The sequence below is a fragment of the Anolis sagrei genome, chromosome 3 (assembly GCF_037176765.1).
Source record: "Anolis sagrei isolate rAnoSag1 chromosome 3, rAnoSag1.mat, whole genome shotgun sequence".
In the NCBI taxonomy this organism is placed as follows: domain Eukaryota; kingdom Metazoa; phylum Chordata; class Lepidosauria; order Squamata; family Dactyloidae; genus Anolis; species Anolis sagrei.
The window spans coordinates 91,499,710-91,788,067 of NC_090023.1; the positions used below are offsets into that span (position 1 = coordinate 91,499,710).

General features: G+C 40.3%; 7 protein-coding genes and 3 pseudogenes across 21 annotated transcripts; 2 read left to right on the forward strand and 8 right to left on the reverse strand.

Moving 5' to 3' along the window:
• The first annotated feature begins 7,574 nt into the window (after window positions 1-7,574).
• Window positions 7,575-155,516, forward strand: GPM6B (glycoprotein M6B). Of its 5 annotated transcripts, none has more exons than XM_060769988.2 (8): window positions 7,575-7,746; window positions 115,926-116,045; window positions 132,747-132,933; window positions 134,740-134,896; window positions 140,639-140,810; window positions 149,040-149,113; window positions 151,537-151,602; window positions 153,638-155,516. In XM_060769988.2, exons 1-8 carry the CDS (start codon window positions 7,743-7,745, stop codon window positions 153,785-153,787), a joined length of 930 nt encoding a protein of 309 aa, XP_060625971.1. In that variant the 5' UTR covers window positions 7,575-7,742; the 3' UTR covers window positions 153,788-155,516. The 5 variants fall into 5 exon arrangements, with proteins under 5 accessions (XP_060625971.1, XP_060625974.1, XP_060625972.1 ...); XM_060769989.2 differs by lacking the exons at window positions 7,575-7,746; window positions 153,638-155,516 and adding exons at window positions 107,897-108,610; window positions 152,348-153,333; XM_060769987.2 differs by lacking the exon at window positions 7,575-7,746 and adding an exon at window positions 107,898-108,610.
• LOC137096726 (claudin-34-like) lies at window positions 143,783-144,744 on the reverse strand. The gene is given in 3 exon segments (XM_067466804.1): window positions 143,783-143,971; window positions 143,973-144,520; window positions 144,523-144,744. Coding segments are annotated over 3 exon segments (762 nt in total). The 5' UTR covers window positions 144,619-144,744; the 3' UTR covers window positions 143,783-143,853.
• On the reverse strand, window positions 155,359-192,530 carry OFD1 (OFD1 centriole and centriolar satellite protein). 4 transcript variants are annotated; one of them, XM_067466801.1, is made up of 24 exons: window positions 192,280-192,530; window positions 190,440-190,541; window positions 189,214-189,414; window positions 188,309-188,377; window positions 188,186-188,216; window positions 186,530-186,634; window positions 185,257-185,393; window positions 181,584-181,757; window positions 180,136-180,242; window positions 178,489-178,608; window positions 176,833-176,906; window positions 176,632-176,723; window positions 176,319-176,508; window positions 175,939-176,069; window positions 175,684-175,713; window positions 172,653-172,764; window positions 170,488-171,087; window positions 168,768-168,915; window positions 166,765-166,865; window positions 165,477-165,599; window positions 164,252-164,421; window positions 163,580-163,750; window positions 162,232-162,296; window positions 155,359-157,634 (listed from the first exon to the last, which is right to left on the reverse strand). In XM_067466801.1, the coding sequence occupies exons 2-24, from the start codon at window positions 190,533-190,535 to the stop codon at window positions 157,583-157,585; spliced, it is 3,099 nt and encodes a 1,032-aa protein (XP_067322902.1). In that variant the 5' UTR covers window positions 190,536-190,541; window positions 192,280-192,530; the 3' UTR covers window positions 155,359-157,582. The 4 variants fall into 4 exon arrangements, with proteins under 4 accessions (XP_067322902.1, XP_067322903.1, XP_060625975.2 ...); XM_067466802.1 differs by lacking the exon at window positions 178,489-178,608; XM_060769992.2 differs by lacking the exon at window positions 175,684-175,713.
• A 126-nt stretch (window positions 192,531-192,656) lies between these two features.
• TRAPPC2 (trafficking protein particle complex subunit 2) lies at window positions 192,657-200,311 on the forward strand. The gene is made up of 5 exons (XM_067466805.1): window positions 192,657-192,839; window positions 195,841-195,952; window positions 196,923-197,065; window positions 199,264-199,351; window positions 199,986-200,311. The coding sequence occupies exons 2-5, from the start codon at window positions 195,860-195,862 to the stop codon at window positions 200,082-200,084; spliced, it is 423 nt and encodes a 140-aa protein (XP_067322906.1). The 5' UTR covers window positions 192,657-192,839; window positions 195,841-195,859; the 3' UTR covers window positions 200,085-200,311.
• A 1,834-nt stretch (window positions 200,312-202,145) lies between these two features.
• On the reverse strand, window positions 202,146-221,870 carry RAB9A (RAB9A, member RAS oncogene family). Of its 4 annotated transcripts, none has more exons than XM_060769977.2 (4): window positions 221,763-221,870; window positions 212,928-213,033; window positions 211,689-211,724; window positions 202,146-203,339 (listed from the first exon to the last, which is right to left on the reverse strand). In XM_060769977.2, the coding sequence occupies exon 4, from the start codon at window positions 203,303-203,305 to the stop codon at window positions 202,700-202,702; it is 606 nt and encodes a 201-aa protein (XP_060625960.1). In that variant the 5' UTR covers window positions 203,306-203,339; window positions 211,689-211,724; window positions 212,928-213,033; window positions 221,763-221,870; the 3' UTR covers window positions 202,146-202,699. The 4 variants fall into 4 exon arrangements, with proteins under 4 accessions (XP_060625960.1, XP_060625957.1, XP_060625958.1 ...); XM_060769974.2 differs by having other exon boundaries at window positions 221,699-221,870; XM_060769975.2 differs by lacking the exon at window positions 212,928-213,033.
• A 7,927-nt stretch (window positions 221,871-229,797) lies between these two features.
• Window positions 229,798-233,114, reverse strand: TCEANC (transcription elongation factor A N-terminal and central domain containing). Of its 5 annotated transcripts, XM_060769968.2 has the most exons (4): window positions 233,025-233,113; window positions 232,603-232,688; window positions 232,190-232,382; window positions 229,798-230,935 (listed from the first exon to the last, which is right to left on the reverse strand). In XM_060769968.2, the coding sequence occupies exons 3-4, from the start codon at window positions 232,341-232,343 to the stop codon at window positions 229,875-229,877; spliced, it is 1,215 nt and encodes a 404-aa protein (XP_060625951.2). In that variant the 5' UTR covers window positions 232,344-232,382; window positions 232,603-232,688; window positions 233,025-233,113; the 3' UTR covers window positions 229,798-229,874. The 5 variants fall into 5 exon arrangements, with proteins under 5 accessions (XP_060625951.2, XP_060625954.2, XP_060625952.2 ...); XM_060769971.2 differs by lacking the exon at window positions 232,603-232,688 and having other exon boundaries at window positions 232,190-232,313; XM_060769969.2 differs by lacking the exon at window positions 232,603-232,688.
• A 4,449-nt stretch (window positions 233,115-237,563) lies between these two features.
• EGFL6 (EGF like domain multiple 6) lies at window positions 237,564-272,934 on the reverse strand. The gene is given in 15 exon segments (XM_060769967.2): window positions 237,564-237,923; window positions 238,851-239,116; window positions 241,386-241,484; window positions 242,268-242,339; window positions 247,384-247,728; window positions 250,539-250,661; window positions 251,598-251,732; window positions 256,026-256,145; window positions 257,355-257,474; window positions 261,170-261,262; window positions 266,774-266,886; window positions 272,555-272,627; window positions 272,630-272,717; window positions 272,720-272,827; window positions 272,830-272,934. Coding segments are annotated over 15 exon segments (1,971 nt in total). The 3' UTR covers window positions 237,564-237,812.
• A 1,511-nt stretch (window positions 272,935-274,445) lies between these two features.
• Window positions 274,446-276,277, reverse strand: LOC132770232 (claudin-6-like; annotated as a pseudogene).
• A 4,109-nt stretch (window positions 276,278-280,386) lies between these two features.
• Window positions 280,387-281,013, reverse strand: LOC137096563 (claudin-34-like; annotated as a pseudogene).
• Window positions 281,014-283,250: 2,237 nt separating this feature from the next.
• On the reverse strand, window positions 283,251-284,049 carry LOC137096631 (claudin-34-like; annotated as a pseudogene).
• Window positions 284,050-288,358: the final 4,309 nt, after the last annotated feature.

Genomic DNA, 288,358 nt, shown 5'->3' on the forward strand with positions numbered 1-288,358 from the left:
GAGAGAAAAACTGTATCCATTAGACCCATATTGCCTACTCCTGATATATAATCCTAGAATCCTAGAATTGGAAGAGACCTCCAAGGGCCATCCAGTCACCACACAAGTTTTGTGCCATGCAGGAAGGCACAATCAAAGCACTCCTCTGCAGACAGCCTCTGCAGAAAAGCCTCCAGAGAAGGAAACTCCACCACACTTGGAGGCAGCCTATGCCACTCTCCAAGAAGTTCTTCCTAATCTTTTCAGTCTAAGCTCTTTCCCTGCCATTTGAAACCATTGCTCCTTTGTGCCTGGTCTCTAGAGCAGCAGAAAGTCAGTTTTCCCCCTCCCTCCTCTTCAATGGGACACCCTTTTAAATCTTGAAACATGGTTCTCATGTTCCCTCTCTACCTTCTCACCTCCCTGCTAAACAGCCCCCAGGATGGGTTGGGGAAAAGTCCTGGATAACCATTGCCCCCAGGAGGAAAGGAGGAAGGAAAAAGAGTAGGAAGGAATGAAGGGAGGGAGGAAGGAAGAGGAGGATGAATGGAAGGAAGGAAGGGTGGAAGGGAATTGAGGGAGGGAGGAAAGAGAGGGAAGAGAGAAGGAAAGAAAGACAAAAGGGAAGGAAGGAGAGAGGGAAGGAAGGATGAAAAGGTGGAAAGGAAGTCAAAGAAAGAGACAAAAACTATATATATAGTTTTTGTCTCATGTTTGGAGATGTATGTGTGTGTGTGTGTGTGTGTCCCAAAAGTCCTTTTTTAAAACCATTTGGAGTGTTGGAAACCCTGATATGAAGAATTGTAGACTGAAACAAATATTTGCAGTTCATGACTTATTCTGAACCAAATGTCCATGTGTTATCTTGCACAAAAAGGCATTTTCTGCACAGCAAATAATATTTCTGCATCTAAGTATTTTCTGCACAGAACATTCTATTTTCTGCTATAATTAGGGATTTATTGTGTGTAAAAATGACAGTGATTCAGTTGCACAAAAGTCCTGAATTGTACATTTTTCTGTAGGGAAACAGAAGCTTCTGTGCAGGAAATGATATCTGAATATTTCTGGCATTTTTTAAAAGCAAGGCTGTGCTGCAAGTGCTGTTATCTGTGTTAAGGAACCACATGTAACTTTTGAGCTGAACGCACCGTGAATTGCAAATAGCCTTCCAAAACAGTGTTGTTTTCAAAGACTTTCTTGTAGTGAGAAGAAAGGTTCCTAAAACTACTTGTTGCTTCCTTTGAGAAGAAACGTAGTAAAGGAGTACATCCATCAGCCTTGTGGAGTCACCGAAGAATGAAAGGCTTTTGGTCTCCTGGATACAAAAGTTCTTCTTCTCCCTTCTTGGAATGCCCTACTTGGAGACATATTCCTGGCAAGAATACCACTGGTCTGGTTTATATGCACAGTTCTTGAGGGTCTCCAAGGCAAATGCCCCAAAGCTCAGAGGAGGTGATAAAATATTAACCTGTGTAGGTTGCTGTGATTGTGGTACACAGATGCTTGCATGGATACTTGGTTGGGTGGATGAGTGAGTTATATCAAGCTGCCCTTGGGTAGGTTGGCAAAGATGAGCTGGAAATGGTATATATTGATATTGGATGAGCTGTCAGAACACAGTGCAGATTTCCTCTGACTTTGCTTCAGAAGTCCTGCAGTATCTCCATCCGAGATCTTCTCTTAGGTTATTACCATAGAGGAATTTGCCAAAACATCACACTGAAGATAAGTCTCTGCATTTTTTTTCTGCTGCTCATTTCTGTGGCTTCTCTTGGGATGGAAATAAAATAGTCTGGGATTCTTTAGCAAGGGAAGTAAACTCATCTGTCATCAGTTCTGGTTTGAAAAGCAGCTGCTTTTATGTCTTTGGGGTGTTTATCTTCAAAGGACCTGTGAGGACAGGTCCTTCAAAGATAATATTAATTGTAATACAGGGTTAGTCAAAATGCATAGGCCAATAAGCCATTCAATTGAATGGCTTATTGGCCTATGCATTTTGACTAACCCTGTATTTAAGTAAGGAACTCAATCTTGAGGGCATCACTGACTCTACATTGTTTTTATGTATTTATTGTATCCATTGTGTATGAAATACAACAGATTTTGGAATGTCAGGATTTGGAGTGCTGCACTGAACACCTTTAATGACTATAACAGTGACTATGATAGTAGAAGTTTTTGTAATATAATGGATCACCGTTTCCCAAAGCATTTACTCTACTCCGAACTCAAGAATGAAAAACAGAATGTTGGTGAACAGTAAAAGAGATTTAAAGATGGACTTAAAGTCAACCTCAAAAACTGTAGCATAGACACCGAAAACTGGGAAGTCCTGGCCCTTGAGCGCTCTAACTGGAGGTCAGCTGTGATCAGCAGTGCTGCATAATTCAAAGAGGCACAAATGGAGGGTGAATGGGAGAAATGTGCCAAGAGGAAGGCACGTCAAGCCAACACTGACCAGGACCGCCTTCCATCTGGAAACTCATGTCCTCACTGCGGGAGAACATGCACATTAAGAATAGGGCTTCACAGCCACCTATGGACCCACCGCCAAGACAACACATCTGGAAGATAATCATCCCTGATCTACGAGGGACCACCTAAGTAAGTAATAGAATTGAAGTCTTTCATTGTCCACATTTGCTGTCAACATTTTAGCATGTCTCCCTCCTGTTTTAATGAAAGAATGGTAGTTAGGTTGATGGCACAGGGCGATGTCAGCTTGATTAAGAGATGATGGGGTGATAAGATCACACTCTTTAAATACCTCAAAGTATATCACAGAGAAGAGGAGACAGGGCTAGGTCTAATGGTTTGAAGTTATAGGAGATCTGATAATAAATGAATATTAGAAGGAATTTTTCTGTGATAAGAACAGCTCAGCAGTCGAACCAATTGGTGTGGTCTCCTCTGGACATCTTCCAAAAGATGCTGGATGCTTCAGTTCTAGTTTCTGCACTGACCTCCAGACACAGCGCCTTTCGAGGCCCCTTCCAAATCTACAATTTTATGAGTCCAAGAATTACTTCCTTGGCCCACAACTACAGGTTTCATCAGTGAATAGCTCTCAGTCAGAAATCTGTGTCATGCCCCTAAATTTGCTTTCTTCCATCCCAAGACTGCTCTCAGATATCAGTTCAGAGTTTCCAATATCAATATATCACTGTCTGAACACATCTTCCCCCTATGAAGGTTAATATCTTCCAGGGAGGCCCTGCTCTTGGTCCCGCCTCCTTCACAAGTGCAGTTGGTGGGGATGAGAAACAGAGTCTTCTCAGTGGTGGCCCCTTGGCTATGGAACTCCCTCCCCAGTGAAAATAGATCAGCACCCTCCCTCCTGGCCTTCGGAAAGAAAGTGAAGACATGGCTTTGGAGCCAAGCCTTTGGTCAGTAAAGTAATGCAGTGCTACAAATGGATATGAAATATGTACAACTGATAACTGGAATGGCTCTGGAGTACGATTTTGAACTGTGTGGTTTCAAATGTTGTTGCTAAGATCTTTTAATTCTATGATTGTAATGTAACTTTTTATTTTTAACTGATTGTTTGTTTTATACGGCATTGAATTGTTGCCTATCTGTAAGGCTGCTTTGAGTCCCCTTCGGGGTGAGAAGGGTGGGATACAAATATGGTAAATAAATATACTGTACTCTCTGGTGACACTTATAATTAACATATTGGGGGCTATTCTCAAGTAAAATATCAATAAATTTCAGGCCTAACTAATAGGTGTCTATGATCTATATTTATTATCTTTTCTTGAGATTAGCTCTCAATTATTTGCATACTCTTTACTTTAGACTTGATATGTATAGGATCATTCATTGTTCACCATCTTTACATCTAGCCAGAATACCTATTGATTAATTTCTCCTTCCTACTCATTTCTGTCTTGCTGCAGCCCTGAAATCCACAAAGAGCACCAAAGAGCTGGAAAAGGTAGAGAAAAAGGTAGCCTTAATGATTACAAAATAGCAACTAAATATTGCTCTTTTGTGGATTTTGTTGCATGGTCGACATGGCTACATTTTGCTCCAACAGTGAAACTTTAACAAGAAGGGAAGCGAACACTTAATTCTTTGAGGTGTTTACATCCAACAAAGACATGAGTTTTTCATTTGGGTCAAAATTGGCAAGTTTTACCTTTATAGCACCTAATTTCTTTCCAGATATAATAGTCAGGTGAAGTCTTGAGAAATTCAATGTTCTCTGCCTAAGGAAGATGCAATTAGTGTTGCACTGCACAGAGGCAGACTACATTTCAAGGGAAATTACTTTTCTGTTGCCAATGGAGTTGAAATTTTATAACTTGTTTTTTTATTGCCCTTTGTCTGTTTTTATTGTGTATGGCAAAGAAGGTGAGAGGTCTCTGCCTTCATTGATATCCATCATCTTAATTGACAACAGAAACAACATGTTAGACAAAACGTATAGGCCTGGAACTTTAATGTCATCACTATTCTACTCTTGTATCATTTTAAATAGCTTTTCCTAGTTAAGAATCCAGTGAAGCATTAAAAGCTTGCTTGATGCATTTTCTGAATTTTGGTTAACCAAATGGTATAGTTAGTTTTTTTTTGTGAGTGTTCATATATTTCGCTGGATTTCTTGCTCAGCTGCCCTTGAATGGGTTGTTGTGAGTTTTCCAGACTGTCTGGCCATGTTCCAGAAGCATTCTCTCCTGACATTTTGCCCACATCTATGGCAGGCAATCTTAGAGGCTGAGGGCTCTGTTGGAAACAAGGCAAATGAGATTTATACATCTGTGGAATGCCCATGGTGGGAGAAAGAAGTCTTTTTTGTTTGAGACAAGTGTGAATGTTGCAATTGGCCACCTTGATTAGCACTGAATGGCCTTGCAGCTTCAAAGCCTAGCTGCTTCCTTCCTGGGGGAATTCTTTGTTGGGAGATGTTAGCTGGCCCTGATTGTTTCCTGTCTGGAATTCCCCAGTTTTATGAGCACCTTGGCCAGAGCTGGAAATGAAGGGGAAGCCTTTGCCTTTGTCTGTGTTTTATTGTTTCGAGGCATTGAATGCCTGTGTCTGTATATGCTGGAATCGCCCTCAGGAAGACAGAGTGGAATACAAATAAAATGTTGTTGTTGTTACTTGATACATAAGATTAATACACAGCAAACAAAATCATTATGCTGGCTTTTGTATTTGATCACATGTCGAATATTTCCCAAGTGTTGAGGACTGTGTGATGTATCAGTGAATAATGTGTGCAGATCCAAGTAGGGTGCCTTTTGCAGATGGCAGATGCTAATTTTGTCAGCAACTATTGTTTTTAAGTGCAGACAAAGGTCTTTAGGCACTGCGTGCCGATCACCAATGGGATCACCTTTACTATCTTGTGCTAGAGTCTTTGCAGTTGCATCTTTAAATCCTCATATTATGTAAGCTAGATGCTTTTAGAAGATAGATGCTTTTGAATTGTGGTGTTGGAGGAAAGTTCTGAGTGCCTTGGATCGCGAGAAGATCCAACCAGCCCATACTTCAGGAAATAAAGCCCAACTGCTCACTGGAGGGAAGGATATTAGAGGCAAAGATGAAGTGTTTGGCCACATAATGAGAAGACAGGAAAGCTTAGAGAAGACAATTATGCTGGGGAAAATGGAAGGAAAAAGGAAGAGGGGCCCAACCAAGGGCAAGATGGATGGAAGGCATCCTTGAAGTGACTGGCTTGACCTTGAAGGAGCCGGGGGTGGTGATGGCTCTGGTGTGGGCTGGTTCATGAGGTCACGAAATGTCGGAAGTGACTGAACAAATGAACAACAACAACAATCATGTAAGCTTTTCTAGTTACTTCTTGTCAATACTGCTGTCTGGCTTTATAACATTGACAATCCATACTTGTCTTCCCCCCCCCCCCCCCCACACAATCATGAGGTCAGGAGTGTTGTGCTCCAAAACTCTGTTAGTCTGAATTTGGAAGTCCCAGAATAGTTTGACATTTTCATTTTCCATACCTTTTTCAGGCTTGTGATCCCACCAGTTCTTTGTCACAGGCAGATGGTATTTGTGGCACAAGTTCCAATGAATCATCTAAGTGAAGGTGTTATGCCTCTGCTTGCAGTCCATCTGTGTGATCTTCTTGCAGCAGCTGGGTATGTGATCCATCATTTTGTCTGCTTCCTTGCAGAGTCTATTATTTATTTATTATTTATTAACAGCATTTCTATACTGCTTTTCTCACCAGGGGGGGAGGGGGGCTCAAAGCAGTTTACAACATAATAAATGGCAACTTCAATCCCTCAGATATATACAAAAATATCACATATGCAAATCAATTACATATAACTGTAAAAATAACCATTAAAACTATAAAAACACCAAGCATAGACATAAGTGTGAAATTATTGCTGCAATTAACAATGTAGACACCTTCTCCCCCCCCCCCCAACTCTCTCTCCATAGCATTTTAGCCCTTCTTTTTATACCCTCCCTGTTCCCCCTCATCCCACCAGACACAAAGTTATTTAGGCACAGGTTGAATACAAAACGGGAAGGGTTAAAAAAAACACATACTGGGCCTTCTTGAGGGATGGTAAATGTGATATGGGGTCCTTGGGGCGGGCGGAGGGAGAGTCTTATCCGATAATGGTAGTAGGCTATTGGTCAGTTTCTTAAAAGTCCAGAGGAACATAGATTTTATCAGTTGTGGTGTCATAGGTCAGGTGTGAGCTATCACTTGCCAGTAGACTGAGGATGGCGAGGGGCACTGAAGTGTAGCTGCCGCTGAGGAGAGTTGGCCTGTAGGCTGCATCTTCCACTCTGGAGGAGCCAAAGTCTTCTGCCCTCTGGGTTGTTGTAGGTTTTTTCGGGCTATGTGGCCATGTTCTAGAGGCATTCTCTCCTGACGTTTTGCCTGCATCTATGGCAAGCATCCTCAGAAGTAGTGAGGTCTTCTGTCCTCCTTTTCACATCCTCCTTGCGGCAGCTAGTGGGAGGGTGCAGTGAGGTGTAGCTGCCACAGAGGAGAGTTGGCCTGTAGGCTGCACCTTCCACTCTGGAGGAGCCAAAGTCTCCTGCCCTCCTTTTCACATCCTCCTTGCTGGCACTAGAATCTGTCGACTTTACAGTTCTGGCTTTGATGACATTGGTTCTAGTGGCTTGTTCTTGAAACCAATGCCATCAAAGCCAGAATTGAAGTCTTGTTGTTGTTGTTTGACAAGGTCTTTAGCTTTCTTTGCCAAAGAGCACTGGTTGGTGCCTCACCAAACAACCTAGTATTGAACCATGGGACTTAAAAGTGGTGTCAAACTGCATTGATTCTGCAGGGTGTCCATGGAATGCAGCTTGATGCCTCCGTGGGAGTTGTAGTCTTACAAAGTCTTGAGCCTTCTCTGCCCAAGAGTGCTGGTGCTTCTTCACCAAAGGACAACTCCAAGGATTCAGTAGCATGGAGCCATGGCTAAGATGCCTTGCTGCTTTCATTCAGCCGTGTGGATGCTCTCATGGATTTCTTCCTGGCAGAAGCAAGGAGAAGGACCCTCGACTTGAGAGCCCCCTCCCTGCTTCCTCTCCGGGGCAGCCCCTCCCAAGCCCCGCCCCCTCCAACAAAGTGGGCGTGGCCTGGCGGAGAAGCCAGAGAGAGAGAGCTTCTCCTCCTCCTCCTCCTCCTCCTCCTCCTTTCCAGGGGCGTCTGCGGACTTTTCCCTCCACAACCAAAGGGGAGACAGAGAGAGAGAGAGAGGAGTCCAAAAGCCAGCCTTAAAACCCCACGTTGAGAGCCTCCAGCTCGCCGGCCAGAGGCCATGGGTAAGTGGGCTGCCAAGGGGGGATCTTCGCGTGGCTTTCTCCAAGGACTCCTGGGGTCCAGACCCCCCATTGCCAATCATTGCGCCCTCCTCCTCTGGCATTGGGAGTTTCTGCAGCAGAGAGAGAGAGAGAGGCAGAGCACAGAGTGAAAGATGCTTCTACTGCATCGCATCCCCTGGAGAGGGAAAACCCCCCCTTTTGGGTTGGTTGGGGGCAAGAGAGTGGAGGGCGCTCTGCACATGCTCTAAGAGCTCACTGGGCTGTTCAGCTTGAGTATCCTTTCTCCCGAAATGGTCCACAGGGGTGCCAATGATGGAGACCTCCTCTGATGGTTGAGTGGAGACCAACTTGGTTACATATCTGGGAATTATTTTGAAACATTGTGCATAGAATTCCCTTCTGTCTATGCATATAAAGCAGGCATGAGCAAACTTCAGCCCTCCAGGTGTTTTGGACTTCAACTCCCAGAATTCCTAACAGCCTCAGGCCCCTTCTTTTTTCCCCTCAGCCGCTTAAGCAGCTGAGGGGGGGGGGGGGAGGAGAAGGGGCCTGAGGCTGTTAGGAATTCTGGGAGTTGAAGTTCAAAACACCCAGAGGACCCAAATTTGCCCAGGCCTCATATAAAGTGTGCATTAAACCTCAGTGGATCCCATCTCCAAGATCTCTCACTATGCCCATGCAGATATTCCAAAATCCAAAACTCTTCTGCTTCCAAACATTTCCAAGACTGGATGCTCAGCCTGTATTTGGTGGGATTGCAAAGCAATTTAAATCTGGTGAGACTGAAAACTGACCAAGCTCAAAGTCAGAGACTTATGTGGTTAAGTCTAGGATATTAATATGCAGAAAGATCCCTGTCCGTCTCCAAGGTGTTACAAGAATGACCTAGCCTTAAGGATGTATGAAGAGAGGTGGATCGAAGCACCTAACTTGAGGAATTTGGGAACTCTTAGCAGTTTACTAAAGAGTTGGTTATGTAAACAAATTCTGCAAAAGTTCATTTGCTGTGAAAGCCTGAGCTGGTGGACATATTTTCCTGAAGTCCTTGGAACCTTGAATCCTGCCTGCAGCTTAAGATGGGACACAAAGAAGTTGAGGGGAAGATGCGCCTAAAAGCTGAAGCTTTGCTGGGTGATGCATGTGAACTCAAGCCACATATATCATTCCCACAATACTATAGATTTAACACATCACTTTAACTGGCTTTTTTCCCTTTTGTGTCAGGAGTGACTTGAGAAACTGCAAGTCGCTTCTGGTGTGAGAGAATTGGCCATCTGCAAGGACATTGCCCAGGGGACGTCTGGATGTTTTAATGCTTTTACCATCCTTGTGGGAGGCTGCTCTCATATCCCTACATGAGGAGCTAGAGCTGACAGAGGTAGCTCATCCATGCTCGCCCCAGATTCGAACCTCCAACCTGTTGGTCTTCACTTCAGTCCTGCCAGCACAAGGGTTTAACCCACTGCACCACCGGAGCTCCTACTGCCATGGCTTAATGTGACAGAATCATGAGGTGTGTAGTTTGATCGTGCATGCGCATCCTGGCAGAGAAAGCTAAAGGACCCTGTGAAACTTCCATTCTTATGACTCCAAAGCATTGAACCATGACAGTTAAACTGGTGCCAAACTGCATTCATTCTGTAGTAAAGATGCACCCGCAATCTCTGCACCCATTGTGTAACTCTCTATGTCTTTCTACCTCTTTGGTGATATAATTCATTTTTGTTTGTATGTTCTTGAGCTGGTGTGCAACCTGAGTTTATGGACCTTGAGTCTGAAACAGGGATGTTTAGGGGAGCAAAAGAGAAAGGCGTCAATACATCACTTCACCTCGTTTAAACCTTTGGCAATACCCGCTTTTTGGAATGATTCTGCCCACTGAACACCAGCAAAGAATTCCTGCTTGGCTCTAAGTCCTCTGCCTGGGCTTGCGTCTCCGTTGAGGCTTGTTTGACTTAAAGCTTGCTTCATTAAACACAGTCAGTTGATCAGCTCTGAAAGTCATGAACCTGCTGGGTGTCCTTGTGAGCCGATTGCAGCGCTTTGTGCAAATGAGGAAGGAATATCTCTCCCCCTCCCCTTTTCCTTCTCATATTTGGAAAGGATATGGAACTGTCCTTAAAGCTCTCACGTTATTACAATGCATTGGAGCTCTGTCTTTGCAGCTGAAAAGAGCATGGCAAAGATTTTTCCAAATGGATTCCAGCTGTAGACTGCCTTTTTCAAAAATCCCATAGATTTATTGGATGTAATTGTGAGAATTGGACATGGTAGAAGTACTAGATGACACACCCACACCTTTAATGATGGTATAGTCAGCCAAAGCATCTAATTGAGAGACAGGGAGATGGATGTGGTTTATGTGGCCATCAAATAAATGGTAACAGAATAACTTTTGGAGTGGAGAGTTCACTTTGTGCAGGGGGAGGGGAAAATATGAGGCCTCATTAAAGATACAAAGTTAGATTAGACAAGGATGGGGCATTGTGGGTGACAGCAGAGGAAGTTGCTCTGCACTTTTCTTAGTTTGGATCCACATTGTAGAATTAGTGCAGCTTGACACCACTTTACATACCATGGGTCAATGATATGAAATCCTGAGATTTGTAGTTTGGTGAGGACATTTTTGGCAAGGACATTTAAGACCTTGTAAAACTACAACTCCCATGATTCCATAGTATTGAGCCTTAGTAGTTCAAGTGAGGTCAAACTGCATTAATTATATAGTGTAGTAAAGGTAAAGGGTTCCCCTTGACATTAAGTCTAGTTGTGTCCGACTCAGGGGGGGGGGGGTGCGCATCCCCATATCTAAGCCAAAGAGCCAGCATTGTCCATAGATGCCCCCAAGGTCATGTGGCCAGCATGACTGTATGGATCACTGTTACCTTCTCACTGAAGCAGTGCCTTTTTGAACTGTTAGGCAGAAGCTGGGGCTAACAGCGGGAGCTCTCCCCACTCCCCAGATTCAAACCACCAACCTTTCGGTCAGCAAGTTCAGCAGCTCAGCAGTTTAACCCACTGCACCACCAGGGCTCCATATAGTGTAGATTTACATTACTTCCCTAAATTTACATTACTTCTATTCATATAGCCTATTATTGTTTTCAAAGTTCAATGTTTAGCTTAACTGGAATCACTGCCAGAAACTTTCTTAAATATTATCTTCTTCTTTTTTAATTTGTAAGTAAATGATGTCGGCTTCTTTCAGCAAAGGAGGAAAACATGCTTAAACGTGTATGAAAGAGGACTTAAACTGTGAAAGTAAAAGTGATCTGTTTGTAAGTGCATTTCTTGAGTGGGGTCCAAAGAAAAGTACATTAGGAATGAATGTAATAAGCATCATAAAGCTGATTCAGTTTTCTGTGAACTTTATTTGTGGTCTGTTTATTTGATCATAATTGGGGTTTTTCCCCTTTCTGTTAAGAACATTAGTTTCTTCCTCCTAGTATTTTGGCTTTAAATGTGAATGCATACAAGATGTTAAATCTCAGTATAATTGGGATTTAGCACGCAGATGGATTTCTGATTTGCTATTGTATAATTTGGTTAACATAAGCTTTTTTTTAGTTTACATGGTTGAAATTAATTCCATTAGTTTCTGGCTAGAAGACGGCTTTAAAGATCAAAGACGGCTTTAGAAAATGCTCCTGCATTTTGAAGATGACCCAAGTTGCTCAGTTTTGCACTGTATATCAACCAATGAACCTTATCAGTATGAGAGAGTTACTTTTCAGTTCCTATCCCTGTGTCATTATGCACATCTTGATGTTTGTGGTGTGCGTCTGGTTTTGATTTGAATTAATTACTTATATGGTCTTGGTTGGCTAAAACCAAAGGGGATAGTAGATTACTTCTTGTGGAGGCACAATGTCAGATTTCAGCAACACCCACAGGCTGCTTTTAGTACTTTGGGAATGAAAATTAAGCTTCTGAATTACAGTGTGTTTACACAGCTTTACAAGAGAAAATCTGTCAGTTTCAATGTTGGCAAACAGTGGATGGCATCTTTGTCTGAGTAAAGTCAGTTGCGACAATGTCTTTCATTAATTGATCTGCATCACATCCATTGTCCTTGATCCAGTTTCAGTTATGCACAATGAGTGTTTGTGAAGAAGGGTACATGTGCTCTACGCCACATATATATGTGTACATGTGCTCTCTGCCACATATATCAAAAAAGACATTTCCAGCTAGTTCAGAGTAACCTGGATGAACACCGAGGACTCTTCCACAAGGCTGAAAAAAATCTCATATTATCTGCTTTGAACTTGAATATATGGCAGTGTGGACTCATATAACCCAGTTCAAAGTCAATATTGTGGGGTTTTCTGCCTTGATATTCTGGGTTATATGGCTGTGTGGAAGGGCCCGGAGAGAGAGAGACAGAGACAGAGAGGGAGGGCCCTTCCACACAGCCCCATATCCCAGAATATCAAGGCAGAAAACCCCACATTATCTGAGTGTGGACTGAGGGCCCTTCCACACAGCCCTATATCCCAGAATATCAAGGCAGAAAACCCCACATTATCTGAGTGTGGACTGAGGGTCCTTCCACACAGCCCTATATCCCAGAATATCAAGGCAGAAAACCCCACGTTATCTGAGTGTGGACTCAGATAACCCAGTTCAAAGCAGATATTGTGAGATTTCCTGCCTTGATATTCTGGAATATAAAGTTGTGTAGAAGGGCCCTCAGATAACCCAGTTCAAAGCAGATATTGTGGGATTTCCTGCCTTGATATTTGGAATATAGGGCTATGTGGAAGGGCCCAGAGAGAGGGGAGGGAGAGGGAAAGACAGAGGGCCCTTCCACACAGCCATATAACCCAGAATGTCAAGGCAGAAAACCCCACAATATCTGCTTTGAACTGGGTTATCTGAGTCCACACTGCGATATAATCTAGTTCAATGTGGATTTTATACATCTGTGTGGAAGGGGCCAAAGAGAGCATCCATCCAGTAGGCTGTATTTCAGAGGAAGGAATTGCAAACTATTGCTTAGTATTGCTTTCCTTAGAAAACCTTATGAAATCCACAGGGATCACCATAAGTCAGCAAGTATATATGAACACTGTCTGTAAATCTTTGACATCATTGACTGGTGTTGTTTTGATCTGTGGGCACACACACGACTCACATTTGGAGCTTCTTTTGGAAATTCTTGATGACTTCTTGAAAAAGTGTTTGTCTTGCTAAAATTCTTTCTGCTCATTCATCAAAGTTTGTTGTCAGCAATCTCTGAGCAGTCTTTGTGGCCTTGCAGCTGTTCAGAAGAATGAGCTTCTTAAAACTCAAAAGCTCAAGTTTATGGTGATTGGATTATAGCACCAGAGCAGACAAGATCTTGCAGGCATTTGCTACCTGTTTCGTAACACTCTCTCTAAGCCTCAAATATTGGTAGGCAAACAATAGTGTGTTTGTCCCATTATATTCAATATATTCAAAGAAAGCATGCATAGGAGTGTAGCCTGAAATGATTTTTAATTTAATTTTAATTTTATTATCACCATAATTGCTTCTGTGCAGAATGTGTAACATTAATTGTTATGGAATACAGTGGACCATTTGTTCTATTAAGATGCCTTCACGCTGCAAATGTTTATCGACAGGTTAAATTAAATCAGGGGACTAAAGCAACATTGAAGAATATTGATTACACTGTATGAGAAGAAAGAATCATAAAGATTGGAGGCAAGATGTTAAGGCAGCAGATGATACCTTGTGGCTTTTGATATTTATAATGGATGCATATTTTGTGTGATATGGAAAAACATTTGTGAAATGGCCTGAAGAACAAATGTACACAACAACCTTTAAATGTATTGTCAAAGGCTTTCATGGCCAGAATCACTGGGTTATTGTAGGTTTTTCGGGTTGTATGGCCATGTTCTAGATGCATCCTCTGACATTTCACCTGCATCTGTGACAAGCATCCTCAGAGGTTGTGAGGTTTGTTGGAAACTGGAAAATTGGGTTTATATATCTGTGGAAGGTCCAGGGTGGGAGAAAGAACTCTTGTCTGTTGCAGCTAGGTGTGAATGTTTCAATTGGCCACCTTGATTAGCAATTTTTAGGTGTGGATTTTTATTGCCTGGGAAATGGTTAAAATATTATGATAGATGATGGAGTCAGATTTTTTTATGGATGTTTCCTTTACATGTGAATTATCAATTTCTATGAGAATGAAAGAGCTATGTATGGAAGAGGAAGAAGCTGGTGCAGCTAGTGTTTCCAGCTGCTAATCTAGAGATTGTTACAGTTGTTTTGACAGGTCTTGGTCAGATAAGCAGCTTTGGGAAGAGTCTACAGAGCTCAGTTGCCTATCTGCCTATTGTGGGAAGGATGCAAAACAAACAAACAAAAAACAACAACAAAAAACAGTCTTCTGACTAGCCTTACTTACTTTACTTACTTAGGCAACCCCTTGCTGCCCAAGGGTAGTGTCTTGGCAGTGGATATGTAGGTGACTGTGGAGCCCTGTAGCCCTATGGTGGAAAGCATACAGGTTTGCTACTGCTTCAAATGCATCTTACCTTTGCAAGGTGAAGAACTGGCTACTTCAGGATACTGTAAAATGTTCCTGCTGACTTTCAAGTTTCTAGCAGCCTTTAGTGAAAGACCTGTTAAAATGACCTGTTCCTGAGATTAAATGATCTAAATGACTTAGGGTGTGGGTTCCAGCTAACAAGAGGGTGTTGTGGGACTCCTGTTGAACCCAAAGTCACTCTGTGGAATGTAGTGATGAAACCAGGCAGTTGACACAATTGTTCCCAACTTTCCTTTCCTTCTAAGCAGCTCCTCAATATACATATGGGTTTAAGACATTGCAACAAGATGGGAGGTGGATAGATAAATACACACTGACTCCAATCCAACAAGAATTAAAGTTTCGTGCAAGGCCATTTTGTTTCAGGGATGATGGCAAAGTAAGATTTCCCTCCATTTTCAGCATCACCCAGTGGGATTTTATCTAGAAGGTAGAGGACTTCTAACCTGCTCCGAGAACCCTTTGTGGTGTACTATGAAACATTTTCCAGATACTTGAACATGAAGTCATTTGTCATGAATCAGTTAGTGAAAGTGACCAAGAACAAAGCTGGCCGTGCTTAGATGGATCGGTTTTAGTTATATGGGCTTCTATATGTGGACACGAGGCTTGTTCAAGCCCAATGAGCTCCCTGAATACCTGGGCTTTCCTCTTCATGGTTTATTATGCTTAATAAGGATTGGATGTCAGACTGGTTCCAGAAAGTTGTATGAGACAGACAGTAAGTTATTGGACCACTCCTGAAGGAATAATATCTGGACCTTGAAGATAAAGGGTTAGTTGGCAACTTACCATACCTGGGCAAGATGGTAATGTGTCTGGTTAATGTCATGCTCTGTTGCAGCCAATTTCAGAAGATTATGCAACATTTCTTTTTCCCATGACATTCACTGATGGGGCCCCACATTATTCTGTTTTATTTGACTGTTCTCTCCACAAAATTTCTGGATGAAATTGTCCATTGATGATAGCTCTATCCAGATCATATGGAGATAACCTGCAGCTTCAGTCTCCATTTGATCTCATTCAGATGAAAGCTGTCAATATTGCTTGATATGGTAGTGAAGTGAGTAAGACCAAAAAAAAAAAAAGATCCTTAAATAAGATAATCTGGGTGTGCTGTCTTTCTAGTGATATGTTTCCCAACCTGTTCTATAGGGGTTCAATTTTTCTATAATATCAGATCTACAGTTTGGAGGTGATCGAAGACCTGCCATGGCTATGAGAGCCCAGGTGCCCTTGATGGATGGGAGTGCATTTTATCCCCTTAAGTGAGTAGTGAGTACTCCTCTTAACTTGGGAAACTGCCTTGAGTCTCAAAGCTGGGATATACAATGGGCCCATGGCATCTACTGGTATTGTTTCTATCAGCATAGGAAAATAGTATCCCTTGTATAAAATGGGGATATCAAAGTTTGCCTTTTGAATTTTTTAAAGCAATTGATGGTTGAATCTATGGATACATAATCTGTGGATAAGAAGGGCTGACTGTGAATAATATCATAATTTCACTATTTTTATCTGCACTTGTTGCTAGATTGTTCAATTGAAGGTACTAATATTAACCTTTATGGCAAGGGTTCGGGAAATGCACATTTTAGACTTAAACTGACATCAACCAGTATGTCCAGTGATTGGGATTTTGAGAGTTAGAATACAAACACATTTGGAGGGCCACTAGTTCTTTACTGGCATTATAAATAATTAAATGCTTTGGAAACAGATTACTGGAAGCATAGCCTCTTCATAAATGGACTTTATATCATTCATGGTCATATATTCTTCACCAGATATCCCTGACATATCTGCAATAAAGTATAGGGCAGACACATTTTGACCAGTGGCCTTCCTCAGTGGCCTGTGTAAACTGTGTGTGTTGTTAAAGTTCTTTCATTCATGTGGACCTACAGTCTTACTGCTACTAGTAAGACTTATACTGTCCATGTTTGGTATTAGAATAATTTATTATTTATTTGATTTATCATTTTTTAAAAATGTTTCTTTTATATATGTATGCATGTATATGTATATATGGAACCTGTCAAAACACATGCCCACTTACTTTATCAGAGTTATGCCATCTGGATTTTCACCTTTACCTTCCAGACAGCCAATTCTATCACACCAGAAGCGACTTGCAGTTTCTCAAGTCGCTCCTGACATGGAAAAAGACAAACAAAAACCTTTACCTTCCACTTTTATTAGTGTGAATGGTGCATACTTTATATAGGAATAATAAATCATTTTATTGATTTACTATACTATTTTTAAGTAGGTCTTTAAGATAATTTCATTGATTTATGATATAATTTATGTCCTGACTTTTTCTACAGGCTTTGTGAATTAGGTCCAATATTATTTATTTCTACTCTCCTCCCCCCCCCCCCCCCCAAATTAGCTCAACAAACAGATCAGAATGCTACACTTGACAATTATTGTTAAGAAGTTTCACTCTTTCCTGTATTCTTCACCACCTGGTCACAATGTAGGAAGTTTGCAAGCAAAACAAATGAATTTGCTTACGAAGAATCTAAACGTGTTTGATTGGGAAGCTTTATTAGTGGACAAAGAAGCTACCAAACTTCTTTGTTATTTCAGTGTTTGTAGTAAAATAAAACAGGCCTAGAAAAGGTTTCAAAACAATACAATGTATACAATATCACATCAAGGAAAATTTACCTAACACAAAATGTTACAAACAAGCAATACAAACTCTACAGCAGTGTTTCCCAACCTTTGATCCTCCAGTTATTTTGAACTTCATCTTCCAGAAACCTCAGCCAGTTGTTAGGAATTGTGGGAGCTGAAGTCCAAAACATATGGAGGACCAAAGCTTGGGAGCCACTGTTGTACAGTGATGGTTCCTTAGCTGGGGTAACCATTGGTTGTTCTACTCATAAGCTGATTTAAGTGGTTGAGCAGGGATCTATAACTCTAGGCGGTTCCTCAAGTAGGTTCCTCTACTGAATTTTAGGGGAAACTGTATTCAAAATACACTGAAGGCATCCTTGTGGCACCTGGCTATGGGAATATGTATCCTAACAAATTATTCTTATTATTTTGGTGGCTGTGTGAGTACAGAAAATATTGTTACTGGCAAAGAAACCTTTACCTTCTTTTAACTAAATCCAAGTTGTTGAGTTGCACAGTAGTGCTGCTTGAAGTTACAAAACAGAGAAGTCATGTTGGAGTAGTGTTTTTTGCTTTGTTGAGTTAAAAGATGAGACAACAAGGAGTTGAAGAAAAGACTGGTATACTTCCTGTAATATGTGCTCCCTTTCATGTTGGAAGATTGTACAGAAAAGCTCTTCTAAGTGACGATGGGGAACCTGCATCCCACAGGTCAGAACTGTCTTAACCTTTATTGGGCTTGCAAGAAAGGGTTGAGTTGGCAAAAGCATGGGTTTGACATGAGCAATAATTTCCAGCCCATCTCACTTGACCGTCTGAATATCAACCCATATATTCCTTAATTGTCACTATATATTTCTATATTTGTTTGTATGGAACATAGAAGATAATGTGGATGTGCACCTTCAGAATATGTGGGATACTGAGTGAACTGAAACAAGGAATGAATGAGAAACTTTTTCCATGTTTTGTGCTTCTTGTTTTCTGTAGCAACTGTGACTACTAATAAGGCCCAAACAGGACCATAGCCTGGCAGATGATGCGTCTTCAAATGCTTAATTTTGTCACTACCTTCATCTTTCTGGATCTGCTTTTCTTTCCTCCCTTGTATACTTCCCAACAGCTTATGGAATTGACAGCTGTATCAACACCTAGATCTTTTAACCCTAATGTTATTGAAAGCCAGCATGTTGTAGTGGTCTGACTCTGGAGACCAGGGTTTGACACCTTGATTTGAAACGTGTTGGGTGACCTTGAGCAAGTCAATACTCTCATCCCAGTAGATCCTGTGATAGCTTCACTCTAGCGTTTCCATTAGTCAGAAACAACATGCAGGCACACAGCAGCAATCCAAAAGGCTCATATGGAAGCAGCTAGGTCTGAAGCACAGCAGTGTAGCGGACTCTTACTTGACTAGCTTTGTGCAAAATAGCAGCATGCTAGATATGAGGGAGGCAAAGGAGTGCCCTGTGTTATAATCTGTCCTTGGGCAAGGTTCTTGTTGTCAGATAGTCAGTTGGAAGGTGACACTTCCCAGCAATGAGGCACCAAGCTTGGAGAAAAGACCCTCATTTCTATTTGTCCTGTTGAGATTTTATACCACTGATGTTCTCCCAAGCTGAAAACAGTAAAACACCATCTGTGCATACAAACTAGGAGATGAGGGAATGAATGTAGTTTCAAATTCTATTTTTTCCTCTTTTCTATTTGCGTGTGGCCCTTGATTGATTCCCCATCCGGCCCCTTCATTGGTCACTGTCTTCAGATAGCGAAACAGAGCTATAAAGCAAGGACTGCTATAGGGTAATTCTGTGCCAAGTGAAAATGGTTGGATTTGTTGAAGGCTTTCATGGCCGGAATCACTCAGTTCTTGTGGGTTTTTTCGGGCTATATGGCCATGTTCTAGAGGCATTTCTCCTGACGTTTCGCCTGCATCTATGGCAGGCATCCTCAGAGGGTGAGGTCTGGAGCTGGGAAAAAGGGGGTTTATATATCTGTGGAAAGACCAGGGTGAGACAAAAGGCTACTGTAAGATGGGCTAGGTGTGAATCTTTTCAATTGACCACCTTGATTAGCATACAATGGGCTGACTGTGCCTGGAGCAAACTCTTAATGAAAGGTGATTAGATGTCCCTGCCTGTTTTTCTCTCTGTTGTTTTAATTTTAGAATTTTTTAAAACTGGTAGCCAAATTTTGTTCATTTTCATGGTTTCTTCCTTTCTATTGAAATTGTCCACATGTTTGTGGATTTCAATGGCTTCTCTGTGTAGCCTGACATGGTGGTTGTGAGAGTGGTCCAGCATTTTTGTGTTCTCAAATAGAATGCTGTGTCCAGGTTGGTTCATCAGGTGCTCTGCTATGGCTGATTTCTCTGGTTGGAGTAGTCTGCAGTGCCTTTCATGTTCCTTGATGCGTGTCTGGGCGCTGCGTTTGGTGGTCCCTATGTAGACTTGTCCACAGCTGCATGGTACACGGTAGACTCCTGCAGAGGTGAGAGGATCCCTCTTGTCCTTTGCTGAACGTAGCATTTGTTGAATTTTCTTGGTGGGTTTGTAGATTGTTTGTATGTTGTGTTTCCTCATCAGCTTCCCTATGCGGTCAGTGGTTCCCTTGATGTATGGCAGGGACACTTTTCCTCTGGGTGGATCTTCATCTTTATTGTGGCTTGTTCTTGGTCTTGCAGCTCTTCTGATGTCTGAGGTGGAGTATCCATTGGCCTGTAGAGCCCAGTTGAGGTGGTTCAGTTCATCTTGGAGGAGGTGGGGTTCACAGATTCTTTTTGCACGGTCTGCCAAGGCTTTGATGGTGCTTCTTTTTTGACTTGGGTGATGGTTGGAGTTTTTATGTAGATATCTATCTGTGTGTGTGGGTTTTCTGTAGACGGTGTGACCCAATTGTTGATCTGGTTTGCGGATGACTAGGACATCTAGAAAAGGCAGTCTTCCTTCCTTTTCTATTTCCATAGTGAACTGGATGTTAGGGTGGATGCTGTTAAGATGTTCCAGGAACCTGTTGAGTTCTTCTTCTCCATGGCTCCAAATGGTGAAAGTGTCATCCACATATCTGAACCATATAGTGGGCTTTTTGGTTGCTGTTTCAAGAGCTTGTTTTTCAAATTGTTCCATGTAGAAGTTAGCTATGACTGGGCTGAGAGGGCTCCCCATAGCTACTCCATCTTTCTGTTCGTAGAATTCATTGTCCCACTGAAAATAGCTGGTGGTGAGGCAATGGTGAAACAGCGCCGTGATGTCTTTTGTCTCACCCTGGTCTTTCCACAGATATATAAACCCCCTTTTTCCCAGCTCCAGACCTCACCCTCTCAGGATGCCTGCCATAGATGCAGGCGAAACGTCAGGAGAAATGCCTCTAGAACATGGCCATATAGCCCGAAAAAACCCACAAGAACTGGATGGTTGGATTTGGCTGCCAGTGTAACTGTTCATGCATTTGCAACTTCCCTTTTCCCACCTCCATTCTTAGACTCAACCTTGTTACATGCATGAGAAACAATCTTGTAGCCAGATTCCTTGGCATGAGAGCTGCTAAACTGAATGGGTCTTGAACCAGCGAACACTGAGGTTTTCATAAGAGAAGAGGAAATGAGTGAGCCAGTTTTTCCCTCCTTTAAAAGGCCTTAGCTAAAGAATACCAAAGGAAAGCTGATTATACAAACATTAGCTTTCTGCATCACCTTCTCCTCTCCTGAGAAGATTAATGCCACTTTAAAAAGAGAGAGAGAGACAGAGAAAGAGGATGACAGTCATGTTTGAAGCAACAATTTGTAAAGGTTGCTTCAAATGAAATTTATTTATTAGCTTCAAATAGCTGTGTGTCATGTAGAAAAGTGTGTAACATTCTCACAATCATGAGAAAACGCGCAAGTTCTCATACTGTTGATGGGAACTTGCATTAGTTACTAACTCCATGCACAGATGTTCAAGAACATACTTTTAACTGTCTGGAGTAAGGGCTTCTACGTACAATTTGGACTGTGAAAAGAAAGACAAACGTGTTTGTGTTTAAACTGTGCTTTCTTCTCCTAACAGCTGGAGGCAAATCCTGAAAGAAAAGCAGCCCTCTTTCTTCCTATTCAACTGTACATTTTGTCCAAGCAGGATTAAAAAGCCTTTGTGAGACACAGTAATGGTCAAATCTGATTAGTATTGGTCATTATAGCTGGCTACATTTCAATTGTGGGATCCTACAGTTCATCCCACTGTTAAATCTTCTCTTTTCATATGTATGTTCCATCTCAATAAACATTAAAATATCAGTTTCTGTTCCTTTAAGGTCCACTTATCTTGAAGTTTAATTGCCATTTCTTCTAGTTTGTACAAATATATTCAGAATGATAAGATATTTTTAATTTCTTTCTCAGTAAAACCTAAAAATAAAGAGTGTTTTTAAAAGACAATCCTCACTGATTTTCAAATATGCTTTCTATAACACATCAGATGAATTTATCATACTATATAATGAATCTTGATTTTTTTTAAAGATTCATGATGGAAATATATTAGATTCCCAAATTTATTACAGTGGACCCTTCGTATACAATGGAGGCTGGTTCCAAGTACACCCCATGGATACCAAAATCTCAACTCAACTCCCATTCTATGTAATGGTGTAGTAACATGCTGTCTCTTATATAAAATAGCAAAATCAAGGTTTGCTTTTTGGATCTTTTTAAAAAATAAAACCATGGATGGTTGAATCTATGGATGCAGAATCCATGGATATGGAGAGTTAACAGTATTGTAAATAGATATCAATCTATTTTTTCTATTTTTTTCCTAAACAGATATCAGATTTTTGCATATTGCAAGTCTTAAGGTTAAAACAACATTCTTTTGAAAATTATGGGAATTATTGCTATATTTCTACTTCTAAGATGGGAGTGGATTATTCTGATAATATTCATTTGAAGAATTCTACAGTAGAGTCTTGCTTATCCAACTTTCACTCATCCAACATTCTGGATTATCCAATGCAGTCTGCCTCCCAACCAGATCCACAGCTGCTTCAATACATTGTGATGTTTTAGTGCTAAATTTGTAAATACAATAATTTCTACATTACATTACCGTGTATTGAACTGCTTTTTCTGTCTATTTGTTGTAAAACATGATGTCTTGTTGCTTAATTTGTAAAATCATAATTTAATTTGATGTTTATTAGGCTTTTCCTTAATCCCTCCTTATTATCCAACATTTTTGCCATGTTCTGCCGTCTCATTCATATTGGATAAGCGATACTCTACTGTACTTTGTTTTTAAAGGCCTTGAAGTCAGCCTGAATCTCATTGTTCATATATGATTGTGAGTTTCACCTAATAAGGTGGAACAGTCATGTGGACATATACCACCTAGGTTGTTGGTTTCATCTTGTGAAATTTAGAAATCCAATAAGTCTGGGATTCAAAGAAACTCCCTTTGAGTTAGCCAAGGAACTCCCTGCTTAAAGTTTAAGAGGAATATAAAAGAAATGGCAGAAAGAAAGAAAAATACTGTATGTGTGTTGTCCTTTTATTACTTGGGTATGGTAATGTATGAGAGTGGTAGTGGTGAAAGTACATTTTATCTCTGTCACACCCAAGTTGCTTTAAATATCTAGCATTAATTTGTCCTGACTTTCTATCAGCTTGGGGGATGCTGGATTCCCTTCCTGTTTGAGCAAGGAACCCCACAGAATCAATGTCCATGCTATTGCTTTCAAGAAACAATAATGATTTTTTTTAAATTGGTCTTCAGCCTGTCTTCACCCAGGCACTATCTTGATTTCTCCAAAACAAAGTCCATACTTAAAGTTTGAAGGTAACTGGTTATTTATGAAATCGCTGGTTGTGGATGATTCTGAAGATGAAGGACAGATGAAAGTTTCCCTTGTTCACTTTCTCTAGTAGAGGGGCCCCAAGGTGATCAGCCTGGAGAGAGAGCAAGTCCCTCCTGTTGAGGCCTGGCACCTCACTGAAGGTGCTGGAAAATCCACAGACTGTCACTGACCGGAGGTAGGCCAGTATAGCCAAATGAGTTTCCAGATCAGTTAGTTAGCTTGAAATGGCTTGTCCAACCCTGAATCTCGCTGGAACCAACTATAGACACACCTGGCTTCCAAAATTTCCTGGTAGTAATAACTCTAAACTAAAGATTACTCTCTTTCCCTGGGCAAAAGGGCGGGCAAACATTGATCCAAACCAGGAAGGGTTCTTAAGCTCCAACCTTGTGAAATGGACAGAAAAGTGACTATTCTCAAACTGTGGCTAAGGCAACCGGACAAAATGAGCTGGGTCAGTTCCATCATATGTGCATTGCTAAATCCAACAGACTTCTGTGGTGCAGTGTCTTAGGTGATCAAGTCGACTATTATCTTAGTCCTCTCTTTTAAGCATTGATTCATTGGTCTTTAGGTGGTATTAAATAGAACACACATCAAGGGTAATCTGAGAATAAACAGACAAGGAATTACAATTGCAGGTCCAAACAGATCAGAGTTGTGAATACCTCTTTATTGGATTTAGGCAGACATTAATCATTCCGAGCTTTTCAATGAAACATGGGAGAATTGAAAAGTGCTAGTTATGTGGCTTTCATGAAACTGAAATCTTTCTCTTTAATTGAGTTATTTGTTTCTTGAGTGTGTCCTTGTTAGGTAAAGATAAAGGTTTTCCCCTGCCATTAAGTACAGTTGTGACCAACTCTGGGGGTTGGTGCTCGTCTCCATTTCTAAGCCAAAGAGCCAGCATTGTCTGTAGACACCACCAAGGTCATGTGGTCAGCATGACTGCATGGAGCACTGTTTCCTTCCTGCTGGAGTGGTACCTATTGATCTACTCACATTTGCATGTTTCCAAACTGCTAGGTTGGCAGAAGCTGGGGCTAACAGTGGGAGCTCACGTGGCTCCCCAGATTCAAACCTGCGACCTTTCAGTAAGCAAGTTCAGCAGCTCATGGTTTAGCCCACTGCGCCACTGGGAGCTCCTTGTTAGAGGCATTTAAACAGGTGACCTGAATGAATTTTTAAGGTATCTCTGATGTAGGTGGGAGGGGTGCTCTACAAATCTTGAAATTTGGGGCAGGAGTCACCAGGAGGTGGTTTTGTGTAAAGTATCTGAACAAAATGATTTTGTCAACTCGTGATATTTCTGGAACCGTAAGTCTTTAACATGCCACTTTCAACAACATGAAGTATTCACTAAAGAAATCTTTGTTGCAGTCACGATGTATGAAAGCTCAAATTTTAGTAAGGAAATATGCTATGAGCAATGAAGATTTGAATGATTCACATTGATAAACAGTACAATTTACTCTCAGTCTTTTGGAAAAGAGGTGTTGTGATCAAAGTTTCAGTTGCATAATGGTAAGCGCTTTCCATTAACTGGAATGAGGCTATAAGAACATAAAACTTGTCTTAAATATACTTGTCAATATGCTCATTTTAAAGCCAAGTGCTTTTTCTATTGTGGTTATGTGTAAAATTATAATAGTCACTGATTGGGGGATTCTGGAAGTTGCAGTTTCCCAGCCTGCTTTTCTAAGCTCTAGTCTCAGCCTTACAGTCCCTTGTCCAGAGCAAGTAATCATTCTTTAGATAGGGAATCTGCCATGTTTACTATTCAAGCCATATCTCAACATGCATTTCAAAGTTGGCAAGGGCATGTTTGTTCTTAGAGCACAGTTTTTATGTCTATAACAGTGGTTCTCAACCTGTGAGTCCCCACGTGTTTTGGCCTACAACTCCCAGAAATCCCAACACTTACTTACTTAGGTGATCCCTCGTTGGACGAGTAAGATGGTCTTCCATCATGGGTTTCCTTGTGGGTCCGTATGTGGCTGAGGAGCCCTATTCTTGCTCTGCATCTTCCGCAGTGAGGGCATTGGTTTCCAGGTGGAAGGCGGTCCCAGTTGGGGTTGGCTTGACATGCCTTCCTCCTGGCACGTTTCTCTCTTTCACCCTCCACTCGTGCCTCCTCGAATTCTGCAGCACCGCTGGTCACAGCTGACCTCCAGCTGGAGCGCTCAAGGGCCAAGGCTTCCCAGTTCTCAGTGTCTATGCCAGAGTTTTTAAGGTTGGCTTTGAGCCCATCTTTAAATCTCTTTTCCTGTCCACCAACGTTCCGTTTTCCATTCTTAAGTTCAGAGTAGAGCAACTGCTTTGGGAGACGGTGGTCAGGCATCCAGACAACGTGGCCGGCCCAGCAGAGTTGATGTTGGAGGACCATCGCTTCAGTGCTGGTGGTCTTTGCTTCTTCCAGCACACTGACGTTTGTCCCAACAAGTTTACCAGCTGTTAGGATTTTGGGAGTTGAAGGCCAAAACATCTGGGGACCCACTGGTCTATAATGTCAAGTAATAAAATACCAATAATCTAAACTTACAATTGGGATACAAATTATGCCATAACAGTAATTTTTTATCCATGTTCATTTGCCAAAATTGAACATGGATAAAAATATGAATTCAGCAACCTTGTTTTTCTCATTTATGTAGTTTGTGTTGTGAAGAAGCTATATACTCTCGCTCACTCTGTATATATTCCTTTATTACAACTTATATTCTGATATTTGCCTTTAAAAAGTAGTACCATTAACAAAATTGTCACTGTTTTTGAAACTATGAGTAACAGAATAAACAACATGTTTTCTCCACATATGGATGAGGGGTTGACAGCTTTGGTGAACTCAGGGGGCAGTGTTCTTTCCGTGGTTGATCATAGGCCAGTGATGCAAAACATGGTGCCAAATTTCAGTGACAAACCACCAAAAGCGTTTTAATACTAACATTTCTGGCTTATTTTAAAAGCTTTTTGTAGGCTGTAAAATAGCTTTAGTGGTTGTATGTCACCCTGCCCTGGTTTAGATGAGTCTATTGGAAAATCTAAATTACCCCAAATTGTCTTTTCAAGTTACCTCTTAAGTGACTTTTTCTCTGTAGTAGAATATCTGTGATAATAGAAGCCTAATCATCCACAAAATTGAATCTTTTCACATTCTCACCTTTATGGTTAGGTGAAAAGCATAAATTTCAATTTAAGCTGAAATAACTTTCTCAATTGCTTTATTAAAATAAAGAGCCTGTTCTAGGTAGGTGGCACTCACATGGTGAACTCCCATTAAGCCAAGCCATGAAGGATCTGAGAAGTGAAATAATAAGCAAGCATTTTGTTTCTCAGGCTGATGCTTTTCTCAGCTGGAGAGCTTGAGATGTGTTTTCCAGTTAAGTGGGGAAAGTAAGTGGGAAGAGAGGGCTGTAGAAGAAAATTGGTGTTAGGTACAGGAAGGGTCAAACACATTTCCCTTGTTAATCCTGCCGCATTTTGCACATTGGAGGTTGATATGAGGTTGTGAACTTTGCATTTCCCATGGCATGCCCAATTAGGTTGCCTGGATCTACTACATTTATGTATGTATCTTCCTTTAAGATTCATTACCTAGTATTCACTTTAATAAGTGCCACTTATATACTGGCAACCATGTCAGCATTGAATAATAAATAAGGATAGGTGTCGTTAGCCATGCATAGGAGCCTGGATGGAGTAGTGGTTTGTCATTTGAGCATTGGACTGTGACTCTAGAGAACAGGGTCTGAATCCTTGCTTGGCCATGAAGCCCACTGGGTGACCTTGGGCAAGTTACAATGTCTTAGTCTCATAGGAAGGCAATGGCAAGCATCTTCTGAACAAATCTTGCCTGTGGAAGGCATTGCAAAAATATGAATTTCTTGGGATGCAAGATGTAAGCAACATCTGGCTCGTTGTGTGGAGAAGCCTCTACAATTTTGTTTCATAAATAATTTGCCCAATTTACTTTTTTCTAGTTGAAAAAGAATTGGTTGCTAGATATGATGCAAGCCAATGGGATTTTGGCCTGCATAAGTAAGAGTATCATGTCTAGGTCCAGGGAAGTAATGCTACCCCTCTATTCTGCTTTGGTTAGACCACACCTGGAATATTGTGTCCAATTCTGGGCACCAAAATTGAAGAGAGAGATTGACAAGCTGGAATGTGTCCAGAGGAGGGTGACTAAAATGATCAAGGGTCTGGAGAACAAGCCCTATGAGGAGTGGCTTAAAGAGCTGGGCATCTTTAGCCTGTTCAGCAGTGGAACTTTCTGCCCCGAAGTGTGTTGGAGGCTCCTTCTATGGAGGCTTTTAAACAGAGGCTTGGTGGCCATCTGTTAGGGGTGCTTTGAACACAATTGTCTGGCTTCTTGGCAGGGGGTTGGACTAGATGGCCCACAAGGTCTCTTTCAACTCTATGATTCTATGATTCTGTATGCTAGTCAGGACTGCATAGGAAAAGAGTGGCTAAAAGCAAACCAGAATGCATAACCAGTGGTACAACTAGTAGAACATACAAGCCAAGCAAACAAAATGAATTTTAAAAATTCTGTAGCAGGGTCTTTCAGGAATAATCTATGTGTGTGTGTGTTTTGTCCATCTTACCATATAATATTTTTCTTCTTAAAATATTGTTTGCCTACAGCAGAATGTAGTGAAAATTGTGGCACAACCAGGATTATTGTGTGCACATTTTTGCACATATAAAGTTAATATGTGCTAGACTGCTGCTGTAATGTGAATCAACTTGAGATCTTGTCTTTTCCGCCAAGGTGGAAAAATGCCTAATACAGATAACCATAGAGTTTCTGTGAATATGTGAAGAGACGGGCAGGAATCCCTAAGGGATTTTTTAAAGCAGGGAAACTGTGCTAGAAATAAAGGTTCAGATTTAGCATCTTTGTGAGTTTTGTTGGACTGAGATGCCAACTACTTGGAGCTTATAAGGGAGAAAAGCAGCTTAATTTTCTCCTGTATCAAAGTAGCCTGAAATGCTGAGCTCCCAAAATTAGAGCTTTGCTTTCCTGTGATGTTTGACACCTAATAACATTGGCCAAAGTTGAAAGCTACCAATGAAAAGCATGAGTTTTGGATGAATCTGTACCCAACCCTCAGTCCCCACAAAAATGATGAGTCTTTAATATTTAGAAAACTAAGGTCTGCACTATTATCAGTTTCATACCACTTCAGTTGCCATAACTCTGTCCAAAGTAAGTGGGATGTGTAGTTTGATGAGATGATACTAAGGGATTGAAAATCTAACCAGTTAATTCTGTAATTGGGAGATGTTCTCAGGTCACCTTGGCAATTATAACTCTGAAAAGTGTATTGGAGCTTTCTAGGAAAGAGTTCTAAGTACCTTAAGAAATGTCAGGAAGCTTGAGTGTAGAATCTTGGTACTTCCAAGTGGTATGAAACGGATGTACTTGTAACTCTGCAGTGCATGCAGATTGTTACTTTTGTCAGTAGAAGTCATTTGTTAGCCTTTGCAATTGAAGAATGTAATAATAGCCATACTTGCATTTTGACTCCTTGTTTATTTATCCTGTTTATGACTTTCCTTTCCTCCAGGCTCTTAGAAGCTCACTTCTTAGGGAGTTTCTCTGTTTTAGCTTTGTGAATCCACCTGTGATGGGATTTGGTCAGAGTTTACTCCAGGTTACATCCTCACCCCACAATTTCATGTTGACACTTTCTGTATATCTCAGATGTTTTCCCTTTGAAACAATATGCTAAGGCAGCTGTCCTTTTCAAGGGCAAAGTGACTGTATAGATAGAGGATACAAATTACTTCTTTGTGGGATTAAACTACAGCTGATGTCTCCCGCATAAAACTCTGAGAGAAGGCAATGTCTTAACTGTACTGTGTCTTGAGGGAGTGAGAGAACATTAAACAATAGTATGATTATTTCTCAGAAGAATCTGCATGACACTCCCTTATTGCTTATAGAAACTGGCTGACTTTTCCTTTCCTAGAACAACATTCCCAGGCTTCTTGCGTATTAAATAATTATTTAATTTATACTCCGTCTAAAAACATTGTATTAAAAACGACCGGCTTACGTGTACATCCCTGCAAACTGTATTCCATGGTACATTTCTCAATAGGGACATGTTGGCTATGCCAGCAGTTCTGTCCTACTTGGATGTGCTAATTCAGTGCTTTCATGTAGAAATGCACAGGAAGAGCCACAGATTCACAAGCTTTGCCTTTGCATGGAAGTATTTAGAAGCTAGAGGAGCCCCCAGTGGCATAGCGGGTTAATGGGTTGAGCTCCCACTGTTAGCCCCAGCTTCTGCCAACCTAGCAATTTGAAAACATGCAAATGTTGGTGGATCAATAGGTACCGCTCCGGCCACCCCCCAGAGTTGAACATGGCTAGACTTAATGTCAAGAGGAAAGCTTTACCTTTACTTAGAAGCCTGTCAGTTGCTCGTCTCTTTTTAAAGCCAGATTCATCACCCATGACTATTCTGATTCTGCTATAACATTTCCTCCTATTAAGTTATTATCACCTTATTTACTTCATGAATTCTAAAGAAATATGCATGAGATTGACCCTGCTGAGATGTTTGTAGGTCTTTGTCCTGCGGGATAAACCACATGAAGGAATCCCCTGTGGCACAGCTGTAAGGTATAAAAGGCTGTCCTGAAATCCTCGGATATATTTTATATGAAGATATAAAATATAAAATGTAGTTTACAACTTGCCTACCAATATTTCAATCACTTGTTTAAGTTTGAGATTTCTTCTAATTCTGCATGTCTTTTACATACCAGCAGGCATTCAACTCTCTATAATTTCAGTGGATATGAGGTACCTCTCACAGAACATCTGCTGTTGATATGTACCACGAGAACTGTCCTTTTAGAGTCTTAAGAATGGCCATTGATTTGTTATAGAAAAAATAATAATGGTCTTAGTTATGGCGACTCTTTCTATTCTTTACTACTCATTGGAAAACCAGAAGTATTCCTTTTTATACACCTCAAATGATTTTTTCTGTGAAAATAAAAATACAAATAAAACGATGGGGAAATGCTATAAAAGAAAGACTTTAACATCTCGGAGCCCTTTAAAGTACGGTATTTATTATGCAATGAAAGACTAATTTGGAGACACACCAAAAATGCATATTATATGTTTTCAATACATAATAGACCAGGGGTCCCCAAACTGCGGCCCGCGGGCCGTATGCGGCCCGCTGAGGCCATTTCTCTGGCCTGCCTGGCCTGGCCACGCCCACCCGCCGCCGCTCCGCCAATGGCGGAAATCCTCTGCTCTGGACACGCTGCCTGTGTGGGAGGGAGCAGCCTCCCAGATGGGTGCTTTGCAGAGCAGAGCGGCCGCAGCAGAGGTTGTCCGCCATGGGCGGAGCGGTGCCGGGTGGGCGTGGCCAGGGAACGCTGGCGTTCCCTGGCCACGCCCACCCGCCGCCATTCCACAAATTGCGGACAACTTCTGCTCCGGCCGCTCTGCTCTCCGCAGCCACAAGGCGCCTCCCGCTCAACTCCCAGCCGTGCCGGGAGAACAAGCCCCCGGACCGCCGCTGTTTTGCACTGATTGCAGGTGAACTATAAATCCCAGCAAATACAACCCCCAAACGCCACCAGTGTTCACATTTGGACATATTGAGTATCAGTGCCAAGTTTGGTCCAGATCTATCACTGAGTCCACAGTGATTTATGGAAGCAAGTGAACTACAACTCCAAGACCAAAGGACACTGCCCACCAAACCCTTCTAGTATTTTTCTGTTGGTCATGGGAGAACTGTGTGCCAAATTTGGTTCAATTCCATTGTTGATGGGGTTCAGAATGCTCTTTGATTGTAGGTGAACTACAAATCCCAGCAACTACAACTCCCAAATGTCAAAATTCTATTTTCCCCAAACTCCACCAGTGTTCAAATTTGGGCATATTGAGTATTTGTGCCAAGTTTGATCCTGATCCATCATTGTTTGAGTCCACAATGATCTCTGAATGTAGGTGAACTACAACTCCAAAACGAAAGGACACTGCCCACCAAACCATTCCAGTATTTTCAGTTGGTCATGGGAGAAATGTGTGCCAAGTTTGGTTCAATTCCATCATTGGTGGGGTTCAGAATGTTCTTTGATTGTAGATGAACTTTAAATCCCAGCAACTACAACTCCCAAATGATAAAATCAATTTTTTGAGTGAAGGACATACATTGGGTTGTTAGGTGTCTTGTGTCCAAAATTGGTGTCAATTCGTCCAGTGTTATTTGAGTTCTGTTAATCCCACAAACGAACATTACATTTTTATTTATATAGAAGTGTGGGTTGTTTTTTGATTTGGGGGGGGGGGTTGCACTGCAAATAATATATGTGCAGTGTGCATAGGAATTCATTAATTTTTTTTCAAATTATAATCCGGCCCTCCAACAGTTTGCGGGACTGCGACCCGGCCCTCTGTTCAAAAAGTTTGGGGACCCCTGTAATAGACAATGTGTTGCATAATTGCTATTTGATGTTATTTATCTTGAGTGGTTGCTATACTGTCCGCTCCTCCCTTAAATTATTTATTCCTCAAATTTATAATGGCTTTTGCTTGTAATACTTATTAGTACTTTCCGAAGGTATATTCAGGACTATGATTATTGGCTGTTTCTGGTCAAAATTTCTCTTGACTTGACGATGTAGAAATGTTGGGAACTTGTTGTTTGTCATCAAGTCAACATTGGCCTATGAATGAGAAGCCAGTGTGACTTCCTTGATTTAGTAAATCCATCTTCAGTGCAGGTTTCTTTTTTATGTTTTCCACTTTACTAAGCTTTGTCTATACTGTTGAGTCTTACTGTCTCATGATATGTGCAAAATGGGTGCTTTAACTCCTTTTTAATTCTTTTCATTAGTGAATGAGGCATGATATTGAATAAAAGGCATTTCCCTTTATGTGTGTGGGAAAAAGTGTCTCAGGTAAGGACAAATGTTTACAAAGTTCTTTTGATAGAACCATCCATGGCTTGATAGCTAATGCAATTCCAAAAAGAAAGAAAGGGATGTCACAAACTATGAAGACATATCTTTGTATCTGAAAGACCAGCAAACCTGCCAGAGTTTTAAGATACACACAGGGAAGGCTTTTTCTCAGCCCCACATCCTCACAGGCTTGCCTAATGGGGACACAGAAGAGGACCTTCTCAGTGGATGTTTCCTTCCTCTGGAATTATTTTCCACAGGAGTTTCTCACAATTGGCTATTCCAACAGGATAGAACTGGTGGAATTTACCATTCAACAATATTTGCTTATCTTGCCCTGTTCCTCCAAGGTCAACCCCCTCCCCCTCCTCCAAAAACCACCCCACATCACACCTTGGTTATAGAATTAGTGATTGGTGAAGGATTCTCATGATGAATAGAAAAACTTGATAGATCATCCAGCCAAATGCAAAATAGCATTTCCTTCCAGGGACTCATTATTTGAGCATAGTGGAGGAGGGTGTGGAGTGCAAATAGGGTCTCAGAGTATTACCTTCTTAAAACAGTATTGTTTGAATTCCTGATGCAATAAGAACTGCAAGCAACATGTAATCCTTAACCCATAGGGGATATGTACAGGAATTTATCAGAGAAACAGGAAATTGTAGGTAATAGTGAACTGTATTGAAGTAAATGACATCTGAAAGTTACTATATGGCTACCCTGGACGACCTAAAAATTCCTAGAGAGTGTGACTCTTATGGTAACTTCTTGTGAAAACATATCATAGAATTTAATGGAGGACTTAGCAAATTCATAGAGAGGGCATATTTTATCAAATGTGGTAGGTAAAACTAGGTATTGACCCTTCAGGTACAAGTATCAGACTGCAGGAATCTTGAAAGGGAATTTTGAGGAACCAGAAGGGAAATTTTTGAGAAGCTTCCTTCAGCAGAGAAGGAAGAACACCATGGCACTGATTTTAATACTTCCTCTGCCTTTATTTTAAGAATGAGTGAGATGACTGCTTGCATTTGTCAAGCAGTAAAACTTGTTTTTAAGCCTCCTCACTCTGTTCAACCTGAACATAACAGGGTAGAATCCAGTGTTGTGTGGCAACAGTTTTTTGAGGACTTTATCCCATGCTTGTCTGCTTGTGCCTCTTGAAAATCTGCTCCACGGGCTCCTCCAATCTTCTGGAACAGATCCGAAAGCCACTGGTGACTGTAGAAGATAGGAATTGCTTCTATCACTGGATTCCACCCTCAGTCACATTTTCCTTTCCAGATTTTGGGACTTCTTTCCCAGCAACATTGTATAGTTCCTCCAAATGAATGACTGAGTCAGTATTTCACAGCATAAGGACAATGTGTATTATCTGTGTTCTGCTCTAGTAGAACATACATTTTGCTTGGTTTTTATCAGCATTGTTTGTTTTTACAGCAGCTGAGAAATTGAATTTGGCCTAAATTCTCATGCTTTAAGGGAGATAAATTAAATTCCAACCCATTTCTCTCTCTTTCTGAATTTGCAAGAAATATTAAACAAACCTAAATTAGGACATTAGGTAGTAAGATTTGGCAGCCAATTTCTTCCAAAATTGATGAAAGAGAATATTCATGTTACATATTCCATGGCATCTTTATGTTTCCATGGACAGCCCAGCACAAGTGCATGCAATTACCTTTTAAGCATTCTTTAATAAAAGGCAAACAATCAGATTATTTAAGCACAGCTACTAAATGCCCTAAAGGTACCAGATCCTATCTGATCTTGGAAGCTAATCAGAGTCACATCTGATTAGTACTTGGATAGGAAACTGCCAAAAAATAACAGTTGCTGTAGGCTATATTTCAGAGGGAGGTATTGGTAGAACCACTGCTTAGCATTCCTTGCCTGAGAAAACCCTGGGAAATGTATGGGATTTATAAGTAAACAGGTGACTTAAAACACATACACACATTTTTCTACTCTGTAGTTGAAAGATTCAAAAGTATGCTGAAGTTGGCTCAGTATATAGATAGTAGCAACAAAGGCTGTATACACTTACAGATGTGCTCTCTGAAAAAACACTAAAAGTCTTATCCCATACTGAGTATCTGTTTACCAAAAGGCCAACAGAACAAGGACTTTCCCATAACATCAAATATTTGTAGATCAATTATCATCCGCAGTTCAGTTCCCCTTTGGGTGTTTTATACTTTACTTTAAAGGCAATAAAATGTAGTTCACATCTAGCTAACATTTCCTGTTGGATTCAAGGTTGGGACTTCTGGAGACCACTGAATCCTTGAGAGGTTACATGTCAGATGCAAAATGTGAGCCCGAGATATTCACTTAAACTTGGTAATGTTTCTCTTAGTTGGAATTATCTCTGGACGGATGCCATCAAGCACTTTTCCTTCCTCCTTTTCTTTGGCTTGGATGCTTTTTCCTGATCTCCTCCACTTCCACCTCCAGGGAAATGCTTGAGCCAGAGAGAACAAGGAGGCAAAACAGCAGGGTAGGATCAATGTCTTCTTTTCCTGCTGCTAGGATGACGAATAGATGCTAGCAGCAGCAGAACTTTCAAAGTGTAGGATCCAATAGCCATGAAGGGGTTGACTGCACAAATGTACGCACTGGAACTTCAAAGGAGCAATGTGGTGCAGTGGTTTTAGTGCTCATCTAGGACTCAGAAAAACTAGATTCAGATTCCTCCAATATGGAAAGCCATTGGGTGGCATATGACAAGCCACACTTCCACAGCCCTAGATAAATGCAGTGGCAAACCCCTTTGAAAAAAAATGCCAAGAAAACCATATGATAAGGTTGCTATAATGCAAAATTGATTTGTAGACCCATACCAATAGAACATTCACAGAGAAAGGACAGAAGGAACTTGCTCCATGTGTTATCTCTGGTTGTTGTCCTTCCTCTGTAATGTCTACTTTGAGGAATAGGGGGATGAATAATAGGAGGTTAAGGTCTTGCCCTGAGTTAATATAATCTATGGACAATGTTTTCAGTGGGGTGCCATGGATATGCAATTGTCCTGTTTCTCTTCAGACTCTGCAGAAACTAAACATCTTTAGGCTTCCTTCTTAGATACCACCAGTCAAGACATAAGGTTCCTCATCTAGGATTACATAAATTATTATGAATGTTTAAGGGATTTTATGTGTATATTATTCACCAGATTTTTCAGAGGAAATTTACAGTTACCATCCTCTAAGGCTGAGAAAGTATAACTTTCTCAAGATCACCCAGCAGGTTTCCATAACTGAGCAGGGGTTCAAGCCCTGGTTCCTTAGAGTTGTAAAAGCAAATGAGACAGGGGTTTCAAAGTTTCTGCTTTAATGTGGTGAAATGTGTTGATCTAGAGGCCTGTTGCATGCTCTATAGCAGTGTTTCCTCTTTTTCTATAGCAATTACGATGTTGTTATGTATATGAGTTACAATATTTTATAGTTTTCTCGTGTCTTCAAGTTATTTCCAATTTATGACAACCCAATTACTAGGGGTTTGACAATATTTATTCAGAGACGTTTGCTTCTGCCTTTGATGGCAAGAGAGTATGGGTTGTTCAAGGTCACTGGATTTCCATGGGTGAACTAGGATTCAAAGCCTGGTCTCCAGAGTCATAGTCCAATGCTCAAGTCACTACACCACATTCATGTATCTACTTGTGTCATGCTTTTTGCATTCTAACCAGTTCCAGTTGGCATCCTTCTGTAGTTACTTAAAATCTAATTGAAATGTGCACAAGTGAATACATGAATGATATGCATAACGAATTAAGAGATACATAGAACTCCTGGGTGTGATCTACTTACTTTAAAATAAATTTGCAAAGGGGGGGGGGGGGCGGGAGGGAAGGAGAGAGGTTTTTGGCTATTTGACATCTCATACTCTGGAGGTGGTGATTACTCCTTGCATTGTCTTTTACATTGAGCAAACAACCTTTCTGTCCCTCCACTTCCGCTCACTCCCATTGCAAACAAAGCACCTAATTTTGGAGAAGTGTAGGAAAGTATTTCTGTGGAGTACACACTTTTACAGATGTTACTGATAAAATACAGAGCTGCCACTGACCCAAAGTCTTCACAAAACAGCCATAGAACAAACACGTTCTTGTTCATGTGTTTTGGCTTGCAAGGGACAGGAAATGCTTAATGCGGTGACATCATGTGGATGAGACTTTACTGGGAATGATGAGGATTGGCAACAGCATCATATTCCCCATGACGTCTCATTAGACCCATACGGTTCCACTTCCCAAGTTACTTACCCCTCATCAAGTCAAAGAAAACTTTGGTTAACTGTAGAACTGTGTGTTTTGATGACAGTAATTATTTTGTAAATGGAATCCCGCTCTCTTTTCACTAGCTGGAACATGTAAAAACTGCCAAATTGCAAAATTATATAGAGACTTCTAAGAGTGTGATATTACTTAGTAAGATGCCTTGCTTTATTCTTCTGCAATCAGTAGAAACTATATTTCAGAAAGAGTGAACAAATGTAAAACATTTCATTAGTTGTAGTCCCCCTTTTTGCATTTTAATTAGTGCCTTTGTTTTATGTCTGTTTGAAGTAGGAAAAGACCTTGTTTCAACTCTGCCTTGTTCAGAAACATGGTAGAGTTTTTTTTTTCATTAGCATTGCCAGTTATTGGATTGATGCCTAAGATGGTTTAGAATTGATGCAGTCCTCTTTTGATAGTAAGGAGCTTACTTGGATTTGTCTGCAGGGTGGAGACAAAAAGAGCAGAAGTCTGCATGGATTAAAAGGAGTGTAACATGCATTTATATTTTTAAAATTTGGTTAACTATGAAATAACTTTTTAAATTGTTAATATTTTTTGGCTGAAAACCATCTCTTTAGCATACAATTAATTACCAATAATTGGTTGTAGTCCTGCTCCAGCCAAAGTCAATATATAATGGAATCAATGGATCAGGATGGCAACCTACGCTGCTTCAGTAAATTGGTGTCTTTCATATTAACTGGAGAAGGGCTCTTTTCTCGGTCCCTCCTTTCTCTCACCATCCTATCCTTCCTTCCTTCTCTCTTTCCTTCCTTACTATCCTCTTTCTCCCTCCCCCTTCTCTTCCACCCTTTCATCCTTCCCTCCCTCCCTCTTTCCTCCCTCCATTCCCTTCCACCCTTCCTTCCTTCCATCCTTCCCTTCTACCCTTCCTTCCCTCCCTTTTGTCTTTCCTTCCTCCTTTCCTCCCTCATTCCCTTCCTTACTTCCCTTTCTCCCTCCCTTCTTCCTCCCCTTTCACCCTTTCTTTCCTCCTTTCTTCCTTCCCTTCCCTTCCCTCTCTCCTTCCCTCTCTCCCTTTCTCCTTCCTTCTTTCCCTTTTGTCTTTCCTGTCTTCCCTCTTTCCTTCCTCCTTCCCTCCGTCCCTTCCTTACTTCCCTTTCTCCCATCTCCTTCCTTCCCTTTCACCTTTTTCTCCCTCCTTCCCTTTCTTCCTTTCTCCTTCCTTCCTTTTCTTTTGTCTTGCGTTACTTCTTTCCTCCCTTCCCTCACTCCCTATATTCTCTTCCACCATTTCTTCCATCCTTCTATCCCTTCCTCCCTTCTCTTTTTCCTTCCTCCTGAGGGATGTTTAGTAGGGAGAAGAGATGGTTGAGAGGGAACATAAACATGTTTCAAGATTTAAAAGGATGTAAAAGATATCCCATTGAGGAGGAGGGGAAAAACTGACTTTCTCCTGATCTAGAGACCAGGGTATAAGGGAGTAATGGTTTCAAAAGACAGGGAAAGAGATTCGACTGAAAAGATAAGGAAGAACTTCCTGGAGAGTGGCATAGGCTGCCTCCGAGTGTGGTGGAGGTTTTTCCACAGAGGCTTTGATTATGCCTTCCTGCATGGCAGGGAGGCATAATCAACTGGATGGCCCTTGGATCCAGCTCTAGGATCCAAGGATTCTATATCAGGAATAGGCAATACAAAGTCTCATAGATATACTTTTTCTCTCCCATCCACCATCTCATCCTGACCAAGGCCAATCCTTTTGGGATCCAAACGTTTCTCATTTTTCCTTCACTTTCTGCCTCCAAAAAAGAAGAGGAAGGGGAGGAAAGGGCGGGGACTTGGGGAGAACTCCCTCCCTCCCTCCCAGCCCACCCACTCCTCTCTAGCCCACCATGCGGCCGCCAAGTTACAAAGTTTGCCCATGCCTGATCTAAACTGTTTCCATACTTGTTTCTATAGAGCTTTAATTATGACTTTCCCCCAAACATTCCAGATATATAGGCCACTATTGCACTATAGTAGAGACTTCAGTAAGACATCTAATTGCCTGGGTTGTAATTTTCCTGATACACTTTAAACACATGATCTAACTATGTTCATTCATAATCTATACATTATTTTTGAATTTAACAGATGTGTTTTTGAAAGATTATCATAATTCATTATATCTGCCAGGAGTTGAATTGTGCATATTTTCATCTGCCTTTTTCTTGGAAGTTAACTACTGGTTAGTTGAAATGGATATACACTGTCCATATTATTTCTGTAAGACTTGTTTTGCAGTCTATAATGGATCAATGCCCATCTTTTATTCTTGTTCAATAGAATGAGAATCTTGAGAGTAATTCAGTGCAAGCAGCAACTTTGCATATGTATCTTTTTGATACCTGAGTGCTTCCTATTGAGATTGACATATAGATCACCTCTCTACTTTTGTACTTCTATTTATTTACTTTTGTGAATAACAAAAAGTAAATAAAAACAAATCTTGAGGAAGATTCTGGGGATATTTTTAGGAAAAGCATATAGTTCATGCTGTCTATATAAACTAAATGTAGTCTAAATGCATGCAGTGCTCCCTTTACATTATCTTCTGGGGATATTCTAGTGGTGACAGGCCGAGCCATCTCCCAAGAGAACTTGTCTCCAAATATCAGTATCTTCTGAGGCACAGCTTGAAAGCTACTAGGTTAGAGTATAAATTGGTCTGTATAAATTTTAATATTTTAATAATGCGTTGTAGTAGTTTTTTTTATTCCAAAGTGAGAGTTGGTCTTTTTCCTTCTCAAACATTTGATACAGACTTATGTAATTAATGTCTTTAAATGTCTGGCATATCAGTTTATTTTAGATTGCTAGGAATTTGAAGGCAGAACTGAGTTAGAAATAATGTGTTTTTCTACTTAGGGAGACATTCCTTGAGTGCCAGTGTTGGAGTTCTGACTAGGACTCCAGGTGGACAGGGTTTAATGCATGCAGCCATGGACATTGGGCAAGCCCCTTACTCCCAGCCATAGAGGAAGGAAATGGCAAATCTCTGAATAAATCCTGCCAAGAAAAATCCATGAATGGGTTGATGTAGATTGGAATGGAATGGAAGGCCTTGATTTCATCAGGACATAATTTGATCTGAACCTGTTAGGAATCAACAATAATGGGCCTCATCACACTTGAGTATTTTCCCACTTTAATCTGCTTTAAATGTTGTGACTGCCTCCTGCAGAATTCTTTGGTGCTTGTAGTTTAGGGAGGCCTAGGGCCTCTCTGGATGAGCAGTTTAAAGGCCCCTCTCTAATCTACAAACCCCAGAATTCTTCAGGAGGCAGTCAGGTTTTGGTGGAAAGCTCTCATCAGCTACCACTGGGCCATGGGCTGAGGCCAGGAGGAGAGAACATAATCAGGGAGGGGAGAGTTCCAGTGGTTGGGGGCACCATAGGAGTAATATTGGGGAGGGGGAGATATGGGAAAGGGAGACTATTAATTTGGCCTAGGGAATGTGAGAGAGTTACAGATACCATTGCCGTTATAGATACTGCAGGACCTAAGCTGAGAAATTTGACCATCCGGTCAATATCTGTCCCAGGTCTTGACTCCTAATCTTGTTGAAAGATACTTGCCCCTTCATATAGCTCACTGCTAACAGAGAAGTTTTCCCAAGATCATGTGTGTATTTTGGTAGCATTTGTTCATGGGTTAGAGATTCAGATTTGCTCAGCCAGGCCTGTACTGACCCAGACAAACAGAAAACTTATTCCACCAAAAGTAATTTTGAAAATATTTATTTATTATCAATCAAGACTACATTTAAGATCATGTTCATACTCGGATAATGTTGACACTCATGCATAGTTAATAATCATACTACTGCTGCTACTACTACTACTACTACTAATAATAATAATAATAATAATAATAATAATAAGTTTTATTTATAATACACAATGGTGCCAAGACATATAAGATACAATACAACAACATCAAATCAATACACAATAGATAAAACCAACATATACAATTAATAAAAGCATTAATTTAATAATTTATTAAATAGAGACAATAAAAATGGTTGTAGCCATGGTTAAAAGATCCATACAACATTTCAGCAACTCAACTGTATTATCTTAAAAGATGTAAGGTGCTAAGATAATGGCAATTGGGTTTACAATTATCTAAGCAGTGTGGAAAGCCTACTAAAACAACCACATTTTTAATTCTTTCCTAAAGTCCTGTAGTGTGGGAGCTTGCCTAAGTTCCCTGGGGAAGGAATTCCAAAACCGCGGGACCACCATTGAGAAGGCCCTGCTCTTCGTACACACCAACTGCACTTGAGCTGGAGGCAGGTCTGAGAGGAGAACCTCCCTAGCAGACCATACTGGTTCATAGGAGGAGATGTGGTCACACAGATAGGGTGGATCTGAAACATATAGGGCTATGTAGGTAATAACCTGCACTTTGAATTGGGCCTGGAAGCTTGTTGGCGGCCAGTGAAGTTTCAATAGGGGCATAGTATGCTCCCTCTAGCCAGCCCTAGTTAGTAATCTGGCTGCCAATCTTTGCACCGATTAGCGTTTCCGAGCCATTTTCAAAGGCAGCTCCACATAGAGTGCATTGCAGTAGTCCATTCTGGATGTAGCTGAGGCATGGACCACCGTGGCCAAGTCAGGTAGAGGTGAGAATATGTGAAAAGTATTTTGAATGATAATGATTATTTTTGTACAGTACATGTACAGCATATATACTACATATACTATGTCAAGGATGTACAAAAATAGCCTAAATGTGAAATATTCACATATGTAATTCTAAAAGAGAAGAGATACACATGATGGTATCAATCTGGAAGACATAATCCCATGTCTGAAATATCTATGCATATGTATACTTTGTAAAGTGATGCTACTGTTGGTCTCTCGTTTTCAATGACAAAATTGACAAAGGCGTGTTACTTTTTATTGTGAAAATTATATGTATTCCTTGCATAGATGCTTTGGGGGCAGTTTGTTCTAGAAACAGATACAGCATTGCAATATTCTGTTCTAGCTCTGAAAAACTGACGGGACCTTTAGAATTAAATTTGGCAATTTGCCTGGATATATTCAGTTTTTAACAAGTACTGCTTTGTGTGTTGGCATCCCAAAGTTTCCCACCCCCAACTTGGGTAGCTGAAGGGACAGGAAAGAACAAAACAAAACCAAGAAGAAAAAAAGCAGCTGCTATGAAGAAATGGGGAGAGAAGGAATGAAAAGAGTGTGGGGTAAAGAATTCTTTTACACCAGCTGTTAAAAGTTGGAGGCAATGATTTAAAATTCCGTATTTGCTCATAAATAGTACAAAGTTTTTGAATAACTTTGGTTTATGGTTTCAAATTGCAATATATTAATTCTTGCCCAGTTAGGATTCCAGTTGTTGACTGATTGCTATACTATCTTATTCTTATTACACAGAAATTGCGAGGATAACAACCTCTTCATGAATGCAGCTTTGTTTTCTAACAGAGGGCAAAAACACTACATGTATTCCAATAGTGTTACAGTCTTAATCCATGGAAGTGAGACCTTTAAGGAGAATATGCAGCTGCTCATAGGCTTTGGAATACTAATGGTATTCCAAAAATATTGATATGTATGTGTACCTTCATGTTGCCTGTTGATTTATGGCAATATCATGAATTTCATAGGTTTCCATAGGCAAGGAATACTCAGAAGTGGTTTTCTCAGTTCCTTCCCTTAAAATATAGCTTACAGCACCAGGTATTCATTGGTGGTCTTCTATTCAAATACTAACCATATTTGATCCTGTTTAGCTTCCAATATAAGATGGGATCTGATGCCTTCAAAGCAGTGGTTCCCAACCTTTTTTTGACCAGGGACCGCTTGGTCGCAGACTACTTTGACCAGGGACAACTCTCCAACCAAAAGGGTTATGAATCAGTTTTTGGTCAATTTCAGAAGCGGTTTGGTTATTTGGGGTGCTGATTCAGAAGCTTGCATTGGATAGACCACATCATCTCTAGTTTATGATAAAGAACATATGCCATCCAGTAGTCACCATTTGTTTGCCCACAGAAAACCATATTTAATAATCTAGAGTTGATGTGGTCTATTCAATGCAATTTTCTGAATCATCGCCCCAAATAATCCCAGGAACAGGCCTAAAAAAAAAAACACCAAGGCGCGCCTGCTTCCTGGCACCACATGGAATGGCTCTCTCAGAGGGAGAGAGGGGGAGGAGAAGCATCAGTCAGGAGGCTTGTTGTCACGCCTTTCATGGGTAGTCAGCATCTCCCCTCCCAACATCCCTGTTGCCTCAGCACAACAAGAGGCTTTCGTGAGACCAGTTGCTCTTGTTGCAACGGTATAGTAACGGTGAGGCCGCAGACCATATTTTAGTTCTTGGGGACCACTGGTGGTCAACAGACCACAAGTTGGGAACCACTGCTTTAAAGTATTTAGGACTAGTGTCACTTAAAAAGTAATTTGAGGCTGTCCTCAATAAACTAGGAGAGTTACATTGAGCTTAATGTAATTTATTTGTAAGTAGACCCATATATGATTGTTAATTGAAATCTTCAACCAGTTGTCCCCATGTTTATATCATTTACCTAACTAAAAAGAAGTAAACATATTTAATGGGATATCCTTTTTATTATGGAATCATGGAATCCACTCTCCTAAAGCAGGAGTGATTATTCAGTTGCTCAGTTACGTCTGTAAATGTTTAAAGTACAAGTTGTCTGGAAGAAACTGTGTGGGCAATATTTAATGGACAGCCAGCTGTTCAAAGATTAGAGGCATCCAGTTTATTTTCCCCTTTTCATTAATGCTAAAAATAACTGTACAAGAGCAGCAAATTGCTCAAATCAAATCAAAACACATAGTCTCAGTCAGCTAAGTAGCAGGACTCTCCGCCTGTTGGCCGCAACACAGGGATGTGACTTCCTTTGAAAACAGTAAAAGTGATATGTGATTTCATTTATAAAGTACTAATTTTAATTTGCAAATAAAAAACCTATGCTTTTAATTCCTGTCTCCATGTCTAATTATGTTGATGATGGAAAACCCCAACACAGACTTCGTTGCTCAGGTTCATTCAGGATGGGAGCTCAAATTTTAATTAAAAACAGCGACATTTTGAGAGGCCAGGAGTAATCCTCTTTGCTCCATCTGAGGCTTAGCATGCTGGTAGATAATACAGTAAATGGAGCGCTGGAAAGACTGTAAAATGTTCATCTTGGGCTCTGTTGGATGATTAGGTAGAGAGGCCTGCTACTGTGGCGTGTTTAGTGAACTCTTAAGCCTTAATTTCAACATAACACTTACAAGCACCAATGAAAAGGGTCAAATGCTCATTTAAAAAGACATGGTTAATGAGTAGAGCTAAGAATATGATGAAGCACATATGCTCAATTCTCCAAGTCTGCCCTCATTCTTGCTACAAATGCCCCTAAAATATTATGAAATGCCTAACAAGGTCCGTCTTCCTAGCCATTTCCTCCACCACCTCCTCCTCCTCCTCCTCCTCCTCCTCCTCTCATCCCTAAAACAACAGGAGCCGATTTTGTGGACAGTGTCATTTGGGAGGTGTCTGCTTTGGCTATTCATTCTCACAGCGATGCTCACAATATAGTGAATGGGGAATGCTATCAAAAGAAAAACACTTACTGAAACACACATAGATGACTGCACTGTTAAAGAGTTAGTATCCCAGTTTAAATTATGTGTCTGCCTCCTGTTGAATCCTGGGATTCGCAGTTTAGCAGGGAGCCTTTAAACAACTCAGCCAGAAAGGTCCTGGGCCTCCCTAAACTACAAAACCCACAATTCTTCAGGAAGCACCCACAGGGTTTAAAGTAGGACAGCAACTCTTTAAAGTATAGTGTGATCACAAGTCAGAGCTGGATTCAGTGGCTGACTCTTAGAGCCAAACTAGATATAGCATGTACTTGCATAAATACAGTTAGATACTCTTTTAATGCAAATAATAGCCATGGGAAAGCCTGAACTGTGCAGTGGGGTGCGATAGTCTCTATCACACAGAGCTGACCAAAATCCTCTCTCAGAAGCTGTTGTTTGCAGCTCCATTGGAACAAGGCTTCCTTGAAATGCAAACTGCAAGTGAAACTGGCTCCATTTGGTGCATCAAAGATCACTTGAATGTTTTCATAGGTCAAAGATGACAGACTCAGTTTTCATATTCTCAGATGCAATTTTCTTTGTGCCAAGGAAACTATTCCCACATGGTACTTCGTGCAAAGGAAACTATTCTCACATGGTACTATGAGTTAACAAACAAGTTAACTTTTGTGTAACCAGCCATTAGTCATTAACTAACCAAAGAATATCCTAACCTCTGTTAGAAGCACCCCTCCCTCCAATTCAGTTGTGGTCTCAGAGAGAAAGAGAGAGAGAGAGAACGAGAGCGAAGCAGCCAGCATCTGCTGGACTTAATCCCCTTCCCTGCTGCCATCCCATATTCCTTGTGCATTGTGTTGTATTAGATTGTACGCCAGGGACTATCATATTCACAATTTGTAAGCCGCTCTGTGAGCCTTTTTGGCTGAGGTGTAGGGTAAAAATGATCCAAATGAATAAATAATAACATAACTTGCTGAACATGGCTTGCCTGAGGAGACCGTCTATCTTCTCCCAGATACACCTGTTGTCTTGACTCAAGATTTCATTGGCAGTTCAGCTTCTCAGTACATTGGTGTATACAGACCAAATACTAGGTCAAGCCCAACTTCCATATCTGTACCATCACAGTTATGGAATGCCTACCTATTGGAACAATTGATGTGCTATGGCATATTGGTGAAATGGGATCTCTAATATTTTTTCCCTTAGAGACAAATGAAAGAAATTTAATTGTAGATAGGTAAGCATGGGCAGCTCTTTTTCCAGTTCTGGTGATGAAGATGCTCCAGGTATTAGTTGGCATTTTGATATAATTGCTCAATGCTATTCCAGAAATAGATCTAGCATATTATATATCTTTTTAAAAACTCAGATTAAATTCTGGAATGGATTTGCTGCCCAGAGAGATGGTAGCACCAACTGCCATTGATGGGAAGAAAGAGCTTGGGAAAGTAGTTAGCTGTGGGATACTGGTAGCTGTGGTCCCAAAAATATATTTCCAAGCCCTGGGGGAAACAGTGATTATGGCTGCCCCATTAAACCATGTGTCAGTAGTGTTTAGGATTAGGTCCTTTTCTAAGTTTTCTGCTTCACTAGTTTTCTTTTAATTGTTCTTATACCCTGCATTGTCTTGCAAAATACCCACAGCAGCTGGCACATGGGTGTAGGTAGGGATGTGCTCTGGGGGAGGGAAAGGAGGGAATTGTTTCCAGTTTCATTTTTGGCAGCCTTATTTGTTTTGTTTTCCTATTGCTACTGTCTCTTTTCTTTCATGACACTCTCCTTGCTGTTTGTGTATTAAGAGTGACCCTGCCTATAATAAATGGGGGGTTTCTATTGGTGCAGCATGAATGATGCATTTCTGTCCTAGAGCATCATAACTGCCTAGTGGTGGAGTTATTGGACAATGGTTCCCATTCTATAAGCAATTACAAAAGGAGTTGCAACCTCAGAGTTTCCCATTGCTTCATCTTTCAGATTGGATCATGTTGACTTCTTGTCACTTTGAGAGCACCCCATGATCTTCCCCTCTCAACAGGATGTTCTCTGAATGTAGCAACTGCTAAGCAACACAGTATTTCTTGTTGATTCTAGGAATCTCTATTTCAAGAAATGAATGGGAAGAACAAAATGAAAAGGTTTGTTTTTTCACATAGATTAGTTAGAAATGAAGGAGGCATTTTATTTTTAATCTCATCATAGTCTCCCATAGTTCTGCTTACTGCTGTTGACCTTCCTATGTGTCTTCATGTAGTGATATAGCTTGGCGTATTTTAATAACAGTAAGGTTCTACTAGGGTTGTAGATAGCGAAAGACATGAGCTCTTTTCAAGCAAAACTGGGATGGGTTCATGATAGGGTTTACCATAAGTTGCAAACTATTTGAAGACACACAACAAGATGGCCTAGATATCACACTTAAAGCACAGTTTAGTCACTTATCGAATTACAAGTGACCACTGGAGAGAACAGTTATGATTGAACCTGCTGGCACCACCCGTGACTTCTGCATGCTAAAGGGTGTGCTCCACACCTGCAGTTATGTATTCTGTGTGCATAACAAACACTCTTTCCTTTCCCAGGGCCCAGGTTTGCAAGCAGCAACACGTGTATGCTTGTGTATCTGTAGCAGGGGTCCTCAAACTTTTTAAGCAGAGGGCCAGTTGGGGGCTCGGACAATAGTTTGAAAAAACAAATTTCCTATGCACACTGCACATATTTTACTTGTAGTGCAAAAAACGTGAATGAACAATACAATGTTTAAAATGAAGAATAATTTAAAACAACATAAATGGCCTGCTTTTGGCTGATGATATAATCAAGTTAATTAGGGTTGTTGTTGTGTGCCTTCAGGTCATTTCAGACTTAGGGGAACTCTAAGTCTAAAGTTTAGGGTGGGAGCCAGGTAAATGACCTTGGAGGGCCTTAGTTTGGGGACCCCTGATCTATAGAGTAGGTTGAACCACTTGATTCTCCAGATATTTTGGAGTTCAGTTGCCAGAAGACTCAGTTGCATGACTATCCATGAATAATTCTGCGAACTGAAATTGAGAACATCTAGAGAACCAGTGCTTGAGAATTACCAATTTACAAATCAAGCATAGAGTCAAAAGCTGTCATTGCGGAGAACTCCCTCCAAGTGTTCACTGGATTCCTAATTTTATCTTTTAGCTTAAGGAGAAACTGAGTGACCGCCTTAGTCTGTGAAGTGAAACTTCTGCTGCAGTCGGTAAGGGAAAGGAACAAAAAGCTTCTCTTTCTGGCCAGTAGATGCACTTCAGGGGTTTGAATTGAAATATCAGGAAGATCAGTAGTGGGGGTTTTTTTTAGAGAGAGTAATTGCAGTTACTAGACTACACTCACTCATATGGAATACCTGGTTCCCATATGTCGCTCTGAGCCAAACATTTTAGCTGGATACTTTGGTTCCATCTTTGATCTAGTAGAGAAGACTATTTTTTAAAGTGATGAGATACTCATGGGATGGGTCTGTAAAGAAACCTTTCATTCTGTTATTTATTTATTTATTTATTTATTTTCAGAAATGTGAGCCTGAGTGATACTATAAGATCAGTCTGTTTTTGCTTCTGCTTCCAGCATTTCACTTTCACTGGAAAGGGCTGGGCATTCGTAATGGCTGCCTCCTTTGAGATAGTGAATGACGGAGTGTGCTGTCTGTTGTTCATGTGTGCAATCTGTTGAGCTGTACATCCTGTTCATTTTCTTCCTCTTGGTTCAACTTCGATCATTTTATTGATGGGAAAATAGGGAAGGATGAGTCGCACATTCTGTTCCAAGAGCTGCAACATAGACCCTTCCACAGAGTCAAAATCAAGAGATTATTATCTTGGCTACATTCCGTAATGTTGTAAAATTACGTGTTTTCATTAACATCTACGTGCAGCCTATTGCACCTCTCAGAAGTCTCAAGGAATGACAATACATCTTTTCAATAGATCTTCTAATTAGTAAAATAAGTAAACAGTCCCTGCCCACAGTTTACTTATTTTTAAAAGGCAGCATTGTATTTTTGTGTTGTTCTCTCTTTGGGACATCATTGGCCATGAAAGCAGAACCTCTAAAGGTTTTCTCATTATGTATAAAAATATATATAATTTCTACTAACAACTGTGACTACACTTAGGTTATGGAATGACGTTTTCTTAGTGGCCCATGGATATCATTGTGTCTCCTTGTCAAAACATGGTTTTTTAATTAATAGTTTTGAGGCCTGTTTGATATTATCTATACCGCATGTGTGCTATGGTTACTTTATTTAAATTGTTCTAACCATTTATATTCCTTTGTTTTAAGTGTTAAATGGGTTGACCTGTTTTACTCTTTTAAAATTACTTTTATTACTATTTTTCCTATAATTTATTGATGGGTTTTGACAGAAACAATATAATTGACAAAGTAAAGAGAGAAAAAACCCATGCAAAACAGAAAAAAAACATGTGTATATATGAAGATACACATGTATACTTTATATAGTTAAGACTAAAACTAAGGCAAAAAATACACTAAAACCCTTAATTTTAGCAATCAACATTAACTAAAATACTTAACCCTAAAAGGCTCTGAGCCCTCCCGCTCATCCCTAACCGAAAAAAGAAATATATTATTTTACCATGCCAGATCTTAGACTTAGTAGAATTATCATTAACCGTAGCCACAAATGACACCATTAAAATAACTTGAATTATTTAAAACTATTTTTAACTGATTATATTGTATACCACCCTGAGATCCTTGAACAAGTGCGGAATATAAATATTTAATATATAATATGTATACATTAGGCCTGTCGGTTTCGTTTCGTTAATTCGTTATTTCGTATTAAAATCGTTATTTTTTGCATATCCGAAGCGATATCAAAACATATTTTTAAACCCGGAAGGGTTTAAAAATATCGAAGCAGCAGCCCCATGTATTTTACGAGCTGAAACTCCGCTCGTTAATGGCATGGAGGCTGCTGCTGAGCGCGCCATCCGGCTCTGGCTCCTCCTCTTCCTCCGGAGCCCATTGGATGGCGCGCGCGCGCGCTCACAAGCGGCCTCCGCGCGCCATCCGGCTCTGGCTCCTGCGCCCCCCTCCTCCTCCTCCTCCTCCTCCTCTTCCTCCCAGCTGGGAGGAAGAGGAGGAGGAGGAGGAGGAAGAGGGGGGCGCAGGAGCCGGAGCCCATTGGATGGCGCGCGCGGGCTCACAAGCGGCCTCCGCGCGCCATCCGGCTCTGGCTCCTCCTCTTCCTCCGGAGCCCATTGGATGGCGCGCGCGCGCGCTCACAAGCGGCCTCCGCGCGCCATCCGGCTCTGGCTCCTGCGCCCCCCTCCTCCTCCTCCTCCTCCTCCTCTTCCTCCCAGCTGGGAGGAAGAGGAGGAGGAGGAGGAGGAGGGGGGGCGCAGGAGCCGGAGCCCATTGGATGGCGCGCGCGGGCTCACAAGCGGCCTCCGCGCGCCATCCGGCTCTGGCTCCTCCTCTTCCTCCGGAGCCCATTGGATGGCGCGCGCGCGCGCTCACAAGCGGCCTCCGCGCGCCATCCGGCTCTGGCTCCTGCGCCCCCCTCCTCCTCCTCCTCCTCCTCCTCTTCCTCCCAGCTGGGAGGAAGAGGAGGAGGAGGAGGAGGAGGAGGGGGGCGCAGGAGCCGGAGCCCATTGGATGGCGCGCGCGGGCTCACAAGCGGCCTCCGCGCGCCATCCGGCTCTGGCTCCTCCTCTTCCTCCGGAGCCCATTGGATGGCGCGCGCAGCGCTCACAAGCGGCCTCCGCGCGCCATCCGGCTCTGGCTCCTGCGCCCCCCTCCTCCTCCTCCTCCTCCTCCTCTTCCTCCCAGCTGGGAGGAAGAGGAGGAGGAGGAGGAGGAGGAGGGGGGCGCAGGAGCCGGAGCCCATTGGATGGCGCGCGCGGGCTCACAAGCGGCCTCCGCGCGCCATCCGGCTCTGGCTCCTCCTCTTCCTCCGGAGCCCATTGGATGGCGCGCGCGCGCTCACAAGCGGCCTCCGCGCGCCATCCGGCTTGTGTGACTTTTCAGGGCTGTATGACCATGTTCCAGAAGCATTCTCTCCTGACATTTTGCCCACATCTATGGCAGGCATCCTCAGAGGTCTGTTGGAAACTAGGCAAATGGTGAGTTATATATCATCTAATATTATCTATGGAATGTCCAGGGTGGGAGAAAGCCATTCAATGCTAATCAAGGTGACCATTACTGCAACATTCACACTTAGCCTGTTTGATCAAGAAATTTTTTTTTTCTAAAATGTTTTGTAAATAATAACGAAAATTCGTAAATAACAAAACATTTTTTTGGAAAGTTTTGTAAATATTTTAAATATCGAAACAAAAAAACACCCCAATTAAGAATCGAATTTAGAAACAAATTTTTTCTTGATCAAACAGGCCTAGTATACATATATAAAATAAAATATAAACTGAAATATATATATTAATAAATGTGAAAAATACATTTACATTAGTGCCTGCCTCAAACAAGAAACCCCCACCCACCCACTCACCTTCCTTTCTGTTATGATGGCATGGAATAAAAACTTTGGGAAGGCAAATGTGAGTCATTCAATTCCCCTTGTAATATAAACAGTGTAGTTGCTGTGAAGAAAGTGGAAAATTGAGTTTGGTTAAGGGAAGATTGCCATATTGGGGGTTAGGGAGAAGGCAGTCTGTGTACTTCTACTGGGAAAGGAAGGTTTTGCTAGGAAAGGGACCCACCATAAGGCATGGAGTGAACATGGCCCCGGAGGCTTGATTTAACATGAATACATCTCCAGAAGCAGTCTTTGATTACAGGAATCAAATGCAGGATATGAACCATATAGGGAGAGGGGTTCATATTTAGGAAATACTGTTATAACATGAAAAATAGGGTGTGTGTGGATTTTGGTAATATTCAGTATGTCTGTTGTAATTTCTTCTGCTGCAAGCAGAGGGCCAAAATCAACTGCAGTTTCACAAAGATCAGAAACTAGAAAAATTATTCCTATCTTGTTTGCTGTGTGTGTATGAAAAACCTATTCATTGCTTATTTTTTGCAAGCAGAGGCCAGTGTAAATTATAATTCATATTTTCTCTTTAGTCAACACAGAAACACCTTCAGGATAATTTTGTTCTTATGTCATGCAAGTTTTTCCTAACAATAGAAGCAGGCACTAATCAAAATCAAGGTCACTTTAAGTGAAAACAAATCTAATTATGTTTTAATGCACTCTATTATATTAGGTTCTAAACAACTCGTCACCTACCCTTAAAAACCCCAAATTCCTAAACTTATAGTCTCATTTTAAAAGTACCATGCGTCTGTCAGTTCCATCTGTTTATCACTGACTCATAGTTTTAGAACTGCTAATTATGGTAAATATGTATGTTTACAGCATAATTCCCAAGACTTTGGCATGTTTTAATTCCCATGTAAGCTACCACCTCTTAACACCAAATTGCTTGGAATGGAATTTTAGATACTCAGCTGGAACCCCAGAAATGAATAGTCCATGACAATCACTGGCTCCCCTAGCTAAATAAACACTCTTCCGTGGTTGGTTTGTTACAGGAGTTGTCAGTGTGGCCATCCTTTCAAATGTGGTGCTTGAAAAGAGTTATATGGATACAACAGATTGCTAAAAAGACAAATGCATGGGTACTAAAGCATATTAAATCTGAACTCTTACTAGAAATGAAGATGACTACATGGAAGATACTGAACTTTGAATGCATCATTTTTTGTCGTGTCAGGAGCGACTTGAGAAACTGCAAGTCGCTTCTGGTGTGAGAGAATTGGCTGTCTGCAAGGACATTACCCAGGGGATGCCTGGATGAACTGATGTTTTTATCATCCTCGTGGGAGGCTTCTCTCATGTCCCCACATGAGGAGCTGGAGCTGATAGAGGGAGCTCATCCGCCTCTCCCTGGATTCGAACCTGCGACCTGTCGGCCTTCAGTCCTGCCAGCACAGGGGTTTAACCTACTGCGCAACCGGGGGCTCCTGGATACATCATGAAACAATATGATTCATTAGAAAAGGTGATAATGCAGCCTAAAGTGAAAGGTAGTAGAGAAAAGGGAGACCACACTGTCAGTGGATTCAACCAAGGAAGTCATATCACCCCTGAGATGGTCACATGGAGAGAGGACATTTGATGACTGGATTTCTTGAAGGTCTTTCATACATAGGGTTGCCATAAGCAAAAGTTGACTCAATGGCAAACAACACTACAAACAAAAATAGCATAGCTCATTGGCTACATGCTGCTCCCAAAGAACTCTCATGTAACAACCAATTGAGCTGGTTGAATGGCTTCTGAGGGAGTTAAATTTGTCCTCTAAATAAAAATGTATGCACATACAAACAAAAACACCTTTTGTGATCAGAAAGGGCATTTTTTTTAAAATAGGACTGATCATCTCTTGTTTCTAACAAAAGCCCCTTTTTGCCCAAAGTAAGATTTGGATGGAATTAAATCTAGAGAGCAGATTAAATTCATGACATCTACTGCAGATGCTATTTGTCATTTTGAGCGTTTTAAGGATTGAGAAAGTTCACAAAGTTCACAAAGATTCAATGGAGAACAAAAATGACCTCTGGACCATTCAAAAGCATGTCCTCCAGGAAGTAGGTAGCACCTAATCTCTAGGAAGAAACAACAACAACAACAACAACAACAATGAATTTATTACCTGCCTTTCCCTGTGGCTCGAGGTGGGATACATCATTAAAACATGAGATAAAATACAACTAAAACACATACAACAAAATACATAGAATTAAAATACAAGTTAAAATGCACTAATAAAGTGCAGGTTAAAGAAAGAAAACTCATGTCCACATAGGACAGCACGTAGCTAAAAGTGGTGGGAATCAAAGGAAGCTGCCTGCTTATTTGATTAAAGTCTCTCCAGATAGTTCAGCCCAGGGCTGGATACGGCACTCCAAGGTCATTTACCTGTCCCTTGCTCAGGGTCAACCTAAGTCTGAAACGACTTGAAAGAACACAACAACAACAATCCTATCTCATCAGCCAAAAGCAGGCCCACACTTCCCATTGAAATACTAATAAGTTTATATTTGCTAAAATTGCTCTTCATTTTAATTATGGTATTGTTTTTAAGTGGTTTTTTTGCACTACAAATAAGATATGTGCAGTGTGCATAGGAATTTATTTTTTTTTTCAAATTATAATCTGGTTTAAAGACCCCTGGTTTAGCCAATGGCAATGATACAAAACATTCTTACAAAATTCTGTCTACACATGGTATTGGTCACAAGTTAATACACATAATGTTGAACAAAGTGGAATAAAGGATAGTGTAAATTACTGCTCAAGTAAAGGTTTTATAGAGAATATGAACACTCTACTGTGTATTCATGCTTGTGAACTTTGATATAATGGCCTCTTTGGGAGACTAAAACTCAGAGAAAGTGCAAACTGTATTTTAGTCTGAAAGAGGGTGAGGAAATCTCATGGCATTCTCCTGTTCTCCTTTGTGGTTGAAGGTATTTGGCGCTTGTATCTAAAAATGATTGATTGGGAACTATGTAGAAGTTGTATGGTCGAAGGCTTTCATGGCTGGAATCACTGGGTTGTTGTAGGTTTTTCCGGGCTATATGGCCATGTTCTGGAGGCAATTTTTCTCCTGACGTTTCGCTTGCATCTATGGCAAGCATCCTCAGAGGTAGTGAGGTCTGTTGGAAGTAGGAAAAATGCGTTTATATATCTGTGGAATGACCAGGGTGAGACAAAGGACTTTTGTCTGCTGGGGCTAGATGTGAATGTTTCAGCTGATCACCTTGATTAGCATTCAGTGGCTTGGAAGTGCCCGGGGGGAAATCCCTTGTTGAGAGTGATTTTATGTGCCTGTTTGTTTCCCCTCTGTTGTTTTGCTGTTGTGATTTTGTTGTGAACAAAATCTGGCTAACAGTATTAAAGGACTCAATAAGTTTTTATGCCTCTTGTGTCATAAAAACTTTATGAATGAACATATAACAGCAGAAGCTTTTACAGATCATAGCCTGAACCATCCTCTACACAAAACTACTATTCAATGTAGTCATCATCAATTTCTACATATTTACACCATGGTTTAACCCAGTCATCAAAACTATTTCAGAAAAAATCAGGGTTTTGTTTTGTGACCCATGATTTTAAAGCTGCTTTAATGTCATTCAAGTAATTGAATCTGAAACCACATAGATTGTGTTTTAGAGGTCCAAAAAGACAACCTATGTGATTTCAGATTTAATGACTTTAATGACATTAAAACCGTTTTTAAATCATGGGTTACAAAGCTAAACCTTGAAAAATAATTTTGATGCCTGGGTTAAAGAATGGCGCAAATGTATACAAATTGATGGTGACTATGTTGAGTGGTAGTTTTGCATAAAGGCTAGTTCAGGCCATGATCTGTAGCACCTTCTGCTGTTATATGTTCATTTATAATGTTTTTATGACACAGGAGGCAAATTTTTTTACCCAGCCTCATACATTTACAGTAGAGGTGGCCAACCATTGTGAGATAGATAAATACATTGTCCTCCTAGGAAGGCTTGAAGAGTTATCCTTGTACCCTCATTACATTTTTTATTCATTTTTAAACTCCTAAATGCTTTGCAATGACCCTAGGTGACCAGGGGGCATCCCCCCCTACATTTCCTCCCTTATAGTTCTTTTTTTCCCATATGAAAGCGACCTGTGACTAACTTGCTAGTTATTTCCTGTTGGGAAAAATGGTTCTAAAATTGACACCCCCCCCCCCCCCCACCCAATTTGAGAAATTGTTCCTTGGCGCCTGCAGGAGCAGTAAGAAGCATTTTGGGACCCAATAATTCTTTTCAGAAGAATTGAGAATAGTGGGAAATCCATAATACAACTTTGGAGCTGTATTTATGCCATAATCAGACCCATCCCTAATTCAAAATATGAATAGCCTAGTCCTATAAATGAAAACTTCGGCCTGTTTACTGCAGCCCCCATGGAGACAGGAATGCTAACAGCTTTTCATTCCCAAGGGGAAGCATTATATATAAAATCAGTTGAGTCATGAGCTCAGAATCATGCATTGCAGATTATGCTTGCCTGAGAGTAGTATTTGAATTCTCTTCAGCTGTTTGGATGTAATAAACCGTGTGGTAGAACTGGCAGGTGTTACATTTTCAGTGAAGGGATTTGCTACCATTCTATTAGGGTTCTAAAGGGTTATAAGGCTTGCAGCATCTGTGAAGGTGCACCAGTAGGGGACTCCAGATACCTACTTAAAACCAGCAAGCAGGAACACATTGTCATATTATGTGCTGTTATTGTTCATAAGAAACCTAAATGTGTATCCTAATTATACCTTTTGACAGAAACTTGCAATGTTGTGTCTGCATCAACATGTTGCAAAGCACCGCATCTGAAAAGCAAACATTGATATTTGTGTGCAGTCTAAGTGCTTTTCAGGTTTTCCCTGAAACATTAAGTAACATGAAAAAGCTTTTGAAAACTAAACTGATAGAAAAGCTAGTTTGAATTCACTTCCAAAAAGTGTGTATTTTCTCCAAAAATGCATTTTATGAATCTGTTTTTGGTAAGTAACAATATTATTTGCAACCCCCCCCCCCAAAAAAAAAACAACAACAACAAAGTATACAGATGCTTTTACTTCCAAAGTGTGAAATTTCTATTCAGTAAATTGTGAGGAAAGGCAATGCTGGATCAAGCCTTTCCATCCAGCTGTTCAAATAATTTAAATAATCTTCTTGTTCTGATAAATAAGCTTCTGATATCTTTCCCCACACTGACCTGTCCTTGGAAATACATTCTATGACACATTTCTGATTGGCATCTTTAAAGAGTACATTATATTCAGATGGAAGAAATTGGATACTTATTGCATTGTGTGTCCCCAAGTATGACTTGGCAAACCTACGTCCATTGTCATTGAGTTGGTCTGCATTCAGAAACCTCCGTAAGCTGTCATCTCCATAATTGAGTGCATCTGCTCATCTCGGCCTCCGTGCCACTGAGACCTGGCAAGGGAGACACAATACACTTAGAGGCTACCCTGCAACTAGTGTGAAAGAATTATCCTCCTTCGTAAACCGTTGGGTATGTGACACACATACATAATTAGTAAAGCTTTTATCACTTTCATGTTTTCTTTTTAAATATTTGATTTTTTATTTGACTTTAGTATGAATTACTTTACACTCAACTTAGAAAACATTCAGAAAAAAGGAAATAAATAGAAAAGAAGAAAGATAAAGATATACATATGCATTTATGTAAATAAAATAGAATTAAAACACCATAACAAACACTATAGTAAAACATTAAACCAAATCAATAAAGACTTAAAGCCAGCTAAATAGAACAGAAAGCCAAGAGGACTCTGATCCCATCACAAATTCTGATGAAAAACAAAAATTGAAAGAAAAAAAAATGTGTTATTCGAACATTACAGCTCCAAGTAAATAAACGTACTTGTCACATCATCACACTAGAGAATGAATCCACTTTATATCCAGTTTTTGCCTCCTGAAGAATTCTGGGGTTTGTAGTTTAGAGAGGAGACTTTAACAACCTCATTAAACTACAAACCCCAGAATTCTGCAGGAGGCAGAAACCAGATTTAAAGTGGATTCACCCCCTAGTGTGATGAAGTGATAGGTTACTATAGCCACAAATTATTTTGTCATTAGATTTCTTGTTGCTCAAAAAGTCCACAAATGATTTAGAGTCTTTCAAACAAATCTTAAATTGATTTTTATTTTAGAACCCATTATAATATGTTTTTTGCAGATTTTGTGTAGTTTTTTTCTGAATAAAAATTATCAATTAAAAAACATTAATTTGGCAGCTTGGGTGAACTTTCTTAGTGGTTTCTCAATGACAGGCTACATCCATTTTAGACATTATCTACTTCATCTAGGCTAAAGGCCATTTTTACAAATAGAATAAAAAATCATAGAGTTGGAAGAGTCAACAAGAGCTATCCAGTCCAACCCCCTGTCATGCAGGAAAAGCACAATCAAGGTATCCCTGATAGATGGTCATTCAGCATCTGTTTAGAAGCCTCCAAGGAAGGAACTTCCTTCCACTATACTCCCAGGCAGGGAGTTCCACTTCTGAACAGCTCTTACAGTCAAGAAGTTCTTCCTAATGTTCAGGTGGAATCTCATTTCCTGTAGTTTGAAGCCATTGATCCACATCCCAGTCTCCAGGGCAGCAGAAAACAACCTTGCTCCCTTCTTCCTATGATTTCCCCTCAGATGGGTAGCCCCAGAAAAAACTACAGATAAAATGCAAGAACCTCTGAGAATTGTGAATGCAGCTAGAAACATGGTCATAGCCCAGGTGATCAGCTTTCACAATTTATTATCAACTTCTTTGCCTTTAAGAGCAGCTTGTAAACATCACCTGGCTGGATTGGCCATCAAGGGGCACATGATACAGGTGGTAGACACCCACTGGTTGTAGGAAATTAAATTGTACAGGTAGATGGAGGGGTCAGTCTGGGCTAAGACTGACTACATTTCAGCTCTTCTATAAAGGCTCAAGAGAGAGTGAGGTAATAAACAAACCTATGGATTTTGCAAGCATTTTTTCACAAACCTACATTGGGTTTCAATAACAACATTGGGAACTTGTAGTTGTTTAGAAGAGGAGTGAAAACCTTTGGCCCATAAGATGTTTTGGACCTGCACCTTCCAAGTCCCTCACTGTTTTACTATGCTGGCCAGCATTGATGGGACTTGGAGACCAAGAACATCTGGAGGGCCACAGTAGTACAGTCAACACTATTTATTAAACCTTCCTGATCTATTTTTTTCTCTCATTGCTACATTAAAAATTCCCTAGCCAATATCAGTCATTTTTGAGATTTTCCATTGAAAAGACAGATGTATTGCAGTCTAAGTTCAGGAAATCTGTGGTTTCTCAAGGTGTTTTAGCTGGCATTGGCAAGACATTATAGTCCAACAACTTCTGGAGGTCCACACATTCTTCCCTTCTGCTGCCTTTATTATGTGGGCAAAGCATTTATGAAATCTCATTCCATTTCACCCTCTTCTTATAATAGTTTGAGTCACACAAAGAATAAAGTTGATATGTTGGGGTGGGTATAGAGAGATGGGAATGGCTAAAGGTAGTAGAATTCTTTGAGTCTTGTATTAAATGCCTTTCTTGTTATAATGCAATATGTCTGCCTCTTCTCTTCTCCACTTTCTGACATTCTGTTTCCTTCTCTGTGTTTCCTATCAACTTTCTAAATTTTTTATTTTGTTTGGTAGAAAAGCCATATCGAGTACTCTTGAACATTAATATGTGTCACTATTTTCTCGGCTAGTAGAACATTGGTGAATCTAATGTTTATCCAACTAACAACTATATCCAGTCCAATGTAATAGTACTTCTGCACTATAACTCAAAAGCTAATCATACCATTAAATTTGCTATTTTTATTTCTGCTCCAGATATTTCTCAAAGCTATATGAAGCATGTGACTAGAAATAGTAGAAACTCGAATTCAAATGCTAGGAGTCGCCTGATATTAACTCCTGTGTCTGCCTTGGGCATATTTGGAAATTTGGTATGTTTACTCCAACCAGCTCCAGCAAAGGATCACCGCCTTGTGGCGCTGGAGCTTGAGCACCTCAATGATGTCATGAGCGAAACCGTGAAGGGCCACCCAAGACGGGATGTTCGTGGCAGAGAGGTCAGACCAAGCGTGATCCCTGGGGAAGGCAACGGCAAACCACCCCAGTATCCTTGCCAAGAAAACTAAATGGACCAGTACAACCAGAGATATGTCGGTATGCCATTGGAAGATGGGACTCCCAGGTCGGAAGATGGCCAAAATGCTACTGGGGAGGAGCAGAGGATAAGTTCAACTAGCCCCAGATGTGATGACGCAGCTAGCTCAAAGCCGAAAGGAAGGCTAGCGGCCGACGGTACTGGAGGTGAACGACGAATCAGATGCTCTAAAGATCAACACACCATAGGAACCTGGAATGTAAGATCTATGAGCCAGGGCAAATTGGATGTTGTTATTGGTGAGATGTCAAGACTAAAGATAGACATTCTGGGGGTCAGCGAACTGAAATGGACTGGAATGGGCCACTTCACATCAGATGACCACCAGATCTACTACTGCGGACAAGAGGAACATCGAAGAAATGGAGTAGCCTTCATAATTAATAAGAAATTCGCTAAAGCAGTGCTTGGATACCACCCAAAAATGACAGAATGATCTCAATTCGAGTTCAAGGAAAGCCTTTCAACATCACAGTGATCCAAATATACGCCCCAACCACAGCTGCTGAAGAAGCAGAAGTAGATCAGTTCTATGAGGATCTGCAGGACCTACTGGATAATACACCAAAAAGAGACATTATTTTCATTACAGGAGACTGGAATGCCAAGGTGGGAAGTCAAATGACAACTGGGATCACAGGCAAGCATGGTCTGGGAGAACAAAATGAAGCGGGACGCAAGCTGATAGAATTTTGCCAGGAAAACTCACTGTGTATAACAAACACTCTCTTCCAACAACCTAGAAGACGGCTTTACACATGGACTTCACCAGATGGTCAGCACCGAAATCAGATTGACTACATCCTTTGCAGCCAAAGGTGGTGGACATCCATCCAGTCGGTGAAAACAAGACCTGGGGCTGACTGTAGCTCAGATCACGAACTTCTTATTGCTCAATTTAAAATAAAACTAAAGAGATCAGGGAAAATACACAGACCAGTTAGATATGATCTCACTAACATTCCTAGCGAATATACAGTGGAAGTGAAGAACAGATTTGAAGGACTAGATTTAGTAAACAGAGTCCCAGAAGAACTATGGACAGAAGTCCGCGACATTGTTCAGGAGGCGGCAAAAAAGTACGTCCCAAAGAAAAAGAAAACGAAGAAGGCAAAATGGTTGTCTGCTGAGACACTGGAAGTAGCCCAAGAAAGGAGGAAAGCAAAAGGAAACAGTGATAAGGGGAGATATGCCCAGTTAAATGCGCAATTCCAGAGGTTAGCCAGAAGAGATAAGGAACTATTTTTAAATAAGCAATGCATGGAAGTGGAAGAAGACAACAGAATAGGAAGGACAAGAGACCTCTTCCAGAAAATTAGAAACATTGGAGGTAAATTTCAGGCAAAAATTGGTATGATAAGAAACAAAGATGGCAGGGACCTAACAGAAGCTGAAGAGATCAAGAGAAGTTGGCGAGACTATACAGAAGATCTGTATAGGAAGGATAATAATATCGAGGATAGTTTTGACAGTGTGGTGAATGAATTAGAACCAGACATCCTGAGGAGTGAGGTTGAATGGGCCTTAAGAAGCATAGCTAACAACAAGGCAGCAGGAGACGACGGGATCCCAGCTGAACTGTTTAAAATCTTAAAAAATGATGCTGTCAAGGTGATGCATGCCACATGCCAGCAAATATGGAAAACACAAGAATGGCCATCAGACTGGAAAAAATCAACTTATATCCCCATACCAAAAAAGGGAAATGCGAAAGACTGCTCAAACTTCCATACAGTGGCCCTTATTTCTCATGCCAGTAAGGTAATGCTCAAGATCCTGAGAGGAAGACTCCAGCAAAACATGGAGCGAGAGTTGCCAGATGTTCAAGCTGGGTTTAGAAAAGGCAGAGGAACGAGAGACCAGATTGCCAATATCCGCTGGATAATGGAGAAAGCCAGGGAGTTTCAGAAAAACATCTACTTCTGCTTCATTGACTATTCTAAAGCCTTTGACTGTGTGGATCATAATAAATTGTGGCAAGTTCTTGGTGGGATGGGCATACCAAGCCACCTTGTCTCTCTCCTGAGGAATCTGTACAAGGACCAAGTAGCAACAGTCAGAACTGACCACGGAACAACAGACTGGTTCAAGCTTGGGAAAGGCGTACGGCAAGGCTGCATACTCTCACCCAACCTTTTTAACTTGTATGCAGAACACATCATGCGATGTGCGGGGCTTGATGAATGCAAGGCTGGGGTGAAAATTGCTGGAAGAAACATTAACAACCTCAGATATGCAGATGACACCACTCTGATGGCCAAAAGCGAGGAGGAGCTGAGGAGCCTTCTAATCAAGGTGAAAGAAGAAAGCGCAAAAGCCGGGTTGCAGCTAAACATTAAAAAAAACCAAGATTATGGCAACAAGAATGATTGACAACTGGAAAATAGAGGGAGAAAATGTGGAGGCCATGACAGACTTTGTATTTCTAGGCGCAAAGATTACTGCAGATGCAGCCTGTGGCCAGGAAATCAGAAGATGCTTACTTCTTGGGAGGAGAGCAATGTCCAGTCTCGATAAAATAGTAAAGAGTAGAGACATCAGACTGGCAACAAAGATCCGCCTAGTCAAAGCCATGGTATTCCCTGTAGTAACCTACGGATGTGAGAGCTGGACCTTAGGGAAGGCTGAGCGAAGGAAGATCGATTCTTTTGAGCTGTGGTGCTGGAGGAAAGTGCTGAGAGTGCCTTGGACTGCGAGAAGATCCAACCAGTCCATCCTCCAGGAAATAAAGCCCGAATGCTCATTGGAGGGAAGGTTACTAGAGACAAAGTTGAAGTACTTTGGCCACATCATGAGGAGACAGGAAAGCCTAGAGAAGACAATTATGCTGGGGAAAGTGGAAGGCAAAAGGAAGAGGGGCCGACCAAGGGCAAGATGGATGGATGGCATCCTTGAAGTGACTGGACTGACCCTGAAGGAACTGGGGTGGTGACGGCCGACAGGGAGCTCTGGCGTGGACTGGTCCATGAGGTCACGAAGAGTCAGAGACGACTGAACGAATGAACAACTCCAACCAGGGGAGCAAAGGGATTGGGAAAACTATCTATAAAGTTTGGAGTTCCAGAGTTAATGACAAGTGATGATAGTTTTCCTTCTTCGTTGGAAGGTGCAGTCAGGGAAGGTGGAACAAATATATCATGAGGGTGATTGGATATGGTACAGAACAGGAGTTTGTGGCCACATCTTCATATGCACAGTAATTGGTTTTATTAAAAGATGTGACTTGGTCATTGCATTAAGCATATGTATGTTTTTCCTTCAAAATGTTAGAAAAGCAGCCATTTTGCTTTTAGGAAAGAATGCTTAACATACTATAACTGCATTTTGCGTCCTTAAAATGTATGTGGTGTTCAAAAATTGTGTGACCTATACAATTAGATGCTTGCCTGGGGAGTGTAGAGTACATTGCAAGCGGAAAATGCTGCCTCTAGAAGCTGACAAGGCTGCATTGTGAAACCAGAAGCAGCTCAGAAAGCCCATTGTTCCCATTTCAGTTTGGCAGTCAGATGCTAATTCATTGTGTTGTGATTGGGTGTTTTTAAAATTTTGTTTGCTTCATGTCATGAGTACAGAGAGATGCTTTCTCTCATCTCTGCAATCTTTGTTAACCTATTGCAGTATGTTTTAAAATGTCTCCCACTAAATAAGAGGGATTATTACTGCCTGAATTATTTAGACATGGTTAGAATTGTTTGCAATTGAGTAATTTGCAATACAGTTCTTTGCATTTCTACTCAAATTAAAATCTCTTTGGGTTCATTGGGGTTTACTCCCAGGAAACAGTGTGTATAGCCTTGGTATTTTGGGGGGAAATGACAAGATGAATGATCTGGAAATAATCCATAAATGTTTGTGAACATTTTTAAAAATTTCCTCCCAAGTGCAAATTAGTTATGACATTTATGTATGTTTTCCACCATTGGGTAAATAAGTCATGGGGAGAGTAAGTTTCCCTGGCCAAAATGATGTAGATGAAGGGTTTGACATGTGGTTTCCCATTATTGTGATTCCAGTTAAATTTCCTTCCATTTCCTGTGAGTGTTTATGCTGCGGTTTGTGTGCCTTCAAGGCATGTCTAACTCATGACTATCCTCTGATAGGGTTTCTTAAGCAAGATTTGTTCAGAGGATATTTGGCATTGCCTTTCTCTGACGTTGAGAGAGTGTGACTTACCCAACATAGCCAATTGGCTTGCATGGCCCAACAAGGATTTGAGCCCTGGTCACCTGGAATCCTATTGAACTTTATGAATGCTATGACAAATAGGATTCCCAGACTTCAGGACTTAGTGTTTTCATTTTTTAGTTCTCACAGTGAAACCATAGTTGTATGGTGTCTTCATTCCTCACAGATTTTTTTTCACATCAGGAGCAAGTTGCTTCTGGTGTGAGAGAAGTGGCTGCCTGCAAGGACGTTGCTCAGGGAATGCCTGGATGTTTTGGTGTTTTATCATAGAATCATAGAATCAAAGAGTTGGAAGAGACCTCATGGGCCATCCAGTCCAACCCCCTGCCAAGAAACAGGAATATGGGAGGCTTCTCTCATAACCCCACATGGGGAGCCGGAGCTGACAGAGGGAACTCAGCCACACTCTCCCCAGATTTGAACCACTGACCAGTTCTGACAGCACAAGGGTTTAACCCACTGCACCACCGTGGGCTCCTCACAGATACTGGAGACATATTGTTATTTAAGTTGACTAACCCATATTAAACATGTCCAGAAATTAAAAACAGATTGTTAAAACCATTTGGAACTATCCCAGATATGAGATACACAGAGGACTGAGAAAATTCCTACTCAGATCATATAATGTCAGATGCACTTAGGTAAAATTGCAGGTACATGAGTCATATATTATTTTATTGGTTAATTTTTATTTTGCTTGAATATTACCCAGATCTCTTGTGAATAGAGTGGGGTAGAAATATTTAAATGCAATAATAAGATGTGAAAATCCAAGTTAGGAAAAGTTTTTTTTCTCTCCTTTCCTGTTCAATGGAGAGCTTCAAATGCTTAATTTCCAGGAGAAATACCTTTTCTCATTTGTTAGATTTCTTATTTGAATGACATGCTCTGAACAACTGCGACTGATACCTAATGGATGCTTAATCTGTCACAATCACTGGGATCCTCCTTCGTGACATCAACAATGGGTGGCTGCAGGATTTAGATTTTTAGCCCTGAAATCTCAGGGTCTGGGATGCTCCCAATTCTGGCACTCCAGTAGGAATCCCAGCAACAAATTGCTCAGTGTTACATCTGAAAGCACTTGCTTACATCTCAAGGCTGTAACTATTTTGAGCAGAAAAGAATAATCTTCCTTTAAGGGGACTTCTCTGTGAAATCAAATGAAAGAACCTTCCTTCGAGATCCTCCAGTATGTGTAAAAAGGTAGCTCATAGGCTGTAAGATTGAAAATTTGCCAGCCCTTTACAGGAAAAAAGAGTATTTCATGCTGCTGAGAAACATTTTATCATGCTCAAGGGAGAAATATTCTGCACCATATTAGTATTGCTTTAAATTGTCTGAAATTCCTTCACTGTCAAGGAGGTTTACTGACATTTCTGGCCATCCCCGAATAGCAGTTTGGATAAGCCTGAAGCCAGGCATGTAGCCGGGGGGGGGGGGGGGGGGGCTTGAGGGGCTTCAGCCCCCCCCCCCCCCGAAATTCTCATGATAGTTCGCGAAAGGGCCTTACTGGTGCATTATTTAAACTGTTATGTTTATTCATATCATGATCTGATCACCATACTCAATATATCCCATATGCATGGGGATATTGGGATAACGATACAAAAGGTTTGCTAGGATAGACCCTCTTTCACTCAGAGTCAGCCCCCCCCCCCCCCCCCCCCGGAATCGAAATCCTGGCTATGGGCCTGCCTGAAGCCATGCTCTTTGGATGGAAAGTATGACATTTGGTACCCTTTTAGCTTAACCCACAGTAAACATTTTTTGATATGACTCCAGGTAAGCAAATAATACCTCACAGTAGGCAGGAGATATTAAATGTTTGGTTCTGTGTCCTGATTCTCACATCAGAACTACAGATAAATAATTTTGAGGTGTGATTTTAGCAAGGTTTGCCCAACAAGAAATGGCAAAGAGGTGGCAGTCTTACACCAATCACTGGTTTTGTGTGTGATTGAAATTTAGAGAAGGCTTATCCAGGCTGCCCCACATTGGACCAGGCAGAGACCATCTTCTTAAGATATCATTTGTTGGGTTGGTGGAACACAAGCTTTTTTATTTTACGGAATATGTATCTCCTGTTTTATTTTCAAAGATCGCAAGGTGACAAACAGTAAAATCAACTTAACCATGTGAACAATAATAAAAATGATTTTTAAAATCTTCCTTTCAATTAAGATTAAACACAATTATCCAATGTGGCAAGTTAAAGGAAGATAGACTGAACTTGTTTACATGTTTTTCAACAATTTAAAGCCATGCACACATGCAGACTTCCATAAAATGAATCCGGTTTTAGTCAATAGTCATGTTTTTGCTTGGTGCCAGAAAGACAGCGGTGTGGACACTCATTGGGCTTTTAAGAGTAGAACATTTCATACTCTCAAACACTTCCGATTTAGCAGAGAAAGTCCCTTTTAATTCTTTGCCATCCCACTTTTTAAGCTATCTCAGTTTCTCTCTGCATTTACCACTTTTCCTCTTTGTTCTTGGCTTATGTCAGTTGTTCCAAATTGCATTCAGAGCAGAAAAACTAGTTTACACACAATAGGAGTTAACTCAGTGGGAGAAAATTGGGGATTCAGTCGTGTTCTTCCCAGTATGCTCAGGGAAAAGTAAGCTGCTGTAGTAGAATGTTTTCTGAGAGATACCACTAGGGTCACTGCTAGTAAGAGCTGAAATACTTGTGGCTTGAACACAAGTTTGACTGTTCAGTTTTTGTGAGTTGTTCTTCAGATGTTTGTCTCTTCTATGTCTTGTCTGGTAGGTCACAAGTGAAAAGGCAGCAGACATTCCTCTCTTCGAATCATGATTGTCCTTTGTTAAATGTGCAGCGTATTTTCTAAGAGCACCACTAAAATTTCCCTTAGTAGTGTGCCCTATGAGCTGAAACAATCTGATATACTAATACAAAAATTGTGCTGCCAGGCTGGTAAAAATAATGCCATCCTGTCCTCACAGAATATCAATTACGCAGTTACATGTTGTATTTGCAAAACAAAATGTTCCCACTGAAAGGCTCTGATGTAGCTATATTTCAAGGCAAAGTGCGTGGGAGTTAGTAGTATTACCAAAATGTTCCAAAGTGTTCCAAAATGATGTGTGTCTGTAGTGAGTGTGTGTATGTGTGTGTGATTGGTAGTACATTTTAATTAGTGTTCACCGCAGAAGATAAAGGATAGATGCCCATACCTGAATTGATTTTGTCATGGAGGAGCCTGAAGAACTGAGGCAAAGTCTGTTGACAACAGATGATCATCTGGGACCTCACTACCTCTGAGGATGCTTGCCATAGGTGCAGGCGAAACATCAGGAGAGAATGCCTCTAGGCCATGGCCATATAGCCCGAAAAAACCTACAACAACCAGTGATTCCGGCCATGAAAGCCTTCGACAATACATCTGGGTCTTGTTGACAAATCAAGAGTTGTTGTTATTGATTTATTATTGATTGATTTACTTGCTCTCTAGTCCTGGGGCTTTATACAGTTTAAACTCAGAGGTTTAAATAGATACAGATTAAAAGTTTACTTCTCTAAACAAGTTTGAGCTCTAAATGCCCTGAGAATTCTTAAATAATTTAAATGTAAACTTGGGACACCATCTTGTCTTTTGTTGCTGTCTTGATAGTGTTGAGATCTGTTGCTCTTTCATTTCAGGAAGTTTGATATGTGCCAGTTAACTTTGATTAAAAGGACTTTAACTAGGACAACTTTATGAATGACAGATCCTCAAGTCACCCTACCATCAATAGCCCTACTCAGGCCTCACAGACTCAGGACTATGGCTTTCTGCTTTGAATCTATTCATCTGGAATGCGGGTTTTCGCTTTTCCCACTGCCTTCTGTCTTATTTTTGTTTCTAGTTTGTCCTTAACTGCTTGAAGAGTTTCAACTGTCATCTACTGAAGTTTCTCTTGAGCCTAGTCCACATTTTCTACAATCTCCGATTCTGTTTTGTTTCATATCTTTGTATCCTAATCCCCTATGTCTAACACAAAGTCCTGTTCTGTTATGTGGTCAATTTCCTCCAAGACTTCTGTCCTCCTTAACATCTCTCTTCCTTTTTCAGCCTCTGTACTTAGACCATAAACTTGGATTATGGATGTAATAATAATAATAATAATAATAATTAATAATTAATAATAATAATAAATAATAACATCCCACCCCATCTCCCCGAGGCGACTCAGAGCAGCTAATAACAATGGGAATAATACAACATAAACACTAATAAAACAAATACCCAGGTTAAGTTACATCAACAAAAGTAATTGACAAATCAATAAAAGTGAACCAAAATATATTAACACATCATCATCTATAAATAAACAGGGATTGTATTATATAAAAGCAATTAAAATATTTCAGCCACTGGTTGAAGGAACCGGTGAAGTTTGGTTAAGAAATTTGATTCTATTTAAATGCTCCAGCTGTTGTGTATTATTATGTTTAACCATGTAGTGATAGGTTTTCCCCTGAAATTTTATTGACTTTGCACTATATACTCATACTTTGATTGCTTTTTCTATATCTCTCCTCATTATTACTGTCACCCAACTACTTTTTGGATTTCCTAAGTAAAACAATCTTCTGTCACTATCTCTTGGTTTATTTTGGATTGTCCCATTGTAAGGCTTTCATGGTCAGATACATTTTAAAGGGGTTTTCAGTGCTTCCTTCTCTGCAGTAATAATAAGAGTTAGCTATGGTATAGCTATTGGAGCCCCCAGTGGCTCAGTGGGTTAAAGCGCTGAGCTGCTGAGCTTGTTGACCGAAAGGTTGCAGGTTCGAACCCAGGGAGCGTAGTGAGTTTCCGCTGTCTGCCCCAGCTTCTGCCAACCTAGCAGTTCAAAAACATGCAAAATGTGAGTAGATCAATAGGTACCACTCCGGCAGGAAGGTAACAGCGCTGCATGCAGTCATGCCGGCCACATGACCTTGGAGGCGTCTACGGACAACGCCGGCTCTTCAGCTTAGAAATGGAGATGAGCACCACACCCTAGAGTCAGATACGACTGGACTTAATGTCAGGGGAAAACCTTTATGGTAAAGCTGTTCTTGTCTGAGAGATCCTCTGCCAGTGTCAATCGTTGCCCTGATTCCTGCTGCTGTCCAGTAGCTGTTTGGCGCACATAGTCTGCCTCCTTAGCAAAATCCTGTCTGATATTGAGGACCCTATAAGTAGCAGTGCTCACACCAGTATAGCCTCAAAGCCTCACAGGAACACACAACCCCACCATCATAGAACGGTAGTGCCATTGGTGGGCAAATATATATATCCCAAGCCTAATATGTCCTATTTTGAGATCTCTTGATTTGAAAAAAAGTCAATGCAACAGTAACTTCTTGTACTCTAGTTAGTGTGGCCTCACTACCTGCTGTAGTGTATTTTTAATTCCCCTCTCAGCATACGTACATGGTGCTCAATAGCATATGTACATCTTGAGCTTAGAGGGTTGTGAGTCATGGGTGTCATCTGCTCATGCTAAGCATTGCTGCATTTTATTGGCTGTTAGCTTCATTTATTTTTAAAAATTCCAGGTTTGATGCAGAGTTACGTAACTCAGACACCATATGGAATGTTTTTTTTAGTGAATCTCTCTTGCTTGCTCCTAGTCTGTGTACTGATCAATATATATTTTTTCAAGTAGCCCTATCATTTAAGTTATGATAGTACTGTATGCTGTAGATACATTTTAATTGGCTCATTATTTGTGGCAACATTAACTAAATATCATGATCTTCTTTAAAACTGGATATTTTATCGTAAAGTTTTATCTTATGAAACCTCGCAAACCTTACCTGACCATACATTGCTTGGATTTCTTTCATGATACAAAATAGGGCTGCACTCACAAAGTGTTTGTATTTTCCCCTATTTTTTCACTTTGTTCTTCAAAAAGCTCACACTGATTTATTTATGGTTCCCATGTTACTTACATTCCAAGCTCTCTTTGGGACCAGATTCCCTTGATTTAAGCAACTGCATTTTATGGTCCTCTCATTTAAATCTGAGATACCTCCATGTTGGTAGGAAATGTCCATCCTCACCCAGAAGTAGGTGTGCACCTGCTAAGCTAAGTTAAAATAGTTAAATTAAGAAGTTCACAAAACCTTAGTTTACAGTAAGTGTTCATTGCACAAGCAAAAATATATTGAAATAAAGTCAACCAACAATCCAATTGTACACCCATCTAATGATAATGATTGTGTCTGAGATGGCTCATGGACAAAGTGTGGGTGTTATCCTCTCCCAGCTCTTTCACTTGGTATTGGGAGAAGATAATCCAGAGTTTAAAATGCAGACATTTCTGTTTCAAATATGCCCAGATTCCCTCTAAGGGGGAATGGAGGACATTTCCATCCTCTGAATTCCCTAGGTGTAGAAATGCTTTTTGAAAGAGCTGATTGAGGTGTGTGGTCCTCCTTCTCTAATGCAACCTCCTAGTTATCTGCAGGTACCTGTCCCTGCTCTAAAGGAAATAGTGGTAAGGCCTTTCTTAAAGAACTTATCACTGGTTGATAATCACCAATCAAGCTCAAAATCTGACAATTTCAAAACATGATCCTGAAATATGGCGATAACATTCCAACTCTAAGTTTTCTTTGATGGAGCTGATTATTTGGTTTTGGTAGCCAGTTTTGACTATACAAACAATCTTGGTTGATGATTTACACCCTCCCCTCCCCCAAATATAGTTTCCTGGGTAGATGTGAACGTATGTGCCTTTGGCTAGCACTGTGGATAATCTGCCCATGGTGATTCAGGCCTTAATTCCATCACATATTGGTTATTTTTTACATGCTGTAGATGGAGCTCACCTGGAAAAATGTTGAGGAACTACAGCTAGCATCTTTCTTTCTTGCTTTCTTTCACTCCAAAATGTTTCCTTTGGAAGCCACTTCACTGGCTTCTAATTGCTTACTGAATGGGATAGAGCAGAGCTGTTAATGAAGGGATGTCTTCAAAGTCTCTCATTCATGGAGTTATCATAAGTTGAAGTTGACTTGATGGCAGTTAACAACATCTGGATGTGGAGCCAAGTTACCACCTGTCAGAATTTAAGACACAACCTAACACTATCTCTTCCAGCAGGCCTATCAATTTTAACTTGTGAATTTTAACCCACATTTTATCAGTAAATTTTAATCCATATTTTATATGGGTATATTTGCTATATGTATTTCAGTAGTATTCTGTTTCATCCGTTTAAATCATGTTGTACCCTGCCTTGAGCTGCAAGGGAGGAAGGTAATAAATAACTTCTCCTCCTCCTACTCCAGTTCATTATAACAACACTCTTTGATAGGTCCCAGACCTAAAAGGAACAAGCAGCAACCTGATAGTTAAATTCCCCAATTGAAGTCATATTGGTCCTTTTCCTAATGTGGTTTAGATGGACCTTAAAAATAGTCCATAAAGCTATTGATGTTTAACGTGATCTTTCTGCTTTTTTAGTTTTTATCCCATTTACACATGTTTCTATATTGCTTCATTTTTTTAATTTTTAAGTGTGTGGGTTTGTTGTACAGCTAAAGCATCTTCTGAGCAGCTGCTGTGATATAGTAACATTAATAGGTGATGATATAGAGATGGCTGACGTAATATTAGGCTCTTCTGCCAGATTTTGAAAGAGACAGAACTTATAGGTAGTTAATGAAGATCAAAGCTGCCCTGGTAATGGTTGTTTGCCATAAATCAACCAATAATTTCTTGTTGCCTAAAGGATATGTATACATTGAAGTCTTTAAAAAAACTTTTTAACATCTTGTATTTTGAAAAATGATTGGATACATGTAAGAAAAAAGATAATTAAATTATTCAAGAGGTGGGGAGGGGGGAGATAATCAATTTTTCAATTTCCTCCAGTAAGTTACTTGCTGGAAAGATAACCTTTTACTGTCAGAAATACTCATTCAGTTATTATTTCACAAGAAAATGTACTTTTCACATGCTTTTATTTGATTGGTTTGATTTGCATTTGTTTGGTTTCACCAGTTGATCCCAATTTCCACTCACACAGTTTGTTGTGCAATATAGTACCCAAGCCATGAACATATCTACTCTGTCTACCACTTGCCATTGGGAGGTTGATTTACTTCACTGTATTTATTCATTTGGCATCTAAATATCCTAAAGATACCAGACCCTGCCTGGTGTCTTGGAAGTTAAGAATGGTCAGCTTGGTTAGTACTTGGGAGGGAGATTCCCAAAGAATGCCAAGTGCTCTAGCCTATGTTTCAGAGGAAGGAACTGGAAAACCACCTCTGACAGTTACTAGCCTTAATAAACTCTATCAGATTCATTGGGTTGCCATAAGGCAACAGATTACTTGAAGGCCTGTACACACACACATTTATTCATTCATTGTTTTACCTTGCTTTACTGTATACATCTTTTCCTAAAGCATAAGGACATTTAAAGTCCACCTCAAGGATACAGTAGATAGACATATCTGAGGTACATGTACATGTTTGGTCCTAGATTCTTTGTTTGGAGACAGTAGAACAGCAGCAGAATCAGGTAGACTTAAGGCTGACTGAGACTCTGTGGGGCTTCCATCCAAACAAAGATGGATGCCATTATCAGCAGTCATAAAATGTTTGCATCTCAGATGGATCAATTGTCTGATTCCTTGAAAGACAGCTTTCTATATTTCTGTACACATCACTGATTCGCCACATGCCAAATTCCATATGGATTTACTGAGACCACATTAGCAGCATATCAAGGGGATTTGCCTGAAGTCCAGATTTTGTGGAGATTTAAAAATTATTGTGTATTTCCACACTCATGAAAGGTCATTTACTGTTACAGAAACAAGCCTATGCATCTTTGTGAGTTAAAATACATTTTGGGCCCCTACATTATGTCTGTAGTCGTATGATCTTACTGTTGTGCATTGAAATGTTATCACATTGATATCATTGAAACCATGAAATTAAACAAATGTAACATTCTTATGTTATGAGCTGTTCAACTCTCTGCCTCAAAATGTAGTAGAAAATTTTAAACAGAGGCCGGATGGCTACTGTCAGGAGTACTTTGATTGTGCTATTTCTAGCAAGAGGTTGGACCAAATAGCCCATGTGGTCTCTTCCAACTCTATGATTCTTATCCTTGAGTGAAGGAAATCATGAAGCCATTCAGATTCAGTTGGACTGCAGCTCCCAACATTTCTCACCATTGACTATGAGGTAATGGAAATTGAAATCCACTAAACCTGAGTGATTCCAATTCCCAATAACCCTAGCCAGTGGTAAGGAACACTAAGACCTTGAAGGCTACATGATTCCCAACTGGGTCTTATTTAGTCTAGATCTCTGGAGGACCTGTTGTTCATCCATGGTTTGTTTGATTTTTTTTTTTTTTGGAGAAGCTATTCTCACTTCCTTGAAGTTTTTTTTATCAGTGACATGGATTCAATTATACTGGGTTTCTTCTCCCGCCCAGCCTTGCAACACAGGGCAGTGGCGATGATGAGCAGGATAATGAAATGTCATCAGGCTTCATCTCCAAGAGTGATATCATATAGAAAGCAAACTTAACATGAAAGTTAACTTCCAAACATATATTAAAATAATTACTACCAAAAGTAAGGGGGGAAGAGCCCTCCTTCTCCATGGCAACTTCATTGGCGTTGCTTAGCAGCAGCTTTTAAAATAACCGAGTTACTCAGCAGCATCAACCCACACAGAGATGTGCTAAATGCCACTTTCTGATTTGGCCACACTGTGAAACGGGTAAGGGAGGGCTTGAAATGCATCTCTGGGTCTCTGCGAGCAAACTTTGCTGATGCTCTGTGGCTTGGAGACCCTCTGCTACACAAAACACGTGTGCACAGATGGCAGGGCTCCCTGCGGTGCATGGGGCAATCATCCTCTTACTTGGCTGACAGCCAAGGCTAATGGCTGTGTCAATACACTAAAGCGTCCCTCACAAACAGATGCAAAGTCCCCAAGAGCAACAAGCCCTGATTTAGAAACTGACCTAGATCATGGCGGTTCTCACAGGGCAGTCTGGTAGAACTCAGCCTGACCCTGCGGCTGCATTCCTGATAACCAACTCTCTGAATGATCTGTGGTAAACAAGGGTATTGTTATCTGCGTTCCCAAGCCTGCCTTTTCAGGAGAGCTGTGAAAGGAAATAAGTTTGTATTCTTCTTTCTGCCTTGACCCTGGATGCATCTGTACTGTAGAGTTAATGCAGTTTGGTACGACTTTAACTGCTATGGCGCAGTGCTATGGAATAATGGGTGTTATAGTTTTACAAGGCCTTTAGCCTTCTCTGCCAAAGAATGCTGGAGCCTCACCAAACTACAACTCCCATGTTTCTGTAGCATTGAGCCATGGCAGTTTAAGTTCTGTCACACTACATCAATTCTGCAATGTAGATACACTATCTGCAAATTACTTGTACTATTGAAATGATTCATCTGAAGCAGAAGCACAGCTGGTTTTCATATAACAGATTCTGCACCCACAGATTCAACCACCCACAAGTTGAATATACTTTAAATAATTCCATAACAAACCTTCATCTTTCCATTGCTTTAATGGGACCTGATCATCCATGGATTTTGGTATCTTGGCACTGCCCCCGGCAGATACCAAGGGCCCACTGTACCTTGGCATAGCAAATAAAAGCATTTCATTGTATTGTTTTGAAATGTATTAGCAATAGTGTAGTTCCTCCAGAATGATACTTTGAACTTCCAAAATCCCTGACCATTGGCCATGTCAGTTGGACCTTTCAGTAATCAAAAACATTGGGAGGATCAAAGTTTAAGAACAGTTATACTACAGCAGGTATGGACAAACTTTTTTGCCTTGGGGCTCCATTGTGGGCCCGGCCAGGAGGGAGATGAACTGGGCACATACTGGGCGGTTGGAGAGGGCCCGGGAAAGGGTGGGACATAGGAGAGGGCAGGGCAAGGAGGGGGCAGGACAGGGCCCAGGTCATCCTTAGGTTGTCCTCCCAGCATAAGGACAGGGCTGCTTGCCCTATCCTTATGCCGGGAGGAAGGCAAGACACACAACTACTACACTGATCCTCCTCCCCCAATCCTCGGGTTGTTCTCTTGGCATTTTGCCGGGAGGAAGGCAAGACAGGCAGTAGCTGGGGATGCTCCAGGGTGCTCTCAGCTACCGTGTACCTTCCTTGAGCCATCCTTCCAGCATAAGGATGGGGCCGCTCGCACCGTCCTTATTCTGGGAGGGTGACACACACAGTGGCTGAGATTGCTCCTTAGGGCTCTCAGCTGCTATGTGTCTTCCTCCCCCATCTTTTTATCATAAGGACATGGTGGGCCACAGTGTCCTTCTGCCAAGAGGACAGGAAAATGAGGAGGGCCTGAGGTAAGCACTGAGGGGGCCGCATACGGTCCCCGGGCCTTAGTTTGCCCATGCCTGTACAGCAGTATCTACCTTAAATCTGTTTCTCCTGAAACAGTTGAGTGTATACTGCATATCTATCTAATGTGTCCTCCATTTTTTAGCTGAAAATCAAAGCACACAACTAAAACACATGCTATTGCTTGTTCCAAATCAGAGAATTTGTTTAACATTATTTTGTCAACTGCTTCATCCTGTAGGACTAAGAACACATGGAACACGTAAAGAAAGTGGGAAAATGATCTTATTTGTATAGGCGCATTCTCTTTCTGAAGATATATACATGCACACACTTGGCATGGTAAGGTATTATGGACACATTCCAAAGGAGAAATGGGGAAAATGTGCCAAATAGCAAAGGTCTTATTGGGAAGCGTGGGTTGTATTTCCAGAAATAAATGTGAGGAAGATCATACCACGACACAAAGGCTGGGTGACGCATTAGGTTTTTCTAACAATGGTAACACTCTGACATTCTGAACTGCACACTCTCAACATAGTCTTCCTGCTGTTGATTGGCTTTAGAAATTGAGGGAGTTGCATAAATACTATGAGTGGAATTTCTTTTCCTAATTGCCTTGTTTTTATATAGCTTTGAAATGTGTTGCCACCAAAATAATCTTTGTAGTCATGACAGCCAGAAAAAAATCTCTTTGGGATGGTGTGTGTGTGTGTGTGTGCGCGCGCGCAAGGAAACTGAAAGTATGCCTGGTGTTCTTGGGATCAGTGAAAGGAATATGTGGGTTGTAAGTGGAGTCTTTAGGGGTTTGTAGGCTGCATAATGACCACTTTTGCTCTGAAGATAATGTGTTTTGCTTCAGAAAACACATTTCCATACCCAAACTTAGTAACCTAATCACAGCTTAAATAACTGCTGCAATTAATGCTTTAACTGCATGTTGTTTTTTGTCAGAGCATTCTGAATCTTTCTTTATTACAACCTTTTAGCTATCTCCAATGGGGGAAAATTAGTGGCCAGCCTAAAGTTGTATTTGCTAATTCATGGTTGATGTGCAGTTGCTTATTACCCAATTACTTTTTCCAGCTGAAAAACACATTTGTGAAATTGCTGGTATGTTTGTCTTTGCGTGTTATTAAAACTGCACATTGCTTACACTATGTGTGGGAGACTTCATGCCCTTCATATATTTTAAACCACACCTCATCCTGGTAAGGCCTAGTTAGTACAGACTGAGGATTCTCTATCCAGAAATCCAAAATATGAAATTCTCCAAAATTGTTCACTTGGGTGGCTAAGATGTGGGCATTTATGCTTTCTGGTGCTTCGCTGCAGACAAAGTTTGTTTCATGCACTAATATTTTAAAATACTCTGTTTAAAATTCCCTTAAGGCTATGAGTATATGATGTTTATGAAGCATAGATGAATTTCATATTTAGACTTGGGTCCCATCTCTAAGATCTCTCATGTATATACACATATTTCAAAATTAAAAAAATCCATAATAATTCTGATCCAGGAAGTACTCAGCCTATATGGCTTTCTTGGAGATCACACAAGTCTTTGGGGAAAAAATACAAATATTTTCAAAATGCAGCCAAAATTCACTTCACAGCTAGTAAATTCTAGTAAGCAAAATACTAGTAAGTCCATCTACCATTGTTTTCCTTTGACCAAGACTCCTAACCAAGCCTGCTTCCTCTCTTTTATGCTGGTTGTGATAATTTGGTTATGCTGACACAGTGGAGGACCAGTACAACAGATTGTGCATGCAGTATAGTGTTAATAATAATAATAATAATAATAATAATAATAATAAGGTAAAGGGTAAAGGTTTTCCCCTGACATTAAGTCCAGTCTTGTCTGACTCTGGAGGTTGGCGCTCATCTCCATTTCTAAACCAAAGAGCCAGCGTTGTCCGTAGATACCTCCAAAGTCATGTGGCCAGCATGACTGCATGGAGCGCTGTTACTTTCCCACCAAAGGGGTACCTATTGATCTACTCACATTCGCATGTTTTCGAATTGCTAGTTTGGCAGAAGCTGGGGCTAACAATAGGAGCTCACACCACTCCCCGGATCCAAACCGGTGACCATTCGATCAACAAGTTCAGCAGCTCAGTGCTTTAATCCATAATAATAACTTAATTCTTGCGTCCCACCACCATCTCCCTGGAGGGACTCGGGATGACTTACACATGGCACAGGGTGCCTGAAATGGAACATAAAATAAAAACAATTTTAAAATAAAATTAATACAACATATGGACATATGAAACATCAACTAATACTCAATTAAAAACAGTGCTTATCAGCCAATGACAATAAGCTACTATAAACATGGCCAGGCAGTAAATAATCAGACTGGGAATGGGATAAGGGCAAAGCTGTAGCCATGGGAAGAGGGCATGGGAAAAAGTGGAAGACTGCAAAGACTTCATAACAATCGCTTAGATAACTAGGGACTAGGCATTCTGAAAAGCTTGTTTGAATAGCCAGGTCTTCAGGTCCCTACGGAAGGGGGGCAGTGTGGGGCTTGCCTAATCTCCCTGGGAAGGGCATTCCAGAGCCAGGGGGTACCACTGAGAAGGCCCTCTCCCTCGTCCTCACCAACCACGTGGTGGTGGGACCGCGAGGAGGGCCTCCCCAGCAGATCTTAGAGCACGTGCCAGTTCATAAAGTGTGGGAGGGGGAGGGGGAATGCAGTCACAAAGATAGGCAGGACCCAAACAGTTTAGGGCTTTATAGGTAAAAACTTGCATTTGAATTGGGACCAGAAACTTAACAGCAACCAATGGAGCTGCTTTAGTAGGGGTGTTGTGTGCTCCCTATAACTAGCTCCTGGTTGCCCATCTTTGCACCAATTGCAGTTTCTGAGCTGTCGTAAAGGCAGCCCCACGTAGAGTGCATTGCAGTAATCCAATCTAGATGTAACTAAGTCATGGACCACCATGGTTAAGTTAGGATTTTTGAGGTACAATTGCAGCTGGTGCACAAGCTTTAACTGTGCAAAGCCCCTCCTGGCCACCACCGACACCTGAGCTTCAAGCATCAGCACTGAGTCGAGGACAACCCCGACTGCGGACCTGTGTCTTCAGGGGAAGTGTAACCCCATCGAGCACAGGTAGCCACCCGATAACCTTGATCGGCCTTGCAACTGATCAAGAGGACCTCTGTCTTGTCTGCATTGAGCTTGTTCATCATTACTTTCCCATTGTGCATGCTTTGATGAGGATGTCGATTGAAACACCTGGCAGCTTGCTGAAAGCTGTTCCTCCTTTGCTTTCTTTGACAAAGGTGGCACCAGAGCAGTGTCTGGCCCCTAGATAACTCCTTATTTATTCAAGTGTGCTTTTTGAATGCCTTGCCCTGGAAAGAAATGTTGTGGGCATTGTGATGCTTCATGGAATTGAAATACGCTAAATGTATTACTAGATGTATTACTAGATGTGTTGCACAGCATATCCTCCTTTGGCTTTATCCTTGAACTTTTACAATGACATTAATAAACACAAATTTTAACATGTATTTTATTAAAAATGTAATATGCAATGATTAAAGAACTGGACTTAAAACACACATACCGAGAGAGAGAGAGAGAGAGAAAGAGAGAGAGAGAGAGAGAGAGAGAGATGTTATATAAGAATGAGGGCTTCCTTCACTCATCCAGCCTCAAAAGCAGACCTCAGACATGGCACAGCTGTTTTGCCTTGGTTTAAGTTAATTGTCTGACTCAGGTCCCTTCCACACTGCTATAACCCAGGATCTGATCCCATATTATCTGCTTATCCCAGATTATTTGGCAGTGAAGACTTATATAATCCGGTTTAAAGCAGATAACCTGGGATCGGATCCTGGAATAAAGAGCAGTGTAGAAGGGTCCTCGGATTTACATTCTCCAAGGTGAGTGTCCTCCTTTATCAGGTCAACAGCATTCTATTCCCTGAGATTTCAGGACTAGAATCTCAGATACGCTGACAGGTTATTTCAACATCGAAGAGTCAAAGTGGGCAAGAGTTGGAAAGTGCTTGGAATTGTTTTTAGGTCAACTTGAATGTGAAATAGTTATGAAAAAATTCAAGTAAATGAGGGAATCATCTGGGTAAAAATAGAGCTATCCAGATAATATGGCAACCCAGGGTCATGGGAAAAAAATCTCTCATGAGTGCATCTTTTAATGGCCAGCCAGGTAGCAAAATGTATTCAGTAGTTTCAGAAATTGCAGATACTCATATTAGGTCTTACATACGGCCTTTCTATATCACCTTACCAACAGTTCACATTGCACATGAGAATTTTTTTCCAAACCCTGCTGAGCCTTGTGGAGAGATTTTTCCAGGGCCTGTATTGCTGTTATCAGGGCTGGTGCAACAAGAAGTATTACACATTATGAAATTAGCATCCTGTTCTTTGCCTTTCTTCAAAAGTGATGTTGGCCCCAAGTCATGATGGATCCGCCATCTCTTAGCATAATATTCTCTTGCTCCTGGTTTATTGATACACCAAAGTAGCATTAGCACAACACACTTGCTGAGATGTTGAGCTCCAGCACTAGCTGAGTATGGATGCAGATGAATGCCATGGTTTTAAGGCCACATCATTTGCAAAAGTCCAGCTTCCTTCTCCATCATCACACACCTTGAGATTTGTCTGCCCATCTGGAAATCAGTGATTCTCTGAGACAGTAGCAAAAACTTTAAGATCAGGCGAAACTGTTGTCCTGTGTTGTCAAGTCATTTCCAACTCATGGCAATTCCGAGGTGGAGTTATCATTCAGCTGTGAGAGTGGTCCAGCATTTTTGTGTTCTCAAATAAAATGCTGTATCCAGGCTGGTTCATCAGGTGCTCTGCTATGGCTGATTTCTCTGTCTGAAGTAGTCTGCAGTGCCTTTCATGTTCCTTGATGCGTGTCTGGGCGCTGTGTTTGGTGGTCCCTATGTAGACTTGTCCACAGCTGCATTGTACACGGTAGACTCCTGCAGAGGTGAGAGGATCCCTCTTGTCCTTTGCTGAACGTAGCATTTGTTGGATTTTCTTAGTAGGTCTGTAGGTGGTTCGTATGTTGTTTCCTCATCAGCTTCCCTATGCGGTCAGTGGTTCCCTTGATGTATGGCAAGAACACTTTTCCTCGGGGTGGATCTTCATCTTTACTCTCGTGGCTTGTTTTTTTCTTCATCTTTACTCTCCCATGCAGCTTTCGGAGTCTGTATGATTGCTCGAGGTCACCCAGTGAGTTTTCATGGCCAAGTGGAGATTCAAGCTCTGTTCTCCAGAATTATAGCCCAGTGCTCAAACCATTATACAGGCAGTCCCGAGTTACAACATTTGACTTACAAATTACTCAGAGTTAAAAATGGGGGTGGGAAATCCATTCAAGTGAGAGAAATCTACCCTAGGAAGGAAAATTTACTCCTGAAAGAGTTGCCCTGGAGAAAAGGTGTCTCCACTGAAATTTATCATCAATCCTTGTTTCTACAGAAAGCCAGGTTTTTCAAAACCCAATTATAACAGGGACAAAAAGTGAGGTGAAATCTTCTGAACAAAGGCACAGATAGCAAAGCAAAAGCCACAGGGGTGTTAACCCTTCCCTATGTTATCCAAAGCTAATATATATTTGACTGGAATTGCATTCTAAAAATGTACCTGTTCTGATTTACATATGAATTCAATAGAAGAACAGACCTACAGAACCTATCTTGTTTGTATCTTTGGGACTGCCTGTATCTTACTATCAAAATAGCTCCACAACCTTTGTTTCCCATAACTCTACCCATAGATTCCTTTTATGTGTACCAAGGATGCTGCACTCGGTTTTTTGATTATGTGAAGTCAGTACAAGATTGGAGAGAAAAATTACACTAATCAAATGTTATAAACCAGGTTATTATCAGGAAAAAACGGATTTCATCTACACACAGGTACAGGCCCGTAGCCAGGATTTCGTTTCGGGGGGACGGGACGGGGGGACAGACTGATTTTTTTGGGGGGGGGCTGTGTTTCAGGGGGGGGGGTGAGTCTGAGTGAAAGAGGGTCTAGCCTAGCAAACCTTTTGTATCATTACCCCAATACCCCCATGCATATGGGATATATTGAGTATGGTAATCAGATCATGATATGAATAAACATAACAGTTTAAATAATGCACCAGTAAGGCCTTTTCGCGACCCACCATGAGAATTTCGGGGGGGGGGGGGGCTGAAGCCCCTCAAGCCCCCCCCCCCCCCGGCTACATGCCTGCCACAGGTATAAGTTTAAAAATGGCTGCTGTGCATTTTACAGTAACAAATGGATTATATATGTTTACTTTCTGCTTTCTGTTGAAGCAGCTGGTGCAGCATATATTTTTCCCTGCTCCTTTGTCAATAATAAAAAAATAAATAAACAAAAACTTTATTTATATACTGCTCTATCTGAGGGCAGTTTCCATGTAGGCAAAATACACAAAAACATGTAGAGTAAGCAAAACATAAGCATGGTATTATCGAGGCAACACATACACATTTTTTTAAAAAACCCAATCCCACCCTATTCTTACTGCAAAATAAACTGTTAGGGCGAGAGTTTCGGAATGAGCCTAGGCAATTTAAGAGGACTGGGCCAAGGCTAGTGCAAAACAAGACATGGGGGGCAGGGGAATGGGTAAAGTGCAATAACCAGCCCCAACAATAATAATAGTGGGGCCTGGGGCTGCTCATTTCCAAAGCCTATTCGGGAACTGTCTAGGGTAGCAGGTGGCATGCAAGGCCAAATTCTAACCAGTGGCTGAGGGCTGGGGCTTGCACTAGACATTCTCAAAGGCCTAGTGAAATCACCAAGTCTTCAAGCTCTTATGAAAAGAGGAGAGTGAGAGAGGGCATTCCAGAGGCATGGGGTCACCATCAAGAAGGCCCTCTCTCCTGTCTCCATCAACCCACTTGTGATGGTGGTGGGAGCGCGAGAAGGCCTCCCAGTGGCTCTTAGAGTTCGCACTGGTTCATAGAATGAGATGTGATCGTGAAGATAGGCCCCCTCAAGCCATGGGTCAGCGTCAGGCAGGAGAGCACCATCACTTTAAATGCCTTAATGGCCAAAGATCTTATTTAAATATAGACAAGCACAAGCTAAAAGGCATGTTGTGTATGAAAGAAACACCATTCTATGTTTTACATGTTATGCTGAATTTGTTTTAAGATTGCTTTTCTCCAAATACTTCACATACATTTTGTGAACCTTCAAACTTTGAGCTTTTCCTCTGAGTTTGTTACTTCCTATTTGCACATGGATAGTTCAGTTTTGGATAGGTCAGGATCCACATTAGATTAAGGCCTCCGCAGTTTGTATATAGGATGATATTCTTGTAGGATGCTGATGAAAGAATGATCAAGCAGTTGCATAGAAACTCCTTTACCCAAAGTCTCCTAGCAAATGTCAACACGCCAATTCCTCTTTATCTTTTAAGCTTCTTTCTGGATTGAATAACTGCTTTCAACTTGACTGTTCCTCCTCCCTAAATATTGAAGTTTCCAGATTCATCTAGTAAACAGAGAGATGGTTGGCATAGCTTCTGTGTGTGGGTGGTTGTAAGTGGGTGTTTTAATACGTAGTTTTTCAAAAGCTTTTTGAAAAAGACTGTGAAGCAGCTTCTTGGTTGCACAGACAATTTTACTAGCACTTGTGTGTCAGTGCTTAACAAGAAAGCTCGCTTTTTGGGGATTCTTGCCATTGCCCTAGACCAAGCCAATAGATACTTCCAAAATCCCACCAAAACAAATGGGGAAAACTAGCAACGTTTACAATATTGATCCATGTCAATACATCTAATTCTTCATCTCATCCTTATTTATAAAATATTTTAGTTCTTTTTTCTTTCATTCGTTATCACATCTCAAAACTGGTTGTTTGGATTTTTTCATTTTAAAAACTGCCTCCAAAGCCTTAGTTCTAAACTGGTGGGATTTCAATGACAATGTATTGGGCTTGGAAAGGTCAGCTCCTCCCACCCATATTACACTCAGTTCTCCACATTCGGGAATTTGACTTGCAAGTTTGATTATGTTCCAATTTGATTAATTTGTTTTCTCTGCTGGATTGTTCCAAGGAAAGTGACCATAGAGGAGCTAGAAATTCCTAAAGAGATGTTTTCTCAGATTAAAAATAAAAGCAGGGTATATATTTTTTAGATTACGTTTTTTCCATTTTGTCAGGGGCCCTGTACCCATAACCCCAAACAATGTGGACAGTAAACTGTATCCAATTTTCACTGGAGTCCCTGTGAAATAAGATAATTATTTATTTGGAAACAAAGGAGGGAAAGAAATTGTTACAATTTTTTGGTTAAGAAAAAAGAAGAAAAACAGCCTGTAAAATGGATTTAATCTCTTTACACACAATTGTGGGTGTAGAGTATTTCTGGGTTGAAGGAAAGAAGGAAAGAAGAGAGCACCATGACACTCAGTTGAAATAGAATAATGGAAGAAAAGAGGTTTTGATCTTTTTGAGTTCAGCAATAGTGTTACTAGAGTTGACCACTTTAGTTCGAAGGCTTCGTGAATTTTGGGGGGATTTGGGGTGGGGATGCTGGAATGGAACACTAGGAGGAGAAGAAATCAGTTACTGTCAACAAAGGTTTATTTCTCTCTCGTCCAACTTTCCTTGCTCTTCTCTCACCCACTAACACTTTGTTGCAAACTTTATTTTGATTGATATGAATGAGAACCCATATAAAGAATATCACGAACATCCTTCCATGCTTTCCCATGCTTGCCCAAGGACCTCATCGTTCTGTTCATTATGTTGAAAGGATTTTTGCAGAATCTTGTTTTTGTAGTGATAGAGCAATACCCACATTTATTTTCAGGTGGCAAAATAACATTCCAGAGTCAAGCCCTTGGGTGCCAGTACATAAAATGTCATGATTTCAGCACAGTGTTGTTGTTTTTTATTCCTGCCATATCTCATCAAATGCAGACTGTTACTCACTTTCTATTTTGGATATTGAATACAATCTTTCCTACCAGCATTCCTGTTCTTAAAAAAAAAAACCCATACGCACACAACCAAAGATCTTCAAAGATTTTCAGCAAACAAAGGGAAACCTATTGAGAAAGCATTGACATTTGTTCTCTATATAGTCTATAAATAACACTGCATATAGGCATGTCCCTGTCTAGTGCTGTGTGGACTCTTTATGTTAAAGGCTATAGCTAGCATCATATGATGTGTGCTGGAGAAAATCTTAAAATAAGCATACAAATTCATTGCATATGCACAATCCAGCCTATACTTCTGCCATGGAACATTTGATCCTTCCAGGATTTTGTACATGTATACAAACACACGATCTTTTGTGATATAGGCACCTCAGGAACATTGGTGGCAGGCAAATTTATAGTTGATTTTAGCCAATAAGCAGTGTACACAGTTATTTTTGCTTTTGTAGCCCCTGGGGTTTTTTTTCACCAACAACCCCACTGCAGCCTCGAGACAGGTTTTGTGCTGAAATGCAGTTACTTGTTCAAAGTGGTCCAATCAGATTTAGGGCTGAACAATAATCTAGACCAGGGGTCCTCAAACTAAGGCCCGGGGGCCGGATGCAGCCCTCCAAGGGCATTTACCCGGCCCTCGCTCAGGGTCAACCTAAGTCTGGATCGACTTGAAAGCACACAACAACAACAATCCGATATCATCAGCCAAAAGCAGGGCCACACTTCCCATTGAAATACTGATAAGTTTATATTTGTTAAAATTGTTCTTCATTTTAATTATTGTATTGTTTTAAGTGTTTTTTTTTTTGCACTACAAATAAGATATGTGCAGTGTGCATAGGAATTCATTCATTATTTTTTTTCAAATTATAATCCGGCCCTCCAACAGTTTGACAGACTGTGACCTGGCCCTCTGTTTAAAAAGTTTGAGGACCCCTGATCTAGACCATCATAACCTAGTGTTGTAGCTCATGGGTAGAAAACCTTATCTGGATTTTGTTAGACTCCAAATTCCATCAGTCTCTGTCAATTTAGACCAGTAGTTCTCAACCTGTAGGTCCGCAGACGTTTTGGCCTTCAACTCCTGGAAATCCTAACAACTGATAAACTGGCTGGGATTTCAGGGAACTGTAGGCCAAAACACCTGGGGACCCACAGGTCGAGAACCACTGATTTAGATACTGTTGAGAACCAGGTTTCTTGCACTTGTTCCTTGAGATCCTGATTTTGCATTATTCTGTTCTCCTGAATGAACTGCTAATCCATTTTGGGTATTATAATCTTTTAAACTGTTCTTTTAACTGATATTTTAACTGGCTTATGATATATGTTGTATTTTAATGCACCGTTGATCCCCATCTTAATTTGTGATAAGAAATAATAACAATAATAATATGACAAATACTTTGTAGTCATTTTTTAAATTTAGCAAGCCATTTCTTTTACTTTGCACAGGAGTTTTGAGATATGTATTTGTTTTCTTTTTCATTCACTATTTTGTGGTGTTCTTTTAAAAATCTTCTATTAATTTTATGTTGACTGACACTAAAAAAAAGTATCTTTCATTATTAATGTGTTCCCTTACATTATAAATATGTGCCTATAGAATTATACTTGGGTACATAATGTAATAGTTTGAGCATTGGATTAAGATTTGTGAAAATAGTTTGAGTATTGGAAAATAGTTTGAGTATTGAGTATTTGGTACTAAGGATGTTATCCCACGAGTGGGAGAGAAGCGGGGTAAGCGTTTGGAAGGGTGGGGGTGCGTCTTACCCCAGTAAGGTCTGTCTTTGGGGATGGCCACATCCCCACATCCTTTCCCTATCTTCTTCCCACTTCCCCACACTTTTTTCAACCAGGCGTCGGGTGACACCCAGTTTCTGAAAACAGAATCTTCTCTTCATTTCAGCATGCTGGAAAAACAGATTCCCACAGGTGGCCATCAGAAGTGGCAGTGTTCCATGTTATGGCCCCCTTGGAACTCTGTTTTGCCAGTGTGTGAAAATGGAGAGAACTTTACATGGGATAAGGTCCGAGGTTTAAATCCCTCAGCCATGGAAACCCATTTGGTGGCCTATGGCAAGTCACTCCCTCTCAACATTAGAAGATGACAGTGGCAACCTTTGAATGAATTTTGCCAAGAGAAACCATATCAGAGGCTCACATTAAGAGTTTGACATGAAGGCACTTGAAAGTCCATGACAAGGTTAACAAATGCTTGTAGCTGGACTTATTCACAGGCAATCATGGCTTTGTTGTTGTTTAATTATGAGAAAGAGTTTATGTTCTCAGAAAGTCTTGAAAATTCTTTCATGCTGACAAGACAATCATTCTTTGATCTCATGTGGACAACCAAGGTTGGTCTTTACAAAGTGGATTCTCACAATCTATTCCACTGAGTTTTGCTGGTTTGTGTCTCCTCAATTTCCACACATTCTACTCTTTACAGTGGCTTTTGTAGCAAACATTTGAATGTTCCATTTAAAATAATAATAATACTGGATGATTTTTTTAAATACATAAAAAATACTTACCTAAATAGTATTAAGTCTTGGCATAGTGTTAGGTGCAAGCATGATCAAATCATAGTATTTTTAGCTAAACAAACTGTAGTTTCATAATGTGACTCTTCTGAATTCATCAAACCATTAATGGCTCTTTGGATCAAAATGTTCAATGTTAGGGGAAATGTATGTATTACCGTCTATGTAGTGAACAAATCAAGCTAAATAACTTATAAAAATAAGGTCTACTTCCCTTTCTTAATTATCTAGCAAAAGAGAAGTTATGCTTCTCTTTCTCTTTTAGTTCTTTTCCTAGTCAATTGTGGATACAAGAAGAGAGTAAGTAAAGTTTTAAGGACATCTGCTGATGGAAGGAAGCCAAATTATCGAATATCGTAATGCCTGTCTTTGTCTAGTTATTCAAAACCCCAAATGAAACTGTCAAGCTAAACAATCTAAGCCTAAAACATTTAATATGTTTCTGCAAAGTTTGTGCTGTATGTTTCTTCACACAGTTACACTTTATACTTATGCTAATAGCAAATCCATATGAAGTTCTATATGTAAATGAGATGAATAATTGCTTGTTTCTCTCTCTTTCTAAATGCAAGACTTTTAAGATTAGACTTAATTGCATGCCTCAGTTTGCTTCAAACCCATATTTTAAGCCAGATGATATGGCAACAAAGTAGGCTTACAGTGTGTGCAAGAATTTGTTCTAACTGTGACACAGATGCTTTTAGGTGGTTCAAAGATAACTGCAAAATAGCTAAGTAATTTTCAAATATTTATGGAGAAAATACATTCAAGACTTTAGCAAAGTAGTAAAACAAAAATGCTATCTATGTTACATATTTGAAATATTATAAAAGTGGTTGGGAAATGTGTTTTGCAAATACTGGAACCCCCTGTGCAAAATTTATACTTAAATTTGCACAGAAAACAGCTTTGAATATTATGTCGTTTTCTGTGAAAACCATATGGAAATTGTGTGCTGAATAACCCATATATAAACTCATGTATAAATCTAGAAATTTTGATCAAAAAATCATCTCCTCAAAATTGGGTCAGCTTATCAACTGATCAATGTGTGTACTGTAATATAACTCTTGTCAATAAATGAACTATCCACTTCTGTGAGTAGAGTAGCAAAAGGGAAGATCCATGTCCATCCCAGTAGAACCAAAAAGTTGCAGAAACCCACTTCTACTTTCTCCATCATGGTGCCATTTCTGGTTTTTGTGAATGCCTGGGTGGGGAAATGGTGGCAATGGCCATGAATGGCTGGCCCTCTAAGGCAACATTGGACTTTCCCCTATCCGCGGAATTACCCTCAACTTATACATAGCTCAATTTATTCATAAGTTTATATGTTAAGTCTCAACTGTGAATAGTTTTTGAAAACTGGTGCTTTGAAGACTTTCTTTTGGTGTGTGGGTGGGAAGGAAGAATGCAAAAACATTCATTGCGTCATTTGAAAACAAAATTAGCAACCAATAGATTCCAAAATCCACATTCTCTTTTAACTACAATGTGAAAGATGGCAACAGACATTGTGTCACAGACAAATGAAAACTTCCAATGTAGCAGTGACACCAAGTCTCTTATATAACATAAAACAGCTGTCTATGGTAGTAGGTTACTATGCATTTAGATTAAAGTTCAAATCTTTTTCTACCTGAACAAAACTATAGGTGAATGTTTTGTCTTGAAATAGTTCATGACCCTTTCCTTTCCCTTCTCCTCCAGACAGAAAAGGAACTATTGGCAAAGAATTGTTAATTTATTTCAAACATTTGTACCCCATCCTTCTCACCCCCAAGGGGGGACTCAGCGCGGCTTCACAATATGCAAAAACTGACCAAAAACTGACTAGTAACCCTTTTGGTACTAATGTTGGAGAGTGGTCCATAGTCAATTGGTCCCTGGTCAAAGTGATCCCTGGTCAAGTGGTCCCTGGAACCACTGCTGTATGGCTATATGTGGGTGAAGCATACTATAAATGAATCTATGGTATCCTTCTTCCACACAGAGTCACATTAGAGTACCTAGCAAAGTGTTAGAGTAGCTACCACTCTAAGAATTTTCTAGTCCTCCAGGATGACTCTGTGATCATTTTCAGTACTTGATTTGATACGAGCTGATTCTACCTAAAAGATGTACATTGAGCCTTTTTGAAATGTTAAATAGAGCAAGAGCATTTTTAAAAGAAAAACCACCTACAAAAGTGAAAGGTGAGAAATAATTATATTCTTTTAGTATTTAATTTATTTTAAGTATAATTTTAATGCATTGAAAAGCATCCTGCCCACATGCTGTATTGACTTGCCAGAAACTAAAACAAAAATAAAAAAACAACCAGATTTCTGAGACCTAACTGCTTTGTACAATAAACGAACCTTTCAACTCTGCCGCCAGTCTAAAAATATTAATTTGGAAGGCAAGCCAAGGTTAAGGCTAGTGATGGTAAATAACAATGATTGTATTTGTAATTCTAATTAGGCGTCTCTGATCCAGCTCACTGCTTGAGGAGTGACTGTGGCTCAGAGACAGAGCACATGCTTTGCATGCGGAAGATCCTTGACTTAATGAAGCTCTTTCAGTTGAAAAGATCTCCTGTTGCAAAAAGGGACCTGTCTCTGTTTTGGAGTTATAGGAGAATAGCTGCTAGTCAGAGTAAAGGCTGTTGGGTTAGATGGATCAATTCAACTTGGAAAAGCTGGGGATTCTGGGAGCTGTAATGCAAAAAGATAATAGGAAAAGAAGACGATTGCATTACAGATGGAGAGACTTCACAAAGGAAATCACAGCTCTGAGTTTGCAAGATCTTAACAGGACTGTTGAGGGCCATAGGGTTGCATAAGTCATAGTTGACTTGACAACATTTAACAAGTCCAAATAAGAAGCCACTTTCCCAATCTCTGCTCAGTATGTCATGTTCACACATGCAGGCTTCAAAATTTGGATGCCTGTGTGCCAAAATAAATCAGTAATCATTGTGAAGCCAAAGCTGACAACTGTAAACAGTCATCACTCAGGCTGGCAGTTTTTATGGTTTGTTTCTAAAGGTGTAGTTCTCCGCTGGAATAATGTAAAATTTTAGAGCATTTATTTTAAACTCCCCATTACATGACACTAAAATTCTTTCTCCCATCTTGATTCCTGCTTATTCTTATATGGAGCCATATAACATTTTTAAATCCATTGTCACCACCTGGACAGGATCTTGGATCTTGGATCCCTGCAGCCTGTTTACTTGTTTGTCTTTTTGAACTCAAGGAATTTAATTTGGAAAACCATGCTTGGCTCACTTCAGTGATTGTGTTGGTGTGTATTTCCTCCCTATTGCCATCTTTTCCACTCTAGACTAGAAATTGGTACCTAAGAGAAAGATGTACAGGGTTAGTCAAAATGCATAGGCCAATCTGCCATTCAATTGAATGGCAGATTGGCCTATGCATTTTGACTAACCCTGTATTTTGTGAGAAAATGTTTCCAATATAGATCTTTACAAAAGCACTACTTCGTTGCAATGGTAGGGTGCTTTCTTAACAACTCCTAAACCTCTGTTGGGGTTGGTTATTGACAGCCTCTGAACAGGAAAGGTTGCTGAAATGCTACTTATCAAATGGCCGGGCCAGCTAAGCCTGATGGAAATTGGGACTCCAGCAGCATCTGCCAGGCCATGTGTTTGCCAGCTCCCTTCCAGAATTAGACAGGAGTAGTTGAAGTGCAATGTAAATAAAATTATCGAGAATCATTGAATGTGTGACTATAAATGAGAAGTGTACCATGTTAGAAATGAAGATTTGCATAGTTAAAGCAATGGTATTCCCCATAGTAACCTAAGGATGCAAGGGCTGGACCATCAGGAAGGCTGAGTAAAGGAAGATAGACACCTTTGAACTGTGGTGCTGGAGGAAAATTCTGAGAGTGCCTTGAACCGCAAGAAGATCAAACCAGTCTATACTCCAGGAAATAAAGTCCGACTGTTCACTGGAGGGAAGGAGATTAAAGGCAAAGATGAAATACTTTGGCCACATCATGAGAAGACAGGAAAGCTTAGAGAAGACGATGATGCTGGGGAAAATGGAAGGAAAAATGAAGAGGGGCTAAGCAAGAGCAAGATGGATGGATGTTATCCTTGAAGTGACTGGCTTGATCTTGAAGGAACTGGGGGTGGCGACGGATGACATGGAGCTCTGGTGTGAGCTGGTCCATGAGGTCACGAAGAGTCAGAAGATAAACAACAACAAACCGTTTTAGATCCCTTGAGATCTTTCTTTCACTTATCATCTGAGTGTTTAAATGACCAATATCGAGAGTGGGGACATTGTGTTATTTTGTCCCTGGTCACCATAAAATAAGAGAATCCTCTCAAACCTCCTTGTCCTGTAACATTGCTCAACACAGAGGCTTGTGTGCACATGTCCTAATGGAGTAGCCATGATGTTCCCAACACCACTTGTTTCTGCTAGGTGGGGATTTTTTGAGTTGTAATTCAACTAAGTAACTTTTTCCAAGCTCTGCAATTCCCCCATATAGGGCCCTGGGTTAATTTCATACGTGTAATTTGTGCACATAAAAACTGTCAGAACTGCACATAGTGGGAGTATGTGAAGATACAAAGAGCATCTAATGATAGAATCTACTTGGAAATACAGCTCCACTAAAAAGCAGAGTGGGAATACATAGATGCATGATTGAGAAAGGCCAAAAGAGTATGTTAAAGAGCTGATACTGTCAGAGGAACTGAGAAATGCAAATTTTAGTGACATTCACATCAAACTGAGATATAAAGATGTACTCCAACCAATCCATATTCATATAGTGGCAAACAACAGACATTCTGCTATACAACACATGTCAATGCACGTGTCTCATGGGTGTCTGTCTCCACTTAATTGTACAAATCTACTTTCTCTTAGGAATGTGTTTGTGCTTATGTATGTTCTCCTGCTCTAGTGTTGACTGTGCAAGACTTTTCAGATGTCCATTGAAATGAAATAAAAATGATAATCTCATAAACCCATCCAGAATTCTACCACCCATCACCCAACACAAACCAGGTAGCCAGCCACATTTGTTAATCATTCATTGCATTCCATTCTTATAATCTTTCATTAGCAAATCATCATACTTTTAATCTTAGTCCACATGGTACAAGATCTGTCAATTTCAATCTGGTGGTGTGGTTGAAGGAAGCATGGTAACATCTTTAAAAGTTCCTTCGTACCTTGGTATTTTGCTTCCCATTAAAAATACTAAACATGCCCGAAGAGAGCTGATATAAGCCAAAGCATGATGGAATGTGATGACTATCTATATGCAATCCTTGCATAGTAAGAAGCTAAGGTTTCTCCTCCCTAACAAGGTGCCATTGTTCTTTCAGATCAATGTAGCCAGTTTTTGTGGCTACATTGATTTCTAGGTTATATTACATTGGTTGTTGTTGTTTATTCATTCAATCGCTTCCGACTCTTTGTGACCTCAATGACCAGCCCATGCCATAGCTCCTGCTGCCAACTCCTTCAAGGTCAAGCCTGTCACTTCAAGGATACCATCCATCTTGCCCTTGGTTGGCCCCCTCTACCTTTTCCTTTCCATTTCCCCAGCATCATTATCTTCTCCAAGCTTTCCTGTCTTCTCATTATGTGGCCAAAGTACTTCATCTTTGCCTCTAATATCCTTTCCTCCAGTGAGCAGTTGGGCATTATTTTCTGGAGTATGGACTGGTTTGATCTTCTTGCGGTCCAAGGCACTCTCAGAATTTTCCTCCAACACTACAGTTCAAAAACATCTATCTTCCTTCGCTCAGCCTTATGATTCAGCTCTTGCATCCTTAGGTTACTATGAGGAATACCATTGTTTTAACTATACAGATCTTTGTTGCCAGTGTGTTGTCTTCACTATTTTATCGAAATTTGACATTGCTCTCCTCCTAAGAAGTAAGCGTCTCCTGATTTCCTGGCTGCAGTCTGTGTCTGTAGTAATCTTTACACCTAGAAATACAAAGCCTCCACATTTTCTCCCTCTCTTTGCTAGTTATCAATCAGTCTGGTTGCCATAATCTTGGCTTTTTTATGTTTAACTGCTACCCAGCATTTGCACTTTCTTCTTTCACCTTGGTTATAAGGCTCCTCAGCTCCTCCTCACTTTCAGCCATCAAAGTGATATCATCTGCATATCTAAGGTTGTTAACATCAATTTAAGTCATAGATGCAAAAGTTAGCCTTTTGGACTCCAGGTTTCAGAATCCTCCAACCAGCATGGCATTGCTTAAATAAGTTTCCAATTTGTGAAAGATTAAAGTGTAAACCTCCCCCAGCTTCTCAAAATAACACAATTTCAATTAGTTTTCACAGTCTTACATATATGCATGTGCAATTGGCAAATATGCCTGAAATGCACTGTATTCCATGCAGGTTATATAATTCCCCCTTCCTCCCCAGATATGGCCCTGTAGGAAGCATTGCACCATAATCTTTATCAAAACAACAGAAGTTTCCCTTTTAAAGAGTCTGCTAAGCCTGAAGCCTCTTTTATTTTTGTGATGCTACATGAACCATGTGACCAATTAAGGTCAGATGCTTTGAGGCAGTTATACGAGAAGGCTTGCCGATTATGTATGGTCATGTAAGTGTTACAGAAGGATTGTCTTTGTTCTATGGGGTGCAGAAAGAAGGCTCTCAAACAACACAGCACCACACTGGAAAAATGGCATATGGTGGCTAGTTGACACGACCCTGTTTCAAGGACATGCAAAAAAGAGGTCTCATCCATTCATATCAAGCTGGCTTTCTTGGATTTTTTAAAGTTTCCTTACAAAAAGATCCTGCTAGGAATCTGTCCACTTTTGTTTCATTCTTATTCTGATTTCCTTTTCCCTTCCTCTTTTCTGTTAGGTTGGTCATTACCCAGTGTCTGAATTAACTACACATGTTTACCAAAAGAAGTGGATTCTGTACATTTTGTAGAGATGGAGGCAGAGGAGGTTCACAATGCGTTATTCAAACTATGTAAATGTTTAAGTGGGAGAAACAATGCAGAGCTGGAAGTGTAGGCTGGTTCATATCATGCACAAGCAAAATATTTTTATATTTGACACTGAAGCAGACAGCGATATCAAACAAGAAGCGTAGAATCCTAGAGAGGCATTTATGAGTGAGTATTACCCCAATGGGGGAAATGGGAATTTCAAAGTTTAGATTAATTAAGAGGAGATTAGATAACATTTTGTTTACAGTTGGGATTTTTCATGTTTAAATCAGAAGTTGCATTTATAGTACAATGTGACCCCTGTGTCCACTGGAGATGGATCCTGGATACACAGAACACTGGTTAATAGCAAACCCTACTGGAAGTGAAGGTCTTCCAACCCAAGGACCTAGAACATTTCTAGAGCACACATATTTTGTGGAACATAGATAAATGGCACTGCATGTACTAGTACAATGGATATGGGGGTTGTACTGTACTTTACTTCTGCCTTATAATCTGCAGATTATTATTATTATTATTATTATTATTATTATTATTATTTTACAAAAGCACAGTATGTCACAGCAAACGAGATCTATATGCTGGATTTCGTATCAAAAAATCACAAGTCGAACACTTCCCAAGCGTCTAGGACTGTGTGATGTATTTTCGAATGATGCGCGCAGATCCAAGTAAGGTGGCCTTTTGCAGTTGACAGATCATGATTTTGTCAATGTTTATTGTTTCTAAATGCTGGCTGAGATCTTTTGGCATGGCACCCAAGTGTGCCAATGACCACTGGGACCACCTGTACTGGTTTATGACAGAGCCCTTGCAGTTCAATTTTGAGGTCTTGATAGTGGCTGAATTTTTCCTGTTGTTTTTCCTTAATGCAGCTGTCACCTGGTATGGCGACATCAATAATCCAGACTTTTTTCTTTTCCACAATCGTGATGTCTGGTGTATTGTGTTCCAAAACTTTGTTAGTCTGGATTTGAAAGTCCCACAGTAATTTTGCATGTTCATTTTCCAGTACCTTTGTGGGTTTATGATCCCACCAATTATTTACTGCTGGCAGGTGGTACTTGTGACATAAGTTCCAGTGATCCGCCACCATCTCCCCTCAGGGACTTGGGGCATCTAACATCAGGCAAGCTCGACAAATACAATAAACAAATAAAATACATACAGCAAATAATAACTCAAATAAAATACAAGCAATACATGAAAAATAACACAGTGGGGTAAAATACCAGGTATGAGGTAACGTGAAAAGTTAAAAACAAGGAGTTCAACAAAGTGGACTGGGTCAGATGTAAGGATAAAAACAGGAGAGATTGAGTGAGATAGGAAAATGGGCTAGTATCTAGTGGGAGATATGGATGGGACAAGCTATGTGGTTTAATTTTCCTGCCAGGGGATGAGGAAATATGCCTCGAGAGGACAAGTTTGTGCTGGGATGGTTATGGTATGGGGATTTGTTATTCATTCTTCAAAAACAAGGCAGAACAGTCAAGTTTTCAAACTTTTCCTAAAGGCTGACAAGGTGGGTGTTTACCTAATCTCCCCAGGTAGTGAGTTCCAAAGCCAGGGGGCCACCACCGAGAAGGCTCCTTCCCTCATCCCCATAAGCCACACTTGCGATGGGGGTGGGAACGAGAGGAGGGCCTCCCTAGAAGATCAAAGAGGTTGTGCAGGTTCATAGATGGCAATGCGATCGCGAAGGTAGGCATATCCCAAACTGTTCAGGGCTTTGTAGGTGATAAGCTGCACCTTGAATTGGGAGCAGAAGATGAACAGCAGCCAATGGAGCTCCTTGAACAGGGGGGTAGACCGCTCCCTGTGATTCACTCCTTTGAGATGCTAGATGAGACCTAGCATTATATAGTGGTCTGAGTATTGGCTCAAATTCCAAGAAACCAGGGTATAAATTCTCACTCAGCCATGAAAACTTCCTAGGTCACTATTTCAAGAAGTCAGAATTTGTAGTTGTAGCAGAAACCATGGATTCAGATCATGTTTTGTTTTAAGCAGAGGCAACTTTGTACATAAATAACAAGCTAGTTTTCTACAAACCACATACTGTCTTTTCAGTGTGGTCGATGTCCTCCTTAGTTTGCTTCATCTTGGCTGTTCATGCTGTGATTGTGGTTTGAGGAAAAATCTATGTATGATAAAAGTTGGAACTATCATAATAACTACATCTGTCTGAATCACTAATATTAAGAGCATAATCAATTTTTTTCTGTAATTGTGAAGAAATAATAGAAAACATGGATATAAATGGGTGCTTTACAAAGTGGTTGCGTCTGTCACTTGCTCAATTTCTGTAAATTTTCTAATTTTATTTAGAAATCTATCTAAATTTACAGTTTATTAGCTGCTTTTCCATCCTTGAGATATTTTGCAATCTCTGTTAAGGAAGAGTCTGCTGCAGTGAACTTTATTGGGGCAAATGACCCTAACATCCTTCCATATTTGGTGATCACCTTTTCCAATTTAGCGGCCTCGATGGTTGGGAGGCCCATCAAGCCTAGTCAGTGTAGGCATTGATCAATGGTGATGGAAGTCATAGTCACATGAGAGATCCCAGGTTGGGGAAATCTCTCACATATATATATGGTCTTCTGAGCATCAGATATTTCTATATAAAAAAAACAGGTTATTTTCAGTCAAATGAACTTACTTTAGGAAGGAAATAGCTGCACTCTTGATTTACATGTTAAATATAATATATACTCATGCTTGGCTTTATCTCATGTATAAGTTGAGGGCCAGTTTTAGGGTCATTATTATGGATAGGACCCATGGATAAATTAAGAGCCACTTTTCAGGGAAAGCATGGAGCTGACCACCTCTGGTTGACACTGGTTTTTTTCCCTAAGATGGCATTTTTTAAAAAAAAGCAGTTCCATGGTGATAAAAGTAGGGGTAGTCAATGTGTCTTTTAGGTTCTCCCAGGACAGACTAAGCTCTTGTCTTTCATTACTCTAATCAGAGATGGTTCCTTTTTTTGATAAGAGTGAAGATACAATACTCACATTGACCCATGGATAATGTGACCCAAGTTTTTGAGGTCATTGTAAACTTAAATTTCTAGACCAAGTGTCCTCAAACTTTGTAAGCGGAGGGCTGGTTCATGGCGCCTCCAACTGTTGGAGTGCCAGACTGTAGTTTGGAAAAAAAATGAACAAATTCCTATGCACATTGCATACATCCTATTTGTAGTGCAAAAAAAAAAAAAAACCATGAAAGAACAATATAGTATTTAAAATGAAGACCAATTCTAACCAACATCAAGAGTATGGACCTGCTTTTGACTTATGAGATAGTCAAGTTAATTAGGATTGTTGCTGTGTGCCTAAGTCTAAGGTTTAGAATGGAGAGCGGGGAAATGACCATGGAGGACCACATCCAGCCTGTGGACCTTAGTTTGGGGACTCCTGTTCTAGACTTATACATGAATATATTTGATAGCTATTATAATTACCATATTTTATAGGATAAAAATGAGAAAACACTTACTGACTGACTACGTGAAAATTAGCAATATTTCTACTAGCAATTATCGCAGCTTATATAATAGGCTATTCAAAGTGAGAGTCACCATAGCAATGACTTCACTTTTAATACCCTAATATATAAGATGTTATGATTGCTAGTAGAAATATTCCTGCCTTTCATTGTATTGAAATAGCAATTTTACCTTCACCTTTCTCACAGTTGTGTCTTCTGCCCACCAAACGTCCTCAATACGAGTCTATATGGTCAATATAGACTCGTGTAATGCAGTTCAACATATTGAACTGTGTTTTATAGTCTACACCAGTGGCTCACAACCTTTTCTTTTTTTAACCAGGGACCACTTGAACAGGGATCACATTGACCAGGGACCACTCTCCAACATTAGTACAAAAAAGGTTTACAAATCAGTTTTTGGTCAACTTTATATTCAGTTTGGTTACTTAGGGTGCTGATTCAGAAAATTGCATTGGATAGACCACATCAGCTCTAGTTTCTGATACAGAACATGTTCCATGTAGTATTCATCATCTGCTCACCCACAGAAACCATATTTAATAATCTAGAGCTGATGTGGTAGTAGTAATCTTTTGTGGGTCATCAGCCTCTCCCCTCCCGACAGCCCTGTTGCCTTGGCCACATAAAAAGGTTTCGCAAGAACAGTTGCGCTCATTGCCACATGGTTTTGAGGCAACAGTGTAGTAATGGTAAGGCCGTGAATAATATTTTCATTCTTGCAGACCACTGCTGGTTCACAGACCACAGGTTGGGAACCATGGGTCTAAACTGACCATATCAAGCCATTCCAAACTACATTATTTGTCAGTGTAGTTCCATCCAGAGTTAGATTGCCTTCCCTCTGTGGATCCACCTCTCTCTCTCCTTACCCTCAAACTCTCTCCCTCCCTCTCTTTCTCTCTCTCTCTCTCATGCTCTATCGGGTTGCCCTCACCCTTTCTTCTAGTGAAGCTGTTAACTAAGCCAGTGATAAGGAGGTGGAATCAGTGGAAAGAATGTGAAGCAGAAGCAGACTTTTTAGAAATCCCTGGACATATAAAAATCCGCCTAGACAGAAATCTTAGCTGTGAAAAATAGGACAGGTCCAGTAAGATGAGAATGTATATGGCAACCCTGGTAACTTTTATAGTTTTACTGTCTTGCCTAAGGGGGTGTCCTTATGCAAGGACCATTACAATAAAAATTTGTTGCGCTGTTTTTAAAAATAAAATTGCCTCCCCATCCCAATATCCTTAAGACTTTCTCTCTTTTCTACACCTCAAAAAATGCCTCTTTGCCATATTGGGTATACAGGGCCATTTCGAGAAAAATATGTATTAATTTAGAAAACAAAAATAAATTGGGATAAAGGTAGTTTTATTTTAGGTATAAGTTCACAGTACAGTTAATTTTTTAACCCAACAAAAATAAAACAAAAACATTTTGTTTCTTTTCCTGTTACTTGAAGTATAGCCCAGTCGTTTAAAGGAGTCAGTTTTGGTATACCTGCTGTCTGTTGCAACTGATGCTACTTGGCGAGTCACTGAATGTCTGCCATGTGTTTAAACCATATTGTGGATTGTATGAGAAATAGCCAGCACATAATTTAGGGCAACACTTCTCTAAGCATTAAAAGGAATTATTTAGACTTCCCTTAGTCTATTTAAATTGTGAAATCAGGAATTGGCTCCAAGCTCAGGATGTGATGCTGAATGAATCAAGGATGTTAGCAGCAGCAAGCACTGGATATCAATCTACAGGCACAGCAAATCTTCTTGGATTTTAACATGCAGTGTTTATCAACCTAGTAGCAAAACTTCCAAACAGAACATGTCTCTCTTTCTTTATTAAAGTGGAGAAAGAAAGAAAGAAAGAAAGAAAGAAAGAAAGAGAAAAACTGGTTAGAGATAGGCAGGCAGATAATTAAACTTCAAACAGGGCTGCTTTAAAAAGTCTTGCTGCTTTTTGTTTAGGCTTTCAAAATGCAGCCGCTTAATGCCTCCATTGTATGGAGGGGAAATATGCTAATTTGAAGCACATTTCCCATCAGAAACCCTTTCAATCATGTCATAGTTGAGATATGAATGATGATAAAAGAGGGAAGAAAGGAGAGGCCTGTATTATGAGAGCACTGCTGTTTTGTTATTATGCATTGAGAAGGGGGATGAATAGAGCTGAAGAGTTCAGTCACCCATGAAGACCCATGGCCTGTTGGCTGCTCAGGGATGAGTGAGTTCTCATGGACTCAGTCTGTTCTTCCTTCCCAAATGGCTCTTCTGGAAATATTTCCTTCTCAGACTCACATATCTGAGAGCCTCCTCCACTTGCCACCTCAAAATACAACAGGACATGCAGAATTAATGCATTAGGTTGATGAGAGGGCAACGTTTTAAAAGAGGAGACCTAACTGCGGCCACTAGAAATTATTTCTATCCCGATTTAATCAAATGGCTGCATCCATTCAGAACTCAAGTTTTATGCATATCTCTATGTGTTACCCCACAAGAAGCAGACTCTCCTCAGAAAGTCTTTACACATGAGTACCTGTATTTCCATTGTAGTGTAATTGTAGTCAGGTCTTGTCTCCTCCTGTACACATCTTCTCTCCTAAACCGCTCTCCAAATATATGTATTAGGAGCATTTGAGGCCGTGCTGAATGCTGATGGGCTGATGCTTGTGTTTAGCATCAATAAAGTATTCTTAGGAGCTAGAGCTTTAGAGAGCATAAAAATCTTGTGATGCTTGAAAATTGTTTGGGCACCAGGAGTGGGTGATGGATAGGATTAGTTTATCTCAGCTAGATTTGTTTGCCTACCTTAGTCACAGTGTCTTAACAGTGTACTTTTCTGAAAAGTCACATCAGACTAAGCATGGGGCAAGATTAGATCTGTTTCTCTCGTGGAAGAGTTTACTCTAGCTCGTGTAATGGGAAGGGAAGAAAGACTCAAAATTGTCATTGCTTCAGTTGTAGGAACACCGCAATAGGATAGATTTAGACTCTTGGTAGACATCTCATAGAAGGGTGGGAAGAAGTGATTTTTAGAAACTCTCCAATGTCCTTGTGCCCTTTGAAAAGCGTCTCCAGAAGGTTGGATGATTCTCCAGAACACTGTAGGAGGTGATGCTAAGAGCTGCGGGGGAATTTGTTAAAATTGCAATCCCTTGAAATGGGTTCCTTCAATTCACAGAAGGGCAAGTCTTGGGCAAGTGTGTGTGTATTTTAATCCTTGCTGGTGATTATGTAAACCACTGCATCAGTCAGGATACTAGGACCATTGTAGCTTTTTTTCCTGTCCACACAAGGCTTGTGTAGCATAATGATGAACTTGTTTGGTTGCTGCTTGTTCAAACAAGGCATTGAGAATCCAAACTTAGAGTGAAACAAAAAAGTAAAAGTCTCAAATGATACATATGCTATGGTCACCAACATCCTAATGCTAGGTTTTTCCACATCCATCTATACTGTTTGGAGAAGCCATATTATAATAATAGGTGATGCCGTGTCTTCTATTCCCCACCCTCCAGTTATCTGTACATTGTACATTATCTGTACATTGATTAGACCCATGAGTGTAAAATGAATTGACTGTTAACACGTTGAATTATTTTTAACCCCTTTAATTGCTTTTGTTGTTGTGTGCCTTCAAATTGCTATCTTGGTAAGATTTGGTCAGTGAGGCTGAAAGACTGTGACTCCTCCAAGGCTGAATGGGGATTTTTGCCCTGGTCTCCCAGAGTCCAAAAACTCAAATTACTGTGCCATGTTGGATCTCTAGTTTTCAATAGGAAAATGAAGTTATGTCTCAGGTTTACATTTACTAAAATAGCAGGAGGCTTGACATTTACCTGATGATTCATAAGTACAAGTGCCCATAAGTAATACAGGCCTTTGTGAGTCTTGAGTCTCCAGAATCTTTTCCAGTTTTTGTATCAAGGGGACACTGGTTGTGCTTACCCAATGACTTTGAAAGCTGCAGTGAAGTGGAAGCCCAAAGTTTCCATGGAGGTCCTTGTGCATGGATTTCAGATCTTTGATCTAATTTTAAAAAATCTGCTCCAAATATAAGAGTTCATTTCATGACTTAAGCTTGAAGGCATAGCAAAGATACACTTTGAGATTAGATCACAGAATTAGAATGGAAATGGCTAGTTTGACTCTATACAGTAAATGAGGAAGACCCACTTTGCCTTTCTACAGTTATGGCTGGCATATAGGAGCCTACAGAATTCTGCTACTGGTTGGACTTAGCATCTCCAGAAGATCAAATAACGAAATAGCTTACTGAGTGGTGGTATAATCTACTGATCATGTCAGAATGCTATTCTGAGAAAAGCTAATGGTTAAAGACAACCCCCTGCTTAAATTGGGTTTCCCACTGACTGGTAAAGCTCTTTTAGAATGGAAGTTAGCCAGCCAACTGTTCTCCCATGAGCCCCACCCAGCATAGCCAATGGTGAAATACATGAAAGTTGAAGTCCAACCACATCTGTTTTAGGAGAGGTTGAAACCATAGTTATTATTTGCCCATGTGCTACAGTTTGCATTATTTTTAATTGTTTCATTTTAAATGAGAAATTGATTATATGTTGTATGCTAACAGAGAGTGAAATATTTAAATAAATAAATAGGATATGTGTGAGAAGGATAAATTTATTGAGGCAACTGGAATAGGCATACGTTTTTAATAAATGCATTTAGTGTAGCAGGAAATCATAGAAGTGGAACCAAGAGAACAAAATCATTATGTTTTTTCCTTTACGTTTAGTGTTAGGTCAATTGTATTTGAAATACAACAGTTGATAAGGTGCAGATGGAAGATGAGTGCAATTTTCTTACCTTGTTGGTTAAAACATTTTTGGAAGCATGTAGAGTTTTCCAAATGAATGGTTGGAAATCCAAATATAACGTAGGCAAAATGTTAGCTCTAAATACTCTAGGCATTAATCCTATTCTGGCAATGCAATTTACTCCACAGCCAATCTGGGGATGCAGACTCAATGCTGCCGCTCTTGTCCTTGACTCACCCTACAGTGCTTTTGTGTTCTGGTTCATTGTGTGTATGAGGTCCCCTACCGTTGCAAGGTTCTGCAATGGTTAGACAAAATGCCTCCCAGACTAAACATACAAATGTCTTCTCTCTCGTCACATTTTTAAAGTAAATTTCAAATGAACACAGTTTAGATCTGAAGATGTTGTTTTACTGTGTGTGCTACAGTTGTGATGGGGGAGAAAAAAACTATGAAACCTCTGCTGATTGCTTCTTAACTTCAGTCTCAAGTATGAAATATAGAAATTATCCTTATTTATAGCATGCATTGGATTACAAAAGAGATCCTACCTGTCTCCCTTTATATGCTTGTATCTGGATACATATTTATTTATTTAAAACTTTTGTATCCCGATCTTCTCTATCTCCGTAGAGGGACTCAGACCGGCTAACAGCAAGGATTCAGTGCTAACAACACAGTGTAAAACATCATATATCAACAGAGAATTAAAAATACAAATAGGATAAAATACATATAAGCCAATTCACCAAGATAAACTCAGTCCGCATATTGTGCTCGATAACTTTGGTCAATTACCAGTCTCCGCCATCGTTCCATAGCCAGGATTTCACTAGCTTCCTGAAGGTCAGGAGGGAGGGGACAGATCTAATTTCATTCGGGAGAGAGTTCCATAGCCAGTGGGGGCCACCACTGAAAAGGCCCTATCTCTCATTCCCACCAGACGTGACTGCGAAAGTGGTGGAACTGAGAGCAGGGCCCCTCCAGAAAATCTAAGCAACCTTGAGGGTTCACAGGGGAGAATATGTTTGAACAGATAAACTGCGTGGGTTGGATAGGACAGGAGGACAAGACAATACAAACCTGGACGTTCCAAGCATACATACATACGTACGTACGTACATAATGAATTAACTTGGAACAGATTAAAGTAATTACATTTTCTTAACTTTATCATAATAACAAATCAGTTATTGTGGAGAATGTGATGATAAACTGGGAGCTCTGTAACATTTTTAAAAACTAGATAATTCCTGAAGAATACTTAAAAGGGGGACAAGAGAGACTAGGAAAGTGCATGTTTCAATTCAACAGACAGTATTGAATTTTTCCTAGTTTTGCTTAATAACTAAAATGTACATTTATTCCTTTTTAAAAGGGCCCATAAACCCCAAAAGGTTGACATTTGTAGGTTTTAAAACAAACACCTCTAGATCAAGAACTGTACATTGTTGTACATTAAAAATTAAATTCCTGCAAGATCTCTACAAAGGGAAGAAACTGTGAGTTATTAAAAATCATACAGCAAGAATTTAATAATTCAGGGGTGGATAAAAGGTAGATTAGGATCTACTAGTAGCTACCTTGGTGGTTTGCCGTAGACCCATAGGAGTTTCTGACTCCTACTCTGGCAATGCAAGAGTAGGAGTCAGCTGTTTATTTTGCAGTCAACTGTTTATTTTGCAGCAGCAATACAACAGTGTATCTTTTCCTATCTAAGGCCCCTTCCACACAGCTGTATAAAATCCACATTGAACTGGATTATATGGCAGTGTGGACTCAGATAACCCAGTTCTAAACAGATATTATGGATTATCTGCCTCAATAAGATAAAGGTTTCCTCTTGATATTAAATGTAGTCGAGGACAATTCTGAGGGGTGGTGCTCATCTCCATTTCTAACCTGAAGAGCTGGCGTTGTCTGTAGATGCCTCCAAGGCCATGTGGCGAGCATGACTGAATGGAGTGCCGTTACTTTCCCACCGAAGCAGTACCTATTGATCTACTCACATTTGCATGTTTTCAAACTGCTAGGTTGGCAGCAAGTTCAGCAGCTTAGCGGTTTCACCTGCTGTGCCATCATGGACCCCAATGTACTGTCGAAGGCTTTCATGGCTGGAATCACTAGGTTCTTGTGGGTTTTTCGGGCTATATGGCCATGTTCTAGAGGCATTTTCTCCTGACGTTTCGCCTGCATCTATGGCAAGCATCCTCAGAGATAGTGAGGTCTGTTGGAATTAGGAAAATGGGTTTATATATCTGTGGAATGACTGGGGTGGGGCAAAGAGCTCCTCTCTGCTGGAGCTAGGTGTGAATGTTTCAACTGACCACCTTCATTAGCATTTGAAGGCCTGGCTGAGCCTGGGGGAATATTTTGTTGAGAGGTGTTAAGATGTGCCTGGTTGTTTCCTCTCTGCTGTTTTGCTGTTGTAATTTTAGAGTTTTTTTAATACTGGTAGCCAGATTTTGTTCATTTTCATGGTCTCTTCCTTTCTGTTGAAATTGTCCACATGCTTGTGGATCTCAATGGCTTCTCTGTGTAGTCTGACATGGTGGTTGTTGGAGTGGTCCAGCATTTCTGTGTTCTCAAATAATATGCTGTGTCCAGGCTGGTTTATCAGGTGCTCTGCTATGGCTGACTTCTCTGGTTGAAGTAGTCTGCAGTGCCTTTCATGTTCCTTGATTCGTGTTTGGGCGCTGCGTTTGGTGGTCCCTATGTAGACTTGTCCACAGCTGCATGGTATACGGTAGACTCCTGCAGAGGTGAGAGGATCCCTCTTGTCCTTTGCTGAACGTAGCATTTGTTGGTTTTTCTTGGTGGGTCTGTAGATAGTGTGTATGTTGTGTTTCCCCACCAGCTTCCCTATGGACCCCAATATTTGCCTTGATATTCTGGGGTATATGGCTGTGTGGAAGGGCCTCAAATTAAGCTGATGAAATGAAAAAGGCTTGAAGTAACAAGGAGTGAACATTATTTGTAAGAATTCTTTTAATTCGACTTCTATAGCACAGGATTTGCTCAGAAGCATCATGGTCTTTAATTCCAAAGGGTTTTTGTGGGGGGGGGGGGGATTTGTACCTGGATCTGACTTGTTGATTCTGTAGTTATGGTAGGTGAAAAATTAAGTAGATGCTACAAGCCTGAAATGTGCCTACTCTGATCTAATGTGTTCAGATTTGACTGTAAAATCCATTCAGTTTTGGCAGTAATTCTTAGGAGAGATAAATGCCAGAGAGACGTACAGTACAAGCAGGTTACATCTTCAGGTAGGAGGCAAAAAGATGGGGACACAGCATGTATGTCAAAATAGGAGAGCTTGGCTTGGGACAATGGCGAACTGTAGAAGGGAAGCTGTGAAGTGACTGGAATATGGAGAAGGAGGTTATTGGAAGGTCTCAAGATCTGTTGGTTGTTTTGTCTTGTGAGGAACAAACCAATATCCCAGGTCCAAATATAAAAAATGGTTACCCATCTTCATTTTGTGTTATCCACATGTACAAAGGGAGAAGCGAAGTGTGAGTGATTAGGACATGAGCTTCAGTGTGCTGCTTGTTCAACATCAGCCAAAGACTTTGCCTTCATTATATATTCCCTTTCAGCAATGATATATTGGCCAAAAAACCTCAGGTTTCGGTGGTGACCAGGGGAGCATTTGCATAGTTAAAACTTGTGCGCCAACTGCGCCCATACCTTGGGAAATCTGACTTGGCCACGGTAGCCCACGCTCTGGTTACATCCCGTCTAGACTACTGCAACGCTCTCTACGTGGGGTTGCCTTTGAAGACGGCTCAGAAGCTCCAGCTAGTCCAACGCTCGGCAGCCAGCATACAACTCCTCTGCTGCACCAGCTCCACTGGCTGCCGATTTGCTACCGGGCTCAATTCAAAGTGCTGGCGTTGGCCTATAAAGCCCTAAACGGTTCTGGCCCAAGTTACCTATCCGAACGTATCTCTGCCTATCAGCCCGCCAGGACCCTAAGATCTTTTGGGGAGGCCCTGCTCTCTATCCCGCCTGCTTCACAGGTGCGGCTGGCGGGGACGAGAGACAGGGCCTTTTCTGTGGTGACCCCCCGGCTGTGGAATGCCCTTCCTATGGAGGTAAGATCAGCCCCCTCGCTAATGGTGTTCCAAAGAAGATTAAAAACTTGAATGTTTGAACGGGCATTCGGTTAAACAGTGCAATGAATGTGATGATTACAGGAATGGAAATTTGGACGACGGATCGGTCACGACTCTAGTTATGAGATGCATTGTGTTGTCTATTGTTGTGTCAATATTGTATATTATGCTTTTATGGTTTTAAATTGTATATCGTTGATTGATTCTTATCCTTGTTGTAAACCGCGTTGAGTCGCCTCTTGGGCTGAGAAACTGCGGTATACAAGTAAATAAATAAATAAAAACAGCAAACCACACAGTAAAATGTTGCAACATGATTACATTGCTACTGGGAAATGAAACGTTGTTGTTGTTGCTGTTGTTTTCCTTGGAATTATAAATGCAGTGAATCAGTCATTATTCTTCTCCATCATTTTTTTTTTCTGGTGTTTTATCCGAGAAGTCAACTTTTTGAACAAGATTCATGATGTCATTCCTTAGTTATTTTATATTCATTCATTATATCCTTGCTGGGGCTCAGGAATGCTCCCCAACCCATGACCCAACACAGAGACATGCTTTTCCCACACTGTTTTACCAAAGCCAAAATGTGCCATGTCTACTATTGTTTAGAAATGTTAGCCCAATTTTTCCAGCAATACACATCCATCCATCATTGCATTTGTAGTGCAAGTTGCTAATGCTGGATCAGGGATAGTGCATATCTGTGGTAAAGCTATATGGATTTTGGCCTGATTACCCATAGGTGAGACTCTATGGTGTTGGGAATATCAGGCTACAACGGGAAGGCAGTTCTGGTGAATAAAAGCAAATGCTCACTAAAATAAGCATGTACAGTACAACATGCATATCCACAACGGATATGCTCCTGAATTTATTGTGGATATGTGAAACCTCCATTAATAAAAAAAATCTCTTGAAATGAAGGCCAAAAATACCATATAGTCATGCTGGGATATGTGGAAAATGCTCAGAGAAGACAAAATTTGTCAGTTTTCTTCCTCCAGTCATTGATTTATTCTTTTCTTTTAAAATAAATTTTAAATCAACAGTATTTGATAGACTTTTGTCACAATAAAGTGAGGACCCAAAGTGAGGACCCAAAGTTTTTCATGGTTGTGTTAAGGCTGTTTTAGGCTGAAAAAGAGTTCTTTAGATTGTGGGTCGATAATATATATATAAACTTAGAAACACTAGAAAAATCTTTAGAAAATGTCAATGATTTCTGAAAAATAAAAAAAAATGTTGGTATCCACAGGATCATGTTCAGATACATATTTTGCCTTACATGCACCTTCCACAATTTCCCATAGAGTATGTTCAGGAAATGACATCTGCTTCTTGAAAAAGGAAAGCTGAAAATATGTTTTGTATTTAGGCATGCAACAATTTGCTTGAATCCACTGATGAATTTTGAAAGTAGAACCAGGAAGACAGCATAAACACTGGAAAAGAAGGATGAAAAATCCGTATTTCTGAATGCCTTTGTTATAGAAACCGGAAAGGAAAGGGTAGACATTGTATCACTTGTAGATAAGGTGTCCCTGTGTAAGTCAGATACAACCCCATGGCCTAGATGTGCTGGTTACATAGCCATCATCCACAAGTCTACAGTTACAATCTGCAATTGATTAGAGCAGTGGTTCTCAACCTGTGGGTCCCCAGATGTTTTGGCCTTCAACTCCCAAAAATCCTAACAGTTGGCAAACTGTCTGGGATTTCTGGGAATTGTAGGTCAAAACACGTGGGAACTCAGAGGTTGAGAACCACTGGATTTGAGGTATACCTCAATTCATTTGGGAGACATGCAACATCAAGACATTGTGTGCCTTGGTTATCCTAAGGCAGTGGTTTTCAACCTATGGGTCCCCAGATGCTTTGGCCTTCAACTCCCAGAAATTGTAACAGCTGGTAAACTGGCTGGGATTTCTGGGAGTTGTAGGCCAAAATACCTGGGGACCCACAGATTGAGAACCACTGTCCTAAGAGAAACCAGAATGATAGTCCAACACTCATGCCATTACAGCTGGTGGGTCTCCACATTGAGAAAGTTTCTTTTATGTTAATTGTACCTAGAAGTAATCCCATGATAGTCTTATTTGCTGCTGTTTCACAACCTATTTTGTGGTAATCAATTTGGGCATCCAGAAATAATGTGCATAATACAATCTGAGTGACTTTGTCATCTCAAAAGATAGATATAAAAAAAATACTTGTTTATTGCTCTAGCCACTTTTTCCTCCTGTAAGGTAATCTTCAAATATGGGTAAACAGCAGGGTATAGGTCCTCCATAATGAACATTATTTCTACATGCACTGAGATTATGACTAGGTATGTGTTGATCCATTATTCATGAAATAAATACTCTAGTTTGTATTTATATATACACAACTCAAGTATTTAGTCGTTGCTCTTGGAAAATGAAATGTTGCTCATGGATTCCCGTTTTTGTTTTTGTTTTTTTATCTCAAGTGCAAGCTACCAATCCTATATTGACAAATCCTTTCATTCTCAGAATTTTGTTAGAGGTACAGACTATACCAATTTCCATTTGCAATCCACTAATGATTTCTCCTTGTTTCTTCTTTACCCCTCCCCTAAATAAATCAAATCTCTACAATATATTTGAACTGGTAGCACTTGGTGCCCTCTGTCCAGAAGCACCACAAGTGAGCACTGAACCTTGGAAAGCAGCCATTTTAAAGCTTTCTTTTAGAATCTTGGGTGCTGATTGCAGTTCACTACTAAATCTTGAAATGACTGTCTTCTCTTTTAATGCATGTGTGCCTGTAGGTTGGTTCTTGATCACAGTGATCCCATGCTCTTTATTAAATAGGGATGCTCCTTTCTAAATAATGTTTGGAATCAAATTTGAAACATAGGATGTTGTCAACCTCTTTGTATTCTCACCCACACATGTTTATGCGGTGGCCTGAAATTGCATCTTATGTAACTGCCCCAGAATTGTGAAAACATTGTCCTTCTGCTATAAGTCCTGGCTGCCCTAGATTAATTTTATGGGCTTACATGTACTCCACCCTCCCCCGCTTCATCAAACAGTGTTGAAAACATAACATCCTTAGAGTCCACTGTGGGGCTGGGTGCATGGTCAGTTCAGTGCAAGAACAGAGGGCAGATGGAGCAGGTCCAAATGCAGTCCTAATAATAGGGTCTCATGGGGAACAAGAGCCCTGTGATTGCTCGAGAACATGGACTCCCCTCAGAGATGGCGTAGGGACAGAAAGGGGCTTGTAGTGTCATCACTGAGTCATCATGTAACAGGAGGGGGCTCTGTTTGCTCCCTTGGATGCAGCCCCCTTTTTCTGATGTCACAAACCTATTCTTCACCCGAGCATTGATCTCACATCCACTGGGAGAAAAGGAAAGTGGAAGAGCAATGGGGGAAGAAAGAGTGGCTAGCTGAACCTGCAGGTTCCCCCTTTGCAAATGCTCTCCGAGAGGAGACGACTGAGTGCAGAACTGCAATTTTGTAACTGCAGGTCTCTGACGTATAGCGGAGTGTTTCCTGGCAGGGAATCTTTATGGACCAGTAGGCAGCACAAAACTGAAGCTGTAACGAAGCTTGAGCATTTTGGAAAGGAGTGCAACCTCCTGGATTGAGGAACGAAGCCATTCAGTCACAGTCGTGGTAAATAGGAGACAGAAGCGAAGGAAGAAAGAAAGAAGAAAAGAAGAGAGAGCCTTGGCTGGGGGCGGGGAGTAGAAGCATTTTTGGTGGATGGTATAAAGCCAGTCATGGAAACTGCAGCAGAGGAAAATACAGAACAAAGCCAAGAGAAAAAAGGTACCCAGAGCATCAAACAATAGACTGTTTAAATCTTTTTAAGGACCTCCAGTGAAAAGATTTAGGCTGTGTTTGTCACTCTCTTTAAAGCAGTGCTTAAATGATCATTATTGCATCTTCTAGCTTCCAGTCCTGCTTTTTAAAGAAAAAATATGACTTGACAGCGGATTAGCAGAACAGCCATCTATCCCTTCATCTCTGGCTGGGTGTTTTCAACCATTCCCATCGCCACAGAAAAGCAGAGCTGTGTGTTAACAGTTTAGAGAGAGATAATTCTATGTATATGTTCATGGGTTTTGAGTCTGGGGGCCAGGCTTTTAGTATTCTGCTAATGTAGAGCTTATTGCCAAATGATGACAACTTTTCCATCTCTTATTGCATTTCACTTGTTGTACATTTCTGTACTGAATAGGAAAGAAAAATAGCAAGAAAAATCCTCATGATGTTTGGGAAGAAATGTCCCAAAACACAAATTTAGAGACCAGAAAAAGCAGGGTTGCAATAGTGAGTCAATATGGATGTTGCTTGTAATTTATTGTTTGAAAAGTTTAAGGCTACACAGCATTCATTTACAAAATTAGTAACTTATGTTGGATTATACTTTTGTGTATCAAGCTACTTTGGTGATATTTCTGACAACTTTGCAGCCATTTACACTTGTGTAGGTCCGCTGACTTGAAAAGTAGAAAAACATCCTTTAGTGGGTAAAGGATCATGTTCAACATTAAGAATTATCTTTGTATTAGAAAATTTATAACCTACAAATCCTATTAAGCATATTATTTGTGGTGTTTTGTTTTGTTTTGCTGTTTTGTGTAGAATCTCAGGAAAATATCAGTTAAGTAGCTGATTTGTGGGCAAGATGAAACAAATGTGTTGATTGAACTTTTGAAATATGTATCCTGAAAATGAACAGTATTGCTCTTTAGAACAGTTAACCTATAAAATATAAGAGTCTTCGTTTCCCTAAAGTGAAATTGGCAACAATTGGATCATAGCAGAAAGTAATGCTCTAGAAAAATTTCCCAAAACATTACAATACTAAACTTTACAAAACTAGGACTGTGGTACAGCAGTGACAGATGACACTGAAAATATCCATTTTTGCTACAGGTACACGTGTGTGTGTGTGTGTGTTGTTTGATAAAAATTTCCCTTTTGAATTGCCTAAATATAGATAATATGTTTTATCAGATTTCTCTGCCTCTTGTGTTGTGGAGAATATGATACTTAGAAATGAGTTTCTTCTAAATCTGTGAAATTTTGACAAATGAATTTATGGTCAGATGATGGGAGCTAGACTAGTAATCATGATTTTCCTCAGCATACCAACCTTTTAAAGAAGATTAATGGTTGAGATGTGAAGAGGAGTCTAGGCTCACACAAAAGCCTAGCCCTATATAATGTGGGGCGGTGGTTAACAGGTTATCTCTGTGCCTGTTGAAAGCCCCTTCTCCTTCAAAGCAAATTACCATAGAGCTTTTTTGATGGCTGGAATGTCAGGTGGCTGTTTGGGAAATAAAAATCCAATATTAATTTGTCGTTGTTTATCTGGTTTCATAGTCTTGGAACACTGGTCCAGTTCATGGTAACATCTCATGGACACTGGGGAGTGCATTTCCCATTAACATGGTTGGGAAAGTGCTCATGGTTTATTAAGAGCTCTAATTTTACTATTTTTGTCTAAATTTTTTTCATTTGATAGAATGCTGTATATGGAATTATTTGGATCCATGCTACTTTCCCCACTTTTCTATAAAGATGCAGCTTATAGTTAGGTCTTTACAATCTAGTAATAACAAGTATTTAACTATTTATTCTCTGTTGCCTGTAGTCAAATTCCATATATTATTCATCTATGGATAATAAACCCAAGAAGGTTTTTCTCCCAGAACAAAATTTAAACAACTTATAGTTCAGATAGTAATTTAAAATATTTTTTCCCATTAACGTGCTTAACTTAAATGGCCAATCAAAATTCAGTCTGATTGAAATTAATAAGAAGCAACTGCTTAATTAATCAGCTTTTAATGTCCTGGCAATTTTTCACTGGATTTTAGGTGTGTATAGTTTCTCTGCATTTTTCTCTTGGTTTTGTTGGTTGCATTTAAGACTGAAAAACCCAGATGGTTATGGTGTTTTGTTGAAGTATCGGAAATTGGTTTTTTGTGTACCTTACAGACAAATGAATAAATAATTTAAGGCTTTAAATATCTGTATCTGCATTTCTACTTTAAACTGCTCTTTAAAATATGTGCATTTGCCATATCACCATAATTCCATTTTTTAATATCCCTGGGTTGTGGTATGTTAAATTATTTTTCCCAGAATTATTACTGAGCGCTACCACAGTCTAGCCTCTTTGCATGTGTGATATATAAATTAAAGGCCAAAACTGGGAAATATTTATTGCTGTTGAACTGTGTATGAGAAAAAGATTCCCTTATATGTCAATGAACTTTTAAATGTTGTAGCTTAAACAAATGTTAGGACAATCTGGATGAAATCCTGTTCTGCCGACAGCAGCCATTCCCAAGTCTGTGTTTTCCAAGGGTCTTAGAAAAGAGTTCCCATTATTCCAAGCCATTATGGCTCTTGGCCATTTTAATTAGGGATTGTTGTAGCTGTCATCCCATCCATCTGAAAAGCACCATCCTGCAAAAAGCTGATTGACACCCATGGGAGTTTAGCTGTTTGTTGAAATGATTGCTAGATTTAATTAATAGTTTACTGTTTTTGTAAGAACATATTGTGATGCCTTTTTAAAGAAAGGTTTTCTTTGATTTATGGGAAAGTAATAATATATGTCACAGAAATCAATCCATAGCTATGAAGAAGTGGATGGAGTTGATGTGTTGAGACCAGAGCTAATAGTTGGACATTTGTACTTTTGACATGAATTTTAGTTGTGATTTTCAAAAGTCTCAATGGTTTTCAAAAAACACCTAAACAGGATCCAATCCACTCCTTTTTTCCTTCTCTTTGTATGTATCTCAAGTGGTCAGATGCATTAGAGTGTCTACATACTCTCACATTAAGCTTTGGTGAATACAATAGTGCAATCATGATATGTTTGTTTACAAAACATATGCTTTAAACGTTTTGTACTATGTTTATATTACCCTCAGCTCTGTGTTGTATGTTGAACACATTTCCTTTAGGCAAAAATACGCAGTTGTTAGATTTGTGATGCCCTTTAAAGCTTCTGCTTCTCTGAAGATAAGCCAGTCCTGCATGTTATCTCCCTTACATTTGGGAAACTGGATAGCAAAAACGTTAACGTTGTTATCAGTGGACTAGCCTTTGGATGTCATCCATGTAATTGTTGAGCAGATATTTTGCAGAGCTGCAAGACAGATTGAGTGCATTTAAAGCTGAAGATTTATAAATTATTGAAATGACAGGGTTTATCTTGTGGGCATTAAATTAAATCAAAACGTGAGGATAGGGATAGGCAGATTTACTGAGATGGAATAAATAGGTAAAATGAATGCCATTTTGTATCAGCAGAGTAGAAAATACATTGTGATACATATTAACATGGACAAGATGCTTGCTTTTAATTTAGAGGGAAAATAACACTGTCTCGTAAGTAAAGTCGAGTTGAAAGATGTCAAACAGATTTACTGGGGATATCTAGTACAAACGGGCCATAAGGTTATGGTAGATTAAAAACCTATCAACCCAGAAGTTACAGTAATGCATAACATTTACTTATTCTTTAAAGTATCTTAACAAAAAAGTCAAACAAAATGTATTTTTGAAAAGGCTGTGACCCAATGCAGTGTAGTGGTTTGAGTATTGGACTAGGACTCTGGAGGCCAGGGTTCATACCCATGCTCACTACCCAAACCCACTGGGTGACCTTGGGTAAGACTTAGCCTCAGAATAAGAAAGGCAACTCTTGCCTGTGTAGATAGTGCAAATTACCTGCTGGGGACAATGGAAAGAGGTTTCAGACTCTCCATCATGTTAAGTTATTGGTCCCATCAACTATACAATCAACTATGCTGGGCCATCCCCTGGAGCTAGATAGGAATTTTGCACCATGATGTGATAAGATGATAGAGCATAGTAGCAGAGGTACTCAGGAAATTCAACTTTTTCCACAGCTCTTGTGTCTTTAACTAAATACTTCCTCTGTACAAATTCAGCCAGTGTAATCATTTCCTGTTTATTTCAACTGATGGACTGAATGGGTAATTGCTCCTTCAAAATCTGCTTTGAATTGCCCCATTGTCAGTTCTTGTTCCCATTAAGAGAGGGGAAAGTCTATTGCAGGCAGTAATTAAAGCATCCTCCTTCCCTGAGAACAAAAACTGGCATAAGGTCAATTCAGGTAGGCTGTTTAGGGGGCAATTTACTCAGTGGTCCCAAGTTGGGTCAGTCAATTGCTTACTTTATTTATATCCTGCTTCCCCCTCCAAACTGAGGCTCAAAGGGACTTACAGAACAAAAAAAGAAAGAAGCAGAAACCTCATATTATAATAACCATAATATTAGATTATAAAGTCTTATGAAACATTAATGCAAAAACCTAATGTAAAAACCTGTTAAAAATAGGGCAATTGAAAAGAGAGAGCCAGTGTGGTGTTGTGCTTTAAGTGTTGGATTACAACTCTGGAGACCAGGGTTCAACTCCCTTTTAGCCATGGGAATCTGCTGAATGACTTCAGGCAAGGCACACTCATTGAAAACTCCTTCTGAAAAAAATCTTGCCAAGGAAAACCTCATGATAAGTTCACCTTAGGGTCATTGTAAGTCGGAAATTATTTGAAGGCACACAATAACCACTCCAAAACAGACAACCTGTTATATAAACTAATCAGTTCCGAAATGCCTGCTGGAACTGAAAGGGCTTCATCTGATGATGAGAGGACACCAAGAGAAAGCCAGCCTAGCTACCAGAGGAAGCGAGTTCCAGAGTATGAGAGTAGTCACAGAGGCACACACACAAAGGTGGTGGGATTGAGAAAAGCACCTCTTATAGACAGTTTAGAGTTTGAACAGGCGCACCTATAAGGAGATACAGTCCTTTAAATAGTCTGGACCTGAGCCGTAAAAGGCTTTATGGGTCATAACCATTGTTTTCAATTGTATCCAAAAACAGACCAGCAGCAAATGGATCTGCTATAGCAAGAACGTTGGTTATTCCCTGGAACCAGCTGCCACTAACAATCTGGCTGCAGCTGTTTGGACTAGTTGAAGTTTCTAAACACTCTCCAAAGGCAGCTCCATGTAAAGCATATCATAGTAGTCCAGATGAGTTGTTAGAAACTAGCTTCATGGGTTTGAACTCTTAGGCAATTAACTACATTTGAAATTGCTGTTTACATTTCGCTTACTCGTAGAGATTGTAGAGATATCCTGTACATTACTAGTTAATATCATGTTACATACATTGCTGTGTGGGATTTGATTTTGTCCTTCCCTTGGTGGCAGGAGAAACTCTGGCTTGAAAGAACTGTAATTGCAAAACATTGACGCGTACATGCATGTCAGATGAGCTTAATGTGCTATGTATGACTAGCTCTTCCTCCATATTTTGTTTGGTTGAGATCATGCTCATTTGCTGTGACATCCATTGTACACTTGCGAACAGAGGACTGATTGTGCAGAAGCAGAAATGAATTTAACAGAATAAGTTCAAATATGAACTTACTCTGTAACATTTAAGCCTTTTTCCTAAAGGAAAATCTTTTGGAACAAAATATCTCAGCTCATGGTGGTAAAAGGTGTTTGCTGGATTTCTCTTCCACCCCTCTAAGGATTCAGATCTTTTAGGGAATCGAAGGTAGTCATTAAGAGACTGGAGTGGTTGTAAAACAATCTATGCCAATTGACAATCTGTTTGTGATCTCTACATCTTTTAGAGTGTGAAGTTGAATGGTATTCTCTAGCTCACATTGGAGGAGATCTAAAGTAGTTTAGTTACATCTGTACTAAATGTAGACTCAAGTTGTTGAAATCTGCAAGAAGACCAGAACATTCCAAATAAAATGTTTGAGCATATTGCATAAGTACTGCTTATTCATATTTTTCTTTCCTTTTTTTTTTGAGTAGGATTTCCAATTCTGTGGCCAAGTGCCATAGAAATGAACTGTGATTTTAAGAAGCTGAGCAATGTTTGTATCTCTTTTCTCAAAGTAGCTTATGCTTGATGTTCTTCAGTACAGTTGACTGTCCATGGATGAGCAGTAAAGAGTGCATTTCAAAGAAATATCACTGTACATAGGAACAGCAATTAAGCAAAGTATGGGAACTAACACATTGATGCTAAAGTGACTTCATGTTGCTTACTTATGGGGGAAATGTCAATATTTGGCAAAAGTGGACCAGTGTTCCTTCTTGATAGTGTTATAAAAGTATTACTCTACTTAGCTGTATAAACTCCAGGGATATGAGAAGAGAGACTTGCTGACATTAATGGATAAAAATATTGCATAGTCATGATTATGCACTCAAAATGTTGTATACACCAACATAACCCAGAACATTTTTTTTCACAGTGTATTGTACCTCTGTCTTACCTGCTTGTTTTCTAAACTACTGCAGTTGAAACTGTATTTTGATTCTACTGTTTGCATCTGGGAATGATCACCTTGCTCATCTGGGTTTAGTGAAAAGATAAAAATAGAATTGTGGTTCCCCACAATTAGATTACATTGCCCTTCCTGCCCTATCTGCTGTAGAAGGGCTTATTGCCAGTAAAGAATAAGAAGGATATGATAAAAAGTGGGAATGCAATCAATAGTAACAAGCAACTTTACTCTTTCCCCAGCCTAGCAATTACAGATGTGTTAAACATGAATTTCCAGTATGGCTAGTTTGAATGGTACATGGTGGTCCAGAATTGTCAATTTAGAGGACATTGGCATATGAAAAACTGCCATAGACCCATGCCATAGACCCATGGTCCTCAACCATTAGACCATGTGTTTTGGGCTCAACTCCCTGAATTCTTGACCATTGGCCAGCCTGGATGGGACTTCTGATGGTTGGAACCCAAATTATCTGGGAAACCAAAGGCAGGATACTATTTTATATGGAAACATTTTAAACATGTTATTTCAAGAAATGTCAACAAAGTCTCTAAATTTTACTAATATCATCACCCCCTAAAATCTAATCCTAGTTAATAGTCCCTCCCTTGATTTGTGTGTGGATGCGACTATTTCTGTTCTGAGAGTTGAGCATAGATTTCTGTATGCCTTCCTCTGCTTTTTTTTGTATTTAAATTAAATTGAATAAAAGTGATGAAGTAAAAGTGAACTTTTGCTGGAGACACTGACTTTTTACCACCTAAAATTGGCAGTGATCACCAGACCAGAAATGGAAATTGGCAGGTACCAATGGATGTACAGGAATTCAAGGCTACACCAGTACCATCATGTGCCAGCATTGAGAGGCAATATTAGTCCTTTGGGGATTCAAGGTAAATAAAAGGTTGGGGCCTATAGTCATTTACATTAGCTGTAGCTATATGTTCCTAAATTATTTCAATGTGTCTTTTTTAATGTTAAGAGATGTACATGATTATTCTTACATAATAACTCTTACAGATTTTTGTTTATCTGTTTCAAGGCATTTGAACAGAAGTATTCTTCAACATAAGGGCATCTTTCCATTACTTACATGGCTGCCCAGAACAGTGTTTACAGTTGCCCTCATAGAAGACTACACTGACCTTCCAGCTACTCTTTGCAATTCATCCAAGTGGCTTTATGTAGTCCCTAATGAAACAATAGGACCTCAGGGAACAATATATAATAAGCAAAGTACTTTGGACTTTAGTTATTTGAATGCCTGCTTCTTAGAATGGCATACATTCTAATTGATTCCCATTGGTACCAAATGCAAGGCATGGATTCTTCTCTTTGCAGAAAAGGAACTTTGGTTTGCACTATGCCCTTTGTTACTCATTTTCTTAGCAAATAGCTTATAGTGGCTAAGCAAACATGAGCATCAAATGTAAGATTTTACTTGAGGTGCTTCAGGGACTTTATTTTTTAGTTCTTATAGCAATCTTCTTTACAATCCATTTTTAACCAGTGGTGTGAAATATATATTGGTTGCCAGATATAGTACCCTCATTTAAGCAACCCTTGGGAACATATAATGTATACCAAGAACATCTTATAAGCACCTTGGTTTTTATGCCAGAGGTATCCTAATTATGTTTATTGTGCTTAGCTTTACTGTTCTCTGAGAAGACAAAATGTGGGAACCTGTAAATGAACGTGATCAGTAGATTTTTTTTTAAGCTCAGGTTTAAGAAATTGCAACTACAGGCCATACAACTTTACATACTATCTTTTCCTTCAGCCATAAAAAGCCAGAAAATACAGTGGGCCTTTGGTTTCCATTGAGATTTGGAGCAATCTATGAATGCTCAAGTCCCATTGTATATTATACCATTGCATAATAAAACGGCATCACTTATATCAAATATCAAAATAAATGTTTTCTCTTTGGAATTCTTTGGATTTTAAGATGAAATCCATGGATGCAGAAAGTTGATTATAGCTCCATGTCAGTAAATTCCATGTCTAGTACTGTATGATTTGGGGAGGTAGCTTTTCTTTGTATGCCCAATTACTACACAAAATTACTACAAGTCTTGGTAGTAAATTACGTGTCCTGGGCAAATAAGTTTCCGAAAATAGGTAATGTGTTGTACTTAATGACAAAAACTATTTTCAAGAAATTTGAGAGAATCAGAGTGGCAGAGCTATAGGAGGTGAGCAGGAAAGTTTATGTGTCTACTTCATATTGAGAATGTGAAATGGGTTGTACTTAGATAAAGGGATCAAACATAAGGAACAGAAGTATCCATCTCTGAAGGCTTATTTCTGTTTGTCTGATTTCAATCTTTATATGTTGTGGTCATTGAGAAGGCTTCATTTCCTGTTTCTCAACCTCTCCCTTTCAGTCTTCCTAAAAAGATCTCTCCAGATGGGGAAAGCTGCACAGTCACACTTCACCAAGACATATGGGGTGACTTGCCTGCTTCCGTTCTCCCTGTCCCACAAGATGGGAATGTAAGCTCTATCTTGAGTTTCTCCTGGCAATAACACCAGGATAGGCAAACAAGACAGATTGCAGGAAACCAATCTGTTGTACCTCAGACATTTTTGATCTCTAGCTTCTCTAATCTCCATCTAGTAGTCATGTTGGATTAGAGCACCTAATTACCTGTTCCTATAACAGACTCATGACTACAGATTGACTATTGAATGCATACTGGCTTCTGATCTGAATGCAAGGTGCTGATAGTGACCTAAGTTGCTTTGAAATCTCAATACTTGAAGAGTGCCTCTCCCTGTCTGCAAACACTTGAGGTCTGATGAAGAGGTCCTACTCCATGTCCCATTGGCCTGGATGATACAATCTTGGAGATGTAGAAGAGGTCTTTGCTGTAGCATGCCAGTTGCAGAACTGCTTCACCTTAGAGATCCAATTGGTGTCAATGCTGCTATCATTCCATTGCCAAGTAAAAGCATAGCTGTTTACTAAAGGTCTGGGCGATGATTGATCTTTTCTGAATTTGCACGTATCAGTGGTTTCAAATTGATTTAAATGCTTTCAATCTGTCCTGTTTTAAGTGTACAATGATTTAATACATTTTAAAGTAATCAATTATTCTTATTGTCCGGTGCCTCAAGATCCTCACATATAGGACAGGATCTACATACCTTCATATATAATATAATGTTATTGGTGTGCCTTCAGGTTATTTCCAGTTTATGACTACTTTAGCACAGTGTCTGGGCAAGATTTCTTCAGAAGGGGATTGCCTTTGTCTTCCTTAGAGGCTGGGAGAGCGTGGCTTCCCCCAAGATCCCTCAGTGCATTTCCATGGCTCAGTGCTGATTTCACCCTTGGCCTCTGGAGTCATAGTCCAATAATGAGTTCATTGCACCATCCTGTCACCTAATTAATTATTTAATATAATATAATAATATAATATAATATAATATAATATAATATAATATAATATAAATACAGTTTGTACAATATCCAGACATCACGGAGTATGCCTACAGACAATACAAATGTCAAAGTGGCAGCTGTTTGCTATTAACTATTTTATTTCATTCCTATCTTTATTCTATGTAGCCTTCAAAAGCGTTGATTCTCATTGTGTTATAAATAGAAAGGTAGTGAGAAAGCACTCTTCCCCCTTGCAGATGTGGCAACTCTGAAGTGGTTTTTTGACATATGATTTTGATGGCAAAGCATTTGATGCAATTAGTAATTCAGGGCATTGAAGTTATTTGCCTTGTAAAGATGCCTTCCTTTTCCTTTTCCTTAGACTCAACAGTCAGAAATATGATTCATCTCTCTTTTATAATGGGTTTCTTGCTAGACATAAGTAAACACTTGGCTCCATCACAGAGGTTGCTTCTTCTTGATCATCTTTCAAAACAAAGTTTTTAACTCATTGGAAACAGGGCTCAGTATTTGGATGTTAATGCTCATTTCATCTCCCAACTGTCCCCACAACACAACAGGAGTTGTCAGAAGAAATCCCCCATTGTATCTTCAACTTCAGTGAAAATAAGGTTGTCCTATAATATTTAACCAAACACTTTGGGGAAAAGAACAGATACAATTCTCTAACTGTATGGCTGCTGAATAATCTTTGATAATACTGCCTGACATGTTTGTGCTTGGAAGTGAACATTTTCATCTCTATTCCCAAATTCCTCATGCTTTAACCAGTTTTAATTAATATTTTATCTATTAATTAAATTTTGTAAAATTTGTTTTTATCTTTGAAAATTTCAGAGCAGGGTGTAGTCAGGGGGAAAAATAAGCATCACAACATCTTTAAACTAATTTAAAATAGTTTAATCAAAGTAAAACATTTTTGTGAACAAACAAAAAAGAAGACGAACCCTGAAATTTAACAGAATTTATTTAATCATCCAAAAACATAATCACTTTTTTTGTGTGTCAGGGGTGACTTGAGAAACTGAAAGTCACTTGTGGTGTGAGAGAATTGGTCGTCTACAAGGCCATTGTTCAGGGTCGTCCAGATATTTTACCATCATGTGGGAGACTTCTCTCATATCCCCGCATAAGAAGCTGGAGCCGACAGACAGGAGCTTACCCCGCTCCTTGGATTCAAACCACTTACCTTTTGGTCAGCAGTCTTTCTGGAACAAGAGTTTAACCCATTGTGCCACCAAGGGCTCATTGGACTCAAAGAATTGAATTAACAGCATTTTGAAAAATGGTGCTGTAGTGAGGTCAAAATCTGTTGCAGTTGGGCTCTAAGATTATTAAAATTAGTAGAATGGGGATAACACATTTAGTACAAGTTGAGTATTTCTTATCCAGACTTCCAAAATCCAAAAGACTCCAAAATTGTCCAATCATCTGGCTAAAAGATTTTACTTTCTGATGCTTCAGTGTACAAAAACATACACAATATTTTAATTGTTTTTTAAAAACCCTGATGTGTATAGTATATGAAACATATATGAATTTAATTTTAGACTAGAGTCCCACCTCCACGATATCTCATTACGTATATGCAAGTATTTAAAAAAATTAAAAGTTTAAAATATGGAACATTTCTGATCTTAAGCATTTTGGAAAAGGAATATTCAACCTGTGCTTATGTTGGAGGTGGAGAAAATGTAAGTGTTCTGTTTCTAATAAATCTTTACTAGAACAAAGCTGAAAAGGGACATCAGTTAATTTACTCAATGCTTCCCCCTCGAAACTGAGAGGAGCTACTACATGTATTCTTGAAAGCCCCATTTTTCTCATCCACCTTACCAAAATAAACTCTCTTGCTCTCTCTAACTCTTTTAATGTAGTCTCCACTATTGGCCTCCTCCTCTATTTAACTTACTGACTTCCAGGTAGGAAAAGTCCCCGAGTTAAGAATTTCCACATTCAGTTTCAAAAGAGGGGTCCATATGTGACATCTAGTGTGGAGCAAAGGACAACTTCCTGGAAGCAAGAAGGACAAGTTGCGGTCCAAACTCTTTACCACTTGTTCATTTAAACTCCTGTAACCTTGGAATAAACTAAATTAAGAAACTCTACTCATGAACAAAAATAGCCATGTGCATTTATTAAAGAATCAGCTGGGAAATAGGAAATGTGTTGGCTTTTTTAAAGCAGTTTTTTGTTTTTGACTAATTAATAATTTAAGGTATTCCAAATTAAATTAATGCTGAAAGTCAAACTCAAGTTAAACAATTAAGTTCAAATAAATTATAATAAATTCCCCCTTTTACTTGAAAATTTCCAACTTAATTGATAACTTAATTGGTTTTGATTCATTAGTCCTTGTCACTGGGGAAGGCATTCCAAAATACACATTTCCACTTTTCAGAACTAATGGGAACAGTGTTCCCCAGTGAAGCCTTTTGTCTTAATAATTGCACATAGTTGTTCACACTGCTGTTGATGTTGTTGTTATTGTTGTGTGCCTCCAAGTTATTTCTCACTTATGGTGATCCAAAGGTAACTGTATCACAAGGTTTTCTTGGCAGGATGTCTTTGGGGGAGGAGGTTGTCGTAACCTTCCTCTGAAGGTGAGTTAGTCTAATTTGAGTAAGGTTACCCAGTGGGTTCCAGTGCCCAAACAAAGTTGTGGCATAATTGTATACACTGGTAATTCAAATAATTAGTTTGATTATAGTCAGCCATGAACCAAACTTAGATCAAGTTGTTCTACTAGCTTGGGCTGTGAAATTCAAGTTATATCTTCTTTGATTATATTTTGATGATTTGCTGTAAAATTTGTAGGAGATTATCAATATTTATTGCTCAGAAAATTGGAAATGATTATAACAAACAGGGAGAAAATGTGTAATGTTTATGTGCAGGAATCTCACTTATTTGTTGTTTCCTTTTCTAATGATGAGATGCGTTCAAATATCATGGTTAATCTGGAATGTATTTATCATTAGTGAAATTAACTGATCTGCTGCTTGCTCAGCTGGCTTCTGAAAAACATTAAATTTCTGTACATCTGCTCTACTTACCTATTTTGTCCTTAGAGGTCACACACACACACAAAAAAAGACTCTACCAAAAGTATGATATTGCTCCAGCAATTCTACAGAGATATCTATGAAAATTAATCTTTTTGCTATCTTTTAAGCAGATATTTTCTGCACTTTTTCATACTAGGAGTCAAACTGCAAGATAGATTTAATTTGCATTAAGTATTTCAAAGCAGCTGTAACATTACTTCATAAATGTAAATAGCTGAAGTCTAGAGCTAGCATAGTGTAGTGGTTTGAGCATTGCACTACAACTCTGGAGATCAGAGTTTGATTGGCCATAAAAAAAACCATTGGTGACTTCGGGCAAATCATCACCTTTGAGCCTCAGAAGAAGACAAAGACAAACATCTTCAGAACATATTTTGCCAAGAAAACCCTGTAACAGATTTGCCTTAGGGTCACTATAAGCCAGAAATGACTCAAAGGCACACAACAACAACAACAGCAAGTTGTAAACTGGATCAAGACCAGCACAGATGGGGAAATTAAGCTCCCACCCATAATTGGATTTTTAGCTCTTCACTGTATGTAAGGATTTAAAGTGGGAACTCGGTCTGAAATCAATTGAGTTCATTCTCTTTTTCTATTTCCCATTTTCTCTATGTAAGAATTCAGATACAGATTAGTATTGTGGATGTTTGGTAGAGAAGCAATTGTTTCTTCCATTGGTTGTTGTGTGAATTCAGTGAAATAGAGTGAATTGGGAGATTGTTGGCTTTGTAAATCAGTGGACAGAAGAGGTTGTGGTCTTTTGTGAGCTTGAAGGTTTATATGACATGGCAGTATCTACAAATCCAGCTACAAACATAATTTGACTTTCATGATAGCTGAAAGCTGAGACTGAGGTGTACCAAGGCTATAATGGTGCATTTATAGTTACACTGATGTCATGAAATACATTCATGTATATTCCCTGGTGACCTTGAAACACTCTCTCTGTATATTGGTACTTATTTGAAATTAGTATGTTTTTTGATATTCATCATCATCAAACATCTTTGGTTGGAACAAGTTCCAAAAGTTGTGATAGGTTGGCTTTCTTTCTTGTGAAAATCAGGAATTCTGAGAAATTGATAGCAATAGAAATTTGACAAACTTCTCTTGTGTATTGTCGAAGGCTTTCATGACCAGAATCACTGGGTTGTTGTAGGCTTCTGAGGATGCTTGCCATAGAAGCAGGCGAAACATCAGGAGAGAATGCCTCTAGAACATGGCCATATAGCCCGAAAAAGCCTACAACAACCAAAACTTCTATTGTATTTGGAGATTGAGTCTGACAGCCTGGAAATATTACTTTTTGTACTACCATTTACACAATTTCGCAGCCCCAGTCCAGATTATAACCATTGTCATCAGGTAGAGAAGCATTAAACCTCTTCCCCATAGTTACTTCTCATGGTCCAATTTCACTTGGCTTGAATGCATTATATATATTTAGTATAATGTCTAACTTTGCCCTACCAGGCATGCAAAGAAACAAAACAAAATTGTGTTCTGTTTCTCAAAATAGAAGCATTTCATGTGGATAGGGACAAAGGCTGTAGCTTAAGAAAGTAATATACTGGCTTTGACCTAATAAATTCAGCCCAAAGGTTTTTGGATTACTCTGACAGCCTACATTTTTGATGCTGTGGATAGACTCTTTACTCTTCCCTTTTCTGGCAGGTGCTCACAAAAGCAATCAGGAAAAATGGGGAAACATGGACTATTTTTTTAAAATGCTATTCTCATCATGTTTGGAAAAAAGGAACATTTCCCAACTGTTTTCCACTGTGGATTTTATCTTTCTACTTGATTATGCAGTTAATACAGAACACCAAACATCAACAAGGTTGACAGGGCAGTGTTAACCAATGCAGTATATATGAAGGAAAGAAGTCTTTTAACAAAACATCCTTGTTTTCCCATTGTGAAAAAGTGAAAATCCTCCTCTACACTGTATGTAACGAGGGTGGCAGTAGTATCAAGGGGTCTAAAAGAGAGTGGCACTAATGCAGATTTCATTTGGCTGAGAAGAATATGTTGGGTCACTGTTGGAATTGTAAGAGACATTGGAGAAGATAGCCAAGCTTACGGCTGGCATAAGCCTATGAGAGAAACAGAACAGAATGAAGCAGAGGATATTGTTTGGGAGCATGACAGCTGAGAAGAAAGACAGTTTATGAAAAGTGCATGGTACAGGAGGAAACACTGTGGTAATATACACCTGAGATGCCTAGATATGCTATCCCCTTTTTCAAAGATGTAAAGGTAGATACAGTGATGAGGAAGTGATGGATAGGAAATAGAGTGGAAAAGTAGTAAAGAGTGAAAATTAGAGAAGATGTTAAGGAATTACATAGGGATCTCTGAGTTGAGGGCAATTATTGTAACTCAGACAAGAGCCACATTTTATGGTGATCTCTGAATTAGAGGGTTTGGAAACTGTGATGTTTTGAAGATAACAATGCTACCAATTGCCATTTTAGGACAAGTTACAGTTTTGATTTATAATGGATAGGGCAAGGAGAAGGTTTTTCAGTGCTGTGAATCCAAAAGCCGTCCATTTTCTGAGAAGCAGACTATAGTATCCAAGGTATAATGGCTGCTTTAAACATGAATTAACTGCTTCCAGACAGATTAGCACAGAGGAAGTCAGAGAAAAATAATGTAAACTAAATGATAAATATAATAGATCTCTAGTAGGAACGAACTCTGAAAGTACAGAGCCTATGCTAATTAAATGTTACGATACTTTTAAGAAAATGAAAGACAGTACATATACAGACTTTCAGTATTGTAACGTGAACTAAAATGCTGGAAAATAACATTCTTTTGAAGATAACTGAGCAGAAAATTTCTCCTTGATATGTGACAGGGCCTATTATTAGAAAGCCAAGTTAACCTTTTCTAGACAAGCTGTGGAAGAGCTTTTTCATCTGATCGCTTCCACCTAGATGAATGACATTGTTTGACCTTCATCTCAGAATGAAAGATCAAGAGGTCTACTTCTGTTGGCGCATATGTGTTAGCACAGTAGGTGGAACACTTCTGGTGACACAGACTGCTTAAAGGCGTAAGTGAATGTTGATGTCAAGCCTGGGATGAGCTTCTCGTACTTTAGAGGTCATGGTTCAAGCCTCCTTCCCTCTCCCTCTCTTTTGTTGAAGCTCACATTGAAGCTCTTATTGACTTGAAACAAGCCACATTCCAAATGCCATCCAATTAATCAAGAGCCATTTTGCAGTAGATTAAATTTATCTGATCACATTAAATGGTAAAATGTATTGCTCAACGTTTCTCACTGAACTTCTTTAGGATGGAAGAATCCCATCGAAATTAATTGTCTGAAAGCAAGCGTTTCAGTTACCCTTATCAAGACAGAATGAGGGTGATTTGGGGGGCTTTTATTCCTTTGGACTGGCATTGCACATACAGGCTAAACATTGTGCCATGCATTGAATGCCTAACTGAATCTGTGGTCCTTCACTTTTTGTTTTTGTATCATCCACTGTTGTTAGAAGCAGCTGTGATTCTATGCAAATTCTCACAGTTAGCTTGGCTTTGGGCATGTGATGAGTAACCATGTCTGCTTTCCCATTATAACATGCAAATCACCTGGAAGTTACTCAGTGTACAATATCTCAGTGTAGTGCATGCCTAAGAACCAGTTCTCCTATATCCATACTGCCATCCTGTTCATCCTGACAGACTTTCTCCCCATCATATCTCAAAATATTAGTGACCCCGGGACATTATGGCTAATGAGTGGCTGCCCAGGGCAATATGTCTACATTGTTGGGGGCATCCATTCACTGTGTGATTTACTGTTGCTTCTGAAAGAGCCAGTCTGATGGTTACTGCTACAAACATGCATCAGCTCCTGGGAACTGACAAATGCTTAGGCACTAAATTGGGAGGTTCGGTTTGCAAATTTATTGGAGGCCTCTGCCAGAATCCTGTTGGGGCAATACATCTTCATAAGTGGACTTAACGTCTGTGAGAATTAGAACTGCACAGTTATGTATGTGTATCCAGTAGAAGGCTGCTGTTATGTTACTGTGTGGCAGAGCAATGCATGCCAGTCCACACCAGGTGCTCTTGATAGTGTCCCATTATGCATCTTCATAATTCAATAAAGGGGTTTTAGTGCCTCTGCTGAGTAGTTAGTTATATGTTAAGCAGTATAACAGATCATATAGGATACTGGCTATAATTTGCAAAAGGATGGGCAAAAGAGATGCAGATGAACACTAGGGCACCTCACCTTCATTTTCTGATTCCAGGCTCCTTCCGCCAGAAACATTTTTAGAGAATAGCACTTGCACAGGCTATTCATTAAAGTTAATTCAGAATCTTGTTAAAGGATTACCTTCTGTATGTGGGAAGGCGTAGGTATCCCTTAAAGGACTCATTATGCTGTGGAGGTTAAGGGATGTAGTATGGCAAATGTAATTTGGACAGACCCTGAATGAGTGGATCCTGAAAAAGCTGTACTCTCAATCTGGAAATGTTGAAATGCACATATTACATCAAAGAAGAAAGAGTTTTAATGAAAGGAGCTGTAGACCACAGAAAACCCAATCTCAAAAATTTAGGATATTTACAGACAGTTCAACAATAAGAGATAAAATGTACAGCTTCTCTACACATTATTCATATAATATTCTTGATTATGGAAACCCAGTGGTCTTGGTCATGGTTATGGTACTAGCATAATATCATATTCAAAATCATGTATGCCATTATTATTATTATCATCATCATCATCATCATCATCATTATATCCTGCTTTATCCTGCATTATATCCTGCATTATATCCTGCTTTATCTCCCCTGAAAGTGACTAAAACATAAAAGCATTTGCACACAATTTAAAATATCCAAATATCCAAACATTAAAACAGAATTAAATATAAACAGCATTTTAAAATTCACAATTAAAAACCATTCAAAAATATTAAATGCATGTTGTTGTGTATTTGTTCAGTCATTTCAGACTCTTCATGACCTTATTGACCAGCCCACGCAAGAGCTCCCTGTTGACCTTGGCCACCCCCAGCTCCTTCAAAGTCAAACCAATCACTTCAAGGATAACATCCATCTGTCTTGTCCTTGGTCGGCCCCTCTTCTTTTTTCCTTCCATTTTCCCCAGCATCATTATCTTCTAAGCTTCCCTGTCTTCTCATTATGTGGCCAAAGTACTTCATATTTACCTCCAATATTAATCCCTCTAATGAGCAGCAGGGCATTATTTCCTGGAGTATGGGCTGGTTTGATCTTCTTGCAGTCCAAGGCACTCTCAGCATTTTCCTCCAGCACCACCGTTCAAAAGCGACTATCAATATTTAATGCATATTCAAAATTAAAACCACAGCACCCCCTGAATTGATCTTATGGTATTTCTGATTTATCTTCATGGTTCTGAAAACAAACTAGTGGAAAAAATTACAGGAAGTAAATCAGTTCATTTTATTATGGTGCTGAAGAAGAGTTCTGCAGATACCTCGAACCACCAAAATTACAAATAAATGAGCCAGAGAGCAAATGAAACCAAAATTACTAAACAGGGCCTATCATAATTTCAATATAGGGTGAAATGATGTGACTCATTAGAAAAGAGGGATAACATATTGCAGATAGATTGAATCAATAAAAGAAGTCATGGCCTGAGTTTTGGAAGATCTGAGCAGGACTATTGATGATTACAACTCTTGAAGAGCTCTCATTCATAGGGTTTAGGTAAAGCTGATTTAATAGCAAACACATAAGATGAATATGGAGCAAATTTTTCCAATTTGAAAAAGGTTTGATTTCATCTTGGAATTTGGACAGTGCTGGTAATGTTAGTTGCCATTAATGTACAGCCCGATTTTAAACAAGTTTGTTTAGAAATGAATAGTAACAATTATAACTTTATTCTTGTATCCCCCCACTATCTGCCTGAAGGGACTTGGGGCAGCTTACAAATGGTACAAAGTGCCTAAAAACAAACTTTAAAATGAAGCACAATATAAAATACAATAAAATAAAACACATATGCATATAAAATCATCAACTCAGACTCAATAAAACTGAGGTCATCAACCAGTGGTGGTAAGCTGCTGTAAAGATGGCCATGCTGTAAACAATAGGAATGGAATAGTTTAAAATAATTTATTTGTATGATCATTTCAGGGTGGCAGTGCCTTTGCAAGAAGAATGCTATAATACATTTAGAACCTACTAAGCGTACAGTGTAAAGTTTCCCAAAGGCTGTGTACAGCTATCCTGCCTATTTAGAAACCTTTTTGGTATGCCAGTCAGCCAAAATGATTGTATAAATGGTTTCTTTCATGTGACGGCATTGGGAGAGTTGGAAAAGCAGATCTGTACATGATTTGTTTTCTAATCAGATACTTGGACACTTCAGATCGAATAGGCAAAGAAATGTTAGAATCCATCCAAATCTGGAAATACTGTAATTGGCCTAAAGACAACCACTAGTTCCAACTAGAGTAGACCCATTTAATCAATTGCTGGATGGTAAGTCAACACTTAGTAAATCCCATGGATTCAATTATTCTGTTTTAGGTGAGACTAGCAATTAAATTTAGGCTCCTGCGAGCATTAATGACTGTGTCCATGTGGATTTGTGATAGCATTGATTTTCCCTTGCTGAGTACAATGAGAAAAATCATGTATATATTGGCATGGGCTACATTTCAGAGTTCTGGTCATCTTATATTGGTGGTGAAGGATTTCTGTACTCCATTGATTTTTTGGATAGGGGTTCTATTTAGTTCTGATGGCCTTTGTCAGTGTTTTGGATGCCAGGCTCCTCTCATTTGTATATATATTTAATTGATATCCTGCCTTTTCCCCACCACTTGACAATAACCTATTGCCTTCCGGATGTCTTGGACTGCATTCCCCCATCATCAGAATAGCCATTATCAGGGCATTAGCCTGGATGGTTCAGGGAATGAGTGTGGCAAATACAATTTGAACAAGCCCTAAAAAGTCAGGCAGGAAAGAGCAAAACAATGCATAGTATTTTTTTAAGATTTAATTTTTGTTCTCTGCCTTCCCTTTGTGTTCATTTAAAAATGCATGTGTGTTCACACGCTTGCATTTTATAGCTGTTTTTCCCCTGAGAATAATCTCGATCCTTGTTTTTCGTTAGCCTCCTTTTGTGAGTATGTTAAATCTGTAGCCAGGTTCACCGTCAGCTCTGGGCAAAGCATTGAGCCATTATTAACCTGCTTCCATGGTAACTGCTGCTCAGAAGCCTGAGGACAAAAAATTGTGTTTATTCTGCTGAGCTGCACAAAAGGTTCTAGTGATGCTTTAGACAAAATGGCCATTGAACGGCAGTTGCATTGATGTGTGTATCTGCACAGCACAGTTTTAAATTTAAACTGTTTTAGTCTGGCAGGCTAGGAGAGCATTGGACATGCCCTGTGTATTTTCAACTTCTATTTTAAACATTGTCCACCATAGTTTTATGAAGGAAGCTATTTATTCTGTTTGTATTTTTGCTTTTCAGATAAGTGTTTCCTTTGTTCAAAGAGCGGAAGCCATGTTGTAAGGAGGCTGTGTGGTTCCTCTCTTCTTGCTCATCAAGTAGCCTGCCTGTTAATGATTTCTTCTCTTTGCCAGGCTGCTATGATTTGGTTGCTTCTGCATCAGTGTGGTAAATATTTGCAGGTTTTCCTTTGGAATCCTGCTGAGAATTGATGGGGTAGAAGGCTCCACTGGACGAAAACCTCAGAATGGAGCTGAGGATGGAGGCGGCTGTCCTAGTGGGGAGTGGACAGAGCTGGCTTCAGCATCCTGTTGGGAACATCAGTGGACAATTGTTTTGTGTAAGGAGACATCTAGTTGCACTGGCATCATGCCCCCACAGTGCCCTGCCCTTTATATTTCAGAACTAGACTAATGGAAATCTGTTTTTTCAAAACCAAGGAAGAGAACTTGGTTGAGGCCCCTTCTACACTGCCATATAAAATACAGATTATCTGCTTTGAACTGGATTATTTGGCAGTGTAGAGATAGATAGATAGATAGATAGATAGATAGATAGATAGATAGATAGATAGATAATGATACAACAACAGCAAACACACTTTGGTTAAGGGATAGAATCATAGAACCATAGTTGGAAGAGACCTCGTGGGCCATCCAGTCCAACTCCCTGCCAAGAAGCAGGAAAACCGCACTCAAAGCACTCCTGACAGATGGGTGCTCTGTTTAAAAGCCTCCAAAGAAGGAGCCTCCACCACACTCAAGGGCAGAAAATTCCACTTCTTAACAGCTCTCACAGTTAGGAAGGTTTTCCTAATGTTCAGGTGGAATCTCCTTTTCCTATAGTTCTGCGTCCTAGTCTCCAGGGCTGTAGAAAACAAGCTTGCACCCTCCTTCCTATGACTTCACCTCACATATTTATACATGGCCATCATGTCTCCTTTCAGCCTTCTCTTCTGAAGACTAAACATGCCATCTCTTTAAGCCACTCCTCATAGGGGGTATTAGGATGTATTGTGAAGTCAAGTGGTTTGGTAACGTGGGGACTGAAATGATAGGCTTCTTCACTTAAACAAATTAACCACTGTGAGTATTTGAAGAGATAGAATAGAAGGAAGAAGGGCACATGAAATGTTTTCAGTCCAAGTCCAGGTTTTCAACCCAGTTCCTTTGAGACTTAGACTGAATACATCATCAACCATCCCTTATTGCCAAGAAAACTTATGGAGATTCCATGTTTTGGAAGGGCACATGAGACACACTTTGTGCTTTTGAGAAATCACATTAAAAATGGTTGGAAATTGCTTTCATGTCAGAATTCTCCTGCTATGGCTCAGAGGGAAGGCTGAAATTGAAGATGTCTCTACCAAACCACGCTGCTGACATTATTTAGAAAAGATTTTTGAGACACTAAAAAGATCAAACTTTCCCGCCTAGTGCACAAATAGAAATTTATGGAATAACAGAACAACATATGCAAACAAGTTCAGTGCATTGCAATGAAATGACAGTGCATTAAAAATAATGTTGGGTATTTTCTTTATAATTCCAAAAGGCAGGTTGCAAGATTGCCAAACCAACAATGTTCACAGTGTATGATTGTTCCATTTTAACTATCTTTGTATATGAGCAGCACTGAGCTACTTTTCCAACTCACTGCTTTCCCTAACCCATCTTAGTTTCTTTTTAAATTTCATATGAAGCTCTGTACTATTTTTCTGCATCAAGTTGCCTCGAAGGCTTGAAGGCTTCCTCTTTGTTGGAATAGATTCGCTCTGTGGAATTGGCTGTAAAACCCTTCAGCGTTGGCTCTTAAATAATCATCCTTTTGGATGTTTACTAAAGTGGCTTGGCACAAGTACTAGTAGCTCTTTCTAAGTGTAGAAAATTCTTAGCGTAGGATAAAGAACTGGTAAGCCCTAGAATAGCAAGTTCAAAAGAAATAGTTAATAATGTAGTTGAACATACTGACTGGCATTCTATTAGTGGTATGCACATGTGGGGTGAATTATTTGCTACGGGGCAATGGATTTATTCTTTTCCCAGTAGTGGAAGTGGAGTTGGGTGTATGGCAGTGCTATGCATTGCAGTAATGCAATGTGTACTGCACAATGGCACCCAATCACTGACATATGTTGCACAGTGATGCTATTCTACATGAAGGCTGTACAGTGCTGTTGGCGGGTTTTACCATTTTCAAACATGTATGCAATATTGAGATTATAGTAATTAGTACTTACTCCAAAGCAACTAATCAGACATCATTCTTGAACAGGGTTTTATGAGCACTGATTTGGATCTTTTGAAATCTTAACAAGGCAGCACATGTATTATCTAAGTAATCCTTTTAGAAAAAAATACACACAGGAAACAAACAGATGTATGATGTACCCTGGTATAATTGTCCCCAGGTAATCAAATGGGATCTTAGGGTTTCCAAAGGCTCCAGTCCGATGATGTCTTATGGTTCTGTTGAGATTTGAACTGAGTTTTTCCTTGCTCTCATTCTTGGCTACTGCATTGCAAAGCTGTCTCAAAAGAACAGTATGGCGTACTGAGTGGGTTTAGAAGATTTTATTTTTGTCATCTCTCTTAGAAGTGTTAATTTAGTACCTCATGGGGGAGGCAAGCCATCATCTTGTTTCATCTCTGACTCTCTTGCTGCATGCATTTTATTTTATTTATTTAGCCTCAGCAGAGAGCTCTTCCGCTTATGCAAGTCAGATTTTGCTAGTTTCCTCCTGTCTGCTTCAGCTTTTTTGTATTATATCTTCTTCCATTTCCACGGTCTTTTAGGAGCAACCTTTGAGGGCAGGAGGAAAGGGCTTAAATGGATTGGGGAACTGGTAAAATGTGTTCCTGGACTTGTACAAACAAGACACTCCTTACTCCTGTGGTTTGAGGTCTCAGAGCTGGTACCTAAACTAGGAAGTGTAACCTCTTCCCATCAAGCCAATGGATACATTGATGGTCCATGCATGTGCTGCAGATGGTCCATGGGGAACTGTATTGATAACTCAATGAGGCACTGTTCTGCAGGAGAGAATGAAATAGATGAACCAGTTACAGAGAGCAAGCAAGCAGGGGAAAGGTCATAGTGATTTCTTTGTTGAAAGATATCAGGGATTACATGTCAGATATAATCAACATCACTGAAATGCTTGCTGATTGTTAGAGGCATCAGTCAGGGTGGTTAGGTCTTCCAGATACCTTGAGTATTCTGGCCTACATGGCAAATGTTATTTGCTCCCCAGTGGTAGATACACACTGATGTGAGCAAAATATTTGTGAATTAACATCATGAATGATAAAAATTGACTTTAGGATTACTTCCCTTTTATATAACATGTTCAACTGTCAACCATTGGGTCTGTTGAAAATGTTAGTGATTGCTTGCTTACATGGTGGTCTACAAGAGCTATTGATTCTAATAGAGTGGTCCCTGTAAAGGAAATGCTGGGAACCTGTGCCTTAAGCAAATCCTTCTTGCTATATTTGCTAGAGGATCTTCCCTTTTTCTAGTTTCCCTATCTTTAAAACAAACAGTGCTGTCTTGTAAGTTCCTTTTAAAATAAAGTTGTTTTTTGTTCACAGCCCTCCTTTTCTTTTCTGCTTAGGTTGCTTTGAATGTTGTATTAAGTGCCTGGGAGGAGTTCCATATGCTTCCCTTGTGGCAACGATCCTCTGCTTCTCTGGGGTGGCTTTGTTCTGCGGCTGCGGTCATGTGGCTCTTGCTGGGACCATATCTATCCTCGAACAGAGTTTCTCCACAAACGTCACTGACCATGCTTTGTTATCTGAAGTGTAAGTATGAAACCAATTCTTTTGTATTGCAACACAGTAGCAGTGAAGCAAATCACTGTTCTAAAACACAGTATATAAAGCTAAGGAGTATCTAGATGAGGACAAATTCTGCACACAAAGAGGTAGGCATAATTGGTGAGTAAAGCAAAACAAATCTGAAGGTGAATTTAGAGAACCCATTTCATCCAAAAAGAGTTTAGACATTTCTGGGGAGTGATTAGAATAATAGATTAAAGGAATTGGAGACTACAAGATCCAACACCTCGCCAAGCAGGAATATATAATTAATGCACCCCCGACAGAAGGTCATTGAGCCTCTATTTCAAAACCTCCAGAGAAGGAGACTCCACCAAGGTAGTCTATTCCACTGTCAAACAGCTCTTACCATCAGGAGGTTTTTCTCAATGTTTAGGTAGATTACTAGCATTGATGAAGTGGGTGGATATAGCATTTGTACACCTCTTTCAATGTTCTACATCTATTAGGAATTCAGCATATACTTTCCCTTGAAATGTCTTGTCAAATTTGACAGAGAAAAGGAAACTAAAAGTGGCAATAAATCACAGGAGAGCATACTTTGTTCAGCTCCATAGCAACTGAAGGCAAAAAAAGGAACTGTTGCCTAGAGATTGCAGGCCACTAAAAATATCCCCGGGAAATATGCAGGAAGATATACGGCTGAATCTAAGGATAAAATAATAAATATTATCACTAACCATTTGCAGTTGGCACAGTCATTACATTTATGTTGTAGGTGCCACAGAACCACATGGAAAACGTGTAATATATTGTGAAAATAATGTTCTCCCTTTTCCCTTTAATTGCTGGAAGTTAATAAATAATATATAATCTTAAATGAGTTCTTCTGTCTTTGACTCTAACTGTTATTCCCAGTGAGAGAAAGCCTAGCTAATCAATGGGTTTTATGTACGTGTTGATTTAGCATTCATCAATTCATTCAGTAGGTCTACCTTTTTGTAATTAACTGTTGGATTTAGGCCATAGTCCTTCCCCTCCTTGACATAGAAAGGCCACTGGCTATTTTCAGTCATCTGGTCCCATTTTACCAACTTAAACAAATATTTCAACATTTACTCTTGCAGTTGGTCTTCAAGATGTTCCATATTCTTTCCATCCTTCTTTACTGTTTAAAACTGACATTCTCCAAACCAACATCATTTATATCCTTTTAAAGGGTACAAATAAATATAACTGAGATATTGAGACCTGGTTTATAACAATGGATTTTGTATGGACAAACAAAAAAAGAATTTGACACCTTAAAATTTAGCGATCATAAGCTTTGGTGGAACCCAAGGCTTATTCAATTCAATGTAACTCATTTGAAAGAATAGTGAAGAGTATGTGAGAATTATGGTGGGGACTGAGCCCTTTATAATAAAATGGGCCACTGTTATCCTCCAGATATTATTAGGCGGTGGCTCACAACAACCTTAAATGGCATAAGTTTTGTTATGAATGTAACTGTGTGCATCTGCAGAGAACTTGCAAGGACTCCTGAGTCTTTCCCATATGCCTTTGCAGCACATCCAGCTACAGAAACAGCTGGATGCCTCCCCTCTCATCTCCCTGAACTCCAACAATATAGAAATAGTACTGTTTACAACAGGATCATCCCAAGGCATATCGGTTCATTAATCAAACGATGCCTTTTGAATATATTGCCATGCTATTTATGTTTCATCCTAAAATGCTTACCCTTTGCATTAATTTCTCTATATCAATTGGAAAGGGACTGTAGGCTAACATAGTAAAGTCTGATTTCCCTGTTTATTTCCTTCTCAGAATAAAACTAATGCAATATGTGATCTATGGAATTGCATCATTCTTTTTCCTGTATGGAATTATCCTGTTGGCTGAGGGCTTTTATACAACAAGTGCTGTGAAGGAACTTCATGGTGAATTCAAGACTACTATCTGCGGCCGTTGCATCAGTGGAATGGTGAGTGTGATAAAGCAACATGATTAGCATTTGCTCTTGTCAAAACCTGTAATTACCTTGTGCGTCTAAGCATTTGTCAAGTATCAGATTTAGAAGTGAATATACCATTTTTCAACTGTGAGATAGCATGCTGCCCTTACTCTGGACGTTTTTCTAGTAGTTTGGTCCCAGCAGCAGTCATCCCACACTGCTATTTGGCGTGCTCAAAAATGGAATTGTCAGATGCATCAAAGCAATAGAAGGCCAGTGGGTGGTGCATCATAACAGTAGCTAGTTTTTATATAGATTCCTCCATAACATAAGAAAATGTTGAATGTCAGGCCTTGGTTTCAGATATTATGCTCTGGGATTGTAGTGTTATTGTAGTGATATTGTCATAAAATTCCCTAGGTCACATGTAATCGGATTTAATTCTATTAGAATATTTTGTTACGTAATTACTATATCTATAGATCGATCACAGTAATATTTCAGCACTTAGGATGAGGAGTATGTAACTCACATGATGACTAGGTAATACTTCTTAATCATGCAGACCTTCTGATAGTCATTGTATCATATGCTGTCACAGATGAGCCAGTGCCTCAACAATTGGAACCAAGTTCCAGAAGGCAAGCTTCTCTCTGGTTGACTATGACTTCTCACATGATTATCATGTATCAGGAGAGCAAGAACTTCTCATCATTATTGTATTCCAACATGCTGGCAAATATTTTTACTTTCTCCTCAGTCCCAAATCTAGCAGCTTGATCCTATGCTATCCCATTCTGTTCTTCCCTCCCCCACCTGCCTTCTGCATATTTTTCATGCTGCTCTAAGCACCACAATCTGCTCCAGGGATGCACCATCTGCCATAGCTCTGCTCTTGCCGTCTTCCCCCTTGATGCCTTATTCCATAAGCCCTGGACGCTCTTCTTGCTCCCTTGAGGCTCTTTCCTTGATATCTGATTGGCGGAGGTAAAATGACAGTCACCACAATGAAATAATGAAATGGGTCTTATCTGGCAGTTACGTATTAGCGCATCTTCACATCAACCTTATGCCCATTCTGTCTAGACTTGGAAGCAAGTGATCAATTCAGCTTTCTCTTTCTCTCTCAAATCCATTAAAAACAGAAAGAGGTAACAATAGAAGGCAGGAATGGCAAACTAAATAACTACAGGAATATGGTTCTGTGGTGGTCAGCTGATTGAGTAAGGGCTGCTAAGCTTAATTATTGTCTTCAAGTCATTCCCGTCTTATGACAACTTTAAGGCAAATGTATTACAAGATTTTCAGAGGGAGTTTGCCTTAGTCTTACTTACTCAGAGGGGGGTTTGCTCAAGGTCAGCCAGTAGTTTTTTATGGTTAAATGGATTCATGGATTGAAACTCTGGCCTCCAGAATCATCATGTAACCACTATACCATGCTGGTTCCTTCTAGACTTGATATCATTTTATCAGGCTTGGTAAAATCTAGGATGTGGTGGTGCCAGAATAGAAAGACTTCTTCAAATTCCTGTGAAATCATCCAAAGACTAAACAACACACAAGTGAGTCCACAAACACTGGACCTGAACTGTTTCCCTGTCCTTGGAATAAGGAAACATATGCAAGTTCACAAGCACTAAACTTGGAGTGTTTCCTTGTCATTTAGGAAAGAAAGAAAACTGGTTACAAATCACTTGTGTTTGTATTGTATCTCAAGATAAGAGTCTAGTGTGTACATGTACATGCCTTTGTATGAATTGTTATGGAAAACTAGTATTTTACAATCAAGCCTGAAACTTGTATCATATCACAAAGTAGGAAACACCAACAGAAAAGAAAAAGGGAGCCAAAAACCAATGACTCATTTACATTGTGGCCATCGTCACTGTATATCTTACCATTATTAGTGGCTGAGATTTAAACTTTCCCTTGCCTGTTTCGTATTTAAAAATTCACATACCCACATTTAAATTGTGGCCATGCTCACTATATAGCTTACCATTACTAGTGTCTGAGATTTAAACTTTTCCTTACCTGTTTTGTATTTAAAAATCCACATAGTCACATGGGGTTAAAAATGGTGACACTTCCCCTTTGTGCTTGTATATACATATGTGTGAATTTTAAAATTAAAACAGAGGGAAAGAAACCACCCCCACCCCATCTGCACTGGTCTCAATTTGGATCTGGGTCATGTGCATTTACATGCCTGAAGCTGCATGTTCCATTTAATGTAGAGTATGGTTTAACTTTGCAACTTTTTATGTTGGCATTTAGCAGCTGAGGTTTGAAGAATCAATAGAAAAACTGGATTCTTTTGGGCTGCTTCACTTTCTGGGGTTTAGGTTTTGCCTTGGAGCAATTCTTTGGCTGCTGTCTGCATATATTGATGATTTAATTTATTTGTTTTGTGTTATTTACAATGGGGATCTAGTCATGATTGCCATAATTGGTAGAAAGCTGCCATTTTCAGTAATCTGATTGCTCTTTAGAATGCAATATATCTAGAAAAAAAGCTTATATAGAAGTGCCAGCATTTGCCATTTCCCTTGTGATAAATTGTGCATGTTTTCTGTTGTGTCAAATGCTGTTGTGAAGTCGTTTCAGAATGATTTTCTTTGTAATTCAGTACTGTGGAGAACCACAATTATTTCACCAATAGAAAATGTCAATGTTATCAGGCAGACTCTTTCAGCATCTTGTTCCATTGAATCATGTTTTTTTAAGTCCTCGAAAATTACTCTTAGTTCCTCTAACACCTGTTTTTACCTTAACCAGTATTGTATGTGGAATATTTCAACTTTAGGAAAGTCAGTGGCCAAAAACCTATTGGGGAATTACAAATGCATAAATATGAGTTACAGAGCTATGTAGTGACTCCTGCCCCCATCTCCATTGTCCGAGCAACAAACTGCTGCAATCAATAGAAGTTTATTTTCCTGTTGATTGGAGAGCAACTGACAGTGCCCTCCCCTCCCAGGGTGTGACAGACGGAAGAAGGGTCACAAACCCCCTTTGCACCAGAAGCCACTTATGTGAGGGGTGGAGGTGGGACTGTCACCCAGCTGCTTTCCAGCTGAAAGGGTGATAGATTCTTGTCAATTACAACTCTGGCTTTCTGCTAAGTGTGAATTGAGGGACTTCCATGATCCCTATGTAGCCCCTAAACTGCATTCCTATGTAGCCCCTAAACTAGAGGATCCATAGGAATCATGAATACAGCAGTGCTTAGCTCTAGTATACCTATCTAGTATGCCTATCTAGATCCTTCATGTTTTCTCTTCCAGTTCTTCATTTTGAATTTTTATTTCTCCCCATTCACATTTTGTCAAGTTCCTCTCTGAAAGCTTGGCACATAGAAAGGGTTCAGGGCTTGAAAAAGAAATACGCATGTCATGATGGGACAATCAGGAAGGAGAACTTAACAGAGATCATGTCACCAGATAGCACTTACTCTTTCAGCCTACACAAAAATTATTTTACTTTAAAACTACCAAGTTTATAATTTTATAGTTTGTAGTTTAGAGGAAGAGTACTAGAGCTCCCTGGCTTTTTTCCCCCTATGTCAGGAGCAACTTGAGAAACTGCAGCTTGCTTCTAGTATGAGAGAACTGACCGTCTGCAAGGATGTTACCCAGGGGATGCCCAGATGTTTTACCATCATGTGGGAGGCTTCTCTCATTTCCCTGCATGAGAAGCTGGAGCTGACAGTTGAGAGCTCACCCCACTTTCTGGATTCAAACAGCTGACCTTTTAGTCAGCAGTTCTGCCAGCACAAGGGTTTAACCCATTGTATCACCAGGGGCTCCAGCTCCCTGGATGATAATTCTGAACATTATCTCAACTCCAAATCCTAAGATTCCTCAAGACAGAACCATGACCATTAAATTGGGACCACATCACTGTGATTGTGTGGTTTGAAAGTTCCCCGGGTTGCATCAGGTGGCCAAATTTCAGGCCACAGTTTTATTAAAAAACAAAGCCAGTATTGCCACACTCGGAACAATTCGTCCAGGGTAGAAAATACAATGGTAGTCTAAGCAGATTCCACAAAGCAGGTAAAAGAGGAATAGGCAGGCTACACTCTGTTGGCAGGAAAATGTTTGAGCACATGAGCATTTTTAGACCCACACAGACAATTTTATACTTGGAAGAATGTGTTAGTTAATTTGTTACCTAATTCCTGATTCATTCTTATCAATTATGTTTCAATTGTGAGATACTCTTATTTTAAGTAGCGTCTAATTCACAGTTCATGATGATAGCTCTATGGTTCCACTGTCACTGCTGTGGGTCCATTGCATGGACTTCTGAGATTTGAAGCTTAGAGAGCGGCATTTAGAAAGCTCAATTGAAGAGCTCTAGTGCCCCACCAAACTACAGACCCAAAGATTCCACAGAATGCAGCCATGAAAATTAAAGTGGAATCACTATGCTGTAATAGCATAGTAGAAAAATGTCCCATGACATTGCTGGATTTCTGGGGGTGGCCCCACCCTCAAGTGGAGTAGAAGCATAGTATGACACTTCTCTCCCAACACAGGAGCCTGCCTGTATTGTACTGGCTCCAATCCTCACCAATCCAGGTAACGTGTGATGGGGGAAGCGTCACCAAGAGGGTGCTACACGCAGGGTGACGGATTCACCCTACTGCCCTTTTTTCCAACAAAGTGAGACACTTTTCCTGGCCTTTGTGATAAGGTCCATCATCTACATTATAAGGTTCCTTGCATTCTGTAGTATGAAAAAGGATGGATGGATGGAGAAATAAAAGCACTTTTAATCTTTACCCAAATATTCTGATCAGACAATCCATACTGAGTTAGACCTAGGTTTTTGTGTGGTCTTTTAGGCTGGCATCTTGTTCAGTAGTTACTGGCCCATCAACCAGGCTTACAATTTTGAAACTTCTGGAATTCATGTTTATAAGCATCAATGACACAACACAATCCCTCTCCACCAAAATCCTACCTTTTAGCCAAGCAGCAGTCCACCAATGGGTTTCAGATAAGGGCCCTGATAAATGGCTATGGTATCCTCTCCAATTCTTGAGATAAGCAGTTGTGGATGCTGCTCTGAAAATATCACATGACTAGGAGAGCACTGCAAACATCCTCTCCCAGTCCTCCAATCTACAACACCTCAGAAACCTTTCAGTTGGGATGATGACTGAATGGAAAGACAGTTTTTTAAAGGAAGCAAATGGCATCATCAGTTGCTGCAATGGAGCTCTTCAGTTACATCTGACAATGCAAGATCGAAGCCCTTGAGTTCACTTAATTTTTTTCCAAGGATGATTAATAATATTATTTTCACCTGATGGCACCCAGGGCTGCTGACCGAAAGGTTTGACCATTCGAATCCAGGGAGTGGGGTGAGCTACCATCTGTCAGCTCCAGCTTCTTGTGCAGAGGGATGAAAGAAGTCTCCCACAGAATGGTAAAACATCTGGGTGCCCCCTGGGCAATGCCCTTGCAGATGGCCAGTTCTCTCACACTAGAAGCAACTTGCAATTTCTCTCCTGAAACATACACACACAAACTTTGGGAAGCAGAGATTTCAAAAGACAAGTCGAAGGGTTTCAGCCATTTCAATAAATATTGACAGTTTATTGACAGAATGAAAGATCCTGACAGCTCATATTCTACTAAGGTTTTAAATGTTTAGAATTGCTTTTGCGTTTATGATCAAATGTGGGAACACATCATCACATTCTGAAGAAATTGCTAAAACATTGGAACTCTATGACATGTGCCTGTCTCCTCTTTGCAGTTTGTTTTCCTCACCTACATCCTTGGAGTGGCCTGGTTGGGTGTCTTTGGCTTTTCCGCTGTGCCAGTCTTTATGTTCTACAACATATGGTCAACTTGTGAAGTCATCAGATCGCTCCCAGGAAATATGACAGCTTCAGCAGACCAGATCTGTGTCGATATCAGGCAATATGGTACTTATTTTTAATCCTGATTAAATGTTTTATCCTCTTTCCTTGCCTGTCTTCAAGAGGGTTGTCTTAGACTTAGGAGATGAACTGAAAGCATCCAAGTGTGGAGTCTATGAACATGTCATTACTTTTTCAATTAATGCAGATTACACTGACCTCTTTCCAAATGCATCTAGTTTAACTGTATTTGGCAAGTCATTTATCTAAAGTGATTTTGTGGCTGTTATCCACATCACAATATTAAGCTTGATAATAAAACAATCAGCAATATAGACCCCATCATCAAATATGTAAAATACTAATAGACTCTTAGGCTAGAGTCCTGAAAAAAATTGGTTGAGAATCTGAATATTTTTTTCTTTTGTCTACAATGTTAACAATGTTAACTATATGTAGTTTTACAAAACAGTTTCCTTTGGGCTTTGATTTTGAAATCCACTTGCTATGTTGCTATGTTGATGGCAAATATATAGCTAAAGCTTTGGTGGGTAGCGAGAGGATGCATCAGAAGAATATATTCTGAAATCAGGTATCATGTGTATTATGCAGATCTCTGTATGCCTGTTCAGTGGCTATTTTTGCCAGGGGAGGAGGGGTAAGGACTAAGATTAGGTGAAGCAGGGACGTGATCACATCCATTACATTGCAGGGATGGAAAACTGAACTCAAAGTCAAAATCTGTTGGCTTCTTTAAGTCCTTTCTAGGCCTCACTTGACTCATGGGTTTATATAATACCTATGTTTTACTCCAAAATCATTTTGAAATGTACTGCACTAGTGGATTTTCAAGGGTTCATAGCAAGAGAGGGGATAAGAAAAATGTGTAACTGGCTTTCAGGCCTGATAAATTTTCATCTAGATAATTTTTGGAAAAAATCTGGGGGGGGGGGGGGGCAGGACGACAAATGCAAGTGCAGAATCGGTTCTTTAAAATCAGCTGTAAAATCTTGGTTCCTCAAGGTTTAAACTATAAACACTTTTCCATATGAATCTATATAAATAAAAATGTAATGTTCATTTGTGGGATTAACAGAACTCAAAAACCACTGGACGAATTCATAGAATCATAGAATCAAAGAGTTGGAAGAGACCAGTCCAACCCCCTGCCAAGAAGAAGGAATACTGCATTCAAATCACCCCTGACAGATGGACACCAAATTTGGCCGCCATACACCTATCAGGCCAACGAGTAACCATCACTCATAAAAACACTGAAGAACACTGTGGAAGAGACTTAAAAAACAAAAACAAAAAAAAACCCCAAACATTACAACGCATGCGCAAAACACACACATATACACAGACTGAGCCACAGCAACGTGTGGCAGCGGACAGCTAGTAGAATATAAGCACAGTGGCAGTGAAGGAATCTGTTTAAAGAAATAGCAATAGAAATGAGCAAAAGTACATGCTGCACTATGGAGTTCTCCTGTTCCTGTCAGCTGGCCATGTTTTCCTCCAGCATACTCCAAAAATATGATAAAGTAGCAGCTTTTCCACATGGAGTTGTGACATTTTCTGCGAAGTGGTGTACCAAGTTTCCAGTTAAGCCAGATGACCAAAGTCAGCACAGACCAGGATTGACTGCCATAACAGAAACATTTCTTCTAAGTTGAGAATATGAATCAAGAAAGTAATATTATTATTTAGGGAAGGGTTTTGTTTAAACAGCTAGAGTATTAAATGTATGTCAACCAGATCTACACTGGCAATATCATTTAAGGCTAGATTTGGACTGGTTGTGTATTTCACAAAACTTAAGCTTCAATTAAATCAATGAAAAAGGGACAATTATGTGTGTATTTAGAAGACTAAGTATTCCAGATGTGATGGAATTCATTAATACAGTAGTGGATCTCTAATAAGTGGAAAATGTCAAAATAATCACTGGGTTATTTACATGCCCAAAGTACAGTTGTATAGTACTGGCTTCAGTCAGTCAAAATCAGCAAGGCAAAGGGGGAGAAAGGTTTTTCAACTAGGAAGCAGTGGCATGCGATTTTGGCCAGGTGGAATAAAGTTAGTTATCTAGAAATCTAAGAGTTCAGTGACTACTTACTGAATGATAAAAAAATCTACACCAAAGAACTGGAAAGCAGAACTAGCCTGAATATGTTGTGTGCTTGGAAGATGGTCTTGTTCGGTCTGTGCATTGGGCCCCTGATTTTGATTTGGTCTTGATTCATTATCTGTTGCAGTCAAAAATCAAAACTGAGATTTGGGGATCAGGGCCACCAGACTCTTCCATAGATATGAAGTGGGAAACACAAAGACAGAAATGTATTTCCAAAGGATTTCACGGCTGGAATCACTGGGTTGCTATGGGTTTTTCAGGCTGTATGGCCATGTTCCAGTAGCATTCTCTCCTGACATTTCACCTTTATCTGGAAATGGCATCTTCAGAGATTCTGTTGGCAGTGAGAAAAGTGAACGGTATAAAGATCTGTGGAATGTCCAGGGTGGGGGAAAGAACCATTGTCTGCTTAAAGAAAATGTGCATGTTGCAATTAGCAAACTTTAATTAGCATTTGAGTAGCCCTGCTGTTTGCAAAGTCAACCAGTGAGGGTATCTACATAGAGGTAGCCTGGAAACTGCTTGTGTAATTCTATCCTCTTCTCCAATTCCATTCTGTTGTGGCAGACAATAAAGGAGCAAGGGTTTGTGGTGTAGAAAGCATGGAAGGCACTAAAGCATAAGCACTTGGCCACCGTTTAGGACTCTTAGTTATCTCTCTTACATCACTTGAAAAAACAAAACAAACCAAGCCTCAATTAATGTTTAATTTATTGAGTTAAAAACTATTCATTCCACATTTAAACATATGTAAAACAAAGTAAAAACAGAAACAGCTCAGTGAAATTTTTGGGATCACCATAAAAACAGTTCAATCAAAATATTAAAAATTAAAACAACAATTAAAACAATTAATTAAGACACATCCATTAAAATTGAAATCCAAAATCCAATCTGGGCCAATAAAAACAGCTACTGTTTAAAATATTTCCACCCCGGCATAGATGCCCTTTAAACATTCAAATTTTGTTCTTATGATCTGAATATCTCAAGAGAGATGGCTGAGCCACAACAGGGACAGGGTTCAGTGTCACTATTAAATTGCTTCAGCATGACCATGATTATTGGAGGGACTCTACCTAAACCAACATTTTTCACTGAGAATAAAGACGGAGCTTGTTATCTAGAACCCTGAAGCAGAAATCCCTACATAGATGGCAGACCCAATCTTCTGCTCATATGGAAAATAAGGCAATTCAAAAGCTTCAAGGAACACAATTCCTTCATTTACTAGAATAGAATGCATATTCCAGAAAAGTGGGATAAGAATGATGACCCCAGAAAATAAATTCAGAACTCCCCCAAGACATAAAAAAGCAAGCAACACATTTTTTGGTCTTCTTTTTTGGTAAATGTTCCATAACGCAAACGACATGAAAGCTAGACCTAGGAATACTATAATAATAGCTAAAGACATCAAGTCCTGTGCAACAAAAAATTCCATTGGGAGGGACCAATGTTCATCCTGGAATTCCAGGCACTCTGTCTCCATGGGCTCAACCTCAGGTCTCTCAAAGCAGACTCCCCAGATCCCCACCCAGATCTTGCCAGCGTCGATGCCAGGCATGGGATGCCACACTCTCCATTCATCCACTCCCATGGCAGTCAGGCACAGGACCCAACCAATGACCGCGAGGACGAAGTCAGTGAACAGATGTAGGCCAGTTGGATGAGCTGAGGTGCAGCTGGAAAGTCGCCTTCAGCCAAGCCTAATTTCCGCCTTAGCCACTTCTCCATGCTGTGAAATTTATGGATAATGAAAAAAGGTTTACTATTTATGGAGTTATGCACATGCCCATTCTCTCACATGGAAACATCCCCTGAGTTTGGGAAACATTGTGATACATAGGGAAGCACTTCTCCTGGTTCAAAAAAACCTTTTGCTGTGACAAATGGCCCCATTTCTTGACTCACAGAAATGGATACCCTGCTGTAACACATGTCAAGATTAATTCCTCCTCTTGGCATTGTGTCTGTTGCCAGGAATGGACTGGATGAGGGCAAAGAAATTGAGATGTAAGCCAGACAACACAGGAGTGCTCCTGATCAGTCACAAAGCAGGCCTGGGAATACGGACTGGACATGTGCGGGATGGGAATCAACCAGGGGATATTTATTTATTTATTTATTTATTTACTATATTTCTATACCGCCCCTCTTAGCCCACAAGTGATTCAGGGCGGTTAACAAAGGCAGCAGTTCAATGCCAACTGCAGCATAAAACATTTAAAAACACTGACATATAGAATACATTTATTTATTTATTTATTTACTTCGCTTATATACTGCAATTCTCAGCCCAGGGGCGACTCACTGCGGTGTACAACATAGAAAAACAGGTGCAAAATACAAAACATAGTGTAAAATAATCCACAATTCATCATTATCAAAAAACATCCTCATCAAAAACATCAACAATACTACAAAAGCCATTCCGTGTCGTCTCATCGTCAAACCCACAATCCAGTATCATTTCCGTTGTTCCATTCCTATGGTCAAATTACCAATCATTGCACTTCTTGTTCAAATGCCTTCTTAAACAGCCAGGTCTTTAGTTTCCTGCGAAATATCAACAGGGAGGGAGCTAGCCTGATGTCCACGGGAAGGGTGTTCCACAGTCGAGGAGCCACCACCGAGAAGGCCCTATCTCTCGTCCCCGCCAGCCGTGCCTGTGACGCAGGCGGGATCGAGAGCAGGGCCTCCCCGGAAGATCTCAAAGTCCTCATGGGCTCATAGGCCGAGAGGCGGTCAGTTAGGTATCTTGGGCTGGAACCGTTTAGGGCTTTATAGGCCAATGCCAGCACCTTGAATTGAGCCCGGTAGCAGATTGGCAGCCAGTGGAGCTGGTACAGCAGGGGGGTTGTATGCTCCCTGCGTCCCGCTCCTGTTAGTATCATGGCTGCCGCCCGTTGGATAAAATCAACAAAGATATCAACAAAGAATGTCTTCTCCAGCTCTTTCAAATGAGTTTCTGACCTGAAACACAAGGCTTGGATATAGCTGATGATCTCTAAAGCAGGAGACCGGAATATGGTTTGGGCTCATTGAGACGCAAGAGCTGAACCTGGCTTTCAATCTGTCCAAGATGCACCTGAACAACAGACCAGCAGCAGCGATCTTTGAACGGGACGCCATGGAAACCGCTCCTTTGAGTTCTGAAACCGTTTAGAATGTTGTCCATAACTGAAAAACTCAAGATCAAAAGGTCAAAGGCAGTTTCCACCCTGGACATTGGGGCCTTTGCGGGGGGTGGGGCTCCTGGTCCCCCAAATATTGAGAAGTAGTGCTCCTTTAACACCAGGCAGACAAGGAGGGACTGATGGGAATTGTAGTTTAAAAGCACAGGTGCCCTAGTTTGGTGTATTGCCTCATGTTCGCTCCAAGCCCATGTCAGATCTTAAACAACAGTGCCAAATCTTTTCCATATCTTAGCGGCATCAATCAGTTTCACATTTTTAACTGAAACTTGGAAGTGCGTGTATGTGTTGTATAGGGAGCAGAAAGAGCACTATTGCCTAAGTGAACACCGCTTGGTACTTACAAATAAGCTAATGTGCACATGTGCAGTTGAAATGTCCTAACCAGCTCCCATGTCATCTTTAACAGTGAACAAAAAATCAGAAGCAAATGTAGCCATCCCATGTTGTTGCTAGTTTAGTAGATGTATTATTTGACCCCAAGACAAGCACAGTCTTGGGTGATGCAGGCAAGTAGACAGTTTTTATGGCCTCTTTAGACAAAAGCTTATGAAAATTGGCTTGTGAGTCACACACTGAGGCCCCATCTGCATTGTCATATAAAATCTACATCATCTGTTTTGAACTGGATTATATGGCAGTGCAGACTCATATAATCCAGTTTAAAGCAGATAATCTGATTACCTGGTTTGATCATCAGGATTCTATGTCAGTGTAAAAGGGGCTTGAGGGTGGCCACATGTGACAGGCAGGGCTAAAGATCCCTCCCATGGACCTTCACTTCATTTATTTATCGTGTCAGAAATGAATTGAGACTTGATGTCTTTAGCTAGTATCACCGTATCCTTAGCTCTAGCTTTTGTGTCGTTTGCCTTGTGGAACTTTTACCAAAAAAGGAGACCAAAAAAATGTGTTGCTTACTTGTTTTCTGGGTTGGGGGAGTTCTCAATTTACTTTCTGGTTTCATAATTCTTATCCAACTTTTGTGGAACATGTATTCAGTATTGGTCAATGATAGTATTGATTTCCCTGATTATTTTAATCTGCCTGTTGTTTCATATGAGCAGAATATTGGTTTTGCCATCTATGTGAGGATTTCTGCTGCAGGGTTCCAGCTAACAAGTTCAACTTTTATTCTCAGTGTGTTGGTTTAGGCCCAATAAAGTCCTTCCAGTCATTATGGTCATGCCGAAGCAATTCAATAGTGACACTGAACCCTATCCCCATTTTGGATCAGCCATCACTCTTGAGATATTCGGATCTGAATAACCACTTTTTAATTTTTAAAGGGCATATATGCAGGGGTGTAAATATTTTAAACAGTAGCAGTTTTTATTGTGTCCTGATCCCCAAAATTACATTGAGCTGTCTCTGTTCTCACTTTGTGTTCTAAATATGTTTAGATGTAGAATGAATAGTTTTTAACTCAACAAATTAAACATTAATTGTGGCTTTGTTTTGTTTTGTTTTTTTCAAGTGAGTTAAAAGAGATAACCAAGAGTCCTAAACAATGGCCAAATGCTTATGCTTTAGACCGTTCTTTGCAAGGAACAAATATTATTTCGTGCCTTTCATGCTTCCCACACCACAAAACCCTTTCTCCTTTATTGTCTGCCATCAGGATGGAGCTGGAAAAGAGGAGAGAGTTACACAAGCCATTTCCAGGCTACTTCTATGCAGATACTCTCACTGGTTGACTTTGCAAACTTCAGGGCTACTCAAATGCTAATTGAAACTTGCTAACTGAAACATGTAGACTTTCTTTAAACAGACAAGGGTTCTTTCTCCTGGACATTCCTCTGAAGATGCCAAGCACAGATGCAGGTGAAATATTGGGGGAGACCACTGCTGGAACATGGCCATACAGCCCACAAAGACAACAGCTTTTAATTTTTTTCCTACATTAACATTGTATTTGGAAGCACAGTAGACTCTAAAAGGAGAAAGAAGTGGATTAATCCAAACCAGTTTCAGTCATTTTAAGAAATAAATAGAAAGGAAGAAGGTATCTGGAGTGTGGCCACAAGCCTGATTTTTTTTTTAAAAAAAAAAATTATACTGTAGTACATAATGTACTTGAATGCTAACAGCTGCTACAGGAATACTTTCACAGGAATGGAGGAAAGAAACTGGACTTGAAAGAAGATGCGTATTGAAAAATGGAAATAGACATTTTAGAAGCAGGAGCTTTGATAAAGGCATGAGACTAAGTGAAGGAGAAAAATTAAAAGCAGAGTACATAAATAAAAACAGGCCACAGTGGTGCAGTGGGTTAAACTACTAAGCTGCAGAACTTCCTGACCGGAAGGTCAGTGGTTCAAATCCGTGGGACAGGGTGAGCTCCTGTTGTTAGCTCCACCTTCTGCCAACCTAGCACTCTGAAAAGATGCAAATGTGTGTTAGATGTGGTGGTAAGGTAACTGTGTTTAATGCAGTCATGCCGGCCACATGATCTATGAGGTGACTACAGACAACACCAGCTCTTCGGCTTAGAAAGGGAGATGAACACCACTTTCTAGAGTCAGACTCGACTAGACTTAATGTCAAGGGGAAACCTTTACCTTTACATAAATATAAGCATAGTAGTCAATCCCAATTTCAGGTAAATCCTAAAAACTTTTTGGACATCTTTCCCAGAAATCCATTCACCTCATTAACATAGGAAATAGGCACAGCATGGCAATGTCCGTAGTGACTGAGACAACTATTCATCCGCCATATGGGAATGCTAGCTCTGAGAACATATCTTGGCAAGAACTCTATCCTGGATGTAGAACGAGAACACAGTTACATGATTTTGTACTTGCTAATGCCAACTCCAGATTGAACTGGTCAATGAGTGGGCGCATGATAAAGAAACACAACTTGCATGTGGGTGGAGAAGGGAAATGGGATTTGAGGAAGAGAGAATGATGTCAGTTAACAGCATTAATGATGTTTTCTCTGGTATTTTAACTTCAGGAATCATCCCTTGGAATGCTGTACCTGGCAAGGCCTGTGGGTCAGCTCTAGCAGACATGTGCAACACCCCTGAGGTAAAGGAGTCCATAACGTCCTTGCTTGCTCTTACACCCCAACAGCTGGCTCAAACATGTTATCAGAAGTTTGCTAAAGTACTCCATTTGTGTCCTGAAAGAAATTAAGATTGTTCCTCATCCAAAGTAAATTACAATATTTTGAAGATATGTCTTCAACCTTATTAAGTTAAACCACCCTTTCTTAAAAGTATATTCACCCCCTATCTATCTTTTTAGACAAAGGGGGCAGGTGGCTGGTAATAAAATGGGACCCATATAGAAAGATCCTTTCTATTTTTAGATATCAAGATCCCAAGCTGAATGAACAAGGCATTATAGGTCAAGATCAGCATTTTGAATTGGATAAGGATGTAGATTCAAGCCAAAGACTTGGCATTATGGTCTCATTCACAACTCTTATTTCTACATTTTACATACATTAAAGTTTGGTATTCTCTCCATTAGTTATGATATAATTTAGGTTTACATCTGCATAACTGTTCCCTATTCACATTTGCATTAATAGTACCATAGCTGCAATTGTAAATATTCCTGAAACCAGTCAGTCAGTTTTTAAGGTGGTTTCAGGAGCATGTACAATTGGATTTACAAGTATTGTAGCAGATGGGAGAAAAGCTGATATTGTACCTACACTTTTGAAGCAGAATCTCAGTTGAAGTTCCAAAATCTCTTCAAAGATAGCTCCAGTTGGGACATTATTAGAGAAAGAACCAACCTATCCATGCCTGATGTCTAAGAAGTGAAAGGCAGTTTGCACCATATGTCAGTGTGCCTCTAGTATATGTGTGAAAATCATAAGGTCCTCGAAAAGTTATTGGACTATAACTCCCAGATTGGCTTTGTTTCTGGGAGTCTAGCAATCTAAAAATATCTGGAAGGCCACAGGAATCCCATTCCTGTTTTAGTGAGATAGATAGCAGCACCCTGAGTTACAAATTGAAACTTTTATGGAGAAGCAACCCTTTCTCACAATTAAGCACTGGCTCTGTATCAGGCGTGGGCAAACTTCAGCCCTCCAGACTTCAACTCCCACAATTCCCAACAGCCAAAATACCTAGAGGGTCGAAGCTTGCCCATTCCTGCTGCATATACTAAAGATGCAAGACAGCTGGGCTTATTATTTAAAAGCACACTGTCTCCCATAACCTGAAGAGTATCTGTCAGTTTCTACAGTACTATAAAAGGATGCTAACAACTGCTGGGAATGATAACGTTTCTTGCAACTAACTTTTTAGTGTTCAAAATGAGTTGTGAGATGCTGCATTGTGTCATTTCACCAATTTTGCATGTTTGGAATAAATTAGCAACCCTGCTCAAAGAAAAACTAGTATAAACAAAGCCAAATATAATGCAACCAGGCTAAGACTTATCTCATTCTGTCATGTAGTGCCAGTGATTGCACTAGATGACAACTTGGGATAAGAATGTGACAGAATCTGGTAGAATAAATTGGCCCTTTGGCTGTTGCACATTTAGATTTAGCAAGCCCAATGCACACCTCAGCACCAGCCAGTTTGCAGTATCATGGCTTGGTACACAGGGTTAACACAACGTGCTGCATCACGTGTGCACTAGGTATGTGCATTCGGGACTTACCTTGATCCGTTTCATGTCCTGGCTTTTGGTGGGGCCCCCGATCCATTTACATCTGAGCCTTTCAAAATCGGGAAGACAGATATTTGTTTTTCATTTTTGTTTCCATTATTGGTGGGTAGGGCTTTACCCGTAGGCCCAAAATGCCTACTGGTGCAGGCTTTGGGCCTATGCACCTGGGCCTGGCAGGGCCTGCAGCCGAGCGCTGAGTAAGTTCTCCTTACCTGGTGCTCAGCTGCAGGCCCTGCCAAGCCCAGGCACACAGACCCAAAGTCTGCACCTGTAGGCCTGGGCGCTTCGGGCCTGTGAGTGCAGGCTTCCTCACTTATGTGCCCAGACCTGGCAGGGCCTGCAGCCCAGCACCAAGCAAGGAGCGCTCCTTACTCAGCACTTGGCTGCAGGCCCTGCCAGGCCCCATGTAATCCATCCAAAAAGCAGGCCCGCCTTCGATTGCATTTTCATTTCAGGAGGGGCATTTCCATTTTGTGCTATTTGAATGGACAGAATGAAATGGAAACACAAATGAAACAAATGAGACAAATTTGGGGCCCACTCGGGTACCACCTCAGAAACATGTATTTACTTATCCAGTCCCTGGACTAGTAAGCTTGTAGCCCTTTTGTTGATAACCTGCAGCTCCTTTCGCCCTAGCCAGCCTGGTCAAGGCAATCATTCAGACCAACTGGGGAGCCAAAGCTATTTGCATTCTCTTAGTATTAAAGCAATCGTTTTTTCCTTGAGCACTGAACAACATCCCAATAATTGTACAGAGATACCAAGTGCCACTAAATATCTGAATTTATTATATTTCCACTTTACTGTTTTAGTTCTATTTGTCTTACCATCTGTTCATTGTGGCTTGTGCTGGAGCTGGGGCCACCGTCATAGCACTGGTGAGTATTATCATCTGCACTCACTTTTAAAATAACAATGTTTCCCTTTTCAGACAAAATTTAAAGATTGTCTAACTTAAACTAAGTAACACTTTTTGTGTTTGTTGGCACCTGGCTGTAGTTTTCTCAGGATATTCCAAATGGCAGGCAAGTGTTTACATTCCCCAATAAAAGCTCTGCACCAAAGCAAGCTTTGTAATAGTTTTTTGGCTATTTTATTTAACTCCATCCTATTGCATGGACAAGTTATGGCATTTCCTGATAGAAATATGTTTGTATTAGTTTTTTAGACTTCCCTAGTGTTGGGCCACTTCTGAATTTCCCCATTATAGGAAATGTTTTTAATTAAATCTTATCTTCCCTTCCTTTGAGGTCCTTTTTGAGAGTGTAAAATGTATGCCTACTTCTTAGGAACGTCAAGTATACTGAACCAGGCTGAACTGAGTTCTTCATAGTGGCCAGTGGCACTATTAGAAATAGAAACAGTAACAGTAAGATAAGGAATTGTTGTAACAATAACATTTTAATATTTTGTGAGCTACCTTCAGGGAAAATAATGAATCCTCGGTGTCCTTTATACTGCAGCAAGCAGGCCTAGACTTTTTTTTAGAAAGCCATTTTTCCTCCATAGCTTTCCCTGAAATCCTTGCTTGACAGAGTAGACATTTTGATTCTAACACAACTGCCTAAAAGGCTTCAAGAATTTGTTGTCTCTCATACCATGTATTTTGTTCTCTTCCACCAGCTGATCTACATGATGGCTACTACATATAACTATGCTGTTTTGAAGTTTAAGAGTCGGGAAGATTGCTGCACTAAATTCTAAATTGCATAAAGCCCAGTAAAGAGCTGCATTGTGTAGCTTGAAATACCACTGACACCCTAGATTAAAGTCTCTCTTTTTTTTTGACGTTTGTTACAATAAATTGTAAATAGCTTCATTAAGCCTCTTTAAGCATTTTAGATTAATACAAACTATTTCTTGTATATGAATGACGATGTGGGTGAGATCTGGCTATTTTCTATTCTTGTGAGAGGGTTTTAGTGATGTTATAAACTGGTCCTTTTAAAGGAAGGAGGGCTTTCATTTAACATCCAGCTATTTTCCCCTAAGCCTCACCTTTGAAACAATTACTGGTTCAATTAAGGGCCTGTAATAAGTTATTTCATCTCTGCTATTCACTAATCTGAAAAATAATAAAGTATCTGTTTTACACTAAATAACACACAAGATACAAGCCTGATTCTTGACAACTGCTGTTTACCCTTATCAGATTGTTAGCAAAGTCTGGTTTTCAAGCACCTCTTCTCTATCGTTCTCCAATTTGCCAACCAGTTTACCAGTAAAATCCCACAAATGGGTCCGCTACTGGTCAAATGGTTTGAAACACACTTCACTAAGGCTTACAAGGAGAATAGCCATTTTGGTAGCTGAAATTTCCAATTCATGCAAAATCTTAGTTTATCATATAGAGACCTGAAGCTCATCCAATTTTCTAGCTATGATGTTGACACACATTCACGTTTCATCCTGTACCTCTTGCCAACAAGATATTATATGTGAATTAAGTTACTTCTCTCTAGTCCACTCCCACAGTGGTCATTTGACACACAAAACTAATATTTTTATATAATATAAATCATATCCTCAGTAAATATAGAAGAAAGCAACAAAGAGATTACTATGCAGCTTTCCCTAATTCAAGTATGTGGAGAAGGAAATCAGAAGGGAAGGAACTACTACAAATTTACCTTTTGAGTTGCTCTTCTAAGCTTCAGCATGTAAACTTGCAAAGTATTTTCAAAGCTTTTCGGTTTCTATTCTTTTTTGCATTAACTACCTTTCCCTTAGTATTTCCTACTAACGTTTGCCGGCTACTAGCATGCCAAATTCTAGATATCTTTAGAAGCCAGCTTTCCTGCCTATTTTAATACTTAATAATTAATGTAGGATAACTTTTAAAATTAATCTTACTAGCTGCCTGCTTTGCTCTTGACATGCTCACTAGCCATCATGCTCACCCTTCTTTTCCAGATCCACTTCCTCATGATACTGTCCTCTAACTGGGCCTACTTAAAGGATGCAAGCAAAATGCAGGCTTACCAAGATATCAAAGCAAAAGAAGAACAGGAGCTTCAGGATATCCAGTCTCGATCCAAAGAGCAACTCAATTCTTACACATAAGTGTTTGCCAGAGTCCTTTTTCGGAAGAATTTTGTAGCTCTGACAAATCATCGAGCAGCTGCTCTGCAGAACAGATGTATGTTCAAGCAAATACAGAAGTATATAAAAAACTTCATATTCATGCTCCTGGGCCATGTTCATAGGGGAAAAATTGCAGTGGATATCCTTCGTTCCTTTTAGCACTCAGTTGGGAATTGCTGGGGGAGTGGGAGGGGAGGGTCTTCGTTTTAGGCCAAGTTAGAGAAATACAAGTTACCAAGGGAGGAATCTTCATGGATACTCTGAGCATTCATACAATTGCTGAAGGGAAACACTCCTTCTCAAACAGGATACCACACTCGGTATCCAGCCCTGTATTGATGAGAAGATTTTAAAAGGTTGTATATAATTACACAGGTGTAAGTAACTACGACTCTAGTACTCAATTAGATAGTTATTCCTTTTAATTATGAATGCAGATAGTTGTGCTTATTTCATACAATTTCAGAAGTTACCAATCGGCTTATTCGGTCTCTGTTAAAACTTAAACTGGATATGGTGGACTAAATGCCAGAAGTGTCGTTTTCTGAGCCGCTCCCTTTCCAATGATGCTATATTGAGCCACTGTTTTTCTATTGCACTTATCGGAGTAAGCTGGGTCCTATTACCCCACATTTATTTTTGTTTTTAACTATTGGATGGAATGTAAACAGCCCATCAGATCAGGATAATGATCCCCTTCTCTGAAAATAAATGTCAGCATTGCCTTAATGTTTATTTTCTATAAATGTTTTAAACATTTATATAGTAGGAGATCATTAGACTATCCATATTTTATCAAAGTGGAAAGTGTTACCTTGCGGAAATGACAGTAATTTAACTTTTTTTTAAATGAGCAAATAAGCATTTTTAGATTTACAAACCCATAGCCATAGAGAGCACAGGTCAACCACCCGTCTCAACTTTGGTGCTCAGCAGAATAGACGATGCTTCTGTATTCTCGTACAAGAAATTTGGTGTTCAGTAAAATATTGGGTGCCATTTTAAAACTGTTTCCCATAAATCTGCCTTTCAACATTTTCAGAAACATTTAGTGCTAGCTTGAGTACTAGTGATGGTATCTTTGGTGTGCTATTTTTTAAAAATATATATACATGTTGGAGAAAATTAAGTACATCAGTGAGTTTTAAATCAGTAAAGAGTCGAGTCATACATCCATGTTTTGAATGTTTGCTGAATATTAAAATGCTCCTTCAGACCATGCAGAAGTGTATAAAGATAAAAGTACACATTTCTTTAAAAAGGATAAAGGTTAAAAAAATAATGTGGAAAATAATTCAGGTATTACCTTGCATTTGAGTTTGTTACATGCCGAATCTGGCTTTTTGTTTTATTAAAGAGGCAAAATCTATATAGAGCAGATTAAAAATAGCTTAGTGTTTGTTTTTACCTGTTGCATGAAGGAAACCAATTTCTACAGCAATGCAGGTGATGTTCTTTCTAGTCCAGTGTTTGCATAAAGGTAACAGACAGTGTCTTAAAGCCTAATTCTTTTCTAATTCTGTGTAGTTATTACTGGGAGTTTTTTGAAGTTTTGTTTAAGTAGTCTAATATTTTTTATGTAAAGAGCATTCAATTTTGCTATGTATAAATTTTTGTAACCTAACCGTGAATCAATATTTTCTATCAGTGCCAAGGGCTTCCTGTAGTTATATCCAAGTGTTACAATAAATATTTGTAGATAATAGAACCAATATCTGTGTATGCTTCTTTTAAGAATATTTTACAGGTAGGCAACTGGGGTTGTACAGTTCATCGTACCTAGAGTTTTACTGGCTTTATGAGTTTTGGCATATGCTGAAAAGTAGAGGAATCATTGTTAATAAATAGGAAGATGGATCTACCAACAAACATCTCCAGATACAAATGTGCAAACGTATCAAACTACTACACACTTTGGAAGGCATTGTATGTGGTTTATAAGTGAGAAAAACAAACAGGATCATCTTGCAATAGTATCTTAATATCAAAGAATTTGGAAGATGTATGGATAAATAAAAATGGACCTTATCTTTAAAAGAAAAAAACTGTGAAAGGTTATGGAACAGCCCTAATATTATATTCACTTGAATCTAATGCAAACCTTTTTTTGGTGAAACTACATTGCCAAAATTGAGGTGCACATTAGATTTGATGGTGCATTAGAATCACACACCTAAACTCATCTGAGCTGTTGGGCAAAATATCCTGGCTGTGGGCAGAGGAGGGAGAAGCAGCAGTGGCCCTGAATAAAGGTGATGGAAGCTGGTGTTGGCTATGAAAAGGCTGGTGGGAAGCTGCACCCCAACATCAGGCCTGGTGGGAAGCCAGCTTCCCACCAACCTTTTACAGCATCAGCCTGCACCATCATCCCATCAGGTCTGACAGAGAGGACAGCTTCCCATTAGCTTTTTCGCGGTCACAACTCTCTCATATTACACTCAACAGCAAATCCTTTTATTGTAATGCCCACCTTCATAATTGAGGTGTGCATTACATTTGTTGGCGCATTACACTCGTGTAAATATGATAAAAGGGCAAGTTCTTGTTTTTAGCAATCTGATGTTTGATAGAAGGTTTATGTGCTAAACAAAAAAGACTATTGTGACGATTTTGTATAACACTGATCCTCAAATATAAAAACTGCTGGAAAAAAGTTTGCAAAACCACAGCAGCTCTTTTCACCTATACATTTGTTGAGGGACAGAGCTGACAATCTAATCTACAAGTGTCCTTGTTTTCAAAGAGACTACTTCCACCCAGATAGAGATGTATTTTCAGTTCTACAAATTATCCAGTATCTATCTATCTCATGGATGTCAAAAATATTATCAACTCTCCACATAATGTCTCCTCAAAACCAAAATATGCAATTAGCAAAATTAATTCCTCCATCGCTCTCCAAAGCAACATTCCTATACAAAACAATATGATTCATTCAATTTTAATCAGTTCAGACAACCTTCCAGTACTTGGTTAATTTTCCCTGTTTCATCCACAATAGAAGTTTGAAAGAAAGGCTTTTTTGTTGAAGTGTGAAAAGTTGCCTTTCTGGTTTTCCATTTAAGGAATGGGCAAGTTTTTCTACTTGCCATTTTCAAGTTTAAACATACTGTCTTCTTCCTATAAACATCCTTAAGAATTACTTACTCAGTGAGAAATTAATCTGTATAAGCAGCATGCATTTTAACAGTAAGTCATCATTACGGGGGGAAATCAGAAAAACACTTGGCTGTATAAAATGACAGTATGAAATACACTGATTCTTACACAAAAATATGTATAGTTACAGTCAATAAACTAATATTAAGACACTACAAATTTACTTCCCATAAAGAAGCAAATCAACATTGTGAATTTCACAGTCTTTCCAGAGCTGTGGAAAAATAGTTGATCATCTATAAACCCTGCAATCGCTTCTGAAACAATATCATTATCTCTATCATTTAAATGGATTTACACTGAGAAATAACCCAATTAAAACTTGTTCATTAAAAAAACTAGAGAAAAATATATAATTGAAAGATTTCTTCTTCACTCACACCTATATAACAGACCAGGTGAAATAAACTGATGAGGTACAGTTCTTTGAAATCTTAATCCCAAAACAGTTCTCTTAACATCAGTTACAATCCTGAAGGTGATGTATTCAAATGCACTATTTCTTCATTACTCTGCAGACTGAAATATTTCAGTGTTCTGAAAAACCAGGATCTTCCAAACAGTCATTCCTCTTTTATAATGGGTCCAATTTTTTAAAAATCAGATAGCTGATATTCACCAGAAATCTTCATCGGGTTCTTCATGAAGAGTGCCTGCTGCACTAAAGCTGGGAGGAGAAAGAAAAAAATCATTTTGGAACAGGTTTCTACTTTTTTATAGGCCTCTAAAAGCTTGTCTCTCCCCTATCATCCCGCCCCAATTGCTCTGCATGGAGTAGGCTTTGAGTAATGAATTGTTCATTACCTAGTAAACAACAGTATCATATAGCCAGCAAGAAAATATAGATCAGTGGTCCTCAACCTGTGGGTACTTAGATGTTTTGGCCTTCAACTCCCAGAAATCCTAATAAGATTTCTGGGAGAAACCGTTTAGGGCAAGAAATTCTTTAGGCCATAGACACTCAATAAAATCATGTAATTGGACATTCGGTATTATCTAGCACAAACATAAGATTACATCATTACTATCCTGTATTTGTGTTAAGATGAGAATAAAAAAGATGGTATTTATCACTTCTGGAAGGAACACAGAGCAGCCTTAGAAGCAAGATCTAACCAAAGAACAGAGCCCTCATTGAAAACAAAACAAAAATGGCCATGAACCAAGTTCAGATTCTCTTAGAAAGCATTATGGCAATGAAGAAGATTATTTCAGTGTTGGTCTTTCTTAAAAGTTTGAAGGGAAGTCATATAAGAGCTTTCAGGACTCTACTTCATTTCAATTGGTGAAACCCGAGGATGTGGACAAGACACTTGGAGGAATGAGGGCAACCACATGCATCCTGGACCCCTGCCCATCCTGGCTTCTAAAGGAGGCCAGAGGGGGATTGGCCGAGTGGGTGAAGGAGGTGGTTAATGCCTCCCTTCGGGAAGGCAAAATTCCAGCCAGCTTAAAACAAGCTGTAATAAAACCGCTGTTGAAAAAACCATCACTGGACCCCACTCAATTCGTCAACTATCGGCCTGTTTCCAATCTCCCCTTTTTGGGCAAAGTCTTGGAACGTGTGGTGGCCTCACAACTCCAGGTATTGTTGGTAGACATGGATTATCTGGATCCGGCACAGTCTGGCTTTAGGCCAGGACATGGTACCGAGACAGCCTTGGTCGCCTTAGTGAATGATCTGCGCCGGGAGCTCGACAGGGGGAGTGTGTCCCTGTTGGTGCTGCTGGACCTCTCAGCGGCCTTCGATACCGTCGACCACGGTATCCTTCTGAGACGCCTTGTGGGGATGGGTCTTGGAGGTACTGTTTTGCAGTGGCTCCGGTCATTCCTAGAGGGCCGGTCTCAGAAGGTGTTACTGGGAGACACCTGTTCAACCCCACAACCTTTGTCTTGTGGGGTTCCTCAGGGTTCAATACTGCCTCCCATGTTGTTTAACATCTACATGAAGCCGCTGGGGGAGATCATCAGGAGTTTCGGGGTGCGATGCCATCTGTACGCAGATGATGTCCAACTCTGTCACTCCTTTCCACCTGCTACTAAGGAGGCTGTCCAGGTCCTGAACCGGTGCTTGGCCGCTGTGACGATCTGGATGAGGGCGAACAAATTGAAACTGAATCCAGACAAGACAGAGGTACTCCTGGTTAGTCGCAAGGCCGAACAGGGTATAGGGTTACAGCCTGTGTTGGATGGGGTTGCACTCCCCCTGAAGACACAGGTTCGCAGCTTGGGTGTGATCCTGGACTCATCGCTGAGCCTGGAACCCCAGGTTTCGGCGGTGACCAGGGGAGCATTTGCACAGTTAAAGCTTGTGCACCAGCTGCGCCCGTACCTTGGGAAGTCTGACTTGGCCACGGTAGTCCATGCTCTGGTTACATCCCGTTTAGACTACTGCAACGCTCTCTACGTGGGGTTGCCTTTGAAGACAGCTCGGAAGCTTCAACTAGTCCAGCGTTCGGCAGCCATGATACTAACAGGAGCGGAGCGCAGGGAACATACAACTCCTTTGCTGCACCAGCTCCACTGGCTGCCGATTTGCTACCGGCCTCAATTCAAAGTGCTGGCGTTGGCCTATAAAGCCCTAAACAGTTCTGGCCCAAGTTACCTATCCGAACGTATCTCTGCCTATGAACCCACCAGGACTCTAAGATCTTCTGGGGAGGCCCTGCTCTCAATCCCGCCTGCATCACAGGCATGGCTGGCGGGGACGAGGGACAGGGCCTTCTCTGTGGTGGCCCCTCGGCTGTGGAACGCCCTTCCCATGGACATTAGATCAGCCCCTTCGCTAATGGTGTTTCGAAGAAAACTAAAAACCTGGCTGTTTGAACAGGCGTTCGGATAAATAATGCAATGAACACGATGAATATAGGAAACGGAATTATGGATGACGAATTGGATCATGATTTTAGTTACGAGACGTTAATGTGTTGTTATTGAGATGTCATTAGTTTGTATTTTATACTGTTAATGGTTTTAATATTGTATGTTGTTGGATTGTCCTTTGCTCTTGTTGTGAACCGCGTTGAGTCGCCTACGGGCTGAGAAACTGCGGTATGCAAGCAAAGTAAATAAAATAATACTTCAGTAGCACAGCTTTGAAACAAAAATAGTAATCACAGTGTAAAGAAGTTTTATGTTTGGATGTTTAGCAACAAACAAATGTCCAATCTTGTTAAATGCCAAAGCCTTAATAACTTGTCTAGGCTTGACTGAAGATCAAAAACAGTTTAACATTGATTTTGGTATTGCAGGATTTTCTGTTACAATCACTAAAACAATGCTCTACATAAGCACACATGACATTCATAAAGATATCCATATTCAAATACCCTTCCTGGTTATTTGTTGCCTTTCAGCTTCCAAGTGTGGAGCTCTAACACACTAGACATCGCCTTGAAAGATCTTGAGCCACCAGGAGCCATATCTCCTGGACTGAAGTCATTAGCTTGGAAATCATTCCCTTCTCAGCAAACAAGGACTATTATAATAATTTTTAAATACTCCAGTTAGGGGGCAAGAAGGAAAGCTGTATGTCCCTTTGGCAAACACAAGGTCAACATGTCCAACTTCCATACACCTGCCTATACTGTCTGGTGATCTGAACAGGGCAAATCTTTTTCAACCTGTGGCCAATGCTTTTTTTATTCACCTCCACTAAAACACTGTTAGACCTGTCACATGAAATTGCAGTGAATCAACAATCTGCCAAAAAAGTTACAATGGAACAGTGAGTCTGCCACAAAGCCTGATGCTTTAGTCAGCTTACTCACTCAGTGTCTCTATTTGACAATCTCCTAAATTATTTTCTGTTAACTACTCTGTAACCCATCTAATAGTTCTAGAGCAACCCTCCAGAGTTAGGGTGGGGCTATCCCTACAGGTGACTTTGGACTATCCCCAATGAGTTTTTCTTCCCAAATGCCTTGCTATGCAATCTTTGGCAGTCTTTGGGTTCAGGGGAAGGTTTGTTGTTTTTTTTAAAGAAAGTGACCCAGAAACAAACTCTTGGAGAAAGAAAATGGTCTCCCCTGGACACCTTTCTTCCATCTAACCAGGGTTCTCAGAAAAAATATTCTAAATGTGTGTGTGTGTTTTGTTTGTTTTTTGTTTTTTTAATGGTCTAGCAGTTACTACAACAGTCCTGGGAGTGATATTTCCCCTGCTCCTCACAAAACCTTCGAAAGAAAGACATTTTATCCTCTGAGGTTAGAGAAATTGTGCATCTCAGGCAATTCTGGGAAGCATTTAAGATCTGGGTCATTCTATTTCTTAATTGTTAAAACTTTTAATTATTCCCTTAATAAATTTTAGAAGTATTCAGGGGAGAACAGTCTAATAATAAAGATTCCTAGGTGGAAAAGTCTTTTCTGTATCTGGATATTAGTGTCACTTCTTGTTACAAATGGCCCTACTAGGCCACCTAGTGTCCAGGTAAAGATGGCAATGCATGTATAATGGGGGAAAGGAGGAATACTGCCTTTAACCCATGTGGGCCATGGGAGTGCCTACTGCACAAGGTAACTGCTGCTTCACATGTGGCAAGTAAGCAATTTTTCCTGCGTTTTTGGAATGCTACAATGATGGTCAGCTAACGGAACAGGATGAGGTTTGCCCTTTCCACAGCATTTGAGAATATGTGCTCTCTTGTGGGGCAACTATAGGAGAAATGCTGCTTTTCCAAGTCCCTTTGTGGGGCTCACACCTGTAAATTTTGCTGGATGTCATACCAGAGGCTCACCATAGTCACCTATGGACCCACCACCAGGACACCAACCTTGGAGGACCATCATCCTCGGACTACGAGGGATCGCCTAAGTAAGTACGTACCTAGGGGACTATTCTCATGTTGCTAGCCATCTCAGTAGACTGATGGGCTCTCTTTAGCCCAGATCCAACACATTTCTTTGATTTCATTTTCAGACAAAGAGATTGAGAAAAATGTGCCAAGTTGCCAGGACATGGAGCTATAGCTGACTGTACTTTCCAGAGCTTTCAGAACCTAACCTTAGCAGGAAAGGCACACAAACTAATTTCAACATAAGAGCTCTGAATTTTGGGGTAGTCCACTTTAGATTACTACCTTACTTACTGCAGGTAAATGTTTTTAGATACCTGTAAATATGTTATTGAATATTATCAGAAAGAGGTAAAATATTTTTACTATACATTATTGGTCTGCAATTCAATGTACTTTTGAAAAAGCACCAACCCAAACCACAAGCTATGAACGAACCAAAAATGACAATCACTAGGAAGATGTATACCTGTCTTCCCTGTTGCTGTCTGCAAGTCTCTCAGATGGTATGTCAGTTTCTTCTTTTTTAGAGTTCTAATAGAGAGAAAGAAATGTTATTAGATCCTTCAATATCTTCTTAGCATTCCAGTGACTTAGGCTTAAATAGCTTAGTATGTATTTAAAACATTATTCAATACTGTACAAACATTAGCATAGTCATGCCACCCAATAAAAGGATTGCCATTAAGGAATATGACCAAAAATGCAAGAAGAGCAAAGAAAAATACAACTTTGTTCAACTTATATATGATGACTAGGTAAAATCGTTAAGGTTAGACACAATGCCCTAAATCTATCTCTAATGAACGACTAAAATCAATGAGCCTTAAGACAGTAGGGAGAATGAAGTACCACTCATTACAATTGGATTGACAAACTGGAAATGCTACTTTTTTGGATCAAATACCACATATGTCTCATACTAGCTGGAACGTCCTGGAAATATAGTTCAGAAAAGTACATATTCTAGACCTTGGTTGGATTTCAATCACTTGCTAAATGGTGTACAGCTATATTTTCTGACCTCTCTCAGGCAGGCAACTATAACACTTAAAGGATGTCATAATAAGGCTGGGCAGGGCCCAATTTCAACCGTGGGAAGAAGTCACTGGTCCCATCCCAGTGACTTCTTCCCACAGTATTTGGCTATGAGCCAAAATTATTTATTTATTTACTATATTTGTATACCGCTCTTCTCAGCCCTCAGGGCGACTCAGTATTTGGCTATGAGCCAAAATGGCAACAGGAAGCAATGTAACATCACTTCCAGTCATCAATTGGGCCAATATGCACACAAATATTGGGGCACTTTGCAGAGATGATGACTGAGGATTACAAATCTGAAAAATTTGGGCTCTATCTGCCCTGCTCTATTTTCATAACACTTCTGTCCCAAACATTTTGGACAAGGAATGCACAAATCATATAGGATTCTGGGGGTGTGGGAGGCATTTTTCATAGTTTGGGTGGTTATCTGACAAAGTTTGCATTATTTTAAAAATTTGTGGTGTGGTGTAGAGGACTCCGGGGCCCAGAGGACTTCGGGGCTTATAAAAATGGGGTTGGGGGGAAGGGCATAAACAGTTCATATGCCACACTTTCCCTGCCTCTATAACATTCATATATTAGGGTTTTAGCTTACTCAGGTTTCTGAAGTTTAAATTACTTACATCCATGAAACTGTAAGGTTTACATGATCATGAAATATATTAAGAAATGAATCATTAACATTATTTATTACTAGTAGGAATTGTGTCTTGCTCTCACAGTACACAAATTTCAACTCATACTCTATCTACATTATTAGAAGATAGCACCTTGTCTACAAGCTCTTGCTCTCGATTTTGCTGTATTATTTTCATGTATTTTTCCAATGGATTAGGAATATCACCACCATTCTTCTTGTCATATTGTGGCATACTGGTTTCCAAAATGGTTACTTCTTCATGTGGCATTTTCTCATCAGTCTCCACTGATTCTTGAACACACTAAAGAAAAACATGAGAAACATGACATTTAACAGAACAGAAGGGAATGATCAACCTTGTCTTACTGATTCTTACAACCCACACTAAGCATCCTGTAGTTCCTCAAGAATAAATTAGTTGCTGTCAGTTGGTTATAAGGACTGCATGCTCATATCCACACACATAAACATAAAGAAAATCGATCTGCTCTGTGCAGAATACTGCAGCAAAGTCAGTTCTGCAAAAGCAAGTTTTTGCCCTTCTTATTTCTACCAGTATTTTTTAAGCATTAAGTACACAGGAGATGTAAGAGAAGAAAAAAATTCCCTGGTGAAGCAGATAGTCTTGAACCAGAGACTTCAGTATGAATCTGTACACTTTGAACAATGGCCATTCTATATACTGTTTCCATTTTTTAAAAAGGCATTCCCTATTCACAATTTCAATAGACTAAATAGATTTCTAAGAACAAAGGCCTACCATTGCACACATTTTTAAATTCGGGAAAATGAAATACATTACCATTTCTTCACTCAGTTTTTCCAGCTTCCCTTGATCTTTTTCAAAAGCTTCCAACCTCTCTGCCTGCCTTATTTCTTCTTGGTGTCTCCTTTCTTGCCACTCCTGCTCTGCTTCCTCTTGCTGTTCTTCAAGATGCACTTCCTTCTCTAAGGCTTCTGCCTTTGCTTCACCTCCCATATGCAGAAAACAAATTCAACAAGCCGTATGTCAACAAAACCAAGTGTAGAAATGACAAGGAAAATTTTATCCTTTCAGCAGCAATGACTCAAAAACAATTAAAAGCCATGCTAAAATTTGTATGGGTGTTCTATCACATGTACAGCATATTCTTACTAGAAAAAAACTGGTATCACTTCACCTAAGATAGATAGGCCACGGTCTTTATGATGGAAAAGTTCACCAATGTATTACGAATAATGCATCTTGCTGAAATTTGAAAACACAACCTGAACATGACTTATAACTTCAAAGATATCAGAAATAAGAAGACTCTTAAAATGATTCCTATCACCTATCCAGCTGCTCCACCACCAAAACATAGGCTGGTTCAATACAGCTGCCATTTCCTTGGGGTTTTCCCTCTAAAATCCCAGTTTCTTGACATAAAATATTGGAAGAAGCATGCAAGAAGAAAAGAATGGGTAAAAGAAGAGAAGCATGGTTACTTTAAAACTAGAAAATGCTGGATATGAAGGCTGTGGTTTTGCATAGAGAAAATGAATGTTCATCCCTGATTTTTTAAAGAATAGGCTTATAGTGTCACTTTGCTAAGATAATGTTCTTTTCTGATTATTCTAAGAACAGGAATCCCCACAGCTTGCACACCTGGTACTGGGTGCAGAGACAGAAGAACACATATGCTACAGTTGAAGAAGAAAACTTGAAAGAGCTTCATTATCATAGTTTCTCCTACATGAGCGATTACTTCTGCAAACATTACATGGGATATTACTTCTGCAAATGAGATGCAAACTCTAATGGTTTTTAAGACATTTGAGACCTTTTTGTTGTTTTAAATTCTTCTAGATACACAATTCTTTTCAACAGTTTTTGAGGAATATTTAAACCATTCTATTATTGAAAAGTGTCTTCCATATCCTCCACTATTAGCTGGTTTAAAAGGATAAAACATAATTCATTTTAAACAAGAAGATGCAAAAGCTACAACTTCCACATTCTCTGAAAGCAATCTATCCCCAAACAGTATTTTGATCTGAAAACTCACTTCTGTCCTCCTGCTGTGAAGTGCCTGTTGCTGGCACATAGGCTGGGACATGGTTCCCACTAACAATGTCCCCAGAGGGATGTGACACATTGCTTTTGAGCTGTTCTGGAATGTCCTCTTGATCTAGAGGAGAAGCGCGAACAATGCCATCATTATTCTGCAATTATCAAAGCAAGGGAAATAAATGGACACACAGTGTGGGAATGCCTGGTGCTCAGAATGCCTATTAATTGAGTGCTCTTCTTGGCCTTAACCACTGCCCTAAGAATGAAGAAACTTCAAATGGGCTGAAATTGCTTTAATCTGAATCATGAGACAGTCAGGCTTGGAAATGATTTCTTGAGGTATATTTGTTAAAGAAAGAGATAATGTAGCTTCAGTTTTTTGTGGACCTGAAAGGTTTAAAACCTACAAATGTTAGGTTAGGCTACTGACACTGTATAATTCCTTTTCATAAAATAGAACATATCTTCCCAGAGTTTGCCCCTTCACAAACTCTTTTACAGGACGTGGTAGGAGCCACAAGTGTCACATCTATCCTTTTGTATTTTCTCTTTCACTATATACAAGTATCAGAAAGCAGCAGCCTCTTATTCTGGTTCATTCATAGAATCAGTCTCCAGCCCTGTAAAATCTTGCCACACACAAAACTTTCCTAAACATAATCAAGACAAGTTTGCATAACCTGTGTGTGGCCTCTCCATTTTTTATTCCAATTGCCTTCTCCCATTTGACTAATCCCATTATTTTAGACTATTTTAAATACTACATTTTTTCTCCAGTTATGCCCAGTTGCAAATGATAATCAGCAATTGTTCTTAAACACTAATTTGCTTGGATTTTATACTATGCCTCTAATAGTGCTCACTAAAGGCTTCATTCACTTAAATTGTATCTCATCCATGTAATCATGCAAAACAGATTATATCACAGGAGGCTCAGTGAACTTTTTTATATAAAAAATAAGAACATAAAATACAGGTATGAATTCCCAAGCTGGATGGAGGTACCCTATATTTGATGACAGAGATTGGATTTGGTAGCAACATTATATGCAATCATTATATGTCAGACAATGTGAAGTCCTAGCAATGAACATATGAAACTACCATGTCATGGTGCCAAAAAAGGAGCGTTTTCTGCATTGATAGTCAGGATGGGAGCACCATATTAAATCCTTTTGTGTTGTCCTAAAATGTTTTTACATGTTTTTAGGGCAATTTGAACTATTATGAAATGCCAAGAAAAAAGGTGTCCATTTATCCAATAATATCCAAGTATGGTATACCTTCATTATCAGAGTCATGATTTTCAAGATCATCATACAAGAGATTCTCAGGGACCGCAGAGTTGTTAGAATTCTGATTTTCACCTTCTTCCTGATGAAGACTAAAAAGGAAGAAGATAAAGGACAGTAATAACATCTCTCTTAGAAATCTTACATGAGTCTAGCTAGGTGTCTTAAGCCAAATATTCTACAAAGCAAATGATAACAAAGGAATCATTCACTTCAGTGTAAGTAACACAAAGCAGGCCTTATGAATATGAAGTCTCTTTGTTTTACTCTTGTTTATAAGTGTCCTGCTTTTTTTAAAAAAAAATTAGCAGACTCAGAGTTCAAAACAATAGTACACACACACACAGTAGAGTCTCGCTTATCCAACATAAACGGGCTGGCAGAATCTTGGATAAGTGAAAATGTTGGATAATAGGAGGGATTAAGGAAAAGCCTATTATATGTCAAATTACGTTATGATTTTACAAATTAAGCACCAAAACATCTTGTTTTATAACAAATCAATAGAAAAGCAGTTTAATACACGGTAATTTTATGTAATAATGACTGTATTTTCAAATTAAGCACCAAAACATTGCAATGTATTGAAACAGCTGTGGATCCAGACGGGAGGCAGACTGTGTTGGATAATACAGAACATTGGATGAGCAAAGGTTGGATAAGTGAGACTCTACTGCACACACACATATACACGGAACATTTATATGGTCCTTGACAGAACATTCAAGAGGCTATAGGTTATTATAGCCCTGTTTTCTGCCCAGAGGCAGAGAGTCTGTCACTGTCTGTCACTGAAAGCTTCTCTTTTCAGGGAAATCATTTCTATTCCACTAGAAGTAAACTGTAAGCCAAGAACTACATTTATTTAAATGGCCATGGGGGCTCTCTGTGCCAAGTTTGGTCTTTATTGGTATTTGGATGAGTGTTGCTGTGGTTTCAGGAAGTGAGTGAAGGTACTGCAAGTCCCATCATCCATCGTCCATCCTCCTCCAAACAGCACCAGGATGTAGAGTGGCTCATGGGGGCTCTGTGTGCCAAGTTTGGTCTTGATTGGTCATTAGATGAGGGTCGCAGCAGTCTTGGGAAGTGAGTGGAAGTACTTGGAAGTCCCATCATCCATGGTCTGTCTTCCTCGAAAGTGCACCAGGATGTAGAGTGTGTGGTTTTAGGAAGTGAGTGAAGGTACTGCAAGTCCCATCATCCATTGTCCGTCCTCCTCCAAACAGCATCAGGATGTAGAGTGGCTCACGGGGGCTCTGTGTGCCAAGTTTGGTCTTGATCAGTCATTGGATGAAGGTCACAGCGGTCTCAGAAAGTGAGTGATGGTACTGCAAGTCCCATCATCCATGGTCCATCCTCCTCCAAACTGCAGTAGGATATAGAGTGGGTCTTGCGGGCTCTGTTTGCCAAGTTTGGTCTGTATTGGTAATTTTCTGACACAGCCTCAGGGCTTTTCCTCTCCTCTCTGTCACCTCAGAATCTTGGAGTTTTCAGGCTGGCCAATCAGAGACCATATGTAAATTGTACCACAGTGGCAGCCAATCAGAAAGCTGCCACATACACCTCCGCTCTACATCCTCCCTCCATCTGCCGCACTTCCGCCCTCCACATACAAACACTGACTTTTATTATATACATAGATTGTAACATATTTCCAAGAAAACATGTGCCACCCCTTAGCTGTTGATGGATAAGTTAGGTAACCAGAGCACTGGAAACTAGGAAAATTGTACCTTGGTCCTCCAACTGGATCAAAACATTCCTATAGTAAGAATTCCTATTGTTCCCTCAGGGTAGTAGCAACTCCATGTCACAAGAGGCCATTGTATGGTTTTTTTCCTATTCCAATCTTTACAAAACTGAATTAAGGTTCATATAGAAAGTTGTTCTTCTTTGGTCTTGGTCTTCTCAAATTACTGACAATGGGCTAACTGACACCACCAATGTTTCCACACTGCCTTGTAGCAATAAGAAAATTTTGAATTTGATATTACCTTAACTTTTTCTCATTGGGGCCTGGTGAAGAGGAAGAAGACATATTAGAAGCAGATTCAGGAGATGAGCGGCCGCCTGTTCGTGGAATTGGGGAGAGAGGCTGATCAGCATTCTGAAGGGGAGCAGCAAGTGATGAGCCACTGGGGTCTGCATAACAGAAAACAACCCCTTACATCCAATAATACTTCACAGGCTATAACTAATTACAAAGGTCTTGATGCATGGATATCCTATTTCAGGTCTGTAGGACTAATTTGACCAAACACTGGACAATTGCACTTCCAGAACAAGGCCATGAAACTGTGCAGTAGTCAAGGACCAATTTTCACCCCTGTGAATTCTGGGACACAAAAAATGACCTCCCCTTTTTGTATTCAGGGGGCAATTTTCGTTGTGGGTTGTTTTTTTAATTTGACAGGTGTTGTGGTTCCAGGGCACTTGAAAGAAAATGTCACATTAGTGGACAGCTTTCTAGTGAAAAATCAGACCTGGATTTTTTTTTTTTTTAAAATGATTGAATTCAAAGGGGGGGGGGGGCGGGCAAATGTAAGGGTAAAGAACCAGTTGAAGCTTGTGGGCCTCACATTCCACAAACATGTTCTAATTGACCTTTCCTTAGGCTTAAAGGCCTTTTTCATCCCAATTTTGCAAAAAAAAAAAAAAACCAAAAAAAAAACAACCCAACCCTTAACCAACCCACAAAACTGAATAATGCAGCCAATCTTATTCTCAAGAGACTTCCAGAAGCACAACTAGAAAATCTGGATGCCCTAAAACTGAGAGATCATGGGATGCCTTAATATCTGGAACAGAGGAAAATGGTTTTTGCAAGTCAGTTTAAATTCTGTAAGCTGCATAGAATACCAGTTCTGGAGGAAAGGTGTAATATAAACAAACTGATATGCTATGATCTCTTTACTAAAGCACTAACCAGCCTCAAGTATGCTCAGCCTGAAAAATTAGAGTATTCAGGGTGACACGGTGTCAGTGACATATAGTATGACTAAGATTCATATTTAATGTGCTCTGCACTCCTAAAACATTTCAAATTTCTAAACAAACCAAGAGTGTAATTTTGAAATGTTAATGAGCATGAAAGTTTAATGACATCATACTTTTAAAAAAGATTTCCCTCTGGCTCTGCTAAACAAAACAGAATGCATAGTTTCCAAGCTCCCTTAAGTTAGAAAAATGTGAAAGTAACATATGAAATGGTTTTCACCTTGATTCATCCAAAGATTGTGAACATATATATGGAATGTTAACAGGTATGCCAACAATAAGCCATGACAATCCATACTGTTTGAAAAGAAAACTGTACTCATTTTTAAATGAGAAGGAATCAAATGCTTGCAGTACAAAACAGAATAAACAGTTATTTCATAGCTAACCTCAAAGTGATCTACCTCCACCTATTCAAAAAACAGGAGCAAGAGAGTATTTATTAAGAATAAACATCTATACACAATTATCTGAGTTCAGAAAACTGACTACTAGCTCCCCATACAAATATAGATTCTGACTTTGTTATATAGTCCCAAACAGCACTCTTTTTGGTGTGGAGACAAGCAAATTAGGAATTTTATTACCACTCCAACAGTGCAGAAAATAGCAATGGACCTAGAGCAGAGATAGTAGTTCATCATGGCAGAACTATCAGTAACTCCAGCTGTTCACACAAAGCAGCATATTAATGAGCATAAAATATACAATGCTTACCTTCAGAAAACAGCTTGTTGCTAATGTTTCGTTTTGCTTTGGAAACAGGAGTAGAAGACAGACGTCTGGAAGCAACTGTTCTTTTTTGTGGAGGGGTCAAATTAATTTTCAGACAATCCTCATTTCCTGGTGTCCAATTATAGCTTTCACTTTTTTGACAGTGTACAGGAAATTCCTGGGAATACAGATTACTCTGTGCAACCCAATGTTTTTGGCCAGGCGCCACAATAACATCATTTGGCAAAGGCAAAGATGATGGGGTCTTCATTGGGCCAACACTGCTTTGAATGGCTCTGTGCTGGTAATTTCTGTAGGCCTTTTCTAAATGCTCAGCTTCTCTCTCCAATTCCTTTATCCTAGCTTTGGTGTTAGCTACAAATTCTAAATCAGAATCCAACGAAGAACTGGATCTTTGGAGGTGATGGTGATGGCTGGGGCTTACAGCATTTCCCATTCCAATAGTATCAGGCAAAGGGTGCATTTTCAAGAGAGTACCATCGACATAAATGTCATGAGGAACACACTTATCTCCAATCAAGTCAATGACAGAACGATCGACCAAGGATGGCTTAGGATTCCGGTACACTTCATTCTCTAGTGCTAGATACATAAGAATTTCAAACACAGAGAAAGAAAAAAAATAAAGAAATTAATTCAGATTCCAGCTTTATTAAGAAGTACTGCTAGTTCCACTCTTCAATTGAAAAATGAACTGTTGGATTACTGTTTTCAATTCACATCTCTAACAGATTCATGATACTCTACTCATCTGAACAATGAAGAAAACAGCTTTTATACCAAGAAAATCCATATTTATACTGAAGTAGTCTGCTTCAGAATTAAAGATGACTGAAACAACTTGTCTTCAAGGAAGGTTGTGGTACAAGGTGCAGACATAAACAATTAAATTGGATATTTAACAGCCAGGAGGTAAACAGAATAGAAAAGAATGGGATATAAACAAATATATCAATTGTGAAAGTTATCAATTTCCGAATAAGGAGTATCTAGTTTCTAAACTTTCAGAAACAGGCATAATTCACTTAATGCAGCCACCAACAAATTAAACCTTATTTTTTTAAAGGTCTTTATTCTCAGTCAGCCCCATATTTGTTACTTTCCCTCTTCATCTGTAGTCTAGTTAGAAGTTCTTTTAGCAACATCAACATGAGGATGATGAAGATGGAGATGTCATTTGGGGATGCAGTTTGGAAGAGGCCCTCAAGTGGTCTGGAAGGTTCAAAATGTTTTTGTTTACTTCTGCAAAATTTACTTGACCTGGTTGTTTCATCACCCATGTGTATTGTTAATTTTAGATAAAAAATTTGCTATATGTTAAATTGCTTTCCTTTATTTTTGATACAGGAACATATTTATAGATTTACTTTATTTCTATACCGCTTTTCTCAGCCCTCAGGTGACTCAAAACGGTGAACAACATCAGTACAAAATATCACAAAACAAGTATAGGGCAATTAAAAACAATTATCACATAAATCATTAACATCAGTATAACAATCATTAGCGCCTCAACAGTAAAATCAGAATCCAGTCTCGTCATCCATTATTCCGTATTCCTATGTTCAATTACACTGTTTAATCAAATGCTTGTTCGAACAGCCAGGTCTTCACTTTCCTCCGAAACACCAGCAGGGAGGGGGCCAATCTGATATCTGTAGGCAGGGCATTCCACAGCCGAGGGGCCACCACTGAGAAGGCCCTGTCTCTTGTCCCCGCCAAGCGCGCCTGTGATGCAGGCGGGACCGAGAGCAGGGCCTCCCCAGATGATCTTAGTGTCCTAGTCGGTTCATAGGAGGAGATGCATTAGGAGAGGTAAGTAGGGCCAGAACCGTTTAGGGCTTTATAGGCTAAAGCCAGCACTCTGAATTGTGCCCGGTAGCAAACTGGTAGCCAAAGTAAGTACCATACAATTAAACAGGAAATAACATGTTCAAACTATGAACAGAAAATATTTCAAATTTTGTTACATTGTGTAGTGTATATGCATTAATTGTATTTTATTGACATACGTAGATGCTTAAATAACATTTTAGCTTATGTTTGCTTGAAGGTCCTAAATTTAAGTATATTAATGACTTTATCTCCTGCAAATAAAATTGAACAGAATAAGGATGGGGAGGTGAGAAGACAAGAGATATTCTTACCTGTCTGTGTTTGCTTCAGTTGTAGCTTCAGATCTTCCATTTGAGCATTTAATTTCCTGACAGTATTTTCATATTCTGACAGCTGAGACTTCAATTGTAAGCAATGGTCAACCTAAGGAGATTTTTTTAAAAACTCACAATTTTTAATACAAGTAACAATTTTTGTAGATACTATATAATAAATAAATAAATAAATATAAAATGGGATATAAATAAACTAACTAAGTAAATATTTTCCAGAGGGTTTATACAAATTATTATGGAAATAAGCTACATCCTTCTTTAAGTAGCATGCCATTACTTTGTAAATCAGCACTGATAACAAAGAGTGGATCACCAACCAGAAAGATAAAGAACATGAGCAGCATTTTATCTTGTTTAGAAAAAACTTAAGTTGTCCACATTTTCAAGGATGCGATCAGTAATAATAATACCAATGCTAATGACAAGCTTTATTTATATCCCGCCCCCTCTCCCCAAAGGTACTAAGGGAGGCTTACAACAAACAAACGAATACAGTAAATAATATAATACAGACAATAAACAAATATCACTTAATACAACAAAATAACTTAATAGCATAAACATTAATAAAAATGCATTTAAAACTATTTTGCCCTTTGAAAGCAGACAAAATATGAACACCATTTGAACCAGCCAATTCCTATGGTCAGGATATCTATTCTATGCAGGTAGTACTCTAACAATCTGAATAGTGAAACATGCAAAAGTTTGAACTCAAGAGCCAATACTAGTGTAGAGGCTGCATATTTTCTTTAGTGGTCCACTGCCTTGCAGGGATTTTGCCACCCTTCAACATCACTGTTAACGTGCATCAAGGATCAGCACTCTCACCATTAATATTCATACTCTGCATGAACACTTGTTGCACCCTAGCACTGGGACACCTCTTTTACCCAGCAACACACCAGATAATGTTTTTTTAAAGAAAGCTGTTTATTGAAGAAATGTTTATAAAAAGGGGGGAAAAGACAAATCCAAAAGAGACAGTCAGGGTATAAAATGCAAAACACAAAAAAGTCAGAGTTCAGTAGCAGTAATCCAAAAATGCCAATTAAACAGAAACCAAGGAATCTAAAATCACAGAATAAATCCAAAGGTATATCCACGAACATTAAAACAGCAACCTCTCCAAGGTAACTTCTCCAAAGGTACATAGGAATAGACAGGAACATGAAAAAGGAATCTTGAAAAATCAGGAACCATGAACTTGGAATCCATTGAACCATGAACTTGGAATCCATTGCAAATGCAGAATAACTGACATAGGAAAATGGAATAACTATTATTATTATTTACAGCATTTATATACCGCTTTTCTCACCCCTAGGGGGACTAGACAATGAGTCCGGACAACCTTTTTAACAAGGAGACACTATGAATTTATATTTGATTGATTTGTTTATTTTTTATTATATGTTATGCTTTTAATTGTATTTATGACATTGTAATCATTGAATTTTGCCCTGTTAACCGCCTTGAGTCGCCTACGAGCTGAGAAGATACAGAATGGGGGACAATGCCTGGCTCTAGAGCAGTATGTGTGAAAAAGATCTCGGCGTCCTCATGGACAACAAGTTAAACATGAGCCAACTATGTGATGTGGCGGCAAAAAAAGCCAATGGGATTTTGGCCTGCATCAAGAGGAGCATAGTGTCTAGATCCAGGGAAGTGATGCTACCCCTCTATTCCGCTTTGGTTAGACCACACCTGGAATATTGTGTCCAATTCTGGGCACCACAATTCAAGAGAGATATTGACAATCTGGAATGTGACTAAAATGATCAAATGATCTGGAGAACAAGCCCTATGAGGAGCGGCTTAAGGAGCTGGGCATGTTTAGCCTGAAGAAGAGAAGGATGAGAGGAGACATAATGATGGCCATGCATAAATGTGTGAGGGGAAGCCACAGGGAGGAGGGAGCAAGCTTGTTTTCTGCTTCCCTGGAGACTAGGACGCGGAACAATGGCTTCAAACTACAAGAAAGGAGATTCCACCTGAACATGAGGAAGAACTTCCTGACTGTGAGAGCCGTTCAGCAGTGGAACTCTCTGCCCCAGAGTGTGGTGGAGGCTCCTTCTTTGGAGGCTTTTAAACAGGGGCTGGATGGCCATCTGTCAGGGGTGATTTGAATGCAATATTCCTGCTTCTTGGCAGGGGGTTGGACTGGATGGCCCATGAGGTCTCTTCCAACTCTTTGATTCTATGATTCTATGATTCTAGGAGACCATTGCCCATTAGCAACGTTGTCTCCTCTGAAAGGCCCGAAACCAAAACCGCTTAATTTAAGCCTGCCCAGGTACCCATGACATTATGCCTAACACATTTGGACTACAAGGTCTTATCGTGAATCCTCTGAGAATATCTTGTTTTCCCTGCTTTTCACACCCTGCGTTCTTAAGTCTAATCTACTCTCCTTTGAAAACTCCTCAGCTTCCCAAGGCCTTTTCTCAAGGGAACTGGTACTTTCAATTTCCCCTACTGCCTGGGAATCAGGTGAGGAATTCAAAACATTGGCCTCGTCTACCTGCAATTCCCTCAAACACTCACAGACTCCTCATTTTGGAACCCATCATCCCCCTCATCCTCTTAACATTCAGAAAAATCCTCTGGTGCTTGCCAGACTACAACACTGCTACAGCAGATTTGCTGACTCTGCATAATCCCTAGAAACTCCTATGCTCAGATGACATAGCACTTGGCCACTAAAAACATGCAGCCCCCCCCAGCAACAGCTGAAGACATGGAGTGACTGACTAAATGAAAATGGACTTCTATTGAACATACTCAAAACAGAATATCCCAAAAACATACCCAAAAGACTAGGAATAAAGCAATCAGCAAGAAAATGCAGGAAGCAAGACTACAGTGGTAATGCCATGTCATGAGAAGAGAACCAACATGAGTAGCACAAACAGCACTACATTTGGAGATTGCAGGACGACGACCATGTGGATGCCCAAAGAAAAGATGGAGGGATATCATCAACAAAGACATGCATGTTGCCTACCTGAGACCTGAGGGTGCCCAAAGCAAAGCCCTGTGGAAACGACAGCCATAATGCTAACTCCCATTGGGAAAATAGCTTAGAAATACAATCATATTGTTCCATATCATCATCAAATTTATATTACTTTTAACCTCTATTTTTGATTAAGGAAAATAGAATGCATAGGCTTATACTTCTTTCAGTTTTACACTATAAACATTTTTAAACAATTTATACAATGACTAGTATAGACATCTACACAACTGTAAAATTTACCTCATTTTGTAACTGTTTTTCCAAGAGCTGCTTGTGAGTTTCAGATTCCTCTTGTTCAAGTTTTCTAGTATGTTCTACTCTTTTTAATTCTGTCTGAAGGATCACATATTCAGATGATGGCTGACTTAGCTCTGTAAATAGAGATAACTATATATGTATATGACATTTCATATTTACAAATACTCTTGCATTGCCTTCCCTACTGCTAAGTACAACCAAATTAACATTCATGTTGCCCTTGTCCCAAGATCAAAGTTCAATTTTAAATATCTCATGAGTAGACTCTGTACACAAGATTTTGAAACAATACCCGAACTAACAAGTCACATTAGAAAGCATGGCCTCTTCCCAGAGATTTATACTGTAAGATTTATACTAACTGTTTCTGAGTTGTAGGTTTTCATTGTATGCCTCCTCCAACTGTTGCTGAAGTAGAGTATTCTGCACTTGAAGCTCCATTTTCTCCTCTTTTAATGTGGGGTAATCTGAAAAGTCTTTCAGTTTTCCTGTCAGCAACTGATTTTGTTTACTTAGTAACAACAGTTCAGCCTTGATTGAATCCAATTCCAGCTGGAAATACATGAACAGGACATAAGACAACTTACTAAATGTCTGAAAAAAATTATACTCTCAAATTGTATAGTTTATCCCACCAAATTGTGAAAGCAATTCAGATATTTTAATTTCAATTACCTCAAGATCTTTTATGTGCGATATGGTTTGTTGAAATTCTTGCTTTTTTGAATTAAGAGAAATTGTCTCTTCATGTAAGAGCATTGCTTTGTCTGGCCAGAAATAAAGGAAGTTTTAAATTAGATGTATTCTGAAATAATACATGGATGTCAAATATCTGTGTTTGTTTGTTTTTTTTAAAAAAACAACTATGTAGATTACCCTTCTGTTTTCTCTCATCTTCAGCAATCTTTTTTGTTCTTTGTAGATATTCTTCTTTTAGTTCAAGCTGATACCTGGAAATATAAATGTCTTAGTGCTGTCAGTTTATAAAATATATTTAATTGATTAACCATCTGCTTAGCTGCCAATCACTACAAGTAATTTTATCAAAATGCCAATGCAGAATCTTTCTAAGGCTTTAAACAAAAAGGACCTTTCTCTGAACTGCAACAATCTATAGTTCAATATACACAAAATCACACACACATTGTAGCACATTCTGATGTGCTACAATAGCAATGTACTTTAACTAAAATGGAAATGAATTTAACTGACACTTTTAGTAGTCAATGTAAGCAAAACACTATAAAGGTGTTTAATTTTTTTCCCCTCTGGCGCAAAAAGATATGAAAACAAACTATCAAAAAAGTAAGAGAGAGTGAATACTGCTGCAAGTATGGAGTTTCTCATACTTTCAAAAGGTCTCATGCAGATTTTATTTGTAATACTGATTTCTATTGTAGTAATAAACTCAAACCAGAAATATTTTTTAAAAGAATTTAACACACATTATTCTGGCCAATGAATATTTCTGAAATGTATAGTCAATGGTGTCAACAAAACATTGTCAACTTCAACTAAAGATTTTACTGCACAAGGAGAACCGTGGTAACTTCATTTTGGGTGTAACACCTGTTCTATTACATTAGTTAACCATTTGAAACCAGCTTTGTAGTGTTTTCATCACCAACAACTCATGTAGTTGGGCCCCTTTGTTCAAAATCTGTGGTTCAGTTCTGGATTGTCATTTATGCACTTGTATATTTTAAACTTTGTTTTAAACATATTTTACTTTGCATTGCTGTGCGTTTTCCGGGCTGTATGGCTATGTTCCAGAAGCATTCTCTCCTGATGTTTCGCCCACATCTATGGTAGGCATATTCAGAGGTTGTGAGAAGACCTCACAACTTCTAAGGATGCCTGCCATAGATGTGGGTGAAACGTCAGGAGAGAATGCTTCTGGAACATGGTCCTATAGTCTGGAAAACTCACAGCAATCCAGTGATTCCAGCCATGAAAGCCTTCAACAACACATGTTTTACTTGGTTTTCTAAACTTCTTAAACTGTCCAGAGGACTTTGTTATAGGGCAGTATGCAAGTGGTGCAATAAATAAAGAAATTCCCACTAAAGCCAGTGAGATTTCCATCTGCATATACTCAGAATTATACTAAATTCCCATTCCATTAGATCTGACACAAAAGAAAGGAGCAATTGCATCTGGTATCTTTGACAGCCATTACTCTTAATCATGCCTAGCTAACTGGAGAGAGATGTTTTAATATGAGTTTAAGCCTTCTTATATTTACTAACAAAATGCATTAAAATCTGAATCCCTAAAAATAGTGTCCCATCCCCAGCAAGGTCTCAGGTAATTTGCAGTAAAAAAAAAAAAAAAAACAGTCTTGGTTTTTCTATTATTCTGTTCACAACAGTAGCCAAGAACACAAACATCCTAATTTCATACATCACTTCCACTTTCAGATCCTCCCTAGCATTTAAAAATCCTCATTTAATGTTCCCTTCATGAAAATGTGCCATGGGTCTTCACAATGGGACTGCTTTCCTATCTACAGATAATGGTAGAAACAATTACTTGAGGAGTTCATTCTTGAGCTTCTGTTCATAAGTCTCCTCAATATTCTTCACAGCCATTTCACGACGATGAAGCGCTTCTTCAACAGTTTTATTTTTTGATTCTTGGAGCTTTTGAGCTCTGGTGAAATAGAAGAAAAAATACCATAAGTAGCCACAACAAAGCAAAAATGGGCAACAAAAGCATAGAAAAGATGGACATCAAAATAATAAGTGGGCCTTCAACAATATATTATAGTCTATCCCTCCCACAAAAAATTAGATTTTTAAATCTTTCAATTCACTTTAATTGTGTAGAGTTTTGGCTTGGAGTTGGTGGCAGGCAAGGAGAACGAAGCATCTCTTTACAACCTACAGGCTTGAAAAAGAGGAGGAAAAATAAGCCAGGCAGCAAAGTTATAAAAAATCTTACTATACTTTCTGTAGCAATGGACAAAGCAACTTCCTATAGCTGCCTCCTCTTTGCCAAAGAGCACACTGGACTGATTTTTGCTATGTTATTCTTCCAAGGAGGCAGAGGATAGTCTTCCAATGGACGTTGTTTCTCTGATACATGAATGAGTTTTGAGGCCACTGCCTCTGTTGAGAAATGGACTCAACCACTGTACCCAACTAAGATTTTTTCTACCTATTTCTGAAGTAAACATCTAAAGTAGAAATATCACAAGCCTAGCTAGACCATTGGATCTTTTCTTCCATATCCTACTAAAGAGGGATAAGCTACCAATACACAAAATCTTTAGGATGTATTTCTTAGGAATCCTTTACTTAAGACAAGAAGTGGTGATGATAAATGGATTACAAGGAAATATAAAGCTTATTCCTCTATTTCAGAGGTTCAGCAGCTCCCTCTTCTGGGTTATCAGATAAATTGTTTTTTATGATGTCATACTAAAAAGGGACTGAGAAAAGTAAAAAATCAACCTCAAAATTGCATTGGGATTATTGGAAGAGTGCAAAGTAATGTTGCTTTAGTAATACAGTACATTGCCTTATATTCCGTTAAATATGAAACAGGGTTAACAGTAAAATTGTATTAACATGTACTTCTCACCAGTTACTCCCCAGTTGCAAATTTTATCACTTAATGCAGATCTTTTGAAGAAGCACCATAAACCTTCCCCTTAGAAGCAAATAATCTTGCTCCTTAGATCAGAACAATCAGAACAATACTCCTACGGTGGTACTTTCTATTTCTATAGAAGAGAAACCAGGTCTTCTTAATCCCTGTTGAAATGTCTCCCAAGGTAGAAGTCTGTTAAAAACTATCCTGTCACTGAAATCAATACGAGGAAAAGTACACACTCTGTATGGCAGAGGACTTATGGGAGAGGTAGGTACTGAAAGAGGGAACTTCATAACCAACAGAACTACTGCCTCCTGTGGCATACATCACTGATCATCCTGTTCACTATGATGACAGAAACAGAGATTTCTGCTACTATACCAAAAAGCTTTCACAGCCGATTTTGACTCCTAAAACATGGATAGGAAAGTCTGCAGAATCAAATAGTTGCCCTTCCTGTGTGTTTAATATTTCTACCTAAGTGAAAAAAATCTCGATGCAGTTTCACACAAATTATGTTTTAAAAGCTTAGAAAACATTTTCCAAGAAAAATAGTATCATGAATAATGCCTAGCAACTTACAGCTCCAAAGTTTCCATTCTCTGCTTCAGTTCTGCCTCTCGGGTTCTAATGGTTTCAATATCTTTCAGCAGGCTTTGCCTTTGCAGATAAATTTCTCTGGCATCTATCTATTAGGGGGGAAAACCCACTTTCTATTATACAATACCTGAAAAGTGGCACCAATATTAAATATATGGATTGCAAACAGTCAGGCAGCTATTTGCAGTAGTTTAAATCAGATCTTCTTGAACTTTTCCATCCAAGACCCCTTATGACCTGAATTTTTTTTGTGTGACCTCAGGTATATTGCTATTTAAAATAGGTATAAAACTATAACATTTACTGATAAAAATCAGCATTTGCAAAGCTTGATAAACAGACTAATTTTCTTTGTTTTTTTTAAGTACATCTGAAGCATCATCTGTAGAGTCGACTGTAAACACTGCACAATAGGTTCATGTAAGTGTCTAAAACAGTCACTAGGTAATGTTCAGAATTTATTTTGGGACACCAACACTGAGCTAAGGGCATCCCATTTGGGGTTGGGACCAAAGTTTAAGAAGCCCTGGTTTAAATTACCTGTATCTGCAAGGCTCGCAACAACAGTCAGTTTGCTGATAAATTACTACAAAGTATAGAATTATCTCGGGTAAAAGGTTAAAGGAAGATAGCATATATTTTGCCTAAAAGTTACACAATCCAGCCTGCATAAACATAGTACTGCCCACCATTCAACTATATCAGGAGTCCTCAAACTTTTTTTAAGCAGAGGGCTGGTTCACAGTCCTTCAGACTTTTGGAGGGGGTGGGGGGAACTATGGTTTGAAAAAAACATGAAATAATTCCAAAGTACACTGCACATTTCTTATTTGTAATGCCAAAAAAACCCCATAATAGAACAATGCAATATTTAAAATGAAGAACAGTTTTAACCAACATAAACTTACCAGTATTTCACTGGGAAATATAGCCTGCTTTTGGCTGATGAGATAGTCAAGTTAATAAGGACTGCTGTTGTTGTGTACCTTCAAGTCGTTTCAGACTTAGGGTGACCCTAAGTCTAAAGATTTGAGTGGGAGACAGGTAAATGACCTCAAAGAGCCATATCCGGTCCACAAGCCTTAGCTTGGGGACCCCTGAACTATATATACACCAGAAGACAATTTAATATAAAATTATACACTGTGAACCTTTTAAAGGAGGAGTGAGTGAAAGAAAAATAGTAAAGTATGGAGAACAAAGTCTCTTCCCACACACTTTTTCAAATACTGGATCTTATACTCTCTTACTCAATACAAGCAAATACTATTGGCTCCATCCACATAATGAAAAACAAATGATCAGTTCAAGTTGTGCAATTTGTTGGAAACATAAATAACAGTAATTTATCCAGAATACATCCAGTTTGGTATCAACATGGCCACTACATCCAAGGCACCCTATATTCACGTTCATTTTTCAAAAGTTACCTCTTGCTGTTTTTGAAGTCTCTCAATAGCATTTCTCTCTCGAGAACTCAGAGCCTCTGACTTGGCCTGGTGATCTTTCTCAAGCTCTCGACGAAGTTCGGAAATTTCTTTCTGAGATCGCGCTCTCTCATCCATTTTAATTTTGGCTATTTCAACCTCTCTGAAGTGCTCTAACTGTTTAAAACAAAAGAAATGTACATTTCATCTTTGTCAAGTCAATAATTTAAATCACTTCCGACTGGATGTTGCTAGTCAGCAGCTAGCAGGTTCCCACCAATATAACAATGTGCAACTGCAAATTATTCTAATGCAACCCTGGTTTTGTTGGAGAGATTCTAATACATTTGGTACTTAATATCTTTTGTGGATTTCATGAAATATAATTTAGAAGACAACAGAATAAAAACGGTTATGATTTAGTACTCAGGAAGAAATACTGATTTGGAGGACTGGGAACACCTTTTGAAAAAGCAGTTTAAATTTTCAATGGCCAGTTCAATTAGGGAAAATATATTTAAAATGTTTTATAGAAATTATATAACTCCAGAGTTCTTGGCCAAAATAGAGAAACAGGATGAAGGGCTTGCTGGAGGTGTAGAAGGCCGAAAGGATCTTTTTTCCACATATGGTGAATATGAAGAAGGCACAAACCTGATCCCCAGGTTGTGCCAGTCAGCTTTCGTATGATGTTGTTTCTAGCGCCCACTTTTTGCTTGATGTTCAGGCAGTGCTTCTTGTAGGTCAGAGCACGGTCCAAAGTGACTCCCAGGTATTTGGATGTGTTGCAATGCTCCAGTGGGATCCCTTCCCAGGTAATCCTCAGAGCTCGGGATGCTTGTCTGTTCTTAAGGTGAAAGGAGCGTGTCTGTGTTTTAGATGGATTAGGGATCAGTTGGTTTTCCCTGTAATAGGCAGTAAGAGCACCTAGAGCTTCGGAGAGCTTCTTTTCAACCATCTCAAAGCTCCCTGCTTGAGTGGTAATGGCACGATCATCAGCATAGATGAAACTCTCTGTCCCTTTTGGCAGTGGCTGGTCATTTGATGTTGAACATGGATGGAGCAAGCACGCTCCCCTGAGGCAGGCTGTTCTTCTGTTTTCGCCATCTGCTTCTCTGGCCCTGGAACTCAACAAAGAAGCTCCTGTTTTGTAGCAGGTTTCCTATGAGGCGGGTGAGGTGGTAGTCCTTTGTGATATTATACATTTTTCTCAGGAGGAGGCGGTGGTTCACAGTATCATAGGCTGCTGACAAGTCTATGAAGACAGCTCCTGTGATCTGCTGCCTTTCAAAGCCATCTTCTATGTGCTGAGTCAGGTTCAGCACTTGCGATGTGCAGCTTTTGCCTTTTCTGAAGCCAGCTTGCTGTGGAATCAGACAGGGGTCTATATTTTCCATAATTCTATGCAAAATAAGTCTCTCCAGAACTTTGTAGAGGTGACACAACAGGGAGATTGGTCTGTAGCTTTTTGGGTCGTTACGGTCTTTGCCTGGCTTCAAGATGGCGATGACTCTTGCTTTCTTCCAGATTTTGGGGATCTGACAGGATGCAGTGCAGTTATTCATCAGCTCCAGCAGCCAGCGCCTTGCTTTTGGACCAAAGTTCTTGATTTGTTCCATCCGTAGATCATCCAAGCCAGCTGCTTTGCCATTCTTACATTTGTTGAGAGCCATGTCCAATTCAGTAGATTAAAAGGTTCATGGAGGTTGTTGTTCTCAATCTCTGGTTGTCTGGCTATTGGTTTCTTTCCTACTTTGGTGGCAAAGTTGGATTTCCCATTCTTCAGGAGTTGGTGTGCTATCTGATCTGCCTTTATGTTGGCATGGGTATTAGTTTGTGAGGGGTCGTTGCTCAGCCGTCTCAGCAGCCTCCACGCCTTCTGGCTGCTCCTGTCCATGTCGACCTCTGTGATCAACTTGATCCACTGTTCTTTCTTGGCTTCAGAGATGGAGGACACAATGCTCTGCGCTGCCTGAAGGGTTTGCTCACTAAATGGGTCTTCGTTGTAGTTTTCCAACAAGGCAGCTGTTTCAGGAGTAATGCCCTGAAGGTAGTTGGTTCTGCAGCCTCTCAGTATGGAGGCCCGTGAGCAGGTTTTCACTATTTCAATAAAATGCTCGTATTCCTCAGGGATTGGCGTGACCGATGTGATCATGTCATCTAATGTATGCATTACTTTGTTTTTGTTTTGGATTGTGTATATTTATTTATTTATTTATTTATTTCACAGTTTTGTATACCGAGCTTCTCAACCTCGTTGAGGGACTCAGCCCGGTTTACAGCCATAAAAACATATACATTCATTAAAATATCATATATCACAATTACAAAAAACTTTAAAATAACACTATGTCTAAAACTACTGTGGTCAGTCGTCCTATTAAGATGGATCTACATCAACTTCCATCCAGGGTCCTATGGTGTTCTCTCATTCCTCGAAGGCCTGACTCCACAGCCACGTCTTCACCCGTTTCCTAAATGTTAGGATGGATGGGGCGGTTCTGGCCTCCAGAGGGAGAGAGTTCCAGAGTCGCGGGGCCACCACCGAGAAGGCCCTGTCCCTCGTCCCCACCAGGCGCGCTTGCGAGGCCGGTGGGACCGAGAGCAGGGCCTCTCCAGATGATCTTAGTAATCTTGATGGTTCGTAGGGGAGAATACGTTCGGAGAGGTAAACAGGGCCGGAGTCGTTTAGGGCTTTATAGGTCAATACATACATATACATACATATACACACACACACATACACATATACACAATAATATAATATTTTTAAAAGAAATACTGTTGTCTTGTGTTTTTGTTAGTTGATTTGTTTCTGTAATGTTGCAGTTTATTTGGGGGTTGGATTAGTATAATATGAAATTAAATTTAAAATGCTGCAACTTCTGTCTGCTCACTTAAAACCTCAAATGTTTCTCTTGTTCTTCCTCTTATCTTTTAACTTCATTCTCTATTTGGCCTGAGGGCAGCATTCTGCTTATTATTATTATTATTATTATTATTATCTTTATAACCTGCCTTTCTCCCCATGGGGACTTACTCAATCCCACACTTACTCAAGTTTAAAAAGTGCAATACAAAAGTTAAAAAAATTAAATAGCAACAGTGTATTAAAAACACTTTAAAATACAATAAATTCACTTAAAATAGCCTTTAAAACTCACTTTCAGAATTCCAGAGGGCCCAACCAACTCCCAAAATGCTGTTCCCTCTGTATTACAGAAACCCACTATGTAGCCATTTGTTCACATTTGCCCCCTTCTACGTGTTTTGTGTGGGCTGTCAACTTTCGAACTGGGAAATAAAGACTCTGGAACTCCCTGCCCAGGGAAGCCTGAACAGCTCCCTCCCTGTTATCCATTCGTCTGCAAGCTAAAACCTTTTAACTCAGGCAAACTTTTAAAGAAGGAAATGTTAAATAACAAGTTGGGGTACTGTGGTTTTAGCTACAAATAGGTTTGTAATTTTAAGGGTTTAAACTGTTTTAAAAAAAATATAATTCATATTTAATTCCATTTTAATGTTTGCATATTTTAGGTGTATTGTATTTGTTTCATTGTAAGCCACTTTGAGGCTCTTTTTTACAGAGAAAAAGTATATTATTATTAATAATATAAAAATGAAATCTCGTGGAAAACTAGGTAGTTTTTGCTATTACGTAAATAATCCTTCTTACCTTTTGAGCCATTTCTGCGTGATGCTGCTGTTCTATTTCTTTTCTGTATTCAGCAAGTTTTACTTGAAAGGATTCAGATATGTGGCGCTGAGGATACAGGTCTGCAAACTGTTCATCAATTAGTTGAAGTTTTTCAGCTGTAAAAATTCATTAATTACATTTATACCCTGCTTTTCTCTTAGTATACAAATAAAGAAAACAGAATTTGTTTATTGAGCTATTTCTACCCTGTGATAGAAAGGGTAGCAAAATTAAATAAGAAAAAATGTAGAAGAATAAGACAGACAGACAGACAGACAGATGTTTGGTAATGTAAATCTATTCCCTAGCTCAAACAACTCACTATATACCAGCATTTGTCTCTAACTAATTCCTATTTTTTCTGGCTTCTTTGCATTTGCTTCTGCTCTGTCTATTAAGTCGAATCATCTCTGTACTTATTTCCTATCCTATGAAGTGATGTTCTGCCTGCATATATGAACAGGATATGGTAGTGAGCAATCAAGAAAGCCAATTGTTGGAAACCAGAAGAATTGAGAACAGCCTTGGTCTGAGAGGGACACCTTTAGAATCTTGCCAGTATGTAACTGGCTATTTCTAGGGGTGGGGATTAGCATACCTCTCATATTTATCCTGCATTTGTAAGTACTTACATAATACCAATCTTTCATAGAAACAATACACAAGAAGCACACTACCATCAATAATATTTTCTGTCAAATAAAATTAATAATGATGTGGTGATGAAATAAGGGTGGATTCTTGCATTTGCTTATAGTCATAGTGAACCACACTGGAGTTTAGCAAGTACCTTTTCCTACCAACAAGTGTTTCTCCAACACTAAAATTACAGTGGAGCCTTGATATTTACGGAGGTTTGGTTCCGAGATGCTCTGTAGATACTTAAGTCCCATTATATACAATAGCATAATAAAATGGTATACTATTCCCTAATATAAAATGGAAAACAACTCAAACAAATGCTGGAAATAGCCTGAGGATCTCTGAAATGGGAGGAGACTACACCAGAGTACGCCTATATAGTGCCCAGGATGCTGCAAAATTAAGAAGGGCTTTTGAGGGTTTTTTTAAAAAACATTTTTAAATTATAGCTGTTCAATCTATGAACCATGGATATAGATTGCATGTGTACACATGTAGTAATTAGTGAACTAAAACAAATAGTATAAAAAAACCAGCTCCAAAACATAATCTATTATTAAAGATGGATACAAACATTGAAAGGTGAACATGTGGCTAAAACTTCACTTACCAAGAGATTCTTTACCAGGCAATGGACTTGTCTGAGTTGCTATGCTACAGTTCTCCTTATTTAAGTTATGTTCTGTCAACTCTGTCAAAATCTGTATAAGAAAGCCTTAGAAAAGCAGTATTAATAATGTATTTCTGCAGCGACAAGTGATGTTTTCAAATTTGACATCAGCCATTTTGCAACAGTTACACTGTGTCAATGAGCAAGTAGAAGTTCAACAAGTCTCAAGAGAAAGGATCTTTTAAGAATATATTATCTCAGTTACAAAAAACTTTTACATCTCTTCGAATAAACTTGACCATACAACAGCATGTGGTAGAGTGGAAATGTAAACAAACAAAAAATCCACCCTCCACACTCCTCACTATTCATACAGTGTATTGACAAGCACATTTTAATACTGTTTTTATTCGAGTCTAATGCTCAATGTTTTTGGCTAAATGATCTTGCCAAAATTGGGGTGTGCATTAGATTTGTGCCGTACAGTAATCTTTGTGCTGGGCCAAAGCAAAGGAAAGCTGCTTCAGGAGCTATTCAATGCTATGCTATCCTGGGATTTGTATTTTGTTGAGGCACCAGGATTCTTTGGCAGAGAAGGCTCAAACTACAGGCCCCATGATTCCATGACATTGAGCAGGTAGCAACTGCAATGCACACCTTTTTTGGTCAAATTACAAAGAGCACATCTTTTGCCACTGTGAATTACATTCGGCAGCCAATACTTTAAATTCGATGGTGCATTAGACTCAAGGACATACAGGTATTATCTTTAATCTATTGAACTCCTGAAATGCTACTCCCTCACACTGTGCTCATTAACTCATACAAAATTGAGGTGTTAGATCAGGGATTCTTAAACCTTTCCATTTGGGGCCCCTTTTGGCCTAATAAAATTTTACATATATATAAAATAGGTATAAAATCAAACATTTTGCTTCGACAAAGACAGGGTCAACCTCCATCACTTTTTTTCTAGAAGAGTCTTATTATGTGGGGAAAAGATCATTGGTTCTTTTTCATTTAATGGGTGTAGAAAATTGAGAGAATATATCCATCAGAGAATGTAAAACCCATAGATTCAATAATGTAGATGGTATGTTAATGTTTTCTGATGCATATAATGTAATAATATGTTTTCCTTTACGCTAGAAAAAATATTTTTAACATTTTGGTTGTTTGTAACTTGGTATATAGGTTTTGTACTAATTAGTCTAAATAAAAATTAATTTTAAAAAATCAAACATTTTACTGTTAACAAATCAGCATTTGCAAGACTTGCTAAATAGGCTGATCTTCCCTTTTTTGGAGTACAGCTGAAACATCTTCTGTAAAGTTTACTGCAAATACTGTAAGTTGCTGCTAACAGATTTGTGTAAATGGGAGACATTCAGAAACCTTGTAATGTTGCCAGGTTTTGGGTTGTTTTTTTGTTTTTTGTTTTTTGCAACCCCAACATCGGGACCCATAGTTTCAGAAGCAGTTTGTTAGACAATGTTAACACTAGATATTACAAAGCCATCTTAGAAGTTTTATTTTAACTCCAGAAATCTATTCATTTAAAATAAAATAAAATCTATTCATTCATAAAATAAATGGTACTATGGATCAAGAACTACATTTTCAGTATTTGTAAACTTATTTATATTACTGCCATACCTTTTGTATTATCCTTTTTTGAAGCAGAAACCTGTAATTACAAAACAATTTCATTCAAACTTTTATTCATTTAACTTGTTACATAAATGTCCTACAGAAATAAGATTAGAAATAAGATTTTACCAGTGTTTTATAGAGGTCAGTTTTTGGATTGATCCTGATCAATTGCAGCAAGTCTTCCATTGTAAGCACCTGTGTAAGTAAATAAAGAAATACCTTCAATATACATTCACAATGTAAAAAAAGTTATGGGCTAGAGCAGGTGTCAAACTCATTTTCATCGAGGGCCGCATCAGCCTTATGGTTGCTTTCAAAGGGTTGTTGAATCCATGGATACAGAGGGCCATTCCTCTCTATACACACACACACATATACACAGTGGTCGGTGCTCTTTAGAATTCACCAAGTTTGGGTCTCCAAATGTTATTGAACAGCTCCCATCACTTTTAGTAAACAGAAGACAGTGTTCCCTCCCTCCATTTATTTTCTTTCTTCTATTGCCCAAAGTTCCTTTATCAACAACCAGAGATCCTCACTGCTATGGGTATCTAACCTGACCATCCCCCCCCCCCCCAAATTGTCATAATAAAACATATCAGATCTTTTGTAACTTGAACATTTCACAGAGTTTGCTGTCTAGCTCTCTCACACACACATCATCCTACAGGATATGTAGCATCTAACCTTCCCTCATTCCTGCCTTTCAGATCTTCCAGTGGCATCACAGCACATTATCCCCTTCTTGTAGCTATTATTTTATATATACACATCATTCTATAATAGAGCTGTGATTGATTGCACCAGCAATAGTACCATATCAATATAAGATTAATGGAAGAGGAGGGACGACAGATGAATCTTTTGGCAAAAGATGGGGTTCAGATCCAAAAAGGAGTGAATATTGCTACAAACAACACACAGCTGTATGCTTCAGTAAACAGTTAGATTGCTTTAGACAATACTGAGTTAAAAGCATGCTAAGTAAGGAGCTTAATTTCACATGTCCTTCAGAACAGGGAAAAACTTACCTTATCTTTTTCTAGTCCGCTTTCCGGATAGAAGACAGAAAGTGAATATTCATAGCCACATCTACGGAGGTGATCTGCCACCAAACTGTTTGAAGCACCAATTATCAGTGAACTGCACTCATGAGAAACAGCTTGAGGTTGAATTTCTCCACTTAAAACTGGATTCATTAATTCATGTATGAGTTGGTTTCGTAGCTGTGTCTAGAAAACAGAAAAATAGTATCATTTTTGGGATGCCTTCTAACAGAGTAGGGCAAAAACATTAAATAGAAAAAAATTACATTTTCTGTAATGTTAGCCATTAAACCTAAATCTAAGATTGCTAACGAGTCCCTTCGGGAAGATGTGGCGAGATATAAATATTAATAATAATAATAATAAGAAGAAGAGTTAAACAGCAATTCAAAAAGACTGTATTTTTATCAAGTTCACAGCCCACTTTCAATAGTCACTTTGAGTCTCATTCGGGAGAGATAAAGTGGGATATAAATATAATAATAATAATAATAATAATAATAATAATGGTTTCTTATTCTCAAAATGTATAGAAAGATCCTCTGATCTGGCAGATGACAAATTCTGTAATACCACATGCAACAGTGTTACATTGTTAATCTGCTGGACTGTTACCCGCCTTGAGTACCCATGGAGAGAAAGTGAGGTACAAATAAAGTTAATAATAATAATAAATATAAAATACACAACTGTCTTTAAAAAAGATTCCACCATAATATTAGGAAGAACTTCCTGACAGTAAGAGCTGTACGGCAGGGTACTGCCTCCTTGTAGTCTAGTGGAGTCTCCTCTACAGTTTTTAAGCAGAGGCTGGTTCGCCATATGTTGAGAGTGTTTTGATTGTGTTTTCCTGTATAGCAGAAGGGGGTTAAACTGAATGGTCCTTGTGATCCCTTCCAATTCTATGATTCAAACCAATTTTGAACAGGAAATAGTAAACATTCCCATGAACAAAATTAAAGTCTATTCCCCAACTAATTACATACACTTTACTGATGATGTACTATAAAAATGCATATATTTATTTTGAACTGCTTAGAATCAGGTCTGTATAACATTTACAGAGCTCCACATTCCATTATTATTACTGCATACACACGCCCATTTAACACTGGTTTATCTTCAAATAACTTTGAAGTGAAATATTTAATTCTACAAATATTTAAAACTAAGTTTACTATGATTTTTATCATGTAGAATTTTTAAAAAACCTTGAGTGTGTCCAGGATGCCTCGGTTCTTAAATGTCTGGTACAGCCTTTTCCGGAGTTCATCTTGTGATAGAACCTTAGACTCGTTTGCAGACATCAGGATCTGAAAACATTACAAAACAAAATTATTATTCCCCAAAACTTTTTTTTATCGTGTCAGAAGCGAATTGATAACATACTGCAAGTCGATTCTGATGTAAGAGAATCGGCTGTCTACAAAGATGTTGCCCAGGGGATGCTCAGATGTATTACCATCCTGTGGGAGGCTTCTCACGTTCCCGCATGGGAAGCTGGGGCTGACAAATGGGAGCTCAACCCATCTCACAGATTTCAACTGCCGACCTTCAGTATTTGACAACAGAGACTCTGCCAGCTATTTTATCTTCTACTGTCATGCAAAAATGTAGATCCAAGTAGTACATAATGAATAATGTCAGACAGGGTTACTTTTTCATGTCTCACACAGCAGTCAGTATTAAATCATTGTGATAAATACAAAACTAGAAATAGCTGGCTTGGAAGAGTGTCTTTGAATGTAACATAGAAAAACGTTTTGCAGCATGCACTAAATCCATCTAATGATTGATTAACAGAACATTAATCATCAGTCATATTTGGGGAAGAGAAGAAACTGGCATAGAAGCCAATATTTTCCAAAAAGAGAGAAGAAAGTTGCCAACTAGTATTTATCTATTTACTTGCTATATTTTTATCCTGCCCTTCTCAACCTGAAGGGAATTCAGAGCAGCTTACTAGTAGACAAGTATTAAAACCATAAAACAATCTCATCAGTCGAGTCACCATTCCAGTCCTTGTTCCACTAAAAGCTGCATACATCTATTGTCTGAAGGCCTGGTCCAGAACCATGATTTTAATTTTTTTCTAAAGGTCAGGAGCAAGGGAGCAGATCTTACCTCCTTTGGGAGTGTGTTCCATAGGCGGAGGGCCACAGCCGAGAAGGCCCTGCTTCTCGTCCCCGCCAGCTGCATTTACGCTGTTGACGGGAGCGAGAGCAGGGCCTCCCCAGATGATCTTAAATTGCGAGGTGGGACATAGGGGCAGATGCGTTCGGACAAGATGGATGGATGGTATCCTTGAAGTGACTGGCTTGACTTTGAAGGAGCTGGCGGTGGTGACAGCCAAAGTGGGAGCTCTGGTGTGGGCTGATCCATGAGGTCACGAAGAGTCGACTGAATGAATCAACAATAACTGTAATACAGCTTTTGTATTGCAGGGAATACGTACTTCCTGGACTTTGCGTGGATACATGGAATAGTAGGCCCTATTAGAAACTGGAGCTTCAACCAAGGAATACTTTGAATGGCATCAAATTGATGCAGAGCATTAAGTGTTTTAAGTCCCTCTGTGAGGGAGAGAGGGCAGGATATAAAACTAAATATAAAAGTAAATGGACAAACTTGGGCCGTCCAGGTGTTTTGGACTTCAGCTCCCACAATTCCTCAGGGCCTCAGGCCCCTTCCTTTTCTCCCTCAGCCGCTTATGCGGCTGAGGGAGAAAAGGAAGGTGCCTCAGGCCGTGAGGAATTGTGGGAACTGAAGTCCAAAACACCTGGACAACCCAAGTTCGCCCATGCCTGGTTTAGATTGCAATAATTTATGAGCCATGTTGCCTGAAGGGTGAGACACAAGGAATCTTTGGTTCTTGAACATAATAACTTCCCTATCCCACCTTTTAGACATTTTTTCTGTGAATAAGATCATTAAACAAGCAAAGCTCTGGGAAGTGTGGTTGTAAACAGCAGCCAGAAGAAGCCTGAACCTTTCTCACACTGCTTATGCTGTACAGGGAAAAGAAACCAACAAAAATATCTGGCACTCCACCTTTTTCTCTTTTAAAGTAAGTCTGTTTGGTCCTCTGGTCCTCTTGACAGTCCAGTCATGGAGAAATAAGCTAACACTCCCCACTTATTTAGCTCTACGCACTGATAGGCCCGGCGAAGGAGAAAGACATCAACTGACAGCGACGAGGCCCAACCTGCAAACTGCAGGCAAACAGACGCGCGGCTTCCCCCCGCCAACTGACGGGACGCGACTGCGCACGCGCATCTCCCAAGGCCCCGCCCCTCCCCAACTAAGCCATGAGCTGCGACGCCTACCCTACTACCGCTTCACTCGCTGCCACTGTTACCAAAACCACTCGCTTGGAACTCTCGCGATAATATGCCTTACAGGGAGATCCTTTTGCTGCTGGGATATCAATGCTTTTAGGCGATGCCCGGTACTCTCGCGAGAATATTCAAAATAGGGCGGTCTTCCTGATACTAGCCTCAGTCTAAACAGCTCAAGCCGGTGTCGTGACGGCATCAATCCGCGCCGGATGTTTTGGGTAAGAAGGAAGTAGTTTCTTCGCACTATATTTCCAGTCAGCAATTGAAACTGAGGTACTCTTTTATTACTTAATTCCATTAGAGGGAGAGAAGGGTGGGAAATAATGTCGTTTCGTAATTGGGGGAGGGGGGTGCTCAAAGCTGTTGGCGGGGGTGTTGGAAGTGGCCGCCTGTCCTGAAAGCCTGCTAGGTCGAGTCTCAGAGGCAACGATGACGTAGCTGTGCTTGTGGGGAGGGCCTCCTCACGGGCGAGACAGAGTGTGTGGTGCTGGGAAGCAAACGGTAGAATTAATGTAGGTTGATACTGCCATGACTCAGCGCTGTGGAATCATAGGATTTGCTGTTTGACAAATTGGGGGGGGGGGGGGGGGTATGCTTCCCCAAACTACCAATACCAACTCTATCAATGCCAAACTCTATCAATGTACCCCGATTCAGAAATGCAGACCCAAAGGCAAGGGCCAGTGCATCTGCCTTCAAGTCGCCTGCCATCTTGTGGCGACCCCATGAATTTAATAGGATTTACTTTCTTTATTGGCTATTCCAGCGTTTCTCAACCTGTGGATCCCCAGGTGTTTTGGCCTACAACTCCCAGAAATCCCAGCTAGTTTACCAGCTGTTCGGATTTCTGGGAGTTGAAGGCCAAAACATCTGGGGACCCACAGGTTGAGAAACACTGGACTATTCTAAAGCATTTGACTGTGTGGATCATAATAAATTGTGGCAAGTTCTTGGTGGTATGGGCATGCCAAATCACCTTGTCTCTCTCCTGAGGAATCTGTATAAGGACCAAATAGCAACAGTAAGAACTGACCATGGAACAACTGACTGGTTAAAGACTGGGAAAGGCATACGGCAGGGTTGTATACTCTCACCCAACCTATTCAACTTGTATGCAGAACACATCATGCGATGTGCGGGGCTTGATGGATGCAAGGCTGGGGTGAAAATTGCTGGAAGAAACATTAACAACTGCAGATGATACCACTTTGATGGTTGAAAGTGAGGAGGAGCTGAGGAGCCTTCTAACCAAGGTGAAAGAAGAAAGTGCAAAAGCTGGTTTGCAGTTAAACATAAAAAGCTCAAGATTATGGCAACCGGACTGATTGATAACTGGCATATAGAGGGAGAAAACATGGAGGCACTGACAGACTTTGTATTTCTAGGTGCAAAGATTCCTGCAAATGCAGACTGCAGCCAAGAAATCAGAAGATGCTTACTTCTTGGGAGGAGAGTAATGTCCAATCTCGATAAAATAGTGAAGTGTAGAGAAATCACACTGCCAACAAAGATCCGCATAGTCAAAGCAATGTTATTCCCCATAGAAACCTACGGATGTGAGAGTTGGACCTTAGGGAATGCTGAGCAAAGAAAGATAGATGCTTTTGAACTGTGGTGTTGGAGGAAAGTTCTGAGACTGCTTTGGACTGCGAGAAGATCCAACCAGTCCATACTTCAGGAAATAAAGGCCAACTGCTCATTGGAGGGAAGGATAGTAGAGACCACATCATGAGAAGAAAGGAAAGCTTAGCAAAGACAATGATGCTGGGGGAAAAGGAAAACGGGCCGACCAAGGGCAAGATGGATGGATGATATCCTTAAAGTGAATGGCTTGACTCTGAAGGAGCTGGGGGAGGTTACAGCCAACAGGGAGCTCTGGCGTGGGCTAGTCCATGAGGTCACAAAGAGTCGGAAGCAACTGAATGAATAAACAGCAGCAACAACATCCGCCTCCTGATGGCTCGAGGCAGGGTACAGCAAGTCAAAAACATATGAACATTATAAATAAAAACACAAAAATATTTTTTAAAACTTGCACCAAACTGATACAGAATTGACATATAGTAGCAAAGGACTGTAAATCAAAACTCATGATTGAAATTTGTCTGGTAGGCCTGAAATGGGTCTTCATTTCAGTCTTAAATTCTGACAGCTTGTTTAGCTGTTGGAGCTCTTTTGGGAGGTGGTTCCACAGTCATGGGGCAGCCAATGAAAAGGTTTTCTGGGTAATGCTCACCAGTCAGGTTCTGGCAGGCTGGAATAGATGCCCCCAGAGAACCTAAGTGTGGGTCAGAATATATGGGAGAAGGCAGTCCTGTGAGTTAAGCACTACATGGGCAAAGTCTTGGAATGTGTGGTGACCTCGCAACTCCAGGGATTCTTGGTAGACACTGATTATCTAACTCCGGCACAGTCTGGCTTTAGGACAGGACATGGTAGCCTCGGTCGCCTTAGTAGATGATCTACGTTGGGAACAAGACAGGAGGAGTGTGTCCCTGTTGGTTCTGTTGGACCTCTCAGCGACCTTCGATACCGTAGACCACGGTATCTTTCTGGGGTGCCTCAGGGATATGGGACTTGGGGGTACTGTTCTACAGTGGCTCCAGTCCTTCCTTGAGGGTCGTTCCCAGAAGGTGTTGCTGGGAGACACCTGCTCGCTCTCACAACCTTTGACTTGTGGGGTCCTGCAGGGATCTATATTGTCCCCCATGTTGTTTAACATTTACATGAAGCCACTGGGAGAGATCATCTGGAGTTTTGGGGTTAGATGTCATCTGTACGCGGATGTTGTTCAGCTCTATCACTCCTTCCCTCCTGTTACTAATTAGGCTGTGCAGGTCCTGAACCGCTGCTTTGGCTTCTGTGTCAGCCTGGATAAGGGCCTCATAAATCAGGGATAGGATTACAGCCTGTGTTAGACGGGATTACATTCCCCCTGAAGACGCAGGTTCGCAGTTTGGGAGTGATCCTGGACTCATCGCTGAGCCTGGAACCCCAGGTCTTGGCGGTGGCCGGTAGAGCTTTTGCACAATTAAAATTTGTGCACCAGTGAGTTCACAAAAACATTTTCTATCCATCTGGCACAGCCCATCTGTTAAATTTTAAAATGCATTGCAGCCCCTGTGACCAAAAGTTTCTTGGGACTCCACAAGAAACTTTTCCTTCAAAAAGGGCTCCAAGACTTTAAAAGCGAGGACCCTCATTATTAGAGTGATGAATACAGTAGCCAACTTGACACTTTCAACCACACTATTATGTTGTTTTTTTTTTTCAGAACGGACAATACTTGAATCATGTCTGGAAGCTTCTACTTTGTAATTGTGGGTCATCATGACAATCCAGTGTTTGAAATGGAATTTCTACCAGCTGGTAAAATAGAATCTAAGGTGTGAAATCTTGTTTAAATACTGCACATGTACATAGTATTGAAATCAGGGCATTGGATCCATTTATAGACTTGATTGTTCATCTTGGTTCTTATCTAAATTAGTTGCCATTAAAATCATTATTGCTCCAAAGAAATATATCCAAATATCTGGTATTTGTTTCCTTATCCTTCCCAATATTGTATTTTAATTACTTTGAAGAAGGACGATAAACCAAGAAAAATGTCTGGTGTGAATTTGATTGGCAAGGTAGTATGTCACTGCTCGCATCTGTCCACTTAGCTTGGCGCAGAGGGATCTTTGGCTTTATAGTCCATTCCTGGATTCCACAGCAACAAATGATAAAATGCTCCACTGCATTCAGTACTGTCTCATTGAAAAAATGTGCACAGACCAATAATGAGATTAAGGGTAATAGAAAATGCAGAATAACAAGATGTACTGATGGGCAGCTTCAGAGTCTAATATTTTTTTTTACTAGTGAAAATCCAGAAGTTTGAATCGCAATGCGTAGGCCTCAACCTTTGGCATATGTGCTAACTCTCACCAGGAGCAGATGGATCCTGTTCTGCTGATCATCAGTAGGGCAGTTTTGAAAGTACCAAACTAGTGGCAATACAGATGTGTTGCATTAAATCATTCCATTAACAACTGAAACAAAACTTTTGGAATTGCTTACAAAAAAACTGCAGGGAGTTCATATCATTCACCATGCATGCCACAGTGACATATTTTTGTATATGCAAAAATGTTGAAAATATTTAAAGCAGATATCTGTGATTTGCTTTGAATAGAATATACTGGCTCAATTCCTGATTCTCATTCCAGACATACATTACATTAAATGTGAAATGTACTTAAATACTTCATAGTTATCTGTTGTATTACAGACAGATTTTACACCAAGTAGTGTGTTTAATAAAATTATGCTTTATTCTGTTTTTGAGGATAATTTCCTTTGCCCCCTCAGGATGACCATCGCCATCTTAATCAATTCATAGCTCATGCTGCCCTTGACCTGGTGGATGAGAATATGTGGCTATCTAATAATATGTATTTGAAGACTGTGGACAAATTTAATGAATGGTTTGTCTCAGCTTTTGTTACTGCAGGACATATCCTTTTGAGGGTGGGGCAGTTTACTGATGAAGAACTTGGTAAAATATGAGCTTGGAACAATGGTTGAGATTCTAACTAGGCTTCCAAACTGAAAAGCTACATCAATTTGCAGAATAGAACAAGATCTAGTTGGAGGAAGGGATGGTGAGACAACATTTGCAAATTTACTTCCCTTGCAACCTGTTCTTTTGGTTTCTGTCTAGAGCAGAGTTTCTCAAACCGTGCTCCTCCAGATGTTTAGGACTTCAGCTCCCACAATTCCTAACTGCTGGTAAACTAGCTGGTATTTCTTGGAGCTGAAGTCCAAAACACCTGGAGGAGCAGTTTGAGAAACACTTGTTCCCAATCTCCCCAAAGTAGGTGTCCCTTTCAGTGTGACAGAAGCATTCCATATGACCTTTTAGGGGCTTTCCTGCCAGTAGAAAGTCTTCCATCCATATGTGTTAGAGTTTAGGAGCAACCTTGGAATTGCAACTATTCTTGGTTTGTGTAAGATACACACTTAAATTAAGCTGGTACAGGATTATATGATTTAAAGCAGGGGTCCTCAAACTATGGCCCACTTCCAGCCCGCCAAGGGCTTGCTACAGATGCAGGCGAAACGTCAGGAGATAATGCCTCTAGGCTGAGAGGGGATATGATAGCCATGTATAAATATGTGAGAGAAAGCCACAGGGAGGAGGGAGCAAGCTTGTTTTCTGCTTCCCTGGAGACTAGGACGCGGAACAATGGCTTCAAACTACAAGAGAGGAGATTCCATCTGAACATGAGGAAGAACTTCCTGACTGTGAGAGCCGTTCAGCAGTGGAACTCTCTGCCCCGGAGTGTGGTGGAGGCTCCTTCTTTGGAAGCTTTTAAACAGAGGCTGGATGGCCCATGAGGTCTCTTCCAACTCTTTGATTCTATGATTCTATGATCCGGCCCGCGGAGGAGGAGCGCTCACACAATGCCCCTCCCTTGGCTGGCTCACACTGTCCGTCAGGCCCAATGGGCAGCGTGAGCCAGCCAAGGGCAGCTGCTCCGCGTGGCCTACTCACGCGTAAAGCACATTCATAAAAGTGCGATTAAAAACAGTCAACATAACAATATAAAACATATATAAAAACCATTAAAAACATGTAAATACCTGATACCCCCAAATTTGAATACTGGTGGCCTTGGGGAGGGATTGATTTTATCATTTGGGAGTTGTAGTTGCTGGGATTTATATTTAACATACAATCAAAGAGCAGTATTTCTGTTGGTCATGGGGGTTCTGTGTGGGAAGTTTGGCCCAATTCTATCATTGGTGGGGTTCAGAATGCTCTTTGATTGTAGGTAAACTATAAAACTCCAAAACTCAGTCAATGCTCGCCAAACTCATCCAGTATTTTCTGTCGGTCATGGGAGTTCTTTGTTCCAAGTTTGGCTCAATTCCATCATTGGTTGGAGTTCAGAATGCTTTTTGATTGTATGTTAAATATAATGTTGACTGACTTTATGTTATGTTGACTGTTTTTAATCGCACTTTTATGAACGTATGGTATTGAATTATGCCAATCTTTGACCCACCTAGAGTCGCCGTATGGCTGAGAAAGACGGGCTAGAAATGTCATAAATAAATAAATTAATTTGTACCAAATTTGGTCATTCCTGTATATCAGATATTGGCATTACGGTTCATAACAGTAGCAAAATTACAGTTGTGAAGTAGCAACAAATATAATTTTATGGTTGGGGGTCACCACAACATGAGGAACTGTATTAAGGGGCTGGGGCATTAGGAAGGTTGAGAATCACTGATCTAGAGGGACACATACAATCAGTAGCATGTTGCTAAAACCTAACACTTTTTCTCAAACTGATCTTGAACCTGGCAAAATGAAGGGTACTTAGTGGTCCTATTATTGGATATGGTTTAACTCTTGCTGGGAATCCTATGAAGGAGATTGGTAGCCCAGTGATTGCTCCTTGACCTCTTAGTAGCCACTAGGGACAGTGTTTTGCAGCTTTGAAAGGTACAGCAGCTATGATCATTCCTTTTCTGGAATCATCTTACCATGAATAATCTAGACATAGCATTTCTTATCACTGTAACTCAGTTACATATATTTCCAAAATTGTTCTATGTTCTTTATTTTTCATGATTTTATGTTATATGCTGCCCTGGTGTTTTTATATAAATATATATTCGTATTTTCTTAACTTGTCCCACATATGAGATTTATAATGCTTCATGATGTAAGGCAAGAAGATGGAATCAAAAATTTCTTCAATGATGTCTATGACCTGTATATAAAGGTGAGAATTATTGATTTACCAGCACAAATAAAGCAAATTATGTAACAGTAGGAATCTAGTGTGGGGGAAGCATATCTTTTCACTTACTATGCTTTAAGCATTAGCATGTCTAAATCTATAAGAACCATATTAACAGGGGAGTGGAAATTTCTCACTGTTTAGGCACAGATTGTATTACAGAACAGTGCACTGCTACTTCCCAACCTATGCAGGGAAGGTCCACAAAATATTTCACTCTAGCTGTTACAAGTTGTTGAAGATTGCTTTTCAGAATGATGCTGGACTTGTGTTTTGTTAAAAAGAAACATTACCAGTCCTATGGGCTGGTTAAGAGCTACTGCATATTCCACATCTGTGAAACTAACTTGCTGAGCAGTAAAAAGGGTACATGTTGCCTTTTCAGATCACTCTCTATACGATAATGAAATATAACAATGCTAATACTAGAATGGGCTAAAACTGTTGATCTTGATTTGAAGTATCTTTTGTCTAGGCAGCATCCTGAGGTAATTACAGTATCAACAAAATAATACTTCTCAGGGTAAAAAAACACAATACTGAATCTTTGATTCCACCTACATTTGAAAAGACTGTCTTAATTCTTAATATGTTCTATGTTATCTTCTTTCCTCAGTTTGCAATGAATCCATTTTATGAACCCAATTCTCCAATTCGATCAACTGCATTTGACAGAAAAGTTCAGTTTCTTGGAAAGAAACATCTTTTAAGCTGAAATGCCATGACCATACTCTTTTGTTACTTAATATATGTCCTACTGTATGTTTGTCATCTTCTGGATGTGAGGACCAGACTGCAGTCTAAAGGTGCAAGATATCCACAAACTGCTCCAATGCCAGAGGAGAAAATTAAAACAACCTCTGCTGCCCAGCAATTAGTGTCTCCAAATCATTTAAGTTGTAAAATATTTGTATATAATGAAATAAAAAAATCTAAATACAAGTTGTGGATGTGTTAATTAATGCAAAAAATTTAAGTTAACTCTGATTTTGGGTGATAATCAGCACTGATTTTGGGTGACCATCAGCATGAATTTTAGTTAAAGTCCTACCACATTATTTTGTCATAAGTATCCTTATTGGGAAGTTACTATGGACTTCATCAGTACGGTGGGACCTCCATAACCATGGATTCTGCATCCACAAATTCAGCAAACTACAGCTTGAGAATATATTTTAATTACAATAAGAGAGCCTAGATTTTGCCATTTTGTATAAGAGATTTACAATGCTACTTTATGTAATGGGAATTGAATGTGCATGATTTTTGGTATCCATAGGGAGTCTTAGCAGCAAACCTCATGTAATATCCAACACTGAACTTAATTTGGCAGAACACAATGCAACAAAAATGTGTGTTACACAGGGAACCATCTTCTCTCTGGACTGGACTTTTTGTCGTTGCACTTTATAAATTAGTCAGTTCTTTAACCTAGATATGTCTGTTACTACCCATATATCAATTCATTCTGGCACCACCGATTAATAGTCTTAAGTGTGTGGTTATAAAGCTGCTGACTTGAAGTAGTAAATGGCAGATTATGGTATAAAATTACCAGCATTGTCATCACCTGTAAAGCATCATCATTGTACATGACACTTGACAAGTAAACAAGAAAACCATTCCCTCCCCTCAAGCTTACAATCTGATTAAGACATGACACAAAAGGAAAAGGGGACAGAAGGGGATCAAGTCCAGCTGATACTGCCGGTTCTCTCCCAGAGGTCAGGGCAGCAGTAGTTGAGATGAAGGGAGAGGCTTTCATATGCTTCTGGGCCTAGGCTGATGCATGATACAAAGAAAATGGTTACTTGGTTTCAAGTGTTACAATGTGGCGCTTCTCTTAAAGTTTCTTTAAACATGACTAAGTCATGAAAGATGAGAAGTTCTTCCCTTTCATCCAAATCCCCCCCTTACTTTTCAGCTGATTTACCTCCCTTTCCCCGGTCTAAGCACAAAGTAACTTACAACAAAGTACAATTTTGCTTCTCGATCTTACAATTCTTTAGACATCAACTGAGAGACTATCAACTGATGAATCCAAAGTTAAGTGTCAACACAAAGCGCTAACATCAGCGACAAACCACACAAGCCTACACTTTCAAAAATTTGATAACCCTCAGAAAATATTTTCACATTAACTGCAAAAAATTGAAGAATACTATAATAGGATTCACCATGATTAAATATCCACTTATACAACCATCCCTACACATTTGGAGATTTGATTATTTGTGGATTGTATTTAAAATGCTCTCTGTAGAAACTTCTAGGTCAGTGGTTCTCAACCTGTGTGTCCCCAGATGTTTTGGCTTTCAACTCCCAGAAATCCTAACAGCTGGTAAACTGGCTGGGGTTTCTGTGAGTTGTTTGCCAAAACACCTGGGGACCCACAGGTTAAGAAACACTGCTCTAGGTTCTCCAGTGACTCTGGTTAACTTCTTCCAGTCATGCTGAAAGATCTAGAGAGAATACCTCCTAAGGAAATAGGTCTTCCAATGCAATTCCATGGTTATCTTCCAACACAAAGTGACCATAGAGTCATGATGGAAGATGAAAAAATTCTACAGAGCCGTTTTCTCAGGTAAAAAATATGTAATTTTTATTTGTATTTTTTTTCAGTTTCACAGGAGTCTTGTGCCTCTAACCCTAGGAAATCTGGAGTGTAAACCTGTAGTTCAAAGTGCCAGCAGCTGAGGCTGTTAAACCCCAGATTTCTCCAACACAGGAACAGCAAAGCATTTCCTGTCAGTGAAGTATACACACACAAGCAGGCTCTACGTATGCATATTTATTTCTTATTTTTAAATCTACAGGCAGTTCAGTAATACTAGGCAAACAGCAAAAGCCCTTAAGGTGTTTATAGTAGCTTAATTTAAACAAAAACAATCACATTAAAGATGGACAATTGGAACAATACTCTAATAACTATTATTATTGCTTTATAAAAAAGGTTTTAGTGAAGCAACACAAGGACTAGTGATCTCATAAAAATATATATGTACATATAAAAAATCTACTCTGCATCTCAATTTCAGAACAAGTCCCCCAAGTAGTGCTTCTAGAACTTTCAAGTTTTAGTATATAATTTATTAATTTTCAAACATGTTTAAATTAAATGAACCCTTGAACTGGTACCTTCCCAGATATAAGACACCGCTAATTTTGCAATAGGTCATTTACTGAAGAGAACTTCTCTTCTGGCTGACACATAAAGCAGGAAAACAGTACAATATTATATATTAGAGTGGCACCCACTGAATCATATTGATTTATTATTATTCCAAGTTAAGTTAGAATGATATATAACCAAGAAATAAAACTAAGTAGTCAACAGCATGATGAAGTAGGCTTGGGCTTTCGGTGAAGGTTAACTGTATCAGTTTGAATCAAGTGATCTGACCTATCATCGGTGGCAAGAACTCTTCGAACAGCTTCCTCAAAAGCTGCTGCAACATTAGTAGCATCTTTTGCACTAGTTTCAAAGTAAGGATGATTGCCGTTGTTTCTGCACCAGAGCTGGGCTTCTTCCGTAGACACTTGCCTTTCACTTATATCTACTTTGTTCCCCAGTATCACAAAAGGAAATGTTTCAGGATCTTTCACATCTGCATAGTAAATAAATTCTTTTTTCCAGTTACCCAGGTTTTGGAAACTTTGAGAGTCATCTACGCTGAAAGTGAGAAGACAACAGTCAGAACCCCTGTAGAAAGGAGTCCGTAAGCTCCTAAACCGCTCTTGACCTGCTGTGTCCCATATCTGCATTGTGACGAAGTGTCCATCCACTTCCAGGTCTTTATTTAAGAACTCTACACCTATCGTGTGGAACAGCTGAGTGTCGAACTTGTTAGTAACATATCTGTTCATAATTGAACTCTTTCCAACTCCACCATCTCCTAGAAGGATTACTTTCAGGAGTGATGATTTAGCTGCCATTGTTTCAAGATTGGATTCTTTTTAATCTCCAGTTCTGAAAAAACAAAGAAATATTTTTCATTATATTGCTTTTTATTTCATATGTTACACAAACATCTTTCACTAATACTGCGATATAGCTATTAATACAACAGCTGTAAGAATCAACATTTGCTCAGAAAAAATGAAGATGGAGTTTAATGCAATCTAAAATATTCTACGTCAAACAGAAATGCTCATACCATTAAGGCTGATAGTTCACCGAAACAGCAGCCCTGACAAGCTGACAGACATGGTTTTCATTGATTTCTATAAATCTTAAGGTGCATCTGAAAACCATTATTAGCATTAGTGTAATTCCATTCTGCTTCCAGCAGAATTATATCAGGTTTCTAAGCCTGCTCAGTCCCTAAAGATGAAAAGGAATTTGGGGGAAATGCTTGGGAAGACAAATAGCACAGAAAGCAAAGGCTTTTCCTATTTATGTTCCGGAATAAGCTGGTAGTGCCACTAAATTGGACCAAGTCAAGTTTGAAGAAGAATACGTAACAGACCATAGTAGCATGAATGAAATGGGCTTCTGGCAAAGATGTACTTTGTGAGTTTGAATCAAGTGATGTCACCTATTACCAGTGGTAAAAACTTCCAACAGCTTCTTAAAAACCTGTTGCTCTGCTTTCTAAGCAAAGATGGTTTCAGTTGATTATGCATTACACATAGACACAAATCCAACTTAGCGAATAAAAAATGTAAAGTGAATTTATCAGCATATTTGTGATAATATATCCCCACTCCAGGAAAAAATGCCCAATTTCTACATTCTCAGTACCAGGCATTAAGAGGAAATTTTGCATAGTTTTTGCACCAACCCAGATCTTCCTTCCACTTTGATTTTCCTATATAGCAAAACTAAACTGCAAAGATTTGTGAAATATGACCTATTTTAAAAAAATGTAATGCAATTATTAAACAGACATTTTGCCTATTTAAAATGTGGAATATTCATTTGCTGATTGAGAGAACCTGAAGTGAAAAAAACAGACAAGTAAAAGATTCCTATAAACAGGATCCAACTCCAGAAAAATGTAGACACGGGTTACTTAAGTAGGACATTATACTCTATGGTTTGTGTTGTAAGCCTCCTTACTTACTTAGGCGATCCCTCGTTGGACGAGTAAGATCCATCATGGGTTTCCTTGTGGGTCCGTAGGTGGCTGTGGAGCCCTATTCTTGCTCTGCATCTTCTTCCGCAGTGAGGGCATTGGTTTCCAGGTGGAAGGCGGTCCCGGTCGGGGTTGGCTTGACGCGCCTTCCTCCTGGCACGTTTCTCTCTTTCACCCTCCACTCGTGCCTCCTCGAATTCTGCAGCACTGCTGGTCACAGCTGACCTCCAGCTGGAGCGCTCAAGGGCCAGGGCCTCCCAGTTCTCAGTGTCTATGCCAGAGTTTTTAAGGTTGGCTTTGAGCCCATCTTTAAATCTCTTTTCCTGTCCACCAACGTTCCGTTTTCCGTTCTTGAGTTCGGAGTAGAGCAACTGCTTTGGGAGACGGTGGTCAGGCATCCGGACAACGTGGCCTGTCCAGCGGAGTTGATGTTGGAGGACATTCGCTTCAATGCTGGTGGTCTTTGCTTCTTCCAGCACGCTGACGTTTGTCTGCTTGTCTTCCCAGGAGATTTGCAGGATTTTCCGGAGGCAGCGCTGATGGAATCGTTCCTGGAGCTGCATGTGACGTCTGTAGACAGTCCACGTCTCACAGGCATATAGCAGGGTTGGGAGGACAATAGCTTTATAGACAAGCACCTTAGTATCCCTACGGATGTCCCGGTCCTCAAACACTCTCTGCTTCATTCGGGAAAATGCTGCACTTGCAGAGCTCAGGCGGTGTTGTATTTCGGCGTCGATGTTGACTTTGGTGGAGAGGTGGCTGCCAAGGTAGCGGAAATGGTCGACATTTTCTAATGTTACACCATTAAGCTGTATCTCTGGCATTGGAGAGGGGACGGCTGGTGACTGCTGGAACAGCACTTTGGTTTTCTCGATGTTCAGTGACAGGCCAAGCTTTGTGTATGCTTCTGCAAAGGTGTTGAGAGTGGCTTGTAGATCTTCTTCTGTATGCGCACAGACGACATTGTCATCAGCATACTGGAGTTCTATAACAGATGTTGTTGTGACCTTGGTTTTGGCTTTCAGTCTGCTGAGGTTAAATAGCTTGCCGTCTGTCCGATAGATGATTTCCACTCCGGTGGGAAGCTTCCCATCAACAAGGTGAAGTATCATGGCGATGAAGATGAAGAATAAAGTTGGGGCAATAACACATCCCTGTTTGACACCCGATTCCACCTTAAATGGGTCACTTTGGGAGCCATTGCTGTCCAAGACTGTTGCCATCATGTCATCGTGGAGGAGCCGCAGGATGTTCACGAATTTGCTTGGGCACCCGATTTTTTGGAGGATGGTCCAGAGAGCGCTGCGATTCACTGTGTCGAATGCCTTTGCAAGGTCGATGAATGCCATGTACAGAGGTTGATTTTGTTCTCTGCATTTTTCTTGGAGCTGTCGTGCAGTGAAGATCATGTCCACAGTTCCTCTGGAGGGGCGGAAGCCGTTCTGGGATTCTGGGAGGGTGTCTTCTGAGAGGGGCAGAAGGCGGTTTGCAAGGATTCTTGCGAGGATTTTCCCAGCGGAGGTTAGAAGGGAGATACCTCGATAGTTTCCGCAGTCTGTTCTTTCCCCTTTTTTGAAGAGGGTGATGATGGTGGCATCCTTGAAGTCTGCTGGGATTTTCTCGGTCACCCACACTTTTTCTATGAGCTGGTGGAGTTGGTGTGTCAGCGCAGGTCCTCCCTCTTTAAAGATTTCAGCGGGGATCCCATCCGGTCCACTGGCTTTGTTGTTCTTTTGTTGGCTGATGGCATTGCTGACTTCTTCCAAACTAGGCAGTGCTGCAAGCTCATCCCTGGTTTGTTGTTGCGGGATTTGTGAGAGGACCTCTTCGGCCACACTGGAGCTGCGGTTTAGGAGGCTTTGGTAGTGTTCTTTCCAACGCAGTGCAATTGACTTTTGGTCCTTCAGGAGTTTGGTTCTGTCTGATGAGCGTAGAGGCTGTATGCCATGGTTTCTTGGCCCATAGATGACCTTTGTGGCTTTGAAAAATCCTTGAGCATTATGGGTATCTGCCAGGTGTTGGATTTCTTCAGCCTTCTTTGTCCACCAGATGTTCTTGAGTTCTCTTGTCCTTCTTTGGACCTCAGCTTTTGCACTGGCATAGATCTTTTTCTTAGCAGCACAGTTGATGTCTCTCTGCCATGTTTGGAAGGCTTTCCTTTTCTTGTCGATTAGCTGTTGGATCTCGATGTCATTTTCGTCAAACCAGTCTTGATGTTTCTTGGCTTGGTATCCAATAGTTTCTTTGCAGGCTTGGATGATGGAGGTCTTCAGTTTGTTCCAATGTTCCTCAACATTTTCAGGGTGTACTGTGGGTAGATGGTCCTTGAGTGCTGTTTGGAGATGGGCTCGCCTGGAGGGCTCCTGAAGGGCTTGGGTGTTCATTTTGCGCCTTGTCTTCCTTCCTTGGAGTCTGCGCTTGGGGGCGATCTTGATAGCCATCGTGGATCGGATTAGCCTGTGGTCGGTCCAGCAGTCGTCAGCACCTGTCATGGCTCTTGTGAGGAGCACGTCACGGCGGTCTCTGGCACGTGTGATTACATAGTCTAAGAGGTGCCAATGCTTTGACCGGGGGTGCTTCCATGATGTCTTGAACTTGTTTTTCTGGCGGAAGAGCGTGTTGGTGATGACAAGGTTGTGCTCCGCACATTTCGAGTTGCTGTTTCCAACCCCGTCTTTTCCTATGGTGCCTGGCCACAGGTCGAAGTCTCGCCCGACTCTTGCATTGAAGTCCCCCAGGAGAATGATTTTGTCCTCCTTAGGTATCCCCGATAGGACGGTGTCCAGCTGACAGTAGAATTTCTCCTTGATGTCTTCATCAGCGTCTAGTGTTGGTGCATAGGTACTTATGATGGTTGCCCGTTGGTTTTTGGCAAGATCAATTCGGAGGGTGGAGAGTCGTTCGTTGATGCCAGTGGGTGCTTCGGACAGATGTTTCATCAGATCATTTCTTATAGCGAAGCCAATTCCGTGCATTCTTTGGTCTTCTTCGGGCAGTCCCTTCCAGAAGAAGGTGTAGCCTCCTTTTTCTTCCTTCAGCTGTCCCTCTCCTGCTCTCCGGGTCTCCTGAAGGGCTGCTATGTCGATGTTAAAGTGTCCCAGCTCCCTTGCGATGATGGCAGTTCTGTGTTCGGGGCGTTCACTGTCACTGTTGTCCATCAGTGTCCGTACGTTCCACGTACCGAAGTTCATTTTCCTTTTTTGGCCGCAGGATGGTGACCCCACTGGACGTGGCAGTCCAGTCAGGGATGAGAGAGGCAGACTATGTTTAGGGCACCTTTTCTAGCCCCCTCCCCGTGTGGGGTGAGCAGAGTGGGTCCTCAATAGGGCTGCTCAGTCGTGGATACAGCTGCCGAACTACTCAACTGCCTCGGACCTTGAGGTAGAACGACTGAGTCCGTACCCACCGCCCATGTGCCAGTCTGTGACTAGGGGCTTCCAGATTTCACAGTCCTGCCCCCGTCGCCACTCGCTGAACGCCATGGGACTTTGGTTGGTTTGTTTTTATTTTCTTTGGAAGACGCCTGTGCGTGGGTTTTTTTAATGTGTGGAGGTCAGTGCACAACTGAACAACACACAGTCTTCACAGATGAGGTTCCACTGGTGATGTAGTTTAACACAATGACCGTGGCTTCTCAGTCTGTTGCAGCCTTCTTCCGCCTTCGCAGCCGTTGTAACATGTGCCATGTTATCCTCCGCCTGCTCCGCCGTTGAGGTCTTTGGGTCTTCGGACTGTGCTTGGTCTGGGACCTCCCCCGCGGCCACTCCTGGGAGTGCAGGACTCCAGTTGTTGTGCCCACAGGTTCATCGGAACACGCAAGCCCCCTCACCACAACTAATATGAGACTCCTTGAGTCTCATATTAGAAGCAAGATTGTGGAATTACCTCCCTTGGAGTTCTGATTTCTTTCAAGTTGATTTCTTTCTAGTGCCAAGAAAAGCCATGATTTCATATTAAAGCTTCTGGGGAGTATTTTTTTTCCAAGTCATAGAATCATAGAGTTGGAAGAGACCTCATGGGCCATCCAGTCCAACCCCCTGCCAAGAAGCAGGAATATTGCATTCAAAGCACCCCTGACAGATGGCCATCCAGCCTCTGCTTAAAAGCTTCCAAAGAAGAAGCCTCCACCACACTCTGGGGAGTACATGTTAACTTGCTCTATTTGCTTTACTAAGAGCGAGATAGAAATATTTCAATAAATAAGAACAAACACATGCAGCTAAAACAGATACATACCACAGAATAGATGTTGCTATATTAATACTTAGAGGAATTCATTTCTTCATAATGTTATTTCCACCATAATTTTAAAAAGATCATAGGTCCATCTAGCCTTGTTGTTTATTCGTTCAGTCGCTTCTGAATCTTTGTGACCTCATGGACGAGCCCATGCCAGAGCTCCCTGTCAGCTGTCACCAGCCCCAGCTCCTTCAGAATCAAGCCAGTCACTTCAAGGATACCATCCATTCATCTTGCCCTTGGTCAGCCCCTCTTCCTTTCCCCCCAACATCATTGTCTTCTCTAAGCTTTCCTGTCTTATCATAATGTGGCCAAAGTACTTCATCGTTGCCTCTAATATCCTTCCCTCCAATGAGCAGTCGGGCTTTATTTCCTGAAGTTTGGACCAGATGGATCTACTTGCGGTCCAAGGCAATCTCAGGATTTTCCTCCAGCACCACAGTTCAAAAGCATCTATCTTCCTTCACTCAGCCTTCCTTACGGTCCAGCTCTAGCATCCATAGGTTACTACGGGGAATACCATTGCTTTAACTATGCAGATCTTCATTGCCAGTGTGATCTCTCTACTCTTCACTATTTTATCAAAATTGGATATTGCTCTCCTCCCAAGAAGTAAACATCTTCTGATTTCCTGGCTGGAATCTGTGTCTGCAGTGATCTTTGCACCTAGAAATACAAAGGCTGTCACTGCCTCCACGTTTTCTCCCTCTATTTGCCAGTTTTCAATCAGTCTTATTGCCAGAATCTTGGGTTTTTGATGCAACCCAGCTATTGCACTTTCTTCTTTCACCTTGGTTAGAAGGCTCCTCAGCTCCTCCTCACTTTTGGCCACCTAGCCTATTACTATCAATAATACTGGCAGTGCTCTTCAAGGTTTCAGCAAGCTTGTCTTCTTTAGTAGGAAGATTAGAGACTGTATATGTTCAAAAACAAGTGCAATAGACTTGAAATCCAATGTCCTTCTTACATAATGCAATGCAACTGGGACAACACAACCTATTGCCAACACCAAACATTTTTCATTAATTACGGCATTCAGTACATTCAAAGTTCCACTGGCGCATAAAATGGATACCTATTCAGCTGCTCCTTTGTTAACAGTCTGTGATGGACCAGTACTATCCTGGATAGAGATGCTTCACTAGCTAGTTTTTTGTAAGCCACTTCAAAGCAAAACAGTAAGGTTGGATACAGGTAAGAAAAATAATTAAGTGAAAACTGGTTCTATTCCAAAATGAAGGACATCTTGAGGAAAACGAATAATACTGCTCTGGGCAGTATCATTACTACAGTATTCTTTTTTCCTCTAAAGTCGAGCCCCATCACAACCTTCTATTTTATTCTCAAAAAAATAAATGCATCCACACACTTTTGTGAGGGAACTAATGGAATAAACAAACATTCTAAAATGTCATTAAATGGTACTTTTACTCAGTGAAGTGACCGTGAAAAGTTTGTTTTAGCCTTCAAGCCTTAAAAGAATGAAAACAAAAAAATCACTCTTTGTTGTATTAGAAAATGTATTTGTTTAAACTGATATTGCAATCCTGCCATTTCTGAGGTTGCTGGTGCTAGCATAACATTTTGTTCCACTTGATGGAGGGTACATTGTTGGGAGGGGAGGTTCAACTGGATCAACCAGATGTCTAACTAGATTTCTACTGATTTAAACGGTACTAAATATTCTGTTACTATGTATTGTCGAAGGCTTTCATGGCCAGAATCACTGGGTTGTTGTAGGTTTTTCAGGCTGAATGGCCATGTTCTAGAAGCATTCTCTCTCTGTCTAGAACATGGCCATACAGCCCAAAAAACCTACAACAACCCAGTGATTCCGGCCATGAAAGCCTTCGACAATAGATTCAACATCTCTATGGGGAGAAACTGTTCCAAGACACATGAAAACTCAGAAGGTAATGCTTCTAAAACATGGCCATACAGCCCGAAAAACCTACAACAATCCTGTTCTGTTACTTCTTATTTCCAGTACGCCTTTCAGGCTTTATCGCTCTTAATAGAAACCATAAATAAATAGCCTAAAAAAATCAGAATCAGTCTAATCTTGGAAGCTAAGCAGGGTCAACCTTGTTATTTTGACCAAAGACAGCCAGATAATAGACTTGCTGTAGACTTTATTTCTGAAGAAGGAACTGGCAAAAAATACCTCTAAGTATTCCTTACCTAAGAAACCCCTTATGAAATTCATGGAACTGCTATAAATCAACAAGAGACTTGAAGCTACAGTAGTATATGGTGCAATGACACCACAACGTTAATTCTTTTAATTATATTAAGATGTAGATTAATGCATCTTTACACATCAGAATGTGTTGAATTTTTCACATGAGCTCCTGGTAGAATATTACACAAGTGCCTCTTCTGCTTGTGTAAGTTCTTAAGTAAACAGAAACAGGAGAACTGCTACAGAACCTACTTATTACAGAAGTTCATGAACTGTTAAGCAAGCATTTGTGGAACAGTGCTAGCAGCTGTTTCTTTGCCATTTGTAGCACTTTATATCAGAACCCTAGACCCAGATCCAGATTTAAAGTTATAAAATAACTTAAGCATGCCAATGAGTTTTAATTTTTCCCTTAATATTTTATTTAAATCCAACATGATGCTGATGCATTTAAAAGAGTTCTCTTCTTTCAGTCCCCTAGGAGACATTGAAAATACAGCTTCCTGGAATTTTCTAACCATATGAAACAGGTTTAGGAGTATATGGCTAATGTTACTTTCCAGCAATAGATTGAGTTCTTTTGTTGGATCACCCCTAATTTTCAAACTTTTCCTTAGTTTCACAGGAAATATTGGACTAAACCCAATCTCAAAGTTTCCTTCGCCACATAGTCTTTAAAGGTAGATCATCCACTATTTCTTCACTCCTATGTGACAAGACATAAATATTCTATGAATTTATCAAGACAAAATCATTCATTCTGTTATTATCCAATCCGCCCTTCTTCCAACTAAGAATGAAATATTGTAATAGTTACCTTTAATGTTCACTTTAAATCATTATAATCAAATACCTGCAAAAAAGAAAGAGAGAGCATATTACAACAGGCCGCACTTCATACATTTTAAAAGTTAACAGATACATTTAACATTTGATCACAATACTATGTTTAAGATTTCACATATCACAAGACGTTCTCACATTATTCTCACCAGGCAGTGGAAGTGCAAAACATTATTACACAGCTGTTTAGTCAAGGGTCACTCCATTCTAAATAAGTAGAATTACTGGCTATTCCTTTTAGAACTACTAGGTTTCTTTTTAACAAAAATCTTGAAACTCTGTGTATTTCCTGCATACTAATGAGTAGAGATAGAACGTGAACAGGAGAACAGTTGCACAGATGTGTACTGTATTTGATGTTAAAAAGTGTGCATAAATTAATGGGGAAATGAGTTTATGTCAACTGTACTGTGTTTGCAATTCTACAATTTCACTAACATTGACTGATTTGAGGTAGAGAAAGAAAGGATGAAGCCTGGAAATGAAGCTTAAGAGAATCATAAACTCTACTCCGTCCTTTAATACTACTGTTGAACTTCTAACCTTCTTCAAAATGGGCATAGGCATCAGGTATGCACACTTTACAGTGAGTATTGACATACTGATAACTCATCAGTTTTATCCCAGGACTAAACATTAAAATTTAATCAACACTGAACACAAAAGTTGAGACTTGCCATCAACTTTTCTTTAAAATGTATGAAATAAAGGGAGATAAGTCTGTTTAGAAAAAAAGAATTTGATGGAAGATGCTAATTCTGTACTTTCTGTTCCCCAGTTTATAGTACAGCTGCAGCCCATATTTTTAGAACATATAACAATAAGCCCATTTGGGGTCTGCCACACATATACAGCTTAACTATATCATATGTGGCATTTTCATGAAAACAAAAGTCTCTTTTCTTCTATAGACCTCACGTCGTCCCACCCTGCTGTCCACTTCATTCAGACTTTCATTAAAGTTTCTTCATCACATGAAAAGGCAAAACTTTTGCTCTAGGTTTATGTCAAGAATTTGCCACACTGCAAACCAGGCTCTTCTGTAAAAAAAAATCTTACAAGTGTTGGAGAAATTAGATCATAGCCATTCTCTCTATTACAGCTTGAGTTTCCACTTTCCCAAAATCCTAAACTACAAAACCTGAAACGTTTTTGCTACCACTGCCACATCCAAATTTGAGGAAAGGGGGCTAGTTATATATCCAGCACTCACTGAATCTTCCTCAAGGAGATCTTGTTCCACAACTGTCAGAAAACCGATGGGGAGAAAGGCAACAGGATAAGACTCCAGGTTTTGTGGCTTGACTTACACAAGGACCCTATAAAAGCAAATATCCAGAAAAGGAAAGGTGGTGGGCTAGGGGAATATTAGAAAGCTCTGGCACCCCATCCAATCAAGGTCGTTCTCACACTTTGGGCCCCATTTCCAGGACACCTGCCTCACAGAACGCAACCACTGCCCTGGTAGAATGACAGTGTAATATAGATTAACTGGGCAGGCAGAGCTTTCCAACATTGCTCAAACCTATAACAATCAGGTACATTTTGACTTCTCCATGTTATGACTTTTTTTTTCCCTAGGCAGGTTCAAGAGTCCGTCCGGTCCTTTCCTTGTCAAATTTCTAACTGGTGGCATGAGAACACCTTGAGGAAAAACTAGATGAGCTAGTCCCACTTTCCCAACATTTATTCACCATATACATGAACTATATGTATTCCAAAAACTGGAAAAAAAAATAGAAAAAAACTGGTTCAAAGTATTTCAGACTGAAATTTTCCATAAATACATGAATTATCCAGAAAAGGACATTCAGCATGATGAAATCAACTGTTCTGGCATAGTTACTACTGGTAAACACAAAATATTTATAACATGTTTTTGAAGATTTTACTTAAACAAAATATACATATAAACAAAATTATAAAATTCTAGAATATTGATGAAAACTTGTCATAGAGCAAAAGTTAATGTAGTACTTTTCAGACTGAAAGAAGTGTGCAGAATATGCTTTTGTAGATTCATTTTCAGTAAGTAGATTCAGTGTACAAAATCTTATGCTGCAAACTTATTTCTCAGTCCCAAAGGTGCTACAATATCATTTGAAAGACTGATCTAGACCATCTCTTCCTAAACTGTGGATCTCGATCCCTTAGCTCAGTGCTGGGTCCTGAAAAAATTGGCAACAATAAAAGTTTTCTGAATATTACTTAGTAGCTGTTTCAGACATTTACCCACATTTGTTGTGCAGTGTGTATAGTTTACTCAGAAAATATTTCAGCTTTGCAAATGCTAATTTGTTGTCAGTAAATGCTTGATGTTTACAACTATTTAATATACATACCTGGGATCACATAAAAATGTATCTGGCCAAAAGTGGTCTTGAGTGGAAAGTTTTAAAAAGCCCTGATCGAGGCAAACATGACTATATTTGAATTCTGCCAACATGTCATCAATGGGCCAACTATAAAGTGTCAAAACATTAAATAAAGGGACTCCTAGAATACTTTCGGCATTTAAAAAGAAAAATCCCCAGAATATAAAGCATTATAATACTACCAAGGAGATCAGCCATCAAACCACTGTTGCCTCTCCCAGGTCACAGGGATGATTTCAATACTACCCATTCTTCCTTCTCTGAAGCTGAGAAAATACTAATTATTTTCAACACAGATTGAAAGTTTCTCAAGAGTCTCAGACAGATATCTTTTCTAGTAATATTTGCAAAGTGAATTAGACACTTTTTGCATGCAAAAGTATATGTCCTATCCACTAAGCAGCATATTGGCTAATTAAGCTCTTTTAATTTATATCAAGAAAGCTTAAAAACTTGGAGCAAAGTATTTCATGAACTACTGGTTAGAGCGAACGATAAATGTTATGTCTTAACTGTACCTATTACAATATCAATGGCCAGAAGAAAACTATGACAATATATTATCTGGAAAGCAAAGGCACACAACATGTTCTTGGGAACTGGAGCAGTTCACTCACAGGTACAGAGCTACAAAAACAGGAGTCTTTGTGTTTTGCGAACTTTTAAAATGAATCAGGGCCTGATGCAGAAATTCTTCTTGATAATACATTTCCCAGACTTGTGCCAAAGGGCCTATACATCCTTTTCTTTTTACTTGGAATGGCTCTGAGGAATCACAAGCAGGTTTTCTAAACAATTTTAGTATTTTCTTATATTTGTTTAATACTATTTAAAAACTGTTTCTTTTCAATAACATTATCTCTTGTTTTAGTGGTCACAGAAATGTAACCTCATGCAAAGAACGGCATAATTGATGGAGAAGTTTTAGAAATCCTTTAGTACTTCTGAGCTCTGGGGCTGCTTTTGGATTCTATACTGCAGTCGTTCCAACAAAAATGAAATCTGCTAATGGAGCTAAGTGGGTTTGTGCCAGACTGCTGGAAACCTCTTCAGCTTCTGATTACAGTACTTTCAAAAGAGCTTCAAAACAAAGAATTGGTGAGATTACACTGAGGGGGTTTTTTTTTAGCATACTCCATCTATATTATATATGATGCTGCGGTCCCCCTCGATGGACTGTCACCTTGTCGTGGTGAGGGGGCTTGCGTGTTCCGATGAACCTGTGGGCACAACAACTGGAGTCGTGCACTCCCAGGAGTGGCCGCGGGGGAGGTCCCAGACCAAGCACAGTCCGAAGACCCAAAGACCTCAACGGCGGAGCAGGCGGAGGATAACATGGTACATGTTACAACGGCTGCGAAGGCGGAAGAAGGCTGCAACAGACTGAGAAGCCATGGTCATTGTGTTAAACTACATCACCAGTGGAACCTCATCTGTGAAGACTGTGTGTTGTTCAGTTGTGCACTGACCTCCACACATTAAAAAAACCCACGCACAGGCGTCTTCCAAAGAAAATAAAAACCAAGCAACCAAAGTCCCATGGCGATCAGCGAGTGGCGACGGGGGCAGGACTGTGAAATCTGGAAGCCCCTAGTCACAGACTGGCACATGGGCGGTGGGTACGGACTCAGTCGTTCTACCTCAAGGTCCGAGGCAGTTGAGTAGTTCGGCAGCTGTATCCGCGACTGAGCAGCCCTTTTTAGGACCCACTCTGCTCACCCCACACAGGGAGGGGGCTAGAAAAGGTGCCCTAAACATAGTCTGCCTCACTTATCCCTGACTGGACTGCCGCGTCCAGTGGGGTCACCATCCTGCGGTCAAAAAAGAAAAATGAACTTCGGTACGTGGAACGTACGGACACTGATGGACAACAGTGACAGTGAACGCCCCGAACGCAGAACTGCCATCATCGCAAGGGAGCTGGGACGCTTCAACATCGACATAGCAGCCCTTCAGGAGACCCGGAGAGCAGGAGAGGGACAGCTGAAGGAAGAAAAAGGAGGCTACACCTTCTTCTGGAAGGGACTGCCCGAAGAAGACCAAAGAATGCACGGAGTTGGCTTCGCCATAAGAAATGATCTGATGAAACATCTGTCCGAAGCACCCACTGGCATCAACGAACGACTCTCCACTCTCCGAATTGATCTTGCCAAAAACCAACGGGCAACCATCATAAGTGCCTATGCACCAACACTAGACGCTGATGAAGACATCAAGGAGAAATTCTACTATCAGCTGGACACTGTCCTATCGGGGATACCTAAGGAGGACAAAATCATTCTCCTGGGGGACTTCAATGCAAGAGTCGGGCGAGACTTCGACCTGTGGCCAGGCACCATAGGAAAAGACGGGGTTGGAAACAGCAACTCGAATGGCATCCTGCTTCTCACCAAATGTGCGGAGCACAACCTTGTCATCACCAACACGCTCTTCCGCCAGAAAAACAAGTTCAAGACATCATGGAAGCACCCCCGGTCAAAGCATTGGCACCTCTTAGACTATGTAATCACACGTGCCAGAGACCGCCGTGACGTACTTCTCACAAGAGCCATGACAGGTGCTGACGACTGCTGGACCGACCACAGGCTAATCCGATCCACGATGGCTATCAAGATCGCCCCCAAGCGCAGACTCCAAGGAAGAAAGACAAGGCGCAAAATGAACACCCAAGCCCTTCAGGAGCCCTCCAGGCGAGCCCATCTCCAAACCGCACTCAAGGACCATCTACCCACAGTACACCCTGAAAATGTTGAGGAACATTGGAACAAACTGAAGACCTCCATCATCCAAGCCTGCGAAGAAACTATTGGATACCAAGCCAAGAAACATCAAGACTGGTTTGACGAAAATGACATCGAGATCCAACAGCTAATCGACAAGAAAAGGAAAGCCTTCCAAACATGGCAGAGAGACATCAACTGTGCTGCTAAGAAAAAGATCTACGCCAGTGCAAAAGCTGAGGTCCAAAGAAGGACAAGAGAACTCAAGAACATCTGGTGGACAAAGAAGGCTGAAGAAATCCAACACCTGGCAGATACCCATAATGCTCAAGGATTTTTCAAAGCCACAAAGGTCATCTATGGGCCAAGAAACCATGGCATACAGCCTCTACGCTCATCAGACGGAACCAAACTCCTGAAGGACCAAAAGTCAATTGCACTACGTTGGAAAGAACACTACCAAAGCCTCCTAAACCGCAGCTCCAGTGTGGCCGAAGAGGTCCTCTCACAAATCCCGCAACAACAAACCAGGGATGAGCTTGCAGCACTGCCTAGTTTGGAAGAAGTCAGCAATGCCATCAGCCAACAAAAGAACAACAAAGCCAGCGGACTGGATGGGATCCCTGCTGAAATCTTTAAAGAGGGAGGACCTGCGCTGACACACCAACTCCACCAGCTCATAGAAAAAGTGTGGGTGACCGAGAAAATCCCAGCAGACTTCAAGGATGCCACCATCATCACCCTCTTCAAAAAAGGGGAAAGAACAGACTGCGGAAACTATCGAGGTATCTCCCTTCTAACCTCTGCTGGAAAAATCCTCGCAAGAATCCTTGCAAACCGCCTTCTGCCCCTCTCAGAAGACACCCTCCCAGAATCCCAGAACGGCTTCCGCCCCTCCAGAGGAACTGTGGACATGATCTTCACTGCACGACAGCTCCAAGAAAAATGCAGGGAACAAAACCAACCTCTGTACATGGCATTCATCGACCTTGCAAAGGCATTCGACACAGTGAATCGCAGCGCTCTCTGGACCATCCTCCAAAAAATCGGGTGCCCAAGCAAATTTGTGAACATCCTGCGGCTCCTCCACGATGACATGATGGCAACAGTCTTGGACAGCAATGGCTCCCAAAGTGACCCATTTAAGGTGGAATCGGGTGTCAAACAGGGATGTGTTATTGCCCCAACTTTATTCTCCATCTTCATCGCCATGATACTACACCTTGTTGATGGGAAGCTTCCCACCGGAGTGGAAATCATCTATCGGACAGACGGCAAGCTATTTAACCTCAGCAGACTGAAAGCCAAAACCAAGGTCACAACAACATCTGTTATAGAACTCCAGTATGCTGATGACAATGTCGTCTGTGCGCATACAGAAGAAGATCTACAAGCCACTCTCAACACCTTTGCAGAAGCATACACAAAGCTTGGCCTGTCACTGAACATCGAGAAAACCAAAGTGCTGTTCCAGCAGTCACCAGCCGCCCCCTCTCCAATGCCAGAGATACAGCTTAATGGTGTAACATTAGAAAATGTCGACCATTTCCGCTACCTTGGCAGCCACCTCTCCACCAAAGTCAACATCGACGCCGAAATACAACACCGCCTGAGCTCTGCAAGTGCAGCATTTTCCCGAATGAAGCAGAGAGTGTTTGAGGACCGGGACATCCGTAGGGATACTAAAGTGCTTGTCTATAAAGCTATTGTCCTCCCAACCCTGCTATATGCCTGTGAGACGTGGACTGTCTACAGACGTCACATGCAGCTCCTGGAACGATTCCATCAGCGCTGCCTCCGGAAAATCCTGCAAATCTCCTGGGAAGACAAGCGGACAAACGTCAGCGTGCTGGAGGAAGCAAAGACCACCAGCATTGAAGCAATGGTCCTCCAACATCAACTCCGCTGGACAGGCCACGTTGTCCGGATGCCTGACCACCGTCTCCCAAAGCAGTTGCTCTACTCCGAACTCAAGAATGGAAAACGGAATGTTGGTGGACAGGAAAAGAGATTTAAAGATGGGCTCAAAGCCAACCTTAAAAACTCTGGCATAGACACTGAGAACTGGGAGGCCCTGGCCCATGAGCGCTCCAGCTGGAGGTCAGCTGTGACCAGCAGTGCTGCAGAATTCGAGGAGGCACGAGTGGAGGGTGAAAGAGAGAAACGTGCCAGGAGGAAGGCGCGTCAAGCCAACCCCAACCGGGACCGCCTTCCACCTGGAAACCAATGCCCTCACTGCGGAAGAAGATGCAGAGCAAGAATAGGGCTCCACAGCCACATGCGGACCCACAAGGAAACCCATGATGGAAGACCATCTTACTCGTCCAACGAGGGATCGCCTAAGTAAGTAAGTAAGTAAGTAAGTAAGTATGATGCTGCGGGGAAGGAGAACCACTGGAATTCCTTGGTACAAACTCTCTCTATAAATTATTTGTTTTTAAATTAATTTTTCAACTAGAGTGTCCAACAACTATGCAATTTCACTCCTGGTGCAACTGCATCAAGCTTTAACAATGCAAAGCAGATTTGTCTGTAGGTTTATCAAACTCCTGACACTTCTTGCCTTCCATATGAATTATCTATATAAAGTCCAAATGACAATATGGTCAAACCAATGGGAGTATACAGAAACAATCTGTAATCATCTGTGGCAACTGAGTAAGTCAACTTGGAAAGTGCTAATCTCCCTCATCAAACATTTTGAAATAGCAGAGCTGAAAAACTTCCTCAATGTTCATGAGACCTTTCCACCCACTCAGCAATCCCCACCCTGTTAGAACTATACATCTGTGTCAAGGAAACCACAAATGTTCAGTTACTGTGTTCAAGAATTTCAGTTCAACAAAGTTCAGTGTGGTCCTTTACATGTTGGGAAGCTTCTATTTCAAATACATGGCAAAGCACAATTTCTATACAGATAATAATTACTTTTATGCATTGCTGTACATAAGGGAAGTTTATCTTCTGTGAGGAAAACCTATCTTTTGCTGTTCTGCCTTATAAGAATGCTGAATTCCCAACAAAAAGTCAAATCTATTACAGCTATACAAGTTAGACTTAATATATTATGTCACTTGGCATTTCTTAATGAGGTGCCTTTTGTGTTTGTGCCCGCTTGGTACACAAAGGTAGCTGGAAAAACACAGACTCCAATTTGCTTATCTTCACTAGAATACCAAATAAACCCTGGAAAAGGAGCAAAGCAAAAAGCTCAATTCAGGATTTTCTTTTTCAAGAGAGATTGTTTTTCTACATGACAGAAGCTAGAAAGGAAAGAAGACAAAGGCGATATACATAAGAAATGGAGCTGTCCCCTGACAGTCCAGTGATTTTTAATCAGTTCTGAGAAACTGCCCTGAAGAGAAATTGGTCACATGCCAGCTGAGAAGCATAGAAGAGACGCAATTTCTCCACTGAACAGCCTCTCGGCCTCAGCATCACGGGATCTTTAATCACACCACTTCTGTGAGTCCGGAAGGAAAACAGACAAGGTAGATCGGCAGCTCCAGCCCCTCACTCCTAGAAGGGAAGTTAACTGGCACAGAAGGAAAGCATTCATCTTTGTGTAGAGACCAAAGGCAACAATCACACCGGAAAAAAACTTATTTTCTCCTCCGCCTCTAATACAATCACAGATTCTAAGAGTGGAAAGGGCCATCTAGTCCAATCTCTTGCAATGCTGAAATGTGTAACTAGGACAGCTTGAGTATCCCTTATTCAAAATGCCAAACTTATGTGGGATTTTGGAATACAGTAAAGTCTCAGTTAACCAGAACACTGAAGCAACTAGCAAAAAAAAAAAAAACAACCCAAAGTTTTAAAGCTGTGTTGTCGAAGGCTTTCATAGCCAGAATCACTGAGTTGCTGCGAGTTTTCTGGGCTATATGGCCACATGCCAGTAGCATTCTCTCCTGACATTTTGCCTACATCTATGGCAGGCATCCTCAGAGGTTGCAAGGTGTGCTGAAAACTCAGCAAGAGGGGTTTATATATCTGTGGAAAGTCCCGGGAGGGAGAACGTGTGAGAACTATTGTCTATTTGAGGCAAGTGTTAATGTAGCAATTGCCCACCTTGATTAGCATTGAATGGTCTTGCAGATTCAAGGACTGGTTGTTTACTGCCTGGGGGGAATCCTTTGTTAGGTGTTAGCTGGCCCTGATTCTTTTCTGTCTGGAATTCTCCTGTTTTCTGAGTGTTGTTCTTTAATTACTGTCTTGACTTTTAAAGCAGCATTCATAAAGCTGTTTCTATAATACAGTAAAATTGTGTTTCATTAAGTTTGTGTTTGACCTAATTGGCTTTTAAGTGCCACGTTTCTAAATTAATACCGAGTCAATGCAGAATTGATGGTTACGGCATAGCATTAATTAAGGCTGTTTTTAATAATAGCTCCCTAAGAACCATAAGTTACATTTATCCAGCATCTAGCATTCCCCATGGATGCCAGTTAATTGAGAGTTTACTGTATTTTCTTAAACACAATGAGACATCTTAGAGATGGGACCCAAGTAGGCATTATATTCACTTATGTTTTGTATTCACCTTATACACCAGGCCTGGGCAATCTTGGGCCTTCCAGGTGTTTTGGACTTCAACTCCCACCATTCCTAACAGCCTCAGGCCCCTTCCTTCCCCCCCCCCCCCAGCCGCTTAAGCGGCTGAGGGGGAAAAGGAAGGGGCCTGAGGCTGTTAGGAATAGTGGGAGTTGAAGTCCAAAACACCTGGAAGGCCCAGGATTGCCCAGGCCTGGTATACACACTGTAGGCAAGCAAGAGAAGAGGGCTCTCCTTCTCTTCAGGCCAAACACTCCAGCTGGCCCATTGCGCCGCAGCCTCGGAGGCTTCCCTCGACCCGCTCCTCCCCCGGCCCCACAAGACTTCCCACTCACTTCTGTTTCTTTCCAGTCAAGGCCGAAAGGGAACGCGGGTCAACGAGTGGGACGAGGCGCTCACCTTTCCGGGAGAGGGAGAGGAAGCACCGGCCTGCGAAGGAGGGGGAGAAACAACATGGCGGCGGAGAAGTCTGCGCCATGGGGGCGGGGCTGACCCTCTCACGTGACCACGGGCGCGGGCGGGGCCGCCTCTTCGCCTCGTTTAGGGGAGGATGGGCCGAGGGGCGGGGCTTCCCTTCAGGCTCACTTTGTGGACGGCTCTCTCTCTCTCTTTCACCGGTCTCTGGTAGATCAGGATTTGGCAGCGCCTTTGATACTGAGCCTGCGTCTACGGTAGAATTAATGCATTCACCGGAATCACTGGGTTGCTGTGAGTTTTCCGAACAGTATGGTAGCCTTCTCTCCTGACGTTTCGCCTGCATCTATGGCGGGCGTCCTCAGAGGTTGTGAGGTCTGTGGAAACTAGGCAAGTGGGGTTTATATATCTGTGGAATAATGTCCACGCTTGGAGAAAGAACTCTTCCCTGTTTGAGGCAAGTGTGAATTGCAATCTTCTATCTATCTATCTATCTATCTGAATAAAAATGCAATGTTAGTTTGTGGGATTAACAGAACTCAAAAACCACTAGATGAATTGACACCAAATTTGGACAGCACACACCTAACAATCCAATGATTGTCCTTCACTCAAATTTTTTTGATTTTGACATTTGGGAGTTGTAGTTCCTGGGATTTATAATTCACCTACAATCAAAGAGCATCCTGAACTCCACCAATAATGGAATTGTACCAAAGGTGACACACAGGACTCCCATGACCAACAGAAAAGACTAGAAGGGTTTGGTGGGCATTGAACTTGAGTTTGGGAGTTGTAGTTCACCTACATCCAGAGAGTAGTGTGGACTCAAACAATGATGGATCTGGACCAAACTCTACACGAATACTCAATATGCCCAAATGTGAACACTGGTGGAGTTTGGGGAAAATAGAAACTTGACATTTGGGAGTTGTAGTTGCTGGGATTTGTAGTTCACCTACAATCATAGAGCATTCTGAACCCCACCAACGATGGAATTGGGCCACACCTCCCACACAGAACCCCCATAACCAACAGAGTGGGCCACAGCAACGCGTGGCAGGGAATGGCTAGTCTTATATAAATAAAAATGTAATGTTCGTTTGTGGGATTAACATAACTCAAAAACCACTGGGGGAATTGACACCAAATTTGGACAACACACACCTAACAACCCAATGTTTGCCCTTCACTCAAAAACATTTTGATTTTGTCATTTGGGAGTTGTAGTTCTTGGGATTTATAGTTCACCTACAATCAAAGAGCATTCGGAACTCCACCAATGATGGAATTGAACCAAAGGTGACACACAGGACTCCCATGACCAACAGAAAACACTAAAAGGGTTTGATGGGCATTTACCTTGAGTTTGGGAGTTGTAGTATACCTACATCCAGAGAGCACTCAAACAATGATGGATCTGGACCAAACTTGGCACAAATATACCATATGCCTAACTAGGAACACAGATGGAGTTCAAGGGAAATAGACCTTGACATTTAGGAGTTGTAGTTACTGGGATTTATAGTTCCTCTACAATCAAAGTGTATTCTGAAGCCCTTGAATGATAGAATTAGGGCAAACTTCCCACACAGAACCCCTATGACCAAGAGAAAATACTTATGGCCATTCAGTCCCACTCCCTTCACCAGAGCAGGAAAAGGTAATCAAATACTGTTTACCCACAAGCAGAAAGAAATTACATATATTAGAAACTAACACTTTCTCATTACTTTATTTTCCAGATCACCAGACTGGGCCACAGCAACGCGTGGCAGGGGAGGGCTAGTTATAATAATAAAATATAATAAAACTTTATTTATATACTGCTCCAACTCCCCGAGGGGACTTAGAGCGGTTTCCAAGTAACATCATCAATACATACAGAGTAAACAACATAAACATAAGATTAACAAAACAATATAAGCATAAAAATTGTCACCATAATAATTGTGGCCAGCTTAATTAGCATTGAAAAGCCTTGCAGCTTCAAAGCCTGGCTGTTGCTGTCTGGGAATATCCTTTGATTGGGTGCCTTTGTTTAGCTAACTGGCACTTGATTGATGGCAATCTGGAATTCTTCTGTTTTGGGACCACCAAACGCAGCAGTGCCCAAGCACGAATCAAGGAACATGAAGGGCACTGCAGACTACTTCAACCAGAGAAAGTCAGCCATAGCAGAGCATCTGATGAACCAACCTGGACACAGCATATTATCTGAGAACACAGAAATCCGGGGTCACCCTAACCACCCTTTCAGACTACACAGAGAAACCATTGAAATACACAAGCTCGTGGACAATTTCAACAGAAAGGAGGAAGCCATAAAAATGAACAAAATCTGGCTACCGGTATTAAAAAAAACAACCTCTAAAATCAGGACAGTAAATAAAAAACATCACTCAGAAACAGGGAAATTCTAGACTGCCATCAGTCAAGTGCCAGTTAACAACTCCCAAACAAAGGATGCCCCCAGGCAGGAAGCAGCCTGGCTTTAAAGCTGCAAAGCCATTCAGTGCTAATCAAGCTGGCCAGCTGCAACATTCATACTTGCCTCCAACAGATAAGAGTTCTTTCTCCCACCCTGGACATTATTCCATGGATATACAGTGTGGGGGGGGGGGGGAAGTATTTAGTCAGATACCAATTGTACAAGTTCTCCCACTTAAAAAGATGAGAGAGGCCTGTAATTGACATCATAGGTAGACCTCAACTATGAGAGACAACATGAGAAACACATCCAGAAAATCACATTGTCTGATTTTTAACTAATTTATTTGCAAATTGTGGTGGAAAATAAGTATTTGGTCACCCAGAAACAAGCAAGATTTCTGGGTCTCAAAGACCTGTAATTTCTTCTTTAAGAGGCTCCTCGGTCCTCCACTCATTACCTGTAGTAATGGCACCTATTTGAACTTGTTATCAGTATAAAAGACACTTGTCCACAACCTCAAGCAGTCACACTCCAAACTCCACTATGGTGAAGGCAGAAGAGCTGTCGAAGGACACCAGAAACAAAATTGTTGCCCTGCACCAGACTGGGAAGACTGAATCTGCAATAGGCAAGCAGCTTGGTGTGAAGAAATCAACTGTGGGAGCAATAATTAGAAAACGGAAGAGATACAAGACCACTGATAATATCCCTCAAACTGGGGCTCCATGCAAGATCTCACCCCGTGGGATCAAAATGATCACAAGAACGGTGAGCAAAAATCCCAGAACTACATGGGGGAATCTAGTGAATGACCTGCAGAGAGCTGGGACCAACATAACAAAGGCTACCATCAGTAACACACTACGCCGCCAGGGACTCAGATCCTGCAGTGCCAGACGTGTCCCCCTGATTAAGCCAGTACATGTCCGGGGCCGACTGAAGTTTGCTAGAGAGCATTTGGATGATCCAGAAAAGTATTGGGGTAATGTCATATGGTCAGATGAAACCAAAGTAGAACTGTTTGGCAGAAACACAACTTGTCATGGTTGGAGAAAGAATGCTGAGATGCATCCAAAGAACACCATACTTACTGTGAAGCATGGGGGTGGCGACATCATGCTTTGGGGCTGTCTCTGCAAAGGGACCAGGGCAACTGATCCGTATACATGAAATAATGAATGGGTCTATGTATCATGAGATTTTGAGTGCAAACCTCCTTCCATCAGCAAGGGCACTGAAGATGAAACATGGCTGGGTGTTTCAGCATGACAATGATCCCAAGCACACCGCCAGGGCAACAAATGAGTGGCTTCGTAAGAAGCATTTCAAGGTCCTGGAGTGGTCCTTGAAATATAGAAAACCTTTGTAGGGAGTTGAAAGTCCTTGTTGCTCAGCGGCAGCCCCAAAATATCATTGCTCTTGAGGAGATCTGCATGGAAGAATGAGCCAACATACCAGCAACAGTGTGTACCAACCTTGTGAGGACTTACAGAAAACATTTGTCCTCTGTCATTGCCAATAAAGGATATATAACAAAGTATTGAGATGAACTTTCGTTATGGACCAAGTACTTATTTTCCACCATAATTTGCAAATTCGTTATCTGACTAAATATTGGTATCTGACTAAATACTCCCCCTCCCCCCACTGTATAAACTCCAATTGTCTAGTTTCCAACAGACCTCTCAACTTGCCTGCCATAGATGTGGGTGAAACATCAGGAGAGAATGCTACTGGAACATGGCCATACAGCCTGAAAAACTCACATCAACCCAGAATTAATGCAGTTTGAGACCACTTTTACTGCTATGGGTTAGTGCTATGGAATCATCAGAGTTGTAGTTTAGAGAGGATGCTACAAACTTTGTAAAACTACAAATCTCATGACAGTTATAGTGGTGTCAAAACACATTAATTCCACCGTGTAGATGCACCCTAGGTCTACTTCCACAGAAGTAGGAAGGAGTAGACCTAAGTCTACGAAGGCTGGTATCTGTAGAAGTAGTGCATCTGCATTGTAGAATTAATGCAGTTTGAAACCACTTTAACTACTTTCTTTGCCAAAGAGGTCTGGTGCCTCATCAAGCTACAAATCCCAGGACCCAGGGAAGGCTCATACTACTTCTCTCAGTTTCAAAGATACAATAATATGTTGGATTTTAAAAAATACATAGCACAGTGGTTTGCATGTGCAGAATTATACAAGAAATGCTATACCGCAGAAGATGTTTCCCAGACGTTTCTGAGGCCAAGATAAAAGCCTGCCAGGGCGTGGGAGGAAGCGAGAGCTGTCAAGAAGAATCAGGAATAGGACAGTTGGTTCCCTGACTCGAAGAACAGAAGGTGACTTTTGCAGCATCATTGTATTGAACTTTGGAGGACATTAACTTACATTCCATGGCATACTAGGGAACATAAAATAGAATATATCCATTTTAGTAAGTGAAGCTCTGCAATAATATTTGGTGATGTGGCTGCAGAATGTCACAGGGCAGAACCAGGGAGAACATCTGATTTACAGCCTAGTGACCTTCTGATCTAGAGTGACCAATGCGTGGTGGAGTATCCTTCTCTGCTGGTTTTTAAACAGAGGCTGGATGGCCATCCAAAGGGAGTGCTTTCTGTGTTCCTACATGGCACAATGGGGTTGAACTGAATAGCCCTTTATTCTATTAACCAATATAAAATGTACATAAGTCTCCCTATAGAAGGCCAATTGTTTGTTGCTGTCATTGTGCTGTTCCCAATATAATGTTTGTTATTGTTTCCCTTTCACTTTAAGATATTTATGTAAGTAGAAATAAAAGTTAGGCTTAGTTTCCAGGACTCCCTGTGAATACCAAAATCAGTGGAAGCTCAAGTCCCATTATATATAATGGTGTAGTAATAAAATGGACATTAAGGTTTGCTTTTGGGATTTGGCTGGTGGTGGTATTGTCAATCTATGGGCAGTGAAACTGGTGAATACAGAAGATTGACTGTATTTACAATGTCAAACATATCATAGGTACTAGCTACTAGAAAGAATGGGATACCATTAAAATATGGTCTCGACACATGGTTTTTGTTTTGACCCATGTCAAAATAGCTTTGGGTTACTATATCTTGGTGTGAGTTGCTAAGAAGCACAAGCTCTCCTACAACAGATGCATAATGATTATAATTGTTCAAGCATGAAGATTCAGACCATACTGCATTGATGTTGATTCTCAGGTATGGTTGGACTGTGACTCTCATATTCAGGAATGATGGATGTAGGACAACAAACTTAGGCTCCACTGGCCTAAATAACACATTTATTAATCATTTGATCTCTAACAGCTCCAACTTCCCAGCAGTTCATACTGCTGAAGACACTTGAGTCTCCAGTGAGACTTCTGATGCCAAAAAACATATCTGCCAGGGTTTGATGTTGGGCAATGGGGTTCACTGGATTAGCACCATTCCTAAGACATTTGTCAGGCCTCTTGAAAGATAAACCGAACAATGCCTGAAATAAGTAACACACTGTTTCCCCACACAGCTTTTTAAGGAAAAACATAGGACTATTGAACAAGATAAAGAAGCCCTGGCTCTTTTGCACTTTTGGCACATTTTGACTGGCCTTTTCTCTGACCCTAACCAGTAAGGGATTGTATGGTGACCAAGATAACAACAAAGTCATATAATCAATAAGATTTGACCACCAGGGCAAAGTTTTTGAGGACAAACAAATTCATCCCCTTCTCTCAAGACTGAACTGATAAGATAGTGAGTAAATATCCCCATTGCCAGGGCAAACACACTGCCTTGGCAACAGAGGACATTCCTGTTTGTCAAGGATACATTCCCAATTCAACATTTTCAATGCCCCTTTACGTCTGTCGGAGGGGGGGGGGGACATATGAGCTCTGATTTCAAGATATATGAAAACATTCATTTAAATTAGTTCCTTACAGCTGCCGAGAGACATACCAAAGAAGACCAGGGTATAACTTACCACAGAATTATGGAACAATATCTTCATTGAACAGTGACTATACATTGTTTACAACCATCCTGGCTGGAAGAATGAAATATATACTTCAATAATTTATCAGGCTCAATCTGGAATTTTTTTGCCTGAAAGACAACTACAAGACAACGTAAGGAACGAATTGGATATTTTGGAATATGTGGAAAAACATAATGAAAAACAAGAGGCTTTGATCTTTTTAGATGAAGAAAAAGTTTTTGATAAACTGAATTGGCCATTTAGGTATTGGAACATATGGATTTTGGAGATAATTTCATAAAATGGATAAAATCTATGCAGATAGCACAAGTGGTTGCAAATGGAAATTTAATGTGCAATCCAGAAGGGAACTAGACAAGGATGCCCACTCTCACCACTTCTATTGATATTGGATTATATGATATTGGATTATGTGATTTTAATTGTTGAGATGTTTTAGCAGTTGGTTTTAATGTATATGTTATTTTGTCAATTGTATGTATGACATCGAATTCTGCCTATATATGTGAGCCACTCTGAGTCCCCTTCGGAGTAAGAAGGGTGGGGTATAAATGTGGTAAATAAATAAATAAATATTTATACTAGCCCTCGAAGTACTTTTAAAGGACATACGATGTGAGGAAAGGAATTCTGGAATAAAGATCAAAAAGGAAAATGATAAATTGTGAGCATTTCCAGATGATTTGGTGATTACTTTAGAAAACCCACTGAATGGAATAGAAGTCTTGATGAGAAAGCTGAATGATTTGGAACTTTAGTGGAATTTAAAATCAATAACCAGAAAACAAAAGTTTTCACTAAAAATATGGATATACAAGAACAGGAAAAATTGTTGGATATAGCAGTTTTAAAAATAAAAAGGTAATGTAACTCAGTGTCACTTGGACAAAGAAAAAATGTCTACTGTTCCAAAATAATCATGAAACTTTATGGATAGATATTTTATGGACTGCCCTTGGATAATGATTTAAATCGGTGACCATTGACTATTTGTTGTCTGTTTTTATATTGTTTTATATTGTTTATACGGTTTTATATTGTTTTATATTGTTGTTATTATTACATTGCTGTTAGTTGTATATGTATGTTTTGATGTGGGCACCACAGGGTACCACTTTGTTAGCCGTCCTGAGTCCCTCTGTGGAAGCTGAGAAAGGATGGGATATAAAAGCCCTAAATAAATAAATAAATAAATTTAAAAGATTTACAGTGGTGTTCTTCATTTTAAATATTGTTTTGTTCTTCCGTGGGTTTTTTTGCACTACAAATAAGATAAATGCAGTGTGTATAGGTATTGGTTCATATTTTTTCCAAGCTATAGTCCAGCCCCCACAACTGTCTGAGAGACCGTGAACTGGCTGTCTGCTTAAAAAGTTTGAGGACCCCTAACTTAGATTTTAGATTATGTTGGATTGCAACTCCCGGAGTTTGTTTAGATCCTAGAAGGCTACCGGAGTCACATTCTTGCATAAATCTAATAATTCCAAACATAATAGACTCATTGGGCCACTCCCTTTGGTAGTTTTGTAACTATTTTGTCATATCTTATTTTTTTCGGATTTCATGACAAACATTAATAGAGCTTGAACATATTTTCTTATTCAGTTAATTGCCTTTTAATAATTCCATATATTATTCTCTGAAGACATCATCATTACAAGATATACAATCATAAACAATTCCACCTGCTGTGGTACCACTGTTCCCCACATTCATTACATATTACGTAGGTCATCATTTGCTCATCTGGATCTGTGCTTCGTACCCAACCAGGAAGGAAAAGAGCTCCCCTGGCTATCACAGTCACAGTGCAATTAAATTTTTCACAGCGCCGACATTTTATTTTATTTGTAAGTGTACCATTGATCTTCTGGGGAAGCTGGTGTTCCTGAACAGCTGATTTTGTATACGAAGCCCGAAGCTGCTTTAGTTCATCATGTGCCATTTCCACTGCAGACATACTAGCAAATGTCTGAGGAGTGAGAACTCCAATATGCAGGCTATGTTTTAAGTGAGAATTTTTTGGATTTTTCAAGTTGGAAACTTTGCTCCGGATGCAATTTTTGTACTTTTTATCATTGTTAGCATGAAGTGCAAAAATGTGTTGTTCAATTTCTTCAGCTGTTTTGTGGTGCTTTGCAATTTCTTCATTACTTGTTGAGGAATCAGTCAATGCTTCATAAAGAAGTTGTGTGCATTTCGCCCTCACAGCCACAATGGGACTATACTGTTGGCCTGTTTCACTAATAGAATTGGCGTTTCCCAGATCTGGTTCCGTTGTATTATCTTTCTGCACACAACTTCCAGCATTACTTGAAGGGCTTTCTGATGCCAGACTGGGACTGGCAGGACACAATTTTTCCTGCTGGTTCAATTTTCCCAAAGGGTTTATATCTTCAGAGACTACTTGAAGATGATCTGAATCCTCATTTGCATTTTCAGATAACCCCAAATGAAGTTGTACTGATGGACTGCAATGCTTTTTATAAACTGCTTTCCACTTTGAGAGCAAGTGCTTTGCCTTCTTTTTCAGGACCACGGAGGGACAATTCTTGAAGACTCTGAACACAGCTTTGGCCACATCAGTCTCTTGCAAGTCATCTATAGTGATATCAATCGTTTCAAGATATGTAAGATGAATCCCAATATCTTGGTATTTTCTTTCTGACAGTAGCTTCTCTATACAGTCAGCTCTAGATGTGAGGACTTTTGTATTAGACATTTCAAATCCTGAAAGAAATGGAAAGAATTATGTTTCTCTGAAGGCACTATACATACATCTCTATATTAATACAGACACAACAAATGTAATCAAATTGAGATCATTTTTCTGGATGAATAGATGGATTTTCAATAAATGTCTCATCCAACATTCAACCAACGTATTGTTGGAATGTCATATGTTTTCTTGATGCTTATTGTCATGTCCTAGGAGAAAAGATAAAGGTAAAGGTTTCCCTTGATATTAAGTTCAGTCATGTCTGACTCTGGGGGGGGGGGGGGTGCTCATTTCTATTTCTAAGCCGATGAACCTGTGTTGTCCGTAGACAAGGTCATGTGGCCAGCATGACTGCATGGAGCACCGTTATCTTCCCGCAGAAGCAGGTATTGATCTACTCACATTTGCATGTTTTTGAACTGCTAGGTTGGTAGAAGGTGGGCCTAACAGCAGGAGCTCACCCTGCTCCCCAGATTCGAATTGCTGAACTTTTGGTCAACAAGTTCAGTAGCTCAGCAGTTTAACCTGCTATGCCACCAGGGGACCTTGTCCTAGTAGGAAATAATTATTTTAAATGCATAAAACAAAATGAGTAACGTTGCAGCCCTATGTAGAATGACTACGTAAATCGGATAATTTATTACAGTGTAGTTCAAAGTAAAAAGAAATGGATGAACTATAAATCCCAGCAACTACAACTCTCAAATGACAAAATCAATCTACTCCCCCCCCCCAAAAAAAACCCCCACCAGTATTCAAATTTGGATGTATGGGGTTTGTGTGCCCAGTGTGGCCCAGTAAATGAAAATACATCAGGATATCAGATATTTACATTACGATTCATAACAGTAGCAAAACTACAGTTATGAAGTAGCATCAAAAATAATTTTATGGTTAGGGGGTCACAACATGAGGAACTGTATTAAGGGGTTGCAGCATTAGGAAGGTTGAGAAACACTGGATTATTTATTTATTTTATTTATTTCCAATATTTCTACCCCGTCCTTCTCAACCCCCGAAGGGGGACTCAGGACAGTTTACATTTCGCACAATTTGATGCCATTAAATATAACAAAGCAATATAACAACAATTAAACAATAATAGAACATTAATTAAAACAATAAAAACAGTATTAACTGCCGTATAACCATTCCAGTCAAATTCCATATCCAAGCGCTATTTATGCCTGCTGTCCAAAAGCCTGGTCCCAGAACCACGACTTCAATTTCTTCCTAAAAGACAGGAGGGATGAAACTGATCTTACCTCGTTGGGAAGCGAGTTCCACAGGTGGAGAGCTACAGCCAAGAAGGTCCTGTCTCTCATCCCCACCAGACATATTTGTGACGCTGGCAGGAGCGAGAGCAGGGTCTCCCCAGATGATCTTAAACTGCAAGGCGGGACGTAGCGGAATATGCATTCAGACAAGTAAGCTGGGCCAGAGTTAGCATAATCACATCTACCAAAATAATAACAGGTTACCTGTGGAAAACCTTAATTATCCTTCAATACTTCAATATGACAGAGTTTCTTGAGATCCAAACCATATGAAAGGCTGTTTGTCATATGGAGCCAAGACTGCTGGTACCAAACATAGGGTCTCAAGGGAGGACATAATAGGAAGCACTACTGAGTCCCCAAAGGCACTATTAACAGCTGGAGGATAGTAGTTTTAATACCTTGCTTTATTACTTTTGTTGCTTTGTTTTTGGAGGGGAGGCCCAGGGCCTGGATTTGTCTGCACAACTTGCTATTTCTGTAACATCTCGAAACAAGCAAAATGTAGGCCTGTAACTCTAACATCTGTCTTTACATAATCTTATTAATCCATCTATTGTTGAGCCAGAGTGGTTCAAAAGTTAGCACATCATGATTTTTGCACTTTCTGGCTGACCTAATAAAAGTGGATCTGGGATTTTGTTTCATGGTCAATAAGGCTACTCCACATATAGAATCACAAAACTGGAAGAGGCCACAACAGATGGGAACACGAGGATTTTACTCATCTCTTATAAACAAGGATATGTATAATTATTCGAAATATGATCCCAAAGTCACTTTTCCCCGAAAGGTATGATTAAATCCCTCCTCATCTGCTCACCTTATCCTTCCTAAGGAGGCCTTTCAGCTCACCCTCCGTGGCCCCGCCCCTCTCCTGCTCGGGCTCCTACCACGCATGCGTGAGTTGGAAAGAACCTTTGCGGTTCGTTGGGCAATCTGAGCATGCGCGGCGTGGGCTGTGTCTTTGCGCAGCCGCTGTTGCTGAGGGCTATCAATTGCGTCAGAGCAATTGTACTGATATCTCTTAGAATATCTGATATCTCTTTTGACTTGGAAATAAAAAGCCCTTGAAACCTTGGTGTGAGTTTATCTACATCAGTGTTTCTCAACCATCCTAATGCCGCCACTCCTTAATGCAGTTCCTCATGTTGTGACCCCCAACCATAAAATTAATGTTGTTGCTACTTCATAACTGTCATTTTACAAACTTGTGAATTGTAATGTAAATATCTGATATGCTGCGTGTAATTTCACTCACTGGACCAAATTTGGCCCAAATACCCGATATGCCCAAATTTGGGATTGGGGGAGGATTGATTTTTGTCATTTGGGATTTGTAGTTGCTGGGAGATATAGTTCACCTACAATCAAACTCCACCAATGCTGGAGTCGAACCAAACTTGGCACACAGAACTCCCATGACCCACAGAAAATGCTGGGAAGCGAGTTCCACAGGTGGAGAGCTACAGCCAAGAAGGTCCTGTCTCTCATCCCCACCAGGCATATTTGTGACGCTGGTGGGAGCGAGAGCAGGGAGAGCAGGGTGGGCTTTGACCTTCAGTTTGGGAGTTGTAGTTCTCCTACATCCAGAGAGAGCACTGTGGACTCAAACAACGATGGATCTGGACCAAACTTGGCACAAATACTCAACATACCCAAATGTGAACACCAGTAGAGTATGGGGAAAATAGACCTTGACATTTGGGAATTGTAGTTGCTGAGATTTATAGTTCACCTACAATCAACAAGCATTCTGAACTCTACCAATGATGGAATTGAACCAAACTTGGCACACAGAACCCACAGAAAATACTGGAAGGGTTTGGTGGCCTTTATCCTTGAGTTTGGGAGTTGTAACTCGCCTACATCCAGAGAGCACTGTGAACTCAAACAATGATAGATCTGGACCAAACTTGGCACACATGCTCAACATACCCAAATGTGAACACTGGTAGAGTTTGGGGAAAATAGACCTTGACATCTAGGAGTTGTTGCTGAGATTTATAGTTCACCTACAATCAGAGAGCATTCTGAACCCCACCAATTGGTCCAAACTTCCCACACAGAGCCCCCATGACCAACAGAAAATACTGTTTTCTGATGGTCTTTGGCGACCCCTCTGACACCTCCTCATGACCTCTTCTGATAAACACTTATCTACAGTGTACAAACAATGTGGCCTGAAACCACTTTAACCGCTATGGCTTAATGCTCGGGAAATCTTGGGAGCTGTAGTTTGACAAGGCTAAAGCGCTCTTTGGCAGAGAAGGCTAAAAACCTTTTAAAATTACAACAGCCACGATTCCATAGGATTGAGCCAATTCTACAATGAAATCGTATCCTTGGAAGCTAAGCAGGGTCAGTCCTGGTTAGTCCTTGGATGGGGGACTGCCATTAAATCCCAGGTGCCATACATCCACTGCCAAAAAAGCTCCTCTGACTGTCAGAAAGTTCTTCCTAATGTTTAGGTGGAACTTCTTTTCCTGCAATTTGAATCCACCGCTCCATTGTGTCCTAGTCTCCAAAGCAGCAGCTAACAATATGATGTCCTTTCAAATATTTAAACATTTCTCTTGTGTGCCTTCTTCACCTCTCGTCTCTAAGCTATTGGGTTGGGTGCTCATTTTTCATTTTTATGTTCCCAGTTTATTCAGTGTCAATTAGATTTTATTATTCTAACTATATCTGTACCCTGCTGTGGTATCTGTAAGGATGCTGCAAAAAAGAAAGAAACCTCCACCAATGCTCAGCTTCCACATTGAACTGGATTATGTGGCAGCGTGGACTTAGATAATCCAGTTCAATGTAGGTATTGTGGATTATCTCCCTTGATATTCCGGGTTATATGGCTGAGTGGAAGGGGCCCAAAACAAGTTGAAAGTTCCTCGTGCTTCTGCATTAAACCTTAACAAACCAGAAGAGGGCACCATTGGGTGTATTAAACATTATATCCCGTATTAATGTACTTTGATCAGATTTAGATCACAGCTATTCCACACTACTATGTATGCTCCCACTGGCTCCCACTCAGCCAGAAGGCATTAGGCCTATCTGTGCTCTGTAAGGAATGCCATTTGGGACTGACTTTTTAGTAGAGAGGAACATTTAACTTGACTCGCTGTATTGAAAAAAAAGTGAAGCTAGATGTAAAGGAAAAACCTCCAACTTGATGATTTGTTCCTTTCCTGACTTGTGTCATGGAATCTAGCTGAGTTTATATTAATTTGGTTTAAAGTAAGTCCTAAAGTATTTGGAGAGAACTTATTATTTTGATTTCTCCATTCACCTTTCTTTACAAAAATCTTTTCATTTTGAAATGGAATGTGATTGTGTTAAGATTCCTCGGCAGATTTCCACATGTAACTAAAACAGATCAGTACTTCTTAAAATTGCCAATCTGTGATGTGAGAAATTGGCAATTCTTTTTTTCCTGTGTGGAGCAATTCTTTTTTCCCTGGTGGTCATTGTCGACCACCACTTTTGAGTAGTACTCGACTAGACAATCCTAGTATCTCATAGGTGTAGTTTTACAAGTCTCTAGGGAAGACAGGCAGACTAACATCAGCGTTCTGGAAGAAGCAAAGACGACCAATATTGAAGTGATGATACTCCGCCAGCAACTTCACTGATCTGGCCACATTGTCCGAATGCCTGATCACCGTCTCCCAAAGCAGTTGCTTTACTCTCAACTCAAGAACAAAAAACAGAATGTCGGTGGATAGCAAAAGAGGATTAAAGATAGGGTTAAAGATGCTCTGAGGATGCTTGCCATAGATGCAGGTGAAACATCAGGAGAGAATGCTTCTAGAACATGGCCATATAGCCTGAAAAACCTACAACAACCCAGCAAATGAAGATTATGTGTTCTAATTTTATATTCCCCATTTCACTAGCACAAGAAAATACTTGTTCAACACCAACATTTTTGTAACTTTTTCTTGTCTTTTCAGTTACAATACAAGCTTAATTCTAATGAAAAACAGTATGCAATGCACACAGAGCACAAATAGTATGTGTTTTCAAAATAACTTCTTTCAAGTTTACAATTCGTAACTTATACAGATCACACTGCTTTTGGAAATGTTTTTTTCTAATTTTTAGTACATATCTGTCATCAGATTTAATATTAAACATTTGAAGATACATCTTGTTATTTATTTTTAAAACTTGAATAAGTCCCAAAAACAATAGAACTTGGACACATCATTCAGCACAGAAATATCTGTTTCATGTATTCTGTTAACTATGGACGCTTGTGAGGAGGATTAATTACAGTGCTTCTTTGTAAGAACATTTTGTGTCTACAGATTAGAAGAAAGAATAATGGGAGGACAAAAGGCAATTCACATTTTTCATATTTTGACACGCAGAATACACTTTCTCCCCATAGTGAAATATGAATAACTTAAGCAAAAATGCACACAAGAGAGATGGAACCAAACATATGTTTTCTTGCATATAGGCACATATAAGTTATACATTTACGTCCATTGATTTCAGGGTCTTAAATATGCTGATTCCCCTTTGGATTATGTTCTTCATTTCTCTTATTACAACAAGACAGAGAAACAGCCTGATCCAGCAATGTGAGAGAATGCTATTATGTAAAAAGTACCTCTGGCAAACATAGTATGAAAATTTATTGCAATGATGAGAGGAATCTCAACAAAAACATGGGCATGAATTGGTGATATGGGGGGAAAACTATGTATGGGTAGAAGATGTGGATTGAACACCCAGCCCATTTGCAGTTCCTTACCATGGCTCTATACAATTACATTTACTCCACTGTACCCTATATGTTGCTTGAAATAAAACATTCTTTCAAAGATATTGCTTCATATTCTTGTAGGTCAGTGGTTATTAACCTGTGGGCCACGGACCATCCAGTGGGCAGTGATGACAAAAATCTGGTCTGCGAGGTTCCTTTCTCTTTATTTATTTATTTATTGATTGATTGATTGATTGATTGATTTTATTGAACTTATTTCCAATCCTTTTGCGCAGCCTGCCACTCCTTCCCTGTCGCTGACCAGCCCCACCCCTCCTTAGATAGACCACATCAGCTCCAGATTATTAAAAATGGTTTTCTGTGGGCAAGCACATGGCAAATACTGGATGACATATGTTCTGTATCAGAAACTAGAGGAGATGTGGTCTATCCAATGAAATTTTATGAATCGCACCCCAAATAACCAAACCAAATCTAAAGTTAACCACAAACTGATTTGTAACCCTTTTGGTACTAATGTTGGAGAGTGATCCCGGGTCAGAGTGGTCCCTGGTCAAAAAAAGGTTGGGAACCACTGTTGTAAGTGAATGAGATAGAATTAAAAATAGATTTTTTCTTCAAAGGGAATGTTGTATACAATAAAGCACATTTATTGCAAGAAGAGCTAGAGAAATATTTTCACATTCTGTAAGACCCTGCTATAACAAAATAAAGCAACATACAAAACAAAGTTTAGCATACTATATATACAAATGTGTTATCTGACTGATTTGAGGTTCAAGATATTGTTTCTAGATTGGTATTTCATCTAGATAACAACAATACAAAATATTTATTAGTACAACAAATAATATAATAGCAATGAAATCCATAAATTCAAATATCTAATGCAAGGTGGTCTTCAGGACACAAGCCAGAAAATAGTATTACGGTATCCATTCCGATTTCTCCAGTTGTGCCTTTCCCACGTTCTGCCTCAAAGGTAATCTGATAAAATGAGGAAAATATTAATGAAGAAGTGCCAGTTGTGAAGAGTTGTGAAGAAAAAGCTCATTAGGAATATTATGTGTTCTATACATTGTTATCACCATTTTAAAGTACATACATTGACTTAATATCCTGCTGTTTCATATTCTTCTGCTATGTCAATGCACATTTTATATTTTTCTCATTTATGTACTATAAAGGTTGCATATTGTCTTCCTCCTACACATCATTATGGCATAGCAACATTCCCAGTATTGCTCATAAGAGAACTCGGCCACTTCTGTTGAGTGTATAGTGTTATATATGTAGTGTTACATGAAATGATTGCATGGCTAGTTTCAGAAACAGTTATGCTGCTTTGCACCCAAATCGCCTCCCCTTCATTTGTGTGCCTCCTCTTCCCAAAAATTGAGTGAGATTTTGCCCTTCCAGTGATGCTCACAAAACCCAAGTAGTTCTTCAAACTTCATAACATAAACAATTCACTTTATAAAGGAAATATTAATGATAATTAATGTTTTGTTCATGCAGGTGTACACTGCAATTTATCCTATTGGGTTCTAGAATCATTCCGTTGCAACTGAACTCACCACTTAACCAATGCCCTTTTTGATTGTGGATGTGGAGCTGTACCTGTTGCTATATAGCAACTGTTGCACAATCTGGGAAAATCACTGCAGAAGGAGGTACAAGATACATCCTTGCACCAGGCTCAGAAAAAGCAGTTATGCTATGCCTCTGAGACAGAGAATTCCAGTTCATAACTCCATTTAGTCCACAAAGTGGACTTGAAAGCAACAGAATTCTCCTGTTTACAGTGTTGTATCATCTCCTAACCTGAAGCTAGCCAGCAAGACTACTCGCCACTAAAAGAAAGCAGAATACAATTCATCTACTTTTAAGTTTGGCTTTTAGATTTAAACTTACATTCATAGTTGTTTCTGCTCCTGTAGGCATTTCAATTTGTCCAGTTTTCCACCACTCTCCACTCCCCATGCTCTGTTCCCAGGATGGGCCACTACTGATGTCACTGAGGATTACTCGTAGTTTCCCTACTCTTTCTCCTGCAAGCCGGTAACTAAAAATTAAACAATATACACTCTGTGGTGCAAGGTCAGTGAGAAGAAGTTTCAAACGGCCAACATCCTTCTTGTGCCCCATGAAGACTGGAACTGCCATGTAATAGCCATCACCTGAAAGAAATACATGGAAATTTGGAAAGCACAAAGTAGGATGTTATTTTTTTTTTGTCCTGAATGTGGGGGTTACTTGCCATAAGGTTTGCTTCACAGCAGAGGCGGCCCTAGGTAATTTTCAATGGTAAGCAAACAGTATTTTGCCCCCCCGCCAACCAATCATTGATATGTATTTTCTGTTTGTCATGGAAGTTCTGTGTGCCATATTTGCTTCAATTCCATCATTGGTGGAGTTCAGAATGCTCTTTAATTTTAGGCGAACTATAAATCCCAGTAACTACAACTTGTCTATGTCAAGGTCTATTTTCCCCCAGGAGCGCCTCAAGAACGCCCCTGGGAAAAATCAACTATACTGCGAATGCTTACTTTGCGTAATGATTGAGCCGCCCCTGCTTCACAGGCAGTAAGCCATGGATTGTGGCCTGAAAACACAAACTGTACTCCTGTGCTCCCTCCTTTTCCTTAATATACATCTTCTACAGTTTAATAGACTACAATTTCAGCTGGACTGAGAAGCAGTGACTTAATTTTTGAGTACAAGATATCAGATAGCTGGCACAGAGGACCAGCTTTTGGTGAGAAAAGGCAATGAGTCAGAAATTGGTAAGATATATGTGTCCATTTGTCCCATCCCCCCCCCCCCCCCCCCGGAGTCTTGCCAGGGACCAACAGCCAATGTCTTGGGGACTGGCACTGCACCAACACTTTGAATAACATTGCATTGCATGGCACATAAAAAGGAAGGTAACATTTCTGGTCCACCAAAGCATCATATATTAGTCTGGGGTTGGTTAAAATTCCCTTCTGTTTTTATATATACTTAGTCCTAGCTGATTACTTTGTATTTGAACTTGATAACAAGGGGGAGGGATTCCAACAGATCCAAGTGATGAGACATATGTGGTGAGACAATGTAAGAAGGCCTTAATTATTTATTCTTAAATGTACTGATCAGAGTTCTGTGAGACACTAAATTATAAATATTTTATTTATGCCAAAACATATTTTAAGGCAAAATCAATTCAAAACCCTGAAATAGTATGCTACCAATAATTTAAGAAACAAAAATTTGCAAGATAAAATATAAGTACCAAAACATAAAAGAAATGCAAAAGATAATACCAAGGATGATACATGCACATCCATATACTTGGAGCCTTGGGAAAATTACTGGTTTGTACTACATGGCCACTTTTTCCAAAGTTGGCACAAGATCAACGTAAAGCATTATCACACTACACTACTTTAGTGTAGGAGGTGCCGGTGACGCAGTGGGTTAAAACACTGAGCTGCTGAACTTGTTGACTAAAAGGTCGCAGGTTCAAATCTGGAGAGTGACGTGAGCTCCCGCTATCAGCCCCAGCTTCTGCCAACCTAGCAGTTTGAAAACATGCAAATGTGAGTAGATCAATAGGTAGCGTTCCAGCAAGAAGATAACGGCGCTCCATGCAGTTATGCCAGCCACATGGCCTTGGAGGTGTCTACGGACAATGCTGGCTCTTCGGCTTAAAAATTGAGATGAGCACTAACGCTCAGAGTGAGACACAAATGGACTTAATGTCAGGAGAAAACCTTTACCTACTACTTCAGTGTTCTTATCTCACTTTAACAGCTATCCCATGGAATTCAAAGTCTTGTAGATTAGTCAGGCTACTAGAACTCTCTGGCTTAGAATCTTAAATGCCCCTTCTTAAACTGCAAATCCCAGAATTTCATAGAATGTTGTTTTGTCAATTAAAGTGGAATAATAGTGTTACAACAGTGAAGTGTGATAGATCATTCTCCTTCATACCACAATCCTTTGTGTCCCTCGATAACATGCTCCTGAAAGTTAGGAGCCCCTTTGAAGGAAGAATAAATGTGGTGAAAAGGACTGAAATATGTGTTGTCGTAGGCTTTCATGATCTGAATCACTGAGTTGCTGTGAGTTTCCTGGGCTGTATGGCCATTGCAACATTCTCACATTCCTCAAGCAGACAAGAGTTCTTTCTCCCACCCTGGACATTCCACAGATATATAAACCTCACTTGCCTAGTTTCCAACAGACCTCTCAACCTCTGGGGATCCCTGCCATGGATATGGGAAAAATGTCAGGAGAGAATGCTTCTGGAACCTGGCCATACAGTCCAGGAAACTCACAGCATCTCAGGACTGAAATAGCTTAGAAAGGTCTGCAATTCCCAAACTTGGAAGCAGAAAGGACCCTTTCTCTCTTGTCCCAATTCTTCCCAGTCTTGTATAGGGCATCAGGCCATGCTCAGATTACCATTCTCATGATTTGCAGGACTCCAGTCAAAGTCATCATTTGCATCTTGCTGCCAGACACAAGACCCTCGCCCAAAGCTGCAGTCCACTGAAATGATATCTAGGAACATACGAAAGAAAACACTAAATGATGTATTCCATAAGTTAGAATTACATGCTTTTCAACTAAAAACATTGGCTGGAAGATTCTTTAGATTGTCCAACCCAGCTCCAAATGTAATTGATGTTCCAAAGCAGGTTGTTGCAGGTTGTAATGCAGAGCATGGAAGATTACTTTTAAAAGGTTATTAGTTACACTGATGGTGCCACATCTGAGCAGGTAATTACTATGGTTAACAGTTTTATAAGTATTTACCCATTTCAAAGTAAGTAATAATTACTTTTTCAATTACTTTTCAACAAGTTGAATGATACAATATACTAGCCTGTGGTGCAAAGCACATTCTACTCCCATCTATCCTGTTCTTCTTTCATCACACACAACAAAGTACAATACAGTGACACGAGGCACTACATGAGCCAGCATTAAAACCATGTGATATGCCTCTTCTACCATTTAAGACCTTGAAACTATAAAATTACTAAAATATTATCCCACAAAAGGAAAACAGTTATTCTTCATTAAGTCAAAATTACCAAAAATAAATGTTTGCTAGTAAATTAGTTAGTTAGTTATGAAAAGGAATGGACTAACAGCTCTGCTACTATTAACTAGTTTAGTAGTCTAGTTACCAATAATGAAAGAGACAAATCTCTCAAAGTTCAGCTCAGTGGAATTGCCATAAAAACATTTAACAACTAGATCATCATTATCATCACAGGCTATCACTCATGGCCAAAAAAATAGATGAAAAGCTATCATCATAATAGAAAATTTGTTCACCTTCCAGCTCTGCTTTCTGGACTGAGATTTTTCTTTGTGCTGGGAGAGGACCAAAAGCAGCTGCTTCTTTAGCTAAAACAACAAAAACAACAACATTAGTTTATCATCCCACAAAAAAACCCAAGGTAAATGAACTTGCCAAGTTTCTGCAAAAAAAAGTGTCATTGTTAAGATTTCACAATGTAAAAAATTATGATAACACACGTACTTACTGGTTTTGGAGAACAATGACTAATTTGCCATACATGACAATGTTAAAAAATATTCGTCCAACATGGCGATGTTGATGCCATACATGTGGATATAAACCAAACTTGAAGAGACTCTATATGCAACTATAGCACCATTATTTTCTGTAGTAATCAGATGATTGTGTAGTAATGTTTGGGAGTATCCTATTATGCTCTTGTAAAGCAACACTTGGCAGAAGGAGCTTTTCATATTGTATCAGCAGGAGGGCCAACTGAAGTCTTATTTGAGCTTTGCTATACGCTTCCAGGAGTCCCCAGTGGCACAGTGGGTAAAAGCACTGAGCTACTGAACTTGCTGATTGGGGAGCGGCGTGAGCTCCTGCTGTTAGCTCCAGCTTCTGCCAACCTAGCAGTTCGAAAACATGCAAATGTGAGAAGAGCAAACCATAGACCACCTGCTGCAATGCAACCTGAGCCCCGCCACATGCACAATGGAGGACCTCCTTGCAGCAACACCAGAGGCACTCCAAGTGGCCAGATACTGGTCAAAGGACATTTAATCAACTACCAAGCTTGCAAAGTCTGTTTTGTCTGTTTGTTAAAAATTTGTTAAAAATGTAATACGATTGTCTGGTTGATAGTGGCATGATTTATTATTTATTTATTTACTTTACTTCTATACCGCTGTTCTCAGCCCAGAGGCGACTCACAGCGGTTTACAGGACACAAGACACAGCAAAGTTTAATACACCAATATAAAACAGTTAATAAACAATCTAATACACAGTTAGTATACAATTACTATAATAACAATTCAATAGCGTCTCTTCACTAAAAAACATGATCCAGATTCGTCATCCATTGTTCCATTCCTATGTCATTGCCAGTCATTGCGCTAATTATTCGAACGCACAAACAACCAGGTCTTTACTTTTTTGCGGAATGCCATTAGAGATGGTGCTAATCTAATGTCTGTGGGAAGGGCGTTCATGATAAATAAATAAACCATCACATACCTGTATGTGCCAAACAGATGGCTCCATATAATAAGCTAATATATGGTAAAGATTCAGCATCAAACTATACTCATATGAAATGTGATGTGGTTCATAGAGGTAATTTGATACTTAAGGATGTAATGGTCAGGGTTCTTTGGAGATCAGATGTGAAACTTCTCACAGATGTTGCTTTAAACCATCCCCAAGTTTCATAATCCCCTGCTTTAGCCTTCCTGCCACAGTGAAAAGTCATAGACATATACAAAGCCAAAAGAGACCCTCAACACAGTCAAAAATGTTTAATGGACCATAAGGAAGAAGATCCAGGAAATACTATACATAATGTATTGCCAAGAGTCTGTCTCCACTAGGCCCTCTGCAAGATTCAAATCACTAACACAGAGGTTTAAATCACTTAAACAACTGCTTCTTGAATCAGATACAGCAACACAAAAGAGATGTGCATATGTTATTATTTTTTAAAGAGTTTATGCCATATGTCTGCAGCCACTGACAAGAAATGAACTACAATTACAAATGGAATATATAGCATGAGATACTGAAGAGAGTTATGGGGAGGACAGCTGGAGAGAAATTGATGAAACTGAATGCAGCAGCAGTGGAATACTGAATTGCTGACTTACTGAATTGCTGATATGATGGGAAAACAATATAGCATGATGGGGAAAAAATCTATTGGCTGCATTTCCTATCTAAATTTAGTCTTGTCTTCATTTCCAAACTGACATGTCTGGTCCTGAGTGGAAGTAATAAAACTAGAGATGAAGTCGCTCTTTAAAAAAAGTCCAGGGATAATTCCAAATGGAAGTCTAACTAACCAGCACTGTCACTCAAACAACATGGTATAAGTAGAAATGAGTGCCCCTAGGGGTGAGAAAAGCAGTATAGAAATACTGTAAGTAAGTAAGTAAGTAAATAAATAAATAAATGCCATTTTCACTGGTGAAGTAGAGAGAGAAATGGTACAAAAGTATAAAGGAGGTTTCTTGGGAAATGACAGATGTGTAAGAGAAAATGGGCATAGGTAATGACAAAACTAAACGTCAATGTTTGTATTTAACTAAGAACTACAGGTTTAGAATCCCTTATCTGAAATGCTTGGGACCAGAATTGTTTTCGGTTGTTTGCTTTTGGAATATGCATTCGCATATGCAAGTAAAAAATTAGATATCTTGGTGATTAGACCCAAATCTCAGCATTAAATTTACTTCCATATATGTCTTATATATGAGCCCCCGGTGGCACAGTGCATTAAAGCACTGAGCTGCTGAGCTTGTTGATCGAAAGGTCACAGGTTCGATTCCGGGGAGCGGCATGAGCTTCCGCTGTCAGCCCTAGCTTCTGCCAACCTAGCAGTTCGAAAACATGCAAATGTGAGTAGATCAATAGGTACCGATCCAGCGGGAAGGTAACGGCGCTCCATGCAGTCATGCCGGCCACATGACCTTGGAGGTGTCTACGGACAACGCTGGCTCTTCGGCTTAGAAATGGAGATGAGCACCACACCCCAGAGTCAGACATGACTGGACTTAATGTCAGGGGATCACCTTTACCTTTACCTATGTCTTATACACGCAGACTTGAGATAATATACACGTTTTCCCCATAATTTTGTGCACTGAACAAAGCTAGTGTGCACTGAACAATCAAAAAGCATTTCAGCCACCCATGTAGACAATTTCAGATTTTGGAGTATTTCATATTTTTGGATAAGTGTTGCTCAAGCTGTATTTTAAAAATAAGTAATAATACATATAGCTGTCTACATTGTACTGAATGCATGAGTAGCCTGTGGATCTATCATGGATGGCACAGAATATCTCCTCCAGATGTTACTGCGAGTACTCTAACAGATGTCCTAGTCAATTGGGAACCTAGTTTGATATCTGCTCAGCTATAATTTAACTTAGAACAACTTCAGGAGGGGCAGCAGTAAAATCCAATCTGGATTTGCTATCTCAGCTGATCCATCAGGTAACCTTGATATAAGTACCTTGCTAGGGGAAAAATGATGGAAAAACACAAAGATACAAGCGGAAGACAACACTTGTTCATGATCACGGCTTGCAGGTTAGCTATGGCTCGAGCAAACAATTGTTTGTTTCATTTAAATCTTCTGGTAAAAGAGATGTTTGTTAAGAAATTGAAGCACTTGGGGAGAGGAAGGTCAAGGAGAGAGCATGCCATCATTGGCTTTGTGTGCACGTTATGTTTGCTTACAACATAATTAGGTTGCGTGAACCCAATTGGAGCCACAAAATATTTATATTGTTGGACTGGAACTCCCAGCGGTGGTAGCCAGTATAGTCAATGGTGAAGAAGGTTGGGAATTGCATCCCAGAAGCATCTGGGAGGCCCTACAGTCTCGAGCCCTGATTTAGAGTCTTGCAATAAACAAAACATTTTCTACACATCATGGCCATAATCCAAAGAACTACAGAGCTAGTTGTAAGGCAATGTTAGTTTGAACTTGTCAAACAGCAGTGCTGCCCTCTGGCTTCTGCAATGTCTCATAATATGCTTTCAAAACACAGTAAAATTCTCAACACAGTTTGTGATACAGTATCTGAGATCAAAGTGAAAGAAAAGTACATTGAAGCAGAGGTGTTTTCAGAAGTTGTGTCTAAAGTCGTTTTCCTGAGATTGGAGTCTGTCAATTTTTACTGTTAGCAGCATTGTCATCTGCTGGTACGTGCATCCAGATGCATCTATGCGGAAGTCAGAAATGAGCCTTACTGACACAGCAAAACTCTGATGAATTGTGTCACTGAACCTTGCAGTCATTATAAATCATCATTTGTGGCAATTTGTTTTCTGTTTTGAGTGCTTCCTTCAGCCTGTTTTCTATAGGTTCTTGGCATCAGCTAAAAAGGAGGCCATTTTGGCGCAGCATCTGAGAGGCCAAGGAGGCTGGGACAAGAAACAGCCCAAAATAAATCATTAGGGTAACATCTGGAAGAACTTTGTAATACTCTGGCATTTGAGCAGGAAAATAAATATAAGTTAAACCTTTCAACAGAATATGACAAAGTATTGATAAATAAAGATTTCTGCATGGGATATTCAGATGTATTAGATTAATGCTCCTGCTAGTTTCAATTTATGTAGGGCTGATTCTATGCCAACCAAGGTTCAAGTACATAAACAAAATAGTAACACCACATTTTAAAGAAGTAGGTAGCACTGCAAATGTTCCTGCATGGGCTTATCTCGCAGATTTAGTGCTTATCCTATCCTCATCCTGCTATAACGAATTGCGGGGATAGTTGCGCATGGTCTCCCAGTGGTCGCACTGGGAGATAAGATGGACTTTTGACCAGTTGTCTCATCCCATCCTGAGATGTTCTGTATATGGGAACCTCAGGGGATGATCTTTCCCTCTGATGTCCTGATCCAGTTTTCTACTATCAGCAGATGTAGGTGCTTAATACATTCCTTTAACATTGCATTTAAGAAACTATGCAGTATCTTTCTTGGGTTATTTAGCAAAAGATACTGAGACACGTAGGCCATTTTGCACCTGATGTGCAGGTACTCCAATATATCTTGTGATCCTTATTCATCTAGGCAATGACCTATTTTATATGGAACCCCCCCCCCCCCCCAATCCCATCACATAATAAATGAGGACTTTTATGGCACATTTCACTTGTCTTTTTAGGCCCAGTCACAGAAATAGGGCAGTAAAATTGTGTTCCTTACATAACATGGTAAAATTGATGCTTGCTTTTGGGAATTTTTGTTTTGACTATTTTCAAGCCATGGATGATTGAATCCATGGATGCAAAATATGTAGATACACAAGATCCGAAATGCTTTTCCATTAACATTCCTCCTCCTCTCTAATAAAGCAACACTTTTATAGCTCCTAGCCACTTGTGAATAGAATTAAAAGTTCAGACTTACAAAATACATCTCCTCGGAGTTTCTTCTCATGGCCAATCTGATTTTCAAGGTGTTCGCTTTCTCCTTCTTCATCATCAGCTCCTTTATTGTCTATGTTTCCATTTCTTCCAACATCTTCAATGCTTTTTTCCTGTTCAGTAAACTCATCCTCTGTGTAGGAACTCTCTTTATAGTCTAGCGGTCTTACATGTGTTCTAGAAGGTGGAGTCACAAGAGCTTCTGGAATGGAGTTCTTCATGTCTACGTGTTTTCTCAAATTGTTCTTGTACCTAAGCAGCTTCTTGAGCTTTTCTTTGGCAGCTCCAGAGATCCTAGGAACCTCTTTCACTGAATTTTCATGAATAACTGGAGACATAGAGGGGCAAGACAATGACACACAATATGCCAGATTTAGCGTACAGTTTGAAAGTCTCAGCATTTTTCATACACATTCCCCAAGCTTCCTTATTATTACCTATCATCCCTTAGAAGTTCCAAAAGATAATAAAATAATAAAGTTTATTTTATCCAGCCCCCGTTTAAAAGTTTAAGGCTACAGGGACTATTGGATGTATGAGAGATCAATATTGTAATTGTGGTCACTGTAGGATATTTTGGCAGCACATTTTTAGCAAGGCTGAAGCCACATATAAAGGAGAATTGTGGCATTTTCCCTGCAGACAAGGTTCATTTTGGCCAGATATATTCACATGTCAAGCCCATATTAATTGGCCGCTTGCTGATCCTGTCCCCTGGAGGCTGGGGTTATAAAAGATGTGCTATAATTTAGCTGAAGTGATTAACTGAATCTTTTATTCTAGGTGCAGTGAGGAATGAACAGGATGCCTCTAATTCCCACAATTTCCCCCCTCAACAACAATAGAAGTAAACCCCCCCCCAGGGATTATAGTAAAGTCTGTAAAAGTTTCCAAGCCAAGGATGACTGCTCAGCAAACCAGAACATCTGCTTCCAGTTACTGCTTTGAAATCTCTCAATAGACATGAAATATTCTTACTTCTCAGCATAGATGTTCTGACTTTGGAAAACGAAAGGGACATTGACATGATGCTTGGCTTGGAAGGGACTGTATGCTCTCATCTAATACCTCCAACACTTGCAGGTCAAAACACACCAAATCCAGTCAACAACGAGACTATTCAAGTTCACAATCCTATCTCTATTAGAGTCTGGAAAAGTTAGTTTTTAGGCTAGCAGCCCCAGAATCCTTCAGAGGTTTAGTCCAAAAAAAACGATTAGATATTCTGATTACTAGCAGCACCTAAAATCTGTTATTTCAATCTTGGAATCTAGCAAAGCAAATCAGTTTGACATGGTAAAAGTATTTGTTCCTCAGGCTAGTGAGCAAACCATGTCTAGACTTAAAATGATAGAAAGATATGTGACAGTTGACAGGACAAGGCAAGCATTCACATGTGTAATTTTAATTTCTCTTTAGGTGTTAAATATGTACCCTTAGCATGAGTTATTGAAATGCTTGGTGCATAGTTTATTTTTCAGTTGAAAGGAATATCTCCAACTTCGAAATAATTCCCTGAAATAATCAGTTTAATGAAGAAAAGCTAGTGATTTGTGACAAATGAAGACATTTGGTCAGGCTGAATCAGACAGCTATGCCATGATTAAGAAGAGGCAGGTCTATTAATATAAGGGTTGGCAACGGCACAGAATCAAAGAGCCAGTTTTCTGCCCCCGGGGGCCTTCCTGTAAAAATTCAAAAACGACATTCCTAAAGCACAGGTGGTCCTCTGTATCCTACACTTACAATGATTCTGCGTATATAGATTCAACCATCCACAGTGTGTGTGTATGTGTGTATACACACACATGTCAGGAGCAACTTGCAAAACTGTAAGTTATTTCTGGTGTGAGAGAACTGGCCATCTGCAAAGACGTTGCCCAGGGGATGGCTGGATGTTTTTCCATCCATCTTGTGGGAGGCTTCTCCCATGTCCCCACATGAAAAGCTGAAGTTGACAGATGGGAGCTCACCCCACTCCCCGGATTCAAACCACCAACCTTTTGGTCAGCAGTTCTGCTGGCACAAGGGTTTACCCCATTACATCACCAGGGGCTCCACAGCTTTACGTAAGGGACACTATTTTACTCTGCCACTGTACATAATGAGGTTTGAGCAGCCAGAGATTTTGATATCCATGAAGATCCTGGTAACAAACACCAGCAGATACCAAGGGCCCACTCTCACTGTACATGTAGGAAGTTTTTAAGATAAGTTTTTATAGTGTAAAAAAATGGGATGAGCTGTGGGGATGTCATCCATTATAATAGTTGCCAGTCCTATAGGAAAAGCAATGCACCCCTTTTATTTTTAGCAGAAAAGTTGATTCTATCATAGCAATATTCTGTGGAATCCTGAGACTGTTCATTTGTGAGGCCCTATACTATTCTGGCTGTCCATTCTTATTCCCTTTCTCTATCCTTGAATTAAATAAGATATTGCCTATGGACCATCACTTTGAGTAGGCCAGCCCTATATGATGACTATAGGCAGTTCCCTAGTTACAAACATCTGTGTTAGAAATAACTCATAGTTAAGAATGGAGGTGAGACACTAGGAAGTGAGAGAAATCTACCCCTCGGAAAGGAAATTCACTCCTGAACGAGTTATCATGGGGGAAAGGTGTCTCCACTGAAGCTTTGTCACCAATCCTTGTTTCCACAATAAGCTAAATTTTTCAAAATCCAATTATCACAGGGACAAAAAGTGAGGTAAAATCTTCTGAACAGGGGCACGAACAGCAAAATAAATACCACAGGAGTGTTAACATGTCCCTATGCTATACACAGCATGCATGTATGCATGTGTGTGTGTGTATGTATATATATACATCTGGAGTTCTACCTTAAAAATGTACCTGTTCTGACTTACATACAAATTCATCTTAACAACAAATCTACAGAACCTATCTTGTTCTTAATTTGGGGATTACCTGTAAAAGGAAATATATAGAGTGTAAACTATGCGTTAAAACTGTTCAGCACAGAAAAGTAATTCCGTTCTTAGCTGTCTATCACATCATAGGCTTGAAAACTGTTAAGCATGCAGCTGGTTTATATGGAGTTATATGCACAAGGAAGCAAGCACCCACGTGAGTTACTTGACTTCGCTAGCTAGGCAATAATGATGTTTGCTTACCAGAGCACCCAAAGCCATTCCCCTTGTAGCCTGCTTTGCATTTGCACTTAAAAGACCCTTGTGTGTTGAGGCATTCTGCATGGAAGTTACACATGGATATGTTTGCTGTGCATTCATTGATATCTACAGGGTGAAGGGATTTTTGGGGGAGGGGAGGAATAGCAAAGGAAATAAGTATTTAAAAATATTTTTAAAGTACAAACAAATACTCCACTTTCTTTTTGTTGGAAAAAGCTGCACCTATTTAATTCTTGTTTGTCATGCATGCCAAAGACAGAATAGCAAAAGTTTGTGGATTGAGATTGTATTTGTTGCAAAAAATGGAACACAAGCCAATCATGTTAAAATATTCAGTGTCATTTAAACCTTTGAATAAAATGTCAGTTGTTTTCCTTTAATGTACAAAATGATCCCGGTATCATTTATCTATGGCTCAGAAAATATGTCCTTTCTAGGCATTCCTGAACTTTGCATTGATACGGGAAACCCTGGATAATAGTGAACCCTATGGAAATGATTGATCTTGGCTAAATAATACCATAAAGGTATATTGGATGAACTAGAAATTGCCTAGAGAAGACATATTTTGTTGGGTGTGGATAAATAAAATGGCAGATTCCAGTCACGTGAATAGATGGGTAGTACTACATGCAAAAAGAAACAATTTTTAAAAAATATATAAAGTGTAGCTTTTGCTCAAAAATAGAGATGAGAAATAGGATTGCAGAGTGAGAATTGGAAAGGGCTGCTATACCATGAATGACTGTATAAAAGAGGGAATTTCAGAAAGCGTTGCTTGTCATGCAACCAGATAACAAGCAACATCTGATACAATTCCCTCTGCTATACAACTATTGAATATCTAGCAGTTCTCTCCAGTTTTCACACTAGCCTCCCAGTGGGAAAACGGAGATTTTTTTGTAACTCTTCCAGGATCCAAATTTGGAAACGAAGGGATGACTGCACTCTAGTAACAACTAACAAATACATGTTTGAGATTATGGAAAGCAAACACAGACACATGCACACAGGTAAGCAAAACCAGACTTTAGATCTTACCTACACAGTTGTATCGACCATTCACATATTTGAGTTCATATCCAACCTGACACCTGCAGTAATAACTTCCAAATGTGTTGACGCATTTGCGATTGAAAGAGCAAATAGCTTTGCCAGTGGCACACTCATCAATATCTAGGGCATGAAAATGAAATCTGATTAGGCAAAGAAAAAGGTATCAGCAGTGGTGGCTTACTGACCCTTAAAGCAGTGGTATTCCCCATAGTAACCTATGGAGCTGAACCATAAGGAAGGCTGAACGAAGGAAGAAGAACGCTTTTAAACTGTGGTGTTGGAGGAAAATTCTGAGAGTGTCTTGGACCACGAGAAGAGCCAACCAGTTCATACTCCAGGAAAGAATGCCTGACTGCTTACTGGAGGGAAGAGGCAAAGATGAAGTACTTTGGCCACATCATGAGAAGACAGGAAAGCTTGGAGAAGATAATGATACTGGGGAAAATAGAAGGAAAAAGGAAGAGAGGCTGACCAAGGGCAAGATGGATGGATGTTATCCTTGAGGGGTCTGGCTTGACCTTGAAGGAGATGGGGGTGATGATGGCTAACCGGAAGCTCTGGCGTGGGCTGGTCCATGAGGTCACGAAGAGTCGGAAGTGACTGAACAAATAAACACGTTTGCCTCCTGCTTCTTCCATGAACCACTTGGGGGAGAAAAGTGATACAACAAAAACTGAATGAGTATCGCTGTAAATAGGATATGGCCATAACAATTATTTAAATAACATTGTCCAATCTAATTGTAATTGGCCATCAATGATTTTGTGATGAATCGCAGCGCAAACTTTGCACTTGGAGGAAACGGAATGAGGATTCTCATCTCTAATCTTCACAACAATGCCAGTCGATTAGCACTGCTCGTTCGCTTCCGCTGGCTTCCTGCTACATGGCAGTAATACCAGCTTCCCCAGGGAAAATTCCCCGCGAGAGCTATGCGCCTTGTAACCTTACTTTCTGGATAACCCTGGTAGTATCTTTTGTTCAACAGGCTTCTCTGGGGGAAACATCAGCCTAGTAACTCTAGAATGATTTCTTGAATGTCAAGTACCAGACTTTCAATATCACCTTTGTAATATTCCAGAAAAATACAACATGCTGAATATTACTAGGTTGCAAAAAGCATTTTTTCAAGCTGTACTTTGTACCTACAACATGTTGTATGAGAATAAAACAATTTTCTAGAAAAACCACCTTCCGTCGACTTTCTTGAAGGTCCTACAATACTATAGTCATAATGCAACACAGAAAACCACCTCCCTATGTAGTCTGTTCCTAATGTGTTGCAAACCTGTGCTGATGCCACCCCATTACATCGGTGCAAAGGGCACACAGGTGCCTATTCCCTTCTATATCCACATATTCACCTTGCTTTCATTCCTCCTTCATTCTGCAATGGGAAAAACTAATCTCCTTTCCAAATCTGAAAATGGTTACAAAATATCAAATTTTAAATATTTTAAATAGAAATTAAGATGCAATTTACTACTCTACAAATATGTGCATTTTGGGTAGCCACCTTGAATCCCATATTTGGAGAAAGGAAGAATATAAACCCAAGAAACAAATGCATATTTTCAACAAGCATTGATAGTAAAGCTCTCAAAGCTGAAAAAGAGTGCCAAGTCTTTTTTCATTATGTTCTGCTGCCAGAACAACCATTATTTACTCTCCTAAAGGTTTGGGCAGAACAGAATCAGAGAACTCCATTAAGCCCTCCAAAGTGTGTAGGTGAGTACAGTCCCTAACTCTCCCCAAACTGCCCTTTTTCTGGCAAATGGAAGGATTCATGAGCAGCCTCCTTTTAATAATATGGCAAGCTCCCACTGCACCTATAAGATAGATAGATAGATAGATAGATAGATAGATAGATAGATATCAAGCCACTTGTTTTTGTGGGGAAGGGTTGCATTACCCATCTCTTAGGCACCTTCTACACAGCTGTATAAAATCCACATTGAACTGGATTATATGGCAGTGTAGACTAAGATAACCCACTTCAAAGCAGATATTGTGGATTATCCACCTTGATATTCTGGCTGTGTGGAAGGGCCCTTAGTCCACAGATGAGATCCTTACTTCATTGGCTCTATCACACTACACAATTATTGCACTATAGATCCACTCCAACTGCCATGGCACCTTCATATGGAATCCCATGACTTGCAGTTTAGAGAAGAGTGTCTTGAACTCTCAAAGAGCTCCCACAGTGTCTCATTAAACTAGACATTCCAGGATTTGATAGGATACAACCTTTATAGTTGCATCATGGTGCCATAACTGTGTAATATGAAAGAGATCCAGAATCCTTACCTCCTAATCCCAAGTTTTCATTGATTTAATTAGTGTTAAGTGTGTTACAAATGAAGCAAATTGAAATATAACTACACGAGTATGTGAGGAATCTGTCTTCTAGATTGAACTGTGTTTCCTGCTTTCATATTATACCCCAAAATATCAGGTGATTAGCTCTGCCGACTTCAGGAACTGTAGTAAAAAGAAGTTTCCAAGTTCTGGACCTCTTGTGCTAGGTCAAAATAGATGTTTCAGTGAGTTCCAACAGTTTTGGGGAGAAAGGAGTAAAAAGTATTTTTGGCACCTTTATTGTTTAGCAGATGGACCAATAATTCATATGAGCTCATTGTGTGGCTCCCCCAAAACATCCTGAGGTCATGTATACACGTACAGCTTGATGCTACAGCTGTATGAGAAAAGTAGCAGGCTCTCTCCGTGGAGCGATGCTTCCAGCTTGATATGTTTAATGAATATGCTGCTTGAGAGGTTTTGGATGCCTACAATCACAGTTAAGAGTTCATTTCCTTCACTTGTCAACCTTTTGCTAGACTCTAAAAGTTCCCCAGAGATGAAGTATACCTCTTCTCTGCAAAATATATTTTAAAAACCCAAACCCTTCTCCATTTCTAAGCATCAGATATAACCACAGTTGTAAAAAATAAAATAAAATAAAAACACACTAAGGACTCTTCCAGATGTGTTTAAAGATGCATGCATTATCCTGACATAGATTTTTTTTTAGTTGTCATCTCTGCATTCTCTCCTTCCACTCAGGTTATAGCAGTTTCTTGGATTTACTCTTGGAATCTTTCAAATATATTTGAAATACTTATGTTATTTGTTTAGTTGGTCCAATAGTCTGAATGACAAATTTAGTCCTTTCTGAATTTTTTAAATAAGTTATGGAGCTATAGTGCAAAGGTGCTTGTTCAGTGATACACTATATTTCTACAATTATTTTAAAAAGAAAGAACTAGAAAATGAAACATATTGTTCTGATATGGAATTTTTTTTTAAAATCCTACTCGAGAGTGGGAATAAAATGTTGCAGCTGAAGTAAATACACTGCCCTATATTCCACTATCTGATCCCAGATTATGTTATTTAAACTGAATTATATGAGTCTCCACTGCCAGATAATCTGGGATAAGAAGATAATCTGAGATCAGATCCTGGAGTATAGAGGTGGTGTGGAAGGGGCCTTAGGATCCTTCCAGACAGGCCAAAAACATGGGACCTGTCTTGCTTTTACCAGAGATGTCCATACAGGTTACACCACGTTAATTCGCTTTTACCTGAGGTGTTGTTTCAAATTGTACCAGTTTACTCTACATCAATTAAACACCTCAACCAGTCTGGGCCTAACTGAAAGGTCTGGGTTTTTTGAGGGGTTGGGCTTGTTGGAACTGACCCGGGGACTGCTTCTGTAGTCCCAGGGGTCAGTCCCAACAGCCATCCTGCATCTTCAGGCTCCAAAAAGCCCAGAGGAGCATGATGGCGCCCACCTCTTCTCCTCCAGCCCTCCATTTGGCCTCAAACCTTACTGGCAAGGCTTGCTTGCAGCATTGTCCTATCCCTACAGTCCTCTTGGTGTGAGAAAATGGTGCGTCTGGAGGTGAAGGGAGTGAAGGGAGAGAAGGGATCCCCCCCCCAACACTCATTTTCTCATGCTAGAAGGGCTGTAGAGAGAAGACTATGCTGCTGGCAAGATGATTGTGCTGCCGGTAAGCCTCACCGGGAAGTTTTGGGATCCAAATGGGGGTTTCGGTGTGGCTTCATGCCATCCCAATTTGACTCAGGATAGCATGTAGCAACTCCCCCCCCCCCCACTCTCCAGCAAGCAAAGCCCATGGTTTGGGTTGGGGATGGGGACTAGAACCCACAAAGAAGTGGGTTATTTTAACCCATTTTTGTGTGGGTTTTAGACATGCCTGGAAGTGCCCTTAGATGAGTGTTTTGCTACTGTTTTCAATTATCTTTATTCTACCATTATAGTTGTTCAATTCTTCTGGTTAGAACCCTTTGAATTACTGGAGTTATTTTCCTACAAGTAAATAAACGGAAGAGGAAGGAATACAAATAAAGAGGAAGATAAATAGGCAAATAGATTGATAGATGTACCTATGCATGTTTTCCCATTCGGTGATAACTGAAGTCCACTTGATGGACACACGCATCGTACATCATCTTTCATCTCTTCACAACCATATTGGCAATTCACCATGGCACATGTCCTGGAATCTTTAAGAACACAATGTTTGTCAAAGGCTAGACTACCAAACTGGGAACTGTGAATAAGAAGTTTGCATGTATTAATTGAAGAACTTTTTCTTAGAATTCAGTCCTTAAGAACATGAGCATTATTCATATCAAATATAGTATTACAAGGAAGACTCATCAGGATATGTGTGCGTTCTTGCTTTGCTGACAACTGCTGTTTCCATTGCCAATGAGATACAGGGCTTTCTTCGGTTTAGAAAACGGATTATCTCTCTGACAATGGAAACTGCTGTAGAAAAACCAGTTCAATTTCTTGGAAGAATTGCAAGTATTTTTGATATGTTATGAAATGCTAAAGAGATGAGGCTCTGTTTACATGAAAGGTTGCCTTCTGAATTTGCCTTAATCTTATGTTCTTCATTGGATGTCCTCTCCGTGTTTCCTGACCATCTGAAAATAGGCAAGTGATGATAGGAGCCATGATGTATGGAATTCTGTTCCCAAGGAAATATCTCTAGAATTGATTTTGTGTGCGGGCTGAGAGGGGCGGTATAGAAATATAGTAAATAAATAAATAGTAAATAAATAAATTTTAGTTGTATATGTTCACTTTGGCCACATCATGAGGAGACAGCAAAGCCTGGAGAAGACAATTATGTTGGGGAAAGTGGAAGGCAAAAGGAAGAGGGGCCGACCAAGGGCAAGATGGATGGATGGCATCCTTGAAGTGACTGGACTGACCTTGAAGGAGCTGGGGGTGGTGACGGCCGACAGGGAGCTCTGGCGTGGGCTGGTCCATGAGGTCACAAAGAGTCGGAGACGACTGAACGAATGAACAACAACAATGTTCATCTTCCATTTTTTAAAATTGATCCTGGCAGTCTAGAATGCCAATGTGACTACTGCCATAAATGAGATACTGTAGCAGCAGCATGATCTTAGCATGGGTCTCTTCTAAAACTGGAATGTCTTCTTTTTGGGACCATTGTTGTCATGTTCCACTTTATCTGACATAGGGCGAATCTACACGGTAATGTAGTTTAATGAGGGAAGCACACTCTTTGGCAGAAAAGGCTGAAAATCTCATAAAACTACAACTCCCAGATTTCCATAACATTGAGCCATGGTAGTCAAACTGTAAACTACAGTGTAGACTTCCTGTATTTTGTGATTACTTACAATAGAGATTTAATCTTGTCGCATTTACTGAGTAGTTCAGTGTTTACTTACTTGTGCAGGTGCCATCTGGCATGAGCATGTACCCATTAAGACAATAGCACTTGTAGCTGCCGTGCATGTTCATACACCTGTGTTTGCAAGGATGCGGTTCCAATCCACATTCATTGAGATCTGCAGAAATCATCGAAATAACTGAGTTTGGAAATGTTTGTGGAGAAAATGTGTTATTCTAATGTCATGGATTAAATTATCATTGGAAAAATATACATCTACGATATGACAGACCCAGATGTTTAGGCGAAAGAAAGAAAATCAACAGACCATCTGCATGAAGAATGTACACCTCATAGAATCCAAGGAATTATTTAGTATCAGTTGAACTATTACACAGGCAGGAGAATAAATAAAACAGCTGTAAGTACAATGTTATTTACAGACTGACCTTTAATCTTGTCATCGTTAAGTCAAAAGTTCTTAGACTTGGCCATGGTAAGTATCTGTAATTCAGGCATCCAACTGTAAACCACATAAGTATAATATAATCCCATACCCATAAAATAATGAAGTATTATCTCACTGTCACTACGACTTGAGGCAAAATCACTCAAACATAAAGCGAGAGTGTAGGACACAATTCAAAATATTACTAATATCCCAAAAAGTCCTATATAGTTTTCTCCCTGTCTGAGATTTGAGATCTTTAGGGCAGAGGTTCTTAAACTTTTTCAGCCACCTAGGCATTTTTGAAGCAAAGGTTTCTCCTAGAGCCTCAAGAAAGGTTTATATATTACACTAGCCATCCCCTGCCATGCATTGCTGTGGCCCAGTCTGTGTATATGTGTTTTGTGTGTGTATATATTTGTGTATATATGTGTGTTTGTGTATATATGTGGTTTTGCACATGCGTTGTAATTTTGGGGTTTTTTTTTTTTGCTTTTTAATCATTTTCTGCTGTGTTTTTCAGTGTTTTTATGAGTGATGGTCCCTTGTTGGCTTGATAGGTGTATTGTGTCCAAATTTGGTGTCAATTCATCCAGTGGTTTTTGAGTTATGTTAATCACACAAACAAACATTACATTTTTATTTATATCGATTATATAAATGTGTTTATGTGTATGTGTTGGAGTCCCTGGTCAAAGTGGGCCCTGGTCAAAAAAAAGTTGAGAACCACTGATATAAAGTAAAGGCAAACCGATTTATATCAATAAGACTTTGGGGAAAACGTATCAATATAAACATAATTCAATTTTATGCTCCAGAGGCAGAAGAAGAAGAAACTAAAAATAAATAAATATGGAGTTCAGAAAGAGATTGATCACACAGTAAAACAGGGTTTTTGTTAATCATAGCCTAATAGAATGAGAAAAAGGGGAAATAGAGCAGAACTAAAGATTGTAGAGAAATTTGGCCTACGATCAAAAAATAAAGCAGGAGACAGACTGAATTTTGCAAGGCCAGCAGTTTGTTCATCACAAATCAAAAACAGAAAGAAAAGAAACCCTGCTAAGCTACAGTTCAGATGCAAACTGCTTTCTCCCTGTAACTGGTTCCATGCAAGAAAATATACATTTGAAGATGCAGATTTTCTTGTTCTTTCATTTGTTTAATCACTGTTTAATAAAGATACTGTCAATAAAATCTGTTTCAGAAGAAAAAAAAAGTATTGTTGTACATAGTATGTGACTGTACTGTCATTTCTTAAGCAAAAGTTCTATTAGGGAGAACCTCAATTCTCATCCAGTTTCAATGACATCAGCCTCTGTCCACGTGTTTGGGTAGTTTTGCAAGCCAGAGAACTGTTTCTTTCAGTCCACAGAGAATGCATAGCTTAAATGGAGGATGTGAAAATTGCATTAGCTGGACTCAATTCCAAGATTCCTTCTTACATTAATTGCTGCAGCTTGACATTTCAGAGACAACAGAAGCAGCAACAAAATCACAGTAAATGAAAGCAAAAATTAAAAGATATGGAGATTTCTCTGAATTAAAATTGACAATGCTATGTAAGTTGAAAGTTATTTTGTTATTTTAAAAGTGTTTTTAAACTTAAAACATATTACATAAGATACTAGAAAGAGTGGCCTAATACATTCAGAATTTATTCTATAGGCTTACTATACCTTACATGTCACAAGTTGCTATGCCAAACGGTCAAGGGGGAATATCATAGGGTCCAAATGTTACCTCATACATTGCTTCCTATTTCTGTCCAGGACTCTTTCTTGGGCATTGAGGCAAGTTGAGGATGGACAGAAAAGAGTGTACTATCAGTCAGTAGCCTATACAGTTGAGATTTCCTCTTTAAAGTAGCTAAAAGTACTTATTACTATGGCATTCTAGGGCCATTGATACTTTTACTGTGTGTAGTTAACTCTTCAAAATTAACTTCCCAAGCTCTTGGAAAATAGGATATAGAGGATGGAAGTCTTAAGTTACTACAAAATCAAACTTGGGGGACTAAATCCCTGTACCAAAAATGTGATTGTTTTTCTATGGCTCTAGTTTCACACTTATTGAAAATGAATCCCATTGAGAGTGTAGTTGGCTAACTAAACTCCAAAGTATTGACTTGCCTGACATATCTTATGTAGAGAGACATAATACAAGTGAAATACAAACATTGTAACATAATTCACGTGGTTTGTAGAGCCCTGTGAAATCTTTGTGGCTGTAGGGAATAAATTCAAATGGAAATCCACATGAACAGAACAGCCTGTGCAGAAAAGGGATTTCAACTAAAAACATGCATAAGGCTTAATTGCTGAAATGAAAAACAAGTTACTATTATTTGCCCACAAAGGGAAAAAAGATTTAAATGCAATGCAGAGTTTGCTCTTCCAACTGCAAGTAATAAGGTCATTAAAATTACTCCCTTTTAGTGTACTATTATTTTATGTACTAGAGCAACATATTGAAAATATACATATTGATCCACTCTTACTATAGCAATGCCATCAATTATTTGATTATAGTAGTTGAGGTGAAAAGACCAGACAATCTAATTTACATTATTTCAAAATAAAGTGGTGCCCAGTTTATTGTTTTTAAGTACTCTTTATCTGTTCTCAGTTCACCAGATTCCATAATAAATTATTTATCCTCAAGGCTGATTGCATGAAAGCTCTAAGTGCCAACTTAATTTCGAAATGAATTCACTATGTGGCCTTAGGTAAAGGTTTTCCCCTGACATTAAGTCCACTCGTGCCTGACTCTGGGGGGTTGGTGTTCATCTCTATTTCTAAGCCGAAGAGCTGGAGTTGTCCGTAGATACCTTCAAGGTCATGTGGCCGGCATGATTGCATGGAGTGCCTTTACCTTCCCGCTGGAGCGGTACCTATTGGTCTATTCACATTCGAATGTTTTCAAACTGCTAGGCTGGCAGAATATGGGGCTGACAGCGGCAGCTCCCACCACTCCCTGGATTCGAACCTGTGACCTTTTGGTCAACAAGTTCAGCAGCTCAGTGCTTTAACCCACTGTGCCACTGGGGGCTTACATAAGGAAGTGGCCTTACATTAGGAATAAATTACTTCTTTTGGCAAAAATGCCTAAAAGAGCTCCCAGAGAGCAACTGCTCCATTGACTATCTGCAAGCAGAAAAACCAAAAGGGTTTTGATCAGGGATAGGGAAACCAGAAGATTTATACCAGATCCAAACCTCTTCTAATTCAAGAGTGTGCCAATAATGCTGACATAAAGTTAAAACATAGCCTAAGTAATTTTCAACATCACAAATGGAAAAAATCCCTGGCACCAGCACAACTTCACCTGGTCTAATAAAAGCTTGCCTTTCACTTTTTTTGCCAATTTAAGATTGCACTGTGAAGTTAGAAAAATGTTATACAAGAATGATATATTCATCATACCTTGGCTGCAGGTTTTCCCTGTGAATCCAGGAAAACATTTACACTTGTTTGGCATCACACATTCACCATATTTGCACCCATGTTCACAGGTGGCTGTGGAAGTGGGAATATGAAAAACAGTAAGCATGGTGACATAATGCTAGCAGAGGAAAACACTATGTTAACAGAAGCCTCTTGTTTCTTTCCAGCTGAGTAAATGGAACCAATCAATAGACGTGCCCATAGTTTGTGCTACTGGCTGTACAGGTCCTAGTGGAACCAGCTGCACAATTGGAAAATGTATCAAATTCCTTTGTGGTTCATAATTTAATGCTAGATGTCAATAAACACAATATCAAAAAACACGCAACTAAACGCACCCAAATAGCAGCTGTTTTGAATCAAATAGTAGTAATAAGAACAACAGGATTGTTGATGAAGGCCTAATGCAGGTTGAAAAAGTTGTCCGTTTTGCTTGGTCAAAAATGTCTACAGTAATTAAAACCATGATTATTGTAAGCAAAGTATAAAAATAAGATAGTATAGATTTTGTGGGTAAATAGCAGCTTTAAACAAGAAGAGATCAAAATTGTTACTTATACAGTAAAATGGTATACGATGTATCCTACAATTAATGTTCTTTTCATTAAAGTTTTCTATTTTATTTTTATTTTTTGCGAAAAAAAAGTCTGCATCTTAATGAATTTTCTGGGCAATTAGATCAATATCAAAGGAATGTGATTAGTTGTTCTGTGTTTTTATTTTGATATTTAATTTCATTTGATTAGTACAATGCTGTTATTATTCCGTATTATGTTTATTGCTGTAATGTTTTAGTATATACCAGGCATTGAATATTTGCCTCTGTATGTGTAAACCGCCCTGAGTCCTCCCAAGGGAGATAGGGTGGTCTAAAAATAAAGAAAAAAATGCTTTCCCAAAAGGCCCAGAAAATATTTGCATGAGCTACTTCTCAAGGGCTCCTTTTTTCCTATCAACCTACTTATCTACTAAGGTTTTTGCAACTGTTGAGTGGTCTGGTTCAATATAATATGTGGATAGGAAAAATTTATTTTCTTTACCATAATAAACACTCTCCAAAAAGTATTTATTTCCATATATTTCTTACTTTATTTCCTTTCCAATTGTCACCAGATCTATTTGAAGCTATGATATATTTCAGTTCTTTTTAAACTGACTTTAAACTTCATGCAATTGATCTGGATATTATTATCATGGGAACAAGAAGACTTCAAGTTTAGCTAACACTGGGATCTTAGCACTTTTTAAAATTTCCAAATCTTAATATACCACCCAAGTCTCACAATGGCTGGTTGCCATGAATCCTACTTTCATACATACCGTCCTCTCTCTTTAAAGAAAAACTGGTGTCTTTTCACTGTTATTAGTTTTTCTTTCTACTGGGTAGGACCACCAGGGATGTTAATAACAGGATGGCCTCAGCTGTTTTTCTAATTGTTGTGCCAATCATTATTTTCAGTCCATTCTAGCAATGGTCTAATGAGAGAATAGGAAGAAATGTATGCATAGATCCTCATTACCACTTTCCCCCGAATTTACCACATGGGCCTCCTGGCTTCGTTAAGCTGTTTGGATGTCTTTTTAATAAACTTGCTAACTATTTTGTGCCTCATGGTTATATGATCATTACATCCAAACCATCATTGCTATTGTGTGCCATCAAGTCATTTTTGGCCACCCTAAGGAAAACTTAGCACAGTGCTTTCTTGTGAAGATTTAGTTCAGAGGAGGTTTGCCATTGTCTCCGTCTGGGGCTGAGAGAATGTGACTTATCCAAGGTCACCCAGTGAGTTCCATGGTTAAAAATACACTTGAACCCTGCTTTCCAGAATCATAGTCCAATGCTCAGTTATTGCACCACACTCCCTCACTTTCAACTGCAAATTCTGAGGTAGTCCTATACAGTGACCAATTCATACTGGAACATCTACCTGAGTGCCAAGCTGAAAGCATATGGTTACAATTTCCACATCAGCAAAAAAGGAGGAGGTGAGGAGACAAGGTACAAACTGACATAAAACTGCACATTCTAATGTGTGTGAGATGCAAAATTTGAATTTCAGTAGTGTGGAAGATCATGATCACTTGTATGCTGGATCAGCTTCAGGGATGTCTGGTAACTCCCTTGCTGCTGGGGCAGTGAACCCATGCTGTTGCTCTCGGTCAACCGGAAGCCATCCAAGTACTAGACTCTATTTCTGACAGAAGTTCAGAACTGGAAGAGCTCCAATACAACCCACAGCAGTTACAAGAAGAGATACCATAAAACCAAGAGTGGAGTCATCGCTTTTGTAGCAATGGATCTGCCAGCAAGCCTGATCTTCAGATGCTAAATCTTGCTGGCCAATTCCTTGTTCTCTCTTAAGCTTCTTTTTATCTTTATAGTGGAGATGGATCTAGATCAAATGTATTACTAGCACATCAAGTATTACATTACTGCTGTTTCTTTCCTATGTAGAAGAGGTAGTCTGCATGTCCAATATATTGTGCAACCACTTGCACAAAAGGAAACTACACTTGCACGACAAATAATTCTGAGCAATGGACCTTGTGCTTGCACAATGGTATCACTGGATACTGAGCAACCCTTCTAGTAGAAGATTTCCTCAGGTGAGGGACCATCTCCTGAGAGCCCTAGAAATAAGAAAGATGTCTACTGTAAAGTAAGACATGTGGTGAACCAGCCATGAGATTTCCACGGTGGACTTATGCAGAAGGACAGCCTGGTAATTGACATAGATCTTGGACCAGAAGTAGCTTCCAAAGATAAAAGTGTGAACTATAGCTGAGCTTTTTCCATTAGGCAGAACATCCTAACTGTGAAAGGTGTTCAGCAGTGGAACTCTGTGCCCTGATCTGAGGTGGAGGCTCCTTCTTTGGAGGCTTTTAAATAGAGACTGGATGGCCATCTGTCGGGGGTGCTTTGAATGCGATTTTCATGCTTCTTGGCAGGTTGGACTGAATGGCCCAAGAGGTCTCTTCCAACTCTGTGATTCTGGAGATCCACAAACATAATGCAACAAATGGCTAGGAGTGGGAGGTATGACTGCCTTTTCTCTCAGTTCTTCCCCCTATGAAATCCATGTTGAAACTTTGCCCACAATATGAGCTTCCACAAAGAACTACATCTGCAGGCATGACCAAGCAAGATGTGCCCTGTGCCCCCCCCCCCCCAAATCTTCTTTATGCATTCAATATGTTCTATGTATCTGCATCTGTAAGCAGTTTGGTCACAGCATACTGCATTTCCTGTTCATAAATATGGGGCATCCCCCCTGTAAATGTACAATTTTGTTTGTCTTGGAGCAGAGTTGCAAGAGGGCTTTGGCAGCTATTCAGAGCTTTTCAAGCTTAACACGCCTGAATTTCATTGCCTCTTAAAATGTTATTCTGAACAATATTAAAATACTTAAATAATCTGCATTAGGATTTAATGATATTTCATGGTTTCAAATTATCTAATAACCATTCTTGATTTCAAATTATTTAATGGTTTGTTATAGTTCAAAATTATTTAGCTATATTTCTTGGTTGCAAATTAATGGTACTTTGCCAACACACATTTATCCTCCCCTCCCCCCAAAAATAAAGGAATCCTTAGCAAAAGTGGCCCACTGTGATAAAATAAAAAAACAATGCAACCAATAAAGTCTGCATCTTAATTCAGCTGAATATATATCTTTATCATATATAATGTCTGACAAAAACCAGCACTCCATCAGAAGAAGAAAGTAAAAAGGTTTTGAAAATGGGATATTGTGTGACTATTTTCATATACTCAGTTCCAACAGGATCTTCGAAAGACTTTTATAAGTTACCCTTCTTACCGCACCATATAGTGGAACAGCTGAATTAGGTTATACAAACAGGACAAGAACATTATTAATAAAGAACTGCTCCATTCAACAGATGGAGGTGATGGAGGTACATTCAACTAAGACTGTTATCTGCAATATTCATTAATATAGGTTGAAGGAGGGAAGGCTCTACTGGCAACTGTCCACATTAGACAACAGTCTGGTGAGCAGATCAATGAAGACGTGAATTTTTGTTCAGTTTGTGCTAGATACCCAAAGCTTAGTTCATCAGAAGAACAGATGTAATGTCTAAGAAAGAGACAACTCCTAAAGTCAACATTTTATGAGTTCATTCATTACTGCCAAAATCCAGATGGAGAAAGAGTTCAAATGCTCCCTTGTGTTTATGCTAAGTTTTATTAAAAGCTCAGAGGTCATTAAATAACTATATGTTCTTCATGAAACTAATTCCTTAAAGCTCTGAAAACTGAGCGCCAATTGGGGTAATACTCGGATGTGTTTACACTAGAATGCCAGACAGAAATCTTCAGTCCCCAAATAATTTGGACATTTGAAAAATATATAGGCCATTTAATCAAAAGTGTAAGTCTATAAATTTCTCCACATGGCTCACTCAAGGGCAGAATTTCCCCTGAGATTTCTACCAATTAAGCTTTAGGTAGATACTAATGATTTTTTAAACAAAGCCAGAAATCCATGTTGAGGCTCAGAGATAGTTGTTAATTCCTGAAATAGAGGAATGCTTCTACGTTATTTAAGAAGAAGCCAGTATGGTGCAATGATTTGAGCATTGGACTATGACTCTGAAGACCAGTGTTCAAATCCCTGCTTGCCCATGAAACCCACTAGAGAAATCACATTTTCTCAGCCTCAGAGGAAGGCAATGGAAAATCTCTTCTGAATAAATACTGTCCAGAAAATCCTGTGATAGGTTCTCCTGAGGGTTGCCACAGGTCAGAAATATCTGGAAGGGACACAAAAATAAAAACAAACTATTTCACACACTTACAGATCTCCTACTGAATAATACTATTTGGATACCACACCAGGTACCTACAGATGATAGTACAATCCAGACACAAGTGTACCAGATCAGAAAATAATCTATACATGGAGGAAATGACTTGAAAAAGTGAGCTAGGCCACACATTACGCTCAGACCCACACATGTATTGTGCAGAGTTGAATATCAAACATCTGCAGGCTACGACAGTAAAGTCTCACTTATCAAACCTTCACTCATCCAATGTTCTGTACTATACAACGCAGTCTGCCTCCTGCCCGGATCCACAGCTGTTTCAACACATTGCGATGTTTTGGTGCTAAATTTGTAAATACAGTAAGTACTACATAACATTACCATGTATTGAATGACTTTTTCTGTCTATTTGTTGTAAAACATGATGTTTTTGTGCTTAATTTTTAAAATCATACTGTAATTTGGCGTTTAATACGATTTTCCTTAATCCCTCCTTATTATCCAACATTTTCACATATCCAATGTTCTGCTGGCCCGTTTATGTTGGATAAGTGAAGCTCTACTGTACTTTCAGAATGCCCCTAGAAAACAATAAGGTAAAATGACCAGGATACGGTAGTCTTTCAGGCATCATTAAAATACATTGAATCAATCCGTTCTGCTTAAGCCTTCTCTCATGTAAAGCACCACTATGTCTCCACGTTTTGGGATGTTTGTTTGGCCAAATTCATTTAGATGTAAACATGCATTTCTAGAAGTAAGGCAAAAACAAGATTGCACTATTACCTTCACAGTGTTCTTTGCTATTTCTTTTCCAGCCATAGCAGCAGTCAAGCTTCGAACCATAGCGACAGACACCAGATTGATTCAGAGCCACTAGTTGCCTGCGCCCTCTTGAGCTGTGCACAAAATATAGAACATTAACTGCAGAAGTAAAATGTAAGGAGCCCTTCACATATTCAGAAACACAGACAGATTTTACATCTGTTCATTGAGCCTTTCTATTAACAAGGAGGAAATTAAAATTATAACTCTCATGAAGTTAGTAATTTAAAATTTCATAGCTTCATGGAAGAACACATGCTTATTATTTATTTATTTACAGTTCTTATATTCCACCCTTCTCACCCCGCAGGGGACTCAGGGCGGATTACAGTTAACACATATATGGCAAACATTCAATGCCAGTTTGACAGACAACATTTAACAGACAAATACAGACAAATACACCGAGGCTATTTAACTTCTTTTTTTTTTCTGGCCGCCAGAGGAGCTGCTGCTTTTCATCGTCCATCAACGACACCGATGAAGTTCTTCCGCATTCCACATTCCCCGGAGTCTTTTTTCTTTATGGCCTCATAAATTAGTTAAATTAAGCCTCCCACACAAGGTGGTACCTTATTTTCCTACTTGACAGATGCAACTGTCTTTCGGGTTGCAAAGGTCGACAACGGGCTACACAATGGCTGGACACCCACTCCAGCCCGGGCTGGCTTCGAACTCATGACCTTTTGTTCAGAGTGATCTTAATGCAGCTGACACTCAGCCAGCTGCGCCACAATCCCGGTGCTTAACATCTTTAATTCCAAGAAGAAAATTTCCATCCTCAATAGCGGTCTGGTTTTGCTTTTCTAAGTGGCAGAGTTTGTTATTCATTTACTTATTTATTTATTTACTTCATTTTTATCCCACTTTTCTCTTGATATAGGGACTCACCAACTCTAAGTAATAGTAGTCCGAAATTGTCTGTGGCCTGATGTGACAACTTGGCTACTTTGGGGAGTCAAATTCCTGTCTCTACATCAGTCTGAATGTAGCTGTTGATGCAAATAAAGGGCCTAATGGTCTGCCTTATCCTGTTTTGTGAGATTATTGACACTTGATAAAGCTTGAGGACATAGACAAGTTGCATGCAGCTGTCCGACCCACAAATGCCCATCATGGCTTATCCAAGACAGCGATAAGGAGTTGCCACTTTGGGTCTGGGGACTGATGAATATATTGCTGCATGATGAATTCAAACTACAGTGAAAGCAATTCCACCTAAACATTAAGAAAAACTTTTTGACAGTAAAAGCTGTTTGACAGCAAAATATGTTGCCTGGGGGCGCTTCCTGACAGCCCTATAACCCATGCCAAAGCAGGTTACTTTAATCCGCTTTGGTGCAGGTTGTAATCCCCACCCCCTAACTCAAATACGGGTGTTTCTGGGGGTAGGAGTTACATACCATTTGGAGCCAAATCAGGATGGCATGAAGCCACCCTGAAGCCCATTTAGGCCTCCAGACTTACCAGAGCCCAAAAGGTGCAGGATGTCTATGGAACTCACCCCTGGGACTGCAAAAGCAATCCTGAGAGTCAGTCCCAACAGGCATAATACCTCATTAGACACGGCCCTTTCAGGAAGACCCGAATCTATTGAGGTATTTAATTAATTTGTTTTTACTGGAGGCATCGTTTGGTAAAAACTGAGACAGGTCCTGCATTTTGGGCCTGTCTGGATGGGCCCTTGGAGTGTGGTGGAGTCTCCTCTGGAGGTTTTTAAACAGAGGCTGAATGACCATCCTTTGAGAGTGCTTTGATTGTGTATTCCTGCATGGAAGGAAGTTGGACTGGATGGCCATTGGAATCTCTTCCAACTCTAATTCTCTAATTCATGAATGTTACCTGCTGCTTCCAAGGAAATATTCAACCATTCACCAGAAAGCCCTTCCTAGACCAACATTGTATGACAACTACTGCCTGGTCATTGATAGACCCTTTTTGAACTGATTGAGAGCCAGCATGGCATAACAGTTTGAGTGGATTAAGACTATGGCTCAAATCTCTAGTCCCTCACACTCAGGGGAAGGCAATGGCAAGCCCTCTCTGAACGTATCTTACCAAGGAAGTCCCATGATAAGATAACTGTAGGGCTACCGTAAATCAGAAATTGCTTGGATACATACACACACGCTTGAGTTGAAGACACTCTTGATTTCATCATTCATGAGTTTGTTGCTGCTCTAGCTCAATCTTCTTGCCATCCCTTCTCCTCTCAATCCCCTGTCCTCCCAACAACTCCAGCCAGATTTTAAACGCCTTTCCAGTCTACTGATCTCTTCACCCACTCCTCTTCCTCCCAGTCTCTCAATCTTCTTTCCTTCCAGCAGCTCTAGCCAGATTTTAAACCTTTTCCCAGAAAACTGATCTCTTCTTCCCACTTTAGTTGCTCCTAGTTTCTCAATCTCCTGACTTTTCAACAGAGCCAACCAGATTTTTTGTTTGATTTTTAATTTTGTTTGGAGTATTTATTATACCTCGCTCTTTGGACACAAAGGCTCTCAGAGTGGTTTGCAAAACATTAATTTGCTCTCAGGTTTGCAACCTACATGTGATAGATAAGATGTAATAAATAAGACAGGGTGGAGCTGTGTCTGGCAGGCTGCCTCCCACTCAGTGTCCAGCAGAATGACAGCTGACAGTTGGGGAGGGGCGGGGGGCTCTCAACAGCTGCTGGACAAGATGCAATTCTAAACTCTTTTCCAGTACATCAGTCTCCTCACCTTACCCCTCTTCCTCCCAGCCTACCTGCTCTCAATCTTTTGTGCTTCTAACAAAGTCAACCAGATTTTAAATCTTTCTCAAAGCAAGCCTTGAAATTTATGGGTGAGCATATTCAGATTGTCTTCATTTGTTTGACTTGCTAGTTTTCACTTTAATGGCTTACTCAAAGCAACCATGGTTTATCCTTAGCGCATTGTGCTTAATAGTATCACCAGGGTTGCCCTTTGTAATCCTACTCTTCCAACAACACCAAGACACACCCCTCTGACATCACAATACAACTCAACTTTAAGTCACATTTTGGTGTTAAAATATCAGAGCCTAGGAGAATTCTGATGCAGAAACTCTAGGAAGGAAAGAAGCAAAATTATATCCTGTTCCAGAAGCATTCGCTCCTAATGTTTTGCCTGCATCTGTGGCTGCCGTCTTCAAAAGTTCTGTTGACAGTGAGGAAAATGGAGTGTATATATAAGTGTGGAATTTCCAGGGTGGCAGAAAGAATCCTTGTCTATTCAAAACAAGTGTGAATATTGTAATTAGCAAGCTTGAATTAGCATATGATCAGCCATGAAATTTGCAAAGTCAATCAGTGAGAATATCTGCACAGAAGTAATCTGGCCTCTGGAATAGGGAGATGACTAGGGCAATAGACACGATTGTTCAGGAACGTCCCCTCTCGAGTAGCAGCCCTAAGCCATTTCCTTGGTTCAACGAGGAGCTGGCAGCGATGACGTGAACAAAGAGGGAACTAGAGTGTGTGTGGTGTTCAGAGTGCAAAGAGTCAGACCGAATACGGCTGTGTGTCTATCTAAGGGCATATGCCGTAGCAATTGATGCTGCCAAAAAATCTTTCTTTGCGGCAATATTGCGTCTGCTGAGCCATTCTGAACAGTCAGAGATTTCTTAAACCCCACCTTACAGGATGGGGTCCTTGACCATTCGGTAGCTCATTGTGAAGTATTTTCTCGGTTCTTTGCAGACAAAGTTGCTCTGAGCTGTTCTGACTTGGACACCATTTAATGGCAGTCTCTGAGGATGTAACACGAGCACCTGCTTGTCCAGTTTTGATGGATTCATTTCAATTGGTGCAGCTCAAGGATGTGGACAAGTCCTGGGAGAAGCGAGGGCAATCGCATGTATCCTAGACCCCTGCCCATCCAGAAGGTGTCCCCCACCTGCTCGGCCCCACAGCCATTGTCCTGTGGGGTCCCACAGGCTTCAGTATTGTTCCTGGTGTTGTTTAACATCTACATGAAGCTGTTGTCAAAGATCAACTGGAGTTTTGAAGTTTGATGTCATATGTACACAGATGACATCCAATTCTATCACTCCTTTCCACCTACTGATAAGGGGACTGTTCTAGTCCTGAACAGGTGCTTGGCAGCTGTGATGATCTGGATGAAGATGAACAAACTGAAATTGAATCCAGACAAGACAGAAGTACTACTGGCCAGTTGTAAGGCCAAACAGGGTATAGGGTTACAGCCTGTGTTGGATGGGGTTACACTCCCCCTGAAGACACAGGTTCGCAGCTTGGGAGTAATTCTGGATCCATTGTTGATCCTGGAACCTCAGGTTTTGACGGTGACAAGGGGAGCATTTGCACAATTAAAACTTGTGTGCCAATTGCGCTTGTACCTTGGGAAGTCAGACTTGGCCACAGTGGTCCACACTCTTATTACATCCTGGATATACTACTGCTATGCGCTCTACGTGGGGATGACTTTGTAGACTGTCTGGAAGCTTCAAGTAGTCCAACGGGTAGCAGCCAGGCTGCTCACCGGAGTGGTGTACAGAGTGAGGACATCCCTCCTGTTGCGTCAGCTCTCTTGGCTGCCAAGCACAATTCAAAGTGCTGACTTTAGTATATAAAGCCCTAAACAGCTCTGGCCCAGCTTACCAGTCCAAACATATCACCCTCTATGAACCAGCAAGGAGATTAAGATCTTCTGGGGAGGCCATGCTCTTGATCCCACCTCCTTTGCAGGCCTAGTTGGCAGGGATGAGAGACAGGGCCTTCTCAGCGGTAGCCCCTTGGCTATGGAACTCCCTACTGAGAGAAATTAGATCAGCCTCTTCCCTCCTGTCCTTTAGAAGAAGGCTAAAAACATTGATGTTTAACCAAGCAGTCAATTGAGTAAGCCATCACTACAATAAGGAAAGTTGAAATATTGCAATGACAAACTGGACTATGATGTTGGATTGTGTGATGTTAAACTTCTATATGTTTTAATTGACTGTTTTAATGCTTATGTTGTTATTATGTGTGTTTTGGCATTTAATTGTCGCCTGTATATGCAAGCCGCCTTGAGTCCCCTACAGGGTTGAGAAGGGTGGGGTAGAAATACAGTAAATAATACATAAATAAATAAACGGAGGCTGTGCGACTTAGGCCAGATGATGAGAAGACTCCACTCATTAGAAAATTACAATAATACAGTAGAAGACAGTAGACTGCAGAAAAAGCAGAAGACGATACTGGAGATGGATAAACTCCATCAAGCAATCCCTGGGGCTGCGGCTTAAAGAGTTAGGCATGTTTAGCCTGAAGAAGAGAAGGCTGAGAGGAGACATGATAGCCATGCATAAGTATGTGAGAGGAAAGCATAGGGAGGAGGGAGGAAGCTTGTTTTCTGCTGCCCTGGAGACTAGGATGCAGAACAATGGCTTCAAACTACAAGAAAGGAGATTCCACCTGAACATTAGGAAGAACTTCTTGACTGTGCGAGCCGTTCAGCAGTGGAACTCTCTGCCCCTGAGTGTGGTGGAGGCTCCTTCTTTGGAGGCTTTTAAACAGAGGCTGGGTGGCCATCTGTCGGGTGTGCTTTGAATACAATATTCCTGCTTCTAGGCAGGAGGTTGGACTGGATCTAGCTTTCTATAGGTAAGCGTGGAGGTCTCTCATTCATGCAGTCACCCCACGTCAAAGTCCACTCCAGAACAGTTTAACAACAAGGGGAGCCAATTGGAAACCCTCCCTTCCCCTCCCAACCCGTACCTTTCCCCGTTTGGGAAACTCACCGGAGGCTTCCAGGGGCTCCACCTGCAAGCAGAAAGGGCAGCCAGGAAAGCGCCAGGAGGCCGGGCAGCATGCTGGGCGCAAGGGGCAGCAGGTGGGCAGTGCTGGGAAGGGAAGGGAAGGGAGGCGAGGGCAAGCCAAGCGGGCCAGGAGGGCAGGACCCTCGCCCTCTTCAGCCCAAAGCAGGTCTCCTGGGAAGAGGGGCGTCTCTGCGGGCGCTGCTCTGGGGAGACTTCAAGGGCTCCCACTCCGGGATCCTGGGCGGAGAGGCAAGAAGGGAAAGAGGGAACCCCGGGCGGCCAGGGAGCAAAGCCCAGGCAGGCTTCGGGTCTGCGCCGTTTGGCGGGGGCGGGCCAGGCCTTTGCATTGTATTGCATTGCATTGCATTGGTGGAGAGACGCCCCCGTTCATCTCCCCCTTCTCCCCAGCTCAGCCCCAAACTTGCATGAGCCAGGCTCTCTCTCTCGAAACAGGAGCGCGCTGAACGAGACAGAATTTCAGTTTATTGTCGAAGGCTTTCATGGCCGGAGTCACTGGGTTGTTGTAGGCTTTTCGGGCTGTATGGCCATGTTCCAGAAGCATTCTCTCCTGACGTTTCACCTGCATTTATGGCAGGCATCCTCAGAGGTTGTGTCGTCTGTTGGAAACTAGGAGAATAGAGTTTATATATCTGTGGAAAGTCCAGGGTGGGAGAAAGAACTCTTGCCTGTTGGAGGCAAGTATATTTATCGTGTCATCAGCAACCATTGTATCACAATTCTAACAGAGCAAAACAAACACACAGATTAAAAAGAAAAAGGAAAAAAAAACACACAGATTTTGCAAATTTGGTATTTGGTTAAATGTCCTTTGACCAGTATCTGGCCACTTGGAGTGCCTCGGGGTTGCCGCAAGAAGGTCCTCCATTGTGCATGTGGCAGGGCCCAGGGTGCATTGCAGCAGGTGGTCAGTGGTTTGCTCTTCTCCACACTCGCATGCCGAGGATTCCACCCTGTAGCCCCATTTCTTAAGATTGGCTCTGCATCTTGTGGTGCCAGAGCACAGTCTGTTCAGCGCCTTCCAAGTCGCCCAGAGACGACTTGGAGGCAAGTGTGAATGTTTCAGTTGGCCACCTTGATTAGCATTTGATGGCCTGACATTTTAAGGTCTAGTTTGTTACTGCCTGGGGGAATCCTTTGTTGAGAGGTGATTAGCTGTCCCTGATTGCTTCCTGTCTGGAGTTCTCTTGTTTTTGAGTTTTGTTGTTTAATTACTGTTATAGAGTTTTTTTTAATACTGGTAGCCAGATTTTCTTCATGTTCATGGTTTCCTCCTTTCTGTTGAAATTGTCCATATGCTTGTGGATTTCAATGGCTTCTCTATGTAGCCTGGCATGGTACTTGTTAAAGTGGTCCAGCATTTCTGGGTTCTCAAATAATACACTGTGTCCAGGTTGGTTCATCAGGTGCTCTGCTATGGCTGACTTCCCAGGTTGAATTAGTCCGCAGTGCCTTTCATGTTCCTTGATTCATGTTTGGACACGGTGCTTGGTGGTCCCTATGCAGACTTGTCCACAGCCACATGGTATACGGTAGAGCAGTGGTTCTTAACCTGTGGGTCTCCAAGTGTTTTGGCCTACAACTCCCAGAAATCCCAGCTAGTTTACCAGCTGTTAGGATTCTGGGAGTTGAAGGCCAAAACATCTGGGGACCCACAGGTTGAGAACCACTGCAGTAGACTCCTGCAGAGGTGAGAAGATCCTTCTTGTCCTTTGCTGAATGTAGCATTTGTTGGATTTTCTTGGTGGGTTTGTAGATTGTTTGTATGTTGTGTTTCCTCATCAGCTTCCCTATGTGGTCAGTGGTTCCCTTGATGTATGACAAGAACACTTTTCCTCTGGGTGGATCTTTGTCTTTACTCTCGTGGCTTGTTCTCCGTCTTGCAGCTCTTCTGATGTCTGAGGTGGAGTATCCATTGGCCTCTAAAGACAGAAGTTTTCCATACAATCATAAACTTAAAAAGACTCCAAGGGTCACTCAGTCCAACCTTCTGCATGCAGAAAAACACAATCAGAGCACTCCCGGCAGATGGCCGACCAACCTCTACTTAAAAACCTCCAGAGCAGGAGCTTCCACCGCATTCTGTGGCGGCACCATGGAACAGCTCTAACAGAAAGTTTTTCCTAATGTTTAGTATAGTGGTTCCCAACTTTTTTTTTTTGACCAGGAACCAAATTTACTCTTCTTGAAAGACCTCATCACACTAGAGAATGAATCCACTTTAAATCCAGTTTCTGCCTCCTGCAGAATTCTGGGGTTTGTAGTTTAGGGAGGAGCCTTTAACAGCCTCACTAAACTACAAACCCCAGAATTCTGCAGGAGGCAGAAATTGGATTTAAAGTGGATTCATTCTCTAATGTGATGAAGTAGTTTCTTTTGAATTAAGAAGAGTAAACTACTTGTTCTTTCTGTTCATCTGTGTGGCATATTTTGTTTCCCTGGCAAGGCAAAGTATAAGCTGATCCAATGTGAACTACACTGTGGCTGATTTTACATTCCACCACTTTTTGACCACGGAACACGTTGACCAGGGACCACTCTCCAACTTTAGTACCAAAAGGGTCACAAATCAGTTTTTGCTCAACTTTATATTCAGTTTGGTTATTTGGGGTGCTGATTCAGAAAACTGCATTGGATAGACCACATCAGCTTTAGTTTCTGATACAGAACATATCCCACCAAGTAGTTGCCATCTGTTTGCCCACAGAAAATTATGTTTTTACAGAGAAAATTATGTTTATACAGAGCGGATGCGGTCTATCCAATGCAAGTTTCTGAATCAACACCCCAAATTACCCCAGGAACAGTCGTAAAAACAGACCTAAAGGCTCCACAGCTCCCCTCATGGGGAGGGATGGAGGGAGGAGGAGAAACTGCAGCCAGGAAGCTTCTTGTTGCACCTTTTGTGGGTAGTCAGCCTCTCCCTTCCTGACATCTCCATTGCCTCCGCACTGAAAACAGAAGCAGCTCAATGTAATTCTTGGGATCAGCACATAATAAAAACAACTACCGTTTAAAATATTTCCACCCCAGCATAGATGCCCTTTAAACATTAAAAATTTGTTCTTCCGATCTGAATATCTCAAGAGAGATGGCTGATCCAAACAGGGACAGGGTTCAGTGTCACTATTGAATTGCTTCGGCATGACCATGATTATTGGAGGGACTCTACTGGACCTAAACCAACATTTCTCACTGAGAATAAAGATGGAGCTTGTTATCTGGAACCCTGAAGCAGAAATCCCCACATAGATGGCAGACCCAATCTTCTGGTCATGTAGAAGTTAAGGCAATTCAAAAGATTCAGGGAACACAATCCCTTCATTTACTAGGACAGAATACATATTCCACCAAAGTGGGATAAGAATGATTAAACCAGAAAATAAATTAAGAATTCCCCCAACACATAAAAAATTAAGCAACACATTTTTGGTCTTCTTTTTGGTAAAGATTCCATAAGGCAAAATACACGAAAGCTAGTGCTAAAGATACTACAATACAAGCTAAAGACATCAAGTCTTGTGCAAAGAAAATTTCCATTGGGAGTCCATCCTGGAATTCCAGGCACTGCCTCTCTGTGGGCTCGACTTCAGGTCTCTCAAAGCAGACTCCCCAGATCCTGACCCAGATCTTGCCAGTGTCGATGCCAGGAATGGGATGCCAGACTCTCCATTCATCCACTCGCATGGCAGTCAGGCACAGGACCCAAACAATGACCGCGAGGACAAATCCAATGAAACATATGTAGATCAGTTGGATGAGCCGTGGTGCAGCTGGAAAGTCGCCTTCAGCCAAGCCTAATTTCCGCCTTAGTCACTTCTCCAAGCTGAGAAATCTGTGGACAATGAAACAAGGTTTACTATTTATGGAGTTATGCACATGCCCATTCTCTCACGTGGGAACCTACCCTGAGTTTGGGAAACATTGTGATACATAGAGAAACCCTTCTCCTGGTTCAAAAAAACCTTTTTCTGTGACAAATGGCCCCATGTCCGACTTGACTCACAGAAATGGATACCTGCTATAACACATGTCCAGATTAATTCCCTCTGTTGACATTGTGTCTGTTGCCAGGAATGGACTGGACGAGGGCAAAGAAATTGAAGAGTGATCCAGACAACACAGGAATTCTCCTGATCAGGCTAGGGAATGGGGACCTGACCTGCGTGGGATGGGATTCAACCAGGGGAGAGATATCAACAAAGAATGATTTCTGCAGCTCTTTCAAATGGGTATCTGACCTGAAACACAAGACTTGAATATGGCTGGTGATCTGTAAAACAGAAAACTGTAATATGGTACAGGCTCTTTGAGACTTAAGAGCTGAACCTGGCTTGCAATCCCTCCAAGAAGCACCTGAACAACAGACCAGCACCGTTGACCTTTGAACGGGGTGCCATGGAAACTGCTCTTTAAGTTCTGAAACGGTTTAGAATGTTGTCCATAACTGAAAACCTTAAGACCAAAAGATCGAAGGCAGATCCCAGGCTGGACATTGGGGCCTTTGCAGGGGTGGGGGCTCCTGGTCCCCCAAATATTTAGGAGTAGTGCTCCCTTAACACCAGGTGGACAATGAGGGACTGATGGGAATGGGAGTTTAAAGGCAAAGGTGCCCTGACTTGGTGTATTTCTTCATAGTCGCTCCAGGCCCATGTCGAAAACATGCAAATGTGAGTAGATCAATAGGTACTGCTCCGGCGGGAAGGTAACAATGCTCCATGCAGTCGTGCCAGCCACATGACCTTGGAGGTGTCTGTGGACAACGCTGGCTCTTCAGCTTAGAAATGGAGATGAGCACCAACCCTCAGAGCTCACTCAATGTCCTTTTAGAGAGATTTAAAATGGTATTTCTTTGTCCATATGAGAGACCTTCTTTTCAGCAGCCAAGATTCAAATCAGTCTCTCTCTCTCCATCTCTCTTCCAACACCTCCATAGCTCAAAACTGTAAAATGCAACAGTATCAAAAAGTCCCAGGCTCAGACATGACCCCGTGAGTTGCCTGACCAATCGGCTTCATGCACTTTATTTTGCAATTGACATATACACATTCACTGATTGTTTGCATGCCCTAATAAATAAATAAAAAGGTTGGGAACCACTGGTATAGATGAATCCATGGTTTTATGTTCAGTGGTAGCAGATGGATTCCATGTCAGTGAATCTGTGCTGAGTTTGAGTCTAAATTTTAATGAGGATGAGCATCTTGTAGTTCAGATTAAATTCTAGAATGAATCCAGTGCCTCCTTAGCATTGGAGGCAACAGCCGGCACTCAAAAGGTGTTTGAAACCCATCTATTACAGTTGGTAAAATTAGTGTCAGACTGGGAGAAAGTAAAACATCTCAACATAGCAGCAAGATTGTGAGAAATCACCCTCCAAGGGGACTAGTGATAGATGTGGAGGGGTGGCTACAAAACCCGAGATGCTCAAAGATCCAGGAGAGATTTCAAAACAAGTTCATTCACATAAAAAGGGGCTCTGCATTGCACCAAGAATTCGTTTTCAATCAAGATACATTCCATATGAACAGGTGTCACTTCAAATCAAGGACCAAAAGAAAACATTACAGTGTACATGACTTGTATTATACTTCAGTCATTAAAGTGTTATTGAGTCAGAGCTTTCAACAGATTGACAGTCACTTTGGTCCCTTCTACAAAGTGATATAACCCAGAATATCAAGGCAGATAATCCACAATATCTGCTTTGAACTGGATTATCTGAGGCCCCTTCCGCACAGCTGTATAAAATCCACATTGAACTGGATTGTATGGACTCAGACATTCCAGTTTAAAGCAGATATTATGGATTATCTGCCTTGATATTTTGGATTATTTGATTGTGTGGAAGGGCCCTTGGACCCCATCTGCACTGCCATTATAATGCAGAATGAACTGGATTATATGGAAGTATAGACCCATATAATCCAATTCAGTGCAGTCCAGTTTTCATTATATGAGCCTACTTGAAACGGATCATGTAATGCAGGGCCTTGATAGGTGTACAGACGTGTAGTGCAATTATTGAAAAAACCTGGAAGATTGATACAGAAGGGGAGGGGAAGGTTATCACAACAATGTGGTGAGTCCATGGTTGCTCTAGAAGGAAGAAGGGAATACCAACATCTGCAATAACCAAAACCAACATACATACCTAAGGTGGAGTTGTAGGACCCTTCCACACAGCCATATAACCCAGAATATCAAGGCAGAAAATCCACAATATCTGCTTTGAACTGCTTTATCTGACCCCACACTGCCATATAATCCGGTCCATTGTGGATTTTATACTGCTGTGTGGAAGGGCCTTAATATAAACATTGTAGGGCAAATACATATACCTGAAATTATCACATTATCCTTCATGTCTGAGCATTTGGGCTCCTTCTACACAGCTTCATAACATCCAGATTATGTACTTTGAACCAGATTACCTGGTAGTGTAGACACAGATAATCCAGTTCAGAGCAGATAATGTGGATTATCTAGCGATAATCTAGATCAGGGGTCCTTAAACTTTTTAAGCAGAGGGCCAGATCACAGTCCCTCAAACTGTTGGAGGGCTGGATTATAATTTGAAAAAAAAGTGAATGAATTCCTATGCACACTGCACAAATCTTATTTGTATTTCAAAAACACGTAAAAACAATACAATAATTAAAATGAAGAACAATTTAAAATATATATACACTTAGTAGTATTTCAGTGGGAACTGTGGGCCTGCTTTTGGCTGACGAGATAGGATTGTTGTTGTTGGTGTTGTTGTTGTTGTGTGCTTTCAAGTTATTTCAGACTTGGGTTGACCCTGAGCGAGGAGTTGGTTAAATGACCTTGGAGGGCTGTATCCGGCCCTCGGGCCTTAGTTTGAGGACCACTGATCTAGATTATATGGCAGTGTAGAATGGGCCTTAGATATTTCTATAGGGATCAGTAAATGTGCTATGCAGCCATCTGCTGGAGATGGGATAGAAGACATTTTATAAAGAAAAATAAACACTCTGAAGCTGATCAGCAGTGCAAACTGCCTAAAATCCCTGATGGATGGATACTTCTAGCCAATAATATGGGGCCAGAGGAACCAATCCAGAGCATTAAGAACATTATGCTTTATCTTCTATAGAAAAGGGTCAATCACACATTGCACACAGGGACACCAGGGAGCAAAGCCCAAGCTTTGAGTCTGGGCGGTTAGTCAGGTGAGCGGGCCAGGCCTTTGCATTGCATTGGCAAAAAGATGCCCCAGTTAACCTCCCCTTCTCCCCAGCCCAGCCCCAAACACCACAGCTTGCATGATACAGGTTGTCCCTCTTAAAATGGGAGCGAAGGAGCCTGCACTGAATGACACAGAGGTGTTCCATAGAATCAGAAACATAGAAGAGACCCCAAGAGCCACCCAGTCTAACTCTCTGCAAGAAGGAAAACACAACCAAAGCACTCTTGGCAGATGGCTGTCCAACCTGTGCTTAAAAATCTTTAGAGAAGGAGCTTCCACCGTACTCTGGGGCGGCATATTCCACCATGGAACAGCTCTGTCAGGAAGTTTTTCCTAATGTTTAGTGCAGTGGTTCCCAACCTTTTTTGACCAGGGACCACTCTCCAACATTACTATCAAAAGGGAAACAAATCAGTTTTGGTCCACTTTAGATTCAGTTTGGTTCTTTTAGGGTGCAGATTCTTAAAATTGCATTGGGTAGACCACCTCAGCTCTAGTTTCTGATACAGAACATATGCCACCCAGGAGGCGCCATCTGCTCGTCCACAGAAAACCATATTTAATAATCTAGAGCTGATGTGGTCTATCCAATGCAATTTTCTGAATCAGTACCCCAAATCCCCACATAGATGGCAAGGCCAATCTTCTGCTCATGTGGAAGATAAGGCAATTCAAAAGCTTCAGGGAACACAATCCCTTCATTTACTAGGACAGAATAAATATTCCACAAAGTGGGATAAGAATTATCAAACCAGAAAGTAAATTAAGAAGTCCCCTAACACATACAAAATTAAGCAACACATTTTTTGGTCTTCTTTTTTGGTAAAGTTTCCATAATGCAAATGACATGAAAGCTAGACCTAGGGATACGACAATACTAGCTAGATATCAAGTCCTGTGCAATGAAAATTTCCATTGGGAGGGACCAATGTTCATCCTGGAATTCCAGGCACTCTGTCTCCATGGGCTCGACTTCAGGTCTCTCAAAGCAGACTCCCCAGATCCCAACCCAGATCTTGCCAGCATCGATGCCAGGCATGGGAAGCCACACTCTCCATTCATCCACTCCCATGGCAGTCAGGCACAGGACCCAACCAATGACCACAAGGAAGAAGCCAATGAAGCGGATGTAGGCCAGTTGTATAAGCCGAGGTCCAGCTGGAAAGTCACCTTCAGCCAAGATCAATTTCCATCTTAGTCACTTCTCCATGTTGAGAAATCTGCAGATAATGAAACACGGTTTACTATTTATGGAGTTATGCACATGCCCATTCTCTCACATGGGAACCTCCCTGAGTTTAGGAAACATTGTGATACATAGGGAAACACTTCTCCTGGTTCAACAAAACCTTTTTCTGTGACAAAGGGCCCCATGCCCTACTTAACCCGCAGAAATGGATACCCTGCTACAACACATGTCAAGGTTAATTCCTATTCTTGACATTGTGTCATTTGCCAGGAATGGACTGGACGAGGGCAAAGAAAGTGAGGTGTGATCCAGACAACACAGGAGTGCTCCAGGTCAGTCACAAGACAGGCCAGGGAATGAGGACGGGACCTGTGCGGGATGAGATTCAACCAGGTGATAGATATCAACAAAGAATGGCTTCCCCAGCTCTTTCAAACGAGTTTCTCACCTGAAACACAAGGCTCAGATATAGCTGGTGATCTCTAAAGCATGAGACCGGAATTTGGTTCAAGCTCTTTGAGATGCAAGAGCTGAACCTGGCTTGCGATCCGTCCAAGATGCACCTGAACAACAGACTGGCAGCATTGATCTTTGAACGGGGTGCCATGGAAACCGGTCCTTTGAGTTCTGAAACTGTTTAGAATGTTGTCCATAACTGAAAAACTTAAAAATATCAAAGGCAGATCCCAGGCTGGACACTGGGGCCTTTGCAAGGGTGGGGGCTCCTGGTCCCCCAAATACTTAGGAGTAGAGCTCCTTTAACACCAGGTAGACAAGGAGAGACTGATGGGAATGGGAATTTAAACGCAAAGGTGCCTTGACTTGGTGTATTGCTTCGTGGTCGCTCCATGCACATGTCAGATCTTAAACAACAGTGCAAAATCTTTTCCATACCTTACCAGCATCAATCAGTTTAACATTTTCAATCGAATCTTGAAGTGTGTGTGTGTATTATTGCTGTATAGGGAGCAGAGAGAGCACTATTGCATAAGTGAAAATCACTTGGTGCTTTCATATAGCTAACGTGCACATGTGCAGTTCAAATGTCATATCACAGCATTGCTCCATCTGCATTGCCATCTAAAATCAAGGTTATCTGATTTGAACTGAATTATTTGGCAGTGTAGACTCATAATCTGGATTATCTGTTTTGATAATCTAGATTCTATGGCAGTGTAGAAGGGACCTGAATCTGGCCACATGTGGAAGGCAGGTCTAAAGATCCCTCCCATTGACCTTAACTGAATGATCACTGGCCATGATGTGTATTGATCTTTTACCAGGGCTGGAGCCATGATTGTTTTGGTTGCAGGGCTGGCATGGGGTGAAGATGAAATTTTGGGGTTAGGCCTTTCCCTCTTTTTTCCTTTCCTTTCCTGTTCCAGCAGATGGCAGGGTTCTCATTGCAGCACTTTCACCGGTCAGGCATTTATCCTACTATTGTGACTGTTCCAGCCCATGCTGATTTCCGTATGAATGTCCCAAAAGAGTATCATGCCTTAAGGACTGAAGAGACCCAATAGTGTTTTTTGTTGTTGTTCTCTAATATTTATATTTATCCATCTGGTTTAAACCTATTGTCTTTTGAAATGCAAGATTAAGGTAATGAAAGAATAAGCCAGTTGCTTTCAAAGGTGCTACTGGTTTCCTGTATATCTTTTGTAATAGAAATCCTTGTATGTTACCCCAACTTCCCTACAAACCAACACAACCAGCTAATAAGAGACCTTGGGTTCATTAGGGATTTGACAATTAAAACATCAGTAACTACATGCAAGCATACAGAACTGCTTGCACTTCAAGTCAAGCACAGCTGTTGTTGTTTCCATTGCAGAGGAGCCAGAGTGGTAAAGCCATAGCCTTGGAAAGATGTGTTTGGACTATAATTTCCAGAATCCCTGAGGCAGCATGACCAATGGCCATGGTTGACTGGGAGGAGTCTGGAAGTCAAAGTTGGAAAAGGAGCAAGAATTTTGTGGCATGAAAGGCACTAAATAATATTCGTTCCTTGTAAAGAGTGGTCTAAAGCATAGGCACTTGGCCATTGTTTAAGACTCTTGCTTATCCCTTACACTCACTTGAAAAAACAAAACAAGACAAAACAAAGCCATAATGAATTTTTAATTTATTGTATTAAAACAATTCATTCTGCATGGAAACATATTTAGAACCCAAAGTGAAAACAGAAACAGCTCAATGTACTTCTTGGGATAGGCACACAATCAAAACCGTTTAAAATATTAACACCCTTGCATATATGCCCTTTAAACATTAAAATTTTGTTTTTCAGATCTGAATATCTCAAGAGAGATGGCTGATCCACAATGTGGACAGGGTTCAGTGTAAACACTGGATTCCTTCGGCATGACCATGATTATTGGAGGGACTCTATTGAATCTAAACCATCATTTCTCACTGAGAATAAAGATGGAGCTTGTTATCTGGAACTCTGAAGAAGAAATCCCCACATAGATGGCAGACCCAATCTTCTGCTCATGTGGAACATAAGGCAATTCAAAAGCTTCGGGGAACAAAATCCCTTCATTTATTAGGACAGAATACATATTCCACAAAAGTGAGATAAGAATGATCAAACCCGAAAGTACATTAAAAACTCCCCCGACCCCCAAAAAACTAAGTAACACAATTTTTGGTCTTTTTTTTTTGGTAAAGATTCCATAAGGCAAAATACACGAAAGCTAGTGCTAAAGATACTACAATACAAGCTAAAGACATCAAGTCTTGTGCAAAGAAAATTTCCATTGGGAGGGACCAATGTCCATCCTGGAATTCCAGGCACTGCCTCTCTGTGGGCTCGACTTCAGGACTCTCAATGCAGACTCCCCAGATCCCGACCCAGATCTTGTCAACGTCGGTGCCAGGCATGGGATACCAGACTCTCCATTCATCCACTCCCATGGCAGTCAGGCACAGGACCCAACCAATGACCGTGAGAATGAAGCCAATGAAATGTATGTAGGCCAGTTGGATGAGACAAGGTGCAGCTAGAAAGTCACCTTCAGCCAAGCCTAATTTCCGCCTTAGCCACTTCTCCATGCTGAGAAATCTGCGGACAATGAAACAAGGTTTACTGTCAAGACCCAGGCGGACCAGCAAGGCAAGACAGCAGTTAAGGAGTTAAACAAAGATCTTTAATGTCAATTAACATAAGAAGAAGGGCTCTTAAAAGCAGAGCGGTAAACACAAAGGGCTTGCAGCCAGCAAGAATGTAAACAAACCAAGTCCCAGTCAGTCCTCGCTGGGAAAAGGAAAGCAGCAATAACACAGGCAGAAAGGCTTGAAGTCAGCGGCAAAAACTCATTCCATTCCAAATCCAAACAAAACAGCACACAGCAATCCGCATGAGGAGCGGTCCAACGAAGTCACCAAGGGATAAGCAGGAGCGTAGAGTGGTCAGGCAGTCCGAGGGTCAGGGCAGGAGATAAGACTCACGAATCCAGTTCCGGCAAGGTCATCCACACAATCAGGAATCCACGAAGCTGTAAGCAGGAGCTCAGGGCAAGAGTTAAACACAAGGCACACGGTAACACGACACTTTGAACTCTGCAACTAGACTGCTCCCAAACTGCTCCTTAAATCTCGTCCGAGTCGCTGGAGTCACTTCCAGGTGCATCCATTTCCACAGGTGAATCACGACTTCTCCACTGCTGCCATTCTGTACTTCGGACTGCATCCTGCAAAGTAGTATCTGAAACCCAAGTGTCAGTAAAACCCTGGAACTCATCACTAGAAGTGGGAGCATTTACCACATCTAACACTTCCTGGACCTTGGTCCAATCTAGCTCTTCCTCTTCGCTGTCAAACTCCTCACAATCAGCTACATCTTTAAGGCGTTTAGAAACAGATTCCACATCACTATCCGAGCTGCGTGCTACTCGCTTTATACCGCGGTAATCCGCCACCTCCATTTCCTCGCAAGTAAACCCCTCAAAATCCTCCTCATCCGTAGGCTCTAGGAACAAGTCTCTAATACGCTTCAGCTGTTGCTGGGCGTCTTCCTCTTCCAAACCTCGTTTCCTTCTACTACTACTAGTAGGTACATGAGACAGACGCTGAGTCACAACATTTACTGTTTATGAAGTTATGTACATGCCCATTCTCTCACATTGATATCGAGCTCTTTTTGGGGGTTCTCCCAGCGAGGGGAGTCCCTAAGGACCGCGAATGGGGTCCTGACCTTGGCGAGCGGCCAGCGGATGCCAATTCAATAAGACGCAAAAATATTAAGAATTAATCTCGCCAGAGGCTGAAGAGGTACCCAGCGACCGAAGCGTTTATTTAGCGATTCAGCTGAAAAGGATGCGTTACAGGGATGAATCCTCCATAAGCATGCAGTACAGTGATTTTCAGGCATATTTATACAGGCAAAACAAAGAAAACCCAGTTTGAAACTTCCGCCCGCCTTCCTTCAGCTGGCTTTGCCCTGATTGGCTGGCCCTGGAACAGCTAGGAGGAGGCTTGGCCGCATGCCCCGCCTCTCAGCCAACCAGCGGGCGCTGCTGCCTCCAGGGGGCCAATCGGAGCCTCCCTAGTGCCTCCGAAGATGGTCCAATCAGCAGTCCGGAGGCGGGACATGGCTAGACAGCTCAGAGGGGGCAGGATGCCCGGGAGGCATCTTGCCAGCTGACTGAAAGCCTTTGCTGCTGGCCCGGCAGGGTGGCAGACAGGGGAAACAAAGGGATTTCCTGAGTTCTGATAGCAGATGTGTATAGGCATAAAGGGTGGGCTATGGGTGGCATTTGGATCTCAACCTTGTGGACAAAGGGTGTCCTTAGTCACAAAGGAGCGTACACAAACACCATGATTGATTTAATCAGTCTGTTTTTCCGGGTTTTCGGCTGACAAATCTCTGGCTTTGTTTGTCTGACTCTGAAAACAAAGCCATAAGATATTGCCAGTCCTGGTCCATGCAATGTCAATATGAATGGAGTTTCTTCTAAGGAAATTGGATTCCTTACTGTAGCCCCAGGTCACATACTTTAGTAGGGTAAAGTTCAAAGGGAAAGAGTAGGGAAAGAGGGTGACGGTACATCTCATTTCATATCATATATTTCATATACATTCTTCATAAACCTTCATAAGCTCATAGATTTCATAAAGGGGTCCCCATCCCATCCCCATCCCAGCAAGGTTTATTAGAAGCAACAACAGTTGATAAAAGCAATTCATCAGAGTTCTTGAGGTATGATCTCCTTGGCAAGGGCACATGTAGGCTAGAGGTTTTTGAGTCCAAAAGTGTGGCTGAAAACAGTCCGGGATGTGGAGCAGAAAGTCAATAGGAGAGGGCGAGCAAGAGAGTTGCAAACAAAAGGGAGGGGGCTTCCGGGTTGCGATCTGTGAAGCAGTGTCCTTTGGGAAGCTACATTTCCCTGATCAGGGGCCAGGGTCCAGTGCACAAGCCAGAGAGTTCACAGAGAGGAAACAGGAACCCAGTTATGTGTGCTGGGTCAGGAAGCAGCAGAATCCATTGTCCGGCCCTTGGCGAACTACAAATACTTGGGGGGGGGGGAAGATGCTCTGCATCAACATGGGAACCTCCCTTCTGTTTGGGAAACATTGTGATACATAGGGAAACCCTTGTTCTGGTTCGAAAAAACCTTTTGCTGTGACAAATGAACCCATGTCCGACTTGACTCACAGAAATGGATAGCCTGCTGTAACACATGTCAAGATTAATTCCTCTTCTTGACATTGTGTCTGTTGCCAGGGATGGACTGGGCGAGGGCAACGAAATTGAGGTGTGATCCAGACAACACAGAAGTGCTACTGGTCAGTCACAAGGCAGGCCAGGGAATGGGGACCGGACCTGTGCGTGATGGAATTCAACCAGGGGATAGATATCAACAAAGAATGGCTTCCCCAGCTCTTTCAAATGGGTATCTGACCTGAAATACAACTCTCGAATATGGCTGGTGATCTGTAAAACAGAAGACTGTAATATGGTACAGGCTCTTTGAGCCGCAAGAGCTGAACCTGGCTTGCGATCTGTCCACGATGCACCAGACCGGCAGCGATGATCTTTGTATGGGGTGCCGTGGAAACCGCTCTTTTCAGTTCTGAAACAATTTAAAATATTGTCAATAACTGAAAAACTTAAGATCAAAAGATCAAAGACAGAATCCATCCTGGACATTGGGGCCTTTGCAACAAAGTGTGTGTTCCTGGTCCCCCAGATATTGAGAAGGAGTCCTCCCTTAGCACCAGGCAGACCAGGGACTGATGGGAACCTGAGTTTACAGGCAAAGGTGCTCTGACTTGGTGTGTTGCTTCGTGGTCGCTCCAGGCCCATGTCAGATCTAAAGCAACTTGCAAAATCTTTTAAATATCTTAGCGGAATAAATCAGTTTAACATTTTCAATTGAAATTTGAAGTGTGTGTGTGTGTGTGTTATTTTTGTATAGGGAGCAGAGAGAGCACTATTGCATAAGTGAAAAACCACTTGATCATTTCATATAGCCAGTGTGCACATGTGCAGTTCAAATGTCCTAACACAGCACTGCCCCATCTGCATTGCCATCTAAAATCCAGATTATCTGATTTGCACTGGAATATATGGCAGTGTAGACTCATCATTTGGATTATCTGATCTGATAATTTCTAGTCTATGGCAGTGTGGAAGGGGCCTGAAGGATCACTGGCCATAATATGTATTGATCTTTTTCTAGGGCTGGAGCTTTGTTTGTAGCATGAGGTGAAGGTGAACCGTGTGTGGTTCATGTTGGATCAGCCCACAAACTGCCTTGCCAGGGAAATAAAATATGCCATGCAGATGAACCGTAAAGAACAAGTAGTTTACTCTTCTTACTTCAGAATAACATATGTACAATATGATCAGTTGCATCAACTCACTAAATGTCCACTAAATCAGAGAGATTTAAAATGGTATTTCTTTGTCCATATTAGAGACCTTCTTTTCAGCAGCCAAGATTCGAATCAGTCTCTTTCTCTCTCTTCTTCTCTCTTCCAACACCTGTATAGTTCAAGCCTGTAAAATGCAACAGTATCAAAAAGTCCCAGGCTCAGAAATCACCCTGTACGTTGCACGGCCAATCAGCTTCATGCACTTTATTTTGCAGTTGACACACAAACACACACACACATACACACACACACAAACTCACTGATTGTTTGCATGCTCAAACCTAAAAAGGTTGGGAACCACTGGTATAGATGCACCCATGGTCTTATGTTCAGCGATAGTAGATGGATTCAATGTTAGTGATGTGGCAAATCTGTGCTGAATTTGAGTCTAAATTTTAATGAGGATGAGCATCTTGTCGTTCAGACAAAATTGTAGAATGAATTCACTGCCTTGTTAGTGTTGGAGGTACCAGCTGGCACTCAA

Excerpts from the sequence above, each read along its gene's own strand:
- TRAPPC2 (XM_067466805.1), top strand. The coding sequence starts at position 195,860 with ATGTCTGGAAGCTTCTACTTTGTAATTGTGGGTCATCATGACAATCCA. Across the intron at positions 195,953-196,922 it reads CTGGTAAAATAGAATCTAAG|GATGACCATCGCCATCTTAA; the intron begins GTGTGAAATCTT and ends TTGCCCCCTCAG. Across the intron at positions 197,066-199,263 it reads TCAGCTTTTGTTACTGCAGG|ACATATGAGATTTATAATGC; the intron begins ACATATCCTTTT and ends TTAACTTGTCCC.
- GPM6B (XM_060769987.2), top strand. The coding sequence starts at position 108,562 with ATGGAAACTGCAGCAGAGGAAAATACAGAACAAAGCCAAGAGAAAAAA. Across the intron at positions 134,897-140,638 it reads GCCGTTGCATCAGTGGAATG|TTTGTTTTCCTCACCTACAT; the intron begins GTGAGTGTGATA and ends TCCTCTTTGCAG. Across the intron at positions 140,811-149,039 it reads TGTCGATATCAGGCAATATG|GAATCATCCCTTGGAATGCT; the intron begins GTACTTATTTTT and ends TTTTAACTTCAG.
- TCEANC (XM_060769969.2), bottom strand. The coding sequence starts at position 232,343 with ATGCATATTCCGCTACGTCCCGCCTTGCAGTTTAAGATCATCTGGGGA. Across the intron at positions 230,936-232,189 it reads GGAACTCGCTTCCCAACGAG|GATTTGAAATGTCTAATACA; the intron begins GTAAGATCAGTT and ends CATTTCTTTCAG.
- RAB9A (XM_060769975.2), bottom strand. The coding sequence starts at position 203,305 with ATGGCAGCTAAATCATCACTCCTGAAAGTAATCCTTCTAGGAGATGGT.
- OFD1 (XM_067466801.1), bottom strand. The coding sequence starts at position 190,535 with ATGTCTGCAAACGAGTCTAAGGTTCTATCACAAGATGAACTCCGGAAA. Across the intron at positions 176,070-176,318 it reads AAACCTACAACTCAGAAACA|AGCTAAGTCAGCCATCATCT; the intron begins GTTAGTATAAAT and ends CTCTATTTACAG. Across the intron at positions 157,635-162,231 it reads GACAGCAACAGGGAAGACAG|CTTTAGTGCAGCAGGCACTC; the intron begins GTATACATCTTC and ends TTCTCCTCCCAG.